At 44.6% G+C, this 264,312-nt stretch overlaps 1 protein-coding gene across 2 annotated transcripts; it reads right to left on the reverse strand.

Annotated features, from left to right (window-relative positions):
* Positions 1-15,085: 15,085 nt before the first annotated feature.
* Positions 15,086-229,061, reverse strand: ROR2 (receptor tyrosine kinase like orphan receptor 2). Of its 2 annotated transcripts, none has more exons than XM_059071036.2 (9): positions 228,685-229,061; positions 61,878-61,955; positions 44,501-44,788; positions 43,658-43,688; positions 27,163-27,290; positions 23,117-23,431; positions 21,654-21,899; positions 18,592-18,794; positions 15,086-17,138 (listed from the first exon to the last, which is right to left on the reverse strand). In XM_059071036.2, exons 1-9 carry the CDS (start codon positions 228,770-228,772, stop codon positions 15,693-15,695), a joined length of 2,823 nt encoding a protein of 940 aa, XP_058927019.1. In that variant the 5' UTR covers positions 228,773-229,061; the 3' UTR covers positions 15,086-15,692. The 2 variants fall into 2 exon arrangements, 1 of the variants encoding a protein (XP_058927019.1); XR_010841625.1 differs by having other exon boundaries at positions 17,053-17,138; positions 21,688-21,899; positions 228,685-228,951.
* Positions 229,062-264,312: the final 35,251 nt, after the last annotated feature.

A 264,312-nucleotide genomic window follows, 5' to 3' on the forward strand; every position in this document is an offset into this window, starting at 1 on the left:
TACTCATATTTTTTAAAAAGACACATGCTCAGAGTTATGGGTTGAATTGTGTCCCCTGCAAATTTGTATGTTAAAGTCCTGACTCCAAGAACCTCAAAATGTGACCTTACTTGGAAATAGGGTCGTTGCAGATGTAACTTAAGTTAACTACGAGGTCATAGGGGAGTAGGGTGAGCCAATATGACTGGTATCCTGAGGAAAAGAGAAAATTTGGACCCAGATACAGATACAAATGGAGGGAAGATGATGTGAAGACAGAGGGAAAAGAAGGTCACCCAGAAGCCAAGGGGAGAGACCTAGAACAGATCCTTTCCTCATGGCTCTCAGAAGGAACCAACCCTGCCACCACCTTGATCTCAGACTTCCAGCCTCCAGAAGTGTGAGGAAATGAATACTTGTTGAAGAACCAACCCAGCCTGTGGTACTTTGTGTTGGCAGCTGTAGAAAACCGATACATCTGGCTCTAGCCTGAGGAAATTGGCGATTTAGAAGAACAAGAGAAAAAATCTTAGAAGCATCCAGAAAGCAAAAACAGATTATTAAAAGAAAAAAGAGAATCAGAGTAGCATACAACTTGTCTCCGTGGACCGCGAGACCTTTTTATTTATTTATTTATTCTTTGCAGTACGCGGGCCTCTCACTGTTGTGGCCCCTCCCGTTGCAGAGCACAGGCTCTGGACGCGCAGGCTCAGCAGCCATGGCTCACGGGCCCAGCCGCTCCGCGGCATGTGGGATCTTCCCGGACCGGGGCACGAACTCGTGTCCTCTGCATCGACAGGTGGACTCTCAACCACTGCGCCACCAGGGAAGCCGACGTGAGACCTTTTTAAAGGATTCATTGCCCTCAGCCGCGGCCCTTCACTTCTTCCAGTTGGCTTTTCCCTCTGCCTCTCCACCCACACGTCCGTGGAGACCTCCTCTGGCGGTGGCCTCACAGACGGCTCACAGCGAGAGGACTGGTCATGCTCGGCACGGTCATGTTTTCAGTCCTTCTCCCGCCTTCATGACCCTCCTCCTCCTCTTCTCTGGGACCCTTAACCAGTGGAGTGCTCCAGGGCTCATCTCAGTCTCTTCCATTTTTAATCTACACTCCTTCCATTGTCATGGCTTGGCGTGCCATCTGTGTGCTCTTGGCTCCCAAATGTATGTTTCCAGCCCAGAATCCCCCCCTGAATTCCAAGCTTGAATGTCTAACTGCCTCGGTCAACACCTCCAGTGGAATATCCATCAGGCATGTGTCTACACTGGGGTCCCTAGGAAACACAGCAGGAGGCAACTATGGAGACAGGGGTGAAGGAAGAGCACGCCTGAGACAGCGAGTGACTGAGCTAGCACTGCTGGCTCCACGCCCAATCAGTTGGGAACATCTGCAGATGTGTCTCAGGACACGTCTCTAGGACCTCAGGAGAATCTGTCTGCAGGGGAGAATGCAAACTATGGATCTGCCAGCACCCATTTCCCCCAGTCGCTGTCTCCTCCCAGCGTGTGGTAACGTCCCTGCTCATAGGGGCTGCATACGTGTGGTCGGCTCTGCAGCGACAGGGAAGCTCCACGGCAGGACCCCAATGGCACCTGGTGTGGCTCTGCAGCTGGGCAGACCCCATACAGAGGGTCTTTAGGACCACGGGTGGGGAAGGACAGGCGGAGGTGGGTCCCGGGCTACTAGAGTGTAACAGGACACTTCAAACCCCAGCTCACTGACGTCCCATCTCAGTCAACAGCAACCCCATCCTTGCCAAAGCCAAACATCTCACCCGATTATTCCAGTTCTCGCCTGCTGTCCAGCAGCCAGCCAAAGAGAGCAGTTACAACCCCACACGCACCTGTTTTGCTCCTGAATCTGGCGTAGACTGGGTTCGGGTCTCCCACGCAGTTGCAGTCACGTGGTTGTTGAGGCTGAGGTCGTCGCATGTCCGGTGACTGGCCTGTATAGGTTTCCAGTTAAATTAACATTAAGTAACTGACGGAGAGAAAATAAGTTGGCCAAAATCTCTGTGGCCAAGGACCATTGGGTGTGGCTCACTCCCTGGGGACCTGCCCTGCGCAGACTCCCGCCGCCCCCCGGGGGCCAATCGTGATCCGTCTCGGAGCCCCGAGAGGTCCTTCAGCCAAGCATCCCTCGGGCCAGGGAGTGGGTGGGTCCTGCAGCGCGGGGTTGGGGTGGGGTGCCGCCCCCGAGAGGAGTCATGCGCCCCCCACGCGGTCCCCGGCCCTGAGAACATTTCGCAGGCGCCCCCTCCCCATGACCCCGCTCCCTGATTGCGCCTCCCTGTGGGAAGGTCTCCAGTGGGGATCCCAGGCCCTCGGATGTCACCCCAGGGGTTGAAGCCCGGCCTGGACACGGCACCCTCCTGTTCCCACTCCCCAGGCACATGTCACGGCCCTGGTTCAAACACCTACTTCCTACTACCCTGCGCTTTGGGTTGTTTGATTCCCCGGGGCCTCAGTTTCCCCAATTGCAAAGTGGGAACAGTATGGCCTCTCTGTGTGGATTTTGGGGAGAGCGAAGTGAGATAACACAACAGTTTCTCCTCAGAAGCTCATCCTGTCTCACCCTTTTCCTGTCTCTCTACCTCACCCCAATTTCATCAGTTTCCTAGTAAAAATGGTGTAGGTACGCTGACTCTTTGGTCCAGGGCCCGATTCATACCTGGTTGAGGGGCTAGGGAGGCAGGGCACTGGGTAGAAAGAAAAAAAGTAAATTTAAAAAAACTTAAAGAAAGTCTGATTTAACCCAAGTGTAATTAAGTTTCTCCATGAGAAAACAAAAAATATTGAAGCGCATGATGTGCTGTGAGCAATTTTATCAAACAGGCTCCATAACATGGGCTGAACAAACCATCCAACACTAAAAATATATCCATTAAATTCTGTTACCAGGAAAAAGAGATAGATGATACTTATGTTTCATAGGGCAATGTTTACTTGACCCATCTCACACTCCTAAGAGTAATCTTTCCTTAGGATCCAGCATTTGTGCAAGAAAGGGAGGAGAGGAAACTTGCTCCTTGGCCTCTGATTTTCTTAAACGCAGGCAGGCCAGTATTTAAGGTTCTCCTAGGTCACCCTTCTCCCTATTACTCAACGGATTGTTTCTGTGATAGAGGCAGAAAGAAGCGAAACGCTTTCTTGAGTGTCCTGGGGACGATCCTACCTGCTGCTGTGGCTCTGTTACAGGATGTTACAATCACTAAAGCTGTGGGTGGGGGAATCAATAGCTACAAACTTGCTTCTGACAAAAGAAAGAAAAAACCCAGACTTTTGTGGGCATGATTGTTTCAAAACTTCATTCCTTCTTTGTTGTGGAAAGGCCAATAAACAGTGAAATGATGGTACCCACAGGGAAGGCAGACATCCAGGCGTGGGCAGTCCGCTGGCAGGGCACAGTGGCAGAACGCATATCCATGGACAGTGGGGCTCCAGGCCTCAGTGAGTCTGATTTTCTCACCAGGTAAGAAACGAAGTCAGTTCTCAATGCCTTTGACGTCAGAAGATGATGGCCATCTTTAGCTTTCTGGGATTGTGGTCAGGTGGTCAGAGAATAGAGCCTGTGACATCTCTCCTTTGGGAATTGTATTCAGGTTGACTTTGTTGTCAAGCACATGGATTGATCATTGCAATGTGCCCTAAGATGACACATTGCATAGGGAACAAAGTTTTCAAGTCTATTCCCTCAAGCTTGGGATTGTGTTACTAACATGCTCCTGTGTTTTCTTATGTTTTTCTGACTTGCTCTTTCAGTTTCTAAAAGATGCATTTACTGTTCCCACAGCGGCTGCTTTTTCCTGGGACGTGTTGCTCTGTGTATTTATCTGCCATGCCTGGTGTATACACATCTGTAGCTTCCCTGACATTTTCCACGGACCCCCTCATTTTCTCTTTGAGTTCTTTTGGCCTTAACTCCCACTGTATTTCACATTCACAGTGACCCCTGTCTTTTTTTCTTTGTGTTTTTATTCAATCTTTTTGACCTCAGGCAATCACTTCACCTTCCCGGTGGGGGAAGGCTGAGTGGGCTGAGGATCACTGCCCGAGGAGCACGGAGGACACTCCTGCCGGTGTTTGGATGATCACCTGCCTTTTAGCAACATAAGTCACTGAGGGGATAACTTCTAAAGGAACGCCAGCATTCAACATGCGCCCCATCTCCTATATCAATACAGGCATTCTCCATTTTAATCGGAATGAAAACTAATAGAGACATTTTCCCTTGGTGTGGGGAAGTCACTTTGAAAATCTCAATACTTTAATTTCAAGGCATTTGTCCTAGTCTTGTTTCAACAATGCGTGTGCATTTGAATTCTCGCAGATCTTGACTAAGACCTCTGGCCACGGAGCCTTGTGAATGACAGCTTTATTACTTGGCAGTGCTTCAAGTCAAGAAGAGAGGGGTTTCTGGTGAAATGTGAAAATTTGTTCCCCAGGTGCCATCCCCAGGCATAGATATTGTGAGAAGGCAATCAGCGTGGGGCAGAAGAAAGCAGAAGGGTGTCAGAATAGACCAGACTGGAGAGGCGAAGGAAAGTGGACCCAGAGAAAAGGGGGGGAGGACACACAGATCATGTAGCTCAACAAGAGCCCTGTGGGGGATGGTGAGGCAGCCACTCACCTAGGGCTTCTCTCCACCACGCATGGTGGCCAGTCACAATTCTGTGCACAAGAGTGTCCTCTGCATTCTTATAATTGCATTTAGAAATAGCTTAGTACTAAAAATATCTAGAGTTGGACAATCTCACTAGAAATTTGCCATGAGGATTTTTAGAAAGAAAATCAATCACTAGGCAAAGAATGACATTCCTGGAGGTGAATGGAGATGCATGCGCACGTGCGTGTGTGCACATGTGCATGTGTGGTATCAGGCCACCTTAGAGACTCAAAGCCAATGGGGAGGGGAAGGATGGTGCGGGGGAGACAGCAGAAACTTTGAATTATGAAATTTGGGAAAGGAATTTTAGGAGGTCTTCTTGCTACTTTCCACGTCATCCTTTCTCTTGATTTCCTCCCCCTGTGTGCTGGAACACATCCTTAAGTGACTTCTTAGTAAAGGTTACAAATGAGATTAATGCTCTGGGTCCTCACTACAGTCTGTCCTGACACTTGATGGGAAGAGAGGTCTTTAGAAACCTTACCGAGGGCCTTGCTGGGCATCATAGGGAAAACGGCCTCATCTGCATTCTACTGTCTACAGCGATTCCATTCTATGATCCTGCCCAGCAAAGCCTAAAAGTCACCCAGCAGCTCCCCCCACCACCACCCCCGACCTACTCTAGCTGGGGACACAACAGTGAATAAAACAGAGGAGAAAACCCCTGCCCTGGGACTTGACCTCCGGAGACCCTGCCTTTGCAGGTGGGTTACTGAGGGCACCTGGGGCACAATTTTCTCCATTGATTTAGATTTAGATTTATGCCCCCCTCCTTTAAATTGGTGCACCAAACAGCTGTCCTGCCCTTTTTTCTGACTGTGAACTAAAATTATGTTTAGGCAAAGAGAGATAAGGATCTCAACGGATTAATTAATTAGAATTCATTTTCTAGTGGCCTCTAGTGGCATTTGTCAGAGTTGCACCACTTCTATTTGGGGGCTGAGGACTGAGAGAGGCTGAGGACACCCCCAGGCTGGAACCTGCTCCCAGCTCAGCTGCCCTGGGGGGCACAGAGTTCTGTTCAAAGGATGTAACATTCTTGCACAGCTAATCATGTAGGGGAACATGGGCTTCTTGTCCCCATAAAAATCAAATGACTTGCCACCGCTTTCTTTCTCCCACTCTCCATGATCCTGAGATGCTAACCTAGTGAACTGGAAATTCACACTGTTCAGAGGGATGCAATTTATTAGTAGTGAGAGTGTATTTCTCTGGTTTTCGTTATTCTCTCTTGCATAAGGGGACTGCCTATGTTGCTATACCTGCATGGTTTTGTTTCCATTTAAAGAGGGTGAAAAAAACATCGCTGGCCACAACGAAAGGAACTTTGAAGACTTAGATCATTCTTGGTCACAGTATTTTTTTAGAGGCACATTTGGTGAATAAAGACCAGATCTCGCCTCCCCATGCTGTGTTTTCTTCAAAGAACTGAGTATCACAGACTTTAGAGAATGTACTTTGTTGCTGGGTTTATCTACATGGTTCTCTGCATGATCCCTGCAGCAGGGGCACAGCAGGCTTCCATCAGCATTTGTCAACAACTTAATCATGATCTCCCCTTGGATCAGTTTGGAGAGTAAGTATCTCCTTGTGATTTCGGTGGCCCAGTCAGAAACAGTGCACATTTGCATTTGCAACAGAGTGTTTCACCCACAATTAAATCCATAACTGCTATTCTAAATAACTGTGTTAACTGCAGTATAGCAAAAAGCAGAGCTTCTCTAATAAGCACTCTAGTTTTCTTGCACATATCAGGTTTTTATGCTAAGTTATTTTGGCAAAAAATGCCCCCAAGGTATACTCAAGTTAATAAAATTTATTGAGAATACAACCTATGCAATGAATATGCATATTTATAGAACCTACACAGTCAACCTCTTATCAGATCACTGTATCTCATAAAGTGAACATGGTAGATTGTATTTTGTAGGGAAAGCCGACTGCAAATTGGCACTTGCCCTCTACCTCGACAGGGATTAAATCATGAGCCCCTGTAGCTGCTGAGCTTCAACGCCCCCTGAAAGGAGTTCAGGTGAAGATCAGCAATGAGGCACTCTGTGCTCTGGGAAAAACTGGCAGGTCTTCAGATAGTTAGATCTTTTCAGAAGATTTTCTGAGCCCAATTCTTGCATCTCCTCGTATCCAGAAAAGCACTAAAATCATTAACAGTGATGTCTGCACCTCCTGACTAGCACCAAGCCTCTCCCCAAATGTGTGCTTGACTGCATGTACTCTCCCTTCGCTAAAATCACATATAACACTGACCTCCCCCCTACCTCTTTGGAGCAGTTTCTCAGAGCTCTCTGAAATGCTGTCTCCTGGGCTATAGTCCTCTTTTTGCCCCAAATAAAACTTAACTCATAACTCCCATGTTGTGTGTCTGTGTGTGTGTGGGGGGGGGGGGTTAGTTGACCGGAAGAAATGTGACATTTCTTATGCTAAGGAAATGTATACTGAAAGAGCTTTTTTAAGGAACTAGAAATTTACCCTTATGGGATAATAATCAAAATTTGAAGAACATTTATCTGAAGGAAAAAAAGAGGGCTTCCCTGGTGGCACAGTGGTTAAGAATCCGCCTGCCAATGCAGGGGACACAGGTTAGGGTTCGGGAAGATCCCACATGCTGCGGAGCAACTAAGCCCGGGCGCCACAGCTACCGAGCCTGTACTCTAGACCCCTCGAGCCACAACTACTGAGCTCACGTGCCGCAACTACCGAAGCCTGCGCGCCTAGAGCCTGTGCTCTGTAACAAGAGAAGCCACTGCAATGAGAAGCCCACACACGGCAACGAAGAGTAACCCCCACTGGCCACAACTAGAGAAAGCCTGCGGGCAGCAACGAAGACCCAATGCAGCCCAAAATAAATAAACAAATACATAAATAAAACTGAAAAAGGAAAAAGGAAAAAAAGTGGTTGCTCTCCCTGGTGAGACACTAGCCTAGCAGATGGAGCCTCCAGAAACCCAAGTCTCCTCCACCCCCTCCAGGGATGTTGGGGGACTCGGAGAGAACAGCTATTATGTTGCAGGAGCCTGTGAGCCCCTGTAGACTTGAAAAAGCAACAATATTGATATTTACTCTGAAAAAACATAGAACCAGTTTGCGCTCCCACTGGGCTAGGGAGACATTGTTCCTGCTTCTCTGTGTTGCTGTGTCTTCTTGACGTGCACTGTTGAAACAGCATGAGAAAGTAGGAAGGCAATTGGTGGTACAGTACCCTCCCCCCGCCACTCCATCTCACCTGGACCAAAGCAGAGGAACCGGGGTGCAAGTGGGAAAGGTGGGTGTTGATGAGTGAGTGCAAGCAGGGGGACCCCCAGGTTCTGGGGCCCAGTCTACAGGCAGCATCCCTCCACCTCCCACCCAGAGAAGAACTGCATCCTGGGAGGGGCAGGGCACTAGGCACGCAGTGGGTGGTCTCAGAAGAGAAGCCGTAAAGACGGCATCTTCTTCTTATCTTTCTGCATCACAGATGGACCCCTTGGCATTTGGGTCCTTTCTCTGAATGTAGAGTTTTCATGCAGAAAATGAAGGACTCAAGTTACGAAGAAAACATCTATATTGAAATTATCAAAATATTGAAAAAAACAAAATTGTAATATATGTCCTTCTCTATTAACTAGGTAGCAAGATTTTGCAGCAGGCCCCATAATGGGTGTCATCCTGGAGTAGTGATGTGGCATTTGCAATGTGATGTGAAAAGAACTCATGGTGAGCAGCCATGAGCACGCTGAACACATCTTTGGGGTTTTTTTCCTACATTTACTGTAAGAGGAAATGCTACATTTCAGTTAGAGGTTAGTGAAAATGAACAATGTAATTTTCCCCACCCACATTCACAGGCAGGTCTAGGGGGTTTTGGGCACCAGGGTATGGCCCTGCCAACATGTTCCAAGACCCAGGAAATGTTGAGATCTCCAGATGGAGGTAAAGCCTCCAAAGAAACACTCCAGCCACACAAGCTCTAGAAGACAGTGGGTACCAACCCTGCCAGTGTGCCCATGATGGAGGAGGAATTTCTGTCCGTTGTTAGCTGCAAATGCTGGGACCCAATCTAGCGATGCTTGTGTGATCCTCATCAGTTGACACAGCTGGGCTCTGCTCGAGGCCTCATTGCACAGAAAACACTGCTACTCATGGAAGACTTAGCCTGTTATTACAGTGTTTCTTGTTTAATAAACTTACTCCTGAGGAAGTGGGGATGGTGTTTCCTATTTCATTCACCACTGAATTTAGCTAATGGTACATGTTCAAGAAATATTTGTTGAATGGCTATAAGAACAATTAAGTGAAGGGCATCTGGTGAGATTTGATGAACAATTCAAAGAACTTGTCTGCAACCTCGATCTTTTCATGTAAGTAATGTCTTCTTTTGATAGTTTTAAAAGTTGATGGCTCTAATGAAAACAAATCACATGATAGCAAGTGTTGGAGAGCATGTGGAGAAGCTGGAGTCCTCATGCATTGCTGGAGAGAAGGTAAAATGGTGCAACCACTTAGGAAAATAGTTTGGAAGTTTCTTAAAGAGATCAATGATTTTTACATATGACCCAGCAATTTTATTCCTAGGAATCTACCCAAGAGAATGAAAACATATGTCCACATATGAACATATGCAATGTTCATAGCAGCATTATTCATAATAGACCCAAAATGAAAAAATCCAAATCCATCAAGGGACAAATGGATAAGCAAAATGTGGTTTATCCATACAATGGAATACTATTCAGCAATAAAATGAGCTTCTGATGCATGCTACAACTTGGATGAACCTTGAAAACATTCTGCTAAGTGAAAGAAGCCACAAGCAAAATGCTACATATTGTATAATTCCACTTATATGAAATGTCCAGAAAAAGCAAATCCATTCAGACAGAAAACAGAGCAGATTGCCCAGGGCTGAGGAAGTGATAAAAATATTCTATAATTAGATTGGAGTGAAGGCTACACACTTCACAAATTGACTAAAAAAAAAAAAATCACTGAATTGTACACTTCGGATGGGTGAATTTTACGGAAGTAAATTATAGCACAGTTAAGCTGCTAAAAAAAACAAAACAGTGGCTCAGTCTTCTCTAAGATAACCAGTGGAGACTAAGTGACCTCCAAGATCTCTACCTGAAGGAAAGTGCCTTCTCTGGGGCCCAAAAGTAACTGCTTGTTACAAAATGCTGGGAGTCTTCCGGGGTTAGATGCATGAGGGTGCAGTGCATAAGAGACTGGAAACAAGATAGTGGCCAGACGTGCAAGGACCCATGGCTGGCCCTTCAGGTGGTCTATCTGCAGGTTAGAATGTCTGGCTATTCCCAGCCTGTAAATCGTTCAGACTCTGATTAATTTAGTGCTGAGGCTGAAGTACACCTTTGCATTATTTGTGGGAAAATCTGGCCATCAAATTGACACTGGAAGTCAGCTAGCAGGAGGATGCTTCCTGAACACAAAAACCACCTTTCAGGCAATTTGTATGTTAGTCTCTTCAGTCTTTTCCTTGGGCTCCTATAGACTAATTTGGATTATTCTGCATATTTCAAAGTAATGGTGAATTTCCTTAACAAAATTCTATGGTTCTACATTATTAGTTTAGACTAGCTTTCCACCAAACTGCTTTAGTGCAGTTTTCCAGTAAAGAACCCATGGTGAGGACACAATCAAAATATAAAATGCAGCAAAAAAGTGACAATAAGATGATTGTTTAAACCTGTTCAACATGGAACTGTCACAAATGGGGGCCGCAGGAGCACAGGGAGGGGCCGGGCTGCTTCTCCCTCCCCTGAATTCTCCTTTACCTGTCTGGACACTGTCTCCCTTCCCACTTTCCATCTAGACCTGAGAAATACCGTTAATATCACCTGAACGTAGCTCTGTGGTGGATGCAGTCGTGACCTGGGTTGGGGTGGGGGATGAGTTGTCCTCCTGGGGTGGGAGGAATTTTAATTGCCATGGCGGGGGGCAGTTGTTGTTGCCATCCTGGGCCAGGGTGTATGTGTGTGTGTGTGTGTGTGTGTGTGTGTGTGTGTGTGTGTGTGTGTGGCAGTTGCCATCCTGGGCCAGGGTGTGTGTGTGTGTGTGTGTGTGTGTGTGTGTGTGTGTGTGTTGTGTGGCAGTTTCCTCCTGGGCCAGGGTGTGTGTGTGGGGGGGGCAGTTGCCATCCTGGGCCAGGGTGTGTGTGTGTGTGTGTGTGTGTGTGTGTGTGTGTGTGTGTGTGTGTGTGTGTGTTGTGTGGCAGTTTCCTCCTGGGCCAGGGTGTGTGTGGGGGGGGGGCAGTTGCCATCCTGGGCCAGGGTGTGTGTGTTTGTGTGGCAGTTGCCTCCTGGGCCAGGGTGTGTGTGTGTGTGTGTGTGTGTGTGTGTGTTTGTCCGTGTGTGTGTGTATGTGGCAGCTGCCATCCTGGGGCCGGGGGCGGGGGTTGTAGTTGCCTTCTGGAATTCCAAAGAAGTAGTCATTTGGCCCCATCTCTCCTCTGGGTACTTACATATTTCCCCGACACCTTCCAACAGACAAGGGCTGGTTTTGAGTCTGCGGCTCTGTGTCTGGGCAATATTTTTCACTAAAACCTCAGCACTTCAGACTGGGAAAGCGAATAAACAAGACAAATTAGTGAAAAAACAATACTAATGAGTTTAAAATGTTGACTTGCCCTGTCTTGCAAATAACACACATTAGAGCTGAGCCACCTGTGTTGGTCGTAGCCCCCCCTCGTCCACCTCGCCCCAGCAGCCCTCCAGAGCCCTGTGAGCAGGCACTGTGGTGACCTCTGCCCCCTTACAACTCCTGCCCTCACTTGCTCGCAGTGCCACTGCTAGGAAAGAACTCCAGCAGACAAGCTCCCATCCACTGACAAGCAAAGACCCCCAAGATACACGGTTATGTGAAAAAAAGTACAGCAGAAAGCAATTTAGAGAAAGTTAACTCTTAACATTTTAAAAATGGGATAAATATAAGAACACACTGGCAAGTATTCTTAGATATGCATTAAAAAACTGAGAGCATCCACAGTAATACATTTGGAGGTGGGATAGCTGGGGATGGGCAAGGAACTTCCCACTGTGACTCTGAACTATAGGAATGTATGAGCTATACAATACTAAACGATTGAAATAAAACTGAAAAAGAAATACCGTGCTACAAAAGATCTATTGTCTTAAGTGTAAACACCTAACACTCAGGCTCATGTTCTTCTCAGGGTGAGTGTCAGGTAGCCTAAATCCAGGCCTCCTCCACCTAAAGAAAGCATTACTCTTATTTCAAAAGCTAATTACTGAGAGATATGACCTGTCATAGGGCTGTGAAGGGAGCAAATAAAGGGATGTTGGTCCAGTGGAGTGAAGGAGAACTGCAAGGTGTCATCCTGGAAGACAGTGTTGAGCCCAAGCTTTGAACCGTTTGAGAGCCAGGGAGAGACATGAGGATTAGGAAGCTTGGTTGTCTACTTAGTAGAGGAGTGACACCTTGATGACAGTGATCCACAGCAAATTGCTATCTGCAAAGACGGACCAGTAACCACTGGACACATCAGTAGTCAATAAATACTTGTTGATTAATTGACATTTAAAAGGAAATTATGCTTGGAACTGTTCTGTATCTTGTTTCTGGTGGTAATTACAACCATAGGTATTTGTCAGAACTTGAACTGTACATTAAAAAGGGTAAATTATACTGTGTATAAATTTTTAAATTAAGGTATAATTCAAAGCAGTTATGCTGAAGAGATCTATTTATTTGATAAATGTGGCTAAATGTATAGGTAACGTATGACTGTGAGAAAAGAAATTTGGCCCTTTGAAAATAAATTTGTACATAATAGGCAAAAAAAAAAAAAAAAAAAAAGCTAATTACTGAGCACCCACTAAGTCCCAGGCCAAAGAACACTTATAGTCTCTACTACTTTGGGAACTGATGAAGGAAAACAAGCGGGTGAGCTGGGAACAGGTCTGATCTTGGAAAGGTCATGTTGCTTTCCAGTAGCCAGGTTGCAAGAAGGTCCTCTGACATAAGTTTACTTTGACACATCCTCCTCCTGAAAAATTCACCTCAAAAAAGGTTTTTCAGTGTTCCCGTCAGAAACTCACAAACTGTCTGAAAGTAGCTACCAACACTGAATTGCAAGGTGGAATTCACCCAAAGTGAACACTTTTAAACAAGTGTTTCCCTGTTGAGAGACCCAAGAGGCTTGTCTTGATTTAGTGGGAAGCATTATATAACTAGTTGTAACAGTGAGTGAAATATACTAAAATTAGCACAGAAAAGTTTGCCAGTGCTCTGACAGACTGTTTCAACAAGTACTGTATACCAAAAAATATAAGGAGTGTACAAGGTGTTTGTGGCTTTGTATGGCTTGATTAAAACTAATTACACTTAGGTGACTTTACTGAATAGGTGTGAAAATATCCCTCTTGTGGGTATAAACAGGGACAGGCATGCGGCTGGGTAGAAGGTACGAGCGACATTTATCTGAATCATGCGGCTTAGCTCTAAAATCAGTTGTTCTGGAACATGCCAATTAAGTCACTTTTGTTCAACTGCATCAACTTTAAAGGCTCAATAATCTTCCTAAAGATGCATCAAGATTTTACAATTACAATGAGCTGTAAAAAACACGTGTTATTTCTAGCCAAAAAATCCCCCAAATCAAAACCTCCCCCAACTCTGCCAAAAAACCCTGTGTCTCTCTGCAGAATCTCTGATGCTCATTCTGAGGTTCTGTCCGTGGCCCCGAGCACGACGTTCAAGTCTCAGGGCCAAGTGATGGGAAACTGAAGTGGCCGCCCACCTCTCTGACTGCATCTGTAGAGGGAGCAGCCAAAGGGCTATTTCCCAGTTTTTACTCTTAGGTCTCGACTGAACAGTTAAACCATCAGGTGTACCAAATTAGAGATAAACTGAAGTTCCTCTTTCAGATCAGTGGAAATGAGAAGTAGCTCTGTGTAACCCTGAGTTCTTTGAATATGCAATCCAGACCACACTTGCCGGTAGAGGGGCTCCGAGGGGCTCCCAGTCATTCATGTTACTTCCTTCTACCGAGCAGGGAAGCGTCCCTCCTGATTTTAGGATATACGCTGAGACCTTTTATTTGTTTGTGTGTGTCAGCAGCATTATGCTAAAGCAGAGGAGCAAGGGGTGTACAAGATGACCTGACGTGCTGGAGAGCCAGGGAGCCCCAGCGGGCAGGATCCAATGATGCTGTGCTTAAGGGGCTTGCACCATCAGGACCCTCTGGGCTCTTGTTAGAAAATGTACTTTCTTGGTCCAACCGAGACTTGCCTGAGAGTGGGGAGGGCAGTGCTCATTTTGCAACAAGCCCTGCAAGATGTTCTCATGCAGGGTAAAGAACCAGTGCCTGCGATGTGAAGCGAATTCCTACCTGAGTCTTGCCTGGCCCAGGGTTGTGGACCTACTCCATTAAACACGGAAAACCAACCAGGCCATGCTGGGAGACAGGGAGCCGCCCGAGGGGCAGCAAAGGCCATTAGCTGGCTGGCAGAAGCATCTCCAGGACTCACCCAGCCCCTCCCATGACTGGAAGCCCTGGAGCCACTGACCCCACAGTTGACCCTGGTCCAGGTGTACCTGGACTCAGCTGGCCACGCTGCCAGCCAAGGAGGGGATGCAGGCAGCTCTGAGCAAGTGGTGAAGGAGGCCCAATCTCCTTCACTCTCTCCCCCTCCAGCCCTGCTCCAGGGCCTTGGGAAGAGCCAGACTCCAGGTCTAAAAATGGCAGGGGCTCTGGGACCTCAGGAGGAGAGAGGTTTAAAACAAAAGACCATCTTCACGTCATCTGCGGCTAATCCCTGCCACAGACCTTACCGAGAAAAGCAATGCAACTTGTTCCCATCATTCATCTGTCAACGTATATCCACATTCAAATGGAGTCGCTGGTCCTGGATGAGCCCCCTAAACCTCAGCCCAAATCATCACCGTTGGGCGTCTCCGTCATCCAGCACCTCCCGCTGCCTGATGTCCTCAGGACCTGCAGAGGGCAGACCGAACCTTCTGTGTTGCTTTATTGGATACACCAGGTGTGGGAGTTACAAGTGCGCTCTACCCCGTGTGTCAGACGCAGTGTGCCTGTGTGCCTCCTCTCATAGGAGCTCTGAAATGAACTGACCTCGCTTACATATGGTACAAACACAAGCAAACCAAAACACAATCAGGTGGCATCCCAATGTGGGTAACGTAAACAGTTAAATTACGAAGTCATTATTTTAAGCTCAAAATTCTTCAATGAAAATGGCATACAAAAGCCATATAAATTACATTTAAGGTCTGTACAGGATTCTAAAAAAAGAAAGAAAAAAAATAACAATACTGTGCTCTGTACAATATTGCCTCCTTTGTAACATTCCAAACCCCAAAAACGCTTTCCCTTGAATTCCAGAAACTGGGCAAAATACACATGCAGGATAATTAAAATCATTTCACAAAAGTACAAAACTGTGTGGGTTTCTTTTAAGGCACATTTCGTTTTAATACGGAACTCCCATTCCAGGAGCCCCTTTCTCATCAGACTCTGACAGGGGGCAGGCGGCCACGTCCTGTTCCCACTAATCTTTGGCGGCTGAAGGGAGACTGTTACTGGTGGACGGGGGTGGGGTGGGGGGGTAGCAGAGAGAAAAGCATCCTCCTCCATCCTCACGCAGCAGCCCAGTCGCTGGGCATCGCAAAGCCCGAGGTCCCACCTCACTGCCTTTTTGCAGGCCTGTTTTCCCAATGTTTGGAAATATTCAAACCCTATGCAACATGGAGGGAAGATGCTACCTAATTTCCTTCAAAGCACAGGCACTGCTCACGGCCGATTGACCTCCAGAGAAATGTAGGTGGCACTGGGGGTCACCATGAGTCCTGCTGGGTTACCACCCCTGCCCTGTCAGGAGCCATTGGCTACAAGACCCTCCAACCAAGCAGGTGGGCACGGCGCTGCTCCGTGTACGAGAGGACGACAGAGGAGGACTTCGCCCAGGGAGACTGCACTCCAGCCCACTGGTAGCCGGGGAGCGCTCCTCAGGGAGGCCCCAGTCTCCCCCACAATCGCCCCGTGGCCCTGCAGCCCTCAGGCTTCCAGCTGGACCTCAGACTCGTCCATCTGCAGAGTGTCATTGTCTCCCAGCAGCTCGGTCTCGGGGACGGAGCCGTCCTCCTCTTCCTCTGCTTCCTGCACGGGGCTCTGGGCCACATCTTCTGGGACATTCTGCGTGTCCTCAGTGCCCTCCGAGAGCAGGGCTGCCCTGTCTGCCACGGATGTGTTGGAGGGCGCGGTGGTGACGTACCCCGTGCTGGTGGAGCCGCTGCCGCTGTGGTGGGAGCCAGGCTTGGGCACCATCTGGGCGGGCACCTGCTGTGGGGCCATCTGCATCGGGATCTGGACCGGGTAAAAGTTGGGCAGGTAGGCCCCGTAGGCCGGCACGGGCTGGTACCCATTGACGGGGATGTAGAGCTGGGGAGGGGGCACCATGGGTCTGATCTGGCCCTTCATGGGGATGAACTGGGGCTGCGGGAAGGGCTGGGCCTTCTGCTTGGGGCCCCCGTAGCGGGTGTTGCTGATGTTGCTGACGGGGCTGGTACTCAGAGAGCTGGTCTGCGTGACGTTGCTGGCGCCTGAGGTCTGCCCCGAGCTGTTGTAGGTAGACAGGTTGCCCCAGGCCCGCAGCCGGCTGTGGATGTCCTTGAAGCGGGGCCGCCGGCTGGGGAACTCGTGCCAGCACTCGATCATCAGCGCGTACACCCAGGCAGGGCAGTCGTCGGGGCAGGGCAGCACCTGCCGGCTCCGGACCATCTCCACCACGTCCTGGTTGGAGTGGCCGCAGTAGGGCTGCAGGCCGTAGCTGAACACCTCCCACAGGACCACGCCGTAGGACCAGATGTCCGAGTCCACGGAGAACTTGCCGTACATGATGGCCTCGGGGGACATCCAGCGGATGGGCAGCAGCGCGCTCCCCATCAGCTTGTAGTAGTCGGCCGAGTACACTTCGCGGAAGAGCCCCAAGTCCGAGATCTTCACGGTCAGCTTGTCGTACACGAGGACGTTGCGGGTGGCCAGGTCCTTGTGGACCACGTGGTGGCTGGACAGGTACTCCATGCCCGCGGCAATCTGCGCCACCACGTGCACGAAGTCGGGCGGCTCCAGGGCGGACTTCACCGTGCGGTCGTCGTCTGTGCTGCCCACGTCCGAGTGCGGCGAGCGCATGACCAGGAACTCGTGCAGGTCGCCGTGAGAGCAGTAGCTGAAGATCATGCTGAGGGGCTGGTCCTTGGTCACCACGCCCAGCAGGCAGACAATGTTGGGGTGCTGCAGCCGTGCCCGCAGCAGGGCCTCATGCCGGAACTCCTCCCGAAGCGGCCCCTCCGCTTTGTCCTTCAGCGTCTTGATGGCCACAGCCTGGGTCTGCTCGCCCGGCGCCGGGCCGAACAGATGCCCTTTGTAGACCTTCCCGAACCGGTCCTCCCCGAGCTCCTCCATGAACCTCACCGTGGACAAGCTGATCTCCTTGAGTTTGGCCTGCCAAGAAGAAAAGCTCCGGTGAAACATTTCTGCCACCGAGACGCCAGGAGGCAGAGCTGAACAGCTGGGAGGGGATTCGGGTGGGGGGGTGGGCAGTCCTAGAGCCGCCCCCCCAAGCCTGGGCTTGCAGAGGACCCACAGGTCCCACCTGGCCCACCTCAGCCTGCCCTACACAATGCTCTCTGCTCTTAAATGTGCTCTGACACCACGAGGCTGCCTGAAACCTTCAACAGGGTCCCAACCAGGCTGCAAACAATGTCCCCACCCCAAAGATACCATTGCAGACTATATGTGTGAGGGTGTGTGTGTGTGTGTGTGTGTGTGTCTGTGTGTGTGTGTGCACACCTATTTACACACCCCAGCCATGCTGAACTCCGGCTGTCCCAGGTCACCCTCCCAGCTGTGTCCCCCACTGAGGGCCTTTCCGGATGTTCCCTGCTGTGCACCCACCAACAGACCCAGCCACCACTGTTCATCACAACAAGATGCAATGTCTATTTCCCTCGAACCCTGAGGTGTGCTTTCCCCAATCTGAGTCATTTGTAGAGTCCAGGCCAGCTGCTCTCCAGATGTGCCTCCAAGGGCCTGTTTTGCTGCTTCCTCTTGATTAGATTCTCCAGTGGATGCCACTTGACAGAAGCACCACACACGTAAAATCGATTTGAACCTTGCGTCTCTCAGCCTCTACAACTTCCCGTCCCTTCTGTGTGCCTGGCCCCTGTCCTCGGAGGCTCTCTGAACCCAAGGGAATCTGTGCTCTCACCTGCCAGCCCTTCACCCACAACAAACCCTCAGTGACTCCTGGCTACTGAGCTGAATGAGTCCACCCTCTCCCTCTTCATAGCCTGGATGGAAATGATTTTCCCCCAAAACTTTCAAGTAATATAAATGCCCCTTCACTGAAGCTAGGTGGGCTGGGAGAGACCTCCTCCTGTGATACATTTCAGTGTGTTCTCGCTATCCTAAGAACTCAGGTTGGGGGTGGTCTGCCCCCCTACCACCACTACAGGACTGCTGCTGTGTCCTTCCCTGTAAAACAAAACAAAACAAAACAAAGCAAAACCAACCCAACCCCAAACTGACCAGAAAACAGGTCATCCTCCCTTAAAAATACCATGTGGTGGGGGTGATCTGAGCCCTTCTTTTGTGTGTCCTCCTGTGGGGACAGCTGAAGCACAGCAAAGTGAGAACAACTCATTCGGACCCATGCTAAAATGGCTGGTCTCCGTCGAGGGAGAACAGTGAAGTCCAAACACACCTTCCATATACTCCCTAAGGACACAAACGTCCTGGTGTATCTTAGAGAAGAAACGGCAAAATGAAGGACAGTTTAAAAGACTTATGTGCTGTGTATCAAGCAAATTAAGAAACCTAGAATTGGAGGTAACCAATCTCCAGGTAGAGGTTAAGCCTGGGGGAGCTGCCGCTTTAAATACGGGGGCACAGAGACCTGCTTGTGCTGGTTGATGAGAGGCATTTCCACATCCTGGCTGGGTGAGGCCATCAGCTGCCGCCTCTGGGGCGTGGAGGAGGAAGACTTCTGTTTATTCCGGCACATGCAGACCAAGAAGAAAAGGCATGCGATGACCAGGGGGATGGCAATGCTCGGAACCAAGATGTACAGAATTCCCATCCTGCTGTTGTCTTGGGGGCCTGTGAACAGCAAGGCGTTCATGAGTTTTCTGAAAACATCCCTGTTTGCAACTCGAAGTTCTCCACCATCCCATTCCCATCTCCAACTAAAATATTGAAGCACAAGTAGATAATCAGGGTAAGTTTCACAAAGGGACAAAAATATAAACAAAACCTCAAAAAAAGTAATGTACCCCAAAACGCACATCCTGCTAAACATTTGTGAGACACAATCTAGAGCTGCCCACCACGGAAACAAAGAGGAATACAGAGCTCAAAAGATAAACGAACTCTAAAGGTCTTACAGTAGTAAACACCACCATCACATTCCCTTCTAATTTGAATACCTTTGGAAATAGGTGCTCTGACTTTTCATCTTTACTAAACTCGATGAAACACATGGGACAGGCTTGTCCTCAGTGAAGGAAATGGGATACTGGCATTAGAAATGATCCTTTCCTTCATTCAACATTTTAGGGTTTTCCACATTTTTGTACAATGAACCCATATTCTTTTAAGACAATAATGTAAAATGCATTTGATTTAAAAGAGCACCGGTAGCCAATGAGTTTGACCCGACAATTTGCAGTAGGGGCAGAACAATTCTTGAAAAACAATGGTAAGATGTACAAACAGTCTGAGGCTTCCAAGTGTTTTTCCTTCATTTTTTTTCCACGGTGACGAGCAACGCTCTGTCTCCCCCTACAGGATTTACAGAAAAGCACAGAGGGCCCCAGGCTGCAAGGCTAAAGCAGGGCCAGGAACCCTGTGGGCAGTGCTGCCCTCTGAGGGAGAGTTGAGGCTTCTGCTCTGTGATGTGGGAGGCAAGTCCTCCAAAAGACCCCTCTCCCCACAACAGTTTTCACCTTAACCTTGTGAATAATCACGTGGGACTTGGGCCTCCCTATGACCAGTGGGTAATGAGTTTTCCATGTGAAAGCAAACAAGTGACTTCTGGTCCATGTGGTCCCCACAGGAGCTAATTCAGTTCTAAAAATACCACTACCACCACCATAGTAAAGAAGCTTTGTCCCAAAGCCAGTCTTGCCCCCCAGCCTCCAAAAGAAGATAAAAATCAAATACAAGCACACACACACAACTATCCTGACTCCACCCTGGAGGCCGATATTTTAGAAGACTCAGGGCATTCTGGGTCATTTTTCATGATTAGGGCTAAGGGGAGATTCCAGGACCCTCAGGCCAAGGTGAGAGATGTGACCACCATCCATTACCTTTAAAAAATCACCAACAGAACATATGCTTATTAATAATTCTATTGACAGCATTAGAGAAAAGTGAATGTTCCTAATAACTAATTTCACCAAAGGCTATACTATTGTTAATAGGTTGGTATTCACTTAATTTTTTATGTATATATTTAAGTTGAACACGAAATAACCAATATTCAACTAATTTGACATATAGAGAAGCAGCAGTTTCATATAATTTTTAAAAATAGAATTTTAAATGGAATCACATCATCCATGTTTTCCTGCTCCTGGTTTTGTGGCAGAATAATATATCTCGGGCCACGTTCCTCAAAGAACAGACAGCACTAGGCGCTCGGCAAGAGCTGCACCCTGTCCCATGGTACGGATGTACTTCAGTTATCATCCAACCCCTTGCTGGTAAACCATTACTCTGTTTGTCATTTAGCTGTTAAAAGTGATTCTGCAACAAATATCCTTGCATTTCTGCCCTTTAAGTGCAACTATTTCTGCAATATAAGATTCCTATGGCATTGCGAGGTCAAAGAACGTACATATTTTTCTTTATGATTCGATTCATTTTTAATTACAAAAATAAAAACTGCTCATTGTAAAAACATCTTATGTATTAACATATCTGCAGGCCATGGGAAATCACTGCTGAAAGTATGATGTTTATCTTTGCAAAGCTTCTTCCATGAAATACAGGTGCATATGTGTGCTCACTCACATACCCTTCACTCATTTTGTTTCTTTTATCAGAAAGAAAGAAGGAAGGAAGGGAGGAAGGAAGGAAAGTGAGAGAGAAAGGAAAGGGAAGGGATGGAGATGAGGAGGATGAAAGAAAGACAGAGAGACAGAGAGAAGAACAGGAAGAAAGAGAAACCAAAAAAACGTAACACAGCTATTGCCCTACAGCTTGCTTCTTTCCCTTAACAGGTCAATATGAACATCTTTCCTTGCAGGAAAGTTTTTTCAACTGTAGCATTCCATTGAATAACTAGACTATCATCTAATTACCTAACTCTTCATTCTTAAAATTTATTCCTGCACAGAGATAATGATGTCTGTAAAATTTGCAACCATGAACTACAAACTTTTCTCCTAGTCATAATTTAAGACAGAAATCCCAGGGAGAACAGTTAAGAGATTTAAGTTCTATTTTCTCCTCACTCTGCTAAGTCTCTGTGTAAAAGCTGAGCAAAGTGTGAGGCGAGGGAGGGCGAGCTGGAGGCCTTGTGACCCAGCTACAGATGCTGGTCTGAAAAGCTGGTTGTAACTGTAACGGGAAGCACTTTCCACTAATAGTGGGAAATGCACGACAATGTTCACTGGGAAACAAGAGGCCAAACTGAATATCCCAGGACCACACATGGAAAGAGGCCTGACAGAAGGGCCCCCAAATGTCAACAGTAGTCTCTGCTGAGTGACAAAATTAGAGGTGATTTGCCCATTCTTCTTCAGACTTTTCTATACTTTAAAACGTCCGATAATGACCAAATACTCCTTTTACAACCAGCAACAGCTTTATGTAAAGCAAATAATCATGGTGGTGAAACTCGGTGTAGGCAGGGGGCTCCCAGAGCTATCTATCAGCCTCCCGGTTCCACATCATCACAAAGTACACCCCACAGTCAACACTTTAAAAAAAAAAGAGAGAGAGAATACATACTACAAGAGGGTACGTCACACAGTTCCATGCGTACGTTTTTATTCTGCGTGAAGCACCAGGGGCCTTCCATCTGCCCTCCAGGGTTCCGGCAGTAGGCGTGCCCTCCTCCGAGCTCGGGGAAGTCGGCGCTGGTCAGGTGGTGGCTGTGAGGATGCTGCAGGGCCCACGGCTGGCACTGGTGTCCCGACTTGGTGGTGCTTGCCGTTCCTCTGTAATCCGTGCCTGAGCCATTGTAGCACTGATGGTCTGAGAGAGAAGATGCGTCAGGAGGCCCGAAAATTAAGAGGAAGCCGCCCTCCTCTGGGGGTCCAGGGAGCGCCCTTCTTCAACTATTCCAAAAAGGAACAACAAAGCCACTCTGCCTGGATGTACCCACACTGAAATTTCCAAAAGACCAAAGAGTCTGACATCACTTCCAAGGAAAGCAGCATTAGACGTAATGACTGAATACAGTCCCAAGCCCACAAATTAAATGGGCGGGGGCACCAGCTACATATATGGGGAAGATAACTGGTCAGAAGTTATTCTATGGCCCTAAAACACCTTTGGACTCACCAGGCACCCCCATTCCACAAGGACGATGTCAACCCCAGCCTCACGTTCGCTTGCACTAGAAGCAAAACCAAACGACGCAGGAGGGAAGAGAAACTCCCAGGCCTGGCCTCCCAGCCTCAGTGAGGACGCGTCTCCGCCTCCTGTGCGCAGAGTCCCAGGCTCACTCCACTCCGGGGTGGGGGGGACCCAGGGCCTCTCTGAGCCACACCTGGGGTGTGTGTTTGTTGAACACCGGTTACACCTTGCTTGCCGTGTGCAGGCACTGTTCTAAGAGCTTTCTAAATACTAATTCATTTAATCTACATTCCAGCTGCTGAGGTCAGTAGTTATTATCCCCGTGTAATACGAGGAAACTGGTATTTAAGCAACTTGCCTGAGGTCCCATGGAGTCAGCCTGGCAACCAGGACTTGGACGGTGCAGTGGGTCTGTAGACCAGGCTCTGACCGCCCTGGTGAGGAGCCCTGCCGCCCTCGGGAACCCTGGCCTCGCCAAGGAAGTGAGTATCTCCCAGGCCTGAGAGGGAGGCGACCTCTTCCCTGGGTCCCCTCCCCTCAAGGAGGGCCACAATCCTAGTCAGCTGCTGAGAGATGCTTGTGCACCACAAGGCAGTCTTGGAAGCGGACCCTGCCTCCCCCAAAGCTCCTCACAGCTTTGGCGGCAGGCGCAGAAATTCCTCCCATCTTAGAGAAGCCAAGTTTGTGGCTCATCGGGGTAAAGTGACTTACTGGGGACCCACAAGCAGGCAGGGCCAGGAGGGCTGTGCAATTGGACCTGGACAACGGCGAGTCCCCACCCCGCCACTGCCCTGCCGGAATGGGGGCCGGTCTGTGAGACTTCCCCGGATGGAATGGGGTCCCCAGGCTCTTAAGAGGCAGGACCCCGGCCTAGGGGGCGGGCACAGACTCACAGCGGCCCAGCCTCTCGGCCGGGATGCCGATGCGCATGCAGTTGGCGGCGTCCGGGCTCTCGGGCATGGGCAACACCTCGCACTTGGGCAGCTGCAGCCGCATGAGGATGAGCGGGTTGGAGCGCGCAATCGTGTACTCCTGGCGGCACAGGTCGCTCTCCAGCACCTCGCACTCGTCCCGGCACAGCTCGCGCGGCTTGGGCGCCCGGGAGCGCGCGTCGCACAGCGGGAACACGAAGTGGCAGAAGGACGGGATGGCGAACTGCGAGCACTGGTCCGACAGGTGCGTGGAGGTGCCGATCATGGTGAAGGCAGCTGCGGAGGCGGCGAGGCCGGCGTTAGGGTGGGCGGGGCCCTGCGTGGGACCAACCCCTGCCCGGGGCCCATGGTCCCACCTCCTGCCCAGGGCCCCCTAACCCTGCCCGGCGCCCGTGGCCCCCATCTCATCCGCGCCCCGCCTTGTCTTCTGCCAGCCGCGAGAGGCTCTCACAAGAGCAGGGCCCCAGGGATCACATAGGCCGCCCAGGTTTGCACCAGACAAAGAAGGTCCCTGGTGCCAGGACTTCATTTATAAACGTCAAAAGCGAGACAAGAAAGAAAGAAAACTCGGCCCCAGATCTCATCCACCTAGATGCTATTTCCATGACAGGAAGATTCTGTTATCAGACCCAAAGCCACTTGCTGAGGTCCTGCTATGGACTGGCTGTGCAAGCACATGGCGGTAGGTAAAGCTGTGGGCTGAGTGGCTTCTAGAAGGAGGGATTGAAGTAGAGGCACAAGGGCCAAACCTTGGTCTTCCTGACATCTCAGGGCCTGTGAGAAGAGGGGAGGCCTGGCCAGGGAGCAGATGACCCAGGGGATGGAGACAGTGTGCCAGAAAGACGAGTGATCCACCCTGTGACGTGCAGCCCAAGGAGGGGTAAGATGACAAATGGAGGTGCAGGGGAGTCCCTCAGGTGGAGTCTGGGGAGAGCCAAGAAACTGCTGGAGGAGGTTCTAAGTGGGGAGAGGGGCAGGGCTTTGTGATAAAGGAGAGCAGAGAAGCAGGCTCTCGCAGGAGAGTCTGGAGCCAGGGTGAGCTGGCTTGCTTTTTAGGGGCAAGACGTCACAAGATGGAGCCTGATGCGAAGAACCTGACACCTGATGTGGAGAAGGGAAGGGGTGGGAGCTGCAGATACAAAGTAGGTGAAGGGGAGCAGAGTTGCCAGTGGCAGTAGGGAAGGCGTGCACTCCAGGCGCTCTCCTCAGGGCTGTGGCAGTCAGGGTTCAAAGGAAAGCATTAGCTGCCCCATACATGCCCACGCCAGAAGGCCCACCCCACTCTGACCTATGAAGGACCTGCTTATAAGGATCTGATCTTGGACAGCTGGAGAAAAAGCGGCGCCTCTGCCTACACACCCTGCTGAGATGGGGAGGAGGAAACCAGAGAGGTTGGAATTTAGTTCCTGGGACACCCCAGCTCCACCCATGACTTGTAGTGCCATGACCAGTGTGGCCAGCAGGTGGCGCTGCTGGCACCCATTCCGCACACCGCCCCCCCCGCCCCCCCACCAACCCCAAGGACCCACCAGCCACCCATGGCAGGCACTGGGTTAGATGAGCTGGCATGGGAGCCCAGTTCTGGCCCTGCCCTGTCATTTCCTACAGGGCTGTGAGTCACTCAGTCCTTTCTGGGCCTGGGTCTTTATATGTCAAGTGATCTGTCGAGGCCACACTATGGGGAATGAAAGCCCACATGGAGCCAATAAAATAGCACGTGAGGTGAATGGTCCACGAGGGTCTGGTAACAGGCTGTGTCCATGCGCTGCACGCAGCGCTGGGTTCCGGGCACTCTGCAGTGTGCTGCTCACATCATCCTTAGTCCTCTGGTCCCCTCTGGACAATATTAACATTGAGAAATGGAGAGGTAAGAGGTTAAGGTGCAGGGTCTCTTGGAGTTAGCTGAAAAACCAAGTTTGAACCCAGTTCAGCCCCATCACGTGAGCTGGCAACTGACTACCAAGAGGGTTGTTGCCAGTGTTGGCCTTGACCCCCAGGCAGGGAAAGAGCTAAGAAAGCCAAACATAGCATTGCTTTTGGGGTACCAAGTGACAGGATGTCAAGGCCGACCCTTTTAGGATTTCTCCTATCCCGGCCCCAGAAAGTATCATGTGAGGGCTTATTTCTGAAAGATGGTTCTAGGCACCGAGGAGGTCAAACCATCATGTCCCCGCTTTTGTTTACACCCAGCACATCCTTCTGACGGCTCTGGGGCCCATTCCTGGGAAGCTTCCAGAGTCCCTGGAATGAGTTCTGACAAGCACTCTCTCCAAACAGACTATCTCCACAACCAATGCAGTCTCTAAACCTCAAGTCAGTCAGTCTAGAGCAACTTCACATTTATTTTTCCAAAAATACACAAATGTAGAGAACCCTCATTCTAAACTTGTACCTAAACACTACTATAAAAATGAGTCTGCTTCGACATCTGATTTGTTAATCCTTTAAACAATTCCTGAAGAAATAATTGAGAGACAATCTTTTGCCTTGAATCAGTGTTTGCCAATTACTGGGATATAAAATTAATTCTGGAGTCTGCGGGTAGCATTTTAAAAGATGATTAGAATGGAACAGAGGATGTCAGAGTGCATGGTTCGCATTAAGGCTGGAACCAACTTTTTTCTTTAATGAAATAAAACTGAAGAGAAAAATCACAGTGCACTCACTGCCTTTGTTCAGGGCAAATGTTGTTTCCTGTAACCCATTTCAGTTCTATGAAGTAGATGTATATGTAGACTAAGTCACGATGCAAAATATACTTTTTATTGATACTGTATGTTGTGGTCAGAAAGTTTCAGAAGTTCTGCTTTAAATGGCATAAGAAGCTTTTCCAATGAGAGATACCAACAATTTCAAAAGATTCTCCCATTAGACCAAGAAAGCACCTTCCAAGATCTCCAGGCCCCATTACTGCCCTTCCATTCTCACTGGACACCTGGCCCTGTCCTCAGGGGGCTCTGTAACCATGGGCCAGGCAGGCCCCTCTGTGACCATGACCTTAGACCCTCTAGACTGTGGGTGAAATACAAAGGCAGGGTTGACCTGAACTTAGAAGGACATCAGTGTCACCTATGTGAGTTTCTATCTGGGGACTTCCTTTGTGCCCTTACCAGGGCAGTGCTTTGCCAGCCCCTCCACAAATCCCTCCAGAATCACCGGAAGCCCCACATCACAGGTTGGCCAGGGTCAAGAACCACTGTGCAGAGGATGTAGTTCAACTGGGACACCTGCCATCTTCACAAGATCCTCCTTGTTCCTTATAGAGTCTGGAGAGAAAACGTTAGGGCTTGTGGGGAGAGCAGAGAGAGACAGAGGGGGGCTTTTTGGGGCCTTGGTCTAATTCATTTTCTCACTTCTCAAGGGCTTTCCCCCAGGAAGTCCTTGACATCAATGTGAGGACTAACAACCAACCAGAGACAGTAACTTCTAAAACAACGAACGAGTAGCTTCACTCCTAAATGATCTGCTCCATTTCTCACACAACGGAGCAGGTACCCAAAGACCTGGCTTTGCCTGGAAACCGGGGGCCTAAGGGGGTCTGAGTTCACTGCAGTGTCCCCAGGCACAGCCGATGGCCTGGAACCTCTGTCCCCAACAGCTAAAATCAGGCCCGGGTACCGTTTAATCAAGCGTAACTCCAAGAAGGCACAAGAGTCAGGAAAAGTAGAACCAGGAGTGAATGTGGCAGGTGCCGGCCTGGCCACACGGTGAGGACAAGACAATGCAGGGCTTTCGGACCCACGTAGTTGACTTAATTCAGTGTGTTGGTACATTCTAAGCAGACCGTACTTGCTAATTTTCATATTCAAATGGGAACATTTTAGGATAAACCGCGGTGGTCATCGCAACTGCTTGTGAAAAAGGCCTCTGACTTTCTCTTGCAGGAGGCAGGGACTCACTGTCCAAGGTCATAACCAACAAAACACCCAAGTGGGACTGAAAACACACCAGCGTGGCGACAGGCAGCTGTGTGCTCACTGTCTCAGAACAAAGGTCTGTGCTCCTACCTGTGATTCGGTTTTCGATCTCCCCCTGCATCTGGAGAGAGTCCACATAAATGGTCCGGTTTCCAATGAAACGCGCACAGGCGATTCCCCGGTAAGGCTGGCAGAATCCATCCTCGTGGTAGTCGTCTCTGGTAACAACACATGGTCTGTAAGTGCACTGGAAGGTGTCAAATATCCCCGATTGTTTTCTTTTCTTTTTAAATTCAGCATCTGATGATCTAGCCATCTTGTCCCTTGGCATTTACCCAAATGAATTGAAAGCTTCTGTCCACACAAAAACTTGCATATGCACGTTTATAGCAGCTTAATCCATAACTGCCAAAACTTGGAAGCAACCAAAATGCCCACAGTGAATGGATAAACTGTAGTACAAAGTAATATTACTCAGCACTGAAAAGAAATGAGCTATCAAGAAAAGACATGAGAAGACACAGAGGAAACTTAAATGCACATTACTAAGTGAAAGAAGCCAATCTGAAAAGGCTGCATGCATACTGTATGATCCCAACTTTATGACATTCTAGAAAAAGCAAAATTATGCAGCAGTAAAAAGATCAGTGAATGCCAAAGGGTGGGGGGAGGGTCGGTGAACAGGAGAACAGACATTTTTAGCACAGTGCAACTACTCTTTATGATACTATAATGGCAGAAACATGTCACTATACGTTTGTGCAAACCCAGAGAATATGCAACACCAAGAATGAACTGCAATGTAAACTATAGATTTCAGCTAATAATAACATATCAACATAGGCTCCCTAACTATAACAAATGCACCACACTGACATAAAATGTTACTGATAGGGGAAACTGTATGTACAGATGTGGGGAACCGGTACATGATATCTCTCTGTACTTTCTGTTCAATTTTTCTGTAAGCCTAAAATTGCTCTAAATATAAAGTCTATTAACTTAAAAAAAAATCCAGCATCTTTAGGGTCGGGGGGGAGTGGAACAAAGGAAGTTGAGTATGAAAGACGGATTATAAATGTGAAGTGTACACATGGGTGGGTACGTGTTCATGCCTATGTTCAAATACATGCAGAATATTAACGATTAACATGTTTCATCGTAGTCTTAAACTACATCAGAAACACTACACCCCTATTAACTTCCATTGTTTGCAAGCGAAGCTTTTATGAAAATGATGTTCATTCAGAAACTGTGTTCTACCGTTAAACTGTAGGAGAGAATTCTTTGAAACAGAGGAAAGCAATAGAGAGGATTCCGAAAAGTCAGGCAGGGCCTCAAAGAGTTTGTACAGCGAGATGTGCTTATTACACCACAGAGGAGTGGTGACCTTGCCACTGCTCCATAGTGCACACCACATGTATAAATACGGGGGACAGAGAGGGAGACTCTCAAAAGCACAGCCCTTCCACTTGCCCTGCAGTCCAACCTTACCCCCAGCCTGTAGGAAACAGCCTGCACATGTCCTCTTGGAGTCTGTGCTAAATTATTCTCGGTAAAACCTGTTAGTCCTGCCTTTGGCCAATAAAATCAGTCATTCTAAGCACCTAGGTACTTTTTAAAGTGGCCCTGAGGATGCTCCATGGAGACAGTAAAAGTGGGCCAAAGCACATATATTAGGGCTGCCGTCTGGGGGGGAGCAAAGGGGAGAGGCTGGGAGCTCCCAGGACAAACTTCGGCAAGTGCCTCAGGCCTGTAATTAAGTCACTTGTTAAGTCTGCTACCTGCCATAAGCCTAACACTTGTCATCCACCTTACATTGATTTGGACAATCCCCAAACGAAATCTGAGTTGTGTCCAATTTAACCAAATGGACTTTAAGAATCCATGTCTTAGCTTTCTCACAAATGTAAAGTCTGAACGGTCGTAACAGTGGAGACAAAGGGTCTGGCAGGACACAGTCTCTTCAGCCGCCTCTGGCTCTCTCCCTCCTCTGCTGTCTTCTCAGCCCCTGAAGAAAATTTCTTTTTCAAAGAAAAGAACCTGGAGCCATAAATAATCTAAAACAGGAGATTCTGGTGTCAGTAAGAGCCGGATGCCCTTTCTCTCAAGCTCACCGGCCATTATTTCTCTGGGTCAAGGATTCCTTAAATATCGTTTAAATAAGCAAGCACATGTGCTAACAATACACACCCAACCCACCCCTCTCTCACCCTTTGTGAGCTGGAGTTAACTGCTGATTAAACTAAAACCAATGTTACACTTGCCAAATACACAAACACAAGTGCAAGTCAACTCTGCCCGGATGTGTGAGCTCTGTGTCCCTGTTTGCAGGCTGGGTTTAGGTCACTTGCCTCCTATGCCAGGAAAAGCACGAAGATGTGCATGTTCTTATTAACGTCAGCCCACCTAGGGTATGAGATTTGATTCAGTTAGTCCCTGGGTGACCCCCACAAGAGCAAGCAATTTCTCTTCTCTGCCTCAAGAGTCAAGGAATAGAAAGCCTAGTCCCTCACTGTGGGCTTCTCCCTGGCCACTGGTCAGGTGCCCACAGGATGGGGGAGCAAACAAGGGTGCAGGAAAGACATGCTGAGAAGCGGCTCAAGGCCATCACATCGTGTTCACAGCTTACTCATCTCAGTGGGCTTATAATCTGAATTTTAAAGAATGTCCAAAAATGCAAACAGAAATGGTTGGACAATGACATCTTTCAGGTTTCTGAATTTTGAGCAAACAAGTGGGAATTACTTTTCAGTTTCAAATAGAATTATGTCTTATTTTCACCTGGCATTGTTTAGGACCTCTGAAGAGTGACAGCGCTGGAGTAAGTCTGTAAAACTGGTCACTCAGAGACTAAAGAAAAGTGCTGACACAGAAGCTGCCTTCTATAAAATCCTTTAAACCACACAAGTGAAACAAGCATGCTCACCAAATCTCAGAACATCAATGTGACAGAAACTCAATTTTGGAAATCTCCTCCATTCCTAATGCTGCCAGGCACTAATAACACAGATGAAGAAGTAACTTGAATACCAACAAGTTCATGGTAAAGGAGGAGAGAGAGAGAGAGAGAGAGAGAGAGAGAGAGAGAGAGTTAACTACAATTATCGGGAGAAAACAGCAATGGAAAATGAGTAGGAGATTGGGAGGAAACAGAAAAAGGAGCCATCATATTGTGATAGAAAGGGCTTCTTCACAAATGGCTGAGGAGATTGTGGGGCCAGTAAGCACCTTCCCTGCAATGTTACCTGCTAAAAACAAAAACTGGTTTGAAGAAAACCTTAGAAAAATTCCTTGGTATAAATAATGAATAACCTTTAAAGGAAAGTAGGCTCCTTTGAGGTTGAAAAGTAATCAATACCAAAACTCAAATGTAGTTACACATTGTGTAGGAAGGTAACATTTTCCCCAAACAGATTTTTGTTAAAAGTGGTTAAACCATTTCATAATTATTATTCTTATTATGAGAGGGTCTGCCTGCAATAAACAGGCTTTCTGCTTGAGTGCAGCAGAGGAAGCAACAGCTTCAACAAAAAGTGATAAACTCCATAAGCTTCAGGTGACCTGCCAGTAATGTAAGAAGCTTCAGTAACAAAACACTCTTCAGAGGAAGTTAACAAAACCTACAGTATAAACCACAAAGTATGGTGTACAGTAAATGTACAAATGACTGGTGTACAATAAAAAAATTACTAGGCATGTAAAGAAACAGGGAAATATAACCCATGGTCAAGAGAAATAAACCCAGATGTTAGACTTTGAAGACCAGTACTTTAAGGAACTATAAGTATGGTAAACAATGCACAGAAGAAACTATAATGAAGATATGGGTGATTGCAGGAGAGATGGAAACTGTAAAAGAATCTACTGGAAGAACTAAAACATAGAATCTCCAATAAAATATTCATGGTATGATATTAACAACAGATTGGATAAAACTAGGAAAAAAAATTGGTAAACTTGACCAGTCAATGGAAAATTTCCAAACTGAAACAAAGAGAGACAAGAAGATTTACCAAATATTAAATAGAGCCTTAGTAAGCCATAGGAAAGTACAGAGGGTCTAACTTATGTACAATCAAATCCCAAGAGGAGGGGAGAGATGCACGGAGTTGGGAAAAAGGTTTGAAGAAATCATGGCCAAAATTTTCCCAAATTTCATTAAAATACAGTAACACACCAACCAAGGAAGATCAGTGAAAAGCAAGCAGAATAAATACAAAAGAAACCACACCTGCTGATGTCACAATCAACTTGCTAAAAACCTAGGATAAATAGAAAAGGGTGAGATAAAAAATAATGGCTGACTCGTCATCAGAAACAAAGCAAAACAGAAGACAAGGGAATGACAGCTTCAAGGCACTAGGAGAGAAAATGAGATATGAACCTGGATTCCATACTCAGCAAAAACTTCTTTCAAATAAAAGGGCCTATTAAGCAAAAAGACATAACATGAATGCACCTAATGTCAGAGCTTCAAAATATATAAACAAGAATTGACAGAACTAGAGAACAAAACAGAAAAATCCATAATTATAGTTGGAAATTTTAATACCTGACTCTCAGCAATTAACTGAACTAAACAAAAAAATTAGTGAAGAAACAACAGAAACATTAACCACTCCCTTGACCCAATGGACATCTGTAGAACAATATACCCAACAAGAGAGCATACACGTGTCAGTGTACATGGCACGTTCACCCAGACAGACCATATGCTCTCCATAAAATAACTCACAATATGTTAAAAAATTGAAACCATAAATTTCTGATCACACAAAATTAAATTAGAAATCAATAACAAAAATATATTTAGAAACTCTCGAACTATTTGGAAATTAAATAGCACACTTCTAAATAACCTTTGGGCTCAAAAAATAAAATGCAAGAAGAATTAAATGGTATTTTAAATTGAATGAGAATATATAACATATGAAAAATGAAAACAGGATACCCCAAATCGTGGAATGAAGCTAAAAGAGTAATTAAGAGAGAACTTTATATCTTTAAATGCTTAAGTTAGATGAGATTTTACACCTTAAAAAGTTGTAAAAAGAGTGTCAAGTTAAACCTGAAGTAATTAGAAAAAAAATATTAATGATGAGAGCAGAAATCAATAAAATAGAAAACAAACAATAAAAAAATCAATAAAGCCAAAAGTTGATTCTTCAAAAAATTAACCAAATTGCTAACACCTAGAAAAAAATGATTTAAAAAAGAGAAAACACACATTACCAATATCAGGAATGCACAAGGGGACTCACCAAAGACTCTATAGATGTTAAAGATAATAAATGAACATAGATATATATATCCAACAACTCATAAAAAATGACAAATGACAATATACCAAAATTAGTACAAATAGGAATAAAACCTCAGAATAGCCCTAAATCTCTTAGAGAACTTGGAGTTGTAGTCAAAAACCTTCCCATGATTAAAACTCCAGCCCAAAATAATAGAAACTGGTGAATTCTGTCTAATACTTAAGGAAGAAACATCAGCAATTTTACACAAACTCTTTCAGAAAATAAAGGAGTAAGAGATACTTTCTAGTTCATTTTATGAGGCAAACATAAACTTGATATAAAAAGCTGACAAGTCTGTTCTATAGACATTATAAGCCAATATGCCCCCTGATCAAAAGGGCAACATGCACCACTAAACAACAGCAAACTGGACCCAGCAAAATAAAAAGACAATATAGAAATGAGTAATGGACCAAACTGGGTCAACCCAGGAGTATAAAGTTACTTTAGCATTTAAAAACCAATCACTGAAAATACAGAGCTAAAGAGACAAACCATGTAATAATCTCAGTTACTATTAAAAAAAAAAAAGCAATTGACAAAACCAACACTCATTCATTATCAAAACTTTCAACAAAGAAAATAACTGTCAACCTAATAAAAAGGGCATCTATGAGAAACCTACAATGAGTTTCTTACTTAATGGTGAAATAAGGAACATTTTCCCCATAGATATAGAAACAAGACAAAGATATCTGCTCTTACCTCTTCTACCCAACATCGCCATGGAAGTCCTAACCATTACAATAAGGAGATAGATAGATAAATGGCTTACAGATTAGAAAGGAAGAAATAAAACTGTCTTCACTCATAGATATCATAATTTACATAGAGAATTCTAATGAATGTATTAAAAAATTACAAAAATTAATATGGATTTAGTAAAGCCACAAGATAAGGACAATATAATCAATTATATTTTTATATTTGAGCACCAATTAGCAAATGAAAATTTTAAAAATATCATTTACAACAATATTAAAAATACACAGAGGAGTAGTCAAATTCATAGAAAGTAGAATGGTGGTTGTCAAGGGCTGGGGATGCAAAGAATGGGACATTACTGTTTAATGGATACAGAGTTTCAGTTTGGGAAGATGAACGTGTTCTGGAGAGGGATGTGGTGATGACTGCACAACAATGTGATTGTGCTTAATACCTTTTAATACCTCTATGGTTAAAATACTTAGAAATAAATCTAATATGTACAAGACTTCCGCACTTCAAACTTTGAAACACTGCAGACAGAAAACCCAAATAAATAGAAATACATACCATGTTCATAGATTGGAATATTCAATAGTTTAAAGAAGTCAATGTTCCCAAAGTGCAATATCACCCCATCAAAATCCTAGCAGGATTTCCCCGCAAATTACCTTTTACTACAAAAAGAAAAATAACTGTATAATGAGAAAACAGACCTTAACCAAATGAGAAAAATTAACGTCACCAATAAGGGGCAAACTGACATCATGTACCTCCAGATGTGATACCCTGAGAAGGAAATAATCACTTACATTATTTCAGTCAAAAATGCATAACCAGATTCTAATCATGAGTAAACATCAGCCAAACTCAAATTTAGAGATATTCTACACAATAACCATTCTGCATTTACCAAAAATCTTAGTGTCATGAAAGGTCCAAGAACTGTTGCAGAGTAAAGGGGACTAAAGCAACATGGTGAGGAGCTGTGCCCAGGGACAGGGGGATCTAAAAAGCATTACTGGGACAATGAAAGAAGTTGGAGTATGAATGGCAATTCAAAGACATATATCCTGAAGTTGAAGCTGTTATTCTGTAAGGAAACACTGTTGGTCTCAGGGAATATACACTGAAGTGTTAAAGGGCAAAGGGGTGTAATTAATGCAACCTACTCTCATATGGTTCAGAAAACAATAATAGTTGCAAACAGGCATAGAGGGAATGATAAGTCAAATATGGCAGAATGACAAAAAAATTGGTAAACCTGGGTAAAGACATATATATGGGATTACTTATTACTATTCCTGTGACTTTTTTATAAATCTGAAGTTATTTCAAAATCAAAAGTTAAAAACATCCCAGTACACACTGTGGTAGAAACTGACAAACAATCTAGAATTTAAATGGAAATGCAAAAGTACTAGAGTAGCCAAAACAATCATGAAAGAGAAGAAGAATGATGGAAGATTTACACCCCTTGATTTTAAGACTTACTGTAATATTGCAGTTATTAAGACAATGTGGTATTGGAGTGTAAGGATAGATCAGTAGAACATAACAGAATTCCAAAATATATCTTCACATGTAGTCGAGTGATTTTCAATAAAGGCACTAACGCATTCAAGGGAGACAGAACAGTCTTTTCAAAAATGATGCTGGAAAAACTGGATATTTGTATGGAAAAAAATGAACTTAAATGTATTAACTCACACCATATACAAAAATTGTTCTGAAGATGGATCATAGACCTAAACATAAAAGCTAAAATTAAAATGCTTATAGAAGGAGAATACCTTTATAGTACTGAGGTAGGCAAAAGCAAAGATTTCTTAGACATGATGCATAAAAGAAAAAATGATAAATTAGATTTACCAAAATTAAAATTTCCTGATCATCAAAAGACAGCATTAAGAGAATTAAAAAGGCAAACCACAAGCTGGCAGAAAACACCTTATAATATCTGACAGAGAAATTGTATACAGAAAATATAAAGAACTCCCATAACTCAATAGGAAGACAAACAACACAGTAAAAATTGGACAAAAGGCCTAACAGATACTTCACAAAAGTGTGTCCTTAGAAGATGGCCCCATTTTTAGTGACTGAAGAAATGTAATTAAAACAGCATGAATCATCATGATGCAAGACACTAGAATGGCTACAATTAAATGACTGACAATATCAAATGTTGGTATGGATGTGGAGCAACTGGAACTCTCATACGTTGCTGGTGGCAGTATAAAATGGAAAGATCACTTTGGGGAAGAATTTGGCAATTTCTTACACAGTTTATATATACACATACCACCTGACTGAGCAATCTTACACCTAGGATTTATTCTAGAAAAATGAAAACATGTTCCCCCAAATTAAATATTCATAGCAGTCTATTTATAATTGCTCCAAATTGGAAGCCCAAATGTCCATCAACACATAATACATTGTAGTATCTTCATACAACAGAATAATTGTCATCAATAAAAAGGAATAAACCACAGAAAGTATTTTTCAGATATTATATTTTGTAAAAGAATCCAGACATGAGTCTCCCAGGAAAATGTAAGTGGCAAAAGGCAGGAGTTTTTAGTTTTTGTCTGTTTCATTCATTGTTGGACCCCCAATAACTTGAACAGGGCCTGGCACATAGCTGGCCCTCAATATAAATTTGTTAAATAAATGAATAAACGAATGAATGATTTCCTGGAACATCAGACATCATACTTTATTCCTCTCTACATTTTTTTTTTTTTGCGGTACGCGGACCTCTCACTGTCATGGCCTCTTCCGTTGCGGAGAACAGGCTCTGGACGCGCAGGCTCAGCAGCCATGGCTCACAGGACCAGCCACTCCGCAGCATGTGGGATCTTCCCAGACCGGGGCACGAACCTGTGTCCCCTGCATCGGCAGGCGGACTCTCAACCACTGCGCCACCAGGGAAGCCCTCCTCTCTACTTTTGAGATGAAATATTCCTGCATGCAATTATACTGATGTCATATTTGATGTGGCAAAAATGTGAATGGAGCAAATTCATTTATAAAACCAACACTAACATTCATGTCATAAAAACCCAAGTCAGCAAAACCTTTTAGAAACACTGGCTTTTGCAACAGCCATCTCTAAGGCTAGGATCACATGAGACAGCCAGAGGCAGAGAAACAGTGTCTCCAACACTAATAGTTCATTGGCAAGTAAATGTTATTCTCTTCTGTCATGTTCAGGGGGCTGGTCCCTCTCACATCAACCTTGGAAGACTGGTGACTTTGGGTGAATTTGGAGATTGGTGTGTAAAAAGCTCTCATTCATGTTTAATAAATAGGGCATCACAGCTGATACATGAGTTCAACTGAAAACAAAAAGACTTAGTGGGAGCATTAAATGTGCTGCTACCATCAAGTGCTAGTGTTATCATTACTGCTAAAGCACAAACGTTTTCATTTGTGTCACTATATGATCTGAATGAGAAAGAATGTGTGTGTAGTCTCTAATTACTTTAACTATGACTGTGTTTAGCCACTTATCGCCTGTATCATATAATCTTAAAATGCATTAAGTTTCTATCTTTTATTCAAGTTCTGCACTATGGGATTTAAGGGGAGTTACTTTTCCAGAAAAAAGAACCTATCACAACAAGAAGTCATGGAGAAAAAATTACGTTGGCTTCTCTCCTCCTTCCAACTCAATTTCATTAGGTTGGTGGTTTAATGAATTTAACATCAAATGCTAAATGTTAGCCTTTTGTCTGAGTTAATTTACTTTTACCAACTTGTCAGTAAGGCAGCTTGGTTTCTCCTGAAGTCACTCTTAATTACTGGCTAGTCAGTTGGCAGCTTCAGGGTTTTTTTTAAATAGTGCTATTTTCCTATAATTAGGATAAAGTTTGAACTAGGCTTATGACAATTTCCCAAAGAGCAATGGAAGGAGTTGGAGGTAGAAGATGGCCGAGTTCCATTTAGACATGCAAATTGTGAGGTGCCTGTGAGTCATCCACCTGGAGACGCCCACCATGGGGCTGAACTGGGGGGCCTGGAGATGGGGAGATAAGTCAGACTTGGAAGTGGAGATGTCAGGGTCATGAGCTTATGGGTGGAGAAGGGCTGAAACCTTGGAATTACCTGCAAGTCGTGAAGCAAGAAGGGCTCAGACATGGCCTCAAGGAAAGTGATTTCCCAGCGGCCAATAATTAACGTAACTTTTAACTGCCCCCAAAACAACACATTTTCCTTTAAGCAGACGTTTGTTGAAGCACATTATGAGTGCATTTACTTGTGAGCCATCAGGATAGCCTAGGACAACCAACACAGGAAACATGGAAGCCCTGATGCTCACGCTTCAGGGAGCACCCCGACCCCTTCACCCGACTTTGGTACCACCAGGCTACCCCACCAGTGTACGTATGTGTCTATCATTGTGAAAATAAACCACTTTTTAAAAGAGTAGCTAGAAATGATACCCATACATGAAATGTGAGACACACAGCCTCACATTAATCCCCTCGCATTACCAAAACTGCTACCTGAGTAAGCTATAATCACCCTGTCTTTGAACCTATGTCTGTGGAGAGACAGCCTGTCCCTGAAGCTTTTGTTCTCCATACACACACCCTCCTCCTCACCCCACCTTCAAATGGATGGAAGGAAAAACAATGTTTTAATGGTAATAAATCCCTTAACCTCTGAGGATTTCCACCCTACCCCCCACCTCCTTCAATACACACAAACTGATATCCACCAACACTGCTGGTGAAGCCCTGTGTGGATGTGTGAGGGCAGCGGCCAGAGGAAGAGAGCAAAGAGCCTGGAGGGGATGAGTCATCACAATCATCCCTGTTCACGGCTCAGAACCAATCTCGGCGTGTCCCCATGCTGACATGCTATACACAGGGATCCACCAGGGCTGTGTGATTATTCACTGTTTCAACTCTCCATTTGCAGGTACAGGATATACCACCAGACCAACAATGAAAGAGCTTTAACTGCTGTGCATTTTCTCAGGAAATGGCCCAAGAGGAGAGTCACAGTATTAGATAAGCTAGTGATATTCCAGAGACAAAAACAGAGAACTTGTGGGTAATTCTGTTTTAAACCCACTGATGTTCCTTCTTTTTGTCTTTGTTCTGGTCAACTTCTAGAGATATCATAAAGGAGGTGAAGGTGAGTCTGCCAAAACATAATTACAGTCAATGGGGAGAAAAAAATCACAACAGTCAATGGGGAGAAAAAAATGACAACCGTCAATGGGCTGGTGCCTTAGGCTATGAAGTATCTGAACAAAGCGGGTCATCTGCCAACAGAAAGTTAGCAGATCAATTCAACATAATATTAAAAGAATATCTCACCCTGACCAAGTGGATTTCAGTCTAGAACCGTGAAGCTACCCAGTAATAGGAACTCTATTACATACTGTAATATTAATATGTTGAAAGGAGAAAACTACACAATCACCTCTGTATCTGAAACAGTAACTGTAAAAATCAAACTTCTATGCAATTCCAATAAAAATACAAACTGATAAAATTCATATGGAAGAATAAAAGATAACAGTCAAGATAATTTAGAAAAATGGTATAGTAATAAGGTAGCTGTATTAGCCAGCTCAGGCTGCCATAACAAATACCACAGACTGGAGGGCTTAAACAACAGACATTGACTTCTCACAGTTCTGGAGGTTAAGTTCAATATCAAAGTGCAACCGTATTTAGTTCCCAGCTTTCAGACGGCCACCTTCTCGCTGTGTCCCCACATGGCAGAAAGGAGAGACAGCAATCTCTGATGTATCTTCTTCTTCTTATAGGGACACCAACCCTATCAGATCAGGTACCCACCCTTAAGACCTTATTTAACCTTAATTACCTACTTAAAGACCCTATCTTCAATACAGTCCCATGAAGGGGGGTTAAAGCTTCAATATCTGAATTTGGTGGGGGGCACAATTTAATCCATAGCAATAAGCGAAAATATTTCTCTACATATAGCAAGATATGTTACAAAGGTATACTGTTAGAATATTGTGGTATTTATTCCAGGCACAAAAGTTACTAGAACAGAATAGAGAGCCTAGAAGCAGATCCGCATGTATAGAAATTTCACAGATGACAGAAGTGACATTAAATTTAATGATTATAGATGGGGCTATTCATTAGATGATGCCAAGGCACTAGGCCATTGAGATAGGAAAACATTACAGTAGAACCCTAGCTGAATCCAGCATAAATATCAATTCTAGATGGAGTAGAAACTGTGTAAAAATTATATCTAGAATATATTTTTTTTAACTCTCGCAAAAAAAAGAAAACAACTTTTGCAAATCAAAATGAAAAAGACAAACGTCCTAATGAAAAATGGACAAAATACAGTCGACTCTGGTTACCTGTGACAGTCATTTTCTATAAAGTTGCCACAAACACTGAATTAGCAAATATTGAGCTATTGTTCCTAAGGCAAATAAAGAGATACTTTTCTGCAAGTCTGTGGTCATAACATTTTCATCAACCAATCAATACATAACACCTTGTTTTATGTGTGTTTCTGTTTAAAGATGTCTTATTTAATGTGGTTGGTGATTCATTAATAATAAGCTTGGGGCCAACAGCACTGTAACTCATGCTTGAATGAAGCTTATCTAAGGTATTTCCTCCACAAGGCACATCACAGCCTTCTGGTGCTTAGGAACATAAGACAGCACTTCAGCACTGTGCGTGGGGCCATTCTAAACAGCAAAATCACCAGCGAAAAGCACAGAATATAAACAGACCCAGAAAAGGACACTTGTGCACAGCAGGAGAGCTGAAACAAGACAGCAGACCTCAGCTGGGAATGCATGCACTGGGCAACTCAAATTTTTCACTGTTCCGTGCATATCCATGAGTGACCATGGAAACATCCTGAGTATTGATTTGGGGGTTACAAAGAAATTTTACTGAGTAAGAAAATTTGCAAGTATTGAGTCTAAAAATAAGAATGGACTGTATTTGAACTGGCAATCCAATGGTTATTAAACCAATACAAATATGTTCAACTTCACTGTTTACTGGTGAAATCTAATGTAAAATTACTATAACTTACAATTGACACACAAGATATTGGCAAAAGTTTGAGTTCTGATAATACCACGTGCTGGAAAACATAGGGAAATAAGAACTCATGCTTTGCTGGTGGGACTATGAACTCCTTTATCACTTTGGAGGGCAATCTGACCATACATGGTAGAGATGGGAAGTGAATACCTGCAATTCCACTCCCAGACTTCTATTGCTGGAGGACTCTCGCCCACTGGGACCATTAGACATGGAAAGATGTTTACATAAGATGGTCTGCATCAGTGAAAACAACTAACCTTCACTGAGTAGACACATGGACAATTAAAGTGAGATTGACTCACAGAATGGAGTATTGTTTATTTGTTAAAATGAACTTAACCTACATGTATTAACCTGGACTTCCAGATTGGCAAACCCCCCTCCTCACCCACCTCTAAAAAAACCTGCACTTATATGCTATTTACAAGAAACCTACATAAAACAGAACACAAAAAGGTTGAGGGAAAAGTGGGACAGGAATAGTAAAACAGCTTTCTAGCAAATGCAAATAAAAAGAAAGTAGGTGGAGCAATATTATTGCTAGGCAAAATCGAATTCAAGGCAAAAACCCTCAAAAGAGACTTAAAAACAAGACAAAACAAAACAAAAGCTATATAGTCTCAAACCTGGAGGTATTTAAGAACATAAACTCAAAATTTAAAAAAATAGAAAACTGATAGAAATTGCCAAATCCGAAATGAGTATAGACAACTTTCATATATTTTCAGATATCTGTAACCAATGTGAACAAAAAATATAGACACTGGGCTTCCCTGGTGGCGCGGTGGTTGAGAGTCCTCCTGCCGATGCAGGAGACACAGGTTCGTGCCCCGGTCCGGGAAGATCCCACATGCCGCGGAGCGACTGGGCCCGTGAGCCATGGCCGCTGAGCCTGCGCGTCCGGAGCCTGTGCTCCGCAACTGGAGAGGCCACAACAGTGAGAGGCCCACGTACGGAAAAAAAAAAAAAAAAAAGACACTTTTAATAACACACTTAACGTATGTGATTTAATATATGAATCGAAATATTGTGTACTGGCTACCATCAGAGCACATTTATTTTTTGAAACAACAGGAAATATTCAAAAAAATTTACCATATCAAATTGGCCACAAAGAAAATCTCAACCAACTACCAACTGTAAAATACATCACAAATTCACTGATAATAATACAACAAAAATCAGAAAATAACAAAAACCAAAAGCTTATGTTGCCTGGAGGGGAAAGAGATGTAGCCAAAATGGTATTCAGAGGAAACTTTACTGTCTTAAATGCATTTGTATGAAAATTTGAAATGACTAATAAAAACTACTTTTTTAAGAAGTCAGAATGACATAAAGATCACTTGAACCACTACATACACATCAGAATGGCTCAACTTAGAAAGACCAACCAGATCTAATGCTGGCAAACAATGCAGTAACCGTAACTTTCCTACCTGCTGGTGGGCGTACAGAGTGGTACAATCACCTTAGGAAAAGGTCTGGTATTTCTTACAAAACTCAGCACACACATACCCTATAAGTCAGCACTTTTACCCTAGGTATTTACCTAGCAGAAATGAAAATACATGTCCACAAAAAACTTGTATGGGACTATCCATAGCAGCTTATTCATCAATGTCAAAAGATGGAACCTGCTCAGGTGCCCATCAAGATGAAAATGTATAAACTAACTGATATAGTCACACAAGGAAACACTATTCAGCAATAAATAGCGGCAGCCTAGTGAAACATGTACAGCATAGATGACTCTCGAGAGAATCATGTCAAGTGAAGGAAACCAGGCTCAGGTGGCTGTAGGATTTCATTTCTGTGAAGTTCTAAAACACGTAAAGCTAGCTCATGGTAGAAAAAAATCAGAACAGTTGTTGCCTGGGGAGGAGGGGAAGTGACCAGGAAGTTGCATGATGGAACTTTCTAGAGTGATAGGAATGTTCTGTGCCTGGATAAGGGTTTAGATTGCAGAGGTTTTTGCATTGTTTGGACCTTATTAATAGAATACTTAAGATCTGTGCATTTCATTGTATGTAAGTTTTAACTCAAAAAGAAGAAACAAGAATAGTAAGAACACAAATGTTGAACTCTTGTTAATAATTTCCATAATATTTCTAAATGATATCATAATCCATAATGATATCCAAAATATTTCAGGATAAGTGTACAAATATCTGCAAATTATTGTGAAATGAATAAAAGAAATAAAACAAATGATGGATGGAAACGGATGGAAAGATAGGCTAGCATAGTAAAATGTAAGCTAACACAACATTGTAAATCAATTATACTTCAATAAAATAAATTTTTGAAAAACAAAAAAAATTTAATTGTACATAAAATTAAATATGTAAGTATATTTGATATTCATATATTTAATAAATTACATTATAATTATGTGTAAATTATTTATATATTTTTCAATATATTATATATGTTTATATTATATAATATTGACTTAAATTATACATAAATAGACAACATAAGATATAGATATAAACGAAAATAAGAATTCAACTTTTGAATGACTTAAACCTTTTCGAAAGCCTCACAGATGTGCCCTGTATGCGATTTCTTCTTTCCTCACTCTATGAATGAATGATTATTAAGGAGAAATGCTTGGACACTATGGCTCAGCACAGAAAGTTCTCAAAAATCTGCCTTCTGCAAGGGGCACCTGATCTAAGCTAAGAGAGGCCCCTGCCCACCCGCCTCACCCCAATGGCCAGGGTTTATGAGGCAGCAGGGGGACACAGAGAAGCAAACACTGCTTGGCTGCCCAGCACAGCGTCTGCACCACTGCTCAGAACTTTCAGACGCGAAGCAAAGGCGTTCTGACATGCCTGAATAGTAAATGAGGAATCCAACAGCCATGGCTAACCTCGAACACAGGCGCTGAAAAAAGTGATTCTCATGGATGTGTGAGGTCTGAAGGAGAAAAGACGCTACACCAGGAAACAAGAGGCCTGAGTTCACAGCCAGAACCTGCCCGCAGGTGGGTGAAGACCCCTGAGCCAGGCTCTGAGCCTCAGTCTCCTCATCTCTGAAGTGGGTCTGAGACCCCGCCTATGGTGGAGGTTCCCTGAGGCTTGACGGGCATACATTTTGTAGACTGCAGCTGGTGATGCAGTTAGGGTGGCGCTGGGACTTCAGGGTAACTGCCTCCCTGTTTTAAATGTGTCCAGGACACCAGGGTCCTGGCAGCCCTGGCAACCTGGTCTGTACACTTACTTACACTGCCTCCAGTTGCCCTGCAAGGTCATGATCTCTGAAAGCAACTAACTATGCCTGCTTTTATGACTTTTTCCCTAACACTCAACATGGAAAATATAACAGTTTTCCAGCCAAAAGCAAGCACATTGCCATCCTTGTATGAAGTCCAGCCAACTTCTAGCAAATTCAGCAGAAACATGTGTTGGCTGGATTTAAAGCCGGGGTTCTTACATAACGGAAGCCCACAAAGAATGAGAAAATGGTTTGAGGAAAGCAAATACTTACTGAAAGTTATGATTTGGGCTGTGTGTTGGACCTAAAGGAAAAGAAAAAAGACAAGTTATTAATACTTCACGATTTGGAATAAATCTTTTTCCAATCCTGCCCGTGGTAAAGGCAACCGCAGCCTAGGGTGCTCATTTGTGGTGAGCTGTCTTCGGCCTCCAGCTCTGCCCCTGCCCAATATTGTATGCCAAGGATGGGGGAAACCACCAAGGATGGAAGGGGTGCTCTGTGTTGATGCAGAAATGTCAGGAGATATTTTGGGAGTTTTTGCTGTCTTTTCTCTCTTCTCATCTAAATTTGATTCACAAGATCTGTCTTACTGGTGACAGAACGGCTGGGGCATTGCAGGGACCTCCACAGAACTGGGATGAAAGGGACATATTCCTGCCTGCCATTTAACTGCTTCGTGCAACCTGTGACAAGCACAAGAGTACAAAACTGTCCTCACGTTCTGCTCCCTGCCCATCCTCTGGGCCGGGCTGGGTTTCTGTGGGTGGGTGGGTGGGTGGGTGCCTGTCTGGATCGCCTGGGCTTGAAGCGTGCGTCGCCAGCCTCTCCGTGGGGTGACCCCCTGACACGTAGCCTGCCTGAGATTATTATGTTCTGCACTCCAGGTTTACAGACCTCTCCACCTGCGTCTATTTTCTTTTATTACTACTACATGGGTAACAGGTTAAGCCAGGACCTCATGCACAATGGGAAAGACCTCGGGGGAGGGTATTATTGATTTCTTCTCTGCCGACTTGTGTGTGTTCAGTTTCAAACTGCGAATTAATCTGCTGCTCGGTGGCTGGGGACTTTCCTATCTGATAAGCAACACACCGGGGGACTGTCCCCACTCACCGAGCCGCACGAACAGGACGCCAGTGGCGGTGATGGTCTTCAACCCATTGGTGGCCACGCACTGGTAGTAGCCGGTGTCCGTCGTGTCCAGGTCCTGGATCCGCAGCCGAGAACCGTATTCCGTCTTGCGGATGATGATGCGCCGGGGCTCCTGCACGACCGGGGCGTCATTCTTCAGCCACCGCACGCTGGGCGGTGGGTTTCCGGCCACCTTGCAGTGCAGAATCGCTGTCTGGCCTTGGACTATGGTGATATTGTTAACCGGCTCCAGAAAATTCAGAAAGTACCCTGCAAAGGAGAACAGTCAGAGAGGAGCAAACGTCCATGAGGGCTGGGAGAGAAGGCTGCCTGGGGCTCCTTCTTGGAACTGCTTGGGGAAGGTTTTGATTTTCCTCTCACATAGGTAGAGTCCATTCTCGTTATTTGGGGTAATTTCTAGAATGTTCTAGAATGTTGCCTCAAACACTGAATGAGAGAATACGGAATCACTGCTCCTGGGGAAACACAGGGTTAGGTTCCTGTGAGCCTCTGGTCACAGCATTCTAATCAACCGATCCATAAAGAACCTTGTTTTATTGTGCTCTGTTTAAAGACACCTTATCTAATTAGTATTGTTGATTCATTAACATTGATCTCACGACCAACAGACCAATAACTTGTGTCTGAAGGAAGCTTATCTAACACACATGCTTTCTCCATAAGGCACATATTGTGCTTAGGACACCAGACAGCACTTCAGCACCATTACTGGGGGCATTTTAAATGGCAAATTACCAACAAAAAGTACAAAAATGCAAAAAACATGGGACTAAATAGACCACGAGAAGGACATTTGTTTACAGTATGAGTTGGGACATTAGGCACTAGAATGTCATTTTGTTCAGGCTCAGACAGGAATGCGTGCATTGAGCAATTCAAAATTTTCACTGCTCTGGGCATGTCTATGAATGACCATGAAAGTGCTGTGAGAACTGATTTGGGGGTTAAAAATACACTTTAGGTAATAAGCCAACTTGCAAATATGGAATCTGCGAATAATGAGAATCAACTTTACTTCTTTCTGAAAGCACTAAGTCTAATCTCACTAAACTTATAATGCAAATTCATATTCAGAAAGTCCATCCTCCCTCTACCACACCATCAAGCATAAGCCGCAATAAGGAAAGTAGAAAAAGAAAGCATGTGACAAAACAGAGATATCCTCAAAAACAAGCTAATCATTGGTCTGAACAGAACAAAAATAACAAGGCTGAGCGTTGCTGCCCACTGCACCCAGGGCAGGAGCAGGAAGAAGCCGTCCAGGGCTCGCTCACAGGAAGGAAAACAGGGCCTAAAAGTACCTGAAATACAGAGCTAGTGGGGCTGGAAACACTGCCCAGGAATGTGGGGCTCCAGTTCAACCACAGGCAAGAGCTTCTCAGCTGGTGACAAAGGCCACTGGGAACAAGAGGAAGTAAGGCAGACAGCGGTGGGGAGGGGGAGGGGTGTGTGTGTGTGTGTGTGTGTGTGTGTGTGTGTGTGTGTGTGTGGTGTAGATCAGGGGCTGGGGGATACTCTCTGTCAAGATAAACATGCACACTAAAATTCCAACACCAAAAAACCCCGCTGAGGCTAGACAGACAAGACAATAATAAGGAGATTGAACTTACTACAGACAAAACCAAGACAATAGAGCAATCGAAAAAGCCTATAAAGCATATTCAAGTTCTAAATCTTTTGGCTTGATTTCTGGTTGGTCCCTATTCTTTTCTAATGAAGTGAAACATTGAAAGATGGCACATATCTGTATTACTGATTTAACTGGATGAAAAATTATAGGATTTCTAGTGGACCCTGGGGATAAGTTTCACAGGATGAATGATGGCTCAGATGTTGGGTGATTGGAGATAGCTGAGCAGGTGGGAGGTTGTGAATTTCAAGATGAAGGGACATTTTCCTTCACAGGGGAGAGTGGATAGATATCGGTCTAGAGAGGTGTCTCTAACTAGTACTGATTACTATTTATGAATATTATTAACAACATCATTAGGTTCTACCTTGATTCTCTGCTAGCCAACCCTTTCTCAGTGCACTCAAGTTGAGGAAGAGAATTCTTACTGATGACACAAAGCTGGAAGGTAACTAAAATGTCGATGACAAACACCTGAAAAGAGGCTGAATCAAGCAGTGTGACATCTTGGATGTCAGGGCTGGTCATTATCAGCACAAGCTCAACTTGGAGAGACCTGCATTCCTGAGGCTTCTGCACTAGACCCGGCAACTTTGAAAACAAAATGAGATCTGATTTGACATTCTGAAGCGGTTACTTTGGTATAATCCGGGCTGCCCAGATTACAGCGAACACATTGTTTCACTATGTTCTGGCCAGAGCCCAAGCACTTACAAGTTGCTTAAGATTCAAATGCTTCATTAAGGTCTCATGACACTAAAATGCACAGTAGGGCATATAAAATAGTCATCAAATTATAATTTAAAATAGCAAATGACAGATTAAATCACCATGATCTCTTCTTCCTGGCATAAGTTTAATTATAATTCTCATTTCTACCCTGATGACAGTTTTTCCAAAGGCCTTTGACAAACCATGGCTTGCTGGGAGACACAGGCAATGGCTTCGTGTAAAGGCAGATTGTAAGGATCTGTGTCTCCAAGAACTAGCAAAAACCTAAAAGGAGCAGGCCCAGGGGTTCTGAGGGCTGAGACAGGGTGGTCGCTGCTGGTTCTTATCTCATCCATTTGGGGGACTGGCTTGAGAGTAGTTCTGCTACCACCTTCCTCCATTTGCATACATAACTTGGGACGTCTCCATCGATAGGCCAAAAATCTTGAAAGATAGAGAAGAATCTTCTTCAACATGGAAAAAGTATTTGTCTAGAAAGGGAAGAAAGGGAGGGAAGCACTCAGAGGAGAAAGTTAAGGAGACAGTTCCTTTTGTACAACATAGAAGGAAACCTGGGGAGAGTCCAGGACTGTCCAGTTACTCTAAATATAGACCCTTAGTGTCTACTTATTTTCAAGAATATCTTTTTTACACTGAATGGGTACGGAAACGTGGAGCTCTTCTTCACTGTTCCCACCAACAGCTTCTCCTACACCCCTGACTGACAAATTGACAGCGGTTTAGACAGTCTTTCGTAGGGCGCTGTGAAACCATCTATTAGGCTTAATCCAGAGATGGTGCTGGTATTTCCCTTTCCGATGCTTTATCAACACTAGCTCACAAGGACTAAAGAAATCCACAGGTGCTGGAATCAAGCACCTTACACAGTTGATTTAATCTTTAAAGCGCTCTTGGCTATATCTGTTTATGTGAAATGTACAGAATAGGTAAATCCAGAGACAGAAAATAGATGAGTGGTTGCCAGAGGCTGGGGGAAGGGAAATTAGGGAGTGACTCTTAATGGGTATGGGGTCTCACTTTGGGATGATGAAAATGTCTGGAACTAGAGAGCAGTGATGGTTGTACAGCATTACAAGTGTAGTCCTGGGGTCAGGAAATGCCTGCTGAGGAGGGATGGGCAAGGTGAGACCAGGTGAACAAATCACAGACAAGCAGGTAGAGGGGAGGTGGAGACGTCAGGAAAAGGGGAAGGGGACCACTCTCTTGAAAGCATCCTTCCCAGAGTGCTGGCAACCACCCTCAGTTTTGCTCAGACCCCGGGGTAAGCCTTCCACTGATTTCCTCCCCAATTTATCCAGATTCCCTTCACTCTCAACCAGATGAACACGCACTCCTAAAGCCACACCTTCCTCAATCTACAAAAAATGAAGGAGAATCTAGTGAAGTGATCTAGTCCACATGGGGAGTTCTTGCCAACTCTTCTCGATCCTACACCGTCTAAACCAGTGGGGTTCAACAGTGTCTTCACATTGGGGTCACCTGGAAGCTTATAATATACATCCAGCTGTGCAATTTGTCAAAACTCTTAAGTGTGCAGCCCGAGCTAAGAGTCCCTGCTCTGAAGCGCTGAGGAGAAAGAAAAGCAACAATTCCAGTGAACGAAACCCATCCAAGAATGAACTTAGAGCAGACCCGAAACAACACTGAGAAGCATCGCTGGAGGGCACGGTAGGACTGCTGGAAAGAATACCTGGGGAGGTTCTGAGTGCAATGGCATATAAGAGGGCTGTCCAGCTGGGAATGGACAAAAAGTCAGGATGTCCACAGACAGCACCCATGTCCTGACTTACGCCTTGAATCAGCCTCCTTCATGCTCTGCAGGAAGCTCAGAGAGACCAAAACTATGGGTCAATAACATGGTAACTTCATACATTCATAGCTCCCTCCCTAGGCAGGTGAGTAAAAGTGAGCCTTTAGGAAGAAATCAGAAAGACAGATAATGAAGAAAAGCTAATTTATACCCATGGTATCAAGGCTTCTGGAATGTTCTTTCCCTTCCTACATTCTCCCCCACTGGAAGGGAAGGGGGTCCCTTGTTTTTCCTAAAACACACCCAACTGATCCCTCATTGTACAGTCAGCCAAGAACCCCTAGTCTTCTGATCTTTTCTATTTCTCATAAGTTAATTCTCTGCCAGAAAGTCACCACCACAGAGGGTGTTCCCAGCTGCCTCTATTCATTTCTAACCTTGCCCCCCACCCCACTGATCTTGGCTTGTTGCTATGTCAAAGTCACATGCGTTAAATTACGATGACTGAAATACATTTTGACATCAAGAATAACAAATGTTACTTTGACAGGGGGGCAAGTTTCTCAATTTCATGGCTATTTCTCTTCCATCCTGATAAGTTCCATTTAAAAATTGGGATAGGACGATGGAGAGAGAACTGCATTTATTATAGGAAAACTATTATATTTCTACGTATTGTACTAATTTCCTGTTGTTGCTGTAACATGTTAGCACAAACAGCGTGAAACAACACAAATTTACTACCATACAGTTCTGCAGGTTGGAGGTCCGAAAATCAATGTGTCAGCAGGGCTGTATTCCTTCTGGAGGCTCTGGGACAGTCTTCCTCCTTGCCTTTCCTGGCTTCTGGAGGCCACCTGCATGCCCTGGCTCATAGTGCCTTCCTTGTATCACTCCAACTTCTATTTCCATCATCACATCTCTGTTGAGTGACTCTGACCCTCCTGTCTCTCTCTTATAAGGACCTCTGTAATTACATTGGCCCACCTGGATCATCCAGGATCATTTTCCATCTCAAAATCCTGAACTTAGTCCCATCTGCCAAGTCCCTGTTCCTTGAAAGGTGACATGCCTCTGAGTTCCAGGACTTAGGACATGGACATCTTTGGGAGGCCATTATTCTGTCCCTCATGTATATTTTTCTTTTCTCTTGCCACTTTACTGAACTACCCTAGTTATAAGAGTTTCTGAGTTGTCTTAGATTTTCGATGTAGATTTTCTTCAAATAACAATAATACAGCCTTTATACTTCCAAAGTTCATACTGCTCCTATCTCCTCTTGCCTCCTCTTCAATATTATTTTTGAGCTAATAATTTTTAATACTGAAATGTTGCAGAGAAAAATACGGATATTAACATAGTAGTTCCCACGTACACAACATCAAGATTTTACACAAATATTTTACCATATTTGACTTACAACACTTAAAAAATAAGACATTCTGGAATGTAACTAAAGCACATCCTTCCCTATTTGTCCTTTCCAGAGAACTACACTATTCCAATTCATATTTGTATTATTTTATATTTTTAGAATTTTCTCTGAAAGATCATCTTTGCTAGTTGCTTTTTTTCACTCAAAGTCAGCTTGGGATTTACCTATGTTGATGTAGTTCATTTATTTTAATTACTGTATAATATTCCACTGTACAAACAAACCACAATTTCTTTATCCATTTCCCAATTCTGGAGCAGTAAATCATTTCCACATTTTTGCTAATACAGTGTTTAATGACCATCTTTATACACCTCAACTTGTACATGTATGGGAATAACCTCGAAAGCATCCACCTGGATGCATTAGTGATAAGTCATAGGGCCTTGAAATCTTTCATCAATCTAGGTCTCAAAAGTGCCTGAGTTAAAATATTTCTCCTACAACTTTGCCAGCATTTGGTGTTTGGGGGCTTTAAAATGTTGGCCAATATTTTGGACATGAAATAGTGCTGTTGTTCTGGGTTGTATCTTAAGGATTCCTCATGAGCTCAAGAGTCTTTAAGAAGGTTTACCAGTCCTTGAGGCTCTCCTTCTGTAGCTGTTCATTCAAATCTTTATTTTCCTAACTTCTCCTAATAAATTTTCTATCTTTTTCCATTTCTAATGTATGCATTAAATATGAATTTTTCAAGTTCTTATTTAGCCATCAAATAAATTATTTTATTTAATCCCATGTGGTTGGTCAGACCCCAGTTATCTTGTAATATATAATTTTTTTGGTTGAGTTATTAAAGGTGTGCTTTAATTGCACTGTTGTCACAAAACATAGTCTGTGTGATGATAATTCTTTGATACCACTGAGATTTGCTTGCACAAACACCACGATTTCAAGGAATAAACAGAAAATGAAACATGAAACAAAAAAAAAAAAGAGAGATTTGCTTTACAGCCTAGTGCAGAGTCAATTCCTAAAATGTCCCACATTTGATTGGTAAGAATGTGTTTTCTCTAATTGCTCAGTGCAGGTGTTTATATATGCCCAATAGGTTAAGCTTGTCAATTTGTTGCTCACATTTTTAACACAGTTATCTATTAGTTTCAATGAGATATGTGTTAATTGATACTGTATATGGCAAATAGCCATTAATAATTCTGTGAGGTTGTGCTTATATATTGGAAACTATGTTGCTGGGTGCAATAAACCCCCAGTTTATTATATCGTCTAGTCTTTACATCACTATGTAAGGCTTCTGTGTCTAAAACACCATTTAGTTTGATAGTAATGTACCTATTTCAGAGTACTTTTTGTTAATGCAGTCCTACTCTATATTTTTATTTTTTTAATGATTTTTATGTTTATATACTAGACGTGAATCTTGTAAACAATGTATAATTTAACATGTTAATTTATAAGTCTGTATGTGTTAACCTATGAGTTTCTTAACTGATGGGTTTATTTTTAAAGTGTTAATTTTGCTTCTTAATTTTCTCTTCCAATTTTCTACTCATTTTTTTTTTCTTTATTCTCCCATTACTTGTTTGAAAGTTAGGCTTAAGTGGCTAGCTTTACTACTTTTTATAGGCATACCTAATTTGACAAAGTCTCCCAAATACAAGCGCCTTGAAAGCTGTGAGCTGCAATCACCCCCCAGCCACCAGAGCTTTGAGTCATTGCTTCCCAGTGTTTAGTTACACTCCATTTGTACATCCCCAGGGGTCATTATTACTGATGATTTTTACTAACAGAATTTCTTTAGATTTGCCAACCTGGTTACCAAGTTCTTTCCTTGCCAAGTCTGCCTGCATCTCACTCCTTCCTCCTGGTTCAGCTGAGCTCTTCCTGATTCTCATCCGCTCTTTGGGTAAAGGACTGAGGTTGTAAACACTCTTACTCTTGGTCGAAAATTACTTGTTACTTTCACACTTGAATAATAGCTTAGCTGGGTACAGAATTCTAGACTGACAATTTCAGTACTGTCCTCTGTCTTTTGTGGTTTTGTTACAAGTTCTGCTGTTCCTTTGTGGGTAATCTGACCTTTCCCCTCTTTGGCTACTTTTCATATTTCCCCTTGTCTTTGCCATTCCGAAGTGTCATTAGCTATGAATTTAGTTTTATTTTAGCCTCAACTGGCCTCTGTGCCATTTCCAACATCTGAAGATTCATGCCTTCCATCAATTCTGTAAAATTCTCTACCAGTATCTCATGAAATATTGTTTCTCCCTTCCCCTTTGTGTCTCCTTTGAAATCTCCTTCTTGATATATGCTGAATTTCTTTATGTGATTCCTCCAAACTATTCACCTACTTTCATATTTCCTGTCCTCTTATAATCTTTAGCTAAGCACAATCTACTGTTCATCAAGTTTTCTCATTTCATCTACTACATTTTTCATTTCTAGAAGGTCTCTTTGTTTCCTTTTCAAACCCACCGCTGCTTTTTCTTCCTTTATCATTAATCCTTCTGGCTTCATTGTTTACTAGCTCATCACTCATCCTGGGCCTCTCTGAGTGTACTTTGTAATTTTTCACGGCAGGGCTGGTTTTTCTGTGGGAATCCCTTTAGGACTGGGTTCCTGCAACAGGCAGTGTCAAATGTTCACATTGATTCTTGGGCTTAGGATTCCCCCACAATATTCTGGTAATGTAAATTTGGTTTCCTGAGGTGTGGCTCCAAGTCTGATTTCTCATGGGAAAGCCCTCTGTGTTTCCCACCTTGAACCAGGCTTCAGGCAAGCCCTCTTCTCACCCTCCTGGGCTAAAGAATGAAAATTCCCCCATTTCCTTAGGTCTCCTAGGACTTAGCCACGGTGCCATATCTACAACATCTCTGATCTCTGCCTCATGGGTTGCCTTCTGGCATGATATTGAAACCCAAGCGTGAAAACATACTAAAGGCAGAGGTAACAGAGAACCTGTTTCCAGTGGACACCACTCCTGCCCTCACAGTCAGATCAATGATTAACGATTTTTTTTTTTTTACCCCAACTTACCATCCACATATTCACCAACTTGGTCAAATGACTAAGGTGTTTGAGGATCTTCTTGTTTACCAGATCACACTGACTAGCCTGGGAGGAGATAAGGAAAGCCATGTGTACTAGGGTCATGAGGTCACAGGGCTTTGATTGGTGGGAAATAAAACAACCTTCCTAGAAGGGCAGGTGATGAGGGGACCCTGAGAGCCGGCGCAGAGGACAAAGCTGCTCATCCCAGAAGGAAGTATTTACAGGCCAATAAATCTGATGGGGGCAGTGGCAGGGGCTCAGACCTTCCCACTGAGCTGCCTAGTGGTCTGCACGGAACCAGCAGCAGAAAGAGTTGGAGGAGGGGAGCTTAACAGGGGGAGCAACAGGGTCAGAGGAGGGTGTGAGACTAGAAAGGATGGAAATCAGAGAAAATGAGAAAAACAGGGGGAAATGAAATTAAAGGACCTGAGAGATGGAGAAAAGTAACAGTGTTTGGTGGAGAACAGGGTGCTGTGGGTTGAACTGTGTCCCCCAGTGAGATAGAGGTGCTGGAACCTGTGACTGTGACCTTACCTGGAAATTGAGTCATTGCAGATGTAATCAAATTGAGATGAGGACATATGGGTGGGACCTAATCCAAAGGCTGGTGCCTTTTTTTTTTTTTTGGCGGTACGCGGGCCTCTCACTGTTGTGGCCTCTCCTGTTGCGGAGCACAGGCTCCGGACGCGCAGGCTCAGTGGCCATGGCCCAGGGGCCCAGCCGCTCCGCGGCATGTGGGATCTTCCCGGACTGGGGCACGAACCCGTGTCCCCTGCATCAGCAGGCAGACTCCCAACCAACTGTGCCACCAGGGAAGCCCCAAAGGCTGGTGTCCTTTAAAGAGGGACATTTGGATACAGACACAGAGAAGATCACGTGAAAACAGAGGCAGAGATTGGAGTAATGCGGCCCCAAACCCAGGAACTGCACGGACTGCCGGCAATGCCAGAAGCTCAGAGACATGGACGGTTTCTCCCTCAGAGGCTCCAGAAGGCACTAACCCTGCCAACACTTTCATTTTGGACTTCTGGCTGTCATAACTGTGAGAATAAATTTCTGTTGTTTAGGAACCTAGTTTGTGGTACTTTGTTATGACAGCACTTGGAAAATACTGCAGGGGGCTCGAGGGATTGAGGAAGAAAAGCAGAAGAGAGGGAGAAGGAAGGAGACCATTTGACAAACAGGGTGACACTCACATCCTTTCAAAGGGACAGGGACACAGATATATTCACACACACACACACACACACACACACACACACACACACACATACACACACACACTTGGAGGGTTCAGGCATAGGAAGACAGACCCAGACCCAGAAAACCAGATGCAGGCACGGGCAGGCTCAGAGAGAGAAAAGCACACACAAAAACCAGGCGTCTGGGAGTACATAGGAGTTGGTGCATATCAGGGGTGGGTCATAGGGAGAGAAAAACACACACACACACACACACAGACGCACACACCTGGGACAGATGTTAGACAAGCACACATGAACAAGCCCCCTACAGTTTGGTGTTCAAACTCAGTGGGCTGAAAAAGAATGACTGCCTCTCGGTCACCTTCAATAGGGACAACAATGGATCGTCCAGCCAGACAATGGCCACCAGTTGCCACGACTATATCCCAGCTGAAGTGCAGGTCTCCAGCAGCTACCCTGGGAGCGTGAGTGGGGGACACTGAGAAGGAGAAGCAGAGAGGAAGGCCTGGAGGCAGAGACTGGCCCCATGCTCCTGGAAGCAGGCTGTGTCCCCGCCCTCCCCAGAGTGGGCTCCCGTGCACATGTATGAGCTCCTGTGCTGCCCAATCCGCCCTGGACAACATGACTGTGTACATTGCAAAATCTCTCATCTGTAGGTTGAGGCTTTCTCCCAACACGGCTCAGTTTGTCCAGATCCCAGGCAGCCCAATGGGCTCTGCAAATTCACAGCCGGCAGGAGGATCAGGGGAGCTCAAAGAGCAGCCTTCACCTCGAGAGTGGCCAGGGATCAGAGCCGGGAAACCCATGTTAGATCTGTCCAGAGGAAGTGGGGCAACATTTTAGGCCCTCCACTCACTGTCTGGGGGAGCCCCAGGTTTCCATGACCAGCCAGGGGACACCCAGAGGGGAGGTGCCAAGTTTCCAGCCACAGACTTAACGCTAACTGTGTCTGCAAGCAGGGTGCTGTTTTCAAGTTTACCCTGTCAGCCCTGGAGACCCTCACTCTCTAGTAAACTGCAGGAGACAATCACACACACATTCACACACACACCAAGAGTTCCAGAATAAAACAGAAATGCACCCAACATATATGCTAATCAATCCTCGTGTCCTTTGTGAATCGGAAACCAGGCACCCAGTAAACAGACATCATCTTCATGCCAACATGGTGAACTCTGTTGATGGCTTTTTTTCTCTCTCCCAGGAAATTTTAGTTCAGCACTGCAGCACAGCGTGTCACAAATAGCAGGGGGCAGCCTGGTGAGTAAGGCATCGACTCCTGCCCTGTGATTTAGAATGCCCTTCAGATCACCTCTCATTGCAACACATCCTCAAGTGGGGAAGAGTCAGGAATTCCCCTTCTGTTTTCAGTGGGGATGATGAGCAGCCCTTCTCCTAAGACAGGAGACACAAGCAAGAGAGTCTATTTTTGGAGGCTGCAGGACATACAAGATGAGTACCACCCGTCCGGGCTCTCAGAAATGATCCACTTCCCACACACATTCCAAAGTACTGATTTTACAAAACCGGAGATGTGTTACATATGCATTTAAAATACAGCCTTGGAACAAAAGAGCAAATGGTTTCTAGGCCAAATGCACGCTTCTGTAAGTATAATAATAATAAATAGTGTGTCTAATATAGCAAAGAATATAAAACTCCTGTTAAATATCACTATAACCGGAGTCGTAAGCCTTAAGTCCTAACAGTGACAGTACTTTGGAATACAGAAATTTCAGGCAAACGTTTCAGCTGTAAATCACAGTGTCTTTTGTATTCATTTTTTCCTTCTAGACTCTGGGATCTCTCTCTCTCTGAATACCAGCCACCAATTATATGTTAAGTGCTCAATCTTGGCCCAGTGCATTTGAACTCAAATGCTTTTTACGCTTGTAACTAATTCTCAGATCCTGTTTTGCTTGGTGACAGACTGGCCCGCTGGCCGTTTCCACCTGCCTACAATTTTACAGATGCGTGGGCATCATAAATGGTAACTGGGTTAAAGAAATAGCTCAGACAGTCCATTCGGCTATTATTATTTTTTATATATGATTTAAGCCAAATGTGGCCAAGTAGTAATGCTCCCTGAAGCTCTTTAAACAAAAAAAAATGCGTGGAATAATAAGTTTGGCATTGCCAGGCCAGTTCCTTCCGTCACTGAGGGTGCGAGAAGGAGGTCAGGGGATCAGAAAGGAAGAGTGGATTGAGTCCTCTTTTGTGCAAGAGCCATAACCCATAAGGAAGTAAAATCACACAACAGGACCAGAGAATTGGGTTGCAAGGGAATAACTGAGGCCCCTTGGTCTCCCTGGGGGGCCATTCACCAGGGTCCTGTCCCTGAGGGGCTGCTGCGGTCTCGATGCCTAGAAACTGATGGACACACTGAAAATCATAACTGTGATAAAGACAAATGGCCTCAGCATCCAGCCACTGCTTTTTGGGTGAGAGCTATACACTAAGCCCTTCCATCCCTCCAATGGCTGGGGGTGAGATGTGGCCGAGAGCAGTGCCCAGACCCCAACAGGATGGTGGAGCACCACCCAATCCAGGCCTGTCTTCTGGCCAAGCCAAGCACGGACCCGCTGCACTCACCATGCTTCACTATCCGGTGCTGCCACCACAGAAAAGGGGCCCAGCTTGCTGTGGTCCTCTGCATCCTTTTTTACTGCCTTTTTACAAGCGTGCGCACATGCTCACAGACACGTACGTGTACACACGCACGCACACCCCCTTGACAAGTTAACTTCTGTAATTGGTATTTCTGTGCCCTGGAGAAGCTTCCAAACTCTAACTGAAACTCCCCTCAGCCCTGCACACACACTGATGTGCACACAGTTGTAACACAATCACAAGTGGGTTAACAAAATCAAGAGGCAATCCAATCCTAACTAAGCAGAGGACATTAGAAAGCGTCCTGTTCTAGGCTTGAGAAATTGCTCGAATACCAAAAAGGAGGTCAAGGAATCCCACCCAAGCCACTGAAGCTGACTTATTAATGTTTGGCGCTTACGGCTAGTTGGCAATAAAGTTTCTATGACCGTTCAGCCCATGGTCATTTCAGCACCTCGATTAGCAAATGCATCTTCCAACCAAGTGGACCAAGAATCCAGTGGCTGCTTCTGCCTCCCAGAGGGCAGCTGTGAACCCTCGGCTTGAAGAACAGCGGTAGCCAGTGCAGCACTCCCTCCTGGCCCCTGCACATCCCAGCCCATGCCCACAAGGAGGCCCCAATCTGCCTGGAGGGAGACGTCTGCACATCTAAACAAAGCCCCAGAGCACATTTTCCCAAGGGAATATTAGCGTCCACAGAATGACTGCAGGTTGGATTTTAGGCTGTTACTTGGCTCGTCCACTTATTTACCCAGCCACACCTCACTCCTAATTCCCCCCCACTTCCCCTCCATCATCCTCCAGAGCTGCCAGGGAGATCTTCACAGAGAGTAAATCAGGTTACACCATGTCCCAGGCTTTCCAGAGTGAAGGGCATCTCTTACGATGAAATAGAGCTTTCTCCTGCCATCTAAACAGCTTGTGCACGCTCTCCTAGGGCTGCCCAACAGAACTTTCTTTGATAATGGAATGCTCTAGATCTGTACTGCCCATATCATGGTGGCTTCTAGCTACAGGTGGCCCCTGAGCACTTGAAATATAGCTAGTAAGACCAAGGAACTGGAGTCAATTTTATTTAATTTTAATTGACTTAAATTTAAAGACCCACACGTGGCTGATGGCCATGGTACTGGACCCAAAAACCTCTCCAACCTCAGCTCCGCCAGCCCATAAGCCCCCACTTTCTCCCAGCTGCCCCAGCACACCTGTTTCACTAAGGAAATGTTTATAGTTTTGATGAAATCCAATTTATCAATTTTTCCTTTTATGAATCATACATTTGGCATCAACTCTAAGAATTCTTTGCCTAGCCTGAGATCCCAAAGATGAATTTCTCCTATTTTTTTCTAAAAGTTTTATAATATTGTACATTTAAGTTGACAATCTATTTTGTATTAATTTTTTTATAAGGTATGAGATTAAAAAATAATTTTTTATTTGGGTATAGTTGTTTTACAATGCTGTGTTAGTTTCTCCTATACAGCGAAGTAGAGTTCCCTGTGCTGTACAGCAGGTTCTTATTAGTTATCTATTTTATACATATTAGTGTATATATGTCAATCCCAATCTCCCAGTTTATCCCCCCCACCCCTCTTTCCCCCCTTGGTGTCCACACGTTTGTTCGCTGGCCTCAGGGTCTTTTCACAGGCTTCTGCCTTGGCCCCAGACACACCCTCCCCCCACCTTCTTTTAGCCAATGTCAGCTCTTCAGACCTCAGCACAACATTCTTTCCTTAAACCCCAAGACACCCTTTCCTCTCCTTCCAGTTCACCACGTCCTCGTTTCTTCCTTCAAACTACTCATCACAACTCCTAGTTTTATAACTTAACAGTTTTCCCTTACGATGCCAATTCCCCAGTCCAGTAAACTCTGAGAGGCAGAGACACACTTGTTTTTTTTGTTTGTTTGTTTGGTTTTATCGCGGTACGCGGGCCTCTCACTGCTGTGGCCTCTCCCGCTGCGGAGCACAGGCTCCGGACGTGCAGGCTCAGCGGCCATGGCTCACGGGCCCAGCCGCTCCGCGGCACGTGGGATCCTCCCGGACCAGGGCACGAACCCGCGTCCCCTGCATCGGCAGGCGGACTCTCAACCACTGCGCCACCAGGGAAGCCCCGACACACTTGTTTTGATCACCAGTGTGTGCCCAGCCTCACACAGTGCCTGGTACAGAGCAGTCAGGAAATCTGTGTGGGCTGTCTCGACTTCGGGCTCAGTCACACTTGTGAGAAGTGATTTCAGAATCTAACCATCAAAAAGGATCTTTCGGGCTTCCCTGGTGGCGCAGTGGTTGAGAGTCCGCCTGCCGATGCAGGGGACACGGGTTCGTGCCCCGGTCCGGGAGGATCCCACGTGCCGCGGAGCGGCTGGGCCCGTGAGCCATGGCCGCGGAGCCTGTGCTCCGCAACGGGAGAGGCCACAGCAGTGAGAGGCCCACATACCACAAAAAACAAAACAAAAAAGGATCTTTCTTCCTAAGAAACCTCTCCTGAGGCCCAGCACTGTACACAAGCTTCCAGAGACCAGGTCTTGTCTGCCTGGGGAATGCATCCCTGTCCCAGTAGAGTCCCTCCCCTAACAATCAAGGTCACAGTGACCAAAGTAGGACTGTGAGGCGGAGGAAACTAACTTGTGTATTAACTGCATAACATACTAAAGAGGAAAATCCTTGTCAAGGAGCCTCCAGACACCAGGCGCTACCAATAGCATGTAGATCCACACACTCTTTTTTTTTTTAATTGGAGTATAGTTGATTTACAGTGTTGTGTTTGTTCAGGTGTATAGCAAAGTAAATCAGTTATACATATACATATATCCACTCATTTTTAGATTCTATTCCCATGTAGGTCATTACAGAGTATTGAGTAGAGTTCCCTGTGCTATAAAATGAGTCTTTATTAGTTACCTATTTTATATATAGTAGTGTGTATATGTCAATCCCAATCTCCCAATTTATCCCTCCCACCCCCTTTCCCCCCGGTTACCATAAATTTGTTTTCTACATCTGTGACTCTATTTCTGTTGATTTAAATGACTGTTCTGAGGCCAGAAGGGAGCAGCTCCCTGTGTGACCCCAAGAGGCCCTTTTAGGACACAGAGGGACATCTGGTCAACTCGGCTGAGACTGGTGGACTTGAGTCATTGCTGCTCAATCCCCAGGAGACCCGGCCTTGGACACGTGGAGGTGAACACATTCCTGAGGGGACCCAGGGACCCTCAATGTGCAAGGGGCTGAGAAATTAATATGGATTTCTGGGTTCTGAATAATGCTTAAAAAAAGAAATTAAACAGAAATGAAGTGGTTGTTTTAATTGTTAATTGTTATACACTGAATGTATCCCCCCAGATTCACATGTTGAAGCCCTAACCCCATGTGTGTGACAGTATTTGAAGCAGAGGCCATTGGGAAGTAATTAGGGTTAAATGAGGTCATGAGGGTGGGGCCCTCAGGAAGGGATCCGAATCTTTATACGACAGGAAGAAACCAGAGCCCGCTCTCTCTCCCTGTGAGGGCACAGCAAGACTTCACTGCCTACAAAAAAGGAAGAGTGCCCCCACTAGGACCTGGCCATGCTAGCACCTTGATCTCGGACTTCCAGCCTCCGGGACTGTGAGGAATAAATATCTGTTGATTAAGCCACTCAGTCTGTGGTGTTTTGTTGAGGCAGCTCAAGCTGACTGAGGCAATAATCTAAGGCAATATGGTGACAGCGGATGAAGCAGGAAAATCGTCACTTCCTCAAGTGACTGGGCTGTATCACAGGAAATGGGGTCTATCGACTCTACAAATCTAAGATGCCAACAAAGTGTGCCAAGTGAACAGTAACCCTTAAAGTGACCTCTGGGAAAGCCCGGAGCAACAAGACAAAGAACATGGTCTTTGGTGATCCTTTGGAGGAGGGCCACTTGCCCGCCTGAGATGCCCCCTAGTCTGGACAATTACACCTCAACTATAAGCCCAGAAGACGGCCGCTTGTCCTCAGGAGACTTCGTGGCCAAGCCAGGAGTCCAGCTCTTAAGGCTCCACTCAGGCCCACGAAACACGCCCAAAGCTACTTCCTCCCTTCAGTGGTCATCTGTCTACCCCTGCCCTCTATCTCCCACCCACACACACACTTCTGACTAGCTCCAACCAGCCCTCAGCACCCTCACAACTGCGTCAAGAGACACAGATGTGGAGGGAGGCAGGCCACTGCACAGATACTAAGCAGGACCCTGTGGGGCTCCTAGGCACAAAAGCCTGTGTCCCCCATTTCTTGATTACAGGAAATAGGCTTCATTCAGCCTCCATGACCTTCCCTGAGTTCCAATGGGCAGTTCCAACAGTTGCTAATCAGGGAAGGGTGGGGATGTGGAGACAAGGGAGGAACAGTCAAGAAACAATAGTTCAGCCTTGGGGCAAGGTCCTGGTTCCCCCTCAAGGGATACACATAACAATATCTTTGCAGAAACTGAAACCCTCACCTGGTGGGAGTTTCACTTTTCCCCACCTGGTGGGAGAAGTGAAAGGTATGCTGCTCACAAGCACGAAGACCCCAGACCAGTTGGAACCAGAAGGTTGATGATGCTGATTCCCACTTACCTCACCACCAACCAATCAGAAGAATGTCCACGAGCTGATCACGCCCTCCTCTTTGAACCATTACTATAAAACTCCTCACTACCCCCTCCAGGTTGAGACACACAGTTTTGAGGGCATTAGCCTGCTGTGGCCCCCTTTGCCTGGCAAAGCAATACATCTATTCTTTTCTACTTCACCCAAAACTCTGTCTCCGAGATTTGATTCAGTGTTGGGATACAGAGGCTGGATTCGACTTCACACCCACCCATGGGGCAGCACTGGGCCACAGGGGACCCTGAACATCCATTTCATCAGGCCAAGCCTTGAGTAGAATGGCACTGTGAGCCCCTCTACATGGTACTATGAAAACACTTTCGAACACTTGCATTCAAAGAGCACTTCACGATTTACCTTTCAGAGTTGGAATAGGGCTGTCGTGTCCATCCAGTTGTCCCAAAGGGTCATTCGGGTCAGGAACCTCTGCTTGCCCTGTGCAAAAAGAACACAGCACACACATTACTGAGATTTCCCTTCAGGACCTTTACTCTGCTTCTCATGCAGAGACAATAGTGTTTTAGCAAAACTCCCCACTGTATAGAAAACCTAGAGGGATAAGGCATTATGGTAACTTCCAGAGGGCTTTTCTAGCATCAGATTTGATACAATAGCAAAAGTGATTCTTGCTTTATCCCAAGAACAGCAAAATGCAAATGCTTTGCGGCACATACGGAGGAAGGAAACATGTGGCTGAAGTTTCATTAAGGGAAAGAGAGAGAGATTAAAACACGGGCTGGCAAAATTAAACACTCTGGAGCCAGAGTCAGCGGGTGGCCCTCCAAATAGAGGCCCCTGGTAATTCTGAATACATTCAGAATTGGAGGGTTTCTTCAGCAGCTCATTCCCTTCCCGGCCCCCAGACCCACCGGCAGCCAGCAGCCCAGAACTGATCTACCCATAACTGTAAGGACAGAAGTTTCTGATCCTTATGGCAAACGCAACCCCACACCTCAGAGGCTGTGTCAGAGGGAGCAGCCACCGCCAAAATCATAAACACCAATGGCAAGAACTGGTCTGTTCAAGCGGGAATACAACACAGAGTCATGGGTCCCCCATCCTGGAATGCCGGGGAAGGGTGGGCAGGTGTGAATGATGACCTAGAAACTGTTTGGGGCCTCATAGAGACCCTTCTCAATATCCCAATTTAGTTTACTTTCAAGACTTTCACCCCATACCTTGGCCTTGACTGGGTCGCACTGGTTGGAAGTGGGGGTAGAAATGGCGAAGTCAAGGGTGACTCTGACAACACATCTGGATGAATCTGGGTTTATGGCATCAAAGCCTATCAAAGAGTGGGACACACATACGATGGAAAATGATGCAGCTTAGAAAGAAGGAAATCCTGACACATGTTACAACATGGATGAAACTTGAAGACATTATGCCGAGTGAAATAGCCTGACACAGAAAAACAAATACTATATGATTAATGAGATACCTAGAGTAGTCAAATTCAAAGAAAGTAGAATAGTGGGTAACAGGGATTGTGGGGAGGCCAAATGGGCAGTTAGTGTTTGTTTAATAGGGACAGAGTTCCATTTTGGGAAGATGAGAAAGTTCTGAAGCTGGATAATGGTGATAGTTTTACAACAATGCAAATGTACTTGATGCCACTGAATTGTGCATTTAAAATGGTTAAGATGGTAAATTTTATGTTATATGTATTTACCACATTTTAAAAAATTTATTAAAGGCGGTTTATAATTCAATATTGGGTCACCCCACTTGTCTCTCAAATGAGAGACGAGAGCTAACAAAGCCCCCAGACACTTCAGATCCCGCTTAAGATGAGGCCTTGCTCAAAAAAACTGGTGTGTAAAAAGTGAAGTACAAGAGATTTTCAGGCAGAACCAGGTACGCAAGATTCTTCAAAGTATTTAACTAAACAAACACTGGCCGGCTGGTTTACACTTAAGGATACCCGTGTGTCTAAGCTGATCCTCTCTACCCACTTGTTCCTAAGTCACAGGACACTCGAGGCGACACATCAGCTTGCAATGCCCTTAGAATTCAGGCCCAGTTCCCAAGCAACCAACAGGAGACATTATTTCTGAATGGGCCCGTGGCTTTTCACATTCAATTATGGTAGAGTTCCTTCTTTCTATCACTCCCACTCCAAACTTACCCACCGGTCAGAAGCCATGCACCCGTACCATCTTTCATAAAATGTCCTTGATCAACCACTCAGAAGTAACATCTTTTAAAACTATGCCCCAAGAGACTTCCCTGTGGTACAGTGGTTAAGAATCCACCTTCCAATGCAGGGTACTCAGGTTCGATCCCTGGTCAGGGAACTAAGACCTCACATGCCGGGGGTAACTAAGCCCATGGGCTCTAGAGCCCGCATGCCACAACTAGAGAGAAGCCCGAGCACTTCAACGAAGAGCCCCCACGCGCCACAGTGGAGGATCTCGCATGCCTCAACTAAGACCCGATGCAGCCAAATAAATTAATAAATATTAAAAACAAAACAAACGAAAACAAACTGTATACCTCTCTTATGGCAATCACATCATTCTCTGAATTAACAGTTGCATATATTTTAATTTTCCTCAATGGACTGTAAACAGCTGGAGGATATCAGATGCTGCATCTCTATTGAGGGCTAATGGTCCTAGCACTAAAACCTAGACAGAATCTGGGGCTGCTACAGGACAGGGACAAGCATAAGCTATGGAAGCCAATCAATGCGGTTCAGTTGAGGTTTGAAATTTTAAATTGGCATGTTACACATACCATCACTCAGCACTGTTTAAATGTAGAGAGACCACAGGAAATCAAACACACTTGTACTATATACACATATCTGAAAGAGGCATAAAAATTATTAACTGCTTAGAAATTGACAAATGGTGTGAAACAGTCAAATAAATATACACTCTGCAGAAAAATAAGCACCATTAGCCCAATTCCACTGGGCACAAGGTTCCTGGCTCTTCCAAGGCAGCTTTTAGTTTGGAAGCATAAGTATTTTCATGAGCATCCAAGCCGGGGTGTGGACATGCACACTCTTCATGGGAGAAGAGCTGGAGGTGATCCAAATGCTTCTGTTGACTCGTGAGCAGATGTCACCCCCACAGTGACATGCAAAGTTGCTCTAGACATTAGAAATGCTGAGATTCTCCCTGAATATATTGCCCTGGTCAGCACATATGCTGGAATTTGATTTTTTGTTTCTCCTTAGCCTTAATTTTTACCCTAGGTAAAATTCAGTTTGGGCATTTGAGCAAGAGAGCGTCATCTACATATTTGGAAAAACAGGTAAGTTTCAAGTAGCCCACCAGGCTAATATCAGGGACCCCAAGCTTTGGGACTTAGGTGTGAAAGCATACAGTGGCTAAGATCCTGCCCATTTCCTCTGCAAGTCAAATGTGTTAATAAATTCACGATATCCAATCACCTCGGTCCTTAGAACTGACACCTTAAGTTCCAGCAAAACTAGGCCCTGTTGTTGCTCCCTAATAAATAAGGGCAGTATTTACATTCTGAAGTTAACAGTCTTCATTCTCCTACAGTGCAGAACAGACATCTTTACTCAAGATGCTGCACCTCCTAAAATTTACAAGCAAAATGTAACAGGGGCAAATGTGAACCTGGGGTATGGGGACAAGTGAGACCAGGGTCGAGTGCCTCGGCAGATTCCAACAGGATTTCTCCTGGCCCTAAAAGGGTCAAGAACAACCAAAAGAAAAAAAAAAATGAAACAAACATAAAACAGAAACAACAAAAACTGCCACCCACACATCAAAGTGTCACTATTAGTTATCTGAAATTATATAGGTAATTTAAATGTCCTCTTTTATTTTTCAACATCTTTACAATGAACAAGCATCAAGCTTTTAACTGACGTAATTCACATACCACAAAAGCCCGCATTTTAAAGTCTATAATCAAGTGGTTTTTAATATATTCATAAGGCTATTCAACCATCTCCACTATGTAATCCTGCAATATTTTATCACCTCCAAAAGTAACCTTGTTCCCATTAGCAGTCCCCCAGAATCCCACCTCCCCCAGGCCCTGTAACCACTAACCTGCTTTTTGTCTCTATGGATTTATCTGTTTGGGCCATTTTATACAAATGGAATCACACAATATGTGGGCTTTTGAACAAATTAATTTTATTAGGTTTTTTAAATTTCATGCCCAAAAAGAGAGGAAAAAAAAAAAAAAAAAAAAAAGGCTAGAGAGAAGCACACTGTACTAGGTGATTAGCAAAGGCCATTAAATGCTACATCAGCACATCAGACCACTTCCCAGACCCTGTGGGGAGGTTTTGGCTGCCCAAGGAGACAGGATGTGGAGGATGCATGGGAGACACAGTGATGACTAAAGGATGAAAGACAGAGAACTATGAAAAGCTAGAGAACTAGGATTATTTATCCGAAGATATGACGGTTTAGGAGCTGAAAGTCTCACTCGGAAGAGACCAGCACACATTGACATTCCTGCTGTAGATAAGACATGGCTCGTGATAAGAAGAACTAAGGAAGGATTTCATCACTGTGAGTTTAGGGGCTACCAAAATGAATGCAGCGTTGGGAACTCGTGTCATCTGCTTTCTCCCCGACTAGCATGTTTTTCTGCAGGTCACCAGGGCTGGACGAATGACGTCTATCCACCTTCTTCACCCCATAACCCACCTTGGCAATTACTGCCAGCCCAGTTCAGTCAGCAATTGGTCCAAGGTGGTGTGAGTCCAGTCTGATCTCCCACATGGCTGTCCTGAGTGCTTCTTTACACAAAGGTCCCCTTGGGTTTACCTGGTGCCAGTACCCTCACTCACCCCAGCTGGCTGACTGGAAATGTGGAAGACCTAAAGAGAGAAAAGGTTCTGGGAGAATTTGGCTGCCCTAACTCCTCAGAACTTAATTATTGTTTTCTGAAAACCAGGCTATTACTTGGAGCAAATCCACATGTCCTTTGTTTTGGTAAAATACTAAAAGTTGTACTAACACCACACGTGTCCATGAAGAATGTGAATTCATGGGGGCTTCCTTGGTGGTGCAGTTGTTAAGAATCGCCTGCCAATGCAGAGGACACGGGTTCAAGCCCTGGTCCGGGAAGATCTCACATGCCGCGGAGCAACTAAGCCCATGCACCACAACTACTGAGGCCCGCGCGCCTGGAGCCCGCACTCCGCGGCGGGAGAGGCCACTGCAATGAGAAGCCCACGTGCTGCGACGAAGAGTATCCCCCGCTCGTCACAACTAGAGAAAAGCCCGTGCACAGCAACAAAGACCCAATGCAGCCAAAAATAAAAATAAATTTTAAAAAAATAAACTTATTTTTACAAATGTGAATTCATGACGCTCTAACTTTTTCCATTGGATGTGAGTGATCTTCACGGTAAAAAAACACACAGGGCGACAATGTAAAGCTACCGGAAAACTCAAACCTTTTATAGCATCAATCAGGTAGTGATCATTAACTCTTTATTAGTTTTTTGATGTTTAAAGAAAGGAGAGCATTTAATATGGAAAAATTTAAGTGTGGCTGGTTGCCATGCAATGATACATTAAGTGTATAATTTGATCCATGTCAAAATTACACTTTAAAACCTAGAGCAAAGACTAACTACAATGTGGTAACCAGAGTGGGATCCTACAACAAAAAAAGATATCCAAAAGCCCAAAGAAAGATGAATAGTATGGATTTTAGTAAAGAATAATGCGTTGATCTTGGCATATACGCGGTGACAAAGGTACCACACTAATATAAGATTTAACACTAAGAGGAAGCAGAGCATGAGGAATATGCAAACCCTCTGCCCTATCTTCACACAGTAAAGAGTTTATTGAAGAACATTCTTCCACACTGGTCAAGCACTTAACCAAGGCTCACAAGTAAAGAAGAGCTGTAGGAAAGATCCTATCTCCAAACAGCCTTAATGATGCAAGCCAGGCATGAACGTTAACCGCGTGAACAGAACACGACACAGATTCACAGAATCTGATACAGTTTATTCAAAGATTCAACAGCATAACAGTGAATGCTCAACAATTAGATCACTTGAGAATATCGGGTTTGGAGCTAAATTTTACGTTAATTGTCATGGCATGGTGATACTGGCTCCTAACCTGATACTTAGCATGTATTCTTAGCAGCACTTATCACTGTCCTGTATATTCAGGGCTGAACCAATTGGTGTCTGAAGAAAGACCAGATGAAAGGATGCATTGTTGATGTCGCTGGGCTGGTTAAGAAATCAGGGTTTCCCACAAGCCCACAATAGCTGGAAATGCACGGCCGGCCCAAATGTGTGCAAATTCTGAGTAATTAGAAACTGTGCCTCAGCCAAACAAGATCTCCTACAGACCTTCTCTCAACACAGGCCTCTAATGTGACATCTTGATTTAAGGCATCAATCAGGTAAGAGAAATTTATATCTGCAAAGTACAAGTGGGTCTGTTCTGATTTCCAGGCTCCTTCTCTGATCTTAAAATACATCTTTCTTATTAAGAGCAGAGACATTTGATTAAGAGAGAGTTTACTAATGAAGTTCAACCCACACCCTTGGATTTAAGTTCATGTGCTACTCTGTTTTTGATTTGTGTTTCTCTTAAAAAATGTTTTGTTATTCAGACTATTCACCCATTAATCTCTACCTGTTGATGTGAATCAGTACACTTGTTGCGATTTAATTATATGCAGTCTCTGGCCTATTTGGACAACTTCAAAGCAGTCTCCTTTTAATTAGTGAGGGTATTTCATTCACCAAAGCTTTGCATTCTTGGATTTGGTCGTCCTTAATGACGGTGTAATTTCCAGAATATGAGAACGGATAGCAGTCAGGGCACATGGGTAAAAGACCGCAGCCTGGAACGGAGGACCGTGTGGCAGGCCAGGAGGCTCTGGAAGGGCAAGCATGGATTTTATGCTGAGCTGTGCTGCATGAAAAGTCAGCACATCCACTGGCAACTGGAAATGTCCATAATGTGTTCCAGAACAATCACTTAGCTCAGCAACACGTCAAATCGAAAACATCCGTGATGCTGGAAATGCAACAATTAAGGAAAAGAATGAATAACTGGAAAGGAGCAGAGTATAGAATCCTAAAAGTTGAGTCCATTAGCCTGGGAACTGGGCCAGAGAAAGTATGTCCATAGTAAAGAGACTTGATTATGTTTCTGGGAATGCGCTTACTAAAACGTCACACCGTGTGTCTCAACTGCCAGCTAGAAAACCACACGGCGTTCAAGGTGAGCTGCCAGTATCTAATCGGCAGTTGTCTTAACAGTCTGTAATTTTTCATTTCGTTATTTTGAACTTTGAGTTGAGTAAATATTAGCCTCTGGGTCTACATTCCTTAAGGGGCTGACCTAACTCTGCTCCGGAAATACAAAGTTAAATCCAACAACCTGAAAATGGAGTGACCAGTGTCTCTCACCAATTTAACCTTCACTTTGATTCTACTTCCACAGCAAAAATATCAAACCCCCAAATGAGTCCAGGCACAGGCCCAATGCCCTCCAATATTGCTGTCATAACGCTTTTTTTCTACCCCTGTCACAGACAGCCCCCCAGAACCCCCAACAAAGGTCCCACTGTCAAGGGCCAAGTGTACAGTTGGTTGAAGGGGGAGTGAAGCTGCTCAGGAGGCTGAATTGGGGCCTTTCACTGACCTCTCTCCTTCCCAACACCTACAGCCCCTGGCCGCGGTGGCAGGGGGCCTGGCAGAGCTGGGAGGCCAGGAGACACCACCCATAACAGATGCAGCTGAAAGGGCAAGACCCTGACATCCTTCACTGCAACACGAGCTCCGGGGCCTGATACCACTGATGTGCCTGCTTGTTACTACTTGTTACTGCCGGTTTCTGCAAAACCAACAGAAGAGGAGCAAACAAAAATGTTGGGTAAGTACTCTGAGCTCATTCTGTTTCCACTTGGTTTCACAGAAGACTCTTTTGAGTATCAATTATTCCCATGAAGACAAGGAATCACTTTTTCACCTTGAACCTCTGGGAGGTGTTTAACTAAAGGTAAGGAGGGGACTTCCCTGGTGGCGCAGTGGTTAAGAATCCGCCTGACAATGCAGGGGACATGGGTTCGAACCCTGGTCCAGGAAGATCCCACATGCTGTGGAGCAACTAAGCCCGTGTGCCACAATTACTGAGCCTGTGCTCTAGAGCCCGCGAGCCACAACCACTGAGCCCGCAAGCCACAACTACTGAAGCCCACGTGCCTAGAGCCCGTGCTCCGCAAGAAGAGAAGCCACCACAAGGAGAAGCCTGCGCACCGCAATGAAGAGTAGCCCCCGCTCACTGCAACTAGAGAAAGCCCGTGTGCAGCAACGCAGACCCAATGCAGCCCAAAATAAATAAATAAATTTATTTTTCAAAAAAAAAAAGGTAAGGAGTGAAAAGATTTTTTTTTTTTTAAAGAAAAACCCTTATTAGAAGAAGAAACTGCATATTGTCCCATGATAATGCTGGAAGTTACTTTCTGTTTGCTTCAGGGAAAGTTTTAAACTCCTCAGCTGCAGGTGCAACAGCCTTGGAATCCCGAGTTGCCTGGAGAAATCTCAGGGTGGAGTCAATGAGACCCAGAGGGAAGGGATTCTGAAGGTTTGCAGCCTCTTTCAGCCATGAGTCTATGTCCATCCTATATAGCCTGAAGTTGCACTCATCCCCAGAGCAGGTAGACCAGTTGGCATATTTGAAAGCAGAAGATTTGCTGGCAGTGATCACTTGGAGCTCATGGAAACAAACAAGGATATACATCTGTTATAATCAAAGATGAGAGCAGTGATTTTCTTAAAGGTAGCTCCTGTATGAGTTTGCTAGGGCTGCCCCAACGAAGTGCCACAGCCTGGGTGGCTTAAACAACAGTTCTGGAGGCCAGAAATCCAAGATCAAAGTGCTGGCAGGGTTGCTTCTCTTGCAGCCTCTCCCCTTGGCTTTGTAGGTGGCCAGCTTCTCCCTATGTCTTCACATGGTCTACTCTATGCATAGGCACCAGTCACAGTGGATAGAGGCCCACCCCAGTGACCTCATTTTAATTTAATTCTGTAAAGACACTATCTCCAAATAAGGTAACATTCTGAGATACTGGGGGTTAGGACTCCATTATATCTATTTTGGGGGGACACAAATCAACCCATAACAGATAGTGTTACTTATCTTCAAAGCTTCTTTATACTTAATGCTGATTTGAAAGTGACTTTTGCAACTGCATGGAGCAGGCTGACAGAGACAGACAAAGCCTTGATGAGAAAGAATAAACAGTGGGTCTGGACTAAGCGCAGAGGTGTCAGGGGTGGGCTTGCCCACATACTGAAAGGATCTGCCAACCACTTGCTAATGACTCTAGCATCTGAAGGTATCCTCTCATGGCTTCAGTTGGGGACACCACTGTCCTCTGAGCTTCATCTCCCTAAGTTTCCAGCAGCAGCCGTGGCATCTTCCCAGACCCCCTCCTCTCAGGCTGGCATTCCTTCTTTCTCATAATATTTACTCCACCACCACTCTTCCCAAAGAGCGGCATGGCAGGCCCAGAGGGACTGTGTCGTGGGATCTGGAGCCGTCTGTCTGACCATTTTTGGTAATGATTCTGCTCAACGTTTACACAGGGCTGCCCACTTTATGTGATGCACAGGACTCCCTTCACCTGACCCTCCACGTTTGGATCCCCTCCTGCTGCTTCAGTCTCTCTTGCGAACGTCTCCTCATCTCGGCCCCGTAAATGCTGGAGTGCCCCAGAGCTGGGCCTGCAAAAGCTTTCCCTCTCTTTCTGTACCTGTCCCCTTGATGACCTGGCTTTAAACGACAGCAAAATGCCCACAACTCCCCAGCACACCTTTCCGAGCCTGACCTCTCCACAAAAAGCCAGGCTCAGAAACGGGAGAACCAGCTCACGTCTCTGCTTGCACATCTAATAGACACCTCACGCTCAGCTTGTCCAAACACAAACCTGGCTTTCCTCCACAGACCGCTCCCCTGCAGTCACCAGGCTCCCTAAACTCTGACTTCAGCCTTCCACGGGCTGAGGCCACACATCCTGGTTATCTCTGACCCCCTTTCCTCTCATATCCCATGCACAATCCAACAAGAAATGCTGTTTGCTCTATCTTCAAAATACATCAGAATGCGATGCTCCTCACCCCTCCCTGCTCACATCCAGTCCCAGTAGCTCCGGCTCTGCTGGATCACATGACAGCCCCCCCAACCCTCCCTGGGTCCACCCTCCCCACCCCGCTGCTCTCCATGCAGCAGACACACTTGCACCTCTACAAGGAGCTTCAAATACTATCGCCTGAGACAGCAGGGGTGAATCACAAACGCCTGAGGCTGAGTGGAAGAAAATACACATACAAAAGACCCTGTACTGTATGATCTCACTTATACCACGTTCATAAATGGGCAGGGGCATGTGCAGTGACGGAGGTCAGAAGGCTGGTGACGTTGGGGGTGACGGCCGGGAAGGAGCAGGGGATGGGTTTCAGAGAGGCTGCTGGCATGGTCTAGTGATGTGGGGATTTATACACTTTTATCTATGTATATTATACTTACACAAAGCTTACCACGTTGCTTCTATTTTTATCTCTCTCATATAATGCTACCTCTTGGAACAAGGCCTGCCGGGATGTTATTCAAACACTTCTCTCCACGTTTGTGCACACAATCCTGCCACTTAACCTGCTTCCCATTTTTCTTTTCCCCTTAGCACTTCCAAGAGACGATTTATTCATTAGTTTATGTCTCTGTCTCCTCTTCCTGGGAGCAGGAGTTTCTGCCTGTCTGCTCACTGCTCTATCCCCACAGCCCAGAGCACAGCCGGTAGTTGCTCATTTGGTGAATGAATGAATGCTTCTGTGCTCAACAACTTCCAGCACCTTCCACCTCCTCAGAGGAGCAGCCAGAGCCCCCTTCTCCAGCCCCTCCACATGGGAGTGTGCATGCCTGCACACGCACACACACACACACAGACACACACACACACATGCTCCTGACCTCACCTCAAAGCCTTTCGCCTTCACTCTCCAGGAACAGTTCCAGCTCCTTTTCCCTCTGGGGTTTGCATTTCCTTTTCCCTCTGCCTGGAAAACTCTTCCCCAGACCCCCCTGTAGCTCACTCCTTACTTCCTCTGCTCCAAGCTTCACTCATAAACAAGGCCTCCCCTGAAAGCCCATATTGAAAGCATCTAGGGCCCACACGTGGCCTGCCCTGTTCGTGTCTCTCTCACATCAGAAGAGGGTGGCCTCCATGATGCCAGACTCTGGGTGACCATCTGGAGTTCACCACCTGGAACCCCAGCATGCAGGAGGCACTCCACGACCATGTGAGGAATAAACAAACACGGGCAGTGTCCTGGGACTATCACACTCAAATGTGAGGAGAAGTCCTGTTCACCTCACATTTTGAGGGATGGAGCTCATACCTGCTCCAAGCATGGGCAATGCCCACCCCACCAGCACCTCCTCCTACATCATGTCAGCTCCTCTTCCCAGAGGCAGACGACGGTGCCGCTACTCTGCTGCCCAGGGATGGGCTGCTCCTCCAAACCACTAGTGAACACTGCCTTGCTCGAAGGCGCTCAGACCTGTGATTCCTGGCGGTGCCCCAAGGAGCACCACCAGGCCCACATTCCACAATCTCTCTGACGACATGCCCTTTTAAATGAACATATGCATCCTTACAACTCCAAATGAATAAAAAGAAGCTTTTACAATTTGAAAACCATACCATGTGCTACTCAAACATAAAAAGGGCCAACTGTTGATACACATCTCACAGTGGGTGCATCTCACATGCATCTGGCTAAATGAAGAGGCCAGACTCACAGGGGAATGTACTGGAGAATCAACTTCCAGAATGGCGGCATGAGGATATTGATGAACTCACTTTCCCTCCAGAATAGCAAAAATGCAGGCTAAACAACTAAAACCAACCAGATAATGAACCAGAGCCACAGAATGAACTGAAAAATCATCTATCCAAGAGAAGTAATGGAACCTTAGCAAGATGGCAAGGCTGTGCTGGTTTAACATGGGCTGTGACCATCTTCTCTCCCTCCCCAGCAGCCCTGCAGGTGGCCGGCAGATCTGAAGCTTTTGAAGCTCTGTTAAAAGTGCCATCCCATAGTCACTATTTTGTCTGGACTTGCAGCACTCTGGGAAATCTCTAGGTTTGACTCAGAGCTGAGCTGGGCTGGCCTGGGGTCGTGGGGAGGGTGGCAGGTGGTGTCTGTCCCTGGAGCGTTATGCAAACAACAACAAGCTGCTGGCAACACTTCAGCTGCCTAATGCTGTGACTACAACTGCAGTAAACTTGAGCCCAGCCCAGGATTTAAAAGGAAATCCAGGAGAACTAGAGGACTTCAGGGCACTTCAAAAGCACCAATGTATTTCCAGGGTCAAAAAGGCTGTGCACACATGGAAGGCTATGCACATGCCCAAGGAAGACCTGCAAAAGGAGAAGACACCAGTCCCTCATCTCTGGTGCAATCAAGAAGTGACGGCTAATGTACACCTGAAACTAACACAACATTGTAAATCAACTATATTCCAATAAAAAAAATTTTTTTAAAGAAGTGACAGCTAAGGCTGATGTTTGATGGCATGCCTTCTCACAAGATCCCCTGGGCAAAAAGTGCGAGAAAATCTCATGACCAGTGACTGGCTAATCACACAACTATACTGACTCAGATGTCATCCCTAGGAATCAATCCTTAAAAATGTAAGGGATCTTGGGCTTCCCTGGTGGCGCAGTGGTTGAGAATCCGCCTGCCGATGCAGGAGACACGGGTTCGTGCCCTGGTCCGGGAAGATCCCACATGCCGCGGAGCAACTAAGCCCGTGAGCCATGGCCGCTGAGCCTGTGCGTCCGGAGCCTGTGCTCTGCAACGGGAGAGGCCACAACAGTGAGAGGCCCGCATACCGAAAAAAAAAAAAAAAAAAAAAAAAAAAAAAAAAAAAAGTAAGGGATCTTATGTTAAGTGTTCTTACCACACACACACAAAATAACAATAATTATAACAACAACAATAAATAAAGAGGGCACGAGGAAACTTGTGGAGGAGATGGACATGTTTATGGCATAGATTGTGGTGATGGTTTTGTGGGTTTATACTTCTCTCCAAACTTATCAAGTTGCATATATTAAATATGTACAGCTTTTTGAATGTCAATCATACCTCTATAAAGTGGTTTAAAAAATGAAAATAACTTAAAAAATAATAGATAACTCAGTGGTCATACATTAGAGGGAATACAGAAACTTCAGAATTAGTAAAGGAAAGCCACAAACAAATGAACAGTACTAGAAAAAACACCAACAATATCCAAAATGAAACAAAAACAAAACTACAGCAGCAACAAAAAACTTTGAAGGGCTTGAAGAATTTGCTACCAGTGTTGTTGAAACAATGTGTAAAATGACCAGCTTAAAACAAAGAACTACAAAGACACGTGAGGAAAGAGGAAAGTATGCCACATACACAGGAAGGAAAAAAACACCCAACAGAAAAGGGAGCCCCTAAGGAACCAACCCAATAAATATGTTCAAAGACCTAAAGAAAAGAATATCTAAAGAATTAAGGGGACTCAAAATGGATTAAAGACCTAAATGTAAGGCCAGACACTATCAAGCTCTTAGAGGAAAACACAGGCAGAGCACTCTATGACATAAATCACAGCAAGATCCTTTTTGACCCACCTCCTAGAGAAATGGAAATAAAAACAAAAATAAACAAATGGGATCTAATGAAACTTAAGCTTTTGCACAACAAAGGAAACAATAAACAAGACCAAAAGACAACCCTCAGAATGGGAGAAAATATTTGCAAATGAAGCAACTGAAAAAGGATTAATCTCCAAAATTTATAAGCAGCTCATGCAGCTCAATAATAAAAAAACAAACCACCCAATCCAAAAATGGGCAGAAGACCTAAATAGACATTTCTCCAAAGAAGATATACAGATTGCCAACAAACACATGAAAGAATGCTCAACATCATTAATCATTAGAGAAATGCAGATCAAAACTACAATGAGATATCATCTCACACCGATCAGATTGGCCATCATCAAAAACTCTAGAAACAATAAATGCTGGAGAGGGTGTGGAGAATATGGAACACTCCTGCACTGCTGGTGGGAATGTAAATTGATACAGCCACTATGGAGAACAGTATGGAGGTTCCTTAAAAAACTACAAATAGAACTACCATATGACCCTGCAATCCCACAACTGGGCATATACCCTGAGAAAACCATAATTCAAAGAGTCATGTACCAAAATGTTCATTGCAGCTCTATTTACGATAGCCAGGACATGGAAGCAACCTAAGTGTCCATCAACAGATGAATGGATAAAGAAGATGTGGCACATATATACAATGGAATATTACTCAGCCATAAAAAGAAATGAAACTGAGTTATTTATAATGAGGTGGATAGACCTGGAGTCTGTCATACAGAGTGAAGTAAGTCAGAAGGAGAAAAACAAATACCGTATGCTAACACATATATATGGAATCTAAGAAAAAAAAATGTCATGAAGAGATTAGTGGTAGGACGGGAATAAAACACAGACCTACTAGAGCATGGACTTGAGGATATGGGGAGAGGGAAGGGTAAGATGTGACAAAGTGAGAGAGTGGCAGGGACACATATACACTACCAAATGTAAATTAGATAGCTAGTGGGAAGCTGCCGCATAGCACAGGGAGATCAGCTTGGTGCTTTGTGACCACCTAGAGGAGTGGGATAGGGAGGGTGGTAGGGAGGGTGACACGAGAGGGAAGAGATATGGGAACATATGTATATGTATAACTGATTCACTTTGTTGTAAAGGAGAAACTAACACACTATTGTAAAACAGTTAATACTCCAATAAAGATGTTAAAAAAAAAAAGAAAAAGAAAAATAACAGAGCCTAAGAGACCTGTGGGACACTATCAAAAGTACCAACACATACATAATGGGAGTCTAGAAGAAGAGAAAGGCAGAAAAAATACCTGAAAAAATAATACAAACACTTACCAAATCTGATTAAAAGTATTAACTTGCACACTTAAACTCAAGGAACTGTAGGTAGGGTAAGCTCTAAGATATCCACAACTAGACATATCATAAACAAACTGCTGAAAAATAAAGAATATTAAAAGCAGCAAGAGAAGTGACTCATCACGTACAAGGGATTCTCAGTAAGATTAAGAGCTGACTTCTCATCAGAAACCCAGTGTGATGACATATTTGCAGTGTTGGGGAAAACAGACCATCAACCAAGAGTTCTATGTCTAGCTAAACTCTTCTTCAAAAATGAATAAGTTAGGTCACTTCCAAACAAACAACAAAAAAAGAGAAAATGTGTTATTAGCAGACTGCTCTACAGGAAATAGTAAAGGGAGTCATTCGACATGAAGTGACAGAACACTGGAAGGAATTGTAATTTATACAAGAAAATAAAACAGTACCAGGAAGGTAACTTCATAGGTACTATGAAAGACAATATAAACATATTTTTGTTTGTAACTCTTTTCTTCTCCTATTTGTTTTAAAAGACTACGCGTAAAACTATAATTATATAATGGTGTCATTGGACTTAAAACATATAAAGATATCATTTGTATGATACTAATAGTTCATAGAAGAGAGGAGAGAAGACTGATATGCTGGAGCAAATTATCTACTTTTGAAATTAAGTTAGTATTAATCTGAACTAGATTTTTTTTAAGTAACATGATAATAGTAATCCTTATAGCAACCACTATGAAAATAATTTTCATAGAGAGAGAATATAAAGGAATTTAAAGTACACTAGGAACTATTTGTTTAACATAAAAAGTGTAAGAATCAAGGAACAGAGGAACCAAAAGGGTATGACATATAGAAAACAAGTAACAAAATGACAGAATTAAAACCTACCTTATCAGTAATTAAATTAAGTACAAATGGATTAAAAGGACAAATCAAAACAAATAAATTCACAGAATGGATTAAAAAATTATCTGTCTACAAGAGACATTTCATATTAAAAACACAAATAGGCTGAAAGGATATATCATGCCAACAGCAATCATAAAAAAGTTGAAATGGCTATAATAATATCAGACAAAATAAAGTACAAGACAAAAATCATTACTAGAAACAAAGAAGGACATTTTATAATGATAAGCTGGTCAACCCATCAATCTTTATAAAGGTATATGCACCTAACAACAAAGTTCCAAATTACACAAAACAAAAACTTACAGAAATAAAGGGGAACGTAGAAAATTCAAAAATAATAACCAGAGACTTCAATATTCCACTTTCAATAATGGATATAAGAACGAGGCAAGGGGCTTCCCTGGTGGCACAGTGGTTGAGAATCCGCCTGCCGATGCAGGAGACGCGGGTTCGTGCCCTGGTCCGGGAAGATCCCACATGCCGCGGAGCAACTAAGCCCGTGAGCCATGGCCGCTGGGCCTGCGCGTCCGGAGCCTGTGCTCCGCAACGGAAGAGGCCACAACAGTGAGAGGCCCACATACCGCAAAAAAAAAAAAAAAAAAATAACGAGGCAAGGGCTTCCCTGGTGGCACAGTGGCTGAGAGTCTGCCTGCCATTGCAGGGGACACAGGTTTGAGCCATGGTCCGGGAGGATCCCACATGCCGCTGAGCAGCTGGGCCTGTGCACCATGGCTGCTGAGCCTGTGCTCTGGAGCCCACGAGCCATGACTACTGAGCCTGCGTGCCACAACTGCTGAGGCCTGCGTGCCTAGGGCCGGTGCTCCGCAACAAGAGAAGCCACCGCAGTGAGAAGCCCATGCACCACAACGAAGAGTAGCCCCCGCCTGCCGCAACTAGAGAAAGCCCAGACACAGCGACAAAGACCAAATGTAGGCAAAAATTTTAAAAATAAATTAAATAAATAAAATTTTTCCAAAAAGAACTAGGCAAATCAGTAAGGAAATAGATGATTAAACAATGCTACAAACCAATTAGACCTAATATTATAGAACTGTAGGACCTCAACTGTAGGACACATTCTTCTCAAGCTTACACAGAACATTCTCCAGGACAGACCATATTATAGGCCATACAATAGGCCTTAATAAATTTAAAAGGATTAAAATCATGCAAAGAGCATTCTCTAACAAAAGAATGAAACTAGAAATTAATAAAAGAAGAGGGGCTTCCCTGGTGGCACAGTGGTTAAGAATCCACCTGCCAATGCAGGGGACATGGGTTCGAGCCTTGGTCCAGGAAGATCCCACATGCCACGGAGCAACTAAGCCCATGTGCCACAATTACTGAGCCTGTGCTCTAGAGCCTGTGAGCCACAATTACTGAACCTGCAAGCCACAACTACTGAAGCCCATGTACCTAGAGCCTGGGATCCACAGCAAGAGAAGCCATTGCAATGAGAAGCCTGCCCACCTCATTGAAGAATGCCCCTGCTCGCCGCAACTAGAGAAAGCCTGTGCACAGCAACGAAAACCCCACACAGTAAAAAATAAATAAATAAAATAAACAAATTTTTAAAAATAAATAAATAAAAGAAGAAAATTTGGGGAATTCGCAAATATGTGGAAATTAAAGAAAACATACCTAAATAACCAATGAGTCACAGAAGAAATCACATTGGAGATAAGAAAATACTTTGAGATAAACAAAAATGAAACACAATATAACAAAACTTATAGAGTAGACCTAAAGTAGTGCTTACAGATAATTTTATAGCTTTAACTATCTATATTAAAAAAGGAGATCTCAAATCAATAACTTAATTTTACACCTTAAGGACTTATAAGAAAAGAGCAAACGACACACAAACCTAGCAGAAGAAGGGAAAGAATCAAGAGTAAAGCAGAAAATTCATTGTTAATAATAAATAAAATTATTATTTTATTTAAAATAGAGAATAGAAAAACAATAGAGAAAATCAATAAAACAATAAGTTGCTTCTTTGAAAAGATAAAAACAATGGACAACCTTTAGTTAGGGTGACCAATAAAAAGAGGAGAAAACCCAAATTATTAAAATCAGAAATGAAAGAAAGGACATTACTACCAACCTTACAGACATAAAAAGAACTATAAGAGAATACTGTGAACAATTGTGTGCCAACAAATTAGATAATGTCGATGAAATTGACAAATCCTTACAGGAACATAAGTAATGAAACTGACTCAAGAAGAAAGAGAAAATGTGAATAGACCTCTAACAAGTAAAGAGATTTGATTAGTAATCAGAAAACTTCCCACAGAGAAAAAGCATAAGACCAGATGACTTCTCTGGTGAATTCTACTATACATTTTGAGAAGACTTAATACCGATCCTTCACAGACTCGGAAAACCGAAGAGGGGAGACTTTCCAAAGCAATCTATGAGACAGTATTACCCTGATACAAAACCAGAAAAACACGTCACAAGAAAACAAAACTAAACATCAATATCTCTTATGAATACAGATGCAAAAGTTCTCAACAAAATACAGCATATCTTCTTTGGAGAGTTGTCTATTCTCACTAGCACATGGAATTTGAGAATCCAGAAATGACCCAAGTATATATGGAAATGGCAATTAGAAACAGGCAGTTTTTCAACTAAATGGGAAGGAATCCACAACTGGTTGGGATAGGACAGTCACTGAAAACTGCAACTCTGTAACCTTTCATGAAAAAGTAAATTCTGGCTGATCAAAGACTTAAGCATAGAATATGAAACCATGAGTCAAGTATTTGCTCAAGAATATGGAGCGCTGAAGGACATGAGAGTTTGCAAATAAATTCAAATGGCTAATGAGTCAATGAAAAGACTCAACACCACAGTGTTAACTCAACAAAGGTGAACTGAAATGGGAGACTTATGTTCACGTGTCACATTGGAAAGGAAAGGAAGCAGGCACTCCTTGTCCGGCCTATGGCGTGCAGAGTTCCTCAGAATCTCTGCCACAGAAGGTGTCCATCTCCCCAAACCAATCAGGTCCCTGTGCAGCAATCCCACAGTCAGGAGTTTATCCTCCAGGTACTCTACAGGTGCAAAGTCACAACTCTAAGGGTGCTTGTTCCAGCCCCTTTGCTGTCACAGCAGAAGATGGGAGATACCCCAATACTGATGGAGCCAGTATTGGTTTGACACAGAAGGGTTAAATGTAATAGGTAATAATAAACATAGTACGTAAATAATAATGATAGCAACCATCACACGTTTTAAGCCCTTAACCGGTGCTGGGCGCCAAACACCTTCTCATGTATTATTTGTCTAATCCTCAAAGGACCCTATGAGCTCCTATGGTCACCCCCAATCATTGATAAAGAATTTTAAATGTCTATATATCTGGACTGCAGCATGAAGTAAATCAGTGTATAAGATGCAGAAAGATGATGAAGACAGACTCAGGTGTGAGCAAAGCAAGATAAAACTGACTGTACACAGCCACTCCTGATCACACACAGGCTGCTGGCCTATTTACAGTTGCTGAAGCTACAAAAGAAACAGATCACTTTGGAGGGGGAAACAGGGTGAGCCTGTGTCTGAATTGTTTTAGTACACTCAGCCTTCTTTTCAAAAACAAAAAAACACACCTAATTTTTTTTAGAGTAAAACAAAATACTTCACATTGGAAATTCTTTGGTTTTTTAAAAGAATGTTAACAATTTAACAAATTATATAACAAAATATCTACTGCACAAAAAGAGATGAAGCTGTACTGAGAATTTCCCTGCATGCCCCTCCCCCATGCATCTGAAACAACTTGAAGATAGTCTTTATATTCTGTTTCCTGAATATCTTCCACTGCAGTGGATACCACTGCATGATGTCTAACTTCTTCAACAGAAAAGCAAGGATTCTGCAACATCAACGAACACATTTGTATTTTATAGTCAGAGTATTGTAGTATTAATATTGAACAGATTAAAGCAGTATAAACCATTGCTAATCGTTATCATAAAAATGCACATAATTGCCAACTGTGATTCTTTTCTATAAATTAATGTCTTTGTCTTTTCTAAGCTTTTCCTCTAAGGAAAGAATTTATTGAAAGAATTAAGTTAGTAATCATATCACCAGACACTACTTATTTCCCCTGCCCCTATAAAAAGGGACATTTTTCAATACATTGTTTTACCTAATTGAGACTCTTAAACCCATAAATCATGGTTGTTTCAGGCTTTTCTTTGAGGCTTTTTTATTTTCACTGCCAGAAGCCCTAAACTAATCAATCATGGAATAATGTCATGGGTAATTACCACCGGGGTGACTTGCCTTTTCTGTCTCTAGAGGCCCCAGGTGTCTCTCAGCTTGGTATTTTTAAAGCACTTTTGCTTTAACAACCAAATGGCACCAGGGAACCTCTCTCTCCAATATCATTATCACAAAAATACACATGAAGGTACACATGCAGGACACCCAGGAAACAGGCACACGCACATGACTCAGGGACACAGGGGATCCCCGCGGCTCCATCCTCACAGCTTTACACTCTCAGTGATCTTAAACCGTTGGATTTGGAGGAAAATGTGACCTGATGAAGAGAACAAGGTAGGCTGACACATCCCCTAGCACACAGATGGGGGCTGACATTCCTGGCTCTCCTTCCTTGTCCAGGAAAATGGGAGCACAAGATGCCTCCAATCAAATCTAGCCCTGTGTTCTACTTTCCTCAAGCATAACTCAGAGGAAATCCTATCTCTTCTCATAATGCATCTTTGAGGCTAGGTAGACTTTGGGATACAGGAAGGAGAGAGAGACTGCAAGCCAGAGAAAATAAAATCCGCTCCCTGCTCATCCGTGGGTAATTTCACATGAACAAAACACGTTTTAGGGGGTAGATCTGCTTATGAAGAATTTTTCAAACAGAACAATCAAGTTAAAAGATCAATTCCTCTCTCTCTCACACACACACACCCAAATATACACACGTACGCATGCATACACACACACACACACACACACACACACACACACACACCTCATCCTCTCTCACGTTAATTTTGTATTTTTCCTCTTCATTTTGGGTGTCCGCATGTGCAAGGGGTAGAGGAAGTTGTAACGAACCTCTTTTCTGTTTCCCGTTCCAATTCCCTTTCCACCCTTCCAGAGGTTGTATCCTTCCTTTACTTTAGTAGTTCTCAATGGATAAAATGGATTTTGCTCCCAGGAGACATCTGGGGACACCTGGAGATAGTTTTGACTGTCAGATGGGGGCCACCCTTGACGTCTAAGGGGTCGAGGCCAGGGCTACTGCTGAACATCCTCAACGCACAGGGTAGCCACCACCGCAAAGATTTACTGGGCCCCAAATGTCAACAGTGTGATGCTGAAAACTGCTCAACTCCAGGCTATCTTCTATTTTCCTGCAGGTTCTCAGTTTTGAGTCAGCAAGCCTGAGAGTTGAAATAAAATTTAGATAAAATCTCATCCAGCCTTGCTCATCCTTGTTCCCACTCCACATACAGAAACTGAGCCCTCAAAAGATGCTGGTGCCTTAGAAAAGCCCAACCTTACAGTCAGATGCCCATGCAAATCCTGCTCCTGCCACTCATGAGCTTTGAACCAGGGGCAAGAGAAATGGCCCATGGGCAACTCCATCTCCCTAAACGCAGGATGGCAGCAAGGAGGCCTCACTGTCTGGGGTGCCGATTTGACGAGATTCATGGCAAACTTCTCAGACTGTGTTTTGCATGCCTTACACGGAAGTTAATAAATTCTTATTCTTTTTTTCCATCTGTCACCCTTTTTCTAATTCTTCCTCCTCTTCCAACAGTTGGGAGATGTCCCTGAGGCCAGGTGAAGCCTGTGGGTCACTGTTAATGCCTTCTAGGCCAAGGTCATGGCTCCTTCCTCCATGAGATGGCCCTACGGCACCTGGTGCCAGCACCAGCACCAATACCCAGCACAGCACCAGAACCAGCACCCACACCAGTACCCAGTACCCAGCACCAGCACCCAGAAACAGGTATTCCTGACCTGGGCCCCCTCAGCAGGGAGAGGTGGTAACCGAGAAGGGAAGGAGTGGGCAGGCCCAATCTTGGGGCCTCGCTTTTCTTCTCTGTGACGCTGGCCATGTTTCTATTTGTTTCTCATAATCATTTGGCTTCTCAGACAGTGACATCATTGAAGATATTGCCATCATCAGTGTGGTATACAGCACCCACGGGCTAGTCCCCTCTTGGTATCCGGGCTATGGTTACAGAGAAAGGTGGGGATGGTACTGCTGGCTACAGAGACTTGGTTTACCCAGTTATTGGAACTACTGGAGGAAACGTGTCCTTACACAAGGGCAGGAAAAACTTCGTGGTCTCACCTTCCTGTGTTTTCCCACTGCAATAAAAATGCAAACATGGGGCTTCCCTGGTGGCACAGTGGTTGAGAATCTGCCTGCTAATGCAGGGGACACGGGTTCGAGCCCTGGTCTGGGAGGATCCCACGTGCCGCGGAGCAACTAGGCCCGTGAGCCACAACTACTGAGCCTGTGCGTCTGGAGCCTGTGCTCCACAACAAGAGAGGCCGCGATAGTCAGAGGCCCGCGCACCGCGATGAAGAGTGGACCCCGCTTGCCACAACTAGAGAAAGCCCTCGCACAGAAACGAAGATCCAACACAGCAAAAATAAATTAATTCATTTTTTTAAAAAAAGCAAACATGAAACGGAAGGAAGGTCAGTGAGACTGCAATGCAGGCTGGATGGTGAAGGAGACACAGAAGGAGGCGAAGGGGCCAGGGGCTCATGCTGTGGACACACCAGCTCCAACACACAATCCCAACCTGCAAAACCTTTCCAAGATGGCTTCATACTTCGTGACTAGGCCACCGTTAAAGTTCACAGTCATGTTTCCAAAGAGACTCATTATTTATGCAAACAAGCCTTTCTTCCAGGTGCACTGGCTTGCCAACAGTAAGGAGCTCATAACGGGCCACAGCCCTGTTTAAAATATGCACCAAAACAGACGCCAAGTCTAACACCATGTAAAAGTCGAGGGGAGTAAAGGTCTGGAATCTCTCCATCCTGGAGGGTTAAGTTTGGCCAAAATGGAGATGTCAGACCAAGGCATCCAATGAGGCAGCTCCTGAAACTCTGCACACCAGCAGCCTACACAGAAAACTGGATCATACCCCCAACCCCCCTCACTGCTCCTCCCATCATTACTCTCACATGTAAAGAATGTAAAGCATAGAAGAGTTTAGATAAACTGGGCCCGGACATCTATGACAAGTCTACTGAGCACAGACGCATCCCTTAGAGGAGGCTAGGCAGTCATGGGGTCCCCACGCAGCTCTGCCTCCCCAGGGTGCATTCCCTGAGGATGCTGAGGATGGCCTGAACACAGGAAGCACCCCATAAGTAAGATCTGCAGAGCAAGGTGCTGGATATGGCCTGAAAAGCTTTCAGGTTATCCTCTCTCCAAGCTCCTTTTGGACATGACTGTCCCCAAGGCCTCGTGCTAAAAGGGGAAGTGAATTAGGAGAGACCCTGAGAAAGTCTAGATGGCAGTTGTCATGAGGGAAAGATGACAGCAAGCCTCCCGGAGTGGATACATTATCCTCGTTGAGGACAGAAACGGTGCTATCCCAAGCCATGCTGCTGCCCCACATGGGAAGAAGAGGCAGCATCCGCTGGGGAAGGCACTGGAGGGGCGAACAGGCCAACCGGAGAAGGCTATGAGAGGTGAGGGCCCCTGTGCTGTGCAGGAGGGCTAGAAAAAGATGGACTGGAAAAAGAAGCCAGAGCTCCAGTGCTGCTGTGATTTGTCCAAAATCCCTGAAGCCATCCTACCTGCTGACAGGTGGACTGTCGCCAGGTCCTAAGGGGAGGGGCCTTGGGGCTCCACCACCGCTCGTCCTGAATGACAAGTGCACAAAAAGAGCTAAACTACTGCTGACAGGCTGCTGAAAGGAGTTAGTTCTTTCAGTGGACCTGAAGGTCAAGTGGATGAACCTTTGCTGTAGAAAACCATCCCAGAAAATGATGGTCCACTTGTATGTCTCTGGCCTGTGAGTGGCCCACAAAACAAAGCTCACCTGACATTTTAAAACTGTGATGGTTTTCCCCATCACCTGGCAAAGACCACGAGGCTAGGTCACACAATGGCCAGGCCAGGCTGAGGGAGGGTGGAGACACAGCGGGAGGTGTATAACTGGGACAAACTCCACACAGGACCATGACCTGGATCCGTCACTAACAAAGGCACATACCTGTGACCAAACAATTCCACCTGTAAGAAATGTGTCCTACAAAATGAACTCACGTGTATGTGAAATGATATGTGGACACGGTTATTCATTGAAGCACTGGGTTTTTGTTTTTGTTTTGTTTGCATTTTCACTGACTTTTACTTTTTCTTTTGGTGTCCAGGTCTGTGCATTTTAACACAATAGATTCATTTCATCACAACCACAGTCAATTTATAAAAGAGTCTCATCACCCAAAAGACTCTTCTCATGCTCTCCCTCTACGGTCACACCCACACCACACCATACACACACACACACACGCACACACAGCAGACTTTTTTCTCCATCACTATAGTTGTATCTTTTTGAGAAAAATGGAATCACACAGTTTGTACCTGAAGGGGATTAGAACATGCCACCCCCAAATATGACACTTTGGCAGAAGAATTATTTAGAGCTGAAGATAATTGGGAAAGAGCAGAGACAGGAAGAGCTCTCTGCCCTCCCCCATCTGCCTAAAAGCAGGACATAAATTTCTCTTTGTGAAGGTGTCCCCAACTCTCAGACCACGAAGGGAAGAACAACCCTTGTCACCATAGATACAGGTGGAACCAAGATGAATCTGCATAAACAAATCTTACTAAATAACCCTTACCTACCATTAGTTTCCCACATATATTTCCTAGTCATTTCCTCACAATCTACCACCCCTAGGAACCCAAACCTCTTTCCTTTGTCCTAATCATGTCTCCACAATTTATCATCCTTTGTTTATATGGCATATAAGCACCCAAGCCTGACCACGCCTTTGAGTTTTCACTTTTTTTCTGTGATGTCGTCGTGCACATAAAAATGTCAACATCAATAAAGTCAGTATGCTTTTTCTCCTGTTGCCTTCTGTCAGTTTAATTCCCAGCCTCCAGTCACCGAATCTAAGAGAGTAGAAGTTTTTTTCCTCCCCTACATAACTTTTTGAAACTGGCTCCTTTCACTCAACAGAATGCCTTTGAGAGTCCTCTAATTTGGTGCCTGTAGAGATAGTTATTTCCTCTTTTTTGAAAAACAGTATTCCATGGTATGGATGGACCACAGTTGGTTTATCCATTCATTCACTGAAGGACATCTGTGCTATTTCCAGTTTGGGGCTTTTTCAAATAAAGCTGCTAAGAACATCTGTAGACAGGTTTTTGTGTGAACATAAATTTCCATTCTCTGGGTAGCAGCCAGGAGCCTGAGTGTCTACCCTGAGGTAATCCCTTTGGACCAGCCCTCTCACACTTTAATGAGCATACAAACCACCCAAAGAGCTTTTTAAGTGCAGATTCTGACTCTGTGGGGCGGGGCCCAGGATTTTGCATTCCAAACAGCTCCCAGGCAATGTGATGCTGCTGGTGTGTGGGCCACTAACAGCAGTGAGGTCTTGGCGTCCAGGCAGAGAGGGCTGTGCCCCAGGATGCCCTTTCAGGTAATCGGAAGTTAAGCCTGGCAGCTCCAATGCTGGAGAAGGTGCAGAGAAAAGGGACCGCTCTTCCACTGTTGGTGGGAATGTAAATTAATACAGCCACTATGGAGAACAGTATGGAGGTTCCTTAAAAAACTAAAAATAGAACTACCATACGACTCAGCAATTCCACTACTGGGCATACACCCTGAGGAAACCATAATTCAAAAAGATTCATGTATCACAAAGTTCACTGCAGCACTATTTACAATAGCCAGGACATGGAAGCAACCTAAGTGTCCATCAACAGATGAATGGATAAAGAAGATGTGGCACATATATACAATGGAATATTACTCAGCCATAAAAAGAAATGAAATTGAATTATTTGTAGTGAGGTGGATGGACCTAAAGTCTGTCATACAGAGTGAAGTAAGTCAGAAAGAGAAAAACAAATACCATGTGCTAACACATATATATGGAATCTAAAAAAAAAAAAGGTTCTCGTGAACCTAGCGGCAGGACAGGAATAAAGATGCAGACGTAGAGAATGGACTTGAGGACACAGGGAGGGGGAAGGGTAAGCTGGGACGAAGTGAGAGAGTGGCATGGACATATATACACTACCAAATGTAAAATAGATAGCTAATGGGAAGCAGCTGCATAGCACGGGGAGATCAGCTCGGTGCTTTGTGACCACCTAGAGGGGTGGGAGGGAGACACAAGAGGGAGGAGATATGGGATTTATTTATATGTATACTGATTCACTTCCTTATACAGCAGAAACGAACACACCATTGTAAAGCAATTATACTCCAATAAAGATGTTATAAAATAAAAGACTGACAGCTGTCATCAGTTCCTTACATTGGTCAACAAAGCCCATCACAAATAAACCTTCCCTTAATTTGGAAGGTTTTAGGTGGAGCTCGCAATGTGCATTTATATTACCCACCTGAGCCCTGCAGGCATTTAAGTTTGAGACCCCTGTTGAGCCTCACCCAGGAGCAGAAGAAACTACTTTTTTAGCCCAAGGATGTAAGGGCAGCACTTTCTCTATGCAGTGTAGCTTCTTCAAAGGCCATCAAAACACAGGCAACTTCAACTATGGTGCCTGGCACAGAGAGAAAGAAGGGAGTGGGGCAATAGAGAGGGAAGGGCTCACAGAACATCTATTAAATAGCGCCAGAAACACCTCCCCTTTTGCCCATGGGAAATGGACTGAATCCAGCCCAAGTGGGCGATGTATTCCAGGAGAGCCCAGGTGGAAAGAATGTGAGGTTTTCCTGATTTCCCTGACCACCAGGAGCAACGACTCAAGGAAAAAGCTCTGTTCCAGAGCCATGTGGGGACGCTGACTCATGAAGACTTGAAGGAACTGATCAGAGAATTGGCAAAGAACAAAAATAGGCATTTCTCCAAAGAAGATATAAAAATGGTCAACAGACACATGCAAAGATCACTAATCATTAGAGAAATGCAAGCAAAACCACGAAATACCACTTGACAGAAAATAACAGGTTTTGGCGAGGATGTGAGAAATTGGAACCCTTGCGCACTGTTGGTGGGAATGTAAAATGGTACAGTTGCTGTGGAAAACAATATGGTGGTTCTTAAAAAAACTGAAAATATAATTGCTATACGATCCAGCAATTCCACTTCTGAAAGCAGGGTCTTGAAGGGATATTTGTACACCTGTGTTCACAGAAGCATTATTCACAATAGCCAAAAGGTGGAGGCAACCTCAGGGTCCATCAATGGATAAACAGATAAACAAAATGTAGTACAGCCATACAACAAAACATTATTCAGCCTTAAAAAGGAAATTCTGACACACGCTACAACATAGATAACATGGGACATCATGTTAAGTGAAATAAACCAGTCACAAAAAGACAAATATTATATGATTCATGTGAAGTATCTAGAGCAATCAAATCCATAGAAACAGAAAGTAGAAAGATGGTTCCCAAGGGCCAGGGAAGGGGAAAATGGGGAGTTGTTTAAGGGGTACAGAGTTTCAGTTTTGCAAAATGAAACAGTTTTGGAAGTTGGTTGCACAACAATGTGAATATACTTAACACGACTGAACTGTACACTCAGAAATGGTTAAGATGCTAAATTTTATGTTGTGTTTTTAATCACAATTTTTAAAAAAATCCACGGAAGCTAGATGAGAACTCCAGAGAAGGACCCAACGGGCTGCTGGAGGGACACCCATGTAGAAGGCTCCAAGTGGAGAAACGCCCTACATGCATGTCCTCTGTGGGACCACACGCCACACCTGGGTGAACATGAATGTGTATCCGCTCAGGACCGTCTGGAGCCTTGCACACAAAGCTAAGTGATCTGTACTTTCCATGGAGCCTCAGTCACTCTCAAGAATTATTCTGACTAAAGGCTTCACAGATGCCTTTAGAATCTCCCTGAGTCAGGCAGCAGGCTTCAAAGCCCATGTCATACACTGTTTGGGATCTCTTCTCTGGGTGAAAACATTTTAGATTTTATTTTTAATTGACTTTGACCGCGTGGAGGCTATCGCCACCAGAAACACACTCATTTCTAAACGTCTGATGTCAGGAGAGCTCCTTGTGGCTAAGTCTGCACATCTGGAAATGGGAACAATACCAATTGCACCCACCTCTGCAAGCATGCGGAGCAGGGCTGGACCCCACTGTGAGCCTTGCCTAACTCAGTGATCATGGTGGAAAGCACTTAATAACATCTTTGTCTTGTGAAAGAATTTCATTCTAAACTGGAAAATCTCACGCTTGTGACCTAAGGAAAACAAAACTGAAGGAATGAGGGGCTGACTTCTCGGAAATGCCTGATTTATTTCTATATTTATATTTTGATACATATTTATTTATAGATAGGTAGAGAGATAAATAGATAGATTCTATCCATTTTCTAAATGATAAGAGAGTTGGTCAGGGGTTGCCTCCTATCACCAACCTCGGGAAGTTTTGCTTACGGTTTCCAGAGACACCAACAAGAAAGTGACCCAGGTCAGGCTGGTCTTGAAAAATAAGCTGTATTGAGCTCTGTTTGTATGACTGGACTGGTTTTGTCTGCTCAGGGAACTTCCAAGCCAGCCTCTGTTTGTTTTTTGATTTTAATTGACTCTGAATTCTCTCCTCTTTACATTCCCTGCCCTTAAGTACAGCCTACCCCAAACCCTCAGCGGACTCGTCTGTAGCTTGCTGTAGCGTTTGTGTGCCAAACTGCAATTCCTCTGCTGTTCCCAAAGAAACTCATCTCTTTGACAAGTTTGAGCTGGCGTCAGTCTACCTCTTTGTTTAGGTCAACATTGCCTTTGCCTGCTCTGTCCTCTGTCTTCCTACAACCCCCTGAGTTGAAACTGGGCCAATTTACACGTCATTATGACCCAGGAGCTGTCTTGGCAAAGCCCTGCCCCTATAGCTGCAATGTCACCTAGCTGTCCTTGGAGGGCCTTTGCTTGGCAGCCTCTTCTTAACCTGTGGCCCAGCTGGGGGCCTCCCAGGGCCCAGGGCTCCCACCCTGGCGGCTGGCCCACAGGAAGTAACAGGCACAGAGGACCAACGCTCTCCCCAAGCCTGGGCATGGAGACAGAAAGGCCACCCACGTCTCCGCGTCAGGATGTGGCAGTTTGGCAACAGCCTAATTCCCAGCGCCTGTGCTGGGCCTGCCTTCAAGCTGTTGCTTTGCATTTCAGCCCGCTCTTGCAGGGGGCCGATTCCTGAAGACACCCCCAAAGTTCCCAGGCCACCCCAGGTCCTGGAATCCACCACCAAGAGCAAATCTTTAGGGATGAAACTACAGCAATGGATTAAGAGTAGGGTTGCAGTCCTGAGCTCTGGAGATGAGAAATATGAATGAAAACAGCTGTTAAATTCCTTTAGCCCTCGACTTTTGAGTTGTTTTCCTCTATTTTAATGAACTGGATCACTTGAAAACTTCATTTGCATTATCCAGCCTTCTCTGTTAGTATTTTACCCACCTCGGGAAAATTCCTTTTTCTTTCTTTTATGATTTAAAAGCTTAAACCAAATGCTCTGCAGGAATAAGGTATGCGCCCTTAATCCTCCTAACCCCTCACAAAAGAGTACTTATCCAGAGTACTTCACAGTAATACATGAATAGTGTTTGATCACTACAACCTATTAAAGGGTTTCTGGTCTTCAAAAGCCACGTGACTGTTCTCCAGACCCCTCAGAATCCTTCTATCGGTATCCCTGGCACACACTGTGACACACAGGCCTGCTGCCACCACACAGACAGTCACACAGCACCAACACTGGTCTCGGAACACCCACCCTAGGCTGACAAGGGTCATGGGATGTCCTGCTTTGACTATCCACCCCCTTCCCAGGCACTGAGTTGCAGGAGGAAAGAGAAGCAAACCTGAGAGGCCCCTCATCTGGCATTAGTCCCCCCACCTGGGACCCAGGTACACAGGTTGAGGGTCCAAAGGCAGCCCAAGGCAGTCAGGGGCAGAGCTGGAGCTGCCCCTGAGGTCCACCTTCTCCCATCTGCCCTCGTCCTCCATCAAATTTAGCTCCCCTCCCTCTCTATCTCCGCCCCTAAATGATACTCTCCATTCTCACCTCAAGCCGGAAGCCCAGAGAAGCTGCAACTCCTGGCTAGACAGTCACACGCCCTTGGCATGAGAACTGGAAATCCAAAATGCAGACACAAGCAAAGGGGGCAGCAGAGGAAGAAACACCAATGTGCTCTGGCTGTGTCTTCAGGGAAAGCAGCACTCATGAGGGCATGTGAGCACGCACACACACACACACACCCCTTTCACCTCCACAGGAAGCACTCTGTGAGTTGAATGAAGAAGGAAAAGAGATGAGATGATGAAAATCCATTGAAACGTTCAACAGAATCCCATCCCATCAGCAATGCTGTCCACCCTGAAAGGATAAAGGTACATATTATCCTCAGCTAACATTATTCTTGGGATATAACCAATGGGGAAAGCACAACACATATCCACTGCAGAGGCACACATCACCCCACAATATCTATACTGAGGCAGTTGAGAATCCGGTGGAATTCAGTACAGAGTTCAATTTTAATTGGATGTTAAAAAGTAAAATTGCCTATTATGTGCATTTCAGTGGTAGAACCAGCTGCTCTGTGACTAAGTGTCTGAGTGCAGGGAGTTGAGAAAGGGCCCAGCAGTGATTTATGAACAGAATTAGGGAGAAGACGCAATGGTGGTTTGGAGAAGGAGGACAAATTCCATTTAGACCTGATGGGGGAGGTCAATGAGATCACTGTACATTATGATAATATGACAGAAGTATGTCTATTGCCAAACAAGCCCAGGCAGATCTGCCATAAGATCCTCTCCATTTTTTTCTGAGAAGGCGCCAATAGTTGGATGCCTGAGTTCTGCCCCTGGCTGGTTCCTGGTCCTCTCCATGTCCCCGCTTGCACCAGCCAAGCCCTATGCCACCAAGGGTCAGCTGCTGTCCCTAACCTGTTTTTTTTTAATTGAAGTATAGTTGACTTACAGTGCTGTGTTAATTTCTGCTGTACAGCAAAGTGATTGTTATACATACGTATATTATTTTTCATATTATGATTTATCACAGGATATTGAATATAGTTTCCTGTGCTATACAGTAGGACCTTGTTTTTTATCCATTCTATATATAATAGTTTGCATCTGCTAACCCCAAACTCCCAATCCATCCCTCCTTCACCTTCCTCCCCCTTGGCAACCACAAGTCCGTTCTCTATGTGAGTCTGTTTCTGTTTCATAGATATGTTCATTTGTGTCATATTTTAGATTCCACATACAAGTGATATCATATGGTATTTGTCTTTCTCCTTCTGACTTATTTCACTTAGTATGATAATCTCTAGGTCCATCCATGTTGTTACATTATTTCATTCTTTATTACGGCTGAGTAATATTCCATTGTATATATGTACCACATAAATCTTCTTTATCCATTCATCTGTCGATGGACATTTAGGTTGCTTCCATGTTTTGGCTATTGTGAATAGTGCTGCTATGAACATAGGGAAGCATGTATCTTTTCAAATTATAGTTTTGTCTGTGGGTACATGCTCAGGAGTGGGATTGCTGGATCACATGTTAACTCTATTTTTAGTTTTTTGAGGAAACTCCACATTGTTTTCCATAGTGGCTGCACCAATTTACATTCCCACCAACAGTGTAGGAGGGTCCCCTTTTCTCCACACCCTCTCCAGCATTTACTATTTATAGACTTTTTAATGATGGCCATTCTGACTGGCGTGAGATGGTACCTCATTGTAGTTTTGATTTGCATTTCTCTAGTTAGTGATGTTGAGCATCCTTTCATGTGGCTACTGGCCATCTGTATGTCTTCTTTGGACCAAACCTGTTTATGCCCATTGTAATGTTATTATACTATGCTACTTAGTTAACTATTACTAAATGTGATGACACAGGACTGTTAACAAGAAGAAAGTTATTGTTAGAAAAACTAAGCTGAATACTTTAGGGAAAAAATAAAGGTGTTTGCTTAAAAAATAATCAGGTACTTGTGCACATGACAACTATAAAACATTGGTGGGGGTGAAAATCTATTAGGATTCGGCATATTCTAAATATCTAGGAGATTTTACTTCATTTTAAAGAAATCAAAAGCTGGAAATCACTGAAAATGCGCTTTGGGTGTGGTTGATGTGAGAAGGATGACATGGCACTTATGCAGAGCTCCCCTCAATTAAAATATCAGTAAATTAACGCACATAATGAGTTAAAAATAAATGTGTGAAGTAGGGGTATTTTGAATGTTTCCTGATTTAATCTACTTTTTCAACTGACAGCTCTCACTGCATCATAAGCAAGGAATCCACCTCTAACTCCATCAGCAACTACTAAGCTTCTCATTCGTTGAATACTTATCGCGTGCTAGGCAATGTATCAAGAATTTTACAATATTATCTTTTTTATTCTTTTCAATGATCCTATGAAGTAGTCGTTATTATATCCATGCTTCGGACAGGTAAACTGAGGTAAAGAGGAAGTAAGCAATTTATCCAAATCCACAGGAGGTCACGCCAAGGTTTCGCCAGGTCTTCCCACTGACAGCTGGTGTGGGAACAGCTATGCTGAGAGGTGGGGCCTCTGATCCTAGGAGCTGGATTTATCTGCATAGAAGACTCCACTGACTTCTACCTGAAACCGTTCAGATGATAACCAGACCACCAAAAAAGAAACTGTAAAGGAAAGTACACATTAAGCAATTAAGTAACTCTCTTTAAAAAAAGAGAGATTTCTGCTTACGCCTGACACATGAATTCAGACCACCAAATCTTCCGAACCACTTGCTAAGCACCTCACCCCAGCACCTAGCTCAGGGCCTGGCACAGAAAGCTACAGCTCACCAAAACCAAAAACGCAAACACCTGCTTCCCAATGAGAGGGAAAGTAAGACCTGTGCCATTCTCAGGAGAACAGAATTGGGGGTAAGACCTGTGTCATTTGATATCCAGAATATTTAGGGGGCAGTGCAACAGAAACCAGACAAAACTCTGCTCTAAAAATGAGGAGACAGGCTGTGGTCTGAGCAGCTAAGCAGACCTGCTGCACCACGTGGGGGAATTGAGGAAGAATTCTGTTCCAGTGGTCCCCAACATGGGATGTATCACATGTCACACACAGACAGAGCTCCCTCAGGTGGCCGGGCACAGCACACCCTGTTCCAACTGCGGCCCAAAACCTCACATAACCAGCACATGAAACATCTCGGTGTGCCGAGTGGATGCAAAAGGACACTTTTCAAGTTTGTGGAATACATGCTGACAAACGAGACGGCTTATGTCTTCTTCCCTGAAAAGACATGAAAAGTGGTTTTGTATTTCAGAACTCTTAAATGCCTCACTGGTGAGTTAGTCATGTGAACATCCATCATCTGCCTTTCTGCGTCTCACATGGAGAAAGCAGAGCTCAAGAAACAGCCCGGAAGACCACCTGCCTGAGGCATGGAGCCAGTTCACATTCTGACCTAATTACGGAGCACCTCTAAAGGAGAAGTGCCCCACACAACTGGGAAGAGCTGCTTCTCCGCCCTGGGGGCACACCAGAATCACAGGGGATTTTTTTTTTTTTTTTTTTTTTTTTTTTTGTTATATGCGGGCCTCTCACTGTTGTGGCCTCTCCCGTTGCAGAGCACAGGCTCCGGACGCGCAGGCTCAGCGGCCATGGCTCACGGGCCCAGCCGCTCCGCGGCATGTGGGATCTTCCCGGACCGGCGCACGAACCCGTGTCCCCTGCATCGGCAGGCGGATTCTCAACCACTGCGCCACCAGGGAAGCCCCACAGGGGATTTTTATATCCTAGGATCAGGCTGCAGCCCAGGTCCGCCAAGCTCCCCGGGTGACGCCAATGGCAGCCAGGGAGAGGCGCTGCAGGTCCCCACGTGGCCCTACAGGCTGTCCCTGGACAGCGGGGCAACCCCCTTTGCCCAGTGGATCTGAAACCTGAGCCAGCATCAGAATCACCTGGGGGCCTGTTGAAAGAGCACTGGGTCCACCCCCAGGTTTCCTGCTCAGCCAGTCTGGGGTGGAGCCCAGGAATCTGCATTTCCAACAAGTTTCCAGTTGATGCTGATACTGTGGGTCCAGGGACCACACCTCAACCACAGCTGCTCTGGACATCTTGCCCACAGTCCTGTCCCTGGAGCCACACCAGACACAGGATCTGTGACTCAGATGCTCAATTCAGGTCCATTTACAGAAATGACAACTACTTTAAAAGAATCCACAGGTGTAACACTATTTCTTCACTTGAATCCAAGGGCTCTCTCTCACTTAGAAACGGCACAGGCCCTAAAAGGAAGACAGGTTCAGGCACTCCTGAGAATCTCAACACCTTCTTGCCATCTCAATGGTTTGCTTCCTTCAGGGATCCCCAAACTGTCTACAAGGCCCTTCCTTCCTGCCTCCCTCCTTTCCTTCCTTCTTTCCTTCCCCTCCTCCCTCCCTCCTTGGCAGGTATTCTTTTATGCTGACATTCTCTGAAAGAAGAATGCAGCTAATCTGCTCAGTGGGAATGTTGGTACGAAACCTATCATTTTGCTCATAAACCAGCATAGAGCTTATGGTCCTTTTAGGCCAGGGTCTGTGGGCTGTTCCTCTGCCCTCTGACATTGTGACCTATCAGCAATAATCGGGTGCCTGCTTTCCTCTGCTTCCTATTATTTCTGCTTCTTTATAAGTAACCACATGCATTTTCAGTCACTCTTCTGGCAAAAGCGACAATTTTGCTTCACAGGTCTCCGAATCCCTTTTGACAAGCCACTGACCCCCTCCGAACTCCAGAGAGAAAAAGGAAGGGAGGAGGGGGAAGGGAGGCAATTCACTGCCGGCGTGATTCACTTCTAACAACCCACTGATATGTGGTTTCTGGGGACGGGTGGGCAGCAAGGGAGGGCAAAGGTCGTGGGCAACCTCACTACTACGTGTGTCTGAAAGCACATGTGCCCCCAGACCAGGCCCAGGAGCTTCCGTGAACCCCACTGTGACATCCCAAGGGCTAATGGAATGGGAGTAACATCACTAGGAATTGGCTTTAACACATTCCTGACCCAAAACAGTGTCTAAAGGAAGGACAGCTGTAAATGACAATGTGTGCCTCTCTCAGACACCTAAATGCGTGGCAATTTAATTAAAACTGATACTATGCACCAAGAGGAAAAACACCAACCAAGCTGCGCTGTTAACTCCTGGCAACAGTCAGTCAAGGAGACAGCTGGGCTCCCCCACTTGACATGACCAAATGAAAGACAGTGGCACAAGGTGACCCCCTCCCACCTAGCGAGGCTGCCACACCCACCACTCTGGGCAGAGCCGATTTCCACCATCATTGCTGAGGCTGCCCGGTGACAGAATCTGGAATGGGGCACAATGATTTCCTGAAGTTCAAGAGTGTTTTGGCACCCGTTCCCACCTCTCTAGGAAAGTTTCACAGCCACCCTACCTATTTCACAGTGAAAACCAAGCTCATCCCAAAGCATTCATGTACAAGGGTATCTGTCACAAACACGAGAAGCATGAGACGGCAAATGCTTTCTTAGAAGCGACTGGCAAGACCCGAAGGGCCTGCCGGATTGACACGTGTGGTTTTGCATGATGCTTAAGCAGATGTTTTCAAAGGTATTACTTACCTGTGATACAGGGTCGAACAGTTCTACAGGAGAAGCCGAGACACACAGCCACACTTGGAGCACCTCCCTGCTCTGCACTCCGCACGTTCCAGGCAGAGGCGTGCCCCAGCCCCAGGCCACCGTGTACTTCACGTTAAGCCCTGGTGCAGCCACACCAGGAGGAGGAAGTCCTGACATGTGACATCCTGCAGCCCACAGATGGCTAACATGTGGGTAAATTCAACCTCCAACAGGGCATTAACACAAGATGCCTCCCAGGCACTACCGACAGAAGTTTGTGTGCCCAAGAATGAAGGCTGCGACGTGGTGCCCTGTGACCTGTGTCATGGGGGTGGCCTGGAAAGCAGGGACCACATTGTCTGTGCTCACAGCACAGGCTTAGGAGGTGATGGAGGGCACGGCAGGGCCAGAGTGTCCAGGAAGGCTGGAATCGCCTGACCAGTACTGTTTGCCATGCGGGGCACACACATGGAACAAGGCCCCTGGGAGGACTGGCCTTGGCAATGACCTCACTTCTCCTGGGAGAATGAGAGCCCAGGTGTGGGGAGGTGAGGGGGTGGGGTGGGCATAGTATGTTTGCACTCAACAGGGCTACCTAAGCCCCACATGGCCTGGTCACTTTGCACAGGGAGGAGGGAGGTCCCCACCTTGGCCAGAGCCCTCTCCAAAGTGTTAGTGGTGGGGACAACAGAAGGTGGGGCCCAAGAAGCCCAACGCTTAGAAGTCCAGGACTTCTTACCCTGGACCACCGTTCAGTCTGCCACAAGGTAGCGTGAGCCTCACTCTCCTGCTCTCTCAGGTTGGCATCTGTTATGGGCTGAACTGTGTTTCCAAACCCACGTGTTGAAGTCCTAACTCCCAGCACCTCGGAATGGAACTGCATGTGGGGGCCTTTAAAGAGGTGATTATGGTAAAATGAGGTTGTTAGGGTGGGTCCTAATGCAACATGACTAGTGTCCTTCTAAGAAGAGATTGGGACATAGACACACACAGAGGGAAGACCACGTGAAGACAGGGAGAAGGTGGTCGTCTACAAACCAACAAGAGAGGCCTCTCAGAAGGAACCGACCCACCCGCACCTTGATCTGGGACTTCTAGCCTCCAGGGTTGTGAGAGGATAAACATCAGTTGTTTAAGCCCCCTGGCTCTGGTGCTTTGTTCCTGCAGCCCTAGCAAATGAACACAGTATCTTTTAAAAAGAAGAGAAGTTGCTAAGTGCTAGCAAGGTGGAGGTGCAGACAGGAGACCACTGCCGCTGTCTGGCGGGTGGCATTCATCTCCTGCAGGAGAGCAAAGAGAGGCTGGACCTCTCCCGCTGGGCAGCCCCTGCTCACTCTCACCAGGCTGCCACTCCTGTAACAATTTATAATCTGCTTTTAGCCCTTACTCCACATGGAAAGAGGGTACTTGAAGTAGAGGAAGAGTGCCAACTGGGGATCCTCTTTCCCCTGTTGCACGATCTCAGAGCTGGTCCTTCTTACACCTGCCGGGCGGAGGACCTGGCCACTTATGTAGGTGAAGGAAACTCACAGGTACCTCCAAGGACAGACTCCAGGCTTTTGTAAGATCCCACCCACAATAACAAGAACACAGATTCCTTCGTTCACTCAGAGAATCCCAAGCGTGACACTGCGGGTGTCCACAGGTGCACCTACAGGTGCAGGATGTCCACGTAGGAGCCCCGCCCTCCTGCAGCTCCCGCCCAGCACCAAGGTCCATAAAACCCTGCCTGTAAGGTGGCTGGTCCTCTTCGGGGGGTGGGCGGAGGGGGGGAGGGGGAGGGGGATGAGCCTGGGAGGCAGGCTGGTGGGACACAGAGAAACCAGGTGGGCAGATATAGAAAGGCCTGGACCAGGTGGGAAAAAGTACACAGTGAAGATGGTGGAAGAGGGAGGGGGTGTTGGGCTGAACCCCGGGCCCTGCCACAGTCTTACAGTGCCCCCGAAGCTGTTCACTCCATAGTTTTTTTTTTAAGTCAACAAGAAGCAGCCTGAGGGTGAGTCTAAAGTCCTGCTACACACAGAACCAACAGCCCCAACTTTCCACACTATGCCCATCAGCTCCTTCTTAGGATGAGGATGCAGATAGGTAATGAACGTGGAGACCCCATGAGGTCCAGTTAGAATTCCGAAGTCAGGGACTTTAATGACAACAGCACATAAACTATTTGCATAGTGGAGTGTGAAAGATGAAGCACGTTTCCCATAGAATTGCACACTCAGTTCTCCTAGCCTGGGAGACTTGAAGGTAAGACCCACAGGAAGCAAACAACAAAGCATGAGCAGGTCCCCCAAGCTTCTGCCTTGGGCACCAGTTTCCAGCACATGCAAATTTGAGACTATGGCATCTCAAGTTGAAGAAAAGAGAAAGCACAACATCCCCAGATGACTCGTTTGTCCAGAACCATATTAGTGTAAAAGGCAGGGTGATGCACTAAGATGCACCGAAGAGCCATCACAATCTCATAACTACCTGGACCATCTCTCTGCCTTGTGTGTGTCAAGCTGGGCACACACAATTAAAGAGTGTGCTGGCAACGTGTGGTTTGAAATTCTTCTCACCACTTTTTCTTCTCACAATGATGTAGCTTGTTTTTTCTCTGCATAGATATCACATACATGTAAAGTAAATAAACTCTGATGCCCAGTACGGTAACACATTTCTGTGATCCAACTAAAATATCCGAATAAATCCAATAAATAAACTTAAAACTCCAAATAAAGTTAATTTCTATGATAACATATATACATAGTTATATATCCTCAGATAGCAACATATCTATCTATCTATCTATATATATATATATATCTGTATGTGTATATATATCTATATATCTATATATGTATATCTATCTATCTATATCTATATAGATAGATAGATACAGAGACATACATCTCAACTCCTCCTTGGCTCACATTTTCATTCCAAATAATCTGGTAACCACTGCACAGTTTGGTGAGCATCCTTCCATTCTCTTCTCCAGAAGTATCAGATATTGACAGAGCTCTACCCCATTTTTTTTGGCAGCAGCTGACAGTCACAGTATGAATGCAGGTCCACGGTATGAATGCACCAGGATTTGTCTGGCTCGTCCCCTGGAGCTGTGCATTCACTTTGTTTCCATGTGGCTGCTTTGCTACTACAAGCGAGGCTATAATCAATATCTTTGCACACAGGCTTATGATGATTTGACAATTTAACAGTTAATGGACTATGAATGAAGGGGCTACCTTCTCATAGAACAAACACACAAGATGCTCATGTAGAGCTTCTCGGCGGGAAGGTGAGGACCGCTGGTGTTGGGCGTGTCACTCAGCTCTTTTCCCGGCAGAAGTACAACGTGCGGGTTCACATCAAAGACTAAAGAGCTAGTGAAGTTCAACTGAGCTCAGTGACAAGCAGGAGAGAAGCATTCACCATCCCTTTTGCCTTCGGGGTGAAGGAGGGGTGGCTGGGAGGACTGGGGATGCTGGGGCAGTGGCTTCAGTGTAGAATTCAGGGTGGAAAAGGACACACTCACCCACACTGATCCACTTCATCCCGCACTGCCCCTCAAGAGCCTACAGAATCCCCTGCCCAGCATTGCAGTGCTTTTAGCCCCCCAACCAGTCCCCCGTGGGGCAGTCACATGGGGAATGGAAGGAATGCTGACCCTGGGGATGCCCTCCAGGACACGTGGACCATGCACGGACCTGGGTGTGGCTGGGGGTCTGTGCTCAGCCCCTGTGGAAAGCTGGCTGCTTCCCCCAGGTCCTTCCTCCAGCACTTCTCTACCTGGGGTCTCCCTGAGGAAGGGACTATATTAATCACTCTTTTTTATTTTCTATATTTCTGACATCTGGGGCCTTGCTGACCCTGAAGAGGCTGTCCCCCCACCCCCATGCCCTGGGCTGGACAATATGCAAACCAAGCAAGGCTCCCACACCCTCAACATCTGCCCTCACCACCCCAGGACTGGACCAGACACCGAGGGCAGCCCCTACACCTTACACCTGCTTAGCCTGCTCACCCTGCTCCGCCCATTTCTTCCTGTGAAGACCACATTAAAAGCTCCTGGGACTTCCCTGGTGACGCAGTGGTTAAGAATCGGCCTGCCAGTGCAGGGGACACGGGTTCGATCCCTGGTCCAGGAAAATCCCACATGCCGCAGAGTAACTAAGCCCGTGCGCCGCAACTCCTGAGCCTGCACTCTAGAGCCCATGAGCCACAACTACCGAGCCCACGCACCTAGAGCCCGTGCTCCGCAACAAGAGAAGCCACCACAATGAGAAGCCCACGCACCACAATGAAGGGGAGGCCCCGCTCACTGCAACTGGAGAAAGCCCGCGCGCAGCAACGTAGACCCAACGCAGCCAGAAATAAACACATAAATAAATAAATTTATTTTTTTAAAAAAAAGCTCCTGCCCACTTTCCCCTCTGCCTCCTGACCTAACCTGGTGCTTTCCTGTGTGGCCCTGTGTGGCCCACCTCCTGTTTCTAGGGCTCCATGAGGACAAAAACTTCTTGCTTCATGGCAATCATTTCTAAGTCTGTGTACTTACCAGACATGATTAAAACAAATCCCAGGCATATTTTAAAACAGGGTCTTGCTGCCAGGAGAATTCCCCATACCTTCAAGCACCCACCTCCCTCTGACTCTGGACTCTGGTTTGGCCTGCCTGGCGTTCAGTTCACTCAATTCTCATTTCTACTAAAATCTAGACAATCCCTTCAGCTGTGTGCGTGTGTATGTGTGTGTGTGGAATGAATCAGCGGGTCCTCTCCTGGAAGTGGAGACATGGAAGAAAAGGAATAGAGTTAGCAAATAGCTAGCTGGGATCACCCGATCTGTACATCTTCCCAAATAGGTGATCATAATACAAATATGTTCTCAAGGCCCACGCTGGGCTGAGCATTTGGGGTGTCAGGGAAGGTCTCAGAAGCTAATCCACGAATTCACAGTGACTGTGAAAATCAACACAAATGTCATTTCCAAACATAAGGCAGAATCAGCACCTCTGAGGGTCGGGCATGCATACGTGTGTGGCGGTCTCCCACACTGGGACCCTCTCAAACATGCCTTGGCTTGGAGCCCGTTCACATGCATGAACTGTGCCATCGGTGAGGAGAAAACCCAGTCATCCCTCACACCCAAGTGACTCTCTGACTCACCTTTTTCTCATTGTAAAAAAAAAAAAACTACTTAATTTTAGAGTTAAGTTACAGTTCCCACTTTGGCCAAAAAATAGAAAGAGGAAGACTTCACTCTACCCATTCACCAAGAGAAGCCCCACCAACTCTGTATTGACTTACACCCACCAGCCTCCTGTGCTCCGAAAGCAGAGAAACATTAGGTTTGGTACTTGGAGCCAACACTGTGGTCCTTTGTCACATGTAACATCTTACAGAAAAACCCGAACGAACTTTTGGGCCAACCCAATACCTCTGTCTACTTACTGCTGAATTCACCTTAATCACATGCCTTTGTGGTTTGCCGTTAATTATTTTTTTCAGAACCAGGAAAAGAGGAGCAAACCAACTGCAGTTCCCCAAACAAAGCTGACACTCCTTAACACAAGCCACCTAACCGAATATGCAAAGTTTACTTTTGGCCAAAACATTTTTTTCTGGCAGGTGCTGCCCCCTCAAGATGAATTCACAGCAAAAGAAATGTAACAAAGTTGACCTCCTGGCACAATGACAAAATTATACATAAACGAAATGTCGGCTTTCTCCAGTTTATATCACTCACACCCCTCTCTCTACAAGGGCCTACAAATTACAGCTGTTGATGTTTTCGCATAACCTAAACTTTCACTCTACAGAACTCTTACTTGTCTCAATGTATTTATACTCTCGGTAATGGAGGTGCTCATTATTTACATCGGTTGCTTAAACAGTAACCATATTGTTTAGGGCTGGCGCGTCTGGCTTGAGGTGGGGAGGCCGTCTGTGGAGCACCGCTCAGAACCTACACACTTAAAGGAGCCAAATAAATGGGCAGCAGGGAAATTATGATGCGAGAAAGGGTCTTTGTGAATTGTAAATAGGCCTGCATTGTGTGGCCTGCTTTCTGGAGTAACCACACAGCAAAGGGATGCCAAAAAACATTCCACCACAGAAACCCAACTCTGTGGCCCGGGAGCCCAGAGGAGCCTTCCAGAAGGTTCTGTCGTGCCCCATCTCTTAGGTTGCACTGCGCCATTCAGTACAAGTTCAGGGCCACTCTAAAAAGTTTTCTGAATAGCCTTTTTGGATCTCCCTTCCCACAGACTTCCCATCATAACCATGCACTTCTGAGGAGAGAGCATTCACCACCCAGGAATGGGAGGCTTCCCCAAACCGAAGTGAAACGAAGACCCTTGGACAGCAGAAATGAGCAAATTGCACTGGAATAACGAAGCTGGCAGAACAAGAGATTTGAGAACCTGCTGGACATGGCAGGCACTCAGTGACAATTCTGAATGGTACTGCATTTCCTCTCCAAAAAGAAAAGAAATTGCAAAATAAGATGTTCAAGGAAAAAAAAAAAAATCAAAGTGAAAGAAACCTTGGCATACTTCTATTCTTGGAAGGCATCTTCCATCTCTGGAGGGCAACAGCCCAGCTCTGTCAGCCACCTAGAGAACAGAAAACTACTCCCAAAGCCTGCATACTCTGGCCTTAAATGTAGCCCTCCGCCCACTCTGGTGAGGAGAAGGGACACCAGGCCTGCAGATGCCACAGGCCCTGGGGGCCAGGTCATGGCTGGGAGGCCTCCCAAGGGCCACGGCATGACAGTCACCCTCGATTCTCGTCATCCTCTCTCCCCCAGGGACTGCAGCGCTGCCAACAAGCTGACTTCTGGATATTAAAACAAAAACTGCACTTTGGACCACATTTTTTTAAAGTTACTTTCAGTTCCCCCCAAGATTTAGGGGCTCCCTCCATGCTCCTAATTCCTTCTCTGTAAGATAAAAGCAACAGAGTTCCTTCCTACCGTTCAAGGATCTGAACAGTGGTGGGAAAACAACTCAACTCCCAAGAAAATGGAGTTTATTGATTAACACTCATCTACAGTATGGCTATAAAATAAGAACTTAGGCTTTGGAATTTAAAAAACAAAACAAAGAAAACTGAGTTCAAATACAGGCTCTGCTGGCTTCTACTTGCTAAGCTCACTGGGCAGATCTTTTCTCATCAGCCCACGGGACCAACACATCCAGTGACAAACCTCCGCTTCCCTTGGTCAGGCATGGGCAGAGCTGACAAATGAGTTGTTCCTGCAAAGGATCTGGTCAAATGTTTGCCACCCAGCAGAGTTCCCCCTCATTACCTCCTCAAAAAACAGGATGCAGAAAAATGATAATGGTTCTCTAAGTCAAGAGCACCGAATACAAGCAATTTAACTCTTCTAGTGAATCGTGAAGGTCTACTTAATGTAATGGATTCATGAAAAAGTTCATGGTTACAGATTATGTTTCAAGAAAGAAATCCAATAATGTCAAATGCCTTTTTCCATACTAAATGATATGCATTACATTTTTAAATGATCAATGGCTTCCAGCATGCCATTTTACGGATTCATGGCATATATAAAATGATTTTTCTCTGATGAGCAGTTATTACAGAGCAGTATAGCTCCCACTCAGTAGTGAAGAAACCACAGGCATTTTCATTCATAATTAAAGTTATCACATGGTTTGAAAAATAAACTTTAAGGCAATTAGAATACATATGTCTGAAAAGGTGCTTAAAAGAGAACATTAAATATTTACAGGTAAAATGAGTGCACTTTGCTCAAGACTGAGGCATTAAATCAAGCTCCTCTTGCTTTGACAAGGTCATAGGGAATTACAGGATTTGCACTAATCCTCAAATAAACTGAGTAAATACTGTTCTTAGCTCAGAAATTGCCTGCTGGCTATCGAGGGGTATGTTTGATGGGAACTGTGACAGCACTTCAACTGTCAACCTTCTAGAAACTGATGGTCTTCGTGTAAATTCCCTGAAAACCAAAACTATTTGATGGGATGCCAAAGAAATTTAAAAAGACCACTCTGCAATGCAGAGTAGGTCTGGAGGCCCTTTTTAATTGATTAGGAGGAAATCGTCAACTCCCTAGGCAATGCCCAGATGTCTAGAAGATAAGTATGTTTCAAAAACCCACAACAAGGTAAAGGCAACAACCAGCAATGGGGGAGGGGCTGCCCTTAAATATGCTTTCCATGGCCATTCTCTTAAGTGTGCTCACGGTCACCCATACAGACAGCCTTGTAGAACCCCCAGTGCCTGTGGTTTCCCCCCATCTTAGAAAACCCTCCTCAGTAAACAGCCCCACCTTGGATCCAGTAGCTCAAGGCAAACACCAGTCACCATCTTGCTCCATCCTCCCCTAAGTCCTGGCAGTCATTAGGTCAGGAGTCAAGTTTTACCCCCGGAACAGGTTGAAAGCCAGTTCCTTCTCTCCTTGTCCCCTGTCCCCACCCCAATACCACCCCCACCATCCTTGTTCTGACCTTCCAATCCGGCCTCCACCCAGCCTCCCTACTTCCACATTCAACCACCATAGCACACCCAGCTGTTTGCCCACAGCCAGAAGGGTCCGTTCAAAAGATAAACTCTATCACGTCACCTCATTGCTTCATACCCTCCAAAGGGGCACCCAACCCACTTCAATTAAAGGCCCAAATCCTCATCATCCCTTGCAAAGGCCAGTCCTCACTCTGCCAGGCCTCCTCCTTCCAGAGGAGCTTCTGATCTCCCTGCTGGTCCTGGTCCACCAAAGCTCTTTCCTGCCCTAAGACACGGACATGTGTTTCATCAGCCTGGCTCCCATGCAGAGCTCCTTCTCAGACAGGCCTTCCATGCCCACCTCCCCTGGGCTTCCGCCTTCAGCCCACACCCCCATCACTCAGTCTGATCCTCTCATGTTATTGTCTTCATTGCCTTTGCCTCTATCCAAAATCCACTTGCTTATTTTTTAGCTGTTAATTGTCTCCAGTCCCCTCCACAATTGGTGGGTTCTGTATATTTCAAGGGAAAGGACATGACAATCCACAGAGGATTTAAACGTGAGATAAAGAAGCAAGGGCATCAGAGAGGAGGGCAAGGACTGTCATTTATCATTCATTACTGGTTTTGAGCCCAGCTTCAAAAAGAAAAGACACTTATCAACAGAATTTGAGAAATACTCATCACCATTCACTAGCAAATTGTGCTATTTTAAGTGGATGTTTTCTTAACTATCCTGAAAACATGACAAGGTATATTTTCACTGATGACCTATGTTTTTGGATTACTCTGAAGCTACCATGCATTTCTGAAGGAGACAGGGGGAGGGAGCCCCATGGTCTCTGGCACCCCCTGCCCTGCCTGCCTTCTGGGCAATTCCTTCCCTCAAGCAGTGGGGAGAGCTGACACCCCCACTTCAAACACTACAGGCAACATACCCTGGAAGCTTGGTGCTGGCGAGGCCCTTGGCCGCAGTCTTGGCCAACTTCATATCTGAGGTGGAGCTGCGGGGAGGGATGTTTGGACCCAGCTGTGGGCCCAGATCTGGGTGGGTTCATTTCCCCACCTCCCCAGCTTCAATCCAGGACAGTGAACTGCCTCCAGCACTGCAGGACGTCTTCCGTGGCATCCAGAGGTCGTGGTGGCTGCCCAGACCCGCAGGGCCACGCTGCCCCATGGCTAACTGACGGGATCACATGTTCACCATAAATGCGTGAGGCCACATCAGGACCAGCGGAACTGTGGCCTCGGGGCGTGTGGACACATCTGAGAAGAGATGGTACCAGAATGAGCCAGAGAAGATGCTTCACACCCTGGCAACTGTCACCCTACCTCTGCATACCAGGCAGGTGCCAGCCCAGCCCCAAGAAGGGGTCTCCCTTGGTCCGGTCCCCATGGTCCAGACGTTGACACCCAGGGATGCAACGCCATGGCCACTCTGAATCAGGCTGGCCCATAACCATCTTGCCAAGCCAAGGCCCCATCTGGTATCCATGGGAACGGAAGACAATCAAGGCCGCATTTAACTACCACGATGAAGATTTACTTAGGGAGTAAAAGCAGAAAGAAACCACAAGCCCAGCGGATTGTTAATGGAGGGGGGAGAGAATGCAGGAGGAGAGGGGAGGGGGAGGGGCCGCCGAGGCTCTTTCAGTGTCTCCAGCTTTTGTTTATAGCTGTTCCAGATGATCTTAAAATTATCAGGTGGGGGAGAGGGAGCCTAGGCGAGCGGGTCCACGGTGCAATTTATGAAGCATTTCCTTTTCTCGGGGGCCAGAGCTGTGATCACATGAGCCTTTGCTTTTCTAAACTCCATGTTTGTTTTTGTAGTTTCTGCCAAACTAAATCAATTCAGCTTGTGGCAACCTTTAAAGAGTCATGACTCGCTCAAACAGTCTCAAAGTTTGACTTCTTTCCAAGAATGTCGACCAACATTTGTATAGGTTTCACATGCTTGGTGATCAAATCCTCTAATTACTCAAATCTGTGTCACATAACTATAAATTAGTGACTTTTAAGATGACAGATTTCTATTCTTTGATATGCACAGCTAAATTTTTTCATTCACATCAGGCAGAAACACTCAACTTTTCTTAACAGCACTCCTTGTGCACTAGCATCTCTCGTAATATCTTTAACTGGAACAAAAGGCCACAGACCTCACGAGCCTCCTTCCTCCACCACAGTCACTCACCCCCTACATGGTGTTGCCAGCCTTCCCCCACTGAGCCACCCCAATTGCCTGGACAACCAGCTACACCGAAAGCCTGAATCCTTCCTAACAGTGCCCTCTGGGGTAGAAGGAGGAAGAATTGATTACAAAGGAAGCTACTGTGGCTACCTGTAGAAGGATCTGGAACAATTACCTACTCTGGTTATAGATAAGCTTAACCCTTTTATGCAGAAGAAAACAGAAAGAATGGGGCAGAACTTAGGGGCACTTAGCAACAGCCCCAGCAGACTTGCACTATGGTCTGAATGTCTGTGTCCCATCAAAATTCATGGGTTGAAACCTAACCCCCATGTGGTGGTATTAGGAAATGGAGCCTTTGGGACGTGCTTCAGTCATGACAGTGGGGCCCCCCTGAGTGGCATTAGTGCCCTTATAAAAGAGACCCCACGGAGCTCCCAGGCTCCTTCCACCACTTCAGGACACAGCAAGAAGTCAGCAGTCTGTAACCTGGGAGATGGTCCTCATCAGAACCTGACCCTGCCAGCAGCCTGGTCTCAAACTTCCAGCTCCAAGAAGTGTGAGAAATAAATGTCAGTTGTTTGCAAGCCACCCAGTCTGTGGTATTTTGTTAAAGCAGGTCAAATGGACCAGAACAGCTTAGAAACACAAAATACTGACCAGTGGTGACCCGACCTACCCAGAGCTGTAGGAGAATGAACTTTGGTCTTTCTTAGTTGCAGTGGATGCATCAACTCAATGTAGGTCAACTCCAGCAAACTCTGACTTGTGGACCCTGGGTCATTTCCCTACCTGTGACCAGCAGAGCATCCTGTTCTGGAAACAGGACCTCCCGGGCAGGCAGAATCTCCTGTCTGCCTCTCCTTTCTGCTCTTCTCTGTGTGTTTATTTGAATTTGCTCTTGAAGGATGGTGCCTGTCTTTTTCTGCTCCATGAAGAAAACATACTCCCCAGTGCTTCCACAGCTCTGCCCAAGCAGACGCTAAAGAAGTCGCCCCTCCTTCCCTATCTCAACTCCAGCGAGGAGCCTGACGGTCCACCTCCAGTGAAATGCCCACCACTGGGCAATCAACTAGGCCAGGGGTGGGCCTGGAGGATGAGTTGACCAGCTTCTACTGCAGCCCACAGACAGGTAGGCAAGGGAAGAGCAAGGAGCAGAGGACTGGAGTGCTGGGGAGGTGAGGATGCAGCGGCCCAGGGCTTAATTCCCCACTGAAGCACAGTTTATGCCTTTACTGGGGCAAGAATTTTAAAAGCACAGGAACAAAACAATTACAGAAGCCTCAATCACTGCCCGTCTTCTTCCATATTGTTGCAAAGCTTCTGATTCCTCCACTCACCAGGCACCTCGCAGGGTTAACAGTACAGAGAATGGCCATGCTTCTCGGTCTCCTCCCAGAGAGGCCCCTAGGCAGTGAGTGGCGAAGTCTTTGCGTGAGTCTGTGTGTCTATGTCTGTGTGTGTCTATATGTGTCTGTGTGTATATGTCTGTATATGTGTCTCTGTGTGCCTGGGAATGTCTATGTATTCGTATGTATGCCTCTGTGTGTTTGTGTGCATGTCTGTGTCTGTATGTGTATGTATATATGTCTGTGTTGAGTGTCTATGTGTGTCTATGTATGTGCATGTCTCTGGTCTCTGTATGTGTGTGTGTGTGCACGTGCCTGTGTATATGGCTGGAGCAAGATGAGTCAGGAGCCACAGGGTAAATAAGCCCCTCTTCCCAGAGAGTCGGTTGTTTTTTTAACTCAAAACTTGGGGGGAAATTTAAAATATCAAAACAAACATGGAAATGCAACAGAGGATAATACAAAATTCATGTTAATTTTTACATTAAAAAAAAAAATTGCAAAGACGACTCTCATCCTTAGGTCTGCGTGCCTGACCTGGGTTCCATCACTTCACCTTTGGGAAGTTGATTCCAGCACAGCTGAGCCAGCTACCAAGTAGCGGTTGGCTCTGGATGGGCCTGTTGAGCTACTTAAGCCCCAGTTTCTTCATGTAAAAGACAGGGGAGTAGATGAGATCAGAGGAGGGCTGCCTGCATGTTGCAATCAGCTGGGGAATTTGAGCAAAGATCTACGCCAGGGCCCCACAGAGAGCAATGAAATCAGAACTTCTGGGACTGGGTCCCAAGGAAATTCCAGTACATGCTGCCAGGGCTGAAAAGACAGAACAGACTTGGAAGTGTTCTGTGCAAATGGGATCACACTGGACCATATGTGTTACAAACTGTTATAAACCATAAACTGTTACCATTATCCCCTTCGCTCGGGTTTTGTCCTGTGAGGTTCTGTTTCGCTGGGTTGGGCAGCCGGTGTTTCAGCCAGGCCGCCTCCATCATGTTCACACACCTTGGCCACTTGTGGTACCCGGGGGTACCAGGGCTGGAATGTGTATTATTTTCCACTTTGGGATTTTTGTACAAATGCTCCAGGCTTCCAGTCGGATCCTGGTTCTCCTGGCAATCCACCCCCAAACTCACACCCCCTTCCCTCCCTCCTCTTCCCCTCCAGATAGAACCCATGAGGCCGAAGGTCTCTGTTCTTCCCTTCAAAAGGCCAGCCTCTCCAGTCCACAGGCTCTTAGCTCCTGATACCTACAAGTGCCATGCAACCCCTCCTGGACAGCAAAAGCAATTTCAGGGAAGTGGTCTGGAGACATCAAGATGACCCGAAGGAGACTCTCACAGGGAAAGGAAAACCTAGCTGTGACCAGGTCTGGACTAGAGGTGGGTGTCTGGGAACTCTAGGCCTCCAAAAGATGCTGAGGGCGAGGGTCCCCTGAGGAAGGGAGCAGTGCCGGCCCTAGGCCTTGGCATTTAGAGGATGGACACAGAAAGAAAAGCCAGGAGGGGAAACACGGGGGTGGTGACAGCAAGAGGGAAGGAAGGAGTATGTTTCCCAGTGGAGGCACCTGTAAAGCAACACGCAGCAGATGGACCCACGGAGAAATGGAAGAGAAACGACTGTCGTCGACCAGGGGGGTTGATCTCTAAATTTTATTTAGATTTTGCCACTTATTAATAGCTATGCAAGAAAACCTATCAATAAGAGAATAAGAAATAAAAGTTCAGAAATTCCAACCACAGAAGGTGCCCGAGCAGCCGCATAGCCATCCTCCTACTGACCCAAGAAAAGCAGAGTGTCTGTTGGCCCACTTGTTTGTGGCCACAGCAGGTGAAAACTGTTGGAAAATCCCAATTTGGAGGCGTTCCCTGGGAATGGCCTAACACGCTACCGGTGAGGAAGAATGCCCAGAACTCACTGGAGACCCGGAAAAGAGCCCGGCGGTCCTGTCCCCAGCCCAGAGTTGAGAACAGGCACAGTGGCTTCAACACCGTCCCAAGAGTGACAGTCACGGGAGCAGCTGCAATCCATTCATGGGGAGGGTCTGTCACCAAGCTCCTTTCCCCTCACCCCCACCCCCACGTCCATGTAGCCACAATGGGTTACTATGTAGCCCAGTGCTTTACAATCTACATATGTGTTTGGGTTGAACTGTGTTCCTCAAACTCATATGCGGAAGCCCTAACCCCCAACATCTCAGAAGATGACCTAATTCAGAGAGAGGGCCTTTACAGAGGTCATCAAGTTAAAATGAGGTCATTAGGGTGGGCCCTAGTCCAATATGACCAGAGCCCTTATAAACAGGGGAGACTTGGAGACAGACACACACAGAGGGAAGATGATGTGAAGACACAAGGATATGAGAGCTGCCTGCAAGCCAGGGGGGAGAGGGGCCCCTGAAGAAACCAACCCTGTGGACACCTTAACCTCTGACTTCTGGCCCCCAGAGCTGTGAGACAGTGAGTGTCTGGTGTTCAAGCCGCTCAGTCTGTGCTGCTTCATTACAGCAGCCTGAGCCGACCCACATAGCACGTGACAGTCTCTCAGACTGCTTGTTATTATTGCCCAACTTCCCCTTCAGTTGAGAAACGCTTCCCCTCCACCACGGACCAGTGCTCTGCGTTTGGCACCGTCCTGATCTCCTTTCCACGCCCACCGCCTGATCTCCTAGCAGCCTGCGCCCTCAGCAGCCCCCGCGGGTCCGGCGCGCCTCTGGTCACAGCTCCTGTCACCCCACCCTCCACGGTCCATTCATCTGGACACAGGTCGACTTGCCTGGGTCTCCCAGCCACTCAAGCATAAGCCTGGCTCAGCCGTTCACTCTGAGACCCAAACTCCTCTGCCGGGGAGACCCTCACATTTCATTCTCCGGCAAGGACCCCAGTAGCTCCGGCAGTCCACACGCGAGCACGGTTGGCATCATTACTCAGCATCTCCCGACCCAGCCCTGTGCTGAGTGCCATACGCACACACATGCACTCGGCCCCAAGACAGACCAGTAGGGTGGGGCCGCTGCATTCCCACCATCACCCAGGGAGCCCGGTTCTCACTCCACCCCAGCCACGTGATATAGGCTCCTGGAGTTTCGTTTGCAGAACAGAAGGCACATGGAGCCTGGCCCAAGAAATCAGAAAACAAAGTTCCCTGGCTCTGCACCCTTAAAGCTTCAGTCCCTGGGAACAATCAAGGGAGATAAGGCTGGGGCAGGGCCCCTTGGAGGTATCCTCACGAGCAGGATGGCATCGAGCTGCCTCGGCTACTTGTGAGATCCTGCCGTGTCCTGGAGTGACACAGTAGAAATGTGACAGGATTGAGATGCAGACCCTCTGAAGCCATGCAGCCAATGCATCAGCCTTTACCATGGAGACGGCAGCCACCTGCACACGCATCCCAGGACAAGGTGAGACCCGGGCACTGCCCACCTAGAGCCTGGGCAGGAGTCGTCCACTTGCATGTTCTCAGTCAGGTCCCCGGCAGCAGCACCTGCTCTGTGGGTGCTCCTGGGACGGCTGGCCCAGCTGAGCGCAGTCCAAGGGGCATAGGGTCAGGGGCTGGAACTCAGGATGGCTCAGGGTGGGTCCAGCTTCCATGAGGGAAACCGAGGGGTGCATAGAGCTCAGGAGAACAGACACAGGTGTTTAAAGAAGTCTGAGAGGCAAGAAGAGCTGAAAAGGCCCATGGGGAGGAGCTGGCACACCCCTGCAAACAATTTTTATAAAATGCATGTGTTGGGGCAGAGAGAAAGAGCAAGAAACATGGCATAACATCACTGGCTGTTGAATGTGGGTGGACAGTTTATGTGTGTCTGCCGTACTATCTTTCAACTTTTTTACACACTTGAAAACTTTTAGCATCAAAGGGTGATGGAAAATAAAGAGGCCCGGGTTAAAGACCTAAATGTAAGGCCAGACACTATCAAACTCTTAGAGGAAAACATAGGCAGAACACTCTGATATAAATCACAGCAAGATCCTTTATGACCCACCTCCTAGAGAAATGGAAATAAAAACAAAAATAAACAAATGGGACCTAATGAAACTTAAAAGCTTTTGCACAACAAAGGAAACCATAAACAAGACCAAAAGACAACCCTCAGAATGGGAGAAAATATTTGCAAATGAAGCAACTGAAAAAGGATTAATCTCCAAAATTTATAAGCAACTCATGCAGCTCAATAACAAAAAAAAAAACAACCCAATCCAAAAATGGGCAGAAGAACTAAATAGACATTTCCCCAAAGAAGATATACAGATTGCCAACAAACACATGAAAGAATGGTCAACATCATTAATCATTAGAGAAATGCAAATCAAAACTACAATGAGATATCATCTCACACCAGTCAGAATGGCCGTCATCAAAAAATCTAGAAACAATAAATGCTGGAGAGGGTGTGGAGAATATGGAACACTCCTGCACTGCTGGTGGGAATGTAAATTGATACAGCCACTATGGAGAACAGTATGGAGGTTCCTTAAAAAACTACAAATAGAACTACCATACGACCCAGCAATCCCACTTCTGGGCATATACCCTGAGAAAACCATAATTCAAAAAGAGTCATGTACCAAAATGTTCATTGCAGCTCTATTTACGATAGCCAAGACATGGAAGCAACCTAAGTGTCCATCAACAGATGAATGGATAAGGAAGATGTGGCACATATATACAATGGAATATTACTCAGCCATAAAAAGAAATGAAACTGAGTTATTTGTAATGAGGTGGATAGACCTGGAGTCTGTCATACAGAGTGAAGTAAGTCAGAAGGAGAAAAACAAATACCGTATGCTAACACATATATATGGAATCTAAGAAAAAAAATGTCATGAAGAGATTAGTGATAGGATGGGAATAAAACACAGACCTACTAGAGCATGGACCTGAGGATATGGGGAGGGGGAAGGGTAAGATGTGACGAAGTGAGAGAGTGGCATGGACATGTATACACTACCAAACGTAGGGTGGATAGCTAGTGGGAAGCAGCCGCATAGCACAGGGAGATCAGCTCGGTGGTTTGTGACCACCTAGAGGAGGGGGATAGGGAGGGTGGGAGGGAGGGTGACGCAAGAGGGAAGAGATATGGGAACATATGTATATGTATAACTGATTAACTTTGTTGTAAAGCAGAAACTAACACACCATTGTAAAGCAGTTATACTCCAATAAAGATGTTAAATAAATAAAATAAAATAAAATAAAGAGGCCCACTGTGGCAGGGTAGTGATGAATCGACAGGATTCTGCTCACTTAGGTCAGGTTCTCAGGGAAAGCCAGGATATGCAACACCCCCAAAGTTCCCGACGCACGAGATTTCTCAGTCTCCTGAATTCCTTGAAATTCTGTACACGCTGGATTCGTGGCAGCTCCTCTAAGACCCCCACGGCTTGTGGCCACTCTTTCCCCACTGCCCTCAGGTTCTCAGGCCCAGCTCTTAGAAAGCAGGTCTCTCACAATGAGCCATGAGCTCAAAGCAGACTCTGCTCCATTTGCTCCCTGTCATGACCCGCTGCAGGAGACACTGAGGCTGGAATTCTGCAGCAAGATCAGACCTCAGGAAGGTGACCAGATGGCAGGGCCACAAGGAAGTGGGCACTGGAAGCAGGTGGGTCTGATATGAGCCTGTGAGGTTCCCACAATCCCTCCCTCCGCTGTGACGGCAGGGAGCCTCCCCACTCTAAGCCAGGCCCCTGGGCACAGTGACACCAGCCACCCCGGGGGCGCCTGTGCACTGGGAGACGGGGTCCCTGCCAATCCCTGAGGGAAACAGAACTTGGCTAAAGGCCAGGAACGTACATGGAGGGTATCCCTCTGAGGGACACTTTGCATTCAAGAAGTCTATTTATAACAGCCAATACGTTCATACCAAGAGAAAGAAAAGGGGAAAAGTCTTCAAAATCATTCTCTAAAACTTTTGCAGGAGGAAATAGAGGATAACTGAAATGTTCACCAACGTACACCAAAAAACATTCGAGGCAGGCACATTTGGGAGGGCCCAGCCCAGCCGAGGCAGCTGTCCGCTGTCCCTGGTATGTGGTGCCCCAGTTCCCTTGAAGAGAAACAGGGCAGCGGGTGAAACACACACGGCTCTCAGCAGGCAGGACCTGAAATCTGTCCCGGCTCTCGGGAACTAGCCCATGTGTTTGCGATTAGGAAGCAGCCCGCCATGGCAGGAGGGGAGGGCCCAGCAAGGCCTCTTGCCAGCCGTAATTTCTTCTCTGCCAAAACAAGGCCCCTTAACCTAGTGAAGAACACTACCCACAGGGCAGCCCAGTCCTCTGGCCTCCAGCAATAGAAGGAAAAAGGGAGCTCTGGGCTCAGTCCTGTGCCCCCAGTCAGACAGGCCACGTGGCTGAGCACTGAACGTTCCTCTGTGGCTTTACAGAAGCCAGTGACAAATTGCATGTATCTTTTCAGACATGGGGGACAGTAAGAAAAACACACACGTCTGTTTCCACCACTGGCAACGAGTCTGTAATACACAGAAGCCCTTCAAACAAGCCTGCCTCCCCCGATGTGGAAGAAAGCCTTCGGTAACCCTGGAAGACTCGGCGCCAGCGATATACTAAAAACTGCTCTTGGGCCACTTGCCCCCAGACGAGAGCAGATGCTGTGAGGTATGAGACGCTGAGTTCGGGACAGGCCCAGGCCCCACTCCCACCCTGGGTATCCGGTGTGGAGGGGTCAGACCTTCCAAACTTGCAACCAGTAGGTACCCGCTCACATTTAACTTGCCTCTAAGGACTCTGGGGTGAAAATGTAAAACAGAAAGCAAAGTATCTGAGAAACCATCCATTAGAAGATCTGGAGAGCTGCCACTGCCCAAATTATTTACAGAGATTTCTACAGGGATATCCTGCCTGAGTCCTGGGAGTGGAGGCAGGGGGTGTGGGTTTGAGGAAACATCCGAAATCCCATCTTTTAGGAAGCATCTCCCAAGGACTGGGGCCACCAATCACATGGCATATTTTTCTATATCACAGGAGTTTTGAATTGGACTGTGAAAGGAGAAGCATCAATTTAGCAAAGCCACAGAGAGAATCCTCAGATTTTCTCCATGGCCACAAACTGCTGACTTAGACAAACACTCTGATTTCTGAGCAGAGAAAAGAAAGAGAAGGTCCCTTCTTTAGCAAATACACCAGTGACAGGCATTATGGCTCATTTAGTCAGCTGTGACCCACAGGCATGAGGGACAGATCCTCTCAGGTCCTCTCCCTTGTGACTTCTATGAAAGTCTAACTGAGTAGGAAACCGGGAAGCTTCTGGCCCCCAGCTACTGGGAAATAACTGCTTTTCCGGAGGGAATGCTGATGTCATTGCTGTAGGTGTCTTATGGTTTTGCTCCCTGGCTTCAAATCACCGTTCAGCCAAGTATGAGCTGGGTGACAGACGCTCCCAGGGAGCATGCAGGCCCCAGGCCATCCATAAAAGGGGGAAGATACCTCACAAGGTGAAACGCATGAGCGTAGAACACAGAACAGCAGTAAGCCGTCCACCCACACTGATCTTATTATTTTATTTTTGTACAGTCTGCGTCCCCCATACTCTCCAGGCCCCATTTCTAATTTCATGCTATTTTTAACGCTGACATACCCACATCTTTGTGTTATAACCAACGTGTTCCTAAACAAACAAGCAAACACAAAACCCAGAGAAGGGAGGCTTCCCTGTGGCGCAGCGGTTGAGAGTCCGCCTGCCGATGCAGGGGACGCGGGTCTGTGCCCCAGCCCGGGAAGATCCCACGTGGCGCAGAGCGGCTGGGCCCGTGAGCCATGGCCGCTGAGCCTGTGCAGCCGGAGCCTGTGCTCCGCAACGGGAGAGGCCACAGCAGTGAGAGGCCCGTGTACCACAAAAAAAAAAAACATAGTAAAGATCTTCTTTTATCACTTTCCATATTCAAAATTTTCTCGGCAATTTAACCATTTCTTTATTCTCCCAGATAATCCCTGGAGTCATTTTGTCAATGTCCCCCACCTTAAAGTCCCACTGGGATGTAGATTGAGATTATTTTAAATGTTTGCTACTACGAAAAAAACTGACATCTTTAAAACATTTAGTCTTCTAGAGCAGAATAAATTATTGTCCTTTTTAAACTTTCATTATTCTAACATGATTTCATATCCTTTGATAAAGTTTTTAGGTTACTTCAATAGAATCTACACATTTTTTGATGATATGATGGTATAGTTTATCTGGTTTTGGTTTTCACAGTAGAATTTTTTCCCCCATACAGCTTCTGATTTTTGGTGATACATAGGAAAGATTTTCCAATATATTTTTTCCAACTATATTAATGAATTCACTAATCCTAAAAAGTTTTTAGTCTATTTACTAGGATTTTTAAGATACACAGTCTCGTAAAAACAATAGCTACATCTTGTACGATCCATAAATCTCCCCTTGTTTCTGTTTCATGTCTTAATACGTTAGCAAGACTTACAGAGTGACATCATCTAAGGCTTTTTTAACCGGCCTTGATATTAATATCTAGGTTATGCCACTAATGTTTTTTTTAGTTTGGCATAGATATTAATTAACATTATAAAAAGTTATCCTTCTATCATCTCTAGTTTCCTACAGTTTTGTAAAATGATAAATGTGTGATTAATTTTCTTAAAACCCTTTTGGGTATGTCATAATCTCCCTATTTATAGTGTCTAAATGATTATAGACATCAGAAAGTAAACACAAGCTGAGAATGAGGGAGAATTCCACTTTCAAATGACCTCAAGATATAGCTTAAGTATACATTAACTAACCACTGTCACACTGTCCCATCTCTAAATAAACTACACTGCATGTGCGGTCACTTCCCTGCAGTGCATTTGGAGGGAGACAAATGAATTAACACTCTGGGCCATCCTTGTAAACATAGGGCCACATTTACATGCACATCTGTAATTAAACACAGGCATTTCACAGCAGGCAGGACGTTCAGGCATAATCTGTGAGTATTTCCGTGTACCAGGAACCACGTGAAAGAAAAATTTAAATAATTAGAGCAGGGAGTGATGAAATAAAGGCACAGCCATATTCTGGAATACCGGTCAGGTGACACATTCTTACCAATGTGATTGTGATTTATAGATGGTTGATTAACGGAAGCCAATGACATGAAGTGGGGAAATCATAAAAAGTGATGTACCTCTTCAATAAATATTTTAATTTAACCTAAAACACAGAAATGAACCACCATTAATCAATCTACTGATGCAGAGCCCAGGCCCTTTCTTGGAGTGAAAAATCTACTGGTTTTTGTTTACATTAATTTCTTCATAAATATATCATCTATTTCCTGGTTTGGTTTTCTTAAAGTGACATGTTTACATACACCTATGAAACTGAATACAAAACCCTAATCAATTTCCATTATGACATATCTAAATCAACAGCTAAGTTTTAACAAGTTTTTCTCATTCTGTATTTTCAGAGCATTCACCTTGAGTTTTCCTTTCTTTGCCTACTGTATCCCATTGGGTTACAGTTACATTGAGTTACATAACTATGTATGTGTGATAACAAACAAGGCTCCCATAAGCAGGTTTAGGAAGACTCTCGGCTAAAAATACACAGCCCCACTGTGGAAGCAGGTTATGTGGAGACTTAGGGGAGAGGAACCCAGCAGCCTCCGGTGTCGCCATGCCATGGGCAACCATCAGTTTATTAACACAGGAAATGGAGCTTCTAGTTAATATTTTGCAACCACTAAAAAGAATAAAAAAGAATTATACAACCAATCCTTGAAGTAAACGATGTATATGTTACAATATTAAGGGAAGAAAGAGTTCCTGAAAAAAGTTAATATGAACATTTTTTAAACACACACACACACACACACACACACACACACACACACACACACACACACACACAGTTTGTATATCGAGGAAAAAAGGTTGGAAAGATAGCCTCCGAACTGTTACCAGTAACTACATTTGGTCTTTGAGAAACGGAAAGGTTAGAATTAACATGACACATTGTTTTGGATTTGAATTTTTTTTAAATTCATATTATTAGTTTTGCAACATAAGTTTGTTTTTAAGAAAAAGAATGGGAGCAGGAAGTGCAGTTTGGGGGATGGATGAATCAAATGACTTCCTGGAAGGAACCAGGAGAGTCTGGTTGGAATGAATCAAGGATTTCATGCTACTATTTCTTAGAGGCAGCTGTGCACTTATATAAGATGGCTCCCTTTAAGAAAAGCAGGCAAAGGAACTGCAAACCAGGCTTGTACCACCAGAGAGGACGGCCCCACCTCCCATCCCTGTAAAAAGATGATCTGTATGACGCCAAGTACAAACCAATCACGTCCCTGACTCAAGACTCCGCAGACCTAAGATGCCCACACGGGGCTGGGAGCAGGGCTTCCATCTTGTTTGGACTTTTGAGCTGACCACTTGGTGATCTTGACTGGTCACCACAAGGCTAACCTTGCAAAACTGAGATGAAGAATGGAGAGAGTCCAAAAGAGGTGCACACGGTGCCCAGGACACAGCGGGCTGCCGGTCCATGCCATTCCAGGAGGGGGGGTCTTTCTTTAGATTGACGTTGGTACTATTTTCTACTTTAAAATTTAAACTTTGAGTCAGCTACAGATGAAAGCACTGATAATTTTTTTTTTAACATCAATGAGATGTTAAACAAAGCATTAAGGTGGCAGAGAAAAGAGGTGTGATCCCCTCTCACCCCCTGCCCTTGTGATGGCCGGATCCACGTGCTGGCCACAGCCTGGTCATTACATCAAAGAGGAAGATATGAGTTGTATGTGATTAACATCCATCACTAGCTGGCTTTAAGGAAGGGGGTCACTCTAGAAGATCTCAGTGGGCCTGAATGATCAGCTGACCAGCCTCTGGGCAGGGTGGGGTGTCCCCTGAGGGGGACGGCATTCCGCCGTGTGTGCGGGCAGCAGCCGGAGCTGGAGTCCAGCCCTTCCACGCGGCCTGCCCGACCATGCGTCTCCAACTTGCCTCGTGGTGCCACAAGGCCAATTCCCCCTGATAAAGCTCTTCATACTCATTCTGTTTCTCTTGTTGAACCCTGACTGAACCCTAAATCACTCCAAAACAAGAGAAACAGAAATGTGATCTCCATCTTGGGGGAGGATAGGCACTTCCTGCAGGCCTGAACCTCAGTGGAAAAAGGGGTCCCAGGATGGTTGAGGAGAGGTCCCCGAGAAGAGGTGTAGTGCTAGCCCTCGGGGCCCTGCTGCAAACAGCTATCCCATTATGAGCCCCTCAGCACCTCCAGACTCCACAGGTGGAGTCTCCCCCAGACCCCACAATAGCCCAGAAGAGGAACAGGGGAGGTGGGCAAATGCACCAAGCCCACATGGCAGCCCCCCTGCCTCAGCAACCACTCCCCCTCCCAGTACAGGGAGGTCACATCCTCCAGGTACTTGGAATGTCCGGTCCCCTCAGTAGTACCCACATGTCCGCTCTGTGCACATCTCTTGGTGCCTCCCCTTCACTAGGAGAATAGCCCAAGTCCCACCCTGGCCTGCAGACCCCGCCGTGTGACCCGACCACCACCCTCATCGACTCCCACCCTGTTAGCCTTCCCCGGGTGCACTCTGCAGGGAAGGCGAGCTCAAGTTCCCTCCTCCCCATGAGCTGGGAGCAAACTCCTTGGGCCCTGCTGCGTAGGCTTGAATGCACTGATTAGAACCGCTTTTTCCCAGCCCAGCTTTTGGAAAATCCAAGGCAGTTGTGAGCATGATTCCTCCCCGCGGTCTTGCCCCCAGCCTCAGGCATTGGTGGCTGAAGTCAGGAACTGTCCAAGAAGGCGAGGAGGGGGACTGGTCCGTCCTCCTGGACTGCAGGGCTGTAAATTTCATCCAGGTTCCATTGCAGCTGATGAATGGAAAGTAAAAAATCCATCTCAGGTTTCAAATTGATCTCCGTGACAAAGACTTGCAAATCTTGTTACTCAGAGAGACAGGCACAGCCCTGGTTCAGGGGACAGGACTGGGAACAGTGGGTGTGGGAGCCGGAGCAGGCAGGCCTCCGGGGCACACTTCTCCCCGCCCCCGCACCCCCAGACATCCACAGATCTCACTTCATCAGCTCCTCTACCGCCACCAGGACCAGCATTCCCCCAATTCAGACCTACCACCCGCAGCTCACTGGATGGCTGCTAGTTGTTAAAGCCAGCCCTGCTTGAAGGGCCATTGTGTTTTGTGCTTCATTTTTTAATCCAGCCACAGAGCAAATGTGAATCCTCACTTGGTCCTGGCGTATGCCCTGCCTGAATTTTCGTTACATCTAACTTTAGCGGAAGTGGAAGACCTCTTGGCCAAGCCTCACACACACGGAGTAATGGGGAGAAAACGTCCCCCAGCACACGTCAGCAGGACTGCTCTAATAAAGCCAAGCCAAGCAAAGCAAATGTCGGCGAGATTTATGTTCCAGCCCCCCAAAACCCCACGACGTTGTGTAATGGACCCATCTATACAAACACTTAAAATTCCAAAATGAAAAACTGAAGTGGAATTGAATTGTTAAAAGCCTTCTCAAAAGCCATGGGTCCCAAGTGAAAGCCCATGTGATTTTAAGGCCGAGAAAAACTTTTCTTGAGTCCTGAAAGGAAGGAAGGTGTGGTCCATCAGACTCAGCCCCAAGGTTCGCCTAAAAGTTCCACTGGAGTAACGGCTCTGACTCTCACAGGGCTCAAGATAAACACAGCCCTAATAAAACCCGATAGCGCTGGCTCTGCTCTAGGGAGGCCACTTTATAACTGGACCAAGCCCTCTGCCAGGAAATGATTGCTTTTTCAGTCCAGCTGAAGAATGTACTCTGCCTTATGTCTGAGCACAAGCGTCAGGCAAACGGGTGGGCCAGGAGGAGGGCTGGGGCCCGCAGAGGTCTAAACACATGGTGCAGAATTTAAGATGCCCGAAGGCCCTCCAGAAACAAGGCCCCTTCGGTCTTCACGCCACCCTCCTGCTGGAAGCAGCCGACAAGCCTTGCTCTGCCCATGTCTCCCTCTTCTCCAACCATTTTTCACCAGCCCAGCCAACCGGCTGGTTCAGAGAGAGCTGCTTGCTAATGAAAACAAAGATGTGCCTTGTTTACCCAAGGTGTGTAACACATAGCCTTGTCCCATCTTCGTAAAATACTCCGATTTTAGTGGCTTCTTTAAGACATCTGTAATTTCACTGGATAGTGGCGTCAGTATAAGGGTTCCATCACTCTCTCCACACACCCACAGCCCCAGCCCTCATTCCATATCCTGAAAAGGCAGCAGCAGCAGGCTCAGTACCACTGGGGATGCCCTGGCACGCTTCAGGTTAGAGTGCCAGACAGGTCTCTCCCCCATCACCGACCAGGAAAGATACTCCCAGAAACACTCCTAACTCACAGCCATGGACTCAGGAGCCTACAGCATCGGTACTGGGCATCCTTTGGTAAGATCCATAAGTAACAGTGAACAGCGTCTCTGCAGAAAGAACCACAGAGGCAGGAGAATGAAAGGCCTGCAGACGAAAGTACCTGCCACTGCGGGAGGAAGCAGAAAGACACACCTGTGGGGACTGAGCCTGACCCCGCGGCGGCAAAACTACCCACCAGCCTAGGAAGGATGCCTTGTGAGACCTGGTTTTCAAGAAGACGCTACAAAAATACTCTCCACGGATGTCTCCTCTGTGTGTCCTTCCCCTCTCAAAGGTGACCACTTCTCGATGCTAGGACAATGCTTTGAGGTAATCACTTCCCTACTTTTCTGCATCCTTCTGCCACCTACATTGTTTGTCCGTTTTAAAAAACCAACTCTGGGACTTCCCTGGTGGTCCAGTGGTTGAGACTTCGTCTTCCAATGGAGGGGGTGGGTGCAGGTTTGATTCCTGGTTGGGGAGCTAAGTTCCCACATGCCTTGCAGCCAAAAAACCAAAACATAAAACAGAAGCAATACTGTAACAAATTCAATAAAGACTTTAAAAATGGTCCACATCAACAGCCCCAAGTTGCATCCAGGCCTTCTGGATCTGACCATCATCTCCATAACAGTCCACCAACTGCCCAAGCAGCTACCTTAGGAAAACCCACCCCACTACGCAGGTATTTACTAAGGCCCTACTATGTGCATCAACTTGCATACTAAACGCCTACTTCTATTCCATCATGACAGTGGCTCTTAACCTTGGCCACACTTCAGAACAACCTGAGAGGACTTTAAAACGATACATATGCCAGACTACACCCCAGACCAATGAACTCAGAGCCTCTGGGCGTGCAGGTGGGTTCAGCAAACGCTGAAGATGATGACCACTGAGATGGTCCAAAGGGAGAATCACAGGCTTCCCGGGCGGGGAAGCATGGTGGGCTGAAGGTGGAACAAATGCCCTGGTCCTCTCCCACCTCCCCCTGGGAGGATCAGGGTGGGCTCCATGGCCATGTGATGCAAAGAATAAGGCGCAAGTGGTGCCATGCCACTCCTAGGCCCAGGTCTCATAAGCCTGGCCACCTCGGCTTCAGGTCTCCCAGAACACTCCCCTGAGGAGCCAGAACCACCAGGTGAGACACCACCTGCCCCCAGGCTCCCATGCGCCTGGGAAGAGACCCTCTGTGAGTCTGGGGTTCCAGCCTCCCAGCCCAGGTGCTAGGTGAGGACATCTCAGGCCACCTGAGCCCTGTCCCTGGTTTCAGTGTGTCTGCTCTAATGCACTGGACTAATGCAATATTTTTAATTGGGGTTATTTTTGTTTGCAACTTTGGTCAATGTTTATTTCCAAAGGAAAGAAGTTACAATAGTTTAAGATTATTGGATTAGAGAACCATCAGAAGAAAATTCATAAGTCATTTTTCTTTAAGGAATGTGTGTACAAGAAAAACTATTTTAAAAGTTCATTTCGGGCTTCCCTGGTATTGCAGGGGTTGAGAGTCCGCCTGCCGATGCAGGGGACACGGGTCCATGCCCGCGGAGCGGCTGGGCTCGTGAGCCATGGCCGCTGAGCCTGCGTGTCCGGAGCCTGTGCTCCACAACGGGAGAGGCCACAACAGTGAGAGGCCCACGTACCGGGGGAAAGAAAAAAAAAAAAAAGTTCATTTCAGATTTAAAAATATTATATATATATATACGTTTTTAAATCTTTCCTTAAGAATTTCTCTTCGGCAGTGTTTCCTGGTCTTAAAATATATATATATAATGAGATCACATCCACTACAATGAAACCATAATTTATAACAGTTAAAAAATCACCAAATATTATAAGTAAGAGGGGAAGTAAAAAAAAAAAACTGGTCATATTAACAACAAACCCCTCCACCCCTACATGTTTGTTTGGTTTTTTTTTTTTTTTTTTTTTGCGGTACGCGGGCCTCTCACTGCTGTGGCCTCTCCCGTTGCAGAGCACAGGCTCCGGACGCGCAGGCTCAGCGGCCGTGGCTCACGGGCCCAGCCACTCCGCGGCACGTGGGATCTGCCCGGACCAGGGCACGAACCCGTGTCCCCGGCATCGGCAGGCGGACTCTCAACCACTGCGCCACCAGGGAAGCCCCCCTACATGTTTTATGAGCACTATCCAAAGGTGAGAGATCTTGAGGGGTTTGGGGAGGGGGCCGATCAATTAAAGGGTCAGCAGTTATTCTCAAAGGCTCCTCATAAATTGTTCATTTCCCAGCTGTCTCATTTTCAAGATGTTAAAACTGTTTTAAAAAGAGAGGAAAGATTCCAATTGTGCACAAGAAATTTTCTTAAGGCTCAGGGTTCTTAGATTGATTTACACACATTTGGCAAGTAGGAAGAAATATAATTTTTAAGCACTGTTGTAGGTTTAATTTATTTTCCCCCTACCTTGATTTTGAGCTACAAAGTAGAAGTTAAAGAGTAAGAGATGTAAGGCACCACCTGCTCACACATTCTGACTGGAACATGTAAGAAAAACAAACTCAAATGATAGTTTTCATTGTCAAACTGCCACATTAAACACACATTTTAGGAGAAACAGAAATGATCCATACTCCCCTGCCCTCACAAGACTTGTTACATGTAAGCATGCTGACCTGGAGCTTTTCCTGCCTTGTTCACGAGTTTATTCTGAGATTTACAGTTTATGAGGCAGTTAACATCTTTAGCATATTCCTTAACCTGAGCACACCTGATGTGTATAATTCTCCCTTTGGACCCTGAAAGATATGTCCACTGCAATTCATAATAGAGGAAAAGAGTCTCCTTTTGAAAAGCTCAGCTATGCCTGAGAGCTCATAAAGGCAAATTCAACCAGGCGATACGAAGCCATTTGGGGACAGAGCAAGCCACCCAAACCACAAGTTTGGATTAGCCTGAAGCCCAGAGAGGAGGTATGAGGGTGAGCGAACCCATTGGGAGCTCCTATTGGTCGGGAGGTCCAAGCTGTGCAGAACTGAGCTTCAAGGCATCTCCTCTAAACCCCTCTGGAACAGCCCCTCGGTCCCCAAGGGTGCCTCCTGGCCATGGGGTGGCCCGCAACCGCCCTCCCCCATGTCTGCAGTGACTCCCCCATCTCCTAGCACCCAGAACATTCCAGAACCACCTAGTCCCCCTGCTCTGCAGCCGTCTACCTCATCTGCCTTCATCATAAATCACCTTTTCATAAAACAAGACACAAAAACACTGACAGATCAAAACCCAGGGGCGGTTCCACTCTGCTTTAGGACTTTGAATTCAAAAATTCCCCATTTCTGAGCTGGTCTGCTGCAGCCCAGGGCCTGTTCCCCAACTGGGTGCACAGGGAGTCACCCACAGCACCGGCTGCATCCTCTCCGGAGGGGGAAGAGCTGGGCTCTGGGGCCAGAGACCCCGAGCGTTCAGAAAACGTGATCGATCTTACCAGGGCCTTTTAAAAGAGTAAAACAGGCATTGTGTGTTTACGTACTTACCCATTACAGATGTTATGAATTTTCTTGAAACCCAGCATTCATAAAAGCAAATGCTCCACTCTGGAGTTTTCAATAAAAGAACACAAGGAACAAGAAAATCGTTTTTCAGCGTACGATGGACGTCTGCTTCAGCAGAAACCAGAGAGAAGGTTTCTTTGTGATCTCTGAAGGAAAAGTGGACACATTTCACTTTGGTTGAAAGGAAAACTTCATAACTGATCCTGGGCAAAGAGTCAAAAGGACGTTAAAATAAAGATACTTGGCGCTCACACTGCACAGTCCCAAGGCCCTCTGTGTCGCCGCACACGGCTGACAATGCAGACGACGATGACGGGAGACTAGGAGTAAACTTAGTGATCTGACAAGATGAGGGGTTTCATGGGGGACAGGAGAGCTGTTAGGCTTATTTTGTCTTTACCAAAACACCTCCTACAATAGCCGGTGTGGCTAGACCAGAGCCTGCAACATTTGTATGCCTGTGTATCTCTCTGATATAGGAGTGTGTGTGTCAGTGTGTGTCTGTGTCAGTATCTGTATCTGTATGTGTCTGCCTGTGTGCCTATATAAGTATATGTATCTGCTTCTGTGTCCCTGTCTGTCTGTGTGTATCTGTTTGTCTGGAGTGGATTCAGGGGCTTGAAGCCACTTCCCTCAGCTTATGCCACAACGCTACCTGGAGATCAAGATAGGTGTAATAAAATTTCCCATTCCCCACTACCTTTTATTTTAAGATGCAACGTGAACCATATTCCTCTTTCTCCACAAGCACATTTCTTTCAATTGCTCACAAAAAGCCTTGGTGGTGTAAAGCAATCTTCTAAGCTACATGTTTCTCTTTGGGGCATCAATGCTTTTTAGAAGCTCGTCCACCAAACAGATGTTAATAAATTCCCTAGGGCTCAGAATGTAGTGCAGACCCAACTTTGGAACCCAGTTACAGGCCCTAAGATGGTCCCCACCAGGACCGGCTGAGGTCAGAAGCTCTTCAAGGAAGTTAATTTTAAAAGACTGTGCTCATTGGTTTATTTAAAGTGATAAGATTTTAAATTCACCTGCTAGGTAGGTGATCTACAAATGAGAGTGGATGTGGGTCTGTAGGGACATCTGCACACGTCCCTATTTATTTCCCCACAAGAGCATTGGGTAGGGGACTCCTATGTGGCCTCTCTCCTCCCCTCAACCCCCAGGTCGCCGCCTGAGCTCTCCCAATGGCCAGTGGCTCCTCCACTCTTCAGATTCCAAAGCTGCTGGCATTCAAGGCCCTTGGAGTTCCAGCTCCTTGGCAGCTCCTCCTGGGCCCAGGAGAAGCCCTGATGCCATCCCCACCAGGCTGCCTCTTCTTGAACTTCCTCTTCTTACATTAAGGGCACCTCAACCGCCAGAAGCTTGTGCATTTTCCTCCACCTTCCGTCCAGAACCTGGCACCAGTTATCTCAGAGCACCTCCGTCTGTGTTTCCCAAAGAGAGGACAGGGCACCTTCTCCAAGGCCCGGCAGTAATGTCCCCACTGGGCCAGGCCTCTCGCCCTATGCTCAGTAACAGGCCATGGATCCGCACCCCAGTGCAGTCCAGATCTGCTCAGCCAGTGCTGAACACAGAAGAGAGAGGGTAGGAACGAATGAACAAAAGGTGAGGGAAAGCACAAAGAGGAGAGACTGTCATAAAACAAGTTTTTTCGCAAGATGGATAGTTGGTGTTGGGAAGGATTTCTTAATCTTCTTCCTCTTCCAAATTCCCAAACCTACTCCCACTCCTTAACCCTCTGAATATCTCCTGTAGTTATTACTCCTGCTGCTACCCATTTCAGGAATGGCCAGTGCATATGGCCTGTGGGCCAGACTCCAGAACTGATGTCATCCCATGTAATCCTGGCGACCCCAATGTTATCCCACATGTCAACTGAGAACACTGAGGCTCATGCCGACAGGCTGGCACTCGGATGCCCGCTCCCAACCCTGCACGCGAGTCTCCTGCAGGAGAAACCCACCTGGGGCCGTGCTGAGCTGGCCCAGCTTCAAGCCACAATTGTCCCCACCATTTCCCTCCCCTTCCTTGTCACCTAAGGACAACACAGCCAGCTTAGTTCTAATCGCCTGCAGCTTCCTGAATCCAAGACAACAAGGAGAAACAGCCCATTTGGCCCAGTCAGTTCTGAACATTTCAACATTTTCATTCCCCCTTGAGGGGTCCAGGATGGAGCTAGGAGGGGACATAGACCCAGTACCCAGAAGGGTTTCGAGTGAGGAGACCGGGAGGGCCCAGCGCCTCAAGGGAGGGCAGAGGTGCCACGCTCTCACTGCCTCCCCAACCCCTGGACCCCAGGGCCCTGTGCTGCCAGCCATGTGTCTACTCGGTCTGTAGGGCCCCCGAGTTACCCACACGTGGCTGGAGGGAAAAGGCGTGGATGTCACCGAGTTATCTCAGGCTCCCAGCACCCCCGTCAGTGGGGCAGCTTCTTCTCATGGCCTGTTTCTTCCCGTCCCTTGGACCAAGGTGCCCACCTACCCACTGGTGGAACCCACCCTCCCCTCCAAGAAGGCTTTCCGGGAATGCTTTTCTGACTGATGACCAGGAACATTTGTGGGGAGAATATGAATTTGAAAGAGAACAACCTGGGGTGACAGTGGGACCGTCCTGACTGTGTTTACGTGAGCACAAATGTGTCAGAACTAGAGGGAGCCGCTGCAGTTACCCAGGGAATCTGGGGACAAACAGAGAGGATGGCTGGGGCCTAGGAAGCGGCCAGTGGACTGGTGGAAAGGCCCTGACCACAGGCCCGGGGACATACCCGGTTCCCATCCGAGGGGGGCGCTCCACACTTTCCCAGGGAGAGGCAGGGGTGCAGGAGTGGGCCAAAGGCCCACATGGCCCCATCAAGACAACCCATTTATCCTAGACTTACTGATTGTTCTTATTACCCCACATAATACATCCTGAAAGTCCACAGCCCCTGTAAGAAATGCTGCTCTAGATTGGGGTAGAGGGGGTGTTATTACTGAAATTCCCTACTTTCTTGGGAGGAAATGGACTTGCCCTACATGGCTCCGCCCCATTCCATAAGCTTGCTCCCACTTAGCGATTACTGTGTCCACAGATGCTCCCCCCGCCCCCACCCCACAAGGCTGTGTCTTTCTACATGTGAGTCAATGTCTGTATGTAATAAATCCAGAGGGCAGATGGGAGCCTGGAACACCCATCACCATGCTTCTTCTCTCTTCCTGCCCCTGTTCCTAGAAACCCCAGCCTCACCCAGACACCTGGCAGAGTCCACTTGGCCTGGGAGGTCATCCCTGCCCACTGACGGAGCTGTTTGAAAGAAGGTACCAGATCTGACTCACCCTGAGCACAGGCAGCATGTGTTCCCTGGATAAAAACCACAAGCCAACAGATTAGACCCCACCTAAGGGGAGGAGCGGAGAAGGCTCATGCTGGGCCAAGGATGACAAGGATGAGAAGGGGGCCCAGGAGGTCACATGGCCCCTCCACCCCATTGGTGTGGCGCTTGCCTACCTGCCACCATGGGAAGGAAATGAGCCTCCAGCCCAAAATCCACACCTGCTTGATGTAAGAAACTCAGACGACCTCATCACCCGTGGAGAGAAGGAGCCGTGTGACGCCATGACATCAACCCCAGGGGAGCACTGAGTCAAGCCCAGAACTGGACACGGAGGTGGGGACATGAGGTGCGGGGCCACCCTCACCACGAAGCCTCAGCCAGCATGCGCCCTGAGAGGCTGGCGCCGCCCCTGCTTCTCTTAAGGAATGAGGGTCTCCATCAAATTCACGGAACCCCGTCGAGTTAGAGAGGCCGAGCACATCTTCCTAAAACTCTCAGTTCAGAAGAAAACAAAGCAAGCCTCAGCGTGCACTTCCCAGCCGGCTGGCCGCACATCTCACCCCATGGCCTCCTCCCTGCAGACCTGAGTCCTTTCAACAGCCACTCTCTGGCACTAAAGGCCTTCCGCAAACTCTCCCTCTGAAATATTTCGTTTTTCATCCCTGGAGAGGGGGAGGAAGAGGGGAGGGGTCAGCGTTACTCTGAATGTTCCAGTGAGCTGCCCAGAGCCAACAGCATAAATCAGAACGTGTTTTTAGCATTTCAGGGCAGAGGAAATGGTTCTCCAGCTAAGCTCCCTACCGTTTCTTAAAGTGATTATTTTGATTTAAACCACTGCCTGGTGGTTAGACTTCTAGCTACCAGCTTCGGGCTGTTTGTCCCGGGAGCCCAGAGCACAAAGAAACACTGTTGGCGAGTCCCAGGCCTCCTCCAGGAAGGCGCTGTGCGCTCCGGGCTGTGCTCCTTCCACAGACGGGCACTTGTTCCTTGCCCAGGGCACTTCCACGCTTCCCTCTCTGCCAATCGCTGTCACACACGCTGCGGTTTTACTCGCGATCCTCAGGCTTTCTGCAACGTTGCAGTTTCTCCCCGTGTCTGGACTACAGCTCTTTGCCACCAGAACCTGCATGGTTGGGAAGGCTGAAAGGAAAACCAGAACCCAGGTGAAATCACTGGGGCCCAAAAGGCCGCATTTAGGAATTCCTTTCTATAACCTCAGCCATCACCGCCGTGGGTCAGGGCTGAAGGGAGAAGGGGGAAGGAATAATTCCTGCATTTTTCACACATGTGTCCTGATTTAAAGCAACCATTTCATGGTTTGCAAAATATTGCTAGACAAAGCAAGATGCATCCGTGACACACTTTAAAATTATGAATCTAATCAAAACTAGGGGAAGTTCCCGTGGTCTGCTGGTAGAGGGATGATTCCTGATTCTCTGCCCTCTCAAAGACATGCAGCTGCCCTCCCACTTCCAAGGTGCTCAAGACGGGACAAGGATCGCTTTCTCATCCATGGCCCTCTGTCCAGCAACGTGAGGACACAAGGTGGGGGGCCCTGGACACTGTGTCCTCAGCATCCCTCACCTCTGGTGTCCAGCCTGCGAGCCCAGAGTCAGAGCTAGTTTGGGGGGGAGCCAGGCCCTGACTCTCCTGGGAACCTCTTCTGGGCAGCTAGCAGCCAGGGCTACACGGCCAGGCCTCCCGCCAAGTCGGTGACCCTCAGGCCAATTCTGCTCAAAGCAGTGTTGAACCCAGAGGACATTCATGGAAATATCCATCCTGGAAAACCATCTTTCTTCTCATCACGATTTAATTCTTACTCAAAGCTCACCCACTTGACAAACATACGGGAATTCCTGATGAGTGTACTTCCAGTGCTAACCCACCACTCTGATGGGGTAGATTCAGAAGAACATACAACCACCAAAGAAGGATTCTTTTATGTTAACAAAATAAAGCAAATGCTCTTAATTTAAAGCACAAAGTGCAAGAACTACATACATCAGACTTTTAAAAACACATACAATTTCTTCTGTATTAGATGCCTCCAAACAATGTGAGAAGGCATTATACCTGCAGCTTGCTCTTGGGAGGGTCAGGGGAATAAAAGTTCTTTGTCTCAGTCTTATAACTCTTCTGAAGGTTTTAAATTCATTCAAAATTTTAAAAATTAGTCCACATATAAATATCTATTTTATCCTAAAATCAAACACAAAATAATGTCACAATGAAGGACTCTTAATCAACTATACTGGGGTATAATTTACACACAGTAAAACACACCCATTTTAGGAGCACATCTTGGTGAATGTCAACAAATACAGACTGCACCACCACAAGCAGCCCTAAGAAGCAAGCGGCAAAAGAAGTGACCACAGTGAGCTGGCATGGTCAGTCTCTGAGAACTGCTCCAGGCTAGGCAATTATGAAAACAGCTCACCAGGGTGGTAGAGGTGACAGGAGCCTAGGCCTAGGCCCACTGGTCATACCTGGAGTAGCTGGATCAAGTTAAGACTCAGACTCTTTGTCTTAAAAGTAAGAATGCTGTATAGTGGATTTCGACTTTGCTATGAACTGGGCTGTGTCCCCCCGCAAATCCGTATGTTCAAGCCCTAGCCCCCAGTGTCCCTGTATTTGGAGATGGGGCCTGTGAGGAGGTGATAAAGGTTAAATGAGCCTGCAGGATGGGGCCCTGATCCCATAGGACTGTGCCCTTACAAGAAGAGGAAGAGACACCAGAGCTCTCTGTCATGTGAGGACACAGTGAGAAGGAGGACATCTGCAAGCCAGGAAGAGGGCCCTCACCAGAACACAACCATGCTGGCACCTTGATCTTGGACATCCAGCCTCTAGAGCTATGAGGAATAAATGGCAATTGTTTAAGCTGCCATCTCTGTGGTGTTTTATTATAGCAGCCCAAGCTGACTGACATAGACTTTCTCTCAGCAGTAAAACCCTCTCCTTACAGGAAATCTCAGGTCAAACCTCACTATTAAACATGTGATGGATCTGAAACCCTCCTACACTGTTGGTGGGAATGTAAATTGGTGCAGCCACTATGGAGAACAGTATGGAGGTTCCTTAAAAAACTAAAAACAGAGCTACCATATTATCCTGCCATCCCACTCCTGGGCAGTTATCCAAAGAAAACTCTAATTCGAAAAGACACATGCACAGCATGTGCATGAACAGTGCATGAACAGTGTTCACAGCAACACTATTTACAATAGCCAAGACACAGAAACAACCCTAAATGTCTATCAACAGATGAATGGATAAAGAAGATGTGGTACATATATACAATGGAATATTACTCAGCCATAAAAAAGAATGAAATAATGCCGTTTGCAGCAACATGGATGGACCTAAAGATTATCATACTAAGTAAAGTAAGTCAGACAGAAAGACAAATATCATGGTATTGCTTATATGTGGAATCTTAAAAAATGATACAAAGGAACTTATTTACACTCACAGACATGGAAAACAAACTTATGGTTACCAAAAGGGAAAGGGGCAGAGGAGAAATAAATTAGGTGGATGGGATTAAAATATACACACTACTATATATAAAATAGATAAACAACAAGGACCTACTGTATAGCACAGGGAACTTGACTCAATATTGCAATAACCTATAATGGAAAAGAATCTAAAAAAGAGTATACATACATATGTATAACTGAATCACTGTGCTGTACACCTGAAACTAACACAACATTATACATCAACTATATTTCAATAAAAATTTTTTTAAAACACATGATGGATCTGCTCTATTCACGTGGGTGTGGGGCTTCAGTTTCAAGTCTTGCTGTCCCCTCCGTGGCTGAACCTCCTTTGAAGCCAGAGCTCCTGAGAACACCGTTGGAAGTCTTCAGGATTGGGAGTGTCTTTATAGTTTTTGCTCCCCTGCCTTCTAAGGAAGATGAGATACCTTCCCCTGGAAATCCTATGACCCAAACATCAACTAGTCTGGAGACAGAACTAAGTTTCTGTCTGGAGACAGAAACTATGGGTCAAAGTGCATAAAGACCTGCTGAAGAAAAAGTGCCCTTCAGATACCAGGCCAACCACAGCACACAGCGTGCAGGTGCCATGGGGCAGAGCCTAGTGGATTTCCCAGGAGATGGAGGGAAGAGCACGTGCAAAACCACCAAGATACAAAATGTCATGGGGTCGGAGCAGGTAATGGAGAAGGTGGGAGGTGAGTCCAGGCAGGGAGGCAGCAGCTATGCAAGAGTCTGGACTTGAAGTGGGCATGCCCCCTTCCTTCCCAAAAGTATACCGGGTTACTGTGGCCCAAAGGGCCCCATGAGCCCAGTCCCCACAACAGACAAATGGGATGAGATTCAAGGTGTCAGCAGGAGCCAGCCCTGTGAACAGCAGGGGTGTGCTGGGCCCTGGAAGGGAGCATTGTCCCACCCAGATGGGCTCTACGCCAAGGGCTCCAGTGGTGGGGGCACCGTACCTGACCGCTGTGGGAGGCCACTGTGCCTCCCTCCTGGGCCCTCTCATCCATCCTGAGGCCTGTGTTAACCTCAGCAGGCAGGGTTACTGTCTCTCTGAGCTCCAGGAGGTCCTTTCAGGGCCCAATCTATTGCTAAGTACTTAATATTTGCTAAGTACCTATGACCCTATGCCTCTCTGCAATGCAGCCCAAAATGGAAGGCTGTGTTCCACACCACAAAGAAGACCAAATGTGCCCCTGGAAGGGGCTCCCAAACCTATTTCGCCCTCTCTCAGTCAGCTCAGGCTGCTGTAACAGAATACCATAGACAGGCATCTTGAACAACATTTACTTCTCACAGTTCTGGAGTCTGGGAGTCCAAGACCAAGGTGCTGGTGGATTCAGTTCCTGGTGAGAACTCTCTTCCTGGCTTCCATACAGCTGTCTTCTCATGATGGAGAGAGAACCCTGTTGTCTCTTCCTCTTCTTATAAGGGCACTAATCCCATTGCAGGGACCCCACTCACATGACCTCATCTAAACCTAATCACCTCCCAAAGGCCCCATCTCTCAACACCATCACAGTGGGGGTCGGGGCTTCAACATGTGGATTTGGGGGGGTAGACATTCCATCCACAGCACCCCCTTGTAGGCAGCCTCCAAGGACGCCAGAGGAGACAATGTGAGAGGCAACAAACAAAGCAACAAGTCCAGTCTTTAAACGTAAGTCTGAACAGACAAGACCCAACTCTGCTAAATCACATCTGTCCTCCAGAGCTGCTTTTCTCATTTCCTTGTCAGGTGTGCTGAGGATGGGGGTGGAAGATCATGTGAGAATACCCCCTGCACAGGGTGGACCCTGCTCCTTCCATCCGAGGGGCTGCTGCTGAGCAGGAAGACATCCTTCATGTCTCTGCCGCCACCAAAAACTACACTCCCCAGGGCTCCAGTTCCGCTTAGCTGGACGCAAGTCTGTTTTTGATCTTGAAAGAAGCACACAGACTCACTCTCCAGCACGGGAAGTACACAGGCACTGGCTTCAGCAGAACTCCTAGGCTAGCATCCCTCGCCCAGCAGTGTCGAAACTGCCTCAAAATGTAAAACAGATGAGCCTTTTAAAGAAAAAGTTATTTATATTGTGGAATCATTCAGAGCAAGCAGAAACTTGAGGTTTATCACCTGGGGCACAAAACCAATGATACTCGAGTCTTCTCACAGTGAAGGGGCAGATGTGTTTTATGGAAAATAAAACAAGGAAATGTGTTGGTTTGATTCTATTTCTTGATTTCTCTTTCCATTAATGGGTGCATGTCGGTGTTCACGATCAAGGGAAAATGCCATTCAAGAAGCCCGGAGAAGGGCTCTTTCCTGAGAATCCCCCCGAAGGTCAAGATTAAGAGCAAGGTGGCTCAGGTAATTAAACCAGAGTGGGAAGCTGTATCGAAACTCTGCAGGCTTTTCAGAAAGGGGTGGACATCTGTGTGTCTACCCATTACAAGAGCCGAGGAGATGCAGACTCGGATACGTGGGGCCTCTGCTCAGGGTGCCCATCCACTCTCCTCACCGGTCTCCCTGAAGAGTTATTCTCGCAATAACAGCAGGACATAAGGCTGTAGTCCATAATATCACGTGGAATCGTGTTGGCCTACAGTTGAGGACATTTTTATAATAATCTCCAAATAATACATGAAGGAAAGAAACGTATTATGTAATACTTTTGTGTTCCAAGACTTTTAAAGCAGTTGCAATTCTAAGAAGTATTCTTTTCTAGGGAAATCAGGATTCTTAACACTCTACCCTTGAGAACTGAGAATTCAAGTCCACAGCCACCACCGTCCACAAGCTCACCCACGTGTCCACATTCAAGGAGACACAGGTGATGATAGGACAGCTGCTCACTGTGCGAGGAGATCACTTCGGTCAACCTTACTGTGATTTTGTGTGATTTCACAAGCATCAGAGAAACTGTGCCCATGACCTCCCGTTCCCATCCCCAGCACAGTCAGGCAGCACTCCCAGGCTTCTCTTGATGTCAGTGCTGAGAGTCCCAGGGCAGGGAAAGACAACAAGAGACCAGCTGCAGGGACCCAGGAGACGGAGATAAATTTCGAAATGAAAAATATCTCAATGGACGAGCCAGCTGGTACGGGCGGTGAGAAAACGCAATGCAAATCTCTGAGCGTGACCAAGTGCTTCCAGGCTCTGCTCTCCAACCCGGCAGTTAGGCCTAATGTTTGCAAGGAAACCCACCCACTACAAAGAGCTGTGGCTCCAGCCTGGGTCCCCGCCCCAGCCACACAGCGGAGTTCATGCAGAACCCATAGTCCAAGGACCAAGTTCACCGTCTTCAAGAACCCACACTGCTGGGTGATCACCACAGAATATTTGACCTTTTGCTTCAAAGAAGTTGCCCTTGCTTTTCAAACTTTCTTTTACACTATGCGAGGAGTATGTAAATACGCTGCTCATCCCGAGTCATGCTGGTAGATAAAGCTGAATGAAGTCCACTCACCCCCATCTCCCCAGACATAACCAGTTTGTGCTTTGTCCTTTATGCTTCCAAAGTTTTCTCCACCTATAGAAATATGTTGTTTTGAGTGTAGCTCTTCCCCTAAATAGCATCACTGTACACATGCTACTTTGCAAATGACTTTTGTTCACTGAGCCATGATCTTTGAGGTTAGAGCCACCTCCAATTTTCCATTTCATTCATAGGGAATGTATAATATTCCCTAATATGAATATGCCATGTTTGTGAGTTTGTTCTTGCTTTTTTACCATGTCCAAAACAATAAACAGTTAATGTTTCTTCTTCTCTCTCCTCAACAGCACTGCCATGAATATCCCGTACATGCTCCTCTGTGCTCCAGGCTCAGTGAGTCCGGAAGGCAAGCCCAAGTCCATGGGGATACACGGTGCTGATTTTAAGAAATACGGCTCATTGTCCTCCAAAATGGAGGCACCAATCTATACTCCACAGTTTATCAAAATGCCCATTTCCCCACACCCTCACTAGCCCTTAACGAACTCTTTAAACCTTGCCAAAATGATGGCTGAAGATCATAACTTATTTTATGTTTCCTAGTAATAGTGTAGCAGATGGAATAATGGCCCACCAAAGATGTCCACAGCCTAATCCCCAGAACCTATGAATGTGTTAGCTTACATGGCAAAAGGGATTAAATTAAGGATCTTGAGAGGGGGAGATGATCCTGGATTATCCGGGGGTGTCCAGTGTCATAACCAGGATCCTTACAAGAGGGAAATAAGAGGGTTAAAAAAGGCAATGTGAGATGATGAACCAGAGGGAGAGAGACTGGAAGATGCTCTACTGCTGGCTTTGAAGATGGAGGAAGGGGCCACAAGCCAACGAATGTGGGAGACTCTAGAAGCAGAAAAGGCAAGGAAACGGATTCTCCCCTCGAGACTCCAGCAGGAGCACAGCACACACTGATCCATTTTAATATCTGACCTCCAGAACTAAAAAAGAATAGATCTGGGCCTTCCCTGGTGGCACAGTGGTTGAGCCTGCCTGCCAATGCAGGGGACACAGGTTTGAGCCCTGGTCCGGGAAGATCCCACATGCCGCAGAGCAACTAAGCCCGCGTGCCACAACTACTGACGCTGCACTCTAGAGCCCCTGAGCCACAACTACTGAGCCCGTGTGCCACAACTACTGAAGCCTGCGTGCCTAGAGCCCATGCTCTGCAACAAGAGAAGCCACTGCAATGAGAAGCCCACGCACTCCAATGAAGAGCAGCCCCTGCTCACTGCAACTAGAGAAAGCCCGCGGGCAGCAACAAAGACCCAATGCAGCCAAAAATAAATAAATAAATAAATAAATAAATAAATAAACAGATCTTTTTTTTAAAAAAAAGAATAGATCTGTGTAGCTTTAAGCAACTAAGTTTATGGTATTTATTACAGCAGCAATAAGAAAATAATACAACTACTGAGGATAAGCATTTTTTCTAATTTTACTGGTTATTTTTATATTCTTCTCTATAAATTCCTTTTTTCATATCCTTTGCCCAATAAAGCTTCTATTAAGATTTCTCAATCGTTCTATTATGGTCTTCATTGACTTATTCAAGAATGAATTCCCTACTTGTCATAAACAAATTCTCATATCATTTTTTTGGTGACTGGTGTAAAGACGGTGTCTCCTGATATTTTCCCAAAGGCACATTCAGTTATTTCAACATTATTTTTTAAAAAATTCATTATTTCCCCCACTCATTTGAAAAGACACATTTATCATCTAATAAATTTCCATATATTCCATAGGTCTGTTAATTGATTATTCTCTTCCTTTGATCTATTTGTCTAGTTAATCACTATAACACATTGTGATATCAGATAGAGCAAAGATCCCATTAGTTTTTCTTTTTCAAAATTATCTTGGCTCTTCTTACTAATTTTCAATTCTACATAGATTTTAGAAACAGCAAGCCAAATTCTATAAAATAACTTACCAGGGTACTAAATGGGAACTGCATTAAGTTAATATGTTAATTTCAAGAGCACTGATGTCCCATTCAAACAACTGGATTTCCCTTTCCAGTTATTTTAATCTTTCATACCCTTCAGTGAAACCAGAGCTGTTGCACATTTCTTACTAAAGTGATTCCTGTGTATCTGATTGGTTTTGTTGCTACTGTGAACAGGATTATTTCCTATCCCGTGTTCTCACAGTTTTCTGCAAGTAAACAAAAATGATATTGGTGTTTCTAAGTTGATCCTGAATCCAGCCAACTTGTCACATCTCCCCTTATTAGTACGTTGAATTCCTTGCATTTTCTATACATAGAAAATTGAACCAACTGCAATTAGTTTCAGTTTTATCACTTAAAAAATGTATACTTATTGTTTGCTACATTTAACTTTGTCTTGGAGAAATTAGGCTCTTTACAACCTCCTAGTGTTCTTGACACTAGTTTCACCTCTCACAATAGTGGTTATGACTATCATACAACCATCCCAGGTATGATGGGAAGTAAAGTAACTAATTCCATCCCAGGAGGTGGAGGGGGAGTAAATTCAAGATATATTGTGACGATTTATATCCCAATAATATGGGATGATTTCCTTGAAGAGGTGTGGTAGGCAGAATTTTATCCCCAAATGCAGGAAATGTGAGCACATCTAAAAGGAGGTGAGGGGCTTCCCTGGTGGCGCAGTGGTTGAGAGTCCGCCTGCCGATGCAGGGGACACGGGTTCGTGCCCCGGTCCGGGAAGATCCCACGTGCCGCGGAGCGGCTGGGCCCGTGGGCCATGGCCGCTGGGCCTGCGCGTCCGGAGCCTGTGCTCCGCGGCGGGAGAGGCCACAACAGTGAGGCCCGCATACCACCAAAAAAAAAAAATAAATAAATAAAATAAAAAATAAAAGGAGGTGAGAAGAATTCAGTGGAAAGGGCAGGGTTATAAATAAATGAAATCAATGCAAGAAGACATGACAGTCTATAAGAAGATGGAAAGGAATGGGGCCATGAAGTAAGTGGAGGAACTGTCCTTCAAAAAAGAAAAGAAATCACTCCTGTCCTAACAGGAAGAGAGAGGACAGGATGCTGGTAGGATGTAGACCAAGAACTTGAGTGATTTCCCTTCTAAAGCTTTCTTTAGTGTCTGTGAATTAAAAGGCAGGAATGCCTGAAGAGATGAAAGGAAAGGGAGATTTCTACCATCAAAGTGAAGCTGGTCTCAGTCACCCATCGCAACATCCTGCGTGATTTGCAGCACATCATTTCACACCGCCTACTATTTGTCCACCTGCTTATTGCCTTTCTCACTCCCTCTTGAATACAAGCTCCTTCAGGGCACTTGAGAAATGCTGGTTGAGTCAATGGTTAAACTTTGGGGAGCATAGGAGGATGAGCTCTCAAGCCAATGGTGAGTCTGCCAAACTGTGAGAGCCCAGCTGGGTGCACTGATCACCAGCAAATGGGGTTGACCACGCTACCCTGTGGGATCCCTCCAGCTGCCTCGAAGACTACAGTCAGCTGGGCTCCTCCAGGGCTAGGGCTCACCAGATGATGCCAGGACCAAATGAGAAGAGGGCACAAGTGTGAAGACCTGGAGAAAGAGTACTGAAAGGTGACCATGTGCCATAAACAGGGAGGACAGTGGTCACTCAGTGAACAGGTAAGTGATGACCATACCATGAATAGGTAGGGTGAGCCAGAAGCTCCTGTGAGGTAGAAGGAAAGGAGGCTTTTCCCAGATAAGAGAGCTTCAGAGGTGTCAGCACCCGGGGTAGGTGAAGGACAGGGGCCCTGGAGACGAGTAAGTCCAGGCCCCACACATCAGGATGTCAGATGAGCCATCCACGTGGATGAACTTTGCAGACAAGTGACACAGTGACAAAACCAAAGACAATGCACTCCACCTTCCTTTCCTCCACTACCCTCTAATCATCAGGAGCAGGAGACTCAGGGGGGCGTAGCGTTGGGGGTGGCAGGGCCCACTTGGGAGCTCTGCAGAGTGGTGATCACCCCTAGGTCCTCCCCCATCTATCCTCAGCCCAGGGTCTTGGTTGCTAATTCAAGAGGACAGGAAGTGTCCCACTCAACATTCTGTCACACGAATCAATGACACATGAACTGATACTGTGTCAGGAAAGCGTGAACAGCCGAGTTCTGTCAAATTCCACACATTAATATGCATTTAGGTCTGACAGTGCCGTGGGGCCGATATTGAGTATGTAAAAGGACAGAGACATAGAAGATGATAGAAAGGGTAAATGTGAGCAAAACTAGGATTTTTGAGATGTGGATGAACAAGGTACCTCCTAGCCAAAATCTGCAGTTTCTGTTGTACATTGGGTTCCTCAAGAAGCCAACTCAGAGACAAGAATTTGAGGGCAAGTGGTGTATTTGGGGAATGACCCCAGGTGGCCCTGTAAGGGAAAACTGTTTCTCTACTCCCAATACTTTCGACACGGAATGTGTTGGGGTATCTTACCCCCACCAACTAATTCTCCAACTCTCTGGATACCAACTGGGTGTCCCATATTTAATTCAATTCTCACACCATCTACCTAGAGGCTCCACAAGATACCGTCACTTCAGATTGCCAGTCGCAAGTATTGGGTCCCCAGGGTAGCCACGCTTCTGTCCAACTTGGCTGCAAAGTCAGGGGTTCTACAACCCTCCCCTCAGACCTGATAATATGCTAGAACCACTCTCAAAACTCAGGGAAATACTTACTTACATTTACCAGTTTATTATACAGAATACAGATGAACAACCAGAGGAAGAGAGGCACATAGGGTGAGGTCCAGAAGCGACCCAAGCCTAGGAGCTTCTGTCCCCATGGAGTTGGGGTATGCCACCCTCATAGCACGTGGATTTGTTCATCAACTCAGAAGCTCTCCAAACCCTGTAGTTCAGGGATTTTTAGGGAGGCTTCATCTTATCGGCAGGATAAATCCCTAACTCAATCTCTAGCCCCTGTCCTCTCCCCAGGGGGTGGGGGTGAGGCTGCAATTTCCAAACTTCTGATTACCGCTTGGTGTTCCTGGTGACCAGCCCTCATCCTGAAGCTATCCAGGAGCCCACCACAAGTCACCTCATTGGAACAAAAGATGCTCCTATCACCCAGGAAATTCCAAGGGATTTAGGAGCTCTGTATCAGGAAATGGGTTCAAAGACCAAATACTGGAACAAAAGATGCTCCTAGCACCCTTGTCACTCATGAAATGACCCAGGTTTTAGGAGCTCTGTGTCAGGAACCAGGTGCAGAGACCAAATCTATATCGGTTATGTCACATCCTGGTAGTGGAGTAGGAAAGAGGGAGACCAGATGGAAGCCCATCCAGGTGAGATGATGAGCAGGTTACAACTCTGGAGGCTGTGCAAACATACATGACGGAGCTGACCCACCTATCAGGTAAGGCAGTTGGCATATTTCTTTACTAGTTCCTGGTCATTGCTGGCGGAGGGCTGCTGGAGGCCGGGTGTATATGCTAGCTCCCCACACATCCAGGGTACCTTATCTGTGGGCCAGGGTGACTTTGGCCAGAAAAGGCCTAGGGCAGAGTCGCAAGGGCTTGGAGTCAGCAGCCTGCGTGACATGGGAGGGAGGCAAGGCAGATACCAACTGGCCACACTGGCTACTACATAATTACTGGCCTTGCACTTTCCTTGTCACATATATGCTCTGTGGCTATGGACATTCTGTATGAAGACGCTGCTCATTTGCAAAGCCTTGACTGCAGAGTAATAAAGCGATGATTTTTCTTCACTCTAATCTCTCAGTGAAGGTGATCTGGCTTCATATTACTTCCCGATTATTAAAATCAAGAAATTAAGATCAAACCTCCTCTTTTAAGGAACCCAAGTCACACGACAGAATTGCAAGTTGCATAATCTAAAGGCACTTCATCTTCTGTGGCCTCCAACAAGAACTAGCAAAGGCTTTATTTTAAAAACCGTAATTAGTAGTGATGACTCAAATATTTTAGAAGAGGCAAATGAAAACACATATTAATAGGTTATACTCACAACTGATATTTCTAAAATACTTAAAACCTTGTTTTCAGAAGAACAGAATTATCCTCAAGTCAAGTTACTATCCCTTACTTGAGAACATAAAATTTAGCTCAATTGTGTTTAGAAGTAAGCTATCACCCACTCTCCAATCCCCCAAAGGAGGGCTTACCTTTCTACCAGGTAGGAGGCAGTTGGGCCCTCACTTACATTGGCCCCTCAGTTCTGAAGTGCCGTCAGCTGTTCTCTGGGTCCAGGAAGTTCCTACTAGATTACTAAAAATTTATCTTAAAGTCAACCCCATTCTCACATGTGACAAGAGAGCAATGTTCCCAGAAGGCTCAATAAAAATCCTGGGCCTTTTTTTCCCGCTGGTGCTTCTGGACCAAGACACTGAGAAAATATCCCTGTGTGCAGAGTTCAGCTGTTGGACAGGACTCAACCCAGAGAGGCCTTCTGCCCCAGGGCATGGCATTCAGGCCACCCTACATCTCCACCAGGTCCCCAGGCCACGGTCACAATGTCATGCAGACCCTGAAGTCCAAACACCCAGGCTGGGAGGGATTCCCTCCTTAAGAAAGGAAAGGGAGAAGGTTCATCTCCTACAGCACTGGAATGGGCACCTTCCCTCAGAAGTTGTGACTGCACCCCCATGAGTTTCCTGCAACCAGATGGCAGGGGAAGGTCTAAGAGGTAGACGGGTCTCAGGCTAACAGGTGAACAGGACCCCAGAGCTGTTAGCTGCATCAGGGCAGAGGCACCGTGTGCCCAGTACCAGCACATGTAGGACGCAGTGAGCATTGGCTAAGACAAACCCGACATCCTTCCCCACTCTCTGTATCCCCCCTTCCCTGGACACTGACCCAGGCCTCCTCCCCGGTCCAGAGGCAGACCCTGTTTACACAGACACGCACAGAGGGACGACCAGGTTGAGGAGGCAGGGAGAAGGGTCTACAAGGCAAGGAGCGAGGCCTCAGAAGGAACCAGCCCTGCTGATAATTTGATTTCCAGCCTCCAGAACTCAGACAAAAAAATGTCTGTTGTTTAAGATGCCCAGTCTGTGGTACCTTTTGTGGCAGCCCGAGCTGACTGATATAATGCCGCAGTCCGGGGCCTCACAGCCCTGAAACAGACGTCCCATAACAACAGTGATAATTCCCAACATATGATGGGTGCCTGCTGTTCTGAGAGCTTCGCTCATTCAATCACAGTCACGACTCCCCGCGATGGGTATTAATTTTATTATCCACAATAGACAGAGGAAGAAAATCAGCCATTCTCTGCTGAAGTCACTCACCCAGGCTCACAACTGGCCCCTAAAACGGCCCCTTAGTCAGGGGGCCCAGGGCACACTCTTGTGTGGTTGTGGCAGAACAGGGACTGGACGACAGCCCCCAACCCTGCTCCTGACTTCACCGGTGACCACTGCCCCTCCTCAGGCATGCCCTCCTCCTCCCCGCGTCTGGCTCTGTAGGTCTGGGACTTCAGGGCTCTGTGTCTAAACGTTCTAAGCACCCCACACAGATCACAGAAGCCATTTCATGAGTGTCAGCAAGCTCATCTTCCCTTCTGCTGCTACACCATCCCACCTGGCAGTCTTGATCTCGCTCAGCCAAGTTCTCAGGGGCCCCTTAGCTCCCTGGTCCCTGCAAGATGTGAGGGCTTTGTGACCTCCCAGGCGGCATCGCGACCCTTGCAATGTCACCTGTATGAGTCAGCCTGGCCAGCTCTGAGTCAGCTAGAAGCACGCTCTTCACAAACGTCCACGCGGACACAGAAGGGGGCTGGCGGGCCCCACGGGGAAGGGTCTGTATGAGCTGGGCTGTGGCACACAGGCGGCTCACTGTGCCTGAGTTAACTCCGTGGGCGTAGCGCCTCGGGGCAGGCCTGGGGCCGGTGGGTGGATAGACTGCTGTGCCCATGGCCTTGGGTCTTCCCGAGCAGCACCGGGCAGGCACTTCCCCACTGCGGCCGATCTGTTCCTCCGGAGGCCAGTTCCCGGCCGGGCGCCGGATGCACAGGGCCGCCCTTGTTTCCCTGCAGGTTCAACAATCTGGTTTTCATTGAGTGGAGTTTGGAGGGCTCTCCCACCACATTTTTCTTTAATTATGATAAAAGAGAGTAACTTAATCAAGCATAAATCCTGTTGAAATGAACATGAGAAAATAAAGGGGTGAACGTGGAAAAGGGGGGTAGATGCTCCGCCCACAGATCCTCTGGATTTCAGAGGAAGCCAGCGTGTAGCCGCCAAGCTCAGTAAATACAAACGAAGGCTGGTTCCCACTCAGAATCCAGCCCTAATCCTGCACAGGAAGAGAAAACAAAGGCAGTCTGAGCCCTACTCGATGGCGACGCTGGGGAGCAAAGACAACGTCCACCTAGGCCGTACCTAAGGGGAGGGCATGTTTTCCTACAGCCCCCAACATGGGCTCCTGTACCCCCCCAGGGCTGACCCAGGGAAGGCGGTGACTGTCAGCAGCTCCCCTGGGCAATGGAAAAGGACGCACAGGCACTCACATGCACACACACGCAACTGCACGTGCGTACACATGTGTACGTGTACACATTCACACGCGTGCATGCACACATGCACAGGTACATGTGCACATGTGTGAACACATGCGTGGTCATGTGTCTGTGTTCGTACAGGCTAGAGAGCACCGGCTCCCAAAGTGTCTGCCACCAGCAGCAGCCTCAGGAAGTCCTTACAAATGCATAATCTCAGCCCCTACCCCAGACCTACAGAATCCAATACACTGAAGGCAGGACTGGACAATCTGTATTTAACAAGCCTCCAGGCTAAAGGTTGAGAACCACCACTCTGTAGAGCAGGTCTTATTCATACAGAGGCAAAGTACTGGTTTAAAAAACAATAGAGCCATTCACACAACTGAATTTATTTAGCATAAAAAGAAATGAACTATCCAGCCATGAAAACACAAGGAGGAAACTAAAATGTACATTACTAAGTAAAAGAAGCCAATCTGAAAAGGCTACACACTGTATGATTTCAACGATATGACATTCTGGAAAAGGTAAAATTATAGAGATAGTAAAAGATCAGTGATTGCCAGGGGTTGTGGGGTAAGGGGTTAACAGGTGAAGCACAGGATTTTTAGGGCAGCGAAACTACTCTGTATGATACCGTAATGATGGATACACGTCTTTATATACATTTATCGAAATCCACAGAATGCACACCACCAAGAGCGAAGCCTAATGTAAACTATGGGCTTTGAGTGATGATGTGTCACTGTAGGTTCATCGATTATAACTAATACACCACCCTGGTAGGAATACTGATGGTGGAGGAGACTGTAGGGGCGGGTCGAGAGGTATATGGGGAATCTCTGAACCTTCCACACAAAGTATCTGTGAACCTGAAACTGCTCTAAAAACAAAGTCCATTTACATTCAAAACAAATAAGAGAGCAATTTTATGACTTCACTGAAGAACACTTTTTGTGCTCACAGGCAGTAATAATAACAAGAGCACTTAGTGTTTCCGCAATGCCTCCCCACAGCATGCCTGTCCTAACCACTGACTCATACCAACTCATTTACCTTCACAATGACCCTTTGAGGCTAGTGCCAGCATCTCGCCTTACAGGTAAGGAAACTGTAGCACAGAGAGGTTGAATAACTTGCCCAAGATCACACAGCTAGTGAGGGACAGAACCACTGGGTAGGTCCCAGAGTCCACCTCCTAAACACACAACTATGGTGAGCACGCGAAGGACACAGCGCTGCCTCCCAGTGTCACCACTGAGGAGAGATGAAGGACAGATGCTAGAGAGGCCGGAGAGGCAGGGGGCTCAGGAGCCTGCAGCCCTGGGTCCAAGGCCAAGGCCAGGCTGGGGCAGGTCAGTCAAGGAGAAATTGGGTGACTCACAAGGAGATGCCAGTGCTGACCCTGCCCCAGGTGAAGGCTGAGGAACATGAAGGTCCCAACAGGGGGTAACTCAGCCCTGACTGGACAGATCGTTTGAAAGTCTGAGCCACAAGAGACTTTTTAAAAAATCTGTAACTGCATTTTCATACCTTGCTGATAAAATTCCGTCTTTGCACACTTATAAGGAATACAGTAAGATATTGTAAAGCTTTTGATGTATATCTATTATATCCAGGTAATCAGAACACACACCCCACCTACTTGACTGTTACACCAAACCAACACTTCAGAAAGGCCATCTTGAAGGTCTGATAGCTGAGTAAATAGCACCCGTTGTTAAAAGACTGGGGAGTGGGGAAGACAGAACTTAAAGTAGTAAGCAGCACACATTTCAAAGTCCACTTAAAGTGTTCAACATTATGAATATTTTTTTAAAGCAATGCTAAAAAAAAGGGGGCAAGTCAGCATTTTCAAGAAAGAACATTTTGGCAATATATTCAATGTAAAATCTGGATGCATGTTTGAGCTCCAGCAGGTGTGCACAGCTCCAGCAGTTGGGAGCATCACAAAGAAAACCGTACCAAGAAGATCCAAACACCCCCAGCCCCAACCCACTCTTGAGGGACACTAGGGCAAGTGTGGTTCTGCAGGCCTAGGATGCTATCCAGAACAGCTGCAGGGCAGGAGGCCTTTCTCTGGGAAGCCAGGGGAGATCCCAACTGGGACGGTTTAAGAAGACACCGGATGGAAGAAAGAGATACCTCCCCACACCCCAGGAAAGGCTCAAGGTCTCAGGCCCTTCCCAAGAGGGACTTCTGGAAAAGTGGACCCCTGACCAGCTTACAGAGACCTTCAACATCTGGGAGAGGGAAAGGGTAAGGAGTCAAGCCCACTCTCCTCCCTGTGAGTGGGGGCTCTGGGGTTCCTGCAGAAGCAAAGCAGGAGAGAGGGAACTTCCAGTGACTCCTTGATTAGGAAAGAAGTCAAATCCCACCTAGAGTTTCCTCCTACTCTCTGGACGAATGAAGGGACCTTACCAGGAACAGAGGAGTAAGAGAAAAGAGCCAGCTCGAGAGGGGAGATATTTAACCCACCTGTCAGCATTCTGATGATCAGTTTATAAAATATAAATACAAAAACTAATATACAAAAAGCAATTGTATTTCTATGCACTAGCAATAAATAATCTGCAAATGAAATTAAGAAAGCAATTCCATTTATAACAGTATCCAAAACCTTAAATGCTTAGTACACACTTAAAGCCTGAAAACTACAAAATATTGTTGCAAGAAATGACAGAAGATCTAAATAAATGGAAAACATCCCATGCTCATGGATTGGAAAACAGTATTAAGATAGGAATCCTCCCTAAGTTTTTCTATAGATTGAACACAATCCCTACCGATATCCTGACTGGTGTGTTTGCAGAAATTGACCAGCTTCCATCAAAATTCATATGGAAATGCAAGGGACCCAGAATACCAAAACTGTCTTGAAATAGAGCAACGAAGTTGGAAGCCTCACACAACCCAGTAACTGAGACAGTGTGGTGTTGGCATAGGATAGATGTATAGATCAATGGAACAGAATTCAAAGTGCAGAAATAAACCTTCACATTATGGTCAACTGATTTTTGCCAAGGCTACCACGACAATTCACCTGGTGCTGGGACAACTGGATAGCCACATGCAAAAGAATGAACTTGAACCGCTTCCTCACAAAATACATAAAATTTAACTCAAAATCAATCACGAAAAGAAATAATTATAAGAGCCAGAACTATAAAACACGTAGAAGAAATCACAGGTGCAAATCCTCATGACCTTGAGCTAGACAATGGTTTCTAAGATATGAAACCAAAAAGAAAGCAACAATAAGAAATACATAAATTGGACCACATCCATATTAAAAACTTTTGTGCTTCAATGGACTTCATTAAGAAAGTGAAGACTCACAAAATGGGAGAATATATTTACAAATTACATATTTGATGAGGAACTTGTGTCTAGAATATATAAAGAAGACTGTTATATGTGTATGCCCTACCCCCACTGCAAATTCACATATTGAAGTCCTAACACTCAATGTGATGGAATTGGGAGGTGAGGACTTTTGAAGGTAATTCAGGTCTGATGAGGTCATGAGGGATGTGTCCTTATAAGAAGAGGAAGAGACACCAGAGCTTGCTGTCTCTGCCATTTAAGGACACAGTGAGGTGGCTGTCCACAAGCCAAGAAGATCCAAATCCTCACCAGGAACCCACAATGCCAGCACCTTGATCTTGGACTCCCAGCCTCCAGAACTGTGAGAAATCAATTTCTGTTGTTTAAGCCACCCATTCTGTGGTATTTTGTTATGGCAGGCCAAGCTAATACAAAAGACAAATAACTCGATCCAAACATGGTCAGAGGGTCTGAATAGTCATTTCTCCAACGATAATACACAAATGACAGATAAGTACATGAAAAGATGTTCAACATCATTAACCATCCATGAAATTAAAAGCAAAATCACAAGGTAATACTAATTCACACCTACTAGGATAATTATAAACAAAAAGATATATAATAACAAATGCTGGCAAGGATATGGAGAAAGTAGAACCCTCATATACTGCTGATGGGAATATAAAATGGTGCAGTTGCAGTGGAAAATAGGCTGGCAGTCCTTCAAAATGTTAAACAGAGAGTTACCACATGACCCAGTAATTCCACTCCTGGGTATATACCCAAGAGAAATGAAAACATATGTCCACACAAAAACTTGCACAGGAATGTTCACAGCAGTATTATTCATAATAGTCAAAAAGCAGAAACAACCTAAATGTCCATATACTAAAAAAATGTGGTATTATCCATACAATGGAATACTAGCCAGCCGTTAAAAGGAATGAAGTTCTGATATATGCTACAGTATGAATGAATCTTGAAGACATGACGCTAAGTGGGGAAAAAAAGCCAGACAGAAAGGCTACATATTTTATGATTCTATTTACATGAAATGTCCAGAACCGACAAATCCATAGAGACAAAAGTACGTTAGTGAGCAGTTAGGGCTGGGGACTGGGAGGTGGGTGGCGGGATGGGCAGAGAGGGATGATAGCTAAAGGAAACAGATTTCTTTTTGAAGTGATGAAGAGTTCTAAAACTGAGTGTGGAGATGGTTGCACAACTCTGAGAATATACTAAAAATCATCGAATTGTACACTTTAAATGATGAGTTGCATTTGTATGTGAACTATGTCTCAGTAAACGTGCATCAATAAGAATGACTAATTTGGAGATGCTGGAAATGGGAAGGGAAAAAGGAAAGGCTCAGACAATAAGCAGAAAAGAAGTGGAAATGGAAAATAAGGTGGTTTCAGGAAAAGGCAGAGGTAGACTCAGTTTGGGGGATGAACTCCTGGATCCCTTCAATGTGCAAGGTTTCCAACCTTATCCTCGTGTACAAGCCAATTTTCCTTTCCACCACACATCTCTGTGTTCCCTAGAAGTTAAATTCAACCTGAAAGACCCAGCACTTGTGTTATATTATCAGACCACTGTGCTGGGAAAGGGGTCCTCTTGTTTCTGACACAGATATCGGTAGTTTTGACCAGAACAAGGCAATGGAGACAAACCACTCTGGGTCCCCTCTCTACCCCTCCCCTGGCAGCTGAGAGCCAGGACCATGGACATGGGGAGAACAGGAGGTGTGGGAATAAGGAAGCACTGTCAATTGCAAAGGGGAAAAGGGACTCTCCAGTCCTGTCATACGATCTTAATTATGACTTAGAGACGTTATGATTCTCGTGCCAAAGTTTACAGGGAAACACCACCAGAGATCAGTGTGTGGAAGGCACCCCGCCTGGACTGCGAAAGTCACGTGAATTAAGAGGGTCTACAGTACGTTGGCCCACTTTACAGCGTGGTCACACACACAGTTGGTCCTTCCAAACAGAAGTCCCAAGAATCTGTTTCCCATGTTCATGAGGACATGCCAGAGGAGTCGATGAGGCCGGGATATATTCAGGATGTGCTCATTTTACACAACAAGTTATTTAAAAAATAGATCCTTTTCATCATAACTGAACAAAGAAAAAGGAACAGATAAACAGAACTCGGATGTCTTATTTCTCCTGATGATACACACACTCCAATATATCTTCCTTCTGTCGGCTCTGAAGGGGGAAGATAGTGGTTCCTAAAGATAAAGTTCATTTACATCACTTTAGCCATAGCATTCCTCAAAAGGGAAATTCAAATGACCACAATATTTCCCTTAGCCAGGAATCTGTGTGCTTTGCAAAATACTCTCCTCAACAGCGAAGTCTTTGACTCAGTTCTGTGATCTACAACATTCGCAAAGTAAGAACTAAGACAAAAGCTTTTTTTTTTTTAGTATAGTTTTCAAATACAGTAATCCTAGATGCCAATAAAATGCTTAAAAGATCTCCACCAGCTCTTTCACAGGACAACAAAAGGAAAAACCACATGAAGGCACTCACTGTTCTTAAGCCCATCACTCCCAGTAAATAGGCAGTTTGCACACTTCCAGCCAGCAGGCTCTTCCTGCGACTGACAGTGACACCTCTCTGTAAGTGACACCTCAGCTTAGGAGAACGGTCCCCCAATTAGAGAATCGTGGAATCAAACGACTCATTTGCAAAGCCTTTTTTTTTAACTGAAAAATAATGTGACTTTAATCACAATAACTTTCCTCCTCTTTACCTCTTTCCAAATCAAAATACCAAAACGCTGACTTTGCAGGAGTAAAATTAGGGAGGGCAGAAGAGCCCTTTCATTTTTAAAAAAGCACACAAAGCAACCAAAAAGCAATTTGGTAAATATAAGCACTAAGCTAGAAAGAGGTACGTTTTTGCAGATAAGTCCTTTGTCAGTCCTTAAAAAAATTAAACAAAGGCATGATAATATTTCAAAATATGGGCCCAAGACACGAGTTTATTCTAAACACAATTATGAGATCACTAAGTTCTACTTTGGTTTTCAGTTGGAAGCGTGGGTTGGGGGTACAGTGAAAAATGTTGGCTTCTTCGGGGGCCAGGTCAACTGGCCTAAGGTGGCTTCTAAACGAAGGGGAACAGCTGAATCAGAGTTACCAGAGTTGTTCAATAGAGCCCCACGCCCAAAAATATAATACAGAAGATGTTTTTCTTTAAGTGGCTCCACAGGATATGTCTCAAACACAGATACTATCCAAGCTTAGCAACGTATGTTGAAAAACAGCCACTTCCCAAATTACCTAAATCAAAACACTCCAGCTAGGTGTTGTATTACAATAGTGGAGTCACAACAAAGATGCTTTCATATGAACTAACAAAGCAAGAAACAGAGAGGTCCTTCCCTTGGACCCAAATCCAGGCTTGCCAGCTGCATATTTTAGGGCTGCGTTGCACAGTAAAGGAGCCACTATGTGGCTCCTTCAGTAGCCATATGGGGCTACTGAAATTTAAATTAACTAAAATTAAAGAAGATTTAAAATTCAGTTGGTCTCACCAACCATATCTTAAGCACAAGTGCTTAAGAGCCGTGTGAGGCGAATGGCTACCATGCACAGACGTGGAATACTTCTATCATCCCCAAAAGTTCTATGGGACAGAACTTACGGAATCTAAGAAAAAAAAACTGGATAGGATCTTGAAACAACCTGAAATCTGCAAATCCTCCTCAAAATGAAGTTGGTGCTATTGTGTTTTAAGACAAAAAAGAAAATAAATAAATAAATAAAATCTGCAAATTATTTACCATGATCAAAACACCTTAAAGGTTGTGGTTCTGGACAAGATGGTGTAAGCACACTGTACCTGTCTCTCCCACTGAATAAATGCAGGGAACAGCTAGTTGGGGCTTCTGCAGTATTTGCAGACCTGAATTTAACACAGCTCAAGAATCACATATGGGCATCAGCACAGAAGAAAGTGCCAGGAGATGCCTTCTAGCTCTTCTTGAGGAGTATAAAGTACAGATCTTCCTCGACTTACCATGGGATTATATCCCTATAAATCCACCCTAAGTTGAAAAAACTATAGAAATTGAAAATGCATTTAATACACCTAATCTACTAAGCATGCTAGTTAGCCTAGCCTATCTTAAATGTGCTCAAAACACTTACATTAGCCTACAGTTGGGCAAAATTATCTAACAGAAACCCTATTTTATAATACAGAGTTGAATATCTCCTGTAACTTATTGAATACTATAATGAAAGTGAAAAACAGAATGGTCATTCGGGTGCAGAATGGTCGTAAATGTTATCAGCTGTTTACCTTTGCAATTGCATGGTTGACTGGGAGCTCTGTCTCACTGCTGCTGCCCAGCATCACAAGAGAATATTATACTGCATATTCCTAGCCCAGGAAAAAAATCAAAATTTCAAATTCGAAGTATGGTTACTACTGAATGAGTATCATTTTCACAACATTGTAAAGTTGAAAAATCATAAGTCAAACCATCATAAGTCAGGTAACATCTATATATCTTTCCCTACTAGAAGAGCACGGAGAGCAGCCCAGCTTTTTCTTTATCATTTTCTTCCTTTTTTCACTCTTTTGCACCCCCCAGCCCAATGGGGTGATATGGAGATAGTACTGGAGGTAGCAACAGGTGACTGCAGGAGCCTAAAATTCAGAAGGAGAAGAACCTACTTCTGCAATTAGAGGAGTTGGGATCCCAAGCAGTGGTCAGACTCATTGCTTTTTTCTCTTTCTGTTCTCCAACTGCTTAGCCCTGGACATAGGCATAGTCAAGGTGGGTATGGGGCAGAACATGTAACTAAAGCACAAGGTTTTGTGCCAGGGATTGAAAATGGAAGTTCCAAGGAATCAGAAAGTACAAGGGAGGTCACAGAAGGGAAAAATTCAGAAAAGTGATCCCTTAAAGTTGTTTATAAACTCCTGAGACCACCCATCAGCTGTGCATGTGTGGATTTGACCCTAAACAGATGTTAGAATAGAACTGAAAAATAGAACACCACTCAGGTCCCAGACTGGCCACAGCTTGGCACACACGCAAGACAGATCCAAATAGCACTACAAAGGCTCTGAGAGCAAAACTGTCACTGGAACCACAAATACAGAAGGGTGTTGGGAGTTTGCAGACTGAACCAAATGGATCAACTGCCTCTTAAATCAGTATCAATATTCCCCATAGGGGCTAAACAACACTCATTGTCTTGTAGCCAAAATATAATATGTTAAATCTCCGTGATGCAATCCAAAAGTACTCAACATACAGAGAACCAGGAAAATATAATCAATAGGCATTAAAAACAAGATCACATAAATGCTGGAATTATCTGACAAAAACTTTAATACAACTACTATAAAAATGCTCCAATAAGGAATAATCATTTTGGAAACCAAAAGAAAGAAGGAATGTCTCAGCAAAGAAATTGAAGATATTTTTAAAAAGGAAATTTTAGAGTAAAAAACATACAGTAAATGGAAGAAAATCTCACTGGATGAGATTGATACTAGTATGGAGATGATAGAGAGGTGTCAATAAAAATGATAGAATCTGGACAAAAAGAGAAAAAAGATTGAGAAATAAATGAACAAACCCTCAACAGACAGACTTGTGAGACAAAATAAATAGCCTAACATTTGTATCATCAGAGTCCCAGAAGGAAATGGAAAAAAAAATGAAAAAAATCATGGCTAGGAACTTCCTAAATGTGGCAAAAAATGTAAACCCACAAAACAAAGAAACTCAGTGAACCCCCCCCCAAAAAATAAACCCAAAGAAATCTACACTCAAACATATAATAATCAAACCAGTAAAAAAAAAAAAAACCCTAAAGACATGGACAAAGAGAAAAGAATCTTAAAAGCAATCAGAGAAAAACAACAAATTATTTATTTTAAAGGAAAAACTACATTAATGGCTGCAGATTTCTCATTAAAAATAATGGAGGTCAGAAGGATGTGGAACGGATATTAAAGTGTTCAAAGAAGCAAACTATCAACCCAGAATTCTACACCTACTCAGCGAAAACCTATTTGCAGAATGAAGGTTTTAGAATATTTTGAAATGTAGAAAAACTAACAGAATTTATTGTCAGCAGACTGGCAGTGAAAGAACTACTAAAGGAAGTACTTCATACAGAAGAGAAATAATATCAGAAGAAAAACTTGGATGATCAAGAATGAAGGAAGAAGAACAAAACTGGTAAACTGAAACCTTCCTACATTGATGGTGAGAATTCAAAATGGTACAGCCACTCTGAAAAACAATATAGTAGTTTCTTAAAAAATTGAACATACGCATCATACAACACAGCAATCCCACGCCTAGAATTTACTATAGAGAAATGAAAATTCATGTTCTCACAAAAACCGGTACATGAATATTAAAGCAGCTCTATTTATGACCATCAAAACTAGAAGTAACACAAATGCCCTTCAACAGGTGAATGGACAAGCAAATTATGCTTCACCCATACAATGGACTATTGCACAGCAGTAAAAAGCAATGAACTATTGATACTTGGAAAAACGTGGGTGAATCACAAAGGCATTATGCTGACTCAGAGGGTTAAATACTTTATAATTCTACTACCTGACATTCTTGAAAAGACAAAATATAGGACAGAGAACAAAGAGATCAGTGGTTGCCAAAGCTTTTGGGTGGGGGGAGGAGCAACTATAAAGGGGTACCTCAAGGAAGTTTGGGGAGTGCTGGAAGTGTTCTGTATCCTGATTTTGGTAGTGGTTATACAAACATATCCGTCCTTGTGATGTTGAAAGCAACTCAGGATCAAAAATGATTTTTTAATGTTGAATAAAATACTGAATGCTGAAAATGCAGATGTCAAAAGAAACAAAAGGGCTTCCCTGGTGGCGCAGTGGTTGAGATTCTGCCTGCCGATGCAGGAGACGCGGGTTTGTGCCCCGGTCCAGGAGGACCCCACATGCCACAGAGCGGCTGGGCCCGTGAGCCATGGCCGCTGAGTCTACGCGTCCAGAGCCTATGCTCCACAGTAGGAGAGGCCACAGCAGCGAGAGGCCAACGTATCGGAAAAAAAAAAAAAAAGAAACAAAAACAGCCTTTACATTTCAACCACTCTGGACTGCATTATTTCATGCAGCCTGCAAATGGCCCTTAGCCACAGATTTGGAACTGATTTTTAATGAGTCTGAGTAAGTGTGTATAATATTTTTATATGCCTCGGGAAAATATATATTCTAATGACACTCACAGGAGCAAGAAAACTCACTCATGATCATCCTTTAGTTTCCAGAATGCTATTAGCAGAGTTCATATTAAGTAAAAATACAGTTGTAAAGATTGTTAATACAAACATTAAAAATAGTATTGTTCCACAGGTCAATCAAATTACTCTTTAAAGTGGCACCTTCCAGAGAAAGGCACTAACATCCAGATTTAAGAACTCTCCTGACCACAGAAACTCCTGGTTGTTTCAACATGGCTCACAGGGTGAGACCACTATTTTCTCCAGAGGTAAGAAAGTACAGCTTGAGATGGTCTGTGCTGTGCTGCCCCTCCTCGGCTCTAGTATGCAGCTCTCCCCTCTGCCTCTGCCCTGGAGAGTCTCATTTTCTCTGTTTATGCATTGGGTTCCCTCCATGTGTAGAGCAACTGTCTGATTGTGTTTATGTATTGGGTTCCCTCCATGTGTCACTGTTTGTTTTCCTCTATCTAAACCATTATCTGTGTCTTTTACTCTCTCTTTCTATCATTCTTCCATCTTGTCACTTATTGGTCCTGATATATCACACAGCATGCACTAGATAAATGTCTGATGAATGAATGAATGAATCAGCCTGCAGACTGGAAGAATGTGTTTGTGTACTGTTATAATACAAATGTGTATATGCCTATCTTTTGGAGGGCCCATCCTCCAAAATCCAGGTGGGCCTTGGCATTGCTTTGACCCATAGAATAGAGAAGAAATGACCATATGCCAGTCTGTATGAAGCCAGATTCCACCTTCTGTCCTTAGAACACTCACTCTTGGGAGAGTCCTTCTTGGACACTGGCTGCCACACCATGAGAAGGCCAAGTCATATGGAGAGGTTACATATGGGAGCTCAGGACAAGAGATCCCCTGAGCTCTGAGCCAAAAATCAGCATCAACCACCTGCCATGTCAGTGCACCATCTTGGATGATCAGCCCAATTGAACCTTCTGATGAGACTGCAGCCCCAGATGATACCTTACCACAGCCTCACAAAAGACCCCAAGTAGGAACCCTGTCAACCCACAGAACTGGGTGGCATAATAATAAACTACAGGTTTAAGCCTCTAAGTTGTGGAGTGTTTTGTTATTACAGCAACAGATAACCAAAACAGATCTGTGGAAGAATTTCATTTTCTCCATAAATAATTCTAAATAAAGAAGTTTACATTATTTATTTAAACTCATTTGCTCTTTCTTTCTTTCTAATTATTTATTCATTCATTCATTCATGCTTTCTGGGAAAAGTCAGCATCACCATAAAAGAGATTCCCCATCTTTGGTAAAATTAAAGTTAAGGTGAGTCTATGGGGGGTGGAAAGTTTTCTGACGTGGCTCCCTCATGTAAATGCATTTGGAGCTATAGCCTCAGGTTGGCACTATTCAGCCTTTGATCCGTCCGGTCACGTTAATTATGAATAAATGTATCACTCAAGGAAAGCTACTTTTTTTTTTCCAATGGATTGTCGGATTTCCAACACACCCAATAACTCTTCCTCCCTCTCCTGCTTGGCCTTGAGGGGGGATCAGGCAGCATTTACACATGACCAGAATCAACTCCATTTTTGTCAAGACAGACTTTTGTAAGGTTGCTAGTAAGTTAACTCTTCTTTCATTTCAGCATTTCCCAACTCCTCCTCTTGGGCTGCTGTGCTTAAAGATCAGTGTATTCCATGGGCCCCCTCATACTACATGGTGCTCAATAGGCAGCACTGTCAACTGTCAAAACACAGGGCCTGCATTTTACTATGTAACCTGGGAGGCTGGGCTAGAGATATAAAAATATACAGAATAAGAACTCCTTTAGCAGCCCCTCAATATAAATTAGGAAGGCATGGCCCACAGCCAAAGTAACAACACATGTGGGGGGACAGAAAAGGACCTGGACAGTTATGGTCCTGGTCACAGTGAGAAAAATTAAAGCACCTTGGGGTGCTTTGCCTAAAACTAAGGAACTATACCCACAAAGGTCCACAGACCCAATGTCCCCTTAATTCACGTTTTTGACTCTGTAGGAGAAGGTGAGTACAGTTCTTCAAAAATTCTTAAAGTTCACGGAGACTTAACATTTTCATTTTATCATCGTCATCGTACTTTCCTCCAATTTTGACAGCAATGGGATAAGGCTGGTCCCCATGACTCCTGGCCCTGTGGGACTGGTTCCTTCCTCTGGATGAAACATCATAAAGGTTGGTTTTTACCCACTCCTTGCACTGCCCCAATCCCATCATTTCGCATTTATGAAAACTACAAATTGACTCATTTACTACTGCTTGTGTGCCTCTGGCCCGTATCCCCCTTGTCAGCCAGTGAAAGTGTTTGGCAATAACACCATAATGCCACCAAGGGAACGCAGGGTGCAATAAGGCCTCTTTGTTACAGTCCCAGGGACATCTGAAGTGCATTTGAACCAGGGCAGATGCACATACCACCTCTACAGTAACATACTGTACCCAGCCCAGCAATAAATACTGCTGCATTGACAGCACTGTAATTTATCCAGCGCTGAGCAGCTGAATACCAGAGTCCAATGTCTCATTCTACATCCAAATTCTTCCATAAAGAGATGCCTTCAGGGAAACTTTTTCTCCCCTGAAAATTCAGGTTGTAAATTACCTTTGACAAATTAACTTTCACTTCTCCTTGGAGATAGATTTTAAAAGGAGAGTGTCTAAGAGAGTACATTAAAGGCTTTTCCATCTGGTGGTCTGTTGGATTGGCTGGGGGAGTTGGGCTTCTTTTGCTTCAACAAAGACTTACAGCCGTAATTCAGTGTCTGTCCATAGAAAATCAAGTCGGGGGCTGCCAAAGCCCCGCTCCCAAAAAGGCCCTCCAGGAACCATTAAATTTGGGCTTACACTCAGAGAAAGAGAGAAGACTCTTCATTTCCACTCTGATGGTGGAAAATCAATCTGCTTCCCGGCAGGATTTTTCCAGCAAAAGGCTCTCGAGCAACTTCTATTAAGCCAACTCCTCTGGGAGTCACGGGAGGTTCTTCATGGCCCCTGTGAAACACACTGACCAATCACAGCAAGTCCAGACTCCACTTTTGCTCCATGAAGTGACATACACACTCGCCAGGACTCAATCACATCTGTTCTCAGGCCTGCTTATGCCAGTGGCACTTATGGTCATTAAAATACATAATTAAATAGTATTTAAATATGTAATATTTATGAGGAAATATTAAGGTAAAAAGTTCTTTCTAGGAAAGCTAAGTTGGTTTTGAAAGGACTCAATACAATGAATAAAAACTATTTTAGAATGAGGTGTGGAAGATAAAACTATAAATGACTAAGAGGATATTATAAACATCTGACCTCGGCCTGCTTCACAGGTTTCTTTCAGTTTTCATTTCATTTCTAAAGAAACCAAACTCAAAACCTTGGATGTAGCTTATGCAAGAAAGACAACTGAGGACTCCTATCAGGTGACCCTCACCAAAAGACCTTGGCTTACATCAAAAGACTGGTGGCTTCATGTATATTTATATGATTTACGTTGAATACACTGTTTAATACATTGATTCTTATTTTCATATGTTTCAAACTTTAAAAGACTTTTTTTTGATTAGCCCACCCAATTATAAGTCCTGGCAGCAGATGGTAAGCAGCTTTCTATTCTAATTTCAATATGCAATGCTATCAGTGTAATGCCTATAGATATTCTCCAAAGCCTTTTATATTTTGGTTGATACCAACTTTCTAAACGGATAAGAATTTGACTCAATCAGAAGTAACAAATATCTGGCAATAAGAAGTATATGTAGAAATCCTAGTAGAGTACTCAATCCACTTGAGAAAGGTGTAGAAATGTAAATTCTTTTCAAGGAATCTCCAAGTGCCCTTAAGAAAGTAACTGGTTCATTTTCTTATTTTTAAGAGTCAGTAGAAAATAGGAGAGGCCAATTGCAGTGCTTCTCAAATTATTGCATCCAGAAGTGAAAAAATGCTGGATTGACCTCATGCTTTTCTCTGTTTTCCTTTCTAAAAGCCCCACAAAGTAATAAGAATGAGATAAAATAAGGTATAAACCCATAACCACAAAGAGAACAAGAGAAAGATCACAGGAGGTGAGAAAGCTCCATAAATTTATAGAAGAAAGCAAGTAAACAGACTCATGGTACAACAGGTAGGAGGACCCAAAGCCTAGGGTAGCTAGGGGGGATGCAACTGAAAAATAAAACAGTATAAAGGGGGTCCAAGTGTCTAGGACAGGCATAGAAAGACTCAGAATTCAGAAATACTGACCAAGTTTATCCAAGAGCAAGGCAAGGGTGAAAAACAGCAGGACTGCAAATCTACAGATGGACAAGCAGAAACCCAAACCATCAACTCTCATCCCTACTGGGCCCACAACCCTTTCCCATTTGAGCCCAGAGCAGGCCTGGAGCTCAGGTATCCATTTCTTATCTTTCTTCTAATCCCCACAGCGGACCAAAGAAAAAGGGTGTGCCAGTCATTCAAGAGTAAAGCAAAATGGACCACCTAGGAACAGACTTGTATATCTTGTAAAATACCCAGCCCCTGACACTTAACCTGAAGTGAGTCCACCCATCCATATTGGTAAATGGGCCCCACAAATCATATGCTACCGCTTTAATCAGGAATCAACGAAGAATCACCACACATTTGAAGAAAGCCCCCATTTGGAAAAAGAGGTACCAAGATAAGAACATGACTCCAGAGGAGTCAAAAGAAAGAAAATTAAACCTTTGGAGACAGTAGAGAGATGGTAATGGATTCTTTGAAAATTACCAGAAAACAATGAAATAGGAATCATTAGAGAAGGAGGAGCTACTGGAAATTAAAATATGATGCCCAAGTTAAAAGCAAAATTCAGTGGAAGGACTGGAAGATAAAATTGAAATTTCACAAGGAGAGCAAAAAGGAAAGGGGGAGTTTTAGAAAGATAAAACAGAAAAAAAAAAAAAAAAATGGAGCAAGGGATTTAAAAAAAGAGCACAAAGAACATTCCCAAGCTGAAAGACTCAAGTATCCATATTAAAAGAGCCAAGCCAGCACTCAGAACAACAAACCATGCTGTTGTTCACCTAATACTAATGTAAAAGACATGTACATCTAATATACCATCATGAAATTTCAGAACACCAAAGATAAATAGAAGATCGTCAAATCTCTCCAAGCAAAAACGAGTCACCAGAGAAGAAATGAAGCTGTAAGTGGCAGTGGACCTCTCAGAAGGCAGCACAGTGTGCTAGGCAACTGTGGGTGATGTTCCAGGGAACATGACATCCAACTGAGAATGATACCCAGTCAAACTATCGTGTGTGTGTGTGTGTGTGTGTGTGTGTGTGTGTGTGTGTGTGTGTGTGTGTGTAACTTACAAGGACTCAGAAAACTTACCACTGACACACCATTTCTTAGAAAGTTCCTATCTCATCTTCCCATGCCTCCCTTCACTCTCCTTCCAACCTCACTCACCACCACACACTCAAGGTTTCATCCACACTTCCTGAAAGAAGAAGAAGATCAGGAAGTCCCACGGATGCCTGGTGTGGGGAGCATGCCCATCCCTAAGTCAGGTATCCAACCTAGACAGACAGGAGACAGAAAAACACAGATTAAGCTCCCCAGGGGATTGAGGGTTTTTCTGACCAAAAACAACCAAGAAGGTCAAAGTCTACCGTGTCACAAAAAGAAGAGATACCTATAAAGGCAAAATTATCATCTAGATGTTTGCAAAAAACTCAATTTCCAGGAAACATATTAAGTATTGCCAGATAACTCTATTACATTCACTCGATTCTTGTTCAGTCTCTTAGTAATTCTGAATAACCATAGCAAATGACATTATCAAATCATTTTGCAGCTGGAGGGTTTTTTGTTGTTGTTGTTGTTTTGCGGTACGCGGGCCTCTCACCGCTGTGGCCTCTCCCGTTGCGGAGCACAGGCTCCGGACGCGCAGGCTCAGCGGCCATGGCTCACGGGCCCAGCCGCTCCGCGGTATGTGGGATCTTCCCGGTATGTGGGATCTTCCCGGACCGGGGCACGAACCCGTGTCCCCTGCATCGGCAGGCGGACTCTCAACCACTGAGCCACCAGGGAGGCCCTGGAGTTTTTTATATACCAGTTATTCCTGTTGAAGTCCATTGATAGACTACATTATATTTAGGCAAGTCGCTTCTTCTCCCAGGGTTAGATTTAAACTAAAACAGGAGGGGAAAGGGGCCAAAGGGATAATAATACTTGCCTCTTACCTCAGTAGGAGGTTGTAAGATTTATAATTAGATTGCATTTGCAAACTATTCCAGAGCTCCCGAAGGAGAAGGACTATAAATAAGGTATTATTATCCCCAAAGATAATCAATAATTTTCTCATCAAAAGCAGGCTAACAAAGAAAGACTTTAAGGATGGAGACCCCTTAATTTGTTTAAGCCTCTAGCTTTAACAAGATTTCCAGAGTGTTTAGAACTTCACAGGGCCCCAGTAACACCTCTGGTTTTCTCCAACAAATGGAATATTTACAGTATCTGAGAAATCCCTTTCTGACTAGAAAAATACCAGAGTAGCATTGCAACTGTGCCCATTCATTCAATTCTCTTATTCTACAGACCAGTATAGGATGGGGTGGTAGAAGGCAGTAAGAATGAATGAATCTCGCCTCAACAGACCATGACAGCCCCTCCCCTCCTCGGGTTCAAGGTCCTGTGTTCCTTCACACCTCCATGGCTCTTCTTCTCCTCCACCTGTGAAAATGACTTGCCCCTCACCGTCAGCTCCAGAGGCCACATCCTCTCCACAAAGCTTTCCTGGCCTCACCTGGCAGAAGCAGGTGTTTTATTTATAGGTCATCAACTGGTATTTCATACAGACCCACCCACCTCATAGCATCTACCAAACTGAACAATTATTCACTTGTTTGGCTCTGGCTGTAAAACATGGGTTACCTAAGGACAGAATCTGTTTATTCATTGTCAACCTTCTGAGAAGCTCCTCATTACACATTCGGGACTCTCTTGGGCTTGATACCTTTTTTTTTTTTAATGAATGTGGCAAATTAGTCTCTTTGCAACACCACTCAGAGGCTTCAGGCAAACTGTGGCCCATCATCCTCAAAGAAGCATAAACGTGTGAAGGGCCCTCACCTTCTAGAGGACGAAATTAAAAGCCAACCATGCTCCTAGAATACTCCTGCAAAACTCCAGTTTTCTTAAAAAAACAAATCCAAAAGAAAGGCATCCCCAAAGGTCATGGAAATTGATCAAAAAGGAGCTCTTAATACGTAGCATATATTCACTCATGTCACCAGCGAATGGGACTTGGGCTCTGGTCCAGGAAAGGAAATGCGGAACCCCAGCACCCTGAGCCACAGGAGCAGTGGGGAAAGTGACAACATCCTTCCAAATTTAAGGACAAAGGATAAGGCCATGAGAAGATGAACCGACCCTCTTTACCGCTCTACTTCCTTATTTTTAAAGATAAATTTAGTTATTTATTTTCTGAATAAGAGATATACATAGGGCTTCCCTGGTGGCGCAGTGGTTGAGAATCCGCCTGCCGATGCAGGAGACACGGGTTTGTGCCCCGGTCCGGGAAGATCCCACGTGCCGCGGAGCGGCTGGGCCCGTGAGCCATGGCCGCTGAGCCTGCGCGTCCAGAGCCTGTGCTCCACAACGGGAGAGGCCACAACAGTGAGAGGCACGCGTACCGCAAAAAAAAAAAAAAAAAAGAGAGAGAGATATACATACATACACATGAAATGTATCAAAATTCAAAAGTTATAAAGAAATGGAAAGTAAGGTCTTCTTCCACTCTTGCCCCCCAGCCACCCATCCCCCCACTCTGCAGAGGCAACAACTTCAACTTTCTTTAAATATCCACAAATCCTTGATCTCTTCCGATGTACAGTCAGGCATTTATGACGGTCAGAACATACCTACCAAAAAACAAATCCTAGGAAAACCCTGGGGCCTGACCAAAGCCTGGACCCCAAAGACTAAGTGAAGACCTCACCAAGTATCAAGAGAGTCCTGCTAACTTAGACAAGGACTATGGAGGGTTTAGTTTCCAACCCCTGCCCTTGCCCGTGCCTCCTCTGAAACTCAGAGCCTTTGCCTCTGTTTGCACTCACGTTGTCTGAGAAGATTCTTAGCAAGGTTAAGGAGGGCAAAACTGAGTATTTCATCATAGCAAATGTTGGCCAGATGGAATGTCAATACAAAAAAAAAGCCCAGTTAATAACTGCTTTGGGCTGAATGGTGTCGCCAAAATTCATATGTTGAAGCCCTAATCCCCAGTACTTCTGAATGTGACTGTTTTGGGAGAAAGGGCCTTTAAAGAGGTGATTAAGATAAAAATAAAGTCATTACGGTGGGTCCCAATCCAAACTGACTGGTGTCCTTATAAAAGGGGAATTTTAGACACAGATACACATGCCAGGGAAGATGGCCATCTACAAGCCAAGGACAGAGGCCTCAGAAAAATCACCCTGCCGACACCTTGATCCCAGACTTCCAGCCTCCAGAACTGTGAGGAAATAAATTTCGGGTGTTTAAGCCACCCTGTGTGTGGTATTTTGTAATAGCAGCCCTAGCAAGCTAATATAGTAATAAATACACTTAAAGTGTTTATGGTTGTAGACACATTCACATTAGGTAATGACACAATAATCACAAGCTCCCGTGGCAGGATGATAATCCACTGAATAAAACATACTAACATAAGTAAACTAATGAATAAAGTGAGAGTTTGATGAGGAACAGGATGGTTTCAAAGTACCTCCCCACCAAATACCAAAGACTGATCAATTTCCAAGGGAAAGCCTGGCAGATGCCACCTCATCAGTGAACCTCATCAGTTAGGGACAGACTGGACCTACGTGCCATCTGATAGAAGGCAGTGAGAAAGATATACATAACATCACGTCTACATTAGTCCTGCCGAATATACAAACCCTGATAAACCCAAACTGTGGGACTTTCTACAAAAGTGGGCTGTTCCATTCACAAGTGTCAAGATTGCAAAGATCAAGAACAGGCTGAGGAATGTCCCAGACTGGAAGAGACCAAATGCAGCATGTGATCCTGAATTGGATTCTTCTGTGCAAAGGACATACCTGGGACCACCAGTGAAAGTGTCCTGGATGGGATCTGATGGTAATTATGTTATCAATACTAATTTCTTGATTTTGATGGCGGTAAAATTAGGATTACGTACAAGAATGGCCTTGTTTGTAGGAAATACACACTAAGGTATTTAGGGGTGATGATGCATCTTGTCAGCCACTTACTTTCAAATGATTCAGGGGAAAAATGTTCTGTGTACTGTACTTGCAACTTTCCAGTTAAGTTCTGAACTTCATACATATAGTTTGGAAAAATCAAAAAACTCTACACGACTAAACACATTGGAGTGCTTGATAGGAATATCATACTTGATTAGATAATATGCAGCCATTAAAAGTGATGGCTATAAAAAAACTAGGCAACAAAAAAAATGTTTATGTAATGAAAGCACGTTGATATGATTACAAATGTGTGAAAATGGAAGTAAATACTCCAAAATTTTTAAGAGTGCATTATCTCCAGTGGTGTAATTACAAATAATTTGTTTTCTTCTTTATACTACTTTCCTTCCAAATATTGACATACATGCACCCATTTTATAGGTGAAAAATTTAGGAGGCGGGTGAGCACCACTGGGCTGTTGAGCCTTGTCAGCCAAGGCCATTACCAAAGAGCAAAAACAAGGCCATGTGGGAATATTACAAAGAAAAAGGGCTTCTAGGGAAAGTCCCTATGAGGACAAGGAGCTTTGTGAGGTGAAGAGAGGATGGGGCGGGGGCAGGCGCCGGGGGGGGGGGGAGGGGGGGATGCTGTGGAGAGGTGTTAAGAGATCATTGTCATACTGAGTGAAGTAAGTCAGCCAGAGAAAGACACATATCATATGATATCGCTTGTATGTGGAATCCAAAAAAAAAAGGTTACAAATGAACCTATTTACAAAACAGAAATAGAGTCACAGGTAGAAAACAAATTGATGGTTACCAGGGGGTAAGGAGGAGGGTGTGATAAACTGGGAGATTGGGATTGACATATACACACTCCTATATATAAAATAAATAACTAATAAGGACCTACTATATAGCACAGAGAACTCTACTCAATACTCTGTAATCGCCTATATGGGAAAAGAATCTAAAAAAGAGTGGAATATATATATATATAACTGATTCACTTTGCTGTACAGCAAAACTAACACAAAATTGTAAATCAACTATACTCCAATAAAAAATTTTTAAAAGACTAAAATTCTAAAGCAGAGGCTGGGAAGAAAGTTCTATTAAGGGGCCAGGAGGGCAGTAGCCTCTCCTAGGCTGGGCATCAGTGTGTCCCCATATAGCTGGGCAGAGGGTGTGCAAGACTCTGGGCGGAGCCACCTCTCCTTGTCAATCCAGGGCAGAAGCCTACTGATTCTACTGCAAGTAAGGTTTGGTTCTGGCCCGTTCAACCCCAAAAGAGAACCCAGAACTGATCACTCAGCCCAAAGAACTGGCCCATTACCCCAAGAGAGTTGTAAGTTGGTCTCTAAGTGACCATGAAGAGGCAATGAAAATGCTGAGTGAAAAAAAGCAGGCAGCAAAAGCATCCATAACATGCTTCTACTTATATAAATGTCAAAAACAAGCAAAACTAAGCCATATGCCATTTAGGAGGTGTTTGGGACTTAACTGTATCCCTCCTAAAATTCACACATTGAAGTCCTAACCTCCAATACCTGAGAAGGTGATTACAGTTGGAGATAGGGTCTTCTAAGAAGTAATTAAGTTTGCATGAGGTGGTTGCAGTGGGCCTTAATCCAGTATGACTAGTGTCCCTGCAAGAGGAGATTAGGACACAGACACACACACAGGGAGGACCATGTGAGGACACAGGGAGAAGACAGCCATCTGCAAGCCAAGGAGAGAAGCCTCAGGAGAAGCAACCCTGACCACACCTTGATTTTGGACTTCCAGCTTCCAGAACTATAAGGAAATAAATTTTTGTTGTTTAAGCCTCCCAAGCACTTTGTTATGGCAGCTCTAGCAAACTAATCCAGGGGTACACACTACTATATGGTAAAATTACAATTAGCACAAAATAAGAGGACAATCGTTACCTTGGAAACCAATGGGACCCAGAACACTTCTTAGGAACCGAGAATTAAGCTCAGTTTCTTAAACTGGGTGGTAGGTACCCAACTGCTCATTTTATCACTCTTCACACTGTACACTCACATTTTCTATACTATTTTGCATGATAATATAAAATGTTTAAAGGTGAAAGGGTGCTGGATCTCAACACTGCACCATCCAGGATGGAAGCCACTAGCCACATGGGGCTCTTTTAATCTAAATTAATTAAAATCAAGTAATATAATTAGAAACTTAGTTCCTTAGCTGCACTAGTCACATTTCAAGTGCTCAATAGCCACGTGGCTGGTGGCTATTATTTTGGACACCATGAATGTAGCATGTTTTCATCATGGCAGAAAATTCTATTGGGCAGCGCTGCTCCATACGATTTCACCTACAAGAGGCCTCAGAATGAGACACGTGAGGACTAGAATCCTCTCACTCCCAACAGGAAAGCTCCCTTTGTCCTGTCTTCTGGCAGCCACAACTACCTCCGCACTGCCCTTGCCTCTGGAAGTTGCTGGGTCAATTTTCACAAAGCACTCGCTTGAGCTGAAATCCCGCCAAGGTCCCTTCTCCTAAAGAGATGCCACCCCAGTCCCAGCTGGGGGTAAAATCTCAGGGGATTTCACACCAACACGGTTCTTGCCAGGGTCCATGTGTGTGTCTTGGGAAGCACGTTATGGTCACTGCCGAAGCCACATGAGGGAAAAACCAGAGAGAAAAAACACTCACCAGCCCATGGGTAGCTAGAACCACTACGGCACTCAACCAAAAGGAAACTGGAAGAGTCGCCCGAGGAATCTCGGTCTGGGAAGTTGAGGTGCTTAAGTCCTAATCCCTTTCTTTCTCCTTTTCACCACTCTGTCAGTCCTTTTCAATTCAGTTCCATCCTTCCTCATTCAACACCATTCAATAAAGCCTGCCTCACCTGTCCACATGTCAGTTTCTGCCCAACTAAATCTAAATATACACAAGCAGAAACACCCCAGTTGAGGCCCTTTGCGCTAGCATTTCGGATTCCACCTCACTGTGATGTGTGTGTGACAGACAGTCACCCCTCCAGGAATCACTGGGGGAGAACTCAGGTGCAATTTACCTAATTGACCTACAAAGAGGATTACTTATTCTCCACTTATCTTTGATCACCTTTAAAAAAAAAGGCAGGCCTTCTAGGTACACACAGCTTCTATACTCTACATTCTCCATTCACCATGACTGTTTTCCTGACAGTTTTTAACATTGTCAGAATATTAATGCTGCAGGGCTTTATCTCAATCTTCTCCCTGATCTGACAATTATCTAACAAACTCTTTCCTCTACTGGATTTTTGGCTTGAGCAGCAGCTAAAGCGTCCCTTGGACTGCCAACCATGTCCAAGACTGATCTATGCATCCACAGAGCACGCTTCCATTTCCAGTTTGGCAAAACTTTTGAGTCCTTTTTTTTTTTTTTAATTAAATGAATGTCAGGATATAATCTGGAGAGATATTAACACCCACTGAATTAAGTCCAAAGAACCTTTGGGACCAACTTTTTTTTTTTTTTTTTTTTTTTTTTTTGGGGACCAACTTTTTAAAACCATATTTTCTAAATTAAATCATCGACTTCCTGTGCTGAGAAGGTGATTAACTGGTGGGCCAGACAATGTAGGAAACACTTTATTGCCCTTAACTTCGAATTTTCTGTGTTACCTGGCAGAGCTCACTAAGCCTTCTACCAAGAAAGCTAACACACCTTTGAGCTCAGGAGTCCAGACCTGGCGGTTCCCAGAACCCAGGGTGATTAAGCTAGAAGCCCTCTCCACCTCCACTTTCCCCCACTGAAAGACACGAGCCTCTGTACCCCAGCTCTCTCCCATTTGTTAGCCAGACCCAGGGAGAGAGCCCAGTTTCCAAAGAGCAGCATGGCCTACAGCTGGCTGGAAAACAAAGGGACTGGGGGGGGTGGGGGGCAGCAGAGGGCCGAGGAGAGGTTAAAAACAAAACAAAACAAACAAGACAGCCTCTGCAAAAGTTTGGGGGGAGTGGTCTATGGTTCTGGAGGCCCACTCCCGCATCTCCTCCACAGGAATGAACCAGCCTCCAAAGACTTCCGGTGTCATCAAGCCCAACACAGGCTGTCACATCAGGATGACCAGTTGTGCTCCTTAAAGTGCTTCACGATCCCTTCATCCCACCCTTAGGGTGGCAGGGGAGGGGCTTCTTGGTGGCCAGAAGTAGAGTGTGACCCCATGCCTGCCTTGCTGCACCAGGTGAGTATGACATAGGATGGAATTAAAGGACAGGGCTAGATGCCTGGGCGAGGCTGGGATCTGAAAGGAAGGGGAGAGTTATCACAATGTAATTCCAACATGAAACCTCCAAAGCCCCTCCCCGCCCAGTCTCCATTAGTGAGATTTAATTTAATGTGTTTAAGTCAATCTACCATTTGCAAGATGTAAGACCTTATTTCAATCCTGGTTGAACAATAAAAAATAAAATAATCATGAAATCAACAGTGAAATGTGAACACTGATTGCATATTTTATTTTACGAAATAATTGTTCACTGTTTCAAGTGTGATAATGGCAGAATGCAGTTCCTTTGTCAAGGAGTCCTTATCTTTTTAAGACACATAAGATGTTTAAGTACGAATGAAATGAATTCAAAGAGCAGAAGGGGAGAGAATGGAGGTGTGAATAGACTACTATTATTGGAGCCAGTGAGGGGGTGGGGCCCAAGGGGGGGGGGGTGCTAGAGGGGTGCTACTCCACTTCTGTAGGAGTCGAAAATTTTCCGTAAAGAAAACTCCTATCATTCCTAGCAATCCTTCCTCCTCCCTACTTTGAGGGTGCGACATAAGTCCAGGCTGACCTGGGATGGAATGATGACATGTACACCACGGACTCTGTCTACACCTCAGACTGCCTACACCTCAGCGTCTGGGCAGGGGGGCCAGGATGGGAGCAGCTGCCTCCCCCGCCCAACCAACGCTGAGACAAAGGTCTTCCGATTTCCTGCTCCGGAGGCTATGCAGGAGGGTTAGGAAGTGATCCCTGACCACCCCCCCATGCTTCTCTGGAAATACAGACCAAATTCCGTTCCCGGGATGAGGTTTCTTTTCTTTTCTCCTTAAGAAAATCAGGTTTTCCAGCTTCGGGGGGGTGGGGGGGTGGCAAAGGGTGTAATTGCAGGGTTCTGGAGAGCACAGAGACCCAGCACTCTGGGGTGTTTGGCCAGCAGCAGGGAGATTAGCAGATGAAAGGAAAAGATAATATTACCTGCTGGGGTTATCTTTCTTCTCACCAAGGGTCATGAACCCATTACTCACCATTTAAAAGCCCTGCAGGAGAGGATCCTATGAATATATAAAAACAGACCCAAGAGGGGCTCCCCTGACAACAGGAGAGACAGCCCGCCTTTCTTTTATCCAGGATCCCAGGATCTTAAGGAAATTCAACCTCTACAAGCATCCGGAGCAAAACAGCTTTTAACGTCTCTGGCTCCCGAAAAGGGACCCAAAAAGGCAAGGCCGAGCAGAACCCACCGGGTAAGGGTTTTGCTTCAGGGGAAAATCTCCCATCCCAGGTACAGGGCACATTGAGGGAAGATCAGAGTTACATTTCTAACATCCGATTATTCATAGGCTTCAGGGTTCATTTGTTTTTCAGGTTTGGAATAATTTAGAGGTACTACTTCAGACGTATCCAGAAAAAGTGAATGAATAATACAACAGCCAAATCACAGTCCTATTCCTTTCTCAGTCCCCTTACAAAGGCCCCCACTATCCTGAATTTATATTATTTTAGTATTCTCATAAATAGCTTTACGCTTTTACCATATATGCATTTATCCCAAATCAACATATAAGATTGCTTTGCATAGATTTAACCTTTACATAAATAGAATCGGGCCATTTGGATCCTCTTACAACTGGCTTTTCCTACTCAAGGTATGCTGTGAGAGCCATCCATGTTAGAACATGTGGCTCCACTCAATAAATACATCACAATTCGTAACCATCTGGGTTGTCTGCAGATTTTGTGAATAATCCCTCTGCGGTTCCCTTTCACCCTGTGTGAGGGTTTCTTTGGTACCTGCCTCGTGTTGTGGCATGATCCAACTTTTCCAGCTGGGGCTCAGCTGCCTGATAATGTGGGTGCACCAATCTAAACTCTCTCTGGATATAAAATAGATAACCAATAAGGACGTACTATATAGCTCAGAGAACTATACTCAATAATGGAAAAGAATCTGAAAAAGAATATATATATGAAAGAATATATATATGTATAACTGAATCACTTTGCTGTGCACCTGAAACTAACACAACATTGTAAATCAACTATACCACAATTTTAAAATGTTTTAATAAAAATTAAAAAGCAGGGGCTAATCAGAAAAAATAAAACTAAAAGGAGACTAAGAATGAGACATGCTAATCCAAATATGTATTCATTTTAAGAAGTGGGTAAAATAACCTATTTATAATTTTTAATTTATCCACATAATTTAATGACTTAACAGAGAAAATGTGAGGTTGTGATCTGAACAGAAAATATTTTGTATTTCACAGATTGTTATTAAGATAGCAATTCTGTTTATTTAGAAGCTTAAAAATCAAGAATACTCATGTTACACAAGGAATCAATAAAAGGATAGAAGAATACAGACACAAATATTTCACCTACATCAGATTAGGTCAAATATAACCAGGTCAATAAAGATCTTAATATTAGGAAACCAGAATTTGAAAGGATGCATGCACCCCGATGTTCACTGCAGCACTATTTACAATAGCCAGAACATGGAACATGGAAACAACCTAAATGTCCATCGACAGAGGAATGGATAAAGAAGATGTGGTGTATACACACACACACACACACACACACACACACACACACACAATGGAATATTACTCAGCCATAAAAATGAACAAAATAGTGCCATTTGCAGAGACATGGAGAGACCTAGAGACTGTCATACAGAGTGAAGTAAGTCAGAAAGAAACAAATATCATATATTATCACTTATATGTGGAATCTAGAAAAATGGTACAGATGAACTTATGGCAAAGCAGAAACAGAGTCACAGATGTGGAGAACAAACTTACGGTTATCAAGGGGGGAAGCAGGGGATGGGACAAATTGGGAGACTGGGATTGACGTATATATACCACTATGTATAAAAAAATAACTAATGAGAACCTACTATTTAGCACAGGGAACTCTACTCACTGTTCAGTGGTTACCTAAATGGGGAGGAAATCTAAAAAAGAGAGAATATATGTATACATATAACTAATTCACTTTACTGTACAACAGAAACTAACACAACATTGTAAAGCAACTATACTCCAATAAAAATTTTTTTAAAAGATCTTAACATCAGAATATGCTGCATACTATTTTAAATAAAAAACATCCTTCTTTCTGAAAACAAATCAACTCCCTCTGCCAGTTTCTTCTCTCACAGCATATTTTTGCCCATACCTGGAATTGTCAGACTTAAATTTTTTTGTCCCTGACAGGGGCAAAGTGGTACCTCTTCGAGGTTTTAACTTGCGTTTCCAGGTTCATGAGTCTTTGGAAGGTTTCCTCATAGGTGAGCTGCCTATTAATATTTTTTAGTTCCATTGATTTAGATAGAGGGGAATGTGGATATTCACACAGATTTAGAGGTACAAACAATGAACCACAAACCACACTGACCCATGGGAAGGAAGCGTGTTGTATCCAGGGAAATACCTGGGCAGTAATCAACCTCCTTCCCCTCCCCGCATGCTGACACCCCTCCAGGAGATGTGATGAAACACCCGTTAATACTAGCTCTGTAGCCAGCTAGCAGTAGACACTCTTAAGGCTCCCTCTTTGCTTAACGTCCCTGCCTACACTGTCACAAGTGTGGCAGTGCTGGGATGGGGTGAAACAGAAGTAAACAGTTCTCCCTTCCTGCCCAGGCATGCTGCACCACACTGCTCTCTAGGAGGCTGGTCAAGGCTGAGGCCACTGCTCAGAAACAGCAGGACAAGATGCGTGTCTGGCCTTGAAAATAAAGGCTAAATTAACATGGAGGAACCATTGGCCACCAGGAGAGGAGTCACTGCAGCCCAGAGACAGAAAAGGGCCTCCTCGTGGCCAAGGCTTCTCTGGCTCCCAGCGTTTATGGGGAGAGCTGTGTGCTCCAGGCCAAGCTCCTACCCACTACTATTTGCCCACAGGCTGTCACCAAGTGGCTTGCTGAGCTTCTTTTTCCACTTTTTTTTTTTTTTTTTTTGCGGTACGCGGGCCTCTCACTGTTGTGGCCTCTCCCTCTGCGGAGCACAGGCTCCGGACACGCAGGCTCAGCGGCCATGGCTCACGGGCCCAGCTGTTCCGCGGCATGTGGGATCCTCCCAGACCGGGGCACGAACCCGTGTCCCCTGTATCGGCAGGCGGACTCTCAACTACTGCGCCACCAGGGAAGCCCCTCCACTTTTTAACATTTAACATTAACTGTCCATTTTAGTTTGCTCTCTCACTGGGTCTGAACAACTCCTCGGAAAAACAGTCCATCACAGGTAACACCGTTTGGAAGAGAGACCATGTAATAAAAGAGAGATGGGCGCTTCGCTCCCCCATGCTAGCCAATCCTAAACCTTGAAAGCTCTCCAGCAAGACTGGTGAAATGACTCGATGGTCCCACGGCACTTCCTGAGCCTGTTAACACCTGACGCTAAGTATGCAGCCCCTGCCTGCAGAGCTGAAGCTGGCAACGGTGGGCCCATGCCCAAGTCTTAGGGGCCAGGCAACAGCTGGGCCGCCCAGCACATCAGGCGTGCAGGTGGACACACCATGAAGGCCACCGTCCCAAAGCTACATCATGCAAGTCATCCCACGGAGAACTGAGAAATGTCCCGATATGTAGCTGATGTGCTTGGCGTGGCCAGGTCAGGAGGCCTGAGCTCTGGATCTGCTGCTCCAAGATTTTGGACAGACGCCCCACCTCTCTGCGATGCCTCCTAGCCACCCACACCGACCAGTGCATGCAACAGACCAGAAGACAGGCTTACTACGAACATCATGGCCAACATCAGAATCGAAAACTGCACAGAACACACTGATTCCCTGAGACTGGGCCCAGAGATGGGCTTCAGAAAGGCTGACTCAGAAATTTCTTGAGGTCCGAAAACATAGCACTCAACTTTAAAATCTGCATTCATGTACCTCGCCTCTTTAAGGAGACTACAGAGTGAGGAATGGGTGTTTTATGGCTGACCCACACAGGAAACTCCCTCACATAGGACAGGCTCCAGAATAATTCTGGCTTGAGCCCCTGAGAATCCTGAATGGATATTGGGATGGGAGTCACCATTCCCACAGCCAGGGCTCCAAGCCAGCCAGCCCAAGGCAGGGCAGACAGGCCTGGCCGGCTCTGCTCCCTAAGCTGGCTGGTCAGGCTGCACCCCGAGTCGGGGTGGGGAGACAATGACTTCAGCTGTGTGAGCAGTGAAAGCCCAGAGTAGGTCTGTCGGTCTTTTCACAGATTGTTCTTTTCTTAGAAAATGGAAACAAACTTTTTCCCTCGGTTTCGTGGAAGAAAAGCCAGAAGAGAAAATCAGGGGCCAGAGAGCAATTCAAAGGCCACATCTGGGGACATGGACAGGACGGGCAAGGACACATCTGTGAGCAGAGATCCTCTCCCCCGGGAGCTGTGCTCAACCTCAAGCAGGGAGCCTGTCCTTTGGGACGCCGGTGCCATGTCTCTCCTCGAGGCAGTTGTGTCCCCGCACCCTTCAAGACCTCTCTCATGACAAGTTGTTAGAACCAGCACTGATTTCTCTGCACCCCCAACCAGAGAGCAAGCCCAAATGCTCCATCCTTCCAAGGTTCTGCCAGGGGTTCCCCCAAACCCCTGCATGTGCTCACCCCTCGATCCAGATCTTCTGAACCGACTGTAACTACAACTCACAGAACACGGTTGGGCTTCACGGGCCTAAAAAGATACTGAGCACAAATGAATGTTGTTCAGATACGCATGTTCACACACATTGAGTCCATTAATACGATGCCATGGCTCTTCCAACAGAAATAGGATCCCATCTATCCAGAGCCATTTTTCTTGTATGTTTTGGGGTAAACATCACGATTCAATGCCTGACACACATGGTTTAAAATGAGGGCTTATGAGGAAACGCTGACACTGGCTGTACCATGAATGTGACCTGGCAGTGAACGTGCCTGGATGTTAGTGGTTCTCGAACAAAGCCCCTCACCCCTCACAGCACTGTGTGAAACCTCCACCCTCCCAAACAGGGTCTTACCACCCCTCCCATTTAGCCTGGCCTCCTTTTTCCAGAACAAGAGCCCACTGCATCAGACTTCAAAGTGGAAGATTTTCTCAGGAAAGTAAAAGAAGAAATCACTCACTTAAAGATATCTTCACTATGGAATGATAATGTTTCACATAAAGAATGTTGGAATCTTCTCCCACGTAGCTTTTTGTCTTTTTTTCTTCACTAAGAAGACTTTCCAGAATAAGACTACAAACTTAACCTGTTATATGCACTTCTTCAACTATTTGGATGACTATTCCATCTGAAATTAATTTTTGTGAATGGTGAGGGTAGAGCTATTCTCCCCCAAATGAATACCCAGTGGCCCAACATCTTTATATTAAATTTAGTTCACACAGACAAGGTTCAGTTTCTAGATTCTTCAGTTTTCTTATCTGGTTGTTGTATTAGTTTTCTAGGACTGTTGTAACAAAGTCCCATGGTCTGCTGGACTTAAAAAACAGAAATTCATTTTCTCACAGTTCTGGCGGCCGGAAGTCCAAGATTAAAGCATGAGCAGGGTTGATTTCTCCTGAGGCCTCTCTCCTTTGCTTGCAGATGGCAGTCTTCTCCCTATGTCCTCACATGGGCTTCTCTCTGTGGGTTTATGTGTCCCGATTTCCTCTTCTCATAAGGACACCAGTCACACTGGATTAGGGTCCAACCCTAATGACCTCATTTTAACTTAGCCACCTCTTTGAAGACCCTACCTCCAAATACAGTCACATTATGAGGTCCTGGGTATTAGAACTTCAACATATGAATTTCAGGGAGAACACAATTCTGCCCATAGCCCTGTCTATTCCTATGTCAACATCACACAATTCCAATTATTAGAGCCTTAGACTAGGTTTTGATATCTAGTAGGATAACCTCCCAACTTTTATTGTTAATTTTCAAAACGACCTTGATTGCTTTTAGGTTTTGTACTTCTACATGAATTTTAGAATCAGCTCATTGAGTCTGATGAAAAAGGCTTTTGATGTTGATTAACAATGCACTAATTTATAGAGTATCTGTTGGGAAACTGATATTTGAACAAAACTGAGACTTCCTAGATAATAACATAGTTTCTCCTTTCATTTGGATCTTCTTTTGGGGTCTGTTAAGAACGTTTATGGTTTTCTTCTCATGGATGTTGCACTTATCTTACTGGACTTATTTCTAGGTGTTTTACAGTTTTGGGTTTTGTTCTAATAGCATCACTCATGATGCATCAGGAAGCCAATGGGTTTTCTATGTTAACTCATATCCAGCCACCTTGCTTAATACTCTCCTTAGTTTTAATACTTGTCAGTTGAGTCTCTTGAATTTTCCAGAGCCAACATTTATATAACCTACAAATGACAGCTTTCTCTCATTTTTTCCAATTATCATGTTGACTGGGACTTCCCAAACAGCACTGCAGAATAACAATGATAGCAGGCATCCATTTCTTGTCTCTGACGTTCAAATGTTGTACTTGAAACATAATACTCCTTGCATGGTTTTCTAAAAGATTCCTTTTATTGAGTTATCTAAGCCTACTTTGTTAATTGTTTCATCAGCAAAGAATTCTGAAATTTACCACAAGCATTTTCAGCATCCATTGAGATTATTTTTCCCTCTACTCTGTAAATGTGGATTTTTTAATGTTGAATCATCCTAGAATTCCTAGGATAAACTATTTTTATTATTGCTCTTTTAACATATTGCCGGGTCTTATCTGCTAAATTCAGGATTTAGCAAAAATCCTAAACACAGGATTTTTGCATCTGTGTTCAGTATATTTCAATTGCTGTACAACAAGCTTCCACAAATTTAGAGGCTTAAAACACCACTCAATAATGAGCTTACAGTTGTGTAGATGAGAGGTCCAGGCACGGCATGGCAGGTTCTCAGCTCAGGGTCTTACAAAGCTGAAATCAAGTTGTTAACAAGGCCTGTGTTCCTTTCTAGTGCCTCTGGGCTCACTTGGGTTGTCCTCTGATTTCATTCCTTGGGTCTGTAGGACAAGAGGTTCCCATTACCTTGCTGGTTGTCATCTGGGGGGCCGCTCTCTGCTTCTAGAAGCCACCCACATTCCTTGTCACATGGACCCCTCCATCTCCAAAGCCAGACACATACACCAAATCCTTCTCACAGTTCGAATTCTGATTTCCTATCTGCCCTGTAGGCCCAGGTGGGTCTCATGTGACGACGTGCCCAGGCCAGATGGATAATCTCCCTTTCTTAAAGTCAACTGTATCACATAATATAACCTAATGACAAAAGAGAGATCCATCACAGTCACAGGCTGGGAGGCTGGAGCAAGAAGCTTGGGGGCACCTTAGCATCCTGTCCACCACCTACAGAAAGGCAGAACAGCCTTGCCATGAAGCCAGATGCCCAGGACTGAGCTCCATCTTCTGCTACTTCTGGCTGACCTTTGGGAGGGTGTTTTTTAACATAAAACAAGGTAACAATGTTCTTTTGCGCAAAGAGTCTCAAAAGTTTCCCAGTACACGTAGAATAAAATGTAAATCCCCACTGTAGGCTGCAAGGCCCTAGGAGCCCTGGCACTACACCCCCAGCACCTCCCTCCAGTCATGCTGGCGGCTCCTCGAACACTCCAAGCTTGTTCCAGCCTCAGGTCCTTTGCACCGGCCACTACCTCTACCGTGAAAGTACTTCCTTATACATTCCAGAGTTTCTGCCCCTCATTTTCTACCTTCATTTCATTTGCAGAGTGTGCCTCACTCAGGTTCATCTGATCTCCACTCACATCACAATATGGGCATTTTCAAACTGGTTAGCACCAATTTTAGATGAGATTGCCACTGAACAGAAAAGCACAAAACTTGGAAATTTTCGTAGAGAACTTGTATGTACCCAAAATATGCCCAGGACCCTGGTGAGAAACACTGGATGTCCTGAGCATCTCGACTGTGATTTCTGGGGATGAAAAGGAAGTCTGTCCTTTCCAGTCCCTTTAGGATACTCAATCTTCACTGAAAATTCTTCCTATCCAAAACAGGCAGGGGGTAGAGCTCAGGGGTAGAGCATTTGACTGCAAAACACTGTCAGCACCAAATGCTGCAAAGATGTGGTGCAGTAGGAACAGTCATTAATTGCTGGTGGGAATGCAAAATGGTATAGCCACTTTGGAAGACAGTTTGACAGTTTTTTTAAAAATGGAACATACTCTTACTGTCAATCCTGCAATCACGCTCCTTGGTACCTTACCAAATGAATTGAAAACTCGTGTCCACACAAAAACCTGCACACAGATGTTTATAGCAGTTGTATTCATGATTGCCAAAACTTGGAAGCAACCAAAATATCCTCCAGTAGGTAAAAGGATAAATAAACTATGGTACATCCAGACAATGGCACATTACTCAGCACTAAAAAGAAATGAGCTATCAAGACAAGAAAAGACATGGAGGAAACTTAAATGCATATCACTAAGTGAAAGAAGCCAACTTGAAAAGGCTACATACTGTATGATTCCAACTCTATGACATTCTGGAAAAGGCAAAACTATGGAGAATGTGAGAAGTTCAGTGGTTGCCAGGTGTTGGGGATGGGGGTGGAATGAATAGGTGGAGCACAGAAGATTTTTAGGGCAGCAAAACTATTCCATATGATACTATAATGGTGGATACATGTCATTACACATTTTCCTAAACCATAGAATGTGAAGCACCAAGAGTGAACCCTAATGTAAACTACGGACTTTGTGATGTGTCATTGCAGGTTCATCAGTTGTAACAAATGTACCACTCTGATGAGGGATGTTGACAATGGGGAAGGCTATGTATAAGTGGGAGCAAGAGGTATATGAAAAATCTCTGTACCTTCCCCTCAGTTTTGCTGTGAACCTAAAACTGCTCTAAAATATAAAGGCACCTAAAACAAACAAACAAAAAACACTCTTCCTTTACTTGATGATTCAGGCATTTGGTGATGGAGAGAAGCCCTGTCCATCTACAACAGCCCTGTGCCAGTGCTTCTCACCAGGGAAGCTCTGAGACTGCTAGCATATCAGTAAAGCATTAACCCTTGTCAAGTCACTTAAGAATATTCAAGCAGCCTCCGTTTTTTACAAATGTCATAGTGTTGCAAGCAATAATAAAATCCAAAGTGTCCAAGTGAAATTAGGATTCATTATTAAAAAGGTATCCCTCAAATCTGTCTGTCTTCCTCCCTCGAGAGGGAACATTCAAGCAGTCTATATCCTGTAGTCTATAAGAAAAAGCAGCATCAGGCTACCCTGTTAAGCTCTGCCAGTGCTGCTCCCCTAGGCATATTCATAGTCCTTGACTTTGTCTCTGACAGAACCTTGGACCCCCTGCTCCTCCACGATTCTGTCTCCATCAGGTTTATCTTCAGAAACAACACTACTTTAAAACCAACAGAATTCACTCTCCTTCAGCTCCCATTTCTCCTTGCAAGGTTATCAAACTCCAGGTTTCTCCCTTCAGCTTCTGGGACAATCTGATCTATCTGGATTTTGTGCAGCAGACAGAACTGTAAGCACCAGGTGACATTTTCTTCTCACACTGTCTGTTTCTCACTTACCCTCTGCTTCCAGTTCCCATTATAAACACTGTCTCATCTGATTGAAGAATGAGGAACCCAACCAGAAATAGAGACTTGTCTGGCCCCTTCCCCCTAAAGTTTAAACCTGTAGGCTAGGTAGAAAAAACATCCACGTGTATGTTGTAATCTCTTTTTGAATGACTTCTAAGGGTACTTTTTTTTTTTCTTCTGGACTTAGAACTGATTAAACAAAACAATGTTCTGTCCAAACCTGCATTTTTCTTATTACTTCCTAATCATTTTACCACCAACATAAAGGCTTGTTCTTTTCTAACACTGGGCTCTTTAATCATTCCTGATGGGCCCACTTTCCACTTGGCCAGGCCCCAGCAAACACTGCTGGTCTCTGCCGCCCTCCACTGCTCTCCTCAGACCCTCTCCTGGGGTAATAAAGCTCATTTAAAGAGACAGCATGAGCTGTGAGAGAGATGGGGGTGTGTTTCTGCTCCACAAAAGCGCCTCTTTCTTGTCAGTTATATTTGGCACCGGGAGCTGGGTATACCCTGGACATAATGAGGGAGCTGGGGGAGCCCCCACCCAGCCCAGCAAGGTGCTGTGATCAGAATCAATACTCCCAAATTAAGTGGGAGGTGGGGAGTTTTCAAGTCCCATTAGACTTGAGAATCAAGCTAATTGTTAATATTAGCAATTAAAACTATACTACTTAATTTTCAAAGTGCATCCAAATACAATCTCGTTTGAGGTCAAAATAATCACACAGGGACCCAGGGTAGACAGTCCCATCCCATTTGTATAGAGGGAGGAAGGTAACTGAGACCTCCTGGCATACCCTACTCTAAGGCACTGCAGACGTCTTGGAGCTAATAAATGGTATAAATAGTCCCACAGCTGGGCCCCCCTAAAAAGTAGTGCAAAACTCCATCACTTCAGGAAATTTTCATGAGATAAAAGCAGGAAGTCATATGGAGCAGTACTTAGTCCAGCAAGCAGGATTTTGAAGGTGTTCCAGGTGGAGAGAACTACCTGGCCAAAGGTGTGGAGGCCTGGATGTGGGGTGAGCTTGAGAAGCCCACAGTGGGCACACAACAGGCTTCCCCAGAGCCCAGAGGTGGGAGCACCTGGACTGGGCAGTTGTTGGGTCCTGCCTGGGAGGGACTCTGGGAGGACCAGCTCACTCAGAACCTCGCCACTCCTTCTAGATGAAAACACTTGAGGCCTGGGACGTACACTCCAAGGCTCTGAGAGAGGGGCCAGGCAGGAATCCTAGGGGTGGATCCAGCTGGGACACCCAGAGTTCCCACCCTGAAGACGGATCAGCTTCTGAGAGTGTCCTAGGCTGCATCACTGTGTCCACAAGCGTGTTTATGGTTATGAAGGGAGCAGCCCTGATGCCTTGGAGCCACAAAGGGTGAGACTGGAGATGCCTGAAGATGGAGGGAACATGACAGACAGGCCAAATGGACACCCAGCCACGGCTGGGTCCCCAGACCCTTGGACCCCTTGGGCCTCACCACCATGGTCACTACTTCTGGAAAGGATGTCCCAAATGATTACCTGTGTGCATTTGGTGAGTTTCTTCTCCACAAATGGTCCATTCCAAGCTTCCCTCAGAGGAAAAGTGACCATGGCCGACTCAAAGACCCCAAGTAATGACAGCGGTCACCCGGGCAACACCAGAGGCCAGCAGTGTGCTGGTGCTAGACCTGGTCACACCCCTGTGAGAGAAGAAGTGGTGTTCCCTTTTACGGGTGGACAATGGGACCCAGGATATTAAATGATCTGCCCAAAATACGTGGAAAGAGCCAGGATCTGAAGCTGGAGAGGTCCCAGAGAGCCCACACTTTGGTTCACATCAACTTTACTGAGGTGTAATTTACACGTGACAATGTGGACCCATGGTTGGGTGTGACGAACACTCACCTGTGTAGCAGAACAATGCAGAGCACCCTTTTACCGAGGTGTCTGGGCCAGGGACCTACTGGCAAGCGGACCATTCACCCAGGTGCCCTTAACTCACAACTTCCTGCATCAGTTTAAAAGGACACAGTCCTGGGCTTCCCTGGTGGCGCAGTGGTTGAGAGTCCGCCTGCTGATGCAGGGAACACGGATTCGTGCCCCGGTCTGGGAAGATCCCACGTATCGCGGAGTGGCTGGGCCAGTGAGCCATGGCCGCTGAGCCTGCGCGTCCAGAGCCTGTGCTCAGCAACGGGAGAGGCCACAACAGTGAGAAGTCCGCGTACCGCAAAAAAAAAAAAAAAAAAGAAGACACAGTCCTGTTTACAAAGCTGAATTTATTCCCGCTCTCAGGGCAGAGCTTCTGGTCAGCTAGCAGAGACCACAGGGCAGCAGCACCTACTGGCCTCCCCTGGTGGGGCCAATGCTGTCCTGCCTCCACCCGAGGCCTCTAGGAGGCTGGGGGAGGCCTGGGACCCCTGCATACCATGTGCCCCAAGGCACCTCACCCTGGTCTTGCCCCTGGTCACTCTGTGCTGCTCAAGAAGCAACAGCAGGGGCAGCTTTCTGAACAAGGAGGGCAGCTGAGAAGGCAGCCCTGTCACTCATTCTCCGTGTGTCCAGGCAACACAGCTGCCAGAAGCCGCCCAGGCCACAGCAGGAGGCCTCGTCCCATTCAGTTCTCTCGGGGATTTGTGGCCGAGTCAGTGGGTGGGGCACTCACACCCCCCCAAAATCAGTCCACGAGAGCACACGTGCTGTAAGGGAGGACCTGGGTGGTAAGTGCCACCAGGAAGGTCTGGGATGCAGGTGCCGGTGGAGAAGGAGCCACTGGAATCAAGGAGGCAGCTAAGAGGGCTCGCGCGCCATGGTTGCAGGGGATGGAGCTGGGGGTCTGTAAACATCTGAATGCAGAGGGAAGAGCAGGGTCTTGGGATGAGGCGCTCACTGCAGTGTGACCGGAGGCTGGGCCTCCTCCTCCCCGTGCCCGGGTGCGACTCGCCCTCCCAGCCCCATGGTCAGGTGCACACAAGTGTAAATGGTTAGGTTACCGCTGGGAAACAGTCCTCCTCAGAAGCAGAGAAGCCAGGAGATGCAGGACTGGGTGGTGGTGGTGTGGCGTCTGGGAAGACCCTCTCCCGTTCAGGGAGGGGAGAGGAGGAGGGGCTGAGGTATCCACCTGAGACCAGGTCCCCCAAAGGGTCCCCCAAACTCTGCCTTTGCCCAGCGACATCTCAACCCCAACACAGTCACAGGCCAGGAAACTGCACACACATACACACACAAACTCACACACAAACTTCAGGAAACTACACACACACACAAATACACACACACACACACACACAAATATACGCACTCACAGCCACACACACGCCAAACACACACACCAAGAAACCATACAAACACTCATGTACACACATACACATTACAAGCATGTGGTACACACTCACACATACACACACACCCACACACCAGGAAACCAAGAGTAAGGGAATTAAGCTTATAGAAGTATAGAATCTTTAGTGACCTGTGAACGCAGCCTTGATAACTTAGTGAAACATTAACCTCTAAGTACCTAGGGACCAAAAGCATCCAGCCCCTAACCCGGCGGTTCTCCACCACGGAGATTAGTCATTCTGAGCAACAGGCAGTTGGAGAGGAGGGAACTGGCCTCAGCACTTTATCCGCCTGGGCTCCAGATGCCAGAGGACACACAGAGCTGAGATGAAGACACGTGTGCAACAGGGCCCCAGGGCCTAGAGGCCCCGCACCATGCAGACTTGAAGAACATGAAAGAAGTGTGCTGAAGTGGTGACAGAGGCCAACGGGTCCCCAAGACGCCAGCATCCCCTAGAAAATGGTAAAGTGACAGGGCTGAGCAGCGCCATCAGGCCTGACCACAAACCCCCTGCAGAGAGCTTGTGTGGCACTGCTGCACCCCGCTTCCCCAGGGGCTCCCAGCTCTGAGCAGGCTGAGGCATCCTATGGCGGGAAGGCACAGCTGCTTTGAGATCTGGGGCCCATTTTGCCGAGTGCCTACGATGAGTCTTGGATGGGCTGGAGGCTAGGGAGGTCCCTCTCACCAGCCGTTGTCTCTCTCGTAAAACCACGGTCCCCAAATTGTCACTACAACTGCACCCACTTTGCACCTCAATTCTGTGATAACAGAGGAACATAAAACCCCCTCCTGGAGGCAAAAAACTTTTAAGTCAAGAATGCACATGTGTTTTTTTAAGAAGGGAATCCGTTATTAATTAAAGAGCAACTAAGAAGCAAAACTCTTGAAATTAAAAAGCACAGTTTAATCAGGTACTAGATTGTAAATCCCTTTTCCGGGCAGACGAAAAAGAAAAGCTACAGGCTTTTCCCTGTACAAGCTGGGAAGCTGCACCATGAGCCCCTCTGCCTTACTGATCACACAGAGGCTGATCACAGGGCTCTTGACACCATCGCCTGTGATTTCTCGAATCTTTCTCTTGTCATTCAATTAAAGAAACAGGAACTGTAGCATCAAATTTTTTTGCTTCTCTGCCCAACTATACCCATCTGAAATGCAAACTATTCTATAAATAGGGATGATATAAAATACATGGTGTATATAAATAGATAAATTATATAGTATATCCAGTATAAACTATACTTTATCCAACCATACCCACTGGAAATGTAAACCTGCATGCTAACAGTTTGTGGGCGTGTTTCAGATCTCTCTGAGAAGTCATAAAACACATGCAACTAAAGAGAGACAGTTTAAAAGTTGCTTCAAATGTAACCAAACCTTCAATGACCTCACTGGCTTAATTTCCCTCCAATTTAGAACTATGTTCTAGGTTCTCCAACAGGCCGGAAAGCTCCGTGTAATTTCAAATGTTGGCTCAGTACATTATCTCCTTCTGCAGAGGGTTAAGAATAAAAGTGCTCTGACGTTTCTAAACCTGAGGCATAGGAGGAGCTTGGTTTATTCTTCCAAAGCTCCTGCGTGAAAGAGGCCATCTGTACCTGTGCCAGGTGCCACTAGCTGAGTCTAGAGAATCAGGCCAAGAGCACTAAAGGCACTCGAAAAAGACCATTTGCACAAAGCACCTCCCTCAATTCACTCAACAACTCCCAACACTTTAATCCACATAATGGGGTCATCATGCCCATTTTGCAGATGCAGAAACTGAGGCTCAGGGAGATAAATAACTCACAAGGGCTCCACCCAGCTCAAAATCCCAACTCCAAGGCCTTCTGTGCTTTCTCCTCCACGACAAATGATAATGCCAAGGCCTGAACAGGACAGGATCTCCTCCAAACTGGGGAGTCTGCCTCCCAGGGTCATGGGGGAAGCAATCCCAAAGTGGTTGACTGGCATTCTACATACTCTGCAAACAACTAAGAGATTGGGATACACACAGAAATGGAGAATGACGGATAAGTGATCATTCCAAAAGTTTTCCTTGTGTTTTCTTTATCTAATTCTTTCCTACATGGGAGAAAACATCAAGCCAATGCAAAATGTTCAATGTTCTCTCCTGACTCATCCCCAAAGGAAGTAAACTTCCCCTCCCTCTCAGAGCACTTCGCTTTCTTTCCTTCCAGGATCAGCTCTCCAGCGGGCCCACCTGACTTGCCAGAGCCACGAAGCTGAGCCTTCCCATGTCCCCAGCCCCTCCCTCAGACTACAGCAGCCCCCACTAGAAGCATATCTCCAAAAGCAGTTCTTGACGGCGGGGGGGGGGGGGGGGGGGGGGGGCCACATGCCCTGGGGCCTCCGAACTGCTTGTGGGTCAGGGCATAAGGTCCAGGGCCCCACCCACACCAGACCCCATGGGCGGGGCTGCCCTCACTGACACACCAGCCCGTCAGTAACAAAAGAACATGTTGGAACTATTTTAACATGAACCTGGTTCATCAGAGTAGAATTAATATATGAACATTTATCGGCACTGGCAAAACAAAATGACTGTTTAAAAACCGTATGAAATTTTTCATAATGAAAAATTTCAGGAATGAAATTTTGACACATGATACAACACAGATGAACCCAGAGGGCATTATGCTGAGTGAAATAAGCCAGTCACAAAAAGGCACATACTGTATGAGTCCACTCACATGAGCAATCTAGAGCAGTCAAATTCATAGAGACAGAAAGTAGTACGGTAGGTGCCACGGGCTGGGGAGGGGAAATGGGGAGTTGGTTTAATAGGAACAGTTTTTCAGTTTTGCAAGATGAAAAGAGTTCTGGAGATACGTGGTGATGCTGACCGCACAACAATGTGAATGTACTTAATGCCACCAGACAGTACACTTAAAATGATTTAAATGGTTAATTTTATAGTGTGTCATTTTACCGTAATTTTTTTAAAAAGGAAAAAGGCCATACACTCAAAAATAAAAACAACAAAAAGAATATTCTCCCCTAGAAAAGTGTGAATTCGAGAAAAAGAAAAACCGTCACTTCAAAGAACAATCAGATCTTTCTATGTTCCTGCCTGGAAGGACCCAAGGGCAGGCCTGACTCCCAGCCAGCCTATGTGGATGCTGGACTGCGGACCATCCCGGCCCTGAAAGCCAAGGGAAGGGGATCTGGTTCAGTCCTTCCCACCCCCGGGCACCCTTTCACTTCTGCAACACAAGCCCCCCCAAATAAATGTACCCCAAGAGGTCATTTCATACTTTCTCAAGTCAGAATGAAGCCCAGGTCCATGTCTCCAAATTCTTCTAGGCACAGGTCAGAACAAACATGTCAACCTAAGTATTCTCTGTAAAGATAACAACTTTCTCCCTGCAGCCAGCAAATGGGCTCCTTCACCACAAATGGGTTTTCCCCACATTCTCAGTGTCAGGGAAGGCAGCACTCGCCCAGCCGGCACAGTTGCCCAGTCCCCCTGGTCAACTGGGTCCCCTTGGGCTCAGGGAGAACACGAGCAGCCCTGCAGACAAAGGGGGCTCACAACGGACTCGGTCGATTTCCAGAGCAAGTTTACCAGGAGCTCATAAAAATGCCTGAGACTAGGGATAACTAGGAAGTATATGGCAATTAAGGCCCACGCCTGTTTTATGCATTTAAAGGGATATTGCACATTCGCAACACAAAATCCTGAAGGGGAGCGATGGGAAGGAATTGGGGGTTGGGGCAAATATGAGAGTGTCTAGGGGGTTTAAGCGTGGAAACTAACTGGGCTGATGAGTGTGTGTGGCGGCCACCAGAACCTGGCTTCCTACCAGCTCAGGCCCCTTCCTCGGTCAACAATGGGGTGGGCAAGTGTCCTAAGAGGAAGGTGACCCATCTGTTCTGTTTCAACACGAGGTCAGCATCTGCAAGCACTGCCTAGCGGGGCCAAGGTGGGGCCGTAAGGGGCACGGCTGGGCAGGGTATTGGGTGGGCAGGAAGCGTTGGCTTCCTCCTGACCCACGAAGGGCCTGGCGCTAGAGCGGATGCGCCACGAGAGCGAGGACTTGCCTTATTTTATTCACTGCTATATCCCCAGCTCTTAAAGACAGAGTCTGGCACATAGTATGGGCCCTATAAATGTTTATTTTATTTTATTTTTATTATTATTATTATTTTTTGGCAGTACGCGGGCCTCTCACTGTTGTGGCCTCTCCCGTTGCGGAGCACAGGCTCCAGACGCGCAGGCTCAGCGGCCATGGCTCACGGGCCCAGCCGCTCCGCGGCATGTGGGATCTTCCCGGACCGGGTCACGAACCCGTGTCCCCTGCATCAGCAGGTGGACTCTCAACCACTGCGCCACCAGGGAAACCCCCATTTTATTTCTTTATTGAATTACAGTTGATTTACAATGTTGTGTTAGTTTCTGGTGTATGGCAAAGTGGTTCAGATATATTTATTTTCTTTTTCATATTTTTTCGATTATAATTTATTACAAGATATTGCATATAGTTCCCTGGGCTCTACAGTAGGACCTTGTTGTTTATCTATCTATCTATCTATATATATATATATATATATATATATTAGTATGTATCTACTAATCCCACCAAGAAGAAAAGAGAGAGGACCCAAATAAAAGAAGAAATCAAAGAGGAGAAATATCAACTGATACCATAGGGGAAAAGGGGGGTTAAATAAATAAATGTTTATTGATTGGAAAAAAATCCCTTTGGTTTTCAAAAACACAATCAGGTGATGGTTGAACTATGTTTAAAGGAGAGTGGCTGTACATATTCAGAGGAAAGAAGAGGTGAACCATCCACAAGCCCAGGCATCACTACCCTACCTGTGTTGAATGGCAGCCTCACGTGAATCCTGAGCCATACTGAGAGTCAGGGGAACGACAGGATACCGGGGTGAGGAGATTCCCCAGGTCAGAACCCGAGAGCCCCCCCAGCTTCACTCTGCCGTCCCTCGACCCAAGGATGCCCATGAGTCACCAGGGTCCAAGAATGTTCCATCAGGCGGGTTCAGCCTGGGGCAGGGGCACCGACTTCCTCTAGACCACCATCTGGAAGCTGGGCCAAAACCAGACATGCCCTCACCTTGGAGAAAAGTTGTGACCCCTTCCGTTTCCCAGCAAGGAGATGGTGGCAGAGAGCGGCAGGAGTCTAGGCACAGTGCCGGCCACCTGGGGCTGCCCTTGAGATATGAGAGCAGCGGGACGACCCCCTATCTGCGTGAGGAGAGCAGCCACCAGCCTTACAGGAAGGCGAGGATGGAGGGCAACCAGACATGCTGCGGGGCCCTTCCAGCCTGACAGTGTCCTGTCTCCAAAACCAGATACCCCAACCAGCCGTGGGACGGCTCCTCATTTCTGATGCCACCTATGGCTTTAGGAGCCCCTGCTTCCAAGCTAACAAGGCAGAGCCTCCAGAGGGGAAAAATCAAACTGCGTATTACTCACCACCTTCAGTACCACCTGCTGCCTGGGACTGCACTGCGCTCACGGCTGCAGAAGGCACACCCGCACGTGCACATACACACATGCACATGTGCACGGACACACACACCTCCAATTAAAAAAAAAAAAAAAAAAAGACCACAAGCCCTTGCTCCACATGGTAGATGAACAAGGGGAGGAGAGGGAGAGAAACAGCACACTTTTCAGAAGAGAAAATGGAAATGAAAGCAAATATGAAGAAATGGGGGAGACAGTCCAAGAACAAAGAAAGGGAGCCAACCAGCACACTCTTCTTTTCTTTTAAGAGCCAAGAGTAGTAGCACTCCTGGGAAATTCTAGATCCCAGTAGAAGATTGCATATTAAAGAAAATGTAGAAAATTACAGGCTAGATTTATGTGCAACACTGAATTGCTGGTTTTGAGAAACTATTATTAATGAAGAGGCAAAAACACTGCTCATTTGAAGAGAATTCTTCAAAAAAAAAAAAAAAAACAGTAATAATTGCTGAGCAGGCATAATACAGCTAAATTCAGGGGAGGGTTTTTAAACCACACCAACCCCAGAGAGGCGTCCTGCTGTACCAGCAGTGACCTCAGCTCTGGCTGCAGGAGATGGGGACAGGGCTGAGGGATCAGTGTGAGGCACACAGATGGCAGCCATCCTGGGCGCCCCTCTGGCCTGGCCTGCAGGGGCTGAGTTCAAGGGAGCCTGTATGTCCCCGGGCTGCAAGTGGCTCTGGGGCACGGGGTGTGGGGTGCAGACTGACATTTCAGGTCCTGAGACAAACTTGCAGTTTATAAGGAAAGTTCTTCGTTGACCAACAGAACAAGGTCTGTGCATCGTAACCTTTGAGAGTCTGTGCATCTGGAGGAAAAGAACCCCTCGAGGAAGGCTCAGCATGTGTACTCCCACCAAACCCTGAGCAGCCTTCCCACCGGCATGTGGTGGCAGGGGCCACAGAAATCACCAAGTCGAGATCACATGTACAGTCCCAGCTCCAGACAAGGGACCACCTAACTGTAGCCAGGGATGGTCCTTGGTGTCTGACCTCCTGAGAGGAAGACTGACGGTCTCTCCCAACTTCCTTCACAGAGTTTAAGAAAATCCCTTAGATTTTATTTATTTTATTGTTTTTTCTTTCAGTTATGGTCATATGATCTTTGCATTATTAAATGGATTTCATCTAATTGTTTTGTCTTTATTTTTCTATTAATTCTTTCTGTTATATTTTAGAAAAGCACCAATTTGCAATGATTGGGGGAAAAACCCAACCAGTTCTTTCCCTGACAGTCTGAGGAGCACAGAGGATTGTTAACAAACTGTCCAGGCTTCAGCTGTACACATTTTCCATCCAGCCCAGTGCACTCAAGCTTCCAGGCTTTTTAAAAAATATTTTTTTTAATTGTGGTAAACACATGACATAAATGTACCATCTTAACCATTTTTCAGTGCATAGTTCAGTGGCATTAAGTACATTCACAGATCTGTACAACCATCACCACCATCCATCTCCAGAACTTTTGTATCTTGCAGAACTGAAACTCTGTCCCATTCACAACAACTCCCCATTGGATCTCATCTATTTTTCAAATCAAGGGAGATAAACCGGCAGGGGCTGAATCACAGCAGCAAATAAAGCCTCATCAAGTGAGAAATCTGCATAATTATCTTTAAACCCTAGACAGGAAGCCATTTATTTACAAACTCCCTACAAGGGGGTCAAGCCTCACATTCTCAGGAGCCAGCATGCATTTTTTCTCCCAGCCGAGCGGTGCCACAGCCCCCAGGCCCCTCCTTGCATGACCAGTGGGACAGTGCCTGTGTCACAGGAGCTGACACACATGGGAATGCCCTTCCCAAACACAAATGGATGCAAAGAATTTCTCCAAAATCCACAAGGAAAGGAAGGGAAGAACGGACTCTCCTGCACTCCCAGGGCACGAGGATTTGTGCGGCTGCCTAGCCCAAGTTCTTTCAGGGAATCACCTTATTAATCTGTAAGTGACCTGAGATTCTGCAGATTGAGGAACCAAAAAATAAAGGGCTGGTTAAGGGGATTTGAAAACAGAAGGGATCAAAAATGAATCAATTAAGGTCTTCCCTGGTGGCGCAGTGGTTGAGAGTCCGCCTGCCGATGCAGGGGACGCAGGTTCGTGCCCCGGTACGGGAAGATCCCACATGCCGCGGAACGGCTGGGCCCGTGAGCCACGGCCTCTGAGCCTGCGCGTCTGGAGCCTGTGCTCCGCAACGGGAGAGGCCACAGCAGTGAGAGGCCCGCGTACCGAAAAAAAAAAAAAAAAGAATCAATAAAGCCATCTTTCTGAGAAAACCACACTCTAAACAGCTATACTACGGGGCTCCATCAGCCAGCACACCACACACTTTAATGTCTAAAGGGGCAGCTTCCATTCCTTAAATAGAAGTCATCGTCTCGTGTTCTAAATGGACCCGCTAATGGAGTGAAATGAACTGTGAACCTCTTACCTCCTACCAGCCTCTTCAGTGCAGGATCGGGGGGCACCCCCGCCAGGCTTAGGATGCATCCAGGGAGCCCTGGACACCCCCCACACACAATGCCCCCAGTGGGGGCGGGGCAAAGCCTCAGAGTAAAGGGAAAGAAAGAGTCTGGTTTTCGGAAAACATCTGGGGTTTGTGATGAACCTAAACTGTAATGGCAAATAACTTCCTTGGAGACTGCAAATGCCACGATGCAAACACTCCACGATGAAAAATTAAAAATAGGATTACCCTACGATGCAGCAATTCCACTTCTGGGTATTGAAAAGAATTGAGAGCAAAAGAACAGAAGGCAAGTTCTCAGAGTGGTATTTGCACACCCGTGTTCACAGGAGCATTGTTTACAATAGTCAAAAGGTGGAAGCAACCCAAGTGTCCATGGACAGATGAATGGATAAACGAAATGAAGTTTACACTTGCAATGGAACACTAAGCCTTAAGAAGGAAGGAAAGTCTGCACATGCTACAACATGGATGATTTTTGAACACATTATGCTGAGTGAAATAAGCCCATCACTAATGGACAAGTACCGTCTGATTCCATTTATATGAAGTATAAACACAACATTGTAAATCAACTATACTTCAGTTTTTAAAAAATGCAGTATAGGGAGTAGACAAATTCAGAGACAGAAAATAGAATGGTGGTTGCCAGGGCCTGCGGAGAGGGAGGAACGGGGAATTGTTGTTTAATGGGTACAGTGTTTCAGTTTGGGAGGACGAAAAGTTCTTTGCATGGATGGTGGTGATGGTTGCACAGCAGTATGAGTGTACTTAATACCACTGAACTGTTTAACTACTTGAGCTGAATGGTTAAAATGGTCAATTTTATGTTATATATAATTTACCACGATTAAAAAATTTTTAAGATTTTTTTAAAACCCAAGACTAGTTATTAAGTGTCTTCCACACATCTGGGCATTTGGGATACAATGGGGAAACAGGTTCAAGGGCCCATCCCCCTTCCAGGTTAATAAACCGGGAATCAAGTAGCTCCTTACACAGACACATGCTAGGTTATGTACCTGAAAACCACAGATTCTAGATTTTGTAAAGATGCTTCTAAATACCGAGGGAACTCTACCCAATGCACTGTGGTAACCTAAATGGGAGGAAAGTCCAAAAGGGAGGGGATATCTGTATGTGTATGGCTGATTCATTTTGCTGTGCAGTGGAGGCTAACATAACAATGTAAAGCAACCATACTCCAATAAAAATTAATTAATAAAATAATTAATTAATTAATGCCAGGGTTCATGGGTGGGGCCTTACAAAGCATGGGTGGCCTTTGTTTTTTTTCCCTTAGAGAAGTTTCTGGTTTCCGCCCTAAATTTTGTTGTTTTCCCAGAAACTGGCCTCTTCCGATCAATGCCAGTCTCAGGGGGCTCCCTCCAAATGTGTGCAGTGAAGACAAAATGAGGAGGAGGGTCAGAATGGAGGGTCACCAGGCTGAAGAGAGCAGAAACAAGCATGGAGGATCGTCCATCCTGAAACAAAACCAGCCACCATCCTAAAAGTTCCTGTGCACTGCTTTTAAATGAGGCATCACAGGGGGAGGGAGATAAGACCAGCCACCAGGAGTGCAGCCTGAAGAGAGGGCATGACAAAGGAGCCTGGTTACCCTCACTGCTTCTAGAAGCCAGCCCTGAATTCTGCAGCGGCCTGAATGTCATCGAGGCTCTGTTGAAAGGCACCTCAAAGTGCCTGTGGAGAGGCAGCATTTCTGCCCACATCTTTACAGCCGTGTGAGTCACCTGTGCACACCAGGAGGAGCCTGAAGGGCACCCTGTGGTTTACAGTAAGGAGACCATGAAATAAATCTGAGGATGCTGCGCAGATTTTAGTGGGACCCACAGCAGAGGTGGCAGGCAAAGACAGGCTGGGTGAGAGGGATAAGACAGAGAGGGGAATCCAAAATTAGTCTGGAGCTGAAACTAACACATGGCTGTTTTATCAACTGGGGAGGAAGAGGAGAGATGTGAAGAGAGGGAGGAGTCTGGAGCAACTCCCTGGCTTCTGTCTTGGTCCCAAGAGGAATGGAGGGGACACTCCGTGCCTTGAAGCACAGGCTGGTAGACCCCAAAGGAGGCTGATGACAAGTTTGCTTTGGGGGTTGTAGCCTCTGAGGCACCCCCGGCACATCCAGTGCAAGACCTGTTGTAGCAATGGATCTATGGAAAACATCCACCAAAACGTCTCGCAACAATGGGAACAAAGACAGTTTTTCAAATAGAATATTTAGCTAGGGAAAATATAGGTTTTAACAACTTTTTAACAAAAAGCACAAACAGGCTCTATAGGAAGTTATCTTAGCAAACACCAATCTCACACTCTCTGCAAGCCAAGTATGGTCCGAAGGGTTTTTTAACTATTAAATCATTTAATCCCCAAGACAATGACCCTGTGAGGTAGGTCGGTAGGTCGGTGCTGGTACTTACCCTATGGAAGGGGTGTTTACATAGGAATCCAGAGGACATCATTACCATGGGGAAATAAACAGTATTAGTCCCAAAGAAAGATGCTTAAAATAAATTAAACATCCCTCCACTGTTCCTTCAAAATTGATTATTAATTGATATGAATAACAAAATTAATGTCATTAAGAGATTATCCAAAATGAGCCCCACTGAGATTTTAAAACACTCAATAGAGCCAAAAGAAACAGCACTGAGTTTCAAGTGGAAGATGCCAATTAAGAAAAATGACTCAAATTCCTAGAAATCAAACCCCTTACAATTTCATTATGGAAACCCATAAAGCGGACACCTTGGGCAGGTGGAACCTGCTGACGAGGAGGGAAAGTTTCTCTTCCATCCCCCCAAATTAGCACATCATGGTGGATCCAGCTGCTGGCGGCATCAAGCCAACATGAGGAATTTCAGAAGAAACCACAATGACTCCAACCTCTTTAACTTAGGGAGCACCAGAGTGCACGGAGCCTAACGCACCATGCCACTTTGCCAAAAACAACCTATAGAATTTCTTTCAGAAGAGAAATTTTAAATTGCTTGTTAATTGCTTTTCCTACCCTGAGATCTGTCTTCAAATCTCTGGGCCTGGGTGTGCTTCGCCCACCAGGGTAGAGTCAAGTCTGTACACCCTCAACCCCGGGAGCCAGGGTCCAGTCCCTCCACACAGCTGCTGTTTCCTTGGCCAGTGCTCGCAGAGAAGTGGCCCAAACAAGCGGTTCCCAGTCAGAAACCAAGGAAGCTCCTCTTCTTTGCAGAAAGAAGAGGTTTATCCCCACTGATTGGGAAACAAGAATGAAGACCAAACTCTCAACAGGCATCCTCGCCTACTTCTGTCTCTCAGACACACATGATTAACTGTATCTCAGACCTCGTTTTTCCCTGTCCTATCTGTGGATTTTGATCCCTTGAAAAAACTTTATTTCTTTCAAAAGAAAATAAATACTGTGCTTTTTTACTTCAAATCATCTGCTTTTTTTTTTTAAGCTTTCTGCTAACTGGAGACACTGCTAACAGACACTGCTAACTGGAGAACAGATTGATGAATGTGTGCTAGAGGCCTTCTGGTCAGATTAATCACACCACTTCAAAATACCTGGACCTATTATTATGACTGCTAATATCTGCACCCCCAAAATATGGTGAGGACCTATTAGCTTCACATGTGGGAATCCACGTTTAAGAAATAGCTTTCAATACAGAGAGATGCCCATATTCAATGAAATTTGGCTTTATATTTAATGCATAAAATATGTGACCCTTTTAATGATATAACACAATAGAAGCAAATTAAAACAGGACAAAAGAAAATAATTTTATTCAGTTTATTTAAACTAAAAAAATATTCACCATTTCTCCCACCTTCCACTCCCTGTGTCTAGCAACCACCAATCTGTTCTCTGTAGTTATGAGCTTGGCTCTATCTACCTATCTATCTATTTATTTTAGATTCCACACAGAAGAGTGATCATATGATACTTATTTTTCTCTGATTTATTTCACTTAGCATAATGTCCTCTCGGTCCACCCACGTTGTCACAAATGGCAAAAAAATAATTCTTTTTTTACGGCTAAATAACATATGTATGTGTATATATACATATATATGCATATATATATATATATATATATATATATATATATGTGAGTGTGTGAATAAATTTCTTTTCCATTCATCCATCATTGGACATTTAAGTTGTCTCCATATCTTGGCTATCATAAATAATGATGCAAGGACCGTGGGGCTGCATATACCTTTCAAATCAGTGTTTTCATTTTCTTTGGATAAAGAAATTACTTTATCCAAAGTAAAGTAATTTGTGGAATTACTGGATCATATGGTAGTTCTGTTTTTAATTTTTTGAGGAATCTCTAGACTGTTTTCCATAATGGTTGCACCAATTTACATTCCCACCAACAGCACAGGTTTCCCTTTTCTCCACATCCTCTCCAATACATGTTATTTGTTGTCTTTTTGATAATGGCCATTCTGAAAGGTGTGAAGTGATATATCTCATTGTGATTTGCATTTCCCTGATGATTAATGATGTCGAGCACCTTCTCATTTACATGCTGGCCATCTGTATGTCTTCTTCTGAAAAATGTCTTCAGATTTTCTGTCCATTTTTTAATCGGACTATTTGGTTTTTTGCTATTGAGTTGTATGAGTTCTTTATATATTTTGGGTATTAGCCCCTTATCAATATATGATTTGCAAATATTTTTTCCTGCTCAGTATGTTTCCTTTTCATTTTGCTGATAGTTTCCTGTGGCAGAGCTTTTCAGTTTGATGTAGCCCCATTTGTTTATTTTTGCTTTTGTTGCTTTTGCTTTTAGTATCAGATTCAAAAAAATCATAGCCAAGATTTACATCAAAGTGTTTACCACCTATGTTTTCTTCTAGGAGCTTTATGGTTTCAGGTCTTAAGTTCAAGTCTTTATTCCATTTTCTGTTAATTTGGGAGTATGGTGTAAGTGAGTGGTCCAATTTCATTCTTTCGCATGCGGCTGTCCAATTTTCCCTGCATCATTTATTCAAGAGACTGTCCTTTCCGCATTGTATATTCTTGGCTCCTTTGTTGTCAATTAATTGGCCATATATGCATGGATTCATTTCTGGCTCCCTACTGTGTTCCATTGATCTATGTCTGTTTTTATGCCAATACCACACTGTTTTAATTACTACAGTAATATCATTTGAAATCAAGGCATGTATTCATGCTTTGTTCTTCTTTCTCAAAATTTATTTGACTATTCAGAGTCTTTTATGGTTCTATACAAATTTTAGAACTGTTTGTTCTACTCCTGTGAAAAATGCCACTGAAATTTGTAAATCGCTTTGGGTAGTATGAACATTTTAACAATATTACTCCTTCCAATCCATGAACATGGACTATGTTTCTATTTATTTGTGTATTCTTCAATTTCTTTAATGTTTGCAATATATAGGTCTTTTTCCTCCTTGGTTAAATTTATTCCTGGGTATTTTATTCTTTTTGATCCAATTGTAAATGGAATTGTTTCCTTAATTTCTCTTTCTAAGAGTTTGTTAGTAGTGTAAGAAAGGGAACAGATTTTTGTACACTGATTTTGTATCCTGTAATTTTACTGAATTTATTATTTCTAACAGTTTTTGGTAGAGTCTTCAGGGTTTCTTATATATAATAGCATGTCATCTGAAAACAGTGACAGTTTTACTTCTCTTTTTACAATTTGGATCCCTTTCATTTCTTTTTCTTGACTAATTGCTCTATCTCTTCCAATACTTTTGAATAAAAGTGGAGAAAGTGGGCATCTTTGTCCTGTTCTGATCTTAAAGGAAAAGCTTTCAGTTTTTCAGTGTTGAGCATGTATGATGTCAGCTGTGGCCTTGTCACACATGGCCTTTATAATGTTAATATATGTTCCCTCTATACTCACTTCATTGAAAGTTCTTATCATAAATGAATGTTAAATTATTTCAAATGCTTTTTCTGCATCTATTGAAATGATCATATGATTTTTTATTCTTCATTTTGCTAATATTTAAGAATACTATTATGCACTCACTATAGATGATGTTTTCAAATACATATCTGGGACAAAGGAAGGGCCTAGCCCTTGCTGGTCCCATCACTATGACTCCACCCAACCCTGTCACCTGCTCCTTTTAAAAACAGACAAAACTCAGTGCTCTAAACACAAGCTCTCTCTGAAAGTAGATATTCCAATTGCTAAATGTAGAAGGGATGATGGAAATACAAAGCCACTTGATCGAAAACCACAGGAATTATTTTGGCTATTAAAATCATTGGACAAACCATGACGAGAAACAGGATTTTTACATACTCACAAAGTATCTCCCTACAAGATATGTACTAATCAAAAAGGAAAAAATAGAAACTGTACAGCAGAGAGATCTGGCACACACGACCTTAACCAAGTGACCATGCTAACCTCCCCAGCAGAGGAACACGTGGACATAACACACCTACTGATATAATACATCATCACTTCTGTCTTCTTCCTGCCAAAAATACATCACCTGAATCTAAGCATAAGAAAACAGACCAACCCAAATTGAAAGACATTCTACAAAAGTACTGACCAGTGCTCTTCAAAAGTGTGAAGGTCAAGAAAAACAAGGCAGTACTGAGGAACTGTCACAGACTGAAAAAGAAATGTGTGAATCAAATGAAATGTGGAATCCTGGATTGGATCCCAGATCAAAAACAGACATTAATGAGAAAACTGTCAAGATTCAAATATGGTCTGTGGCTCACTTAACAGTATCACACCAAGTTAATTTCGTAGTTTGGTAAATGTGCACCTCGACATATGATATTAACATTGGGGAAAGCTGGGTGAAGGGTTAAGGGTACTGCCCTATTTTTGCAACCTTTCTATACATCTAAACTTATTTCAAAATAAAAGTATTTGTGTGTGCATGCGCGCGTGTGCGTGTATATTCTTCTGCTAGGATGCACTTTCTTCTAAAGTCAAAACAAAAATCAAGGACTTCCCTGGTGGCACAGTGGTTAAGAATCCGCCTGCCATTGCAGGGGACATGGGTTCGAGCCCTGGTCTGGGAAGATCCCAGATGCCGCAGAGCAACTATTGAGCCTGAGCTCTAGAGCCCGTGAGCCACAACTATTGAAGCCTACGTGCCACAACTACTGAACCCCATGTACCTAGAGCCCATGCTCCACAACAAGAGAAGCCAGCCACCGCAATGAGAAGCCCACGCACCGCAACAAAGAGTAACCCCCACCCGCCCCAACTAGAGAAAGCCTGCACATAGCAATGAAGACCCAACACAGCCAAAAATAATAGAAAAAGAAAAGATAACCCTTGATTATTTTTTAAAAAAAATGTATTTGAATGTGAAGAATAAATTTTTCAGAAAAAAATTATTAAATCCATCAAACATGCAATAGGTAAAAATTTAGGATCTTCTTGATTTATCAGTTATAACTCTATTCTTTAAGCAATGTTTAAATATAATATTTCTTTAATATTGTATTTCCTATATTGTATTAGTGAATACAGTAATTAGATCTTTAGTTAATATTTTCATAAGATCATTAAAATGGACATAAATAATTAAGCAATAAGCCAGCAAAGAATATAAAATGGTACACCTTTTTAAGGGAAAAATTGGTAACATTTATTAAAATTTAAATTGACTAATGACACTATATGATAGAAAGCCTTCAAATGCATTGGTAACAAGGATCCTCACTTGATACAGGCTGAGCAGACTTTTATTCTTTGGAATGAATCACACTGGAAAGATTAGTCTCTTTTCTCTCTACAAAAAGATCCCAGCCTTTCAAGTCAATGAACAGGGCATAGAATTCTGTTGTGTGAGCTGAGAGAATTCACTAGAACTTTTCAGCTGCCTTCTAGAGACTCAATGGCCAAAGCTGACCAAGGGGAAGACAATTACCAATAGCTGCCCCAGGACCCACTATTACTTAAAAAGATGACATCAATTGAGAGGAAGCTAATTACCTCTAGTTGGCAATGGGAAGGCAAGAATTAAAATGCCCAAGGAAAGTTCTGAATAACAGTGAGAGGCAGAGATTCAACTCAGAATGACTATATCAGGCAAATGCAATGCCCACTTCTTGCTCTATAAAAATTCCCTCAAGGTCATGAGCTCTGCTTCCCAGGAAGCTAACCCTCATTTCTTTTCCAAGCTATCCCCAAATCCTACTCTGTGCTGGCCAGTCAATGCTTTCACAAGTCTTGAGAGTTTAAGAAATCTGATTTTCATAAAGCTTTTACATATGAGGTAACTTAAATAGTCACAAAGACTAAAGGTAGAACAGTGGGTGCCAGGCGCTGAGGGGAGGGGTGAACGGGAAGTTAGTGTTTAATGGTTTAGAGTTTCAGTTTACAAGCTGAAAAGAGTTCTGGAGATGGATGGTGGTGATGCTGGCACAACAATGTGAATGTACTTAATGCCATCACTGCCACCAGCCCAGGTGCCTACCTGTGTGTTTACATTGTCAGAGCAGGCCTCGACCACAACCAGGCCCTAAGAAAGAGGGAAGCTGCAGACAGAGCTCTGCAAAATCAAGTCAACTTCAAGTTCAAGAGCTAAGAACTCAGCCACCAACTAGCCTCATTTTAGCTCATTAGGTAAGCTTAGAGCTTCATTAACTTTACTTTTCCTATCAAACATAACATGGCAATATCCCAAATGTATCTGCAGAGAGGTTAAGCCTCGAAAAAAGCTCAGTTCAATTTTGTTCAGCAAATCAATCACCAGAATGAGATTGAATTCCTTAGAGATATGCATACAATGCAAATCTATATTTGTGTCCAGCAGTTAGGATGTTTGGGACTCTAAGTATGACAAAAAATCCTAACCATAAGGGTCTTTACTTAGGAAGAAGTCTTCAGGGAGGGGTCCAGTGACATCAGAGAGGCCTAAGGTTCTATCTGTCAATCCCATCATGTTTAGCAATGAGCTTTCCACCCTCTTGTTGGTTGCTTCATAGTCACAGATGGCAGCTCCAGGGATCACACCAGCTATGAGCAGTGAAGGAGGGGCAGTGGCCAAAGGCCTTCTCCAACAGACTCTCCTTATTCCTGGAAGAGGCCCCTCCCTTCCCTCACATCTCATTGGTCAGAACCAGGAGATGGACTGGCCCCAGACCAATCACTAGTGAAGAAGAATGTGATTGCCATGACAGGTCTTGGCCAACCATGACTAGTGGTCAGGTGGGCCATGAACTGTGTCTGAGCTCAGAGCCTCAGTCAGCTCCAGGACACCTGAACACTGGCTGCAAGAAGGTGAACAAGGAAGGCCTCAGGGAAGGTAGGGGAAGCCCTCACACAGGGCTTAATCTTTCTGTTTCTTTTGCTGGTTTCTGGATTAAAACGTCACAAGCCTACTCAACACCACCACTTAAGAGCCAATCGGACACCTTTTACCTCCAGAGGAGGCTCCACCACCCATGTCAGAACATCCCCATCTCCCTAGTGTAGCATCTGACGTCAGGACTGCTTCTAAGGTCAGCAACTGGCCATTCAAACCCAGGGGCCACCATCCTAGCAACAGCAGCAGTGGCTTTCTACATCTGGTATTTCCAGGTGCTGAGGTCTCAACACCAGCTCAGAAGCCAGCCTGTGTCGGCCCCTTTGTGACAGAGAAGGACGAATCCAAGGTTCCACACCCTCCACCTCACACAGGGTCCTGAACTGAACACAGGAGTCTGACTGCCACATGTGGCCCCCAACAGATGGCCTGCACACGTGGCCTGCCATAAGTGGCTCCTTCTAACTAGAATTCGTCTTTCTCTCTGGCACCCTCAGGGGAGGAGTTGAGTACATTTCTGTTTCCCTTCGGGGAAGTGAGGCAGGAGATGTAAAGGGCAGGCTGCTAGCTTAGGTTCTAGAACTGAGTGTCTGGCAATCCTTAATGTCTCTTCCTCAGTCATATCACAGCATCTGTGAACAGAGGCTCTAAGAGCTCAGTCTCACAAAGGACTGTGCCCAGTGGCCTCTGGGATGGATGTGAAGTCACATCTTGGCTACAACTGGCTCCACTCAGAAGGGCAGGGCAACTCTTCCTAGGAGCCACTGCTGAGTTGATCAAATCATGGAAATTGGTTTCCTCGGCCACTAATCATTTTGGCACCTGGAATTCTTCCATGGTCTTGCAAGATGTCCACAACTCTGGAATGAAATTAGAAACTTGAAGTCATGAATAATCTCAGAGGAATTTCAAGTCCTGTTAGCTAATTTTGTTCAGAGGAAGCTTCCATGACTTTTCTGTCAGTGAATTATTTAATCTAGCCAAGTATTTCTGATGCACAATGCCCTGCCTGTGCTCAGTCAGCAATCAGCCCCATCTCACTGCTTCCCTGCCCCCTCCCCAAAGCCTCAACTGGTCACCTGCCTCCTGCAGAGTAACCCTGAGGGACCCAGGCCTCCAGTCACTCCCTCCCCTCACCTTTTTCCTCACTATCCTTCCTCCACACAACTGCCAACATTCACTAGACTTCAAATCCAAAAACCCTTCTTTAAAATAAGAATTGTAACCATGAGCCAGCTGATCTCATCTTGTTTGCATTATGGTCATGGTTTTCCTCATGGTAATTCAGATCTCAAGCAAAGCATCCAAATAGGTGACAATTACTTGGGGGACTTTCCCATGACCTGATGCCCGGCATTTCATAAAAATTTTAATAAAAATTTTTAAGAAGAGAAGTTTAGGGCTCCCCTGGTGGTGCAGTGGTTAAGAATCTGCCTGCCAATGTAGGGGACACAGGTTCGAGCCCTGGTCCGGGAAGATCCCACATGCCGTGAAGCAACTAAGCCCGTGCGCCACAGCTACTGAGCCTGTGCTCTAGAGCCTGAGAGCCACAACTACTGAAGCCCACGTGCCTAGAGCCCATACTCTGCAACAAGAGAAGCCACCTCAATGAGAAGCCCACACACTGCAACGAAGAGTAGCCCCCACTCTCCACAACTAGAGAAAGCCTGCGCACAGCAAAGAAGACCCAACACAGCCAAAAATAAGTAATCAAGTAATTTTTAAAAAAAGAGAGAAACTTAGCAACACTCCTTTAGAATGTGAAACCTCATTATACAAATGGCACTGAACTACTGCTTTCTCGCAAGAAACAGGCAAAGAAGGAAAAAAACCGCAGGTGGCCCCCAGCATGGTAGAAAGACCCTCTCAAGGTCTTTAAAAACAACAGAGCTTCATTCACTTGGCTCAAGGTTTTCCCATCCTTAGATGGAAAATATCTGCTGCCTCTGAGTCTCAGCGAACAAATAAAACCACAAGACACTGTGTCTTCCATAATTCTTTAGCTTTACTTCTTCCCAGTGGCTCCAAAATTAATTCCCCGTGTTTATTCAAGTGTCGCTTATCTGTTCCATCACCAACCATCCTTCGACGGTCATTAATTTCCTCCTGACCCCACTGCATTCCTCCTACTCTCTTGAACAGTTTAAGAGCAACACTTCAGCTCAGCCGTTTTCGGTCTGGCGTGGATTTCAAATTCCCTCTGCAAACGGAATCTGTGTGCTGTCTTTCATGCTGTCATGTCCCCCCTCCACTGGTCTGTAGGTTTCTAAATTCTTGAGCCACTGCTATCTAAAAATCTACTCAGGAAAAAGAATCCAAAGCCCAGATACTTGGGGGAAGAAGATATCTGGGGAGAAGCTACCAAGAGAGAGGTTTTCTGGGGAAGTATAATTAATGCTGAGGCTGCTGACTGACACTGCTCATTATGCAGCAGGGGAGAAGGCCTGTGCCTGCACCGTCAGAGGCAGTGGCATGCCAACCTCCTGGACCTTTGATTCAAAGAGCCCTCTGTGCTAAAACGGACGAGTTAAAAACACTAGAAAGCTGCCCAGGAGGGCCTGAGTACCCAATACCTGCCTACCCACCCCCCACCTTCTTGCACAGCAGGCACAGATCCAACTCTCTGCTGCTTCTGAGCTGCAACATAGATGGGCCAGCTAAACTCTGCAGCATAGAAGACGCATGTGACACTAAGAAAATGCCCAGAGGTAATTTCAAGGAGTTAGACTGGGTCTCTTAAACCACAACAGAATCTATCAAAAAGACAGGCAATAACAAGCAATGGTGAGGATGTGGAGAAGCTGGGACCCTCAGACACTGCCAGTGGGGGTGTAAAATGGTGTAGACACTATGGAAAACAGTCTGGAGGTTCCTCAAAATGTTCAATGTAGAATTACCATATGACCCCACAATTCCAATCCCAGGTAGATACCCGGAAGAACAGGAAATGTGTGTTCACACAAAAGCTGGTACATAAATGTTCATAGCAGCATGATTCCCGATAGCCAAAAAGTGGAAATGCATCAAATGTCCATCAGATGATGAATAAATAAATAAACAGTGATACTTCCATACAATGGGATACATTCAGCAGCAACAAGGAAAGCGTGGTGACCCAGGTGGACGGCATCAGTAATGAGGCATGGTGATAGTGTGGTCCCTTAATGGGATGTGTGCACCTAACCTCTGTGGTTTTCCTCCCCAAACCCACAAGCCCAGTCTCATTATATGATAAACAGCAGACACACCTCAACTGAGGGGCACTCTACACACTACCCAACCAGTACTCCTCAAAACTGTCATGGTCATCTAAAACAAGTCTCAGAAGCTGTCACAGCCAAGAGGAGCTGAAGGAGACCTGACAACTAAACGGAAGGTAGAATCCTAGAACAGAAAAAAGTCATTAGGTACAAACTAAGAAATACAAAAACAGTTATGGACTTCAGTCTGATTCACTAATTTTGAGAAATGAACTAGTCTTGTGTAAGATGTTAATAATTAGGAAAATGGAGTGTGAGGTATATGGGAACTCTCTGGACTATCTTGGCATTTTTTTCTGTACATTTAAAACTGCTCTTAAATAAAGAATGTAATTTTAAAAAGGAATGAAGTACTGATACGATGTATGACACGAATGAGCCTTGAAAACATAATGCTGAACGAAAGAAGCCAGTCATAAAAGGCCACCTACTGTATGATTCCACTTATATGAAATATACAAAACAGGTTAAATCCATAGACAGAAAGCAGATGGTTCAGGGCCTGAGGTGCAGGGTTTCTTTTTAGATCTATGAAAATGTTCTAAAATTGGCTGTGGTGATGGATGCCCAACTCTGTGAATATACTAAAAACCACTGAATTGTATACTTTTAAACTTTTATGACACGTGAATCACATAAAGCTATTACTATTGTTAAGAAGAATCTAACAGAGGGAAGGTTGAATCATAAAAACTGCTCCTATTCAACCTGTGGTACATTTGTTACAATTAGTGAAACCATACTGATAAAATATGATTAGCTAAAGTCCACAGTTACTATAGGGTTCACTCTTTTTTGTTAGAAAGTTATAGGGGTTTTAACCAATGTCCAACTCATGTACCTGCCATTATAGTATCATACAGAGCAGTTTCACTGCCCTAAAAATTCACCCCTCCATTCCTCCCTAACCCCTGACAACCACTTATCTTTTTACTGTTGCCATAGTTTTGCCTCTTCCAGAACATCATATGGTTGGGATCCGTGTGTAGCCTTTTCAGATTGGCTGCTATCACTCAATGTTCAGCCATTTTCAACCCACAAAGGCAATGATTTCATAGCATTCATTGTAACCTAATAGAATTATTTCCTTTGGATATACACAAAATAACACACACACACACACACACACACACACACACACACACACACACCTGTGTACACACTCTCACACCTGCTTACAAGGCAAGTCCCATCACTTCTTCTGACACTGAAAATCTCAGGACCTGGGCCCACCATAGAGGGGGCCGGGGGTGCAGCAATGAGAAAGGTGGCCACAGACCTGTCCACAGGGAGCTTCTGGTCCAGTAGGGGAGCCAGGGGCCAGAGTGGGGTCACACATCCTCAGCCTGGGGGACCCCAGATGAGGACACAGACACAATGAAGCTGGCATCTTCTGGGAGCAGCACTGACCAGGCAAACATGGGGGGCTTCTTGGACAGAAGAGGTGGCTCCTGTAGGTTGAGGATGCTGAGGGCACTCCCCATGTGGGGTGCTCAGGAGAGAACCTGGACAGGTGAGAAGAAGCCAGAGAGGCCAGTAGGGGAACCTCCCACCTGTGCCCCAGCCCAGGCATCCCCCATCTCAGCTCAAGCTCACCCAGTGATGACTGGACACAGCACAGAGCTGGTTGGCTCGGCAGCTTTATACCTAGAAATCTCATTGCTGTATCAAGCTGAAATCTGTGTCCCAATCCCTCCTTCCAGTGACCCTACTGTCCCCTTACTACTGTTTCCCTTAGAAGCCAAAGCACACAGAGCCATTGGGCAAGTTCTCCCATGGGACAGACTTCAAGGGCCTGAGGGTGGCCCAAGAGTGGGCTGCCTATAAATCCCCTTTAACTCTTCTCCAAACACAGGGTTCCTGACGCCCAAACATTTTTAGGGTAGTTTAAAATGGAGGAAAAATCTTATGCTAGCTTTCAGGAGAAACTCTTTTAAGACAATGTTTGAAAACTGGAACATAAGGAGATTGCCATCTTTGTAGGCTGAAAATGGTCAGAAGCAGTCAATCTTGTATGGTAAAACCTCCTCTATGTCCTCATAACAGGCACACGCTATAGACCGTTCTGCAATCCGATAGTCGTGGTGGCTGGACAATTTTGAGACTATCCTAAAAAACAGTGACTTGTACATGCTGAAAGGGAATTTTATGGTAAGTGTACTCTATCAACTCAATAATTCTGTTGTTGAAATAAAAGGGGCAAGAAGCACCTGCAAATGTCCTGAGCACATAATTTCTGGTCAAATCTAAGAGGCTTGCTTAAATGTAGCAAAAACTGCCTTCATTACAGATGAATGAAGCTGAGGAAACAAACAGGGCAGAATTAGCAATCAGCCTCCTCTGGCCCTTGTCAGGCCTGTACACTGAGCTTCTGTCGATTCTCAGATCTTCCCTAGATCCCATCCCCAGATTTCCCCTAGACCCATCCCCAGACCTCCCCTAGATCCCCATCCCCAGATCTTCCCTAGATCCCATCCCCAGATCTCCCCTAGATGCCCATCCCCAGATCTCCCCTAGACGCTACAGTGGTCACTTTCTGGAGTCTACATCCCCTGCTGACCTGATTTTCCAGCCCCCTCCTCTGACACAATCGCTGTCTAGGATTTTACATCATTTTAAAATGTATGTAGGCCAGCTTCCCAAATACATTGGAAAATCTCTAAGGACAAATACTGCGTTGTGAACAAACTTCTTCACGTGCCCAAGGCAACACTCTGCTCTTTAATGGGCACTCAGTACGTCTTCCTTATAGCTACTAACATAATTAGGATTTTTACACAAGATCCCTTGCTTTTAAACAGCTGATTCTCAGGCAACCAAAATCCCTCAGCCGAACTGTGTAACATGATGTGCTCTGGGTTTGTAGGATGAGCCTATTTTCTCTGAGTCCATTCTTTCTTTAAATACCAATATATTTAAAGAATTTATACCAATACCAGTATAAATTCATATTAAAGCAAAGGCCAGCTTGTAAAAATAATGGTTCAGTAAACCCACAGATCCCTCTCTGTCTCTGAGCACAGGACTATCTGAACAACTAACCCAAGATTTATAGCCTTCCAAATACTATTCCTCCCCCTCCACCCCTCCACCTCACTTCCAGTATTAATGTCACTCAAACATCTCAGAGGATCATTTCACATGTTTAATGGCCTCATTTAATTTTTTTTCTTCTTACCAAACATGAACCTGGGTTCCTACAATACCAATTTAGCCAAGTCTCCAAACTTGTTCCCTTTGACAGCTGGCGATACAAATTCTCATTCCAGCTGCTTCCACCAGCATGCTCAGGTCTTTAAGCCCAACAGGTGGAGGTGGGAATGTGGAAGGGGTGGACCCATGCCCCCCCCAGTCTTAGATTCTGCTTCCTCTGACCTCACTGGAAAGGTTCCTCTGCACTCCCTTAGACTGTGTATTGTGCACTACCGGGTGGAATCCAGGGATAGAAGAACCGACTATCAGCTCCAACATTTACTGAACGTGCCTTTTTCTGCAACATGTTTGCCGAGCTGGCTGGGACTGCTCTGAGCAGCCAATCCCTGCCCCCCGCCCCCCGCCACAGCATCTGCCCCACCAAGGCCACCTATCCTGACTGTCTACAAGTAACCAAAGGCCCTCCCCAGCGCCCAGAAATCCACAACCCCTAAGAAGACACTCTGTGTTAAATGAAAGTTTGAAGACATGTTTCTTTGCCCTTTGGAGTAACTCGTAAAATGTTAAAAAGAATCTAATCCTTAGTGAATTACATATGAGATTTTATTAGGACCCAAATATTGATATAGAGCATACTGCCTGATTCAAAAATTCTGGGACGACGATGTACATTTTTTTTGTTTAACTTTAGGCCTTTGTATGTATTTGAGAATAAGCACTGTGCTTTATCCTCCCGCATGAGAGTGCAGAGAGGGGAGAAGGGGCAGAGTCCAATGGAGGAAGCTGACATCTTCACTCAGCAGGCATGTCCTGAACACCCACTATGCTTCAGATGCCCTTCCAGGAGCCTGGGGGAATACATCAACAAAGGGAAGGAGGATCTCTGCCCTCGGGTTGGGAAGCAGACAAAAAAAGAACACATCATTAATAGATCAAGTAGATGGTATGTTCAAAGGGAACATACCAAAGACAAAATGGACAGAATGGGAAGTGGAACCCCAGTAAGGGCACCAAGGAGAGATGTGAAGTGAACGTAATTCAATTACTGTGGCCGCAATCAGGTAGGTATAAGCCAAGGGATGCGCCTCATTGGTCTGTAACAAAATAGAAGTTTGAGTCCAGTTGCAAAATAAATGTGTCATGGGTATGAAATGTACAGTGTGGGGAACAGGGTCAGTAACTATGTAATATCATTGTATGGTGACATATCATAACTAGACTTATCATGGTGATTATTTTAAAATGCACAGAAATATCGAATTACTAACAGTGTTGTAGGCCAAATATACTTCAAAAACAAATGAACTCACAGAAAAAGAGATCAGATTTGTGGTTACCAGTGGCAGGGGTGTGGGGAGAGGGAATTGGTTGAAGGCAGTCAAAAGGTATAAATTTCCAGTTATAAGATAAATAAGTACCAGGGATGTAACTTACAACATAATAAATATAATTAACAGTGCTGTGCATTACATATGAAAGTTGAGAATAAATCTTAAGAATGCTCACCACAAGGGAGAATATTTTTTCCATGTCTTTAATTTTGTATCTATATGAGATGATGGATATTTGCTAAATTTATGAAATGATTGTCAAATCATTACCTTGTACACCTTGCACTTACACGGTGCTGCATGTCAATTACATCTCAATAAAACTGGAAGAAAAAAAGTTTTGAAAAACAGAATAAATAGACTTTAACATTTTTAAAAGTTTAATGGCTTAAACTGAAATGTGTAAGTTAAAATTAAAACAAATTCTCAGGAAAAAATAATAGGGGTTTAAGGTTTTATATAAAGTACTTCCTTAGCAGCTAAAATATAGAACCAGCTAAGACTGAAATCAGCCAGATGATGCAAACATTAGCCAGCATCAGATGACTATTGGACTTGCACCACAATCCTACTCCTAGGTGTACCCAGGAGAGCTGAAAATGGTCTGTGTGACGGAAATGTGACTGTGGGAATCCACACCAACTTCTCCAACAGATCGCATCTTCTTCTTTGCAATCCAGTGAGAAACAGTTTAAATATTAATTGTGTGATGTCCATACTAAATGTTTTATGTTAAGTAGACTTAAATAATGTTTTAAAAATCATTGGATGGGAATCTTTTCCAAAGCCTGTCGACTCACCTGTGTTAGTGTTTCCTCTCCCAGCTAGCTGGGCAAACCAGCCCTGTGGCTGAGCCACACAGCCCGGCCCCACCCCTCCTTCCTGGGGAGCAGCCCTCAGCCCCTCCAAACACTGTCCCCCACGGGCCCACCTCTCCAGGGCTCTGTGGGCATGGCCTCCCTCAGTCCCACCAAGCACTCTTGCCCAAGACACCTCCACCTTCACATAAAGCCACTCCTTCATGTCAAAGGCTTTTTCCAACTGAAAAAAAAAAAAAAAAAAAAACACTAATAATAACAGTAAAAGGGGATGTGTTACAGAGATGCCCAGTGTATGTTGTTGAATAAACCGACAAATTAGCAGCTCCTGGGCATACAGCAGGTGCTCAATAACTGGCTGGTTAAAACGATGGCAACAAGAGGACACAGTACAGAACCCAGCAGAAATCTCCGTGGTGATAACGAAGCTCTGTATCTGCGCTGCCCACCACGGTAGCCACCAGCCACCAGCCACCTGCAGCTGCTTAGCACTAATGCTTGGCTGAGGAATTCCATCTGTAATCTTAACTTTAATGACTTAAGTTAAGTAGCCACATGCAGTTAGTGGCTACCTACTGGACAGAGCAGCTACAGAACAATGCACACCCCAGGCATCCTGAAATTACATTCCAGAAATGTCCAAGATAAGAGAATTTGCAGCTAGTGAATGTAGGTCTTGGAGAGGAAAACAGTTATGGAGACCACAGGCTGGGGAAAAGATGTGAACGCTTTCTTTCTAAAATTTACACTAAAAGCATTGAAGACGGCACATGGGAGGACCACAGATATTATATTCTTCCTAAGTAACCAATGTCTTATAATTTATTTCAAGCGGACAGCAGTGACTTTAATACTTTAACCCTGACCTACAATTTTATCAAAGCACTTCTTAAAAAAATTTTTTTAATTAAAATTAAATTTTTTTTTATAAAAGCACTTATAAATTTGTGGCTCATTAACAACAACATACATACAAAGAAGCATATTTTCTGGACTGTATGCCTATCCGACAGGTATACCCTTACAATTTGGGAGAGTCAGGCCCCTGTGGACACAGAGATGGAGGGACCCTAGGACTCTATTGGTGGCAAAAGTGTCAGATGAACTGCCTTATGTGACTCCCACTGAGAGAGCTGAGGACAGCCTCTGGGTACACGGGTGCCTTCCTCTCCCCCGAATTTTGCAGAAGGGTCTGCTCTCACACATTCCCACTGCAGGCCACACTTCAATCCACTATATGCTGACACCCTTAATTTTCCCCTGCAGTGCATCTTGGCCATACTGACTGATCACAGTCCCCTCCAGTTCTCCCCAAACCGCTGCCCCGCTGCCCACACGCACTGTGGACAAATGGCCTGGCACTCCATGCCCCCAGGGGCATCTTGGGGTGAGGGCTTTGCTCCCCTGTGGTAGGTGCTGACCACAGAGCCCCCTTTCCTTTCTTCTTTGTCCCATCCACAACACCAGGAATTCCGCAGTCAGGATGGGGACTGCCCGGTCCCTGCCGTGGAGGAGAAGGAGGAAAAGGCAGAAGGGAGCTGATGTCAGTTTTAATCCCTTGGTGCTGAGTGACACCCTCAAGGCTAGTGGCCTCTGCCAGCCTGCCCCTGTCCCAGGCCCGCTACAGGAATCACAACTGGTGGTTCTCAAACTTTTGCATGCCTTAGAAGCCCCTGGAGGGCTTGTTAACACACAGACTTCTGAGGCCCAGCTCAGAGTTTTTGACTCGGGAGGTTCGGGGGCAGGTCCAAGAACTCACATTCCTAATGCATTCCCAGGTGCTGCTGGCGCTTCTGGTCCAGGGACCAAACTGAGACAATCCCTACCATGGGGTTCTGGTTTTCTGGACAAGGATACCCTCGTAGCACCTAACATCTGTTCATCTTGCAGGCATTAACTGACACAGCCCTTAGGAACAAATTGCCCCAAGATACAGCCTTACACAAATGAGACCAAAGCCCCCCCACCAGGTGTGCTCCACCCTCACCCAGGGCAGGGGGGCTCACTGAGCCAGGTCTCCAGAGATGCTCTCGGCCTCTGGTCTGTGTGCACATGCATGCGCTTGCTTGCTTTTGGTGCTTGGCATAAATACCCACTTCTCGACCTTGTGACTCATTTCTGCACAAACCTCAATTCCCAATTCCCTCTCCATGATTATTCCCTGACCCCAAATGCTCACACATAACTAAGTTTCTTAGAAGTCAGCAAATCTACGGACAGGCAATCCACAGGAACTCAAACTTGGAATAACAGTGATCCTATACCAGGAGTGCCAGTCAGAGATGAAACCTTGCTCACTGAACCTGTTCATTCCACAGAATTTAGGGGGCAGATCCTGAAGTGGACACCACTTTGGGTTCAACAGTGATGGATGCCTGGGCAGAAAAGCCACCCATAGGGCCTCAGAGAAAGGCTCCCCAGAAAAGCAGAGATTCTCATTAGAGTCACTGGAAATGTTAGTACCTGACGTGGATCTCACTATAGACAAATGAAGAGCTCCATCAGTGAGTCCATCTCACTGGCAAGGCTGAAAATCACAGAGGGAGTCGAGGAGAAAAAGGGTAGAGCTGCTGAGTACAGAAGCTGAGACACAATATACCCACGAGTGTTGTCCCAGAGAATATAGCAAACAAAAAAACATATTCAAAGGTATAACAGATGAAAATGAACTGAAATAAAGGAAGACAATTAATTTGCACAATGGGTCCCAAGAAAAATGGAAACACATCAGCCATTATCAGGGCACAAACTGGTAAAATCACTCAATTTCAAGAATTCATAATATTTTCCTGGTAAATCTTTGCCCTTCTTTTTATTTTTTACCTTCTAGTAACTTGGATTTAGATAGCTATGTTACATAAAAGTCAAAGGAAACAAATCAAACAAAAGGGAGAGAAAAAGGAAATAGAAATAGAAGATATAACCCAAAAAAGGCAATAGATTTAAGGCCATATCTCAATAAATATGGCTGAGGAATACTTATTATCTAGAAGAAAAAAACAATCAGGATCAAAACCCAAATAAAGCTATCCATTATATCAATATTTAAAATATCTATCTAAAACCAAATGAGGAAGCAGAAACGTCTTTAGAAACAAAGACTTACTAGACAAATGCCATAATTAAGAACAAAAAAAATTACATAATATTAATGTACATGATTTAATTAGAAGCAAAAAGCAAAAGGGACACTTTTAAATTATTAAGGTTACAATCCTCAATGAGGAACTTTCATGATATATGTAGCAAATAACACAGTGTCTAAAACTCAAAAACTTAAGTAAAATCAGAGATAGACAAAAATAATAGCATAGGATACTGAATTCTACCTCTCTGCCTTAGGCAAATAAAGAAAAAAAAGTAAGTAAAGATAGAGAAAAATGAAATTACATAATCAATGAGGTTGCTCTAAACTGAGATTACATCTAAGTCCCCACTGTACATAGCAAATAATAACCATATTTTAAGCCATTAAAAAACATCAAATTCCCCAACACCCAAATACAGTAGACCACACTATAAACAAAATGCAATGAAACTACAAAATGAGTCCCTAGAAGTATGAAATGTTCTTCTTAACTTTTGAATCACAGAGAAAATAAAAATTGAGATTAAAGACTATCTGGAAAATAACAACTAAAACATTATGCAGCATGTAACACAATGTAAAAGCTATAGCCAAAGCTACACTCATAAGAAAATTCACACCCTTAAGAACTTGCCTTACTTATAATAACATTGTTCTAAAATTCATGTAGAAAACTAAGTGTGAATAGCCAGGAAAGTTCTGGGGAAATGTGCAAAGGGCCAGTCTAATCCTACTAAATATTAAAACTTATAAAGCTATGGTAATTAATTAAAAGCAGGACAGACACTGAATGATCCGGAAATAACACCAAACAAACATGGAATTTATAATACCAAAAAAAAGGTTACTTTTCCAATAATTGAAAAGGAACAGATTATTCAATAAAGGAGTTCAGGGCAACTCATTTTCCTGAGGAGAACAACTAAAGTTGGATCTAAATTCCATGTGAATGAAAGATTTAACAAAAAAAAAGTCCTAAAACTCTCCCCAAAAAGGTTAATTTTTAAAAATAATCTTGGAATGGAAAAGAGATTCCAATGTCTGGCTCAAAACTCAAAATACATAAAATAAAAGCTAGCTTAGTTTGACTCAATAAAACTTTCTGCATGGAAACAATCATAAGCAACGTCAAAGGATAACCTGAGAAAAAAATTTTTCGTATGAACTGGAATAGAGCTAAATAGTCTTAGAAATCAGTGAAACAATTGAGACCAACTAGTAGAAAAGTAGTAGAGAAAGCAAACATTTATTTCCCCCCAAAAAAATAAATAAATGACTTATGAAATCATTCAGCCTCATGGACAATTTTTTAAGTGTCAACAGAAAGAATTAACATGCCATTTCTCTGCTGAAGACTTACTAAGATTAAAATGCCTGATAATTTCTAGAGTTGGTCAGGGCTTGGAAACACCAGAGAAGTTCACACACTTTTGCTGTCACATAAATTGCTGCCACCTTCTGGAAGCATAACCTTGTAGAATCTATCAAAAATCTATATCAATACCTTGGACAAAAAAAATTCACTTCTGGGAACTGACTCTACAGATACACAGTATAGAAGAACAAAAAATGTATGTACAGATGTTCCCTGCAGCACTGTTTTCTGTAATAGCTAAAAGTCAGAAGTATCCATCCATAGGAGACCAGTGAAATTAATTATGTGTATCCAAATGACAGATATTAGCAAAGATTTTTTAAAATGAGGTGCAGGCTTCCCTGGTGGCACAGTGGTTGAGAGTCCGGCTGCCAATGCAGGGGACGCGGGTTCGTGCCCCGGTCCAGGAAGATCCCATGTTGCCGCGGAGCTGCTATGCCCGTGAGCCATGGCCGCTGAGCCTGCGCGTCCAGAGCCTGCGCTCCGCAACAGGAGAGGCCACAACAGCGAAAGGCCCGCGTACAGCAAAAAAAAAAAAATTAATTAATTAAAAAAATAAAATAAAAAAATGAGGTGCATGGCGTGCGCTAAGATGGAAAGATTTGTAAGAACTATTGTTATGTGAAAACAGCAAACCTCAGTTCAGTATGCATGGTATAATTTCACTGTATATAAAAACAAATTCATTGTAAAGCAATTATACTCCAGTAAAGATGCTAAAAATATATATACATATATTTTTTTTAAAAATCACGGATGCTACGACAAGGACGAGCCCTAGAAACATTATGCTCAGGGAAAGAAGCCAGATACAAAGCCACAGCATGTATGATTCTATTTATATGAAATTTCCAGAATAGGCAAATCCAGAGAGACGGTAAGTAGATTAGTGGTTGCAAGAGACTGAGGGAGGGGAGTGAGGAGTCACTGCTAAAGTAGGGGGTGATGGAAGTGTTCTGGAATTAGATCGGAGTGATGATTGCACAATAAAGTGAATGTACAAAATGCCACTGAATTGTGCACTTCAAAATGGTTAATTTTATGTTATGTGCCTTTTACCACAATTATTTAAAAAAAATTAACAAGAGAGATGCACCGACAAGCACATGAGCCTAGGAAATGTCTGGAAAGAAGTACGAAGACTGTGGGCCGAGATTATCTGAGACCTTTGCAGGGGAGAGAGTGGCAGGGGTGGGGTGAGAAGTGACAGGCTCTTTTCGTTTTACACCTTTTCAGTTTTGTTTTTCAAGCCATAAGCATTTGTTACTGGGTTTTTTGTTTTTGTTTTTCGTGATTACTTAATCAAGGAATAAATGCATTCCCCTGATTTAAAATGAAAATACGAAATTCCCTGGAAGTCTGGTGGTTAGGACTCCACACTTCCTCTGCAGGGGGCCCGGGTTCCATCCCTGGCCAGGGAACTAAGATCCCCACAAGCTGCACGGTGTAGCCAATTAAAAAAATTTTAATGTAAAAAATAGTAATAAAATGAAAACAATCCAGAGGAAGCTACATGAAGTCCCTTTGAATCACACCCAAGTGCCAGGAGGGCCCTCTTATAAGTATTTGCTCACAGAAAAGACAGAAAGTATATAGTATTGTTTTGTGGGAGTTTTCACATAGTGATTTTTTGAATAAATACCTTCAATTATAAAAAGACAATTGGGCTGAAGCCAAAGTTCCCTCAATATCATGAGGACACCCCACGCCCCCCACACACCCAAAACTCAGGGCAGGCCCCATTCCACCGATAGGGAAAAAAGTAATTATAAAGAGCATTTTTTAAAATGTAATCCCAAGCAGATCTACTTATACCCATACTTGGCTTTCCCTCTTTCCCTTTGTTTTGTTTTGAATCAGCTTGGCTTTTAGACCCCCATAGAAATTTGTAGTTAGTCAACTAGAAAAAACATGACTATCTTGGGGTTTCTTCTTAATTATTATTTTTTTTAAAGAAAGAAAATAAATTGGCTCAAAGTTTAGAGTAGCCAAAAAAAAAAAAAAAAAAAGTAGGTGAACCTTATCCGAACTCCGAAAACACTTCACTATTTAGAGGTTAATTGTGCCTGGGCTCTGCCTTGCAAAAACAAAGGATTTTCCTTCTTCCAAAATAAAATGAGAAAGAGGTACTGAAGTTAGCAAATAGTGAAGGAAATCAAGTATGTACATGTCAAAAAAGCTAGCTGAATCTTAACAATGAAACAATTATGTGCTTGACCATTACCGATACAATCAGAAGGTTATATCAGAATTACACATCTTGTTTCCATTCAAGAAGGCATCCTCTGGGCTCCTTCTTATAAAGCTGCCTTCCAGTCAGAAGTCCCAGCAGCCACTTGGTGCAGGCTGACACCCCTACGTGTGCTCATCGATAACTCTCACCTCTGCACAGCTCCATGCGTACCCCCCCTCTCCAACACCCAGTGGTGCCTACACCAGGTGCCTCTCCGGGAAGCAGCTGGACTCATCCCTCTGAGGCCCTGCCTGGGGTCTCCAAAAAGCTACTGGGGAGCAGCCTGGGGGTCCCCCTTGGCAAAGTTCAGAGTTTAGGGCCAGCACAAAGTCAATGCTTTTTTCTGTCCACGGGATCTTCCTGCTGCCTCCAGAGCTACCTCTGTGCTCTGGAACAGGACAAGGGTGAAGGAAGGAGCCTCTGATCCGAAGGACAGAGAAATACACCTCCAAGGGCTTCCTCCCTCACCAGCCCTCTGGACCCACTTGCTCTTTCCTCTCCATTTGGCACTTCCAGGCCCTTCCCACAGGGCCAGACTTCAAGGAGTCCAATCACCTCCTGCTTCAAAGGCTTCCAGGACAGATAAATCACACATGCTGACAGCCACACCATCCCAGTGCCTGAGGATGTATGCTTTTGTTGAATTTTGTTTCCACTGTTACCCAGGCTCCCCCAAGGGAAACAAAGGATGGGTGCCTGGCATCTCAGGGCCTCAACAGGCCACCGCTCTCTGCTCTGGCCTCCGGGAGGTCCCCATTAAAGCCTCTCTTGACAGCCAGGCAAGCAGCTGGAGGATGGTGAAGGGGACCAGTGATGTCCACAGAGCAGGCCTGGACACAGGGCTGGTTACACAGAGGTGCTCCAGAGGCCACACAGGCCTGGCAGCAGTGCTGTCCAGAGCAGCAGCCCCAGACAACAAGCTTTCCAGGAAGTGGACTTGCCCTCTGATGCCAAGGGACTCGCCTGAGTCAGGCCATCTGCATAGAGAGGCACCCTGACCGCAGTCCATGCTGGGCCTGGTAACACTGACTCCTAACCACAATACTAACCAGTTGTGGGGTCAAGCCAGTTAGCTACCACCCCAGGCACGATGGGCTTATTGATAAGAGTGTCTGTTAACAGTGGAAATTTTTTTTTTTAATTTTTTTTCAGCATGCGGGCCTCTCACAGCTGTGGCCTCTCCCGTTGCGGAGCACAGGCTCCGGACGCGCAGGCTCAGCGGCCATGGCTCACGGGCCCAGCCGCTCCGCGGCATGTGGGATCTTCCCGGACCGGGGCACGAACCCGTGTCCGCTGCATTGGCAGGCAGATTCTCAATCACTGCGCCACCAGGGAAGCCCTCCTATATTTGTTTTAATACCTTGATGAAACTCTGTCTGGCCCAAAAGGCACATGGAACCTGCCCTGCCCCATCCCTGGATGAGGTCTGACACCATTTCCCATAAAATTATAACTATTTGAGTCTTTCTCTTAAGAGAATATGCTCAACTCTATTGTTGATTCCACTGGCTATAGTCATATATTTGTGTCAATTAACATCCTTTATTTTGAAATAATTTCAAATTTACCTAAAAGTTGGAAGATTCATGCATGAAACTCCTCCATACTCGTTACCCAGATTCACTAATTTTTCATGTTTCACCCATATACTTCACCTTTCTGTCTCCATAGTCACACTGTTTTTTATTCTGAACTATCTGAGAGTAGGTTTCAGACATCATGCTTTTTACCCCTTAACACTGAGTACATACTTCCTAAGACCAAAGATGTCCTCTTACAGAATCTCCGTACAATTGACAAACTCCGGAAAGTGAACTTTGACAACACTTTTAAATACTTTACCTCCATATTCCAATTTCATCAGAGGTTCCAGTGATGTGCACATCAGTTTTCACTCTAACCCAGTCCTGTCCAGAATCACACTCTGCATCTACTTGTCTCCTCCTGTCGTCTCCTTTAAGCTGGACCCGTTTCTTGGCTGTTTTTTTCCCTTCATGACACTGAGGTTTTCTACTACAGGCCAGTTGTTTGATAAAATGCCCCTCCATTTGGGCTTGCTGGTTTTGGTCACCATGAGACTCCGGTTCTGCATCCCCAGCTGGAATGCAGGCTAATCAATGCCCTTGTTGGAAGGACTATGTCCACCTGCCCACAGTGGTGATGTGAGCCTTGGTCACCGAGTTAGGGGATGTCTGCTTTCTCCAGTCTGTAGCTGCTAACTGTCCCCTTGCAAATAAAGGCTCTATGGGGAAATACTCTGAGCCATGGACATTCCCTGCTCCCCATCAAATATTTAATTTAATTTAATTGCATTCAACATTCATCGCCCAAATCAATTTGCGCAATTATTGTTGCAAATCATAATTCTTTAAAGTCACCTCAATTTTATTAGCTGGCATTTTACTGTATGGAAGTATCCTCTGTTCCCTCTCTATTCTGTTCATTTATGTAATGTAGTGGGTTAAAGAGTGTCCCCCAAACTTTATATTCATCCAAAACTTCAAATGTGACCTCATTTGAAAATAGTTTTTGCAGAAGTAATGAGTTAAGGATCTCAGGATGAAATCATCCTGGATTTAAAGTGGGCCTAAATCCAATAACTGCTGTCCCTTATAAGAAGAGGAATGGATACGGAGAGACATCTAGGAAAGAAGGACACGTGAAGATGGAGTAGAGATTGGAGTGATGCTGCCACAAGCCAAGGGACAATGGGAGCCACCAGGAACTGAAAGAGGCAAAAAAGTATTCTCCCTTAGGGTCTTTGGAGGGATCATGGACTGCTGACACCTTGATTTTGGACTTGCAGGCTCCAAAACTGTAAGAAAATCAATTTTTGTTGTTTTAAGTCACCCAGTTTGTAGTACTTTATTACAGCAGCCCTAGGAAAATAATGCATGTATTTAACTATATAGTTGTCCTTCAGTATCTGTGGGGGATTGTTCCAGGACCAACCCACTACCCCAACCCCCTACAGATACCAAAATCCAAGGATGCTCAAGTCCTTTATATAAAATGGCAGAAGAATTTGCATATTACCTACATACACATCCTCCCGTATACTTTACGTCATCTCTAGATGACTTATAACACCTGATACAATGCAAATGTTATGTAAAAGGCTGTAAACACAATGTAAAGGCTATGTAAATAGTTGCTAGTGTGCAGAAAATGCAGGTTCTGCTTTTTGGAACTTTCTGGAATTTTTTAAATATTTTTCATCCATGGTTGATTGAATCCGAGGATGCAGAATCCACAGATACAGAGGGGCAATTGTACTTATTTACTTATCGGTGTTGAATCATAGATTCCTATTTTGTTCCATGTATAATCCATGCCTGTCCTTACTTATTTGACGCTTAACCTGTCGTTGATTTGACCACTGGAACGCCTCCAAGCTGGCAACTGTACATTTGATATGTTCCCATTGTTTCTGTTCACTTTCTATCACAAGATTACACTCCTGGCTCATCTTATATTTTTCCCTATCCTGGCCCTATCTTCGTTTCAGCACGTGGGATCTTCGTTGAGGCATACGGACTTCTCTCTAGTTGTGGCGTGCCAGTTTTCTCTTCTCTAGTTGTGGCACAGGCTCCAGAGCACATAGGCTCTGTAGTCTGTGGCACGCGGGCTCTCTAGTTGACGTGCGCGAGCTCAGTAGTTGTGGTGCACACGCTTAGTTGCCCCGCAGCATGTGGGATATTAGTTCCCCAACCAGGGATGGAACCCGCGTCCCCTGCATTGAAAGGTGGATTATTTATCACTGGACCACCAGGGAAGTCCCTGCTTTATTATTTCAAGAAAGGTAAAAATGCAACTGAAATGCAAAAAAAGATTTGTGAAGTGTATAGAGAAGGTGCTGTGACTGTTCAAATGTGTCAAAAGTGGTTTGCGAAGTTTCGTGCTGGAGATTTCTCCCTGGACAATGCTCCACGGTCAAGCAGACCAGCTGAAGTTGGTGGTGACCAAATCGAGACATAAACTGAGAACAATCAATGTTATACCACGCGGGAAATAGCCAACATACTCAAAGTATCCAAATCCAGCATTGAAAATCATTTGCACCAGCTTGGTTATGTGAATCACTTTGATGTTTGTGTTCCACATAAGTTAAGTGAAAAAAACCTTCTTGACCATATTTCCCCATGCGATTCTCTACTTAAACATAATGAAAATGTTCTGTTTTTGAAACAAATTGTGACAGGCGATGAAAAGTACATACTGTACAACAACACGGAACAGAAGAGATCGTAAGGGAAGAGAAGTGAACCACCACCAACCACACCAAAAGCCAGTCTTCATCCAAAGAAGGTGATGCTGTGTTTCTGGTGGGATTGGAAGGGAGTCCTCTATTATGAGTTCCTTCTGGAAAACCAAACGATTAATTCCAACAAGTACTGCTCCCAATTAGACCAACTAAAAGTGGCACTACACGAAAAGCATCCAGAATTAGTCAACAAAAAACAAATTTTCCATCAAGATAATATAAGACCCCATGTTTCTTTGATGACCAGGCAAAAACTGTTACAGCTTGGCTGGAAGTTCTGATTCATTCACTGTATTCATCAGACATTGCACCTTTGGATTTCCATTTATTTCAGTCCTTACAAAGTTCTCTTAATGGAAAAAATTTCAATTCCCTGGAAGGCTGTAAAAGGCACCTGGAACAGTTCTTTGCTCAAAAAGATAAAAAGTTTTGGGAAGATGGAATTATGAAATTGCCTGAAAAATGACAGATGGTATGGAACAAAAGGGTGAATATGCTGTTCAATAAATTTCTTGGTGAAAATGAAAAATGTGTCTTTTATTTTTACTTAAAAAACCGAAGGCACTTCTTGGCCCACCCAATAGGTTTCTTTTATAGTTAGACTTACTCGTTTATATTCAGCTTTAGTTTCCTGCCATTTTCAGTGATTTAACTTTATTTTTTGAACATGTAGAACATTAACATGTTCATACAAAAAATATGTCAGAATGAACTAAGAATAGAAAGAAACTATCTTAACATAGTAAAGGCCATATATGATAAGCCTACAGCTAACTTCATACTCAATGGTGAAAAACTGAAAGCTTTTTCTCTAAGAGCAGGAACCAGACAAGGATGTCTGCTTTCACCACTTCTATTAAATATAGTATTGGAAGTTCTAGATAGAACAATTAGACAAAAATTTAAAAAGAAATAAAGGCATCCAAAATTGGAAAGAAAGAAGTAAAATTATCTCTGTTCACAGATGGCATGATCCTACATACAGATACACAAAAATTCTATTTGAGCTAATTTGAGCTAATTAAACAATTTAAACTAATTTAAGCTAATTAAATGATTTAAACTAATCTATTTGAGCTAATTAAACTAATTTGCAGGATACAAAATCAACAGGCAAAAGTCAGCTGCACTATTATACACTAACAAAAATCAATCCAAAAATAAAATTAAGAAAGCATTTCCATTCACAAAGCATCAAAAAGAATAAAATACTAATAATAAATTCAATCAAGTGGATAAAAGACTTGTACACTGAAAACTAAAAAACATTGTTGAGAGAAATTAAAGAACATCTAAATAAAAGGAAAGACAGACTGTGTTTGTGGACTAGAAGACTTGTTAAGATGTCCATACTATCCAAAGCAATGTACAGATTCAGTGCAATCTTTATCAAAATCCCAGTGATGCTTTTTATAGAAATAGAAAATCTATCCTAAAATTCATATGGAATTTCAAGGGATCCCAAATAGCCAAAACAATCTAGAAAAAGAAAACAAAGTTGGAACACTCATACTTCCTGATCTCAAAACATACTACAAAGCTACAATAATCAAAACACTGGCTTAAGGGCAGACACATAGACCAATGGAATAGAGAGCCCAGAAATAAACTCTACATATGTAGCAAATGACAAGGATGCCAAGACCATTCAATGAATAAAGAACAAACTTTTCAACAAAGGGTGCTGGGAAAACTGTATATCTACATTTGAAATAATGAAGCTGAACCCTTACCTTACACCATCTATAAAAATTAACTCCAAATGGATCAAGGACCTAAAAAAAAGCTAAAACTAAAAACTTTCAGAAAACATAGTGGAAAAGCTTCATGACATTGGCCTTAGCAATGATTTCTTGGATATGACACCAAAACCACAGGTAAAACAAACAAACAAAAAAAAAAACCACAAACATAAATTGATCATTAAAATTAAAAACTTTTGTGCATCAAAAGACATTATCAACAGAGTGGAAAAGCAACCCACAGAATGGAAGAAAATATGTGTAAATCATATATCTGATAAGGAGTTAATATCTGGAACATGTTCATAACAGTACTATTCACAAGAGCCAAAAGGAGGAAACAACCGAAATGTCCACCAAAAGACAGAAAAAACAGAAAAACAAAATGTGGTATATGCATGGTATGTATGTATGCACATGCGTGTGTATAATGGAGTATTATTCAGCCTTAAAAAAAGTACTAACACGTTACAATATGGATGAACCTTGAAAAGACTATGTTAAGTGAAAGAAGACAGTTACAAAAGGACAAATAATATAATTCCATTTATTTGAGATACCTATAATAGTCAAATTCATAGAGATGGAAAGTAGCATGGTGACTGCCAGGGCTGGAAGGGGGAATGGGGAGCTGTTGTTGAATGGGGGCAGAGTTTCAGTCTGGGGGATGAAAACAGTTCTGGAGATGGATGGTAGCAACGGTGGCACAACAGTGCGAAGACACTTAATGCTAGTGAACTGTACACTTAAAAATGGCTTAAGGGCTTCCCTGGTGGCGCAGTGGTTGAGAGTCCGCCTGCCGATGGAGGGGACGCGGGTTCATGCCCCAGTCCGGGAGGATCCCACGTGCCGCGCAGCGGCTGGGCCCATGAGCCATGGCTGCTGAGCTTGCGCGTCGGGAGCCTGTGCCCCGCAACGGGAGAGGCCACGACAGCGAGAGGCCCGCGTACCGCAAAAAAAAAAAAAAAAAAAGGCTTAAAATGTCTATTTTATGCATATTTTACCTTAATTAACAAAAGATCTGAGGTGTCACTTTATGGTTTCTCCTTTCCGTGTTTCTTTTTGCAAAATAAGCAGATGCACAACCAGCCAGTCCCTGCACTCCTGCCCTCCCTCCACGTCTCATGTTCACTTAAGACAGAGGTCCCCCTTGTCACCACTCTTCCTGTAGACTTTAAGCTCTTCTAGAAACGTATCCAATGTTATACAAAGACTATGGTGACCTGGGAGTTAGTTCACTGTTGGGAGGAAAATTCCCAATTTCCAAATGTTCTCTAAGAGTTGAAAACATAAAATAACATCCTACAAGGGGACAGCAAGGTGGACACTTAACTGAATATGACCCAGAGGTTGTGCCTAAAAGCATTCTCAGCCTGTGACCCCTCACTCCCTTCCTACACCCCTCTTACCATTCACTTGTGGGCTGCTCCCCATTCTAGATGGAACTCTTATGTCCTCACTCAATTCCTCATCATCCCACAAATCCTACTCATTCTCCCTCCCAATGCCCATTGTCTTCCAGGAGCCAAAATGTTGTGTGCATCCCTGCTCCAGACCCCTAAGGAATGACCGGACTTTCCTTTCTGTATCAGTTTTCTCCCAGGATGCTCCTCTCAGGAATTCCTGGGAATTCCTCCAACAAATCCAAGACCAAGGCCCTCGATTCTTCATGCACCTCCTTTCTTGGATGCAACCACTACCCTCTTAGCTTTCCCACCTCCACCCCTGGGTGCTGCCAAATTATCCTCGGAAAACGTGGCTGCAGCTCGCCATGCCTTGCCCTGCTTATCGCATCCCATCCTGCATTTGCCTGGGAGCTGAGATCTTCAGACTCTTGACTCCACACGATTTCCCCTTCTCTGAGGATGGTGCTCTGGCTGCTCTTGGTTCCTACAGCCTCTTCCCACATCTGCCCTCCTCTCTCAGCTCTTTCCGGTCTGCAAACACATTCCACAAACACATTCCACCGCATCCCACGTGGCGGTTCCCAGAGGTAAAGGAGAAGATCTTGCGAGGGGTGGCCGCTAACAGGCGTTATCACAGATCTGTTGCTCCAGGAAGTCTTTAGCAAATCATAGCTGATGCACATAAACCTCAGTTCAGACTGGACTGTGAATTTGTCTATGTCCTCAAATGTCATCTCCCCACTCCCTCTTGCTCCCCTACTGTGATGTCGTTCCCCACGTGGGAAACTGCTTTTGCATGCCCCCAATGTGCCGGGCACAGGGCAGGTCTCCTTCGCCTTTCTTGGGCTGGGATTCTTTTGAATCTGCACTTTAAACCTTCTTCCCGTGACATTTGTTTCCTTTCACCACTTGAAGATCTCCCATTACGTCAGACAAACCAATTTGAGGAAACAGTCATCACTATCACCATTTCATGTGCTTTTTTAATGGCACTGAAGCCATGGTGTGCCCTCTCCCAAACACACGCGAACACATACGTGAGCGTGCACACACGTGTTCACATCATCTCGTTTAGCCCCTCACATGCAAATGCTTTAAAGCTAACATTTCCCTCATATCAGCACTGTACAGTACGCAAGCATATACGCTAAGGTTTTGTTGCCTTGGTCCTCATCACACCTCTGCTAAGCCCCTCTTGGGGCAGGGCCCTCTAGTTCCACAGACTAGAGTCAATCCATTTCATTTTTGCCTTCAGATCTCTCACAGTCAACAAACAGAACTCTAAGCAAACAAGGTGAAGCTCCTCTTTGGCCCTGGACTCCACAAGACTGTTCCTGAAGCAACAGTGACCAACACACAGACCCTGGACAAACAGGAGAGTGGCCCACAGAGCTTCCTGCAATGCTGCAAATGTCCTCTACGTACCTGGGCCATCTGAACCGCCGCCCCGAGCGGCCACTGAAATGCAGCTGATGCGGTGGAGGAACTGAATCTTTCGGTTCAGTTCAGTTTAATTAATTTTAACCTTAATAGCTACATGTGCCTAGCGGCTACTATACTCCACAGCACAAGTCTACAATGAGGATTTCTGTCATTTAAGTGCACGCTGGGTTAACTAGCCCTCCAGGAGGGCACTGGCGTGTGGAAACTATTAGGCTGGGAGCTTTTGGGACTTGGGGAAAACCCTCCCCCACTCCAGGAGGATTTGAAGAAGCAGCCACATTCTCCCCGGATAACATCTCAAAAGTGACAGAGTGCTTACTGAAGCTCATTCCAGTGACAATTAAAGACACACACACCACATCCCACTGGAATTTAAGACTTTCTAGAGGACAAGCCACTTAGTATAATTAGGCTAAATTTTTCTGTAATTATTTCCTTCCCTTTGGCTTTTGATTTTTTTGGTTTTTTCAGAGATAGAACTTGAAAAAAACAAAAAACAAAAAACCAGAAATCCCCCAAATAACACAAACCACACCAACACAATTCCTTATTTTTGAAAAGCCTTCCTAATGTTCAACAATTCCTTGGCCACTCTGCTAATATGATTTTAAACAGATCACACCCCAGATGTAGTTTAGACAACAGCACATGCAAGCAGAGCTGTCCCACCCTCATTTCCAACTTGGCAAGCTCCTCAGCAAAACCAAATAAATACCTACTAGAAAAAGGAGGCTGGTACAAACCCCAGCCAGTTGCAGCCATAATTAGTCGGCCAGAGCTACTCTTGTTGCTTAGATTTTTACTTCAAAACTCAAGAAGCCCACACTACCCACCAAACTCCTAGTGTTTCTGTTACAGTGATGCAGTCGAACCATACAAAACCAAAGAACCCAGAGTCACTGAGAAGCGATGTTTTCTAAACCAGTCCTTTCAGCCCAACTGTCCTTTCACGAAATTACTATTGGCCATGTAAAATCCAGACTTAACCAGTAACGCTTCCTCTGAAAAGCAAATCCCCCTGGTTACTTTGCTTTTGACACCTTCCACGCATGGTATTCATGGAGACCACCTGGCAGTCACCACAGGTCCCCAAATAAGGAAATATATTAATGACAACTTTCTTCACCATGAACAGAAATATGTCACAGCCCATAAGGAGCTCCCCATAGGGCACAGCAGGATAAACCCAAAGCTCCGCAGCCCAGCCCTTCTCCAGGTGGTAAGCACAGGATGATGCCGTTCCCCTCCAGGTTCCCAGGGAATGGACGAGATAACCACCAAAAGGCCCCTGACATCAATGAGCATTCTAGAAGATGGTTTTAAACCTTGCGTTCAGATAACAGTAGCCCACTTTCTTTTCCCTGACAACTCGGAATTGTATAATTACAGCTCTCCCTGGGAAAAGAGTTACAGAGTACACAAATTTCCTATACTTTTTAATCAGAGTAGTCAAGAGTTCTGCAGATTAGGGAGGCCAAGCCTTTCACACCCAGATCCCATTTCAATGATAATGATAACTTTCCACATCCTGGCCTCCAGCGGAATGCAAAGGAGCGCCACTTCTCGAGCTGAAACCTTGCTTTAGAAGTCCCCCTTTAAAGGATTAATCTTCCCTACCTGTCAGACGGGCTGTTCCCCTACTCCTGCATTTCTATCCCACTGATCTCGGAAAAAGATTCCAAAGGATAGGCATTAAACCCAAACTCTGCCAGGCTTAAATGTCTCAGAGGTTAAACCGAGGCTAAAGAGATAAAACGTTCTCGGGGAACAAGTACAAACACTACAACTACAAACACTACAAATCACACCGTAACAGAGACTGACATACAAACAATAATTACCGCGGTATTTTGACCAAACAATACAAAAACGGTTTAGCAATAAAAATAGAAATGTTATTTCACATTGCCTCGTAAACCTGCAGATCACTCTCACCAAAAATTACTTCTGGTAAATGCACCTTTTTAAACCCATGTTGCTTTTCTGCTTGCAAAATATTAAGCATATTTCTTTTTAAGTTTACTAACTATGACTTGCTTTACTAATCAAGAGTTCAGCCTCTGAACTGACTAGGGCCCCTCGGTCACCTATCGCCATTTTTATAAACAGTTTAGTATAGCAGCTCACAGGAATGTCACATAGGGTCAGTGGTGGTCATTGTCTCCAGATGGCATTTTTATCAAGTAGACATGAGGGTTAAACTTGCTCTCACTGTTAAACATTGAAAATTTTCAAATGTGTGATTCTTCTTTGCTTGGTACACAGCCATAATAAGAAAAACATGCTTCCTTACTATATAGTATATAAAAACTTTTCTTTTTCCATAAAGTCTTCTTATTCAAGATGTTTTCATTTACTTACTTCCAAATGGATCACTATCATTATTTATTACCACCATCACTCCAGGGGTCTGGGCCAGAAAAAAACACTGCACTGTCAAAATTGGGGTGAGGGACCCCAAAACTCCCAGCCTAACCTACCCAGGCGGGGCACACGGTCCCAAATCAGGTATTTATCTCGTTACGGAACAGAGTCTTCTAAAAAAAATGTTGAACTTATAAATCCTTTTAGAATAACGTTTCCATGTTTTTACATAGTAACTTATGTTTTGTGTATAAAATACACTCAAATTACAGGGATTCTTCTTTACAGCAGAAAAGATGCCAAACACTCGAATCTCCTGTAATCATAAAATTGTATTCATAGTTTTGAAAATGATCATATTCTTTGAATTTCCAGCTAGCCTAGCATTCCAGAAGGAAGAGAATTATAAACAGCTTCCCTACTCCCTCCCCTATAGAGATTACTACTATTTTACTGGAAAAAGAAAATTACCTCCACACAGGGTTCAAAAATTAATGAAAATGATATTGGATGGCTTTGTTCCTCAGAGATTTCTTAAACTCGACTGTAAACGACGGCAATGTTTAAACTACTCTGCGCTTTTAAAATGAGAGCAGTCTTTCCAGGCTTGTTACAACCTTTATTTAAGCAACAGACCCATCACCTTTTCTCACTTCACCCACCTCCAACTCTTCCCTGACAAATGCAACTTAAACCGCCTCCGGGCATAAGTTTGCGAGGTAGGGTTTTGCAGGGCAATTAACCCCACGAGGCCACCACGCAAACGCTGTGCAAAAGCACGTCGAGTCGCCGGGATAAGCCCCCTCTTCCCCCTCCCACAGCGCAGCAAATACATTCTCTGACTCGAAAGGGGAGAGGGATTCCAGCGGGGTGAGGGGTGCAGAAATCCACAGGGATGTTGTTAAAACCCCAAAGACTGACTTAGAAGGTCTGGTTTACCTACCATTGCACATTGCACTCTGAGCGGCTTATGCTTTAAGGAACAGCGACATAAATGCAAACCCCTTTCCCAAATCAAGTAACCAGGGATGTGTGACGTAATCGGCTCTTGCTTAAACCCAAACACCCCCCAAGAAAGGCTGCCCGGCATTCCTAAATCTGAGGACGGGTCCCTGGAGCTCGCAGCTGGCAGCAGGATACGAGAAGAGCTGGTCCCCCTTCTCGCGCCTGTCGCCTAATTTTCACCTTCCTGAAGAAATGGAGCGGGGGGGGGGGGGCGGGGGAGGAAGCAATGCGTGGAGTGGAGACACTGAGACCCACTCACGTGTAAGGGGTGGCTCACGGATTTCTGGGACGTGAGGCGAACCCCCTCAGCCTCCAAACCTGGAGGCCCCGCCGCCTTCCCCCGCCGCGGCAGGGTGCGGGAATCTGGCGAGAGGTGCAGGCCAGGGATGCCCCGGGGATCGAGACGGCTTGGCCCCCTAGGCCGGTCCCCCCAGGCTCCCCCCGAACCTGGAGGCAGCTCTTGGGCGCCCCGGGGTCCACGACGCCCAAGATCGCGCGACCTTCGAGGAAAACGCCACCGGGGAGCCGGGCCCGCCCCTCCAGCCTGCCCGAAGGAGGCCAGGTCCCCAGCAGCCGAAAAACCGCCCGCGGACCCCAGGCACAGGAAATGCCGCTTCGGCCACCTCCCGGCGGTGGGGGAGGGGGAGAGGGGGTGAGGGGCCAACAAAAGGGAAGCCAAATCCCCTTTCAACCGAGCGGCGGGGATAGGGAGCCCCCTTCCCCGAGCCTCGTCCCACCACGGCGCCCGCGCTGGGGAGATCTCGGAGCAGAGGGGGGCGCCGCGGGCCAGGAGCCCTGGAAGGGAACCTCGGGGAGCAGGGCCGAGTCAAGGTGCTGAGAACATCGGACACGTCTGCGGACCCGGGGCCCGGCCGCATTCACACTCACGACCCTCAGAAATCCCCGGCTAGGGGCTCCCTGCGGGCGCCGGCGCCGCCCGCCCCGGCCTCTGGAAACACTTAGCCTTCCCCAGAGCGCGCTTTATTGAAAGCAGCCCCGCGCGGCGGGGCGCGGGCAGGGGAGCGGGGCCGAGGCGGGTGCGGAGGGGCCCAGTCAGGCGCCCCTCTCTCGGGAGCAGCGGCGCCGGCGCGGCGGCCCGGGCAGAATCACGAAGGAAGGGAAACACGCACGAGCCGCGAGCCCAGTGCCCGCGCACGGAGGAGGTGCGCCCGGGCAGGCGCGGACCGGCTGGTCCTACCTGAGGTCCCGGACACGCAGAACAGGAGAGCGGCGGCCGCCCAGACGGCTGGGACGCACAGCAACGGCAGCGCCAAGCACCGGGCCATGCCGCGGGCCGTGGGGGCTGGGGCGCTGGGACCGGCGCGGCGCGGGGTCCGGGCGCCACCACCCCTGTCGGCCGCGCGTCCGCTGCCCTTTCTCCTGGGCACTTTGCGAGTTGGTCCCTTTCGAGGAACTCGTGGTCCTCCTCCTCTCCCGGCCGGGATGCGCCTCTCGGCTCCGGCCGCCTGGACAAGCACGGGGGGCGGGCGCGGGCAAGCAGGGAGGCAGGGTCCCAGGCTCGCCCGCCCCGATGGGCAGAGCGAGGCCGGCGCCAGCGCCCCCTGCCGGAGGGACACGCCTGCGGCGGGCGGGGCACGCAGGCAGCTGGGGGCCGGGACCGGGGGGCCGCAGCTCAGTCCCCGGACGTGCCTCTCACTCCCGCCCTCGGGCCCGCTGCTCGGGACGCTTGGCCGCAAAGGTGAAGCCTTGGGGGCGTACAGCCAGACCTCAGGGGGGCTCCCCTCGCCGCAGAGACGCCCCGGGCAGTTGGCACCCATCTTTAGGGGGCGGGACCCCCGGGGTCCTGGTCATAAATCTGTAACTCAGGACGACTCTGCGCCCTGCCAGCCTACACCGGGGCAAATCAAAAAGCCACCCAGTCCCAGAAACTGGCGGCGCAGGAGGAAGAGAAGCAGAACGTTCAAGGAAAGAAACAGGCCGCGTCCCTGCCGGCGACTCCCGGCCCCTCCTCGCCACGCTGCGCCCGGTGGGGACAACGTCGTCCCTCCAAGATGCTCAGAAACTGCTCAGAGTGGAGCTGCATGGAGGGAGCTCTCGGGAGCGCGATGCTATCTGAAGCCACCGCGGCTTTGGGTTTACTGTTAAAAGCAAATTGTGTAATTTTACCCATTAAAGGCCACTATTTGTTCTCTGCAGAGCCTCAGAACATGCAGAAGTAATTTGCTTCACTTGTAAAAGACATTTTGAACGCAATTCAAATAGCATATTTTCTTGCTTATTCTTGGTTTTGCTTAACACATGCAAAGGTCTGGAATTGGAAGGCCTGACCCTCCTGTTTGTAACTTAGGAATTTTCTTTGTTTTTGCTCTCTTGGAGGAAGGATTCGGAACCTCCAGGGACTCAGCTGTTTGTTTTGTGCGATTTATCTTTTAACTGATTATCGAACAGTTTGTTTGGCGTTTTTGCTCAAACACCATTTCCTGCGAGTTGGCGTGAATTCGGGAGAGACCTGGCCTTGGATGCCAGGCCGGCAGACTCCTGAGCGCGCCCCCCTGGAAATGCCCTTCCACCGCCTCACACATGGCAGGAAATAAAAGTCCTCTTGCTGTGGTCTGCTGACAACGTGACTGAGCCAGCCCCGCCCGTTACGCCTGTTCAAATTATTTAGGCCTGTCTGTCTCTGCCGAATCTATTTGGAGGAACATCCCACACAATTCTCGTTCCTTAAGCAGACGAAGGACTCTAACTCTGACTGGCCAGGGACGGCCAGTGATCCAGGGCAGAATGGGAGAAGATGGTAAAATCATTATCCAGCTGCAGCGGCCCGCACACAGCTGCTGCTCCGGCCGCCGCTGGCGCGGGTCTGAACCGCGGGCCGCAATCCCCGGTGTTGTGTGAGGACTGCCAGGTGTTTATCTTTGGGTGTTTCCTCCCTTTTCTTCCCCTGGGGGCCCTCAAGGATGCTTTAAGAGTAAATAAGGCTTTAAGAGTTGGTCTTGAAGCACTAGTTCCAGACTCCTCCATTCTGGATTTAATGAAAAACAGACAGAGAGGGCAGAGAAAGATCCTATGAGCTTTGCCTTCAAAAACCGGTTAATCAGCAAAGCTTTGTCCTTTTCGTGGACCTGTGCCCCTTTTGCTTTCCACTGCATATGCTTGAGGTTGTCCTTCCAGAACCATTGGGTGAGCAGCTCTGCCACATTCTGGGTGTGAACTTTGGGGAAGTGACCTAATCATGCTTCAGCCCCCCATCTGTCTGCAATTTTCACAAGACTGGGTTCCCCACCTGACCCGACAGTTTAAACAGTGACATGTATTTTTGCTGATGGTTTCTTGGGTGGGGTCAGAAATGGGGGTTATATCACACATGATTTCTTAAAGCTTTTTAAAAATCATCTTTTCAGGATTTCTCTTTCCCCAGAGTATCCCTACCTATAACTCTGGCCTGCTCTCCCAAACCTCCCCCTCACTCCCTCCTTTCTCCCCTTTCTACAGGTTCAGAAGTGAGGGATAAACGCAATAAGTTTACACCTGTAAATGGGTAGGGTTGAAATACGTATTTTCTAAATAGTTGGCAGAATGTGGCTTAGATCCCAAGCCAGACTGGACCTACTTATTCCCTCCCACATGTATTAGCTATTGATTTCCGCATTACAAGTCACCCTCAAATCTAACAGCTTAAAACAGTACACATTTATTATTTCACATACTTTCCGTAGGTCAAGAGTTCAGGAGAGGCTTAGCTAGGCCTGGTTCAGGGTCTGCAATGAGGCTGCAGTTAGATGTCAGCCAGGGCTGCATCATCCGAAGGCTTTACTGGGGCAGGAAGGTCTTCACAAGGTTGCTTGCTCACATGCCTGGCAAGTTAGTGCAGGGTGTGGGCAGGAGGCCTCTGTTCCTGGCCACACAGACCTCTCCCCAGGGCTCCTTGAGCATCCTCACAACATGGCGCCTGACTTCTCCCAGAGTGAGAGCCAGGTGGCAGCGGCAGAGTCTTTTATAACTCAGCCTTGGAAGTCACGTGCAGTCATTTCCACAGTATCTTGTTGGTTTTGCAGGCCAGACCTCTTCGTTGTAGGAGGAAACTGTATGGAGGCATGTATACCAGGATACTGATTACCACATCATGTACCTTGAACACAGCCATGCTGTCCCCAGGGCAGGCAGTAGGCAAGAGGGAGAGGAAATGATCGTGGTGTGAACCAGCAAGAGTAACAGGAAGAAGCCGGGCACCCTTTGAAGACCATGAGCAAGGAGCCATGCAGATATCTGGGGGAAAGCATTCCAGGTGCAGAAATGGGCCAGTGTGAAGGCTTCAAGACCAAGGGGTCCTGGGGTATCTGAAGAACAGTCTATTGACCATTTGTATACCTTCTTTTGTGAAATGTCTGTTTAAATCTTTTGCTCATCTTTTAACTTCTTATTTTTGAGTTTTAAGTGTTTTTTAAATATGTTCTGGATATAAGCCCATTTCAGGAAGATAAGGATTTGGACATAGATAATATTTTCTTCCAGCCTCTGATGTGTCTTTTAATGGTTTTACAATGTCTTTTCATAAGCAGCAGTTTCTCATTTTGATGAAATTCAATTTAATCAATTCTTTGCTTTTATGGATAGAGCCTTTTGAGTCTCAGTAGATGCTAGCTCCAACCAAAACAATCAGTGAGAATCTGGAGTGTTTGAGCATACCAAACTTTACTGCCCTAATGTGAAAAGTTGATAACTACAGTTCACAGCCTTCCGCCCACTGGGCTTTTGTGAGGAGCACACGCAAACTAATGCAGTGAGATTGTCACTTGCTCATTTTTCTTTTCACTTGGGAAATTCTCAACTGAATTGTACACGTCTCTGACAGCAGCATGTGATACAAAAATTAAGTACAAAACAAGATAAATAACAAAACTTGTAAAACAAGATGGCTCCATTTCCTCACTCCACACTGAGTCCACACAAACAGCCCAGCCATGGTCAGCTGGGACCCCTAGACTATGAAACCCAATGGACATCTTTGTTTCTCTCTTTCTCAGCCTGTCTGCGGCACTTTATCCTGGACCATTCCTTCTGGCAAACACATGTTTCCCCTTGGCTTTATGACACCAAGCTCTCCTGGTTCCACTGCTACTTCTTTAGGCTTTCCTTCTGTTCTCCTTTATTACTCAACCTCTCTACTTGGCAGTTATGCTGGGCACGGTCCTAGACCATACTCTCTTCTCACTCCACACTCCCAAATGAGAAATCTCTTCCAAGCTCATGGCTTCAGCTGCCACCTATATGCCTGGCAACTCCTAAATGTACACATTCAACCTGAACTATTCCCCTGACCTCCAGACCTATGTTTTCAACTGTCTCCTTGGCATTTCCACTTGGCTGTCCCAGTGGCACCTCAAACTAAAGTTATCCAACTTGAACTGGTGACCTACATCCCCCAAACCCTGAACTCTGCCTCAAACCTAGTCTTTTTCCTAAATTCCCTCCCTCATGCAATGGTATCCATATATCTCTATAAGACAGAAACCTAGGCCCTGTCCTTGACACCTCCTTACATCCACCCCATTGCTACACCCTGTTGGTTTTACCTTCTGGATGCCTTCTGTCTCTGTCCTCCATCACCACTGCCATCACCATAACTCAAGATAATAACACCTTTACCTAGATAGGAGCCTCCATACCAGTCTTCCCATTTCTACTATCACCCAGCTTCAGTATGCTTTCCACACACGTATATGGAAAGATCTTTCAAACTCAAGTCTAACCAACTTGCTGCCCAATAGCTTGACTACTGCTCTTAAGTCAAAGACTGAAACCTTTATGTTACGTAAAGGACCTGACCCCACACAAATGCCCAGGCTCATTCTGCACCATGCTATCTTTGCTCTTACTTTCCAGCCATTTTGGTATCTCATTTCCTCAAAAACACAAAAAGCATCAGGGTCCCTTCCACATGGGGACTTTCCACGAGCTGTTCTTTCTGCTTGGAACGTGCTCTCCCTGACTTCCTTCCCTTAGGTAGCATTTACTCGTCCCTTCACCTGTCACTTCCTCAGGGACACCCCTTCTATCACCATCATCTCACGATGGATCAAGGCTCCATGTAGACAGAGTACCTAGGACCCCACCTGGAGGCACACATCACAGTTATAATCTTACCCATATGATGCAAGCTGACATGATTAGGTCGATTTTCCCTATTGATCTGAACCTCCATAAGAAACAGGCTGGTGTATTTTCACCAATGCCTGAGATGTGATAGCAGCATATACGGGAGGGAGGGAGAGAGGGAGGGAAGGAAGGAGGAAGCAAGGCAGAAAAACCCTGATGTGTTGAATGCTGATTTAACAATAAATTCTTTTATTTACCAGCCTACCGCCTTTCTCTCTAATGTGTAACAAATCTTTATAAAATAATGCTAGCAGTTTCGCCATTTCACACTTAAAATGACTGAATAATTTTTTTATGGGTCTATCCCAAAATTACACATCCCTCCCAAACTATAGTGGTTTTATAAAGTATATTTTATCTCAAACCATTTATGTCTACATACAGCTTAGGCAGGCTTTTTTGTTCCCCAAAGTTCAGATTCAGGTACGATGAAACAAAGATTCCAGTTTCCACCACTAACTACAAGCTTTAGAAGTTCTAAATCTTGAGCCCAATTATTAAAACAAAGAAACTTTATCTTAAATTTCCAATCTTTATGTCAAGAAATGGAGGCAGCAGAAAGAGACTGACAGGAATTAACCTCTTCCTTTGTAGTTTATCATTTTGCATGGCAGTGACTCCCACCTGGCAGGGGGTCATCTCAAGAAGGCCCACTACTGGTTGAAGCTCAAGCCTTTATCTCCTTAATCATGCTAAGAAGGTTTTTCTTCCCAGGATAGCAAATGCATGGTGTCTTTCCAACACCAATTCTTCAATGATCCAGAGCAAATCCCATGATTTGACTCTGTTCTGACACTCACTACCAGCAGTTAGCATCAGACCACACAGGTTAGGGACCCAGTCCCACAAGAAAGCCTCATGTCAGATACCCGTCTCAGGTATTGGGTGCTCAAGGTACCTATTCTTCTGCCAACTTGGCTACAACGCGGGGAGGTTCCCACAACCCCCTCCTCAGGTTTAATAATTTGCCAGAATGGCTCACAGAACTCAGGAAAGCACTTTAATTAATATTTCCAGTTTATTATAAAGCATACAACTCAGGAACAGCCAAATGGAAGAGATGCATAGGGCAATGTATAAGGGGGGTTGCATGGCACTTCCATGCCCTCCCTGGGTGCACCACCCTCCCAGCACCTCCACGTATTCACTAACTTGGAAGTTTTCCAAGCCCTTTCATTTAGGGGGCGTTTACGGATGTTTCATTACATAGGAATGATTGACTAAATCATTGGCCGTTGGTGATTGAACTCCATATCCAGCCCCTCTTCCCTCTGCAGAGGTGGGGGCTGGGAGTGGGTGACTCTTTAATCATGGCTTGGTTGGTCTTTCTGGTGACCAGCCCCCATCCCAAAGCTCTCTAGACCCCTCCAAGAGTCAGTCACCTCATTAACATAAACTCAGGTATGGTTGAAGGGATTCGTTGTGAATTAAAAAAGACACTTCTGTCACTCAGATTTCAAGGGTTCTAGGAGCTCTGTGCCAGGAACCAGGGACAAAGATTATACCACATTATACCAAATTATACCATACATGTGGTTAGAATATTTTTCCTAACAGGGCAGTTAAAAATGATAGTCCATTCTTTTTTTGAAAAGAAAAGTCAATAAAACTAAGAAGTATTTACATCATCATGGTCACAACAATAGGATTATTGAATGAAAGTACTAATATTGCTAATGCTCTTGTTCAACAATATTCCATGCCTAAAATATCTTCCAAATCCCCGTTGAAAATCATTTATTTCTCAGTCTTAAAAGCAAATGTAGAATCTCTATCCCTTATAAGTCAACAGTTATTAGTCTTATTGTCTGTGCTTATATATCCAGCTCCTCTCCTATGTAACAGAGTCTCTGGAATACATAGAAAATTGTCCTGATTCCACTAGTTCAAGCTTCTGGAAGCCTAAGACCTACATTCAGCTGTCTTACATTCAGCCCACTGGTTTTGGTGTATGTTATGGGTTGAATTGTGTCCCCTAAAAGATGGTGAAGTACTAATTCCAGCCACTAGTATCTGTGACTGTGATCTTATTTAGAAATAGGGTCTTTTCAGATGATCAAGTTAAGAAGAGGTCAGCAGGATGGGCCCTAATACAGTATTACAGTGTCCTTCTAAAAAGGGGAAATTTGGATACAGGGACAGACATGTAGAGAGGGAAGACGTACTGGGGAGATTGGAGTTATGTTGCCACAGCCAAGGAAGCTGGAGTGAGGCCTTCAGAGGGATCCTGGTCTGGCTGACACCTTGATCTTAGACTTTGGCCTCCAGAACTATGAAACAATAAATTCTTGTTTAAACCACCCTGTCCTGGTGGTTTGTTACAGCAGTCCCAGGACGCTAATATAATGTAATAAACGGGTGCAGCCCAGAGGCAGTCCTTTCAAATTACTTACTATTAATTATAAAAGTATTACACATAACACAAGATCATCCAATATAAAAGTATCTAAACTAGATGAAATACACACACACACATTTCCTGTGTTAGAGGAAGAAGACCACAGTGCCTTCTCCTCCGTGAGGGAGTGAGTGCTAGTTCAGTGATTGCTTCATCCATGTGGATGATCTTGCTTTCTGGGAATGGGGAGGAGGACCAGAACTGGATCCACTCCAAGGGCTGTCATGAAAGCGAGATTCAGAGCTTCCAGGAAAGACTTGATCTTCCAACTTCAGGCAAGTAGAGTAGCAGCGTGCAGCCCCTTGGAGGGAGCTGTGCTTTCATACTTAGGAAATCCTGGTGCACTGGTGCTACATGTGATGGGTGCTCTGCAACCCCTCCCACAAGGTGTTACAGGTCTAACAGAGATGCAAATGAAACCACCCTGGTACTTCAGTGCTGAAAGATGTGGTGGCTGTCTCTGGGATTAGGCAGTCCTCAAATGTGAGCTGATGGGTTGTTGTGGCCAGCACAGGAGCTGAGGGTCATGATTCCCTCAGAGTTCAGAAGGCCAGTAGCAGGATGATGTACACAATGTCCAGTCTCTCATCATCCCAGAATGGCACACAGCCATTCTCCTTTTTTACTGAGACTTTGGGAGGGCATCAGTGATACCCCCCTGAATGTATGACAATGGGGCTCTTGTGGACATGAGAGTGGCCTTGCCAAGGCAGGAAGATAAATACCTTGTCCGTCAGCTGGAGTTGCATACCAATGTCAATAGTACCTGGAAACCCTGGGAAGTTGAGGCAGAGAATCGCCGTAGGAGGGTAATTGGGAGAGAAGCACTGCAGACAATCCTGTTGGTCTCTCCTATAACAGGCAGTTAACAGAAAAGTCAACATAAATGGCCAGTACACAAAGAAAAACAAATATTTAACTGACTAGTAATCAGAGAAATGCAAAATGAAGTAAAATCTCATTTTTGACCTGGCAAGCACTTTAGGAGAAAATGATACTTCCAATCCTTGTGGTATACAGCCATTTTGAAGGGTAACTCAGCAGGATTTATTAAAATTCGATGTGTATGCCTTATGACCTAGCCATTTAGTTCTCTGTATACAGAGTTAAAGAGGGGAATTGTACTGTTTATTGCAGAATTTCACTTATCTCTTGCCACATAGATAGCTTAAACACTTAATAGCTTAAAACACTTAATAAACCCCAACACTTAATAGCTTAAAACAACAATTCATGATTAGCCTTCAAGGTTCTATGGGTCTGACTAAGCTCAGCTGGATGATTTTCCATTGGGGTGTAGGACACTGAAGGCTCAACTGGATTAAACATCCAAGATGGTTTCTTCACTTACATGTCTGGCACCTTTGTGTTCTTCCACTTGGCCTCTGTCTCCAGGGGAAGTGTGAGGTATGTCCTTCTCCAAGGCCTCTGTGGGATGACCTCTCTCTCTCTTCAAAAGGGTATTGGACCTCTTACACTGTGGCCGGCTCCAAAGACCACAGAAGTGAAAGCTGCCAGTCTTTCCTAAGGCTTAGTCCTAGAGCTATTACAGCACCAATTCCCCTGCATTCTATTGGCTACAGTAAGTCACAATGTCAGATTCAGTGTGAGAGGGGACTTTGTAAGGACATGAAAACCTGGAGGTGTACTTTATTGGGAGCCATCTTTGGAGACTAAGCACTAATACCTATAGCATTATTGGTTATAGCAAAAAATTAGAAATCATCTAAATATCTATAAATTGGGAAATGTCTAAATGAACATATACATATGTATATTTACCACAATATTGAACTGCAGTTTAACACAATGAGATAGAGCTACATATACTGACAGATAGAACTTCACGACATGTTAAGTGAAAAAAGCAAGTCACAGAACAATACAAGCAACATAGGATTTTTTGTAAAATAATAATAAAACAATAATCCCATACCCAATCTGTACTACATAATTGCATATTATAAGGACTTGAAGGATACAATTTAAGCTGCTAACAGTGCCTGTCTGTGGGGAAGAAGAAATGAGATTGGGGTAAAAGTCACAGATAAGTCGTATCCATGATTCCAAGGGTTTCCTTATTTTCCTCACAATGATGTCTACCCTCAATCCACAGAAAACTGAAAGTACAACATTGAGCACAGATAAGATTTGTGGAACAAGGCTCTGTCTTTTCTACATTCGTCAGTGTGCCCCAAAGACGAACAACAGAGAATGAGACCTCACCCAAGCCTTTGCCTTGACCCCCTCAAGCACAAGAATTGAACATCTTTTTTTTTTTTTTTTTTTTTTTTTTTTTTTTTTTTTTTTTTTTTTTTAGAATTGAACATCTTTGTTCCTCCACCCTAAGGTCAGGAATTTCTGAAAATAAACCTCATAAATGACTTTAGTCAATGAAACTAGTAGGAGGTAAGATTGAAGTGCAAGTTTCAAACTTATAACTTATCAACCATTCTCCATGCAATGAAAATTGCACCAGCACAGATTTTGTGCACACACTGGCAGATGAAGTGTGTCACGCTGCACTGTTTGTGTGGAGGATGAGACTAGCACTGTGACCTAGGCTAACCCCACAGAACCAACCTACTGTGCTGGCCATAGAGGCAGAGAGATGAACAGCAATGTCGTCTAGATTTGCCTGGGTTCAAAGCTGGCTCCTCTATTCACATGCCCTCGGGTTTCTGTTAGGGTTGAGCTGTTGGCACCCAGTAACTCTTAGGAAAACGTAATTATCATCTGTTGTTGGGTTCAACCTTGTTAAGATATTATTTAAACCAGTATTAATCAAAGTAGCTGGTCAAAAAGCAAATCTTTATGTGGGGATAAAAAAAAGAGTTAAATCAATGTTACTCAAAAAATAGCTGGTCTGTGAACACATTATCAGGTCTATGACAAGATAAGGAGCTTATACTAGAAAGTAAACCAATGTAAAAAACTTTCTTCAACAAGAAACTCTTACTATTAAAAAAAAAAAGCTATTAGCTGAACTGAACAGTGTGCTTTGCAGCATAATTGATGTACATTCTGGCATAAGCTCCTAACTTTGTAGCACAGTGGTACACAGACCAAACTTTGAGTAGCACTGATTTAAATCTTTATTTATTCATTTTTTTTTTTTTGCTTATTTTTAAATTGACTAGTAGTTTATTTACAATATTATATTAGTTTCAGGTGTACAGCATAGTGATTCCATATTTTTATAGATTATGCTCCATTTAAAGTTATTACAAAATAATGGCTATATTTCCTTGTGCTCTACAATGTATATTTGTTGCTTATTTATTTTATACATAGTAGATTGTATCTTTTAATTCCCTACCCCATCTTTCCCCTTCCCTCTTCCCTTTCGCCACTGGTATCCACTAGCTTGTTTTCTATATCTGTGAGTCTGTTTCTGTTTTGTTATATACATTCATGTTTTTATTTTTTAGATTTCACATATAAGTGATAGCATACAGTGTTTGTCTTTCTCTGACTTATTTCACTAAGCATAATGCCCTCAAGGACTATCCACATTGTTGCTGCAAATAGCAGAATTTCATTCTTTTTTATGGCTGAGTAATAGTCGGTGTGTGTGTGTGTGTGTGTGTGTGTGTGTGTGTGTGTGTGTGTGTATACCACATCTTCATCCATTATCTATTAAGGGACACTGGGTTGCTTCCATATCTTGGGCATTGTAAATAATGTTGCTGTGAACATTGGGGTGCATGTATCTTTTCAAGTTAGTGTTTTCAGTTTTTTCAGATATATACCCAGGAGTAGCATTGCTGGATCATATGGTAGTTCTATTTTTGTTTTTTTGAGGAACCTCCATACTGTTTTCCATAGTGGTGCACCAATTTACATTCCCACCAGGAGTGTATAAGACTTCCCTTTTCTCCACATCCTTGCCAACATTTGTTATTTGTAGACTGTTATTTATTTATTTATTTGGTCACATTACATGGCTTGTGGGATCTCAGTTCCCCAACCAGGGATCGAACCTGGGCCACACAGTGAAAGCCCGGAACCCTAACCATTAGGCAACCAGGTAACTCCCTATTTGTAGACTTTTTGATGACAGTTCTTTATTCTTATTTTTTGTCTGCTTGATTTATCAATGTCTGAAAGAGGCTTGTTTATACTATGGTTGTGATTTTGTAAATTTGTCTCTATAATTATGTTATGTTTTGCCTTTTGTATTTCTCAGTGATGTTGTTAGGTACATAGAAGTTTCTGATAATTTTATGTAGTTAGACTACAGTTTGTTTTGTCACTGTGCTTAATAAACACTGGTTGTGGCCCACGTCATACATCTTCTCCCCTTATTCCTTAGCAACAACACCCCAATTTTGGTTTGAGTAACAATATACTCAGCTAATAATTTGCATTTACTGATTTCCCTTCTATTTAGGAGTAGCCATGGGTATAACTTCTGATACAGGTACCACTCTTTCTTGGCATTTCCTTTTTCTTCCTCCTCTCTGAAACAGAGGAGATAAAGGAGTCATTTTAGTATCATTAGGAAACCATGAGAATGACAGAACATAGAGAAAGAAAGAAGCCAGGAGATTGCTGACAGTATGAGACCCTGAGGCAAGTCTGGTTTGCCTGGTAATGAATTACTTATATTGTCAAAATAAACTCTCTTTGTTAAAGTAACCATTGTTGGGTTTTGTTACTGCCACACATGAAATCCTAATTGATCACAGTATAGAATGGTCCCTCTTGTCCTTTTTTATCCTCCATACCTTAAATTGTGTCTTACAGGATATTAATATTGCTATACTAGCTTTGTTTTTATAGTACAATATTTGCCTTGTAATGCTTTTGTATTCATTTATTTTCTTTCTTTTTTTTTTTTGGTGTGTTAGTTTCTGCTGTATAACAAAGTGAATCGGCTGTACATATACATATATCCCCGTATCTTCTCCTTCTTGTGTCTCCCTCCGACCCTCTCTATCCTACCCCTCTAGGTGGTCACAAAGCACTGAGCTGATCTCCCTGTGCTATGCAGCTGCTTCCCTATTTTACATTTGGTAGTGTATATATGTCCATGCCACTCTCTCACTTCTTCCCAGCTTACCCTTCCCACTCCCCATGTCCTCAAGCCCATTTTCAACCTATGTGTTTTGCTTGAAGTGTCCTTTTGGTGCCCTCCCTTTCATATTTAATGTGTGCCTTTTATGGAGCATATTGTTATATTTTTATTACCTAATCCAATTTTTTCTAACTCTTCAGATAAAATTTATATATATATGGTATATATATATCATATACCATATATATCAGACCTTATTTTTAACAACTTATTTTTAGCTTCCAATTTATTATGCTTTCTCTTTATTTCTAATGTTTACCCTTTTTGACTCCTGTTGAATTAAAAATTTATTTTTTGCTAACTTTACTTTCTTGATAGTTATCCAGTATATTTCTATCTTTATTGATTACCCCTAACAAATATACATACTTAGATTTAAGTCTGAAGTTAGTAAGTAGCCTGTTCTTCTGAAAAAGACTAGAAATTTTAACTCTCCTCCATGCTGTTCCATTCCCATCTCACATGGTATCCTCTGCTCCTATGGCCCTCCATGGCCCTTATTCACTCACTGCTTCCTAACTAGCTTCCTTAGTCTTTTTCAACAGGCTAGGTCCACTGCCCCTGCTGCTTCCAGGAATGCACTTCTCTAACAGGCTGCATGGCATGCTGCTTCACCTCCTCCAGGTTCTACTCAAATGTCATCTTCTCACTGGTGCCCTCCCTGACCACTCTGTCCCCAAACCTGACCATTCCAGTATCCCTTGGCTGCTCTATTTTTAATCTTTAGCATGTATCACTATCTATAACACTATACATTTAACTCATTGAGCGTGTATTCACCTCACCACATGAGCTGATTCAAATGGGTTTTTTTCAGATTTCACCTCTTCGCTTCTGTAAGACATCGTCTGGGAGCATGGGTGTAGCTTACTTCATCCTGATGAGGAGGAGGGAGACGAGTCCTCAGATCCATGCAGAGAGCCCAGTAACCTTGATGGTGGGATGGCTTTATTGGTCTGCTCCTTGGTCCCATCTCACTTTTGGGGTGATATGTCACCACTTTCCTTTGGCATCTGTGCCCACAGCCATGGGGCTGCCACCTCAAGTGGTCTTTTCCTCATGAACCAGGGCTCTGACATTCCACAGATGTGCTCAGAGTTCCTTCTTTGGAGCACATGGGAGCTCCTTCTAACCTGCTACACAAGAATGTATGATTTATTCATCTCTTAGGAGGTGTAGATTATACAAACAATGTATTATGCCATGAATTCCAGCCCTGCTCCTGTCAGTATTTATTTGAGAGTCTGATGCCATATCATAAAAGTGATATGAACAGTAAGAACTAAAATTTATTGGTACTAGTTGAAACAATAAGATTGAGAACTTGTTGAAATAATAAAATGCAAAGTGTTTTTCTTTTTAAGGAGAGAAAGAAATTTAGTATTCACATGGGATGGAAACTAAATCCTTTTTGGTAAATCATGATCTAACCAATGTAGCGAAGTAAAATAACAGGATGCATACCATCTTCAAAATTGATTACACTCTCAAGTTAAACATTTTCTGAATTGCCATATATAGCAATTCTCACTGCCCTGATGTAAATGGACTACTTTACAATGAAAGAAGTTTAAATAAATTAATATACATACAGCACTGAGAATGGTGCCTAGTATACCATAAGCAGCATATGTGTAAGCAATTATTACTCATTATAGAACTTAAAGCTGTTCGTTACATTATGTATTTTATTTTCCACATGAAAAAATAGTTTATAGTAACATTACCCTGTAAAGCTATCAGTTTTATCCCAACAGCTATTTTAGAACTTTTTGAGGCCTAAACAAACATGCATTGTTCAAACTATGAACACTCTCTAGTAATATACACTTGAATTTCCTGATTGTGTTACATATTACCCAGGATCTGCCTTACATGTAATCAGCATAACCTTTCCTAGCTGAGGTCTGTCAAAGCCAAAATTTGAGCCGAGGATTTTTGTTTATTTGTTTTTCATTTATTTTCTTGTTTTGTTCTGTCAAGGTGCTTAGCATATAGATTTAAAAAATGGACTTTGGATCAGACAATCTAGGCTCTAAGACTACATGACAGAACAGTTTGTGGGGTTTATAAAATATGTAGAAGCAAAATGTACAACAACAATAGAATAAAGAATAAACAGAATAATAGAAGAAAGAAGAAAGAGAAATGGAAGTATAGTATTATAAGGTTCTCTTACTATACATAAAGTGGTGTAATATCACTTGTAAGGAGGTTGTGTTGAATTAAAGATTTATACGATGAGCTCTAAAGCAACCACTAAAATAACAAAACAAAGAGTTGCAACTCAATAGCCAATAAAAGAGATAGAATCATAAAACTCTCAATTAATCCTAAGGAAGCCAGAAAAACAGAGAAAACGGAATAAAGAGCAGATAGGACAAATGGAAAACAAAGAGCAAGATGACTGACTTAAATGTAATCAATTTAATAATCACATTAAGTATAAATCACTAAACACCATAATTAAAAGTCAGAGAAATCAGATTGAGTTGAAAAAGGAAGACCCTGCTATATGCTGCTTATAAGAAATGCACTTTAAATAAAAAGACACAATTAGGTGAAGAGTAAAAAAATGGAGAAAGATATATCATGGTAACACTAGTCAAAAGAAAGCTGAAATGGCTATATTAATATCCAACAAAGCAAACATCAGAGTGAAGAATATTACCAAGGGTAAAGAAGATTATTTCATAATAATAAAAGAGTGAGTTTATCAAGAGGATATGAAAATGCTCACAGTCCTAGAGTGTAAAACTTTATGAACCTAATAACAAAGTTCCAAAATAATTGATATCAAAGCTGAAAGGAGAAAAAGCCAAATTGATAATTATATTCAGAGGTCTCAACACCACTCTTTCAATAACTGATAGATGACGTAGGCAGAAAATCAGTAAGGACATTGAATATTTGAACTACATTATGATATTTATAGACTACTCCACGCAATATCAAAATTTTGAAGATAGACTACATTCTGTACCATAAAACAAGTCTCAATAACTTTAAAAGGATTCAAACCATACAAGGGGTGGTCTCTGACCACAATGGATTAATTAAAAATCAATAACAAAAAGGTCTCTGGAAAATCCCCCAAATATTTGGAGACTAAATAACACACTTCTAAATGACCCATGGGATGGAGAAGAAATAAAAAGAGAAATAAGATACTTTTAATTGAATGCAAATGAAAACACCACATATCAAAATCTGTGAAGATGTAGCTGAAGCAATACTAGAGAGAAATCAATAGCATAAATGCATATATTAGAAAAGAAAAAAGGTCTTAATAACCTCAACTTCTACCACAAGAAACTAGAAATTAGAGAGCAAATTAAAGCAAAAGGAAGTAGAAGGAGGGAATTAATAAAGATCTGAGAGGAATTAAATGAAACAGACAACAGAAAATTGATAAAACCAAGTCTTTGAGAAGATCAATAATATTTATGAATCTCTAGCTAGAGTGACACAATGTGACATCATTACAGATTATACAGACATTAAAAGGATAATAAAGGATATTTTAACAACTTTATGCCAATAATTTCAACAACTTAGATATAACAGGCTAATTCCTCAAGAGGCACAAATTACCAAAGCTCATTCTGAAAGAAATAAATAAACTAAATAACCCTATATCTATTAAAGAAATTGAAATTATAGTTAAAAACTTCCTCCCGGGCTTCCCTGGTGGTGCAGTGGTTGAGAGTCCGCCTGCCGATGCAGGGGATGCGGGTTCGTGCCCCAGTCCGGGAAGATCCCACATGCCGCGGAGCTGCTAGGCCCGTGAGCCATGGCCGCTGAGCCTGTGCTCCGCAACGCGAGAGACCACAACAGTGAGAGGCCCGAGTGACGCAAAAAAAAAAAAAAAAAAAAAAAAAAAAAGAAAAAACTTCCTCCCATAGAAAAAGCCAGACCTAGATGATTTTATTGGTGAATTCTAAAAACTGTTTAAAGAAGAAATGACAACAATTCAATATATAGTCTTCCATAGAATTGAAAAGGAGGAAATATTTCTCAGCCTAATTTATGAGGCCAGCATTACCCTGAATACCAAAATAATACAAAGACACAAAACTATAGACTAATATCTCTCAAGAACTCAATGTAAAACAGTCTAAGTATTATTTTAGTAGACCAAATTCTACAGATGTCAAAAGGATAATACATTACAACCAAGTGGAGTTTATCCTAGGAATGCAAGTTTTGCTACAGAATATCACTGGCTATTTTATTCCCATAGAGCATCATGGTCTTCCATGCCATCTTTTCCTGAGGATCTGTTACTTTCTTCCAGTTACTTACTGCAACATAACAAACTACCCCAAAACTTAGTGGCTTTAACAACCACTTTTTTTTTTAAACAACTCTTGGTTTTAAAACAAGTAATTCATTTTGCTCATGATATTGCGGGACACAAATTTTGGAAGAGCTCAACAGGAGAGTCAATCTCTGAGCTACATAGGGTCAAAAAAGGTCCCTGGGGCTGGGGCATTTCCTTCCAGATGGCTTCTTTACTCAATGTGTTTCAGTGCTCACTGGCCTTTCTTGTCCTTTCTCTCTCTTCACATGGTGTCTTACTCTCCAATGAGTCTTCTCATAGTTTGGGCTTCATGTAGAATGATGGCCTTAGGCTAGTCAGGCTTCTTCCATGGCAGCTCAGGGCTCCAAGAGAGCAAGATATTGGGTATTGGTCTTAAAGGCTATGTCTAGAACTGGCATAGCTTCATATCTGCCATACTCCATTGGTCAAAGCAGTCACAGACCAGCCCAGATCCAAAGGGAGGAGAAAGACACCCACTTCTATGGGAAAAGTATCAAAGAATTTGTGGCCATCTTTAACCTGCCATATACATTTACCCCACAACTGGTACTAATTAATGTGTTACTTAGGGATGATTTTCTGTAAGGAACAGAAATAAACTCAAGTTTCCTTAAGCAAAGAGGAATTTGTATGGAAGAATATCAAGAAATAAACGGGAGCCTGGAAATCATTGGAAACCAATGGGGTTATGTATGCCCTAGGACTCACTCATTACCTTAGTTCTAGAATAGAGTCAGTCTGATGAGTATGGCCCTGCTGAAATATATAACCTCCAATCACTCCTTCTGTCATTATGTCTTGAGCTCTGGGAGAGGGTGTCCAGTTGGTGTACTTAGTGCACAGTCCTCTCTTTCAGGTTGTACTGGCATCAGTCATAGTGAGAAAAGCTGGCTCTGGCTTTTACAGTGGTGGAGGTGCATTTGGATGCACCTTTGCCAGCACACAATAGGGCAGAAGTATTTCTTCAAAAGGATATCATTGAGCATGGGTAGTGCTTGCTGGGGAAACAAATTCGAAATGCCCACTGAAGGTAGGGAGGATGAATAAAATTATGGAAAGTTAAAGATTGTAGGAGGAAAGTGGAGGTAATTTATAAATAATGGCAGAGTGTTATGTATTGCACTGTGCCCCCCAAAATTCATACGTTGAAGTTCTAACCCCTAGTACCTCAGAATGTGGCTATATGTGAAAACAGGGTCTTTAAAGAGGCATTCAAATTAAAATGAGGTCATCAGCACTGGTGTCTTCTCTGAAAAGGAGAAATTTGGGGTAGGCACCCCATAGGGAGACACCACGTAAACATAAAGACAGGGATCAGGGTGATGCATCTACAAGCTGAGGAATGCCACATATTGCCAGCAAAACACCAGGAGCTAGGTCAGCAGCCTAGAACAGATCTCCCTCACAAACTCAAAAGGAGCCAAACCTGCTAACACCTTGATCTCTGGAAGACATTTGACTTCCAGAACTGTGAAACAATAAATTTCTGTTCTTGAAACCTGTGGTTCTATGTTGCAGCAGTTGTATTAGAGTTCTCCAGAGAAAGAGAACCAATAGGACATATGTATCTATTGGAGACACAGGCAAGAATTGAAGACTTGAGTCTGAAGGCAGTCTGGAGGAAGAATTCCTTTTTTCTCAAGGGATCTCAGTCTTTCTTTCTTTTTTAAATTTTATTTATTTATTTATGGCTGTGTTGGGTCTTCGTTTCTGTGCGAGGGCTTTCTCTAGTTGCGGCAAGCAGGGCTCACTCTTCATCGCGGTGTGCGGGCCTCTCACTATCACGGCCTCTCTTGTTGCGGAGCACAGGCTCCAGACGCACAGGCTCAGTAATTGTGGCTCATGGGCCCAGTTGCTCTGCGGCATGTGGGATCTTCCCAGACCAGGGCTTGAACCCATGTCCTCTGAGTTGGCAGGCAGATTCTCAACCACTGTGCCACCAGGGAAGCCCCCTCAGTCTTTCTTTCTTAAGACCTTCAACTGATTGGATGAGGCCCACTACATTATGAAGCATAATCTGCTTTATTCAAAGTCTCCTGATTTCAATATTAAGCACAACTAAAAAATACCTTCACAACAATATCTAGACTGGTGTTTGATCAAAAACCGGGAACTGTGGGCTACACAAGTCAACACATAAAACTATCACAGCAGCCCTAATAAATAATACACATAGTGTAGTAAGTGGCATGACAGTTAAACTAAGCTCCAGGTAAGAGAGGATTAGATAAAGTAGGAAGCAAGGAAATTTTAAATGTTTGCTCAATATATAATGGGAAGAAGGCTAAAATGATTTCAGAAGAGTGTTCATCATCCATGTTCCCCATCCTTGAGGACTCAAATGGGCTCTAGACTGTGCACTCAGAGGTGGCCCTGGAGCTCCCCATTCACTGGCTGGTGACAACACAAGGCAACAAAACTAGCCCCCATCCATTAGGTGTCCGAGGGTCCTCCAGTGTGAATCCATGATTGTGCTAGAGGGTTCAGTCTTCCATGTCCAAGGGTGTTGCTCAGTTGCATTTAGGTGATTTGATGGGAAATTCCAGATGGCACGTCCATAGTATAACTGCTTTGGTCCAATTCATTCAGTTAACAGAAGATGAGTAGGTGGGAAGTGTGTGTGTGAGGCTGCAGTGTTGGGATGGTCCCCTAGTCTTGGGCCATGGCAGGATGCATGTCTTGCCCATGCACTGACATTTGCACTTCCCAAGACTGATACCATGCCAGGCTCAGAACTCCACCACCTCTCAAACTAGCAGTTCCCTGGCCTTCTGTACACCCATTCCTCCCTGAGGACCAATATTCACTCCTTTTAAGTTCTCAATTACTGGAACAAGTATTTATAGCTGTAAAACACATCACCCCCAAATGGCTTAATGGCTTAAAACAGCAATGATTTGTTTTTCATGATTCTGTGGATGGGCTGGGTTGGTCCTCTGGTGGTTTCTCCTGGGTAACCTGGACAGGTAGGTCTCAGATGGTTTTACTCCTAGGTGCTAGCTATGGGCTGGGGCACCTCAGTTCTCCTCCATCCAATACAGGCTAGAATGGGTGGCCTCCTGGTCCTACCAGGCAAGGCAGAGAGCTGCAAGGCCCCTTAACTCTGGATATGGCACTCTGTCACTTCTGCCACCATCAGCTGGTCAGAGCGAATCAGAATCAGGGGATGGAGAAACAGATTCCACACTTATAAGGAGAGAGTATCACTGTCACTCAGCAGAGGGCACTGGACATGAAGAGGCATGATTCATTGGGGACCATTATTGTTAGTCTCCTACAAATACCAAGGGTAGATCCCACCCTCTTTAGTAAATAATGGAGCTTAGTGGCCTTGACTGAGTTTAGACCTTCAAAACCCACTTGAAGGTAACTACTGAATCACAGTGCCAGGGCGCTTCATCAGAAGATTAAACTTGTATTTTTATTGTCTTTGCTGCATTCAGAAATATGATGACTCATTCTTGGAGCATGAAATCATATTATGGGAAGCACCCAGAAACATTTTTCTTTAATTCCAGAGTGACAAATCAGAAAAAAAAAGAAAAAAATTTCAAAACAATATTAAAACGTTTTATTTGGAAATTGAAGTTAAATACAAAACAGTTGCCATAGGAAAGTCTTATAAGAAAAATATAAATGTGTTTAAAGTAATAAATGCTCACTGTAAAAACCTTGTATTATCAAAAAAAAGGGTAAAAAGTAAAATAAAGATCACTTTAAACACTGCCATCATGCAAAGCTAACAACTTTCTTTCTAGCCTTTGAAAGAGGCTGGAAATCCTCCCTTTTAAGAGTCTTTGAAATCCTCCCTTTTAATTAGATGGATAAAAAGGAAGACAAAAATCAGAGAAATGAACACAGAGGTATCTGAGGTAAATATGCAAGAAGTTAAATTTGAATTGGAGGGAAATAACTCACTGAAATTTTTTTAAATTAACTAATTAATTAATTTTATTTTTGGCTGCGTTGGGTCTTCATTGCTGCACACGGGCTTTCTGTAGTTGTGGCGAGCAGGGGCTACTCTTTGTTGCAGTGAGCAGGCTTCTCATTGCGGTGGCTTCTCTTGTTGCGGAGCACAGGCTTTAGGTGCGTGGGCTTCAGTAGTTGCAGCACACAGGCTCAGTAGTTGGGGCACACTGGCCTAGCTGCTCTGCGGCATGTGGTATCTTCCCAGACCAGGGATCAAGCCTATGTCCCTTGCATTGGCAGGCAGATTCTTAACCACTGCGCCACCAGGGAAGTCTCTCACTAAAATATTTTTAAAAATAGCTTTCTTAGGATATAATTTGCATACCATACAGTTCAGCCATTTATAGTGTACAACTCGGTGTTTTTTAGTTTATTCAAAGTTATGAATGTATTATCATCACAATATAATTTGTTTGTTTGTTTGTTTTTGTTTTTGCGGTACACAGGCCTCTCACTGTTGTGGCCTCTCCCATTGCAGAGCACAGGCTCTGGACATGCAGGCTCAGCGGGCATGGCTCACGGGCCCAGCCGCTCCGCGGCATGTGAGATCTTCCCGGACCGGGGCACAAACCCATGTCCCCTGCATCGGCAGGCAGACCCTCAACCACTGCGCCACCAGGGAAGCCCCACAATATAATTTTAAAACATTTGTCTCCCCTAAAAGAAAGATTTCCCAGCCCCATTTTCCCCAAAACCTCCCAGCCTTAGGCAGTTGTTAATCTACTTTCTATCTCCATGGAATTGTCTATTCTAGAATTTTAAATAAATGGAATACAATATATGGTCTTTATGACTAGCTTCTTTTGCTCAGCAAAATATTTTCAAGGTCCATATATGAGCATATATCAGTACTTCTTTTTATTGTTGAATAAATTTCCATTCAATGAATACACCACATTTTGTTTACCCATTCATCAGTTGACAGACTTTTGGGTACTTGCTAAATTTTTAAAATTAATTTCTAGGCAACCTTTCAAATAGTTTGATCAGCAAGCCATATTCTCAATTACTTTTAAAAAATCCTTAAGTTGTTTTGAATACCACAAAAGTAATATGGACTCATGAAAAATTAAAACACTTGAGAACTGTTGACGAGAAAAATGGAAACTCCCTCTGTGTTCCCCAATTTGCCTTTCTTTCCCAGAAGTAAACCTTTATTTCTAGTGTTTTTGTCTAAAATGTTTTCCTCTATGTTTGCAAACATATTCAGTCAATCCTCATTATTCATTGATTCTGTATTTACAAATTTATCTACTCACTAAATTTTATTTGTAACCTCAAAATCAATACTCGTGGTACTTTCAAGGTCATTTTTGCACATTCAAGGAACTGCAAAAATGTGGGTTGCCTGAATCCAATGTTCTCAGCTGAGGTCAACACGGTGACACTCTGTCATCTTGTTTCATCTCATGCTGTACAGAAGTGTCCTTTCCGTGGTCTACTGAGCATATTTTTCTCATTTTTGTGCATTTGGTGGTGATTTCAGCGTGGTGTTGAAGTGCTACCTGGTGTCCTAAGCACAAGAAGGCTATGATGTGTCTTATGGAGAAATCATGTGTCAGATAAGCTTCCTCTACCCATGAGTTACAGTGCTGCTGGCTGTGAGTTCAATGTTCACGAATCAACAATATGTATTAAGTAAATAAGGTCTCCTTAAGTAGAAACACACATAAAACAAGGTTATGTATATATTAAGCAGTTGGTGAAAATATGACCACCATCTCACAGAAACCTAACTTTGTATTTCCCTTAGGAGCAAATGGTTCAGTATTGGATAATTCACTGTTGGAAGTCACTTTATAGAACATGACTGTCACGAATAATGAGAATTGACTGTATATGTAAATGCACATGTAATTTTCAAAATTGCACCATATAGTACATTGTTTTCCAACTTGATTCTCTAAACTAATGCATGATAGAAACATTTTCTTATCAGTATATTAGATCAAATGAAATCCTTTAAATGAATGGCAGGCAATCTGTAGTGAGATCCGACCCATTGCTTCTTGGTATAAATGAGGTTTTATTAAAGCACTGCCTTGCTCATTCATTTTAGTATTGCCTAGGGCTGCTTTTGCATTCCAGGGGCAGAACTGAGCAGTTGAAGAAAAGACCATAAAGCACCCCAAACCTACAACATTTACTATCTGTCCCTTTACAGAAAAAAACGTAACCAAACTCTGCTTCAAACTATTGCAGAAGATTCTGTGGTATGGATATTCAACAATTCACTCATTCCTTTATTAGAGGGCTTATAGGTCCTTTTTTTAATTTTAGGTAATACTCCATGGTAATACTCAACATTTATTTGTATGAACAAGTGCAAACATTTCTTAAAGTTTCTTAGAAGGGGAATTGCTAGTTAAAAGTGTATATGTGTTTGAATGTTTAAGAGATATTAGTAAATCCCCTTCCAGACAGCTTATACATTTACACATCTACAAGAGTATATTTCCCTTTGCCCCTACCAAAACTCAAGTTTATAAAAACAAATGTTTACCAAAATGATGAATGGACTTCCCTGGTGGTGCAGTGGTTAAGAATCTTCCTACCAATGCAGGGGACACGGGTTCAATCCCTGGTCCGGGAAGATCCCACATGCCGTGGAGCAACTAAGCCAGTGCACCACAATTACTGAGCCTGTGCTCTAGAGTCCCTGAGCCACAAATACTGAGCCCACACGCCACAACTACTGAAGCCCGCTCACAGCAGTGAAGACCCAATGCAGCCAAAAGAAAAAAAAAAAGAAAAGAAAAGAAATTGGTTTTCCTTGTTGTTTTATTATGCTTTTCCCTAATGGTTAATGAGAAAGAATCTGTTATTTTTCTATATTCATATTTTCACCACTACCACTTGGACAAATATATATATATATTTTATAATTTTGAGAATAAATATATTTATGTTACTCTCCTACCTTTCAAGACAAACTCTCTGGTGTTTTTGTTGACTTTGTCTTTTAACTTCTTCTTTCTCCTGTATTTTGCTGAAATAATTGGGAATTGTGATTCCAGATTACCTTATTTTAGAAAAACAATGTTTGCTTCTAATTTTGAAGGAATGCTTATGCAAAAGCTGAGTTCCACTTTATAGCCATATCATTGACAACTATCAGATATATCTCTACGTTTCTTTGCTCACCATTCTTCTTTGGGTGTCATCCTTTTTCCTGAAGGTCTTTTCTATTTTATTGAGTATATCCTTAAATTATTTTTTTGGAAGGGATACAAGAGTGTGTAGTGGATTGTTATTTGGCAATCCAGTTCCCATTTTCCTTCTTTCTTTCTAAGAAAACCCTTTTGAGGTATTTACCCCTCTCCCACTTCAACCACATGACTGAGTTTGTGGATTAATTTAAGATAATCATCACATGTTTTGTTGTGCAGGGCACACACAGCTTGAGTCAGTTTCATCAGATTGAAGGGAAGGAAGTAGAGTTTCCACTCTTTCTCTCCTGATGCATGTAAATTAGGAAACTTGACACCCTAATGGGAGCGAGTCTTAGAATGAAGCGGATGCTAGAAATGGTAGAATGGAGAGATGGACAGACAGGAACAGGGTCTCTAGTGCCATCATTAAGCCCTGAAGCATCCCCATGTGACCCCTGCCTTACCTCAGGGTTCCTGCTGCCTGCAATCAAAAGCTTACCTTTCCAAGTTCAACATAGTTTTTGTCTCTGCTCAGATTTCATCGATATTTTGGCTGTGTACAGGAATCTAAGTTCAAAATAATTTCCCCTAAGAAGGAAAGCACTGCTTCGTTATCTTCCAGTGTTAAAAAAAGCATTAGATAGAGACCTCAGTCTAATTCTTGTTGTTCATGAAATAAACTGTTTATCTTCTTTGAAAGTTTTAGGATTTCCTCGTTATCCTTGATGTTAGGAATTCCTCCAAATTGTACCTAGATGTGTGTCTTGTAAATTTTTCTGTTTGGTACTTGATGGAATCTTTAAATCTCAAAACTTGTTCATCTCTAAGAAATATTCTTACATTGATTATTTCTTTTATTGTCCCTCATCTGCCTATTGACTTTATTCTCTTCTTCAAAGAATCTAACCAATTTGTTTGACTTACGTACACATATTTTGATGTCTCAAGTTTTCTCTAACCTCTAATTTCCTTGATTTTACCTTATAGACCATAAATAATTCCATCTTTATCTACTTTGTATCAATAATTTGAAATTTCAGATGAAATCCCAAGTTATAATAATCATACATTTACACAATTTTATATATATAATATATAAATTTTAAAAGTTCTAGCAACTTTTGCTCTAGTTGCTCCTTTTTCCTAGCAGCCCATTCTTGTTTTTTGCTTTTTTAAAATAAATTTATTTATTTTATTTTGTTTATTTTTGCCTGCACTGTGTCTTCGTTGCTGTGCGTGGGCTTTCTCTAGTTGTGGTGAACAGGGGCTACTCCTCGTTGCGGTGCATGGACTTCTCATTGCAGTGGCTTCTCTTGTTGCAGAGCACAGGCTCTAGGCACATGGGCTCAGTAGTTGTGGCTTGCGGGCTCTAGAGCACAGGCTCAGTAGTTGTGGCGCACGGGCTTAGTTGCTCTGCGGCATGTGGGATCCTCCCAGACCAGAGATCAAGCCTATGTCCCCTGCATTGGTGGAAGGATTCTTAACCACTGTGTCACCAAGGAAGTCCCCCATTCTTGTTTTATTGATGCAGTATATGCACTTGAATCTAAGAATCATGATTGCAATTCACATTGGGCAGGGTTTTCTCAAGTATAAAAAAAAAAGTCATGTATATTGTCCAGGTATTAAGGCTTTTAATACAGAGATTTAGGGGTTCACATAACTATTTAAAGGTGGGGGGATAAAGCTAAGTGAGGCAGCCATTAAAAATTTTAGCTTGGCTCCTCAGAAGTTGGTGATTCTCAGAAGATTCCCAGGATGCTGCTGCAATTCTCATAAGTCTTTGGAAGGTCCCACCAAATTTCACTCTGCAAAAGTGAGATAGGTAGTTCTGTAGGGCAATCCAGGGAGATACTCTTAGTTCAACATCTGTTCACATGTTCTATTATAACTGCCACCTCTAAATAATGGTCTCTCGTCTTCTGTCCTCCTAATCTCTTGCACGAGTCTTTCATGGGCAGACACTGTCCCGGAACCAACCAAGAAAAGAGATTCTGGGAATGTGGTTCCTGGCTCTACTGCAATGTGGAGACCATAGATGGAAGTGTTGTTGATGCCTTGTTTACTTACAATAGACTGACAAGCACATACTGCTCTCTTTATTGTCTCTGTTTTCTTCCAAGTCTGTTGTGTTTGCTCACTTTGGTCCTTCTCTCATGGATGTTCCACGTATTGTAATGACAGAAGGCCTCTGAGTGAGCCTTCTTGTGTGTTTCCTTAAGGACTTCCCATAAGTCTCCTTTCCTGAAGGTGTGCTGGGGAGAAAGTAGGCGTGGCAGGGAGCTGCATAACTGTCAGTGGATGCTCTTATTCAGGGGGTAGTGTAAGTTCATATATCTTTTACCCTTGGGGTGAGATATCTTTATTTTTCTTTCCAATTTCCTGTTAGTCCAAAATTACCTCATTCTCTCCCATGCTTCTCTAAGAGAAAAATACCCATGCTGTCAGATCTCTGCATTGTTTAGACCCTTGAGAAATGAACTAAGGGCTTTAGTTTTGGGACAGACATCTCTATTCCCACCTAATTTTTTACAATTAGGCAAAATGTTTGATTCCCTGATAAGCCCTTTTGCTGTTTTTCAACAAGCTGATGGATTTTGTCATTTAAAAGTAAGTTTTCTTCCATTTCATGGGATTTCTAAGGGGAGAAATAATATGCTTAGGACCCCATCTTGAACTGGGGACCCTGAAGTACCTTTACCAACACATGGTTTCTTTAAGTCCTTCCTGTGCTTGGCACACCAAGCTAAGGGGAAAATGTGAGTGTGGGGAAGGGTCAACTGGTTTAACAAAGAACCTATTATTAGAGTTTCCTCAGGAAAAAAATAAGAAAAGGCTCTTGTTTATATTTTTATTGTCATATCTAGAGAACATCTGGAAAACATCGTTGTCACTAACTCACTCCATTTGTATTGTTTCCCCAAGAAGTAAAAACTAAGAGGAAATCCCAAATAACAATGTTTTCTTTTCCAGGGCCAAACATCTCTCTTTATTATAGACATGTTTGATTATAGCTACTGATACAGTTCTCAACATTTGGTAAGCCAGGATTATAGTGAGTATGCACTGCAACAGATTGTTGAATATAATAATTGCTACTGTTGTTAATAAGAAGTGTTCAGTGAGTACCTCTTATGTCTGCAGCATGATGCTTCAGAATGCAACATTTAAATGTGGCTCCTGCCTGCAAAGAACATATGGCTTGGTTGGAGGGATAGTATTAATGGTCCTGGTGTAGTTTGAGATCATGAATTGTGTGGTTCTGACAATGAAGGATCAATAGGGACTCAGAACATTAGGGTACTAAGGATACTAAAGTATTCAGGCTGGTCCTTGAAGACTAATTGGCTTGAAATATGGAATTGTGATATGTGGGTTGTAGTCATTATCTATTGCTATTTAATATATTATTCCAAAACGTATCAGTTTAAAACAATATACATTTATTATCTCATAGTTTCTGTGGGTAAGGAATCCCTGTGCAGCTTAGCTAAGTGATCTGGCTCAGGGTCTCCCCTGAGACTACCATCAAAGTGTTAGCCAGGGCTGGGGTCTCATCTGAAGCTCAAATGGGGAAGGAATCAATTCTGGGCTCTCATTGTTCTTGACAGGCTTCAGGTCCTTCAGGGCTGTTTAACTGAGGCGATCATTCCTAGCTGGGAGTCGGTGGAGGCTGTGCTCAGTTCTTTGCCACATCAACTTCTCCAACATGACAGTTTGCTTCATCAAAGTCAGCAAGAGAGAGAATCTGCTGGCCAGATGGAAGTTACTATTGTATGCAACCTAATTAGGGGACCAACCTTCCTTCACCTGTGCTGTATTTTACTGATCAGAAGCAAGTGCCATGTCCTTTCCACACACAAGCGCCATGTTCACTGTGCTTACGACTATGGACTACAGGAGAAAAATGATCTTTGTATGGAGCCCAATACACACATAGGCATGGAGGTGACCGCAAGATGCATCAGACCAAGCACAGTGACAGTGTGCAGCTCTGGACAAGGAGCAGAGTCACAAGACTGATGGCTGAGAAGCTTGCCTGGGAGTAGAAGGTGGCACACAGATATGTGTGATGAGAAGAAACTGTGAGAAATATCCACATCTCTCCTACTGTGTTCTGGCTAAAAACAATTTAACTCAAATCTCACCAAAATTTTAGACATACCTCCAGTTATAGGAAATACAGGGAAAGAGCAACAATAAAATGACACCAACAGGGACTTCCCTGGTGGTGCAGTGGTTGAGAATCCGCCTGTCAATGCAGGGAACACAGGTTCGAGCCCTGGTCTAGGAAGATCCCACATGCAAATAAGCCCATGCGCCACAACTACTGAGCCTGTGCTCTAGAGCCCACGAGCCACAACTACTGAGCCCACATGCTGCAACTACTGAAGCCCATGCACCTAGAGCCCCTGCTCTGCAACAGGAGAAGCCACCGCAATGAGAAGCTCGTGCACCGCAATGAAGAGTAGTCTCCACTCGCCACAACTAGAGAAAGCCTGCCTGCAGCAATGAAGACACAATGCAGCCAAAAAAAAGTAAAAAAATAAAATAAAACACCAACAGGAAACAATCTGAAAAAAATCCTTAAAGTGAGATGCTTTTCATGACAACTGGCCTGGTTTCTCCAACAAGCCAATTTCATGCAGAAATAAGGGGTTGGGAGGGCTAGTTTAGAGGAAAACAGAATGCAATGCTTGGATCGTGGTTCTAAAAACCAACTATAGCAGAGGTCCACAACCCCCGGGCCGCAGACGGGTAGTGGTCCACAGCAGGAACCAGTTAGGAACCAGGCTGCACAGCAGGAGGTGAGCGGTTGGCAAGTGAGTGAAGCTTCATCTTCTTCTCCCCATCCCTCGCGTTACCGCCTGAACCCCACCTACTGTCCGTGGAAAAATTGTCTTCCACGAAACCCGTCCCTGGTACCTGAAAGGTAGGGGACGGCTGAACTATAGGACATGTTTGGGGTGGACAACTGGGGAAATTTGAATATGGACTGAGCAATAGATTACATCTGGAAATGATTCATTATAAAGTATTCAGGGGTAAGTGCCATGAAAGCTACAACCTATTTTATAATTGTTCAGAAAAAATACATACATAGCCTTATATTGGGAAGTCATAGCAGAAAAAACAAAATATTATAAAAGTTGGGAACATGACAATACTCTCAAATAGGCTTTGCTATAAATTCCAGAGAGCCTCTTCCTTGATGCTTTGTCTTAGTCAGACTATGTCTTTCCCCTCCAACTAGCACAGTGCTCTACTCAGAGCAATTGCTCCACTATTTTTTGTTGAATTGACAATGTTCAAAGACATTAGGCCACCTTTGAGCTAAATATGGCTTCAGAAAAAGAAGGGTTTCTTTTTCTTACAGAACAAGAAGTCTGGGGATAGCAGTTGCCAATGTAGGTACAGCTGCTCTGTGATGTACCCCGAGATCCTGGATCTTTCTGTCTCCCTGCTCCTCCATCCTTGGTGTGATGGATTTCAGATTCACATTTGTTGCCCCCTGTTTGGAGGTGGCTGAGGTGACCTTCAGTGCAAGAAGAAGGGGAAGCCTCCCATGGGACCTTCACTGACATATCTTTGGCTGTAACTGCTCCCATGGCACACTGAGCTGCAAGGGAGTCTGGGAAACAAGTATTAAGCCATTCTTTTAAATTTTTTTTATTGAAGTATAGTTGAATTACAATGTGTTAATTACTGCTGTACAGCAAAGTGACTCAGTTTTATAGATATGTACATTCTTTTTCATATTCTTTTCTGCTATGGCTTATCACAGGATGTTGAATATAGTTCCCTATGTTATATAGTAGGACCTTGTTGTTTATCCAAGTATTAAGCCATTCTAGACTCTCTTAGGGGCAAGCAAAGGAGTTGACTTTATGAATTGGGTTCTGGAGGAGCTAACAAACAAGTTTGCCCTCCAACTGTTTCTTACCCTATCGAAATGTATCTTCTAAGTAGATTTCTTCAGTAGGTATCCATACACAAATTAAAGGAAAACAAAAATAGAAAAAAAACCTAACTTGGAAAAATTACTGAATTTAGTATAGATGGAGCATTAATTCGTTCCATAAACATTTCACAAGGCCCTGACTACACACCAAGCACTGGGCTGAAATCCCTGGAGACAAGGATGACTGAGGGATGTCCCATATCCTTAGGACGTTTACAGTACAACTGTGGAAACAGGCCTATAAATAGATAGTTACGATATAATGTGGGAAAGGTCCTGTAAAAGAAACACTAAGCAGACAGTGACAAACTAGCATGGGGACTCAGAAATGTTTCAGAGAAACTTCGGCACAAATGAAGGCCTGGTGATGAGGACAGCTTGGCACCCCGAGGAGCTGTGAGCATATTTATGGACCATTCTTGTGAGGCCTTGTGTGTGTTCTTCTAAGAATTTCCATTTTTTAGCTTTGCAGAAGATGTGCAAGTCGTGGAGTCAAGAGTCTCCTTCTGGTTCTGCTGCTGACTAGCTGTGGGAGATCAAGTTTGAAAGTTAACTCAGGGAGCCCCTTTATTTAGCACTGCAATCTTAGAACGGTTCCCATCCTGTAAGAACACCCGTGCTTCGTGTGCTGGTTCTTAACTGCGGAGCTGCCAATGGTGGTTGCAATTGTAGCCATCTGCTAGCACTTGGTAAATTTCTTTTGCAGAACAAGCCAGACATAACTCACTATGGCAAATTTGTACCTGGAAATCACAGAGATGTGATGGCAGACAAGCGCTGTGGTCTTGGAGGAGTCTTGCCAAACTGTGAAGTGAAACCTGCAGAATTTCCTGTGACAGCACTGACTTCCCAATGACTAGCAGCACCAAAACCAACATCACCAGGAGGAAAACACTTTAAATCAGGAAATACTGAAATAACTTTGTATCTGCCAAATTCGGAGAGAGAGGTTGCACGCCCCCATGGGTGCTCTAATTTCATTTAATTCTTTTTTTAATAGAAAGCCTTCACCTCTCCTTTTTTGGTCACTTAAGCTTTTCTTGCTGGTGGTTTAAAAATGTCTTTTATTCCATGACATTATAGGAAAGGCTCTTTTGGAGCCATACTTTAGTTATAAATGACTCTTGCACAACTGTTTTATATTTCCATTTTGTTTCACTGACTGAGAATGTAAATTGAACTTTAGTGCTATTGTGCTTTGTTCTGCCTCTCTTTGTGGAAATGTGTTCTGAATTAAAGCCCACGAATAAACCAGAGCCGTCCCAAATATTGCCCTTCAGCTTTTGACTAGCCTGAGAGCCAAGAAAAGATAGAGAATGTGGTTTTATGAGCCCCAGATGGCGTAGTGGGTGTCATGATGTCTTTATGCGGAGAGGTCATGGGTTCAGTCTCCATCTGGAGCCATCTCAGAGCCACTTTGTATCCAGAGGAGTCAAGATGGGATCTTGGGAAGGGGATGCAGTGCCCCCTCTACCTCCCCGTGCAACCCTGATCAGGGTCCATCATCTGTGCCTTTGATGTAGAACAAAACGCTGTCCTGAATGATTTCCCCACAATCACTATCTCCACTGACTTTATCTTTGCTAGGACCCCATGTTAGCTTCTTCCCTGTTCATCACTGGGAAACTCACGGCATCCTCTCACTCACTCACTCCTGAAGCAAGTACCAAGGCTTAGAGAAATATTTTTCTGGTCCTCCCTATGCTGTAGTCCTTGGAGAAAGAATAATTAAAAGAAAGTTTCTGAGACCATTTTCTGCTTCTCTCCAGAGCAGGCATAAATCCAGACATAGGGATGGCATTTCATTTTGCTTTTGAATGGTACTGGTACAGTAAAGTCATAATTGATTTGTGGCCATGTTATTAATTCATGTACCTTTTTTTTCATTTTCAATTCAAAATTTTAAAAATTGTGGTAAAGTATACATAACATAAAATTTACTATCTTAATCATTTTTTTTAAGTATATGGTTCTGTGGCATTAAGTACATTCACATTGTTATGCCACCACCATCCCTCCACAGAACTCTTTTATCTTGCAAAACTGCAACTCTGTCCCCATCAAACACTAACTCTGCATTTATCCCTCTCCCCCAGCCCCCGCTGGCAACCTTAATTCATATAGTTTTGCTAGACTTTTAGATATAAGCTGTAGGGAAATCATCCTCCCTTTTTCTCCCCCCAACATTCTCATCTTAGCCCAGTCAGCACAAGGGAAGAGGGGAATTTCTCTGATGGGTGTTTGGGGGAAGCCGAGGGTTTCTGAATCATCCGTGATTTTTGGAGGTAACAGGCTCTCCAGATCTGGTCATTGGGCTCTTCTGGCTTCTCAGGGGCTGTGGTGGCTCAGATCTGCCTGTGACTGGATGGGGCCGGGGGAGGATATTAAGAAAAAAGCCCTTAGAAAGTAAAGGAAAAACCCTTTTCTCCAATCCACTTTAACACTTGTAAAACTGGTATTCTGATCACTGATTGTTTTATTTGTCAATTAGTTCAGAATTCAGGAGAAGTAAAGAGGGGTATTATTTGCTGCTCCCCAGCAATCTCAACACCAGCTTGACAACTTCGTGCCTGCCTTCCATTTTAAATTATGAACACATTTTAGTCAATTTGTTAGCATATCTTTGAAGATTCCTTAATTCGACTTTCTGTTCAAGTCATACGCCAGTCTTGGTGATCAAGAGCCAGTTCTCTTATTACTAACAACTGGCACCTTTCCATTTTTCATGAGACTAAATAAATCTTGACCTTGATTCTCCTGGGACTGTTCCAGTTGCCCATGAGAGATTCAGCCAGATCACTGATCACAAATCCATGCCAGCCATGGAGAGCAGCCACCCTTGGGACTCGTGATTTGGTGCTCAAGTGGGAGGAAACCATTCTCTCTGTTGCCATTGCTTCTTTTCTTTATATTTTTTATTTTGACATAATTTTAGTCTTGCAGAAAAGTTGTATAACAGGGCTGAGAGTTCCTGTATACCCTCACCCAGGTTCCTGTAACATCTTCCAAACCATGGTGATCGAATTCAGGAAATTAGATTTGAAAGGATGCTACTACACAAATGACAGACCTTATTCAAGTCTCACCAGTTTTCCCACTACATCCCTTCTTTGTTCCAGGATCCCACCTGGCATCTAGTTATCATGGCTCCTTAGTCTCCACGGTTCTGGGACAGTTCCTCAGTCATCTTTGTCCTTTATGGCCTTAACATAGTCTTGAAGAGCACTGGTCACTTATTTCTATAGAATGCCTCTTGATTTGGGTCTGATGCTTTTTCATGATTAGGTTGAGGTTACACATTTTCAGCAGGAAAACCACCCAAGCGGTGTTGCACCTTTCTTAGTGCGAGGTGCCCTCTCCGGGTTCCTCATGTGGGTCTGTCCGATCCTTGGTGAGGTCACCCTCAGTCCCCTGGGGAAGGTTGTCTGTTGGGGTCCCCACTATGCAGTGTCATTATTGGAGGGGGGGGGATATTTTGAGACAATGCAGCTATCTTATTTCTTCTCAAACGTTTCCTCACTAATTTTCACACCCATCGGTGGATCTTGCCTACAGCGATTATTATGTCTGTATCCACCTAATGTTGATTTTCTATTTCCCTCGTTCCTTATACCATAGTTAACTGGAATTCACCTGTAAGAAAGAGCTGTTGCTACTTCCCCATTTATTTACTTATTCAAGTTTTTATTTGTACCAGTATGGACTTTCAGATATTTATTTATTCAGAGGGTTAGACTCCACTATGTACGTGGCTGCTCCATTTGTCATCCCTTGGGTCCAAAATCTGGTGCCTCCCTCCTGGCGTGTGTAACTGATGCAAAACTGTTCTAAAGTCAGAGGTAGCCTTTGTTTTACGCTAGTTACCGATTCAACGGGTGCTCCATGCCAAAGGCACTGGATTTTTTCTAATACCTTAATATAATATCCTGCTAATTAATCTTGACCTAACGATTACATTTTTAGTCATAAAAAGTTTGTTATTCGTGAGAGGTTTTGCCTGGTTTTTGAGGGAATCAAATAAGTGCTTGACAAAGTGTAGGGCTCATTAAATGCTAATCATTAATTATGGTTACTGCTCCAATCACTCAGGAACAGTATCATTATAAATAGGACAATTCATAAAGATGCCAGCAGAAATTGATTCCGAAAAACATTTCTCATTATTATAATGGGGTGAATACCTACACCACGGAATTAATGTATATTTAATATATATATATAAAACTGTTATTATTATTATTTTGATCTTAAGTGTTATGTGGATCATCTTCAAGCATTTCTTCTTTAAATGTTACTCCCCTACCCCCTAAACTAACTCTATCACTAATCAAGTTACTCTTTGCAAGTATTAATAATAATTAGTTTGTTACCTTTGTGGGGAAGGATCAAGGGTGATTTTTGTCCTTGATGCTTTCCTGAACAATTTAAAGTTTTTATACAATGAACGTATATTTTTTTCTATCATAATAAAATGTTATTTAAAAGATTTTATAATGTAACCCTTAAACCCTGCTCAGAATGAAGTAGAAATCTCCCTTCGTTGAAGAGACAGGATGTCTTTCCCGTTTTGCTTCTCATATTGAAATGCACAGTTGTTTCCCCCTTGGGCATCCACACTTGTTTGTTTATACATCAGAACGGTGTTAGGGAGATTATTATGTTAGCTTGTAAAATACACACAATTGGATTCATCGTTCTCCTTTTGAAAATAGTACCACCAGGAAAATGTGATCTGTTCAAATTTCCCCAATACAGTAAAGAATTTTAATTTACTTATGTTTCAGCTTTGAGAAATAGGATTGCTTAAACAAACTCCCTCCAGGCCTTGGAGTGCTGTGGGCCAGGTATTGGATTAAATTCAACAAGCCCGAGTTTCCTTACCTAAGTGTAACCGTATAGGCAAATTAGCATTTGTTCACCAAGCTCTGCTAAAACCTTGAATGGATTTTAACCTAAATGGGTTTAATTCAGAAAACTCTTTCTACAGCAATAAACCTCGAAAGCATTGAAGAAAGCATTTGGAATATAGCTGCCCAGCCTGAATTCCAGTTGAGATGGAATGAACTAAGTGGCTGTAAACAGTGCCCCTGATGGTTCAGGGAAATGGGGGTGGGGGTGGGGGTGGACAGCAGAGGCCTTGACACTGGGAAGGTCCCCCCAGGGGCCCAAATCCCAGGGCCTCACAACTTCTGGTCATTGAACAGAGCTCATCCAAGTCCCCAGAGCATTTGTTTGCATAGAATATCCATTCTGGTTAAAAATCGCCAGGTTGTTTACCTGCTTAATGAAAGTGAATGACCCTGTCCTGGGATAAGGCTGGTGGGATGGGGAAGATGGGGAGGGGAGGGATGGAGACACCCCTCACCGAAAAATCAGAATATGCCACCCCAAAAGTGCCACTTTGGCATATTGATTATTTTGAGCTGCAAACACTTGGGAAACAGCAGGTGCAGGAAGGGCTCTGGCCTCCTCTTTCTCACCTAAAAGCAGGTCATCAATTTCCAGTGATAAAGTGCTCTCTCCATACTAAGCAGAGAACATTCTTATCACAGAGTCAATACCAAGATGGATCCCCACAAACAAACCTTACTAAAACAACCCTTATCTTCCGTTAGTTTCCCCCATATATTTATCTTCCCTCAGTTGACTGCCCCTGGAAACATAAACCCCCTTTCCTTTGTCCTGTTTCTACAATCTTTCACTCATTTTTTTCATTTCATTTCTGTGAGGCTCCCTCATTTGTATATGACATAAACTTTTTCTCACCTTAATCTGTTGGGTTTTTTTTTTGTCAGTTTAATTTGTAGGGTCCCAGGAACTA

Source organism: Kogia breviceps, chromosome 8 (genome assembly GCF_026419965.1).
Source record: "Kogia breviceps isolate mKogBre1 chromosome 8, mKogBre1 haplotype 1, whole genome shotgun sequence".
Taxonomy (NCBI): Eukaryota; Metazoa; Chordata; class Mammalia; order Artiodactyla; family Physeteridae; genus Kogia; species Kogia breviceps.

Bases quoted from the DNA above. Each gene is read 5' to 3' on its own strand.
- ROR2 (XM_059071036.2), bottom strand. From the start codon at position 228,772: ATGGCCCGGTGCTTGGCGCTGCCGTTGCTGTGCGTCCCAGCCGTCTGG. The intron at 61,956-228,684 runs GTAGGACCAGCC...CTTTTTGCACAG, and splicing joins CTGCGTGTCCGGGACCTCAG to GGCAAGCAGAGGTTCCTGAC. The intron at 23,432-27,162 runs GTAGGAGCACAG...CCGCCTCCGCAG, and splicing joins GATCGAAAACCGAATCACAG to CTGCCTTCACCATGATCGGC.